This window comes from Emydura macquarii, unplaced genomic scaffold, assembly GCF_026122565.2.
Source record: "Emydura macquarii macquarii isolate MOO-44397 ecotype Brisbane River unplaced genomic scaffold, CSIRO-AGI_Emac_v2 contig_2897, whole genome shotgun sequence".
NCBI lineage: Eukaryota > Metazoa > Chordata > Testudines > Chelidae > Emydura > Emydura macquarii.
In genome coordinates, this window is record NW_027133034.1 from 11828813 (window position 1) to 12070000 (window position 241188).

General features: G+C 40.0%; 2 protein-coding genes across 4 annotated transcripts in view; both read right to left on the reverse strand.

Moving 5' to 3' along the window:
• Window positions 1-1448: 1448 nt before the first annotated feature.
• On the reverse strand, window positions 1449-137294 carry FANCC (FA complementation group C). Of its 3 annotated transcripts, XM_067568984.1 has the most exons (16): window positions 137088-137294; window positions 108459-108632; window positions 106753-106837; window positions 96563-96657; window positions 60343-60462; window positions 59313-59377; window positions 56590-56754; window positions 47565-47721; window positions 31894-31946; window positions 23746-23845; window positions 22667-22742; window positions 21697-21778; window positions 21205-21237; window positions 14441-14615; window positions 10115-10315; window positions 1449-1852 (listed from the first exon to the last, which is right to left on the reverse strand). In XM_067568984.1, the coding sequence occupies exons 2-16, from the start codon at window positions 108621-108623 to the stop codon at window positions 1709-1711; spliced, it is 1716 nt and encodes a 571-aa protein (XP_067425085.1). In that variant the 5' UTR covers window positions 108624-108632; window positions 137088-137294; the 3' UTR covers window positions 1449-1708. The 3 variants fall into 3 exon arrangements, with proteins under 3 accessions (XP_067425085.1, XP_067425086.1, XP_067425084.1); XM_067568985.1 differs by lacking the exon at window positions 21205-21237; XM_067568983.1 differs by lacking the exons at window positions 106753-106837; window positions 137088-137294 and having other exon boundaries at window positions 108459-108571.
• Window positions 137295-178593: 41299 nt separating this feature from the next.
• Window positions 178594-241188, reverse strand: part of PTCH1 (patched 1) — a 75403-nt gene continuing 12808 nt past the window's right edge. The window contains exons 2-23 of the mRNA XM_067568657.1: window positions 228079-228268; window positions 226816-226885; window positions 226606-226697; window positions 224969-225167; window positions 223029-223150; window positions 220918-221065; window positions 219930-220061; window positions 219464-219619; window positions 218753-218851; window positions 217470-217595; window positions 210015-210133; window positions 207052-207451; window positions 206231-206540; window positions 200611-200753; window positions 197840-198023; window positions 195916-196196; window positions 194241-194378; window positions 190410-190552; window positions 186949-187048; window positions 185460-185714; window positions 183796-184327; window positions 178594-181762 (exon numbers count right to left, since the gene is read on the reverse strand). Of these exons, the coding sequence (XP_067424758.1) occupies window positions 183797-184327; window positions 185460-185714; window positions 186949-187048; window positions 190410-190552; window positions 194241-194378; window positions 195916-196196; window positions 197840-198023; window positions 200611-200753; window positions 206231-206540; window positions 207052-207451; window positions 210015-210133; window positions 217470-217595; window positions 218753-218851; window positions 219464-219619; window positions 219930-220061; window positions 220918-221065; window positions 223029-223150; window positions 224969-225167; window positions 226606-226697; window positions 226816-226885; window positions 228079-228209 (3879 nt within the window). The 5' untranslated portion in view covers window positions 228210-228268 and the 3' untranslated portion in view covers window positions 178594-181762; window position 183796. The remainder of the gene's footprint in view (window positions 181763-183795; window positions 184328-185459; window positions 185715-186948; window positions 187049-190409; window positions 190553-194240; window positions 194379-195915; window positions 196197-197839; window positions 198024-200610; window positions 200754-206230; window positions 206541-207051; window positions 207452-210014; window positions 210134-217469; window positions 217596-218752; window positions 218852-219463; window positions 219620-219929; window positions 220062-220917; window positions 221066-223028; window positions 223151-224968; window positions 225168-226605; window positions 226698-226815; window positions 226886-228078; window positions 228269-241188) is intronic.

Here is a 241188-nt window from a genome sequence, read left to right on the forward strand (position 1 = left end):
GCTACTAGGGAAACAGGGTCTAGTGTCGTGGGTACGGATTCAGAGCCTGAGAAATGAGGAAGATGTTACGTCTTTTTCAGAAAAATACATAAAAAATGTGCAAAATATAAAAACTTGGTATGCTCAGTATATATCTTACCTATTGCTCCATTCATTCAAAGTAGTAGATTTACCACCAATAAGTGAAAACTTGCAACAGCCAACAGTTCACTACTGACTTTTCTTTTTAATTTAAAAAGTGTTTTTGAACCAAACAAACTGCTAAATCTTTACTATTGCTGCATCTGCTCTGAAACAAATACAACGAGCACTTTAATGAACAGATTAGAAAACTGTGTAACTTTTGTAACTATTTCTTTTATGATTTATGTAACCCCATTCCTTTCCTGAGTTACTTGGGAGCAGGCAACACTCATCGGTGTGCAAGGGCACCTAAGGTTGCTGACAACAAAGGAGAGCCTGAGTATCCCAGTGATGATGTAGGATAGGTGGGAATCCTTTATCCACCCCTCTGCTGCAGTCCTGGCCCTGCTTGAAGGGACTCTCTCTCTACCTCTTCTCAGGCCCAGTCAAAGTCTCTCTGCTGTGCCCCTTCCTTTACAAGCCCTGCCCAAACAAAAGAGTGGGGGGGGGGGCTCACACCAGCTTCACTACAGGCCCACCTCAGTCAGCTCCAGGTTCAATCCTTGCCCTGCTTGGGCAATGTCAACAACCTCCGAAGCTCCCTGCTCGATCAAAACTCCAGCAGGCTCTCAGCAGCAGCTTTGGGACCCCAGCAGCAGGCACCTAGCAGCCTCCAGCCTGGGCCGCACTCCACCCAAGCACCAAAGTGGAGTCCACACATGCCTTTCTCTGACTCCCTGGAACGGGAAGAGTCTCTCTCCTTTTTCCCCAAGACGTCATGGGAGTTGTAATCTCCCAAGATCTTCCCAACTGTAAAACTCCCAGTTAAGTTCCAAGGCCCCTGAAGTACAGGGTGCCTACATTTACAATAGGTATTAATGTAAAAGATTACTACATAGAAGTTCAGCAAACATCCCTACTCTGACATACAGCAACAGGATACCAGGTGAACAATTTTTCTGCTGCTATGGAAGAAACATGATACTCACATAACTGTGATAAATTAGGGTAATTGCAGCACACGTGCATGAGCACACACACGCACAGTCTTACTGCACATAAAGTACAGACCTTAAAACTAGACAATATATGACAATGAAGGACTGAATATAGCTCCATCCTCCTTCACCAGATTTGTTACTCACAATAACGTAATTTTTCTGAACTTTCTCTCTTCCTTGTAACATTCAAACAGTACTTTTGACTTATTAATAATTATTTTACAGAAGAAAAGTCCTCCTATTATTATAGCTTTTGTTTCCACCTCTAATTTCTGTATTTCCTGGACTAAGAGAATTTACAGAAAATCTAGACCACAACCAGGTCATAATGTGGGCAACAATGAGGCTGTGAATAAACAATGTTTAGATGACATAGGTCCTTTGTAAAATAAAACATTATGAACATTTTCAACCATCTTTAGGCTGCTATGTTCTAACAGAATGACATTTCCAAACACTTTATTATTTTCATACATGGGGAGAAAATACAAAAAGAAAAAACTGAGTTCCCTCTCACCCTTTATTGTAGAAATGATCTGATCAGCTGGTTTAGTCACTGGATTGATCTGGATAAAAATACAAAATTAATCCATAAATCTTAGTTCTTGAAGAAGTTCATTCACCAGCTTCACAACCTTTTGGGTTTTTAATCCAAGTTGGTTAAATCTGAAGGCAGTACGTATAAGAAGGCCTAAAACTTCATTGGTTGTATTGCTTGCCACAATCACCTGAAGGAAAAACAGAATGGAGAAAGAAAGGAAATAATCTAATTTAGATATATTACTCCAAGGGCAATAATTTCTAGCTGTGCACTAAGAAACCAACCGAGCTCTAACTGCAAAGAAAAAAAACCCATTTAGTCATTGGTGTGATCTGAAAAACAACTAAGTTCCATAAAGCATGAAAATAAATTCCTCTCTAAGAAAGAAGGAAAAGGGTAATGAAATCTCAGGACTAGATTTGAAGGTGCAACACAATAGCACTTAGTGCACCAGGAACGAGTTTTATTCCACCTTCCCGTCCTGCTGATCCCTGATGGCTGCTTTGTACCCTATATCCCACTCTGGTTTTCTAACTCCTTCTGCCTCTCACATGCCCTCAGACCACCTGAAAGCCCCTCTGCCAGGAGGGAGGAATATAGGAGGGGCTGGCATAGCCTATGCTAGCTCAGGACTCCCTTGCACTAGGGGGAATTCTAAGCTGTTGCCTTAAGGCAGCTTTAAATTCTCTTTGTGCTGCTGGTTTAACAGGACCAAGGATCTCATCTTCTGTCTTTCAGTAAAGGGTTGTTATTGAAGATTAAGATGCGGCAACCTAACTGTTAAAGGGTTTCATTGATCTATCAAGGACAGGCAGCACAGAAAACCTGGAAAATAAAAAGACCCAAATGAAAAATTATGTATGCTTCCAAACAACTTAAAAATACTATTCTTATGCTAATGAATAATCAACAGTCATTTTCTATAATACATCCAAGATTTCTAACATATCCTAGCAGTCCTTAAAGAAAGTTATGTTACATTTGTTTATTCCAACTAATAAAAGCTAGAAGGAATAATCAGCAACAATAATGCTCCAGTTTCATTCACTGCAAAATGAATTTCCTCATGCATTACAGGCCTTATAAAAGATAAAAGAAATACAGTATTCTGACACTGGAAGGAAGAATTTCCAGACAAAGTGCTAAAGCAAACCAATGATGTGAAGTCCTGGCCTACTTGTATCAGAGGGTTGGACTTCTTGTAAAACGATCTATGAAAACATTTAAGAGATGTAGTAGCTAAATAACAATATAATAATCTAACATTTATGTAGCACTATTGATCTTAAAAGACCCCTCAAAGCACTTCACTGTATATAATATGTATGTGAATCAGTTCATCCATCAATAAAATGCAGCCACTTCTGGGATGGAACATGACAATTATTTAACAGTTCCCAAGAAACAGCACTACTATAAAAGAATAAAAAATTAAAGAATACTGCGTTTTCTTGGTAGTCTATTGGCTGTACAATATGAGAATCAAAGTTCTGGACTCAAGACAAGTCTTTTGTTGCTAGGCTAACATGGACACAAGATACTATTAAGGTTTATTCAGTCCCCAGTACAGGGACAACCTCATATTACTATCTAGCAAAACTTTTTACCTACTGTTGGCCTCCACAGAGAACTGTGTCCAACACTACTTGCTGAAATGAGTATTGTTAGTCACAGGAATTGAGTTGGAGTATTTAGATAAGGAATATTATACCAATGTTCCACACTGATTTAGAAAGAGGTTAGCTAATAATGGGAAGGATTTACTGAATTAGGTCATTTTGTCCAACCTTCTGCAAGTGTAGGATTATATAAATGCAGATCTCAGAATGGATCCTAGTGCTGGGGCACACGTTACCCACATGCACAACAATCAGATTCTTTTGGGCACCACTGTCCCTTGGGGCTGTGCTCATGCCCTGAATGGTCTCATGCTCGGGATGTTCTCATATTTCTTCTCCATACACTGGCATAAAGGTTGGCATAGGTCCTACTATCCTCCAGTTTCTTTGCCAATTCAGAACTGCAGAGCTATAGGACTCCATACAACTGGGGAAGGAGGGTGCGTCATGGGATTCATTTGGGTAACTACATCTTGATGAACCACATTTACTTTAAGGTAAGTAACTTGTTTTCCACAGAACATTTTAATATTTTTGTCAAAAAAGTGAATGCCCAAAACAGAAATAGTCCAATTAAAAATGGCACTGCAGTGTTTTAGTTATCTCCTCTGTAAGGTAAGTAACTATTCTTCTCCAATTATTTTTCCATATGGATCCCACTACTGATTACTAGTTACCCTCCTGGCTTGGAGGGGGTAGGGGTCCTATTTAAACAAGGATTGCAGGACAGCTCTACAACAGCAAGCATCTGATCAGCAAGTCTCAACTAAGAAATAGTCTTGGGAGAACAAGTGAATAGATTACTGTGTAGTGTCCTGCAAATTTCTAAGAACATAAGAAGGGCTATTACTGGGTCAGACCAATAGTCCACCTAGACCAGAGTCCTCTCTTCTGACAGTGGCCAGTGCTAGATGTTTCAAAGCGAATAAACAGATCAGGCAATTTTCGAGTGATCTATCTCCTGACATCCAGTCCCAGCTTCTGGCTGCCAGAGTTTTAGGGACACCCAAAGCATGAGGTTGTATGCCTGACCATCTTTCCTAACAGCCATTGATGGACTTGTTCTCCATGAATTAATCTAATTTTTTTAGCCCATTTATACTTTTGGCCCCTCAACATCCCATGGCAATGAGTTCCACAGATTGACTGTGCGTTGTGTAAAGAAGTACTTCCTTGTGTTTGTTTTAAACCTGCTGCCTATTCATTTCATTAGGTGACCCCTGGTTCTTGTGTTATGTGAAGGGCAAATAACACTTCTTTATTTATGACTTTATAGACCTCTATCATATCCCTACTTAGTCGCCTTTTTTCTAAAATGAACAGTCCCAGTCTTTTTAATCTCTCCTCAGATGTAAGCTGTTCCAGACCGTTAATCATTTTTGTTGTCTGTCTCTGTACTTTTGCCAATTCTAATATATCTTTTTTGATATGGGACAACTAGAACTGCACGCAGTATTCAAGGTGCAGGCATACCGTGGATGTATATAGCAGCATTATGATATTTTTTGTCTTATTTTCTAGCTTTTTCCTAAAGATTCCTAACATCCTGTTAATTTTTTGACTGCTACTGCATATTGAGCAGATGTTTTCAGAGAACTATCCACAATGACTCCAAGAACTCTTTCTTGAGTGGTAACAGCTAATTTAGACCCCATAATTTTGCATGTATAGTTGGGGTTATGTTTTCCGATGTGCATTACTTCACATTTATCAACACTGAATTTCATCTGCCAGTTTCTTTCCCAGTCATTCTGTTTTGTGAGATCCCTTTATAACTCGTTGCCATCAGTTCTGGACTTAACTATCTTGAGTAATTTGTATCATATGGAAGTCTTAGCACCTCACTGTTCACCCCCTTTCCCAGATCATTTTTGAATATGTTGAACAGCACAAGTCCCAGGACAGATCCTTGAGGGACCCTGCTATTCACCTCTCTCCACTATGAAAATTGACCATTTATTTCTATGCTTTGTTTCCTATCTTTTAACCAGTTACTGATCCACGAGAGGACCTTCCCTCTTATCCTGTAACTGTTTACTTTGTTTAAGAGCCTTTGGTATGGGACCTTGTCAAAGGCTTTCTGAAAGTCCAAGAACACTATATGTACTGGATCACCCTTGTCCCCACACTTGTTGACTCCCTCAAAGAATTCTAAGATTGGTGAGGCATGATTTCTCTTTACAAAAGGGATTTAATCGAGATGCCTCTTAAGGAAGTAAGAGGCTGCTTGAGCCAAGCTAGAATGGGCTATAATATGCACAGGTGGAGTTAACTTTGCTAACTTGTAGTAGGATCTTAGCTAGTTAGATACAATAGTCTTTGAAAAGTGATGGCCTCACCCTTAACCCTGTCTCCAAAGATCAGTCTACAGGAGATCCTGAAAGGTCTTTGTTTCACGAGAGGACTCCAAGTTTCTAAAACTAAACTGGGTCTTTAGTAAAAGAACTATTTACAGAGTTTCTGCAACTTCAGCTAGTATTCCAGCCACATGCCCACTGACTGGCTTCCTGGAGCATCCTCCAAACTCCCCTGCAACCTGTGCTCCTCCCTCTGAGTTCCATGTCAGTTGCTACATTTTTCTTTTTAAAAATGATTTGTTGTTGTGTCTTTTGTGCAAGCATCTGCTGACTTGCTATGGCCAGAGCTTGCTAACACACAGCCCACCCTAGGGAGACAGTCTTTATAAACAGTCTTTTGCAGCCTTTTAGGCCTAATATTCCTTCAAGTGTGCTGGTTTTCAAAATAGTTTTATTTCTTGCATAAGTTATCCCTGTTGGTAGGGAACTTGTTTCCCACCTGTTTCTGCTTCCTTTCTGTTGGATGGTGTCCTAATGGTCCTTCTATGGCACTTGATCTCCTCAATCTAGCCATCCTTGAAGTATGAATTGTGTTACTGTGTGTAGCACACTATCCTAGTCAGTGCTTTGTTGGATTGCCTGGAACCTCCCATCAGAGATGGGAATGTACTGTAGCATTTTGACAAACTGTGTGTTTACTCTAAAGATATGCTCCTTGCTCAGTGCACCTGCCACCAGTAGTGACTTTCCTGGGCAAAACATTATCTTCACATCATAAAGCTGGAGTCTCCGTAACATGCACTGTAGTCGCTTGAGTGCACTCAACTGTGGCTTCCTCATAATGCTTTCTAACAGCTGATAATCAGACTGCATGTCCACCTTGTGCCAAAAAGTACCCTGGAGGAATAGTTCCATTCCATAGAGAACAGTGTGTAGCAAAGAACCTTTGGTTTACATGGATTGAGCTGGTTGTCTGGGGTGGTGATTTCCCTTCGATAAGCCAATCACCAAGATTGAGGTACATAAATCTAGATACCTTGTGATCTCATGTAAACTACCACAACAGCCAGATACACTTGGTGGAAACCCTCAGTGCTCCAGAAAGCCCAAATCTCTCCTACAAGGAATCTGAGGTATTTCTTGTGAGCTGGATATATGGACAGGTGAAAATAGGCATCCAGAAGGTTGAGAGCCTCAAAACAGTCTTGAGGGGATTATAGAGGCCAAAGTCATCATCCTGAACTTGAAACAATGGATGAACTAATCAAAGCATTGGAGATCCAAGACAGGGCATCTTGGGCTGTTCCTATAAAATTGGGACATCTGGTCACCCTAGGTGCAACCCACAAAGGTACGTAGGTGCCTAAATTCCATTTTTTGGATTAGAAAATAATGGGAGTAGAACCCTTGAAGAAGTTACTCACTTTGTGCAGTAACTTTGGTTTTTTCAGATATGCATCCTTATGGATTCTTGGGTCCCTGCACTGCTGATCAGAGAACATCAGTAGCAGTGTCCATTAGGCCTGCATGTGCTATCTCTCCTCATGCTGCGCCACGAGACTAGCCAGCACACATGGGCTAACCCATGAGAGAGTAGAGAGGAGGAGAGTGGGTTGTGGAGTACCCATAGGGGGACACATCTTGAAGACCATTGTTACTGCACAAGGTGAGTAATTTCTTCTTCTTCTAGTAGGGTCCCTATGAGTGCTCCATTGTAGGTGATTCCCAAGCAGTACCCATATTGGCGGACTGTGACTTTTGAGTCAAGTCAGTGATGGTACTGTGGAGCCAAATATGGCATCAGAGGTGGAGCACCCAGTGATCACATAATATTCTGCAAAGGTGTGGACTGACATCCATGTCACCACTCTATAGATCTCTGAGATAGGGACAGTCTTGAAGGCGACGACAGATGAGGAGATTGACCTCGTGGAGTGTGTACGAATATTATCTAGAGGGGTCATATTGCGGACTTGGTCACATTGCCTGATGCAGTTCAAGACCCACCTGGAGAGCCGTTGAGCCAATATTGCCAAGCCTTTGGATCTTTCCGCAATGGAGAGGAAGAGTCTGGGGGACTTCCTGAAGGCCTTTGTCCTGTCCAGGTAGAAGGCTAGGACTCTTCTAACATCTAGAATATGTAATATAGCCTCTCTGTTGTCTCGATGAGGCTTGGGATAGGAGGTTGGAAGATGAATCGATTGGTTCATGTGAAATGGGGAGGTTACCCTGGGAATAAATTTTGGGTGTGGCCTGAGCGTAACCTTGTCCTGAGAGAATACCTTATAGAGGGAATGGGCCTATTTCCCCATCTCTGTTGGCCGAAGTAATCACTATCAGGAACGCCATTTCCATTAAGAGGTGAGTAAGTGAACAGGTGGCCATGGATTTGAAGGGAGACCTAGTCAGTCCTTTCAGTACCAGGTTTAAGTCCCACGTAGGAGTAGAAAGCCGAGGTTGTGGAAAGAGGTTTACAATACCCTTAAGGAACCTTTTGGTGGTCAGGTGTGATAGCACCAAGTACCCTTCTACTGGATGGTGGAAAGCTGTTATGGCTACTAGGTGGACTCTAAGAGAGCTTAATGACAGCCCCAATGCTGGGGTCTGCCATATGGTTCTTACAGGATCAAGAAGGGCCTCAATGATAGGAAGGGCCACTTTTTGAGGAGAAAGATGAATGGTTTAGGTTGTGTGTCCTTGACTTACTCCAGAGGTATCTGGAGAGAGTTGGCCACTCTCTTTGTGAGATCCTGGAACAAGCGAAAATAATCTGCCAGGGATGGTGGGGGAGGAAGATACGTTTTTTGGGGTCATTTCCTCCTCAACATCGCCCTCTCACTCTTCCAAGACTTCCTCTGGGGGCTCTGAACCCTAGCTGAAGGAGGGTGTCTTGGGGGCTCATAGGTGGGGCTAGGAACATGAGAGGCATGGGCCGGTATGCAGCCCAAGGGTCCTAGTATGGTCACTGGGGTGGCAGTGGCATGGAGCCCGGTGGCAGTGCCCATGGATGACTGAACCAGGGTGGTAGTGGTGGGGCCATCTGTGGATATATCTGCGGGGTCCTGCTGGTATCGGGCATCATAAGGAGCTTGGGGGAAAAACTGAGATATCTCCTCTTTCAGTTCACTATCCGAGCCACACACATAAAGGCTACAGCCACATTCTGTCACTTCTCTCTCCTCAACATGCATCTTTTTCTTTCCATCCCCATAGCTAACTCTTTCATTCAGGGTCTCATTTTATCTTATCTCGGCTAATAAAACATCCTCCTCTCTGGCCTCCTTAAAAACCTAATTCCCTCCACCCATTCAGTGCTAACACTAATTTACACTGCCTGTTTTACATGATGGAAAACCCCTCCAAACTGGAGGATTGGGCCAAAAGAAATCTAATGAGGTTCAACAAAGAAAAGTGCAGAGTCCTCCACTTAGGAAGAAAGAATCCCATGCACAGCTATAGACTGGGGACCAATGAGCTGGGCAGCAGCTCTGCAGAAAAGGACCTGGGGGTAACAGTGGATAAAAAGCTGGATATGAGTCAGCAGTGTGCCCTGGTTGGCAAGAAGGCCAATGGCATATTGGGCTGCATTAGGAGGGGCATTGCCAGCAGGTCACGGGAAGTGATTATTCCCCTCTATTCGGCATTGGTGAGGCCGCATTTAGAATATTGTGTCCAGTTTTGGGCCCCCCAATACAAAAAGGATGTGGACAAGTTGGAGAGAGTCCAGCGGAGGGCAACAAAAATGATTAGGGGGCTGGAGCACAGGACTTATGAGGAGAGGCTGAGGGAACTGGGCTTGTTTAGTCTGCAAAAGAGAAGAGTGAGGGGGATTTGATAGCGGCCTTTAACTACCTGAAAGGGGGTTCTAGGGAGGATGGGGCTAGGCTGTTCTCGGTGGTGGCAGATGACAGAACAAGGAGCAACAGTCTCAAGTTGCAGGGAGGGAGGTCTAGGTTGGACATTAGGAAAAAGTTTTTTACTAGGAGGGTGGTGAAGCACTGGAATGGGTTACCTAGGGAGGTGGTGGAATCTCCATCCTTAGAGGTTTTTAAGCTGCGGCTTGACAAAGCCCTGGTTGGGATGATATAGCAGAGGTTAGTCCTGCTTTGAGCAGGGGGTTGGACTAGATGACCTCCTGAGGTCCCTTCCAACTCTAATATTCTATGATTCTATGATTCCAGCTGCTGAATAGAGTAGGAAGTGATTGAGGCCTGGGAGGGCGAAGTGTTTACATTCTTAGGCTATAGAATGTATGGCGTGAGAGACCTACATAAACCCATTTACTGTCAGCTATTACTCAAAGCATGTCTGTGGTTCCATAGCATAGGCAAGGACTTCTCCAGTGGGGTCCTGTGGAAGCACTGTCAAGAAGGAGAATATTTTGGCTGTAGCTGTAATTTAGGATAGCATGATTTTTTTTAATTTTATGTGATCAGCTTTTTACTAAAAAGGAAAAGTTTCAACGAGTAATTAAAAAAAAAAAAAAAAAAAAAAGCTTGCTGTCTCTAAGCTGAAAAACATGAAAACACTTACATGGGAAATAAACTCTTGGGCAATCTTGTGTCCACCAGAAGAAAAGAGCAAAAAACTAATCAGAAGATGCCTGACAAGGCGTTTGGTGCAAGACTGCCTAGTATCTGTTTTAGTGCTAGCTGCAGCCTGCAGATCTGTGACGGAGAGGTTTGTACAGCTGAAGAGCATCATCAGACGATCATACACTGCCCGAGCTTCTACCTGTAGGAAACAATTTCAAAAGATAAAGAATCAGAGAAAAATAAAAGTTGTGTTTATGGTTATTTTTTCATGAGATTTGTTCACTAACAGGAATCTGAAGCTTGTGAAGAAATCCCCAAAATATGTCAAGAGCTTGAGTTTAAAAGGCACGGCAGAGAACAAGGAAGGAAGGGCAGTGCACATTTTACTTACACTGGTTCAAAGAAACATAAATGGGCAAAATGGAAAATTCTTTACTTTCTTTGGTCTTGCAAACTAAGCAGTCAGGGCACTGAGCCAGGTTTTGACCTTTTTTGTAATGAAAGGAAGTGGAGAAAATCCCTCAATAGAATGCAGTCAGATTTTTACATTGTGGGAAAAAGAACAGAAAGCTCCTTGAAGGCTCACTTTCAATATTGCAGCTACAAATCAATTAAACTCCCATGCAATCTGACCTCAACTGATAAAACAATCCAATAAAAATGACAGGTTTTGGCTTCTTCCTATATTACTTGTAACATATTTTTTTACTTTGCCTCTTGGAGCAGCCAATACAAATGTATTGTACCATCAAAACAGAGAATGAAGATTGTGGTGTCTACATAATAGGAGTTGTTAGCTCATCATAACCAGCTATTACAAAACATATTTCATTGTAATAATTATGTTCATTACATAAAAAACAGGAAACATAAGGGCAAAAGCAAAACTTACCACCTTAGACCCAGCCCTACCAATGTTCTTGACTTCATTTTAGTTTTAGCTATTTGTTTCCTTGCACTTACTGATTTTTTTCACATTAACATTTCTATATATGCTATCTTGAAAGAGTTTGCTTTACTGGAAAGATAATTTCTCACTGAAGTCTGATATATCCCAGGTTACACTAGGGATGCTATATAGCACTAACGAGATCACAATAAAAGTTTATGAGAAATAATGAAATGTTATTGTTCCACTGAGATTGGATTGCCTCCACAAAAGGGCATTTGAATCTTACTCCTTCCCATTTCACTACACTACACTGATTTCCCCTTTCAACTATTCCTGAGTTGATTTGAATCAATAAGGAGGCCTTGCTAGTGGCTACATATATCTAGACTTCTTTAATGCTAAAAATAATATTTTGGATTTTAAATCATTCTTTGCTACTCCACCGTATTCAACGCAGATGTTATGCTTTCAGCTTCCATCTAGTGCTGCATATGATGTGTGTCTAGTTGCAGTGTTTCAGTCTCTCCTTCCCTTCATCAGGTGCTATAAAGTCCTCTTCTTCCTCCTCTCCACTGCAATGACTACAGGATCCCATACCTATCAGTCTTCACATTCTTTTCTCACTAAGTTCTCATTCCCATGTCCCAGAACTAGAGAGAAGAGGGTGGCAGGGGGGCAGATATGTTGACTGAGCAGTGGTAAGTTAGAAACAGGGTTGTGAAGAAACAACCTTTCTACTTTTGGGGAGTAGTCAGGACTTTAATGAAACAGGAACAACAGAGTAAGCAGCACTAACAAAAGGAGAAGGAAATAGTAGACATTGAGATCCCTTCTATGCATATGGAATACTGTCCTTTTTCTACCCCACCCCCACACAATATAAAACAAATAAATGAGTTAAACTAATTTGTCCCAAATATAAAGTGATTTTATTTTCTATTATCAGTTTGGTATTCTCAATGGAAATACATTAAAAACTTTGGAAAGCGACAAGATTGTCCATTGAGATCAGATGCAAGAGCTGATCCATATCCAAAGGACTTATATCCTAATTCAGTATTTTTAAAGTGTGCTAAATTTGATTATTAAAAAAATTCAGAATCTTCCTCCCATTCTCACTTACGTAGCAAAAAAAAGTGTCAATTCATAAGGGATTTTTTATGCTGAAGTATAAACCTTGAAAACAAGCATTTGTAATGGAAGTGTCAATTATCTTAACTATGGCACTTGAGCACAACTTCTTATATTCTTCAAGATAAAATAAACACTATTTTTCCACATATATTTAATCAGAGTATTAGTTAAATAGTGTCTTCTGATATCCTACAAACAAAATGTCCAAGATCCTTTTCAGAAATACAAAGAATTTTAATGCTGTGTGATAAGCTGAGGTTTTAAGTAAGATCAAGAAAAGGCTACCTGCTCAAGACCTGATTGTTGATTGGCTACTTCCCCTTTACATGGCTCTGGCAAAGTGGCCATAAGATGCAAAATCTGACTACTGGGGAATATCTGGGACAAAGAAGGATCCCTGGGTTGGGTAGAGCTGAGATATGCCCATGCCCACATCCATAAGTAAGGATAGGGTGTGTATGGCTGTATTCCAACTATTTCTGCTTGCTGCAACAATACCTATAGTCATAGATAGCCAAGGTTAAAATAGTGCAGCTCTTAGGCTGCTTTAACCTACTAAGGGCATCCAACAGGTCCCATTGTAAGGTCTGAAGCCTGGTTTTTTTGGCTAAGAAGTAGAAGCCATCTTAGGAGAGACAGCAGCCATAAACTAAGAAGCACGTAGTCACATCTTCACATTCCTGAAATTACATCAAGTCAATGTAATATCGGGCGGTTAAGAAGGTGCTACTCTCGTAATAGTACCTACCACCAGCAGATAAAGAAACAAATCTTAAGATGATTAAAGAAAACTTAGTTTGATAGCATTCTGTCTGGCAAGGAATCACTTATCAACAGTTGTGGTTGTAAAATCTACACCATTTATTGTTATTCTTTATGGTACCCACTTCTCTATTGTTTATCTGAATTATTTCTGTCTGGTTCTTTGATTGTTTCTGTCTGTTGCATAACTAAATGTGCAATATTTAAATCAATTAAGGTGGTCGGGTGTGATTGGTTAAAGAATTATTTCGCAGTATGTTAGGATTGGTCAAAGAATTACTTTGTAATATTTTAGTAAAATGATTGATTAAGACATAGCTAAGCAGGACTCAAGTTTCACTATAAAACTGGGGTCCAAGAGGGAAACCAGCAGGAGGGAAGAGGAGGAGGAAGAGAAGAAGAATTTACCTCCAAGACACAGCCGAAGATCAGAGCAGCTAGAATCCTCTGCACGACCGTGACGTGCAGCAACCAGAACCCAGACAAGACTGACCTTGCCTGACCAAGTTCGCTTGGTAAGCATAGCATTGTATGTTTACCATGTGCATTATGTTTGGTAATTGTTAATAAATAGAGGTTAAGGATATTACAGCGTAAGGCTCTCTCTCCAGTAAAAGGTCCTGCAAACCCACAGTAGAATATACCCAGAGCCTTACGAATTGGGAAAGGGTGTGTGTACTTAAATTAACCATGTTAGTTTCACCCTGAGCCCTAAGAATGGGTATGAGTGACCCTGACTCCTAGAGAGTGAATTGGGCAATGGTAGATGCCTTTCCCCAGGAGCCATACAGACTGGGAATGGATGTGAGTGCCTAAATTAACTGGGTTGTGCCTGCAGCGCTATGGATTGGGAAAAGGTGGGGTGCCCTAGTATGCGGTAACAGTACCATGATGGCTCCAGAATAGGGAAGAGCAAAGGTCACATAAGGCCCACCTTTGTCCCCTCTGTTCCTGTCCTGAGTGGCATAGAGAACCAGACCATTAGTGTTTGAAACAAAGCTAAGTGGCTATGCCATAAGTTAATATAAGAAAGACTGAATTACATCATCAGATCACTGCCTAGATTCTATGATGACAGGTGCAACAGAAATCAAATTAGATAGATAATGTTAGATTAGATTCACTGCTGCTGAATATGAATAAAGAATGCTGTACTACTATTATTATTACAGTGCTCTCACTTTTAAAATATGGCTGTCCTACAGGACCCTATGTCACAGGAGCTCTGAAATCCTGTCACACAGTGATTCAAAAAAAGCAGTTACAGGTCTACCAATCAAGCTGATTTGATACTATCATATTTTTCAGAAGAAAAGTCAACAAAGGCATTATGGACTACAGTACACTTTAAAAAAAACACTTTCTAAATGTCACCAGTTGGAAGAGCCACAAAAATTATCTTGGAACCCCTCTACTGCAGGATTTTAAAATTCCTAGAGGACCCTGCAAAGCCCAGCCGCTTTCCCACATTAATGCCTCAATTTTAAAGTGTACGATTGGCTACTAAATACTCTCAGCCACAGCTACACCACTCACCAATGTTTGAGTCCTCTGCTCTTTATCATTGTGTGGATTGTAGTAAAATGCCAGCAGCCACAGCAAAGCTTCTGAGGATTCATTTTCAGACTTCAGCAACTGCTCTGCAGCAATATCTGCCCATTCTCCAAAATGAACAAACAGAAACCAGCTCTCAAAAAGGTCAGCAAAAGATCTGCAAAAGAATCAAAATACATTTCCGTTTTGGAAGGTGACCTTCATGTTATATTGCAACTTCCTTGGTGGATTAAAACATCCATTTTGTAGCAGTAGCTTGACACATAGGGGAAAATTATGTCTAAGAAGATATGACAAAGCCATTAAGGGCCATCAACAGTGAATGACTTTTCCCTGGAACAATGGATTTTCTACTGGTAGAGCCATTGACTTTGAATTACTCTTTACCCAGAAAACTTTTGGGAGGGTAGGAGAGAGGAGAAAAATGGCCGTGGAGCCCAGAACTCTCCCAGCTAAAACATATTGGCAAAAAAGGCCAGTGACTGTATTTAAAAAGGGATAGTTCCCTGAGCAAGAGGTCAGTCCACTGTCATCTGCCAGAAGACCAGATTAAGAACTCCACTGGGTTCATGGGAGGACAAAAAAAACCCCAATCCTTTCCCTCCAGGGTGTTAAAGAAGCATCTCATCTTTATTATTCCACTGTCTTTGTCCAGTTTTCCTTCATTATTCCCCCCCGTATTTAGTCTTCTCATTGCACAACAGGGTACTGCTTCTGTTGCTTTTAAGAGCAGAAAGCAGGATGAGGGCTGCTCTCACTTATCCTCAGCAGTAACATGCACAGTCATAGGGTTGCCACCCTCCAGAATTGTCACTCCTATTAGGTTCAACTGTTAGATCAAATGAAGGGCTGTGGGATGGGATGTTCAACCCACACTTGCCCTGAAAGGGTTAATGTAGGCTAAGAAAGGGGCCAGTTAACCAGACAGGCCACATCTGAGGAGGGTCTGGTGGCTTAAGTAATCTCCTGACTGAATGAGGGTGCCCAGCTGATGAGGAATGAGGAGCGCTTGCTTTACAAAGGCAGGAAGCTCATAGCAGAAGAGGCCCCAGGGAAGTAGTCTGCAGTCACTCCCTAGGAAAAGGGAGGTGTGTTTGGAGGCTACAGAACTAGGATAAGCCCATGGTTACTCCCTGGAAGGAAGGAGTTGTGAGGCTGGCAAATCCAGAAAAGGGGGTTGCGAAACTGAGACAGTGAGAGTTAAGCAACCAGCAGCCTATGTGACATGAAAACACCCGTAAGGACATATTAGAAGAGTACTGAAATGGTAAACAGGGCCATTCCTTATAGATAGTTATCAAAGCCATGTTAAATAGAATAGAGTTCTTGAAGTATAAGCTTGTCTTGTTAGAGAATCAGAAGTAGAAGCTAATTGTATTTCTTTGTGTTTACCTATATTTTATTAGAAGTTTAACAATGTGTTCTAATTAGCTTTGTGACGGGGCCAGCCCTGATGGCTATAGGAGGGTGCTCCTATTTGCGAACTAGGAAGGTGGGCGGGCGCTCAAGGCCCCTCTCCCAGCCTAAGGGGAGGAGCCACCGGACCTAGAAAGCAACTGATTCCGTGGGACAACAAATGTAGAAACAGGAAGGGGCGTGACAGTCAGAGGTATAAAAGAAGGGAACCGGAAGGGGACACTGAGCAGAGAGCCTCAGACAGCGCCCACCGCTCCCGGAAGGTGTCAACGGAGCCAGTGGACGCCGCCCAGAAGAACTCTGCCCGGAGACGTGAACGGAGAAGGGAATGGAAGTAGGCCCCACAGTCGCAGGACGCCTCCCCAGCCAACCTCCCCTCCCTGGTATTAAAGATGGCGACTTTGGCCAGGGCCAGGTTGACGAGGAGGTCCCGCGACTTTGTGGGGCCACAGACGGGATGTGCATAAATAAACAAGTGCGGGGAAAAATGCAGCCAGAACCTGCCACCCTTCCTCCAGGGGGAGACTCAGGATCCCTGCAGAGACCCAGTGCAGTCCTGGCCAAAAGAACTCCAGAACTGTCTTCTGGAGGTAAGCCAGGAAACTCGGGGTCGGGACCAGGTGTTGAGGCGCTACCAGAGCATGGACAGGACCAGCTGGTTGAGGACCAGCGCCCTCCCTCAAAGGGAGAGGCACCGGAGCAGTCCCGTCCAGTTCTGTAACCGCCGCACCACCCTGTCCGTTAAATCTTGCCAGTTTTCTGCCGGGGAGGGATGGGTGGCAGAAAGGTAAACGCCCAGATAAAGCAGCGGACCCGTGCTCCACCAAATGGCTTGAAGCGCGGGTGGGAGGGAGCTCGCCCGCCACCCGGCCCCTACCGCCAGGCCAGAGCTCTTGGCTCAGTTGACCCGGGCGGAGGAGGCTGCCGAGTAGACGGCCAGGCAGGCCTCCAACCGCACCAGGTCGCCCGGGTCCTGGATCACGAGGAGCACGTCGTCGGCGTACGCTGACAAGACCAGCCTCAGCGCTGGCTCACGGAGCACCAAACCTGTCATCCTCCGACGGAGGAGACAGAGGAAGGGCTCAATGGCCAGGGCGTACAGCTGGCCCGACAGCGGACAGCCTTGGTGCACTCCACGCCCGAAGCTGACCGGTTCGGTCAGGGTCCAGTTGAGCTTGACCAGGCACTCCGCGGAGGCGTACAACACCCGGAGAAAACCCACAAAGCGGGGCCCGAAGCCGAACACCCGCAGGGTGCGCAGGAGATACCCGTGGTCCATCCTGTCGAACGCCTTCTCCTGATCCAGAGACAGGAGGGCGAACGACAGACCATCCCTACACCCGAGCTCTAGGAGATCCCAGACCAAATACAGATTGTCGAAGATGGTGTGGCCCGGGACGGTGTAGGTCTGGTTGGGATGGACCACGTCCTGCAGCACGGACCCCAGCCTCAGAGAGACGGCTTTGGCCGCGATTTTGTAGTTTGTGCAGAGGAGCGAGATGGGACGCCAGTTCTGGAGGTCGCGGAGGTCCCCCTTCTTGGGCAGCAGGGCGAGCACGGCCCGCCTGCACAACAGGGGGAGCTCTCCGCTGGCCTTGGACTCAGCCCAGACGGTGGTGAGGTCCGGGCCGAAGATGTCCCAAAACACGCGGTAGAACTCCATGGTCAGCCCGTCCATGCCCGGGGATTTGTTGGTGGGCATGAGGCGGAGGGCTTCCAAGAACTCGGCCAGAGTGAGAGGGAGCTCCAGCCGGTCCCGGTCGCCCGTGCCGACCGTGGGAAGTTCGTTCCAGAGCATCCTACGGGCGGCGGCTTCGGTCTGATCCGGGCAGAAAAGGGCGGCATAGAAGGCCCGGGCCCTTCCACGCATCTCCACCGGATCCGTGAGGGGGACGCCGTCCTCTACCAGAAGGCAGGTGACGTGCTTCCGGGCCCCCTGTCGTTTCTCCAGGGCGTAGAAGAAGCGGGAGCCGCGGTCCATCTCCCGAAGGAGACGGATGCGGGATCGAACGAAGGCACCCCGAGCCCGAAGGTCTTCGAGGGCACGGAGCTCCTCCCGCTTCTCCCGGCACGCTCCGCAGAGGGACGGATCACAGGGGCTGGCGGCCAGACGCCTCTCAAGCTCTAAATCCTCCCACTCCAGCTGCTCTATCCCCGCATCCCTCCGCTGGCTGGCCCCCCGAGTGTAGTCGCGGCAGAAGAGCCGGGCGCGCACCTTCCCCATGTCCCACCAGCGCCGCGCCGAGGGAAAGGCGCACCTCTGCCCCCGCCAGGCCTGCCAAAACTCCCGGAAGGACGCCACGAAGCCCACATCCTCCAGCAGGCTGTTGTTGAAATGCCAGTAGGCCGGCCCCGGCCTCTCTGCTGTCAGAGAGGCCGTCACGGTCACCAAGTGGTGATCCGAGAACGGGGCCGGCCGTACGCTGGAGGAGTGGGCCCGCGAGAGATGGTGACGAGAGATGTAGATGCTGTCCAACCAGGAGTGGCTCGACCGATCTTCCCCCACCCGGACAAAGGTGAAGGTGACGGTGTTGTCCGGGTGGTGGTCCCGCCAGACGTCCACCGGGGACGGCAACCGCTCCTCCCCACTAGGCTGAAAGCAGAGGAGGAGGGTGCCAAGACAGGGGGAGAAGGGAAGGCCAATCCAGGCAGGGGCACAAGGAACACACTCACCAGCCCTGGGTGGAACACCGGCTCCTCTGGCTGCACTGGGGGCAAGGACTATTTCAACTTGGGGGGGGCGTGCAGTGTGGGGAGGGCAACAAAAAACGGGGGGGCGGGCAATTAGAGGGGGGCCATGAGCACCATGGGGCAGGAGTACTGGGCCAGGGCAGAGGGGGAAGAGGGCAGCGGAAGGGGGAGGGGTGGGGCTAAGGCAGGGCTGGGAAGGCTCAGGGGCAAACCCACTGAGCCTGGGCGGGGCAGTAAGCAAACCAAGGTAGGGCCAGGTCAGTTCAAAGGAACAAACAAGCAAACCAGGGGCAGGGCAGGGCAGGGCAGGGCAGGGCAGGGCAGACGAACAAACAAGCAAACCAGCGGCAGGGCAGGGCAGACAAACAAACCAGGGGCAAACAAACAAACAAACAAACAAACAAAGCAGGGAGGAGGCTACAGGGTGGGGAAAGCTGCAAAGGAAGCAGGGGGCAGTAACAGGGAATGGGGGAGGGGGAAGGGAAGGGGCAGGGGTGCCCCAAGGGCGGGGGCCAGGGAGGGCAGCAGCAGCAGGGGAAGGGTGCTCACGGCAATAGGGGGAAGCAGCAGGCCCCCCAGGGCCCCCAAGAAGGAGCAGGAGCAGCAGGGGCTCCCCAGGGCAGCAGGCTCCTCCAGCAACAGTAAAAGAGGGCTGGACGGGAGGGATGTGAGCCCCACGCTTAGCAAAGCCCTGTTCCCTGGGTAACACAGACAGGGTTACTCCAGGTTAATTGGGGCACCTGAAGCCAATGAGGGAGCTGGCCACAGCAGGTAAAAGCCTCTGTTTCAGGCAGGCAGAGGCAGCTGAGAGGGACTTGAGGAGCGGAGCGGAGCTGCTACAAGGCGGGCAGCCAGTGGAGGAGCGGAGCGGAGCGGAGCGGAGCGGAGCAGCTACACGGCTTGGAGCTAGTGTGGGTGTTGCGAGAGCACCCAGCCACGGGAGTTAAGAAGGAGCCCGTCTAGGCAAGACCAGGGGACGACGGCCCCAAAGAGCCTGAAGGAGGACCACAAGCAGGGGGGGCTGCAGACAAGCGACCCAGGGAAGGTAGTAGCCCCTGGACTAAGCTGTTTGAGGCTACTCCTCGCAGGGTCCCTGGGTCGAGGCCCGGGGTAGAGTGCGGGACCGCTCCCCCACCCCACCCCACCCCCGGCTCCCACCCAGCCACATCATCGGCATAGCCGAAGGGAATGCAGACCCACAGGGCCAAACAGGCTCACCTCGCCACAGCTTGTAGATGCTAAACTTTTGTTTCTGTCAATGATATTTCATTACTATATTCTATTGATTCAGAGATCAAAAAGGGATATTAACATGTAGATGGAACTTATGGTGTAATGATATCATTGTTTTTATTTCTCTTCGAAGTTTGTACCTATGAACCGTTTGAATGGTTAATTGATTTGTGCTAATGAATGCAACTAGTTACTGATGTATGACTAGGAAATAGGAATTAACTTCAAAGCAACAATATAAATTACCTATCCTTTCGCCAAGGAAGCCCTGCTGTTGCCACAACCTGCTTCAGCGATAAAGGAAGTCGGGCCTGATCCTGTTTTATCTCAGATCTGCTTAAGCTTTAACAGGGAAAGTCTAAGGGCTGGTTCACACTTATCGCGCGATTCAGCGGCAGTCAACGGGAGTTATGCAAACTACACAGAGTAGTCTGCTCTGCTTCCCTTCTGTGTACTGTTCTCACTGCGCTGAGCGGCTCAATGCTACGCTACTTGAGGGGGTAGATTTACTCAGTCGACTTCCTGATCGATTGAGCAGGTTTCACTGACCGCTCAATCGATCAAGAAAGATCGATCTGGCGGCGGCAATTTTGCCGCCATCAGTCTGAACATAAGCCTTAAGGACTAATGTCTCCAAGATGACTCTGGATTACCCCTGCAAATTCTCATGGAAGAATTTGTACAAACTCTGCACATGGATTGCCTACTGGAGTATAACCTATGGAATTGATTCTAGAAGGAGTTTTACAAATCATCAGCCTCACCATCTCTGCTATGAAAATTACCTAAGAGCTTTATTCATATCTATATGAATAATGATTTTTTAACCACAATTACTCTCTCTTCTTTTTAATAAATCTTAGATTAATTAATAAGAAGTGGCTGTAAGTGTGTATTTGGGTAAAGATATGAAATATTCACTGACCTGGTTGGTAATGTGTCCATTCTCTTGAGATTGGTAGAACTTTATATATGGTGAATAGGATTTTAAGTAATCCTCACTACATAGATGTGGCTGTCTGGGTGGGAGCCAAAGGCTGGATTGCTTAAAGAGAACTGTATTTTTGGCTTCCTGATAACCTAAAAGGTATTATAGAATCAGTTTGGTTACTGGCTTGATGAAATCCAATTACAGAATAAGCCACCAGTTTTGGGGAATGTTTGCCCTATTCTTTGCAGTTTGCCCTTGCTTTAGCATTCTCAGAATAGCCCCTCCAGCAACCACGGTCACAGGGGAACAGCAAGAAGGTAAGAAAAGGACTCAGGAAAAGGCAGTAAAGTCAAGCAAGGAACAGACTTTAGCTGCGATTAAATGGTTCCTGCGCTGGAATAGTAGCAGGCAGGCCTGGGTTTGACTGCCTGATGGTGCCACTTTCTCAGTGGCTTGCAGGGGATAGGAAGATTACCTGAGACTCCTGGTGAGGAAAGACGATGATACTCTGGAAGAGGGAAACACACAGAGGGCCAAGTCAGGAAGAGGGAGCATCCTGAGATGCAGAAAGAGCGGCAACAGAGTGTGCAGCAAGCAGCAGAAGAGGACCTCTGACCAGGAAGGAACTAATCCCTAGAGTGGCTAGGAGAAAGCACCCTTAGCGGTGAGTGGACCCCATCCCAGGGTGTAACTATAAGGCCTGATTTTCTGAAGTGCTTAATGACTTGACCTGCAGGTGCTCAAGACCTCTGAAAATCACATTCATAGTTTAGCAGGCCTCCTTATATCCGAGAATAGCCTATTTTCCTATCCTTAAACAGAGCTTGTATTTGGGAACTAATAAGAAAATGGCAATTAAAGATAATGAAATGTAATCAACCAAGATTATGAACCACGTGACTTCTCACAAAGTAATAGAAGGGGAAAAAAAGAAATAATAAAGGATAATCTAATAATTATTGTTTACCTAATGCTTTTGTCTTCTACTACTGCTTTAAGCATGTCAGTAATGTATTTCAGGTGCTGAGACCACAGTGTAGGTGGCAAATCTAGAAAACATAAAAAGAAAAGTTATACCTAATGAAACAGACTAAAACAGAACAACATTTGGTACTTGGTCAAGCTAGAATTAGAACTTGCTAGACACATAATTCAGTCTTTAGTAACTGCGTTTCATTTTTAAGCTTTCCTATCATTTTCAACCATATCTATAATAAATTACTTTATGTTCTTAGGACAGAGGTTCATTTGTAAAATACAGGACTAAAGCTCAGGCTATTCATCAAATGAGGGAGGAAGGTGGGTGGGTGTTCTCATCAATACTAATCTAGTAACTCTCTGTTTATCCTAGTGAAGTGCCCCTGTCCTCAGCAGATATTGACAATCATGCAGAACTGTCACATATAGCATTAGTTTTCTGATATGCATAAATGGGGACAAGGAAGACCAAACTTATTTTCATTTGTGACTTAACTGAAATTAGGTTACCACATGTCAGAGAAGAGAGAGGCAACACAATGTACTAATACGTCTTATATTTCAATATGGGAGTTTTCACAATGATCATTATTGGACTTACAAGACATGAACATTGAATACCTTTCTAGTCCTTGATAACTGTGTTTTAATTCCTAGAATCAGCTTTGTTATATTGAAAATAATCTACCTTTCTTCTATTACTCTTATTTGGTTCTGGTTGTAAGTTGTTTAAATCTATGCCATTGCATATAAGTTATATAAAAACCTATGCTAAAAGAACATGACAAAAGTTGTAAAGTCAAGCACTCAAAGATTAGGAAATGTGAGAATTAGGGAAACTTGTGCAACCTGACTTCAGCCCCCTTGTGCATTATTTTGTGAGGTTATCTTTCGTGGAAAAAAAATAAAAGTAACTGCAGATTCCGTTAATGCTACAAACAATTAAAGGCAGAACTTACCAAAAGGATGTTTAAGTAAGGCTATAACAAGAGGCTGATGAAGATGAGGAAAGTAGGCCTTCAGAGGAAATTTATGCTAAAACAAAAAGTCAATATTTTAAAAGAGCTTTGTGGTCAGCTTTCAAGAACATAAAACCATATAGGTTCACCTAATGTAATAATCATGTATAATAATAGTGCTGTCTGGCATAAAGGAATGTTTAATTAGTTTTAGACGTAACATTTAGATTTTGTATGAAGGAGGGGAGAGAAAAGAGAGGGAAGTAGGCTTACAAAATCTAGTTCCTCCCAAGGGGAGGAACACAGTCATACATAAACCATCCATAAATTTAATACAATAATATGAAATACCAACCACACCAAAGCTTGTGACCTATAAATATAATTAGAATTTTCAAGTTCACTGTTCTGGGAATTTAAACTCTGAGTGGCTGATTTTCCCCTCAGTAAAGCCTGTGAAAAGCACAAGTTATTCCACTGAGGTCAATTGAGTAAGAATGGTGTAAAACTATCAGGAGAGGAAAATAAGGCACTATGTGGGGAAATTTTAAGCCTTAGACTGGGCAAAGAGATTTGTTATATGCTTGCCTCATTTGTTGTAATCCTAGTAAAGGGAAGGACATATTTTGGTCCTTTGAACTCTTGGATGTTCAAACCTGAGTATTTTGTATCTATGTATGTATTTTTTTTTCTTATTATGTTCAGCACAGTGCTCACTAGGATCTCTGCTGCTGCAAAATAAATACTTGCCTACGGTCTCTCTCATTCTTTCAATCTAAGATTGAGGATCATGCTGTAATTCAGTATGCAGGCAGATGCTGCAGGGCCAGGGTAACAATATGTTAGTGGACTACCCCAGCATAATTCCAAATAAATTACTTCTGTTTTGCAAAAGGCATATTGGTTTTGTACTTGTCAGTGCCTCAGCTATGTCTTGGCATCCATCTACAGCAGTACTGTGAGAGCATTATTTGGTTCATTTTATTATATAAGCATTCTTAAATCTAAAATTGTTCTTTTCATGCTAAATCTGATAGCGTCTCATTTAAAAAATGATTAAAAAATAGAACTTGACTAACCTGCTTATTATCCTTCTGGTGAGCTTGAACAAAACACTGTGTAAACACCTGTATTATGGTCATTACTTCTGGAGCTCCATTGGTTTCCAGGAGTGCATTCCTGAGCATTGAAAAGTTAAATTACGACAGATCAGATTATTAGTCTGTCAATCACACAACTGTTAGCTGAAAGGGGGGGGGAAGAAAGAGCGCTCTGTGTTGTAGCCTTGAGCTGTGTCCGAACTCATCAGGCTATAATGCCAGCATGGAAGTTGAGGAAACTAACTTCCCTTTGACATTTTTTAAAGAATACACACACACCCTTTGTGATAAATGCAACATTGTCCTTTGACAAATATTTCACACTTCATGCTTAATTTTTAAAAGAGGGTAGTACCTGTGTCCTTTTTTTTTTTGCAGCTGCAACCCATACAATTAGAGATCTAAATACCTACTTTGAGGGGTAGCCATGTATTTAGGTGTCTACATAATAGGCGTTGCATCTGTAACAAATTGTAGAGCAGGAAAAAGGGGGGGGGGGGGGGGGAAGGATGGCATCAAAAATGTCTTTAAGACTCATCCTGCAAAGCACTTAAGCACAAATTTAATTTTAAGCATATGAATATGAATATTGGCTTCAATATGACTAATCACATGCTTAAAGATAAGCATGTGCTTAAGTGCATAGCTGGATCAGAGACTATAGGCAGTTCCCAGGCTTATCTACAAGGGGACATTCAAGGTGAATGAACTACAGGTGTGATGTCAACACACCTACATTAAAGCGTGTTATACCCCCACATGGATGCGCTCGTTCAGGAGTAAGCGGCCTTCAATTGCTTTACCTTAATCCCCCATATTACAGCTAAATGAATCCTAAATGAGAGCATCTCCATGGGTGAGGAGGGAGATAATTTAACGTGCTCTAACTTATGAATATTGACTTTACACCTTTAGTCAACTTGCCTTAACTTTCTTGATTGTCCCCATATAGACATGGCTTAAGATTCAACAAGTAGAATCCACTTGGGCATGTTGCACGATGCAAGAATAGCATTCATGTTGCCTAAAACTGGTGGTTGCACACTGGTGCACTCTTACTGTAGGTTCGAAGAAGAAAGTTCAGCCTAATTCATATTTAGATTAGGCAGTGAAAAGATAAAGAAATCTGAAAAGACAATACAAGGAGATGGAACTTTATCATTTAATAATACAGTTGCAGCTAAGTCATGTGACTGGTTAGTGATTTAGAAAAATAAATAGCAACATGAACAGAAATAAATGTTGTACCAAAGTCATATTGTATATCAGCAGTTGTTACCACTAATACCATAATTAGAGTCTCATGCATTCCGCAATGATTTCAGTAGTGAAATCACCAAATCAGTTCTGGAGGTCTCATATGTCAGGCAGATGAAATGCTCTAATTGGCATTCTACAGGACATAATGAAAAACCCTGAGCAAGTGGAGTAGACAGTGTAAAGACAGCTAAAGCTAGGGGCTGGGAAAGCTGCTTTCCATTCCCTTCTTTGAAAGACGTCATGATAGAAAAAGCAGATTCTCCATTTCTCCTGGGGGCCGTGTAGGAAGTTCAGGGTACGAAGCCTAGTGGGATACCACAAGAATCAGTATTAGTGTCTTATTTAACATTTTCAGTAATGATGTGGAAGAGAGAGTAAATATTATATTGCTAAAATTCAGAAATGATACTAAATTGGAAGTAGATGTGATCACCAGCAAAAACAGAGAAACACCAAAGAGGAACATTAAGAGGTTAGATACATGGATCGAAAACAACTAAGTAAGATTCAACTTGGAAAAAACACAAGCTAACATGTCTGGGATAAAATAATCCAAAACATGAACTCAATGGGGAGGATGTGAAACATGGGAAGCAGTAATGCTGAAAGAGACAAACGGGTGAATAGCAACTTAGACACGAGTTTCTAATATTGCTTTGAAAAAAACTAATGGAGCAAGGAAATAATAATCCTTCTCTAACAATATCTCTCTAAGCATGTTAGCATGACTGAACCTGGATTATTGTGTTCATTTCTGGGTACCACTTTACCAAAAGGGTAACAACAAACTGGAGGGACTCCTGACAAGGACAAAGAAAATAAACAGGAGGCTGTAGGGACTTATTTATCAGAAAAGATTAGAGATAGCTAATATTTGTAGCTTAGTGACTAAGAGGACAGGGAACATCGTTTTCAAATAAAAAACAGTTACTCATCTTCTCATAACTGTTGCACATATGTTGCACATATTTGACTGTAATGGTATATGTGTCTCATGCATCAGTGCCGGAGAGTTTTCTTTGGTGATACCTGTAGGAGTAGTCCCGTCCACTCTTTGTGCTCCTCATGGAGGGCATAAAGGGCAGAGCCACCCCACCAATGTTTCAGTTCCTTTGTTCTAGAATGCAAATGGTAGATTCTGATGTACTGAGGAAGAAGGCTAGGTCATGTGATGAACATATGCAACATACCTCAAAGAGCTATAATTATGAGTAACTGTTTTTAATTCTTCAAGGGTTGGCATATGCCCATTACATTGTAGGCAGCTCCCAAATTGTTCTAAAGGCAGTGGGGGTCGGAGTGTCATCAGAAGAGGGACTGAAGGGCTGCTTTTCCCATATTTGCATCTTTCCTTGATGCAATAGTGAGTGCATAGTGTCTAGTGAATGTGTGGACAGAAGACTAGGCTACTCCCCTGTGAATGTCCAGAATAGGGACACATCCCACCAATGCTGCAGAAGCTGGATGCACCGTGGTGAAGCATGTTGTCAGTTTCTAAGCAGACTTGTGCCCTTGACATTGTAACACATAGTGATACAGCTGGTCATCTATTTTGACAGTCGCTGTACTGTAACAGTTTGACCTCTCACTCCTTCCACACAGGAAATAAATAGCTGGGAAAACCCTGAAAGGGCTTTTTCTTGACCAGATAAAAAGCAAAAGCTCCACGTACATCCAGATTGTGCAGCCTTCATTCATCTTTGTGAGCATGTGGCTTTTGGAAGGAAACAGGTAAGTATACTGACTAGTTTAGGTGAAAAATCAGATATCATCTTACACAGAAATTTAGAGTGAGGCCTAAGTTGGACCTTGTCTTTATAGAAAACGGTATATAGTGCAGCTGGGACAAGTGCACATAAAACTCTCCCATTCTCCTAGAGGAGGTGACAGGCACTATGAAAGCCACCTTTGCTGACAAGTGCAGAAGTGAAAAGGAAGCTAAAGGCCAAAATGGAGGGTCTCATAAGAGTGGACAATACTAAATTTAAATCCCAAGTTGGCACTGAATCCCAAATAAGTGGGAACAAACTATCTAGTTGTGATAGGATTAGTAAAAACAGTTCTACCATTGATTCGCAAATGAAACAATAAGATAGCAGCCAGATAGAATCTAATGGAGCTGAGAGCCCAACCTGACTCCTTAAGATGTAAAAGCTAGTCCAGAATTGTTTGAATCAGCAACACATCATGGTAGGCCACCCATATGAAGAAGCATTTCCACTTATTAAGGTAAGCTGCTCTTGTGGAAGGTTTTCTACTATTAAGGAGAACATTCTGGACTTCCATTGAACAGTGAACCTCCTGTGCATTTGATCACTGATGAACCACGCCCTCATGTGCAGCACCTGAGGATTCAGGTGTAGCACTCACACATGATTCTGAATTAGGAGATTTATGGTTAGTGGCATGAGCAAGGGTTCCTAAGTAGACAGACTGTATAAATCAGAGTACTACAGCTGCCTCGGCCAGGCTGCAGCTATAAGGATTTTTCTGCCTCAATCTTGTTTCAGCTTGAGAAAATGACACAAGGAATCAGGGGTATTGGTGGGTACCATAGGAACAGGAAAGTGCCCAAAACTGACTCGGGGCTGTGACTCACCCTGGAACAGAAAAGAAGATATTTCCTGTTTTTCCGAGTCATAAAGAGATCCACCTTTGGAAAACCCCATGTGAAATACCACAGCTAGGATGGTTACACTGAGAGACCATTTGTTGTCCAAGTTAAAGTATCTGCTCAAGCGATCCACCAGGCCATTTTGAACACACAGCAGGTGAGGCGCCCTAAGAATAACCAAGCTCTGTATGCATAAGTTCCACAGCTTGATTGTCTCGTGACACACGTTGTGTGACCTGGCACCCCCTTGTTTGTTCACCGGAGCCAATGAGTGCAGCACCTGCAACAGTGCTGATGGCAGTACCAACAGGCATACAGGGTCTCTCACCACCACATAGGCCTCCAGTGATGTCGAAACCAATTGAGCTGATTGTCACCATAATCTTCTACAAGTGGCCTGTTGTTGTCACTAAGGAAGACAAACCCCAGAGACCTTGACATAGGCTCCCCTGGTGTCGGGCAAGGCCAGGAGGCCTGCCAGACCCAAAACAAAGAAAAGAAAAAAATAGCAGATAAAATGAAAATAAGCCAGAAAAAACATCCAAGGAATAAAAAAACAGTCACACCGCTTTATTCGCAAAGAACAAGGCTCTGAATATAAAATGTTCCAACTCCTGATGGTAAAAAGGAACTGAAGGAGGGGAGGGGTAGCTCCGCTATTTATACCTCCATGAAAAGCATGAGGAACCAAGAATAGGTGGGGTCACCCTGCAGGTACCATTAGGGAAAACTTTCCACACCAGTGCATGAGAGGCGCACACACCTACAGCACAATGGATATATGCAAGAACACAAAGAACTGGAGGTTCTAATGCTTAACAGTATCCCAAGAGAAGCGGTGGACTTCTAAAATCAGACTGAGCAACACTTTAGAAAATATACTGTAGGGCACAGTCCTGCATTGTTAGGGAGAATGATTGAATGACCTAAGTAGTCTTTTCCATTTCTAACGTCTATGTTTTCCACTCTGCCAAAGAATATCAGCATGAAAGGTGTGATCCTTCACTCTCCCAACCCCATTTTTTTAAAGTAGTGTTTAACACACCACAACAAACCAATAAATGACAAATTCTGACTCCCCGTGGAATGGTCACAGAGGATCCAGTACACTATGGAACATGTGCAGGTCTGCTCTTTTATCATGTATACCATATGATTTGGGGAGGGAAACTGGTAGATCTGTAAGCACACAAATCGACTGGTCTTTCCTGCTCCAGCCACAAACAGGGCCACAGTAACAGCAACGGCTACTGCAACTCTCTGGCTGCATTAGTAGCTGTAGAATGGCTCCACTGCCACTATGGATATCACTACATTTCAATTAAACATCCACAGCTGGCCCGTGCCAGCTGACTCGAGGTCACAGAGCTGTTCAATTGCAGTATAGATGTCTGGGCTTAGGAAGCAGCCCAGGCTCTGGGACCCTCGCAGGGTCCTACAGCCCGAGCCCAAATATCTACATTTCAGTTAAACAGCCCAAGCCCGATCCCAAATCAGCTGGCATGGGCCAGCCGCAGGTTTTTAATTGCTTATATGGCCTAAGATAGATAATTTCTTCCCACATTTCCTACAAAGGTCCCTGTACCAATCTTGTATATTTGGCCTTGACAAATGGTTCAGGACTTGCCTAATTGTGTATAACTGCACAAGAAAGAAAATAAATTCTATGGCAATTCCACTGGCTTTGCAGCATATTCACAACCAAAAACACGAAGGAATGTGTATTTCAACTTTCTTTAAGGGTTTCCAATTTTCACCCCCATCTTTTGCATGCTGTAAAGAGGAAATTAAATTAGCTGTGAAGCAATTTAGTGCCACGGAAATCAGAATTCTTGCTGCAGAATTTAGGTCCAGTGTACCACAGGTCCCTGATAATAATTTACTATTATTTTGAGACATCAAACTGCTGAAAACTAAGCGGTTTCCAAATGTATGTAAAATAGTATCTCACCTGCATCTTAGTCAGAGAACTCATCAATCAGAGATGTTTTATAACTACCACCAAGGGAATTTAATTTGAAATTTAAACAATTGTGAAAGAAACTGTCTCTTTTCCTGAGGACAGTTCAACTTTAACATTCTGTGATTGAAAGAAGAAAATCCGATGCCAGTGAACACCTCTCATCTAAACTGTCAATCCAATATTATGCAATTCCCAGGAAACAGATATATTCCTAAAAGCTATTTTTCCTTATGAAGCAGAACATTTGATGACCTGTGGCTCACCAATGTTCGGCTTACACTAAATATACCATCATGTTATTAAAACTGCTACTTTATCTGTGTGTAGCAGAGCTAGCTGCAAGAGTGATATAAGTAAATGAGTGAAAGTGATAGTCAAGTAAAGGAAAAAAGAAAACACTGAAAACCCACTACAAAGAATTGGAAGCCCCCATGTGGTGAATTGTGTATAATGCGTCAGGTTATTCAAATGCACTGAAAAACACACATTCCTTATCTACTGGTTGTTCAGTACCTTACTAATATAAAGATCAGATTCAGTATCATGGTTGAAGATAGCCAGCACACTTGTGTGAGGTCTTATCAACAGGGGCAAATACCTCAGTTAATCCTCAAGACTTTACACTGCCAACAGTACAATAATTATTGAATATTTACATTTTAATATACTATATTTCAACCACAAGTTTGTATTGAAATATAAAACAAATTCAAGCTTTCAGTTTTGAGGGCCAAAGTATAATCTAGTCAGTTGTATCAACAATAGTTCTTGGGCCCAGATCCGCAAAGGGACCTAGATGCCTTAACCACAGATTTTTGTGCCTAAATCCCAGTTTAAGGCATCACTGCGATCCACAAAACGCCCACTTGGCTGCCGCCCAACACTGAAAGTGCCTAAGCTCACTCACCATCTAAATTTCTACTATAGATGCTCCCTAGGCTCCTAACTTTGTTCTTCTGGGCAAATGCAGTGCTGCCTCATTCTAGGCATCTGGACAATTATTTCTTATGCAAGCCCCAATGCGAACCACAAATCAGGGGAAGATAGGTGGAAAAATGCCTGTCTCACTTCCAGGGCACTCTTTGAGCACACCTAACCAGATCATGTCCCATTCAAAATATGACAGCAGCAGGTAGTGGTCATGGTGCCACCACTGCTCACATTATAAACTTTTAGTCCAGTTGTTAAAGCACTCAATCAGGATCAATTCCCCCTCTTCCCTCCCTGCCTGATGAAAAGAAAGAATCTGAACAGGGGTCTCCCAACTCTCAGGAGAGTGCTCTAACCACTGAGTATGGGATATTTTTATGTGGCGATCCCTCAGTCTCTCCTGTTTAAGCTGTTCCACTGTGTATACATGGTTGTAAGAGTCACTGGAGCAAGGAGACTGGACACTGGGTCCCCTACCTCCCAGGTTGGTGCCCCAACTACCAGGCTACAGAGTCATTCTGTCACTCTCTCTCTTTGACAAAACACCTATGTTTATACATAGTGGAACAGTTTCAGCAGGAGACTCATGTTAGACTATCAATAGCCAAGTGGTTTGGGCGCTCTCCTGAGAGACGACTGTTCAAATCCTTTCTCAGAATCAGGGAGAGGGGGAAACTGAATCTTAGTCTCCCACATCCTGGATGAATGCTGTAACTGCTGAGTTAAGAGTTATAAAGTGGGTGGCATCACCTCCTCCTCTTTCCCTTCTCCCTAACATTTTGTGCAGAATGAGGCAGGCACCTAACTCATTCTTGCAAAAAGTGGCTTAGCCACCTAAACTACCTAACTATGAAAGGGGTTCCCGGTTGTGGATTGCAAGCACAGATAGAAGCCTGGGTTTAGGTTCCTAACTCTGTGAAATGGATGGGGCTTAGGACACACCCCTCTTATCACCATTTCCCATTGGCTAGCTTAGGCAGCTCTCTGCCTAGCCTGCTGGCTTGTGGATCTCATTGTTGTTCCAGTGATTTTCTAGGCACCTAAAAATTAGGAATTGCAATGTCTAAGTCACCTGTGTGAATCTGGGCCATAATGCCTTTTATATGAGGATCTCAAGGTGCTTCACATTCATTAGGTTTTACAACACTACATGACATAGGTGGTATACTCATTTTACAGAAGAATAAGATAAAGCACAGAGTTTATCTGAGATCACATTACTAAACAGTGACACAGCCAGGCTCCAAAATGCCTAACTCACAGTCCTCTATGTTTATAACCAATAAGATCCCTCATATACATATTTAATCTAAAAGTTGAAAATTTAAAATCCTTCCCTGTAAAAGTTACCGAAACTTACTTGAAAATTTCATCGACAATTCTGAAGATGGCAGGGTGGCATGCTACTTGTGGCTATCAAAAAAGAAATGAAAGAAAATTAGACACTAATTAAGATGCAACTCATACACAATTAGCTTTCATTATACAATGTACAGCATTGCCAGTGGATACTACTATGCTGCAGTTACTAAACTAGAGATCTTGGACCAAACCTTGTAAAGTGTTCAGCATCTCTCAGGATTAGACGCCTTAGACCAACCTTGGGGTTGGTCCTGCCTTGAGCAGGAGGTTAGACTAGATGACCTCCTGAGGTCCCTTCCAACCCTAATCCTCTAGGATTCTATGAAAAATAACTGTGTAACAAAGGAAGAAGTGAGACTGTCAGTAATATTAGGCAGACCAGATAGTTCATAGATGTACACATCAGGGATCCAGAGCACTGTATTACAAGCATCACTAAAAATACTAAGGGTTGCAGACAGATGAAAAGGGATTGCTACACATGTAACTCCTGCAGCCAAGTGGCAGGAGCAGAGTAGCAAACTTTTTTCTTTTCTTTATAGACTATCCTTTTTGGATGCAATTTGATGTTCTGGTTATATCAACAAAATTAATTACAAGAAATTAATTTGCCTTCTTTTCTCTCTCATGGTTCAGCAACTACAGCATTCACTTTGGTCTGAAACATTTTTTCATAATCCCATACCCTTCTATGTATCTTGGCATTTCTAATGTGACTTAAAAACATTTACTGCATCTTACAGACCAAAAGTATATTTTTAAATTAGTGAAGATTTTCCGTCTTCTCTGTGCCATGATATAACACAACACACAAAACCATCGCATTTTAAGGCAGTTATTATATGAAATGGTATATTAGTAAATGTAAGCCCAAAAATAAACCCACATTTTTCACTTATAAGATCTATGTAGGCTCTTCTACAGCACCCATAACAGTGGCAATAAAATAACCACTTGCATAAACCTCCATTTTAATTTTTATAAAACAAAAAAAGTGACATAGGCATGATTTTTTGCAAAGGAAAATACTTGAAGATTTCATAAGAAAGCAAGTCCTGAAGAATAATTCATTTTTAAAAAGTGTATAATAAAATACTTATTATAGACTTCAGGATCCAGGGATGGAACAGTGTGCTTTCACATATTATTTACTCTGATGACCCATACTCAAAGTGCCTGAAGCACCAGTCTAAACAAAAATTCTGTGCATCTAGTTCAAGCTGCAAAGCACTTAGATAGTTTTTTTAAAAACAGCATATGGATAAAAGAAGAGTTTACCAGATACAGAAACCTTAAAAAAGATAGTAATTAGTATAAATTGTCTAAGAAAGCTCTGAAAAGGCCAGCTGCTTATTTCTCCCAGTTGTCTTTACCATATTGGAAATATTAGGTGGCACCTTATTTTCATGTTTTAACACTCATTTTTTCTGTCATACAGCTGTAGTTGTCATATTGAACATATGCCACCTAGTGTTCAAGAGTATTCACAGCTGGCTCTTTAGACGTGATAAAAACATGCAGCTTGTTGCAAGGCTGAAGTCTCGAAACATCCAGTGCTTAAATGAAAACTGGGTGGATGAGTCAGGACATAATTTTTATAGGAAAATATTGTTATTTTAAGGTACTTTACAAAATATATTGATACCTTTTAGTTATTTAGGGTAAATAGTCAAATTGAACCATCTTTGTTTTATTTTTATTTTTTCAGCTACAGCCTATAGATCTTTTAAAATAACATAATTTGTTTACTTCTGTATAAAAAGCTCAATTTTTCCATAAGTTTCAGGGCAAATATTATAACAGTTTTATTAAATTATCACTTTATGATACCTTCACATTACAATTACAATTTTTACAAAAATTAAAATTTGTTATCAAATTAAGTAACCTAAGGAATAATGTACTGGTTGTATCATTAATTTGCATACTTAATTTAATAATCTATATTTTAATGTAATTGAAACTGACATAATTTCCAGTCTTTTGTACTTGAATTTCATAAGCCTTGGGTCTCTTGCTGCAGAATTAAGGTCAAATTTGATGCAGAGCTCACGGGGCTTTGCCTATAACTGTTGCTAGTGCTTTTCCTATAGTAGCACAATGAGAGTACAGTGACTGTATAAGCAAACAAGCCATTTGCTTGCTTGTGAGGTCAACAGTGGTCACATTGCCACTGGATACTGAAGGTTGTTTTAAAGAGGACCTGTTCTTTGAAAAAAGCCCAAATACACTGTTTTATGCAAGGAACAGAACTTTTCCATCCAACTCAGTGCAGGGTGCAGTGAAATAGCGCAGTCACTACCAGAGCCCATGTCTTATTGTTTGTATTATCATAGTCCCTAGGAGCCATAGTAATGGATCAAGACCCCATTGTGCTAGGCGCTATACAAACACAGAACAAAAAGATGGCTTCTACCCCAATGACCTTTCCAATCTAAGGATAAGACATGAGACAACAGATGGATACAGACAGATGAGAAAATATTGGTGATTGGCAGAGAAAGTTACTTACTTTATAGTGACTGGAGGTTATTCGAGATATGTGTGGTCCCTATCTCTATTCCACTATGGACATGCATGCATTCCATCTGCCTGAAGCCAGAGAATTTTGAAAACAGTGCCCATTGGTCCATATATGCACGCTGGCTCACTTCATGCCTCCAACCAAGGAGATAACAGATGGGACAGACCCATTGTTTCTCCAGTTCCTTCTCCATCATGAATGAGAAAAGATCCGAAGCAGAGGGGAAGGAGAGCAGGTAGTGAAATACAGATAGGGACCACATATCTCACGGAACCTCCAGTTACTATAAGGTAAGTAATTTTCTCTTTTTCTTTGAGTGGTGGTCCCTCTGTATATTCAACTGTGGGTGGTTACTCATATAGGAGAATGACGTGCAGCCATACATGGCAGAGCTGAACAAAGGAGTGCTGTTTCAAAAGAGGCATCAGTGGAGGAGTCCTGGACCAAGGCATGATATTTAGCAAACGTTTGGACTGAGCTTCACATAGTTGCCTTACAAATATCAAGCAGAAACACAACTTGAAGCAATGCAACAGACGTTGCTTGAGCTCTTGTGGAATGTGCTCTTACCCCATGAGGAGAAGGAAGATTAGACAACTGAGAGCAGAGCAAGTTAAAGCCCGAGATCCATTTTGAGATTCTTTAAGAGGATATAGCCTGACCCCTGAGCTTCTCCGCTATGGTAACAAACAGTCTAGGGTAGTGTTTATCAAGCTTTTTGATAGCAAGGACCGGCTTGCTGCCTTCCTAAACTGTGCCAGGGAGATCTCAGGGCTGGTCATTGAGAAACAATGGTCTAGGGAATTTCCTGAATGTTTTCATCCTCTGCAGGTGAAAGGCTATGGCTCACTGAACATTAAGGGAACAGAGCCTCCTTTCTTCTGAGGATGTGTGGGGCTTTGGGAAGAACACAGTACTTCTTAGTAAATAGACTGGTTCAGGTGAAACTCAGAGACTACTTTGGGTGTGAATTTAGGGTGTATACATAATGAAAATTTGTCCTTATGGAGGACAAGGAGGATCTGCCATCAATACCCCAAGCTCACCAACCTTGCTGGCTGAGGTGATGGCTACCAGGAACGCAACCTTCATGGATAGGAGAGACATGGACCAAGAAGTAAAGGAGGCTTAGTGAGTACTGAGAGAACAAGGTTCAAGTCTCATTGAGGAGTAGGCTCTCTTACAGGTGGGAAAGGTTCTGGTTAGGCCTTTCCAGAATCTGCTAGTCAGAGGGTATGCGAAGATAGAGCTACTCTATCGAAGGCAAATGATACGCACTGATTGCTGTCAAGTTAACCTGTTAGGAACTGACACACAAACCTGCTGTCTTCAAAGAAAGAATATGGTCCAGAATGACAGGAATATCTGTGGCTTCTGGAGAAATATGTCTTTGATGCACCCAAGCAAAGAAATGCTTCCACTTGGCTAGGTAACATTTCCTAGTGGAATCCTTCCTGCTATTGGAAAGGATGTTCTGTACAGCTTCAGAACACAATTGGTCTAAGGACAATGACCATCCAAAAACCAGGCTCCAAGATGAAGTAGCCATTGGTTGGAATGCCTGATATTGCTGTACCCTTGAGCCAGGAGATTGGGAAACATAAGAATAATGATTGGTGCCCGAGATGACATCTCGGGTAGAAGGTAAGGAAACCAAAACTGGAAGTAACTGGGCCAGCTGGAAGTAATGAGAATAACTTGTGCCCTTTCCTGCTGAATCTTGTGCAAAACTTGAGGCAGGAGTGGTAGCAGACTAAATGGATTTTTTCAGGATTTACACAGACACCCAGAAAAGAGAGCCTTTGGACTGCCAGTTTGGCAAGTATACAGTTTGAAGCCTTGCTTCTAGGCAATGAAGGCAGAGTCTTGCAAAAGGTGTGACATAAACACGAGGCCATATGGCCTAGGAGAGAGAGACAGGTCTTGACAGGCACTCGGATTGGTTATGATCTGGTGTATGATAACGTTCATAGCCTGAAATCTGTCTCTTGGCAAGTAAATCCTTCCCATGATGGAATTTAAGGATGCCCTGATGAAGCAAAGTTCCTGCCCTTCTGGGTATGGATGGGGAATGAACAGTAGTTACTGCACCTTGCCCCGATGGGGGCTTCTCCAAGGTAGTAAAAGCAGCATTGGTGGTTGTCACTGACTGAGAAGGATCATGGGCAGGAAGAACAATTTTGAAGGCTGGAGTCCTGGGCATAGTCCAGCACCCAAAAGAGGCATGGGGAGGTGGGGGCTTCCTAGGTCAAGGAGACTAACTATAAAACATTAAAACTATCAGATAAAATCTTTAAAACTTTAGAAAATAAAAACTATTTACAGATATATATATATATATAGATAGATATATTTTCACAGATGAAGAAAGCTGAAGCTTCAAACATTGGAGGTTCCAATCCAGACCAAGCATCAGTGAGAAGGAATGAGAGAGGCAGGCAGTCCACCCCACTCTTTATCTCATTGGTCACAAGCATACGGTTAGCCAGGGCACATGTGCAGACCAACGGACACTGCTTTCAATATTCTCCAGCTCCGGGCACATGGAGAGCATGTGTACCCACAATGGAATAGACATAGAGACCATAACTCGAAGAAGATGGCACTTTCAGGATGCCACGGTTATTACCTAATCTTTTCAAAAGAGACCATAGGATCTCACGTCCCAGGTAGCCCTTGAGCTTACCTTGGCAAACCATCTCTCATGCATGTAAAACAGCATCACAAAAAACCTTGCAATACTGACATTGTATCTTCTGGACCCTCACCCCATCAATTTCAAAATTCGCATGATCTGTAGAGCACAAATAACCCTAGAATGCACAGCCATACTACAGGATATTGGAATTGCAGGTATGATCTAAGATTACATATTCAGATGTATGTTTCTTATACAATCAAAGACATTGGCACTTATTTCTTTTCCTTTTTAAAAGGAAATTAAATGCAAAAAATTGCATTATGGCAGTGACACTAGACACTAGACAATCATGTAAAATTCAACTACTTTTTCTATTATGCATTTTTCTGATCCTACAATTGATAATAACAATAACTGATTTAACAGTAAACACAAAACAAATATATAGAGAAATAAGAAAGGAGAGAATGTTTATATGCCTATACATATACATGATAAGGTATGTATAAAGTAACAAACACCTATCTGTTATATGTTTTATTAATCAATATGTCTTAATATGCTTCACATAAAAAGTATTATCCTCAAAAAGTTCATACAGCTGAAGAAACTTAAGTAGAGAAGCTAAGTGACTTGCCGAAGATCACACAGCAAATGAATGGAAGAGATGGGAACAGAAGTAAAGTCCTCTGGACTTTCAGTCTCATGTCCTATTCATTGGATCCAGCTGTTCTATGGCTAAATAACTCTAACTTTAAGAAACTATTACACTTTATACTTTATCAAATTGTTTGTATTTCCAAGTTTTATTTTGTATTTCCAAAAATATTACTTAATTAGTGATAAACATGTCACTATTGAATTTTTGTTTTAACTTGAACTAGTACCAAATGCATCTTTGTTCTAAGTATACAAACCTATTTTAAGCACTTTAGATTTAGCTGACTTTTAGTCATAAGTACTAAGCTACTGAAAGTTTTCTGTTAGTAATTTTAAATTATATAACTTGGTGAGTTCAATGATTTATTCACATGCTTAAAGGACTCCTACCTGGAAGACAGAAAAGCTCTTCAGGGATACAGAACATTAGAGGAAACTAGTTCATGAGCAGTTAACTGAAGTGTCAGTCCAAATTTGCTGCAAAGCGAACTCTGATTTTATTTTCAATAGCTATTAAAAAGAGAATACCGCTTAATATCTTTGTTTAGAATTCTTGTAGTGAAGAGCATGAGGAATTCACAAAGAGCACAAATAAAATGAATCCACACATTTCTCAGTGTTTCAACTCAAGGATATATCCTTTCGAAGGTGGATTCTTTTATAATATACACTGTTAAGGAAATTAATTGTATCTGTTGAACTTTACTTAGCTAGGATACCCTACAAGAAAATTCAACTTAAAACAAAAATTGTCTTGACTCTCCCAGTTTCTCTCTTACACCTTCCCCATCTTTGTTCTTTGCCTCTTTCACTCTCAAGTCTGGCTGCCCAGAATGTAACTGTATGGATCAGTCAAAGCATGAGGGCAATGCAGGGGCATAGGAACCAGAATACAACTCCAAACTTTAGTATCCTGTATTGCAGAACAACAGAGTCAAGCACAACAAAGTGTCACCCACCCACCTTTCACTCTGCAGTGCTGAATCAAAAACAATAGCATTTGAGCTCCATAACCTGAATTTCAGCTGGAAAGCATAACATACTTTTGATTCTGGGTCAGACTTGGGAAAGTTGATGATGCCAAAAGAACTGCATACTTACAGAATGGATTACAATGCCAAGGATGACATGGGTTTTAAGGGTCAGAACCTAAAGCCAAGGATTAAGATCTTTTTGTGCCCTATCTTTCAAAGGAGCATAACTACTTCTGCTTCCAAAAAGTATCAAATAAAATCTGCACAGACATTACTATTGACACTTATTTGTCTATATGTGCAGGTAGTGGGGGGATTGTACAGAAAGCATTAAATGTGTCTGTAAAGGAAGTTATCTTAAAAAAAAAGCATCTCTAATTTGCAAGTTAAGATTTTAGTTTAATAAGTTTAATACATCACATCATAGATATTACAAACACATATATGTATACACACACACATATATATAATACACCTATGTACACTTTAATCCTTTTGGAAAATGCAAGACCTTCCAATTCCTGAGAGGCCAAAGAACTCACGTAGGTCATTTCACTATATGCAACGTGTATAACATTTATCTTTTGTTTTTATTTCTTCCTGGTACTTACAGAATTTAACTAATTCCAGTTTCTCCCAAGAGATGGAAACACAATTAACAGCACACTATATAAAATACAAGAACATCACACTCTAATTACAGTTGGGTTTCTTTCAGACTAAAGCAGTCTTCTGTCTGGGTCCTGCAGATCTCCAAGATATTTACCTACAGTTATGTCACTGTACTGAGATAATTCATTGTGATAAATGACTTAGATGATGCAGTTCTGAAGCAGCTTATTCACATTACCTTTTTAATCATTAAGTCACAAAACCAATTTTTTTCTGATTACTTTTTTCATACTGTATTGTTTTTACTGAAAATAAACCAATTAGTTATTTTTGTCTCATCATTTTGTATTGTAATTGCCATGAACCATAAGGCACATAGAGGTCACATCCTGGAAATGTCATAATCAATCAAATAAACAAAACACATACTCTCATATCCCTAAATAAATGTTCTAAATATATTTTAGACAGGATATATTCATCATGTTGATAGATCCAAAGTTTCTTCCTACTGTAATCTAAATACCATTTAAAATAGCATGTAGTAAGGGAATTATTAGACTCACTGAACACTACTCTGACCACATGATCCACTCCACCTGTTCCTTCTACCCTGCTTCACCGCAAGAAGGTCAAGCTTCCTGTCTTCTCCCTCTCAACTGTACCCCCATCCCCTCTTGCATACTCTTGTCTCTTAATACATTGCCCATAACCAACAAAGCAAGGCTTATCTGCCTATTTGTCAAATTCTCATATTTGTGCCTTCATCCACATTATCCTTTTGTGCCTTCATCCACTTATATCATAGTGCCCTCATCTACTTCTCCTGTGTATCTGTGTGTCATTTGTCTTCTTAGAGTGAAAATTCTTTGCGGCAGGGGCTGAATTTTCAAACATGTACAATAGGAATATGCCCAGAACAATATGGTCCCAATCCTGCTGTGGAGCACTGGGTCTGAATGTAATATAAATATTAAATAAATAAATAATAAATGAAAGATTAAGATAGAGATTTTACTTTATTTCTATACTGAACCCATGTTTTTTGCAAGCTACATATAGTACCTAGATATTATGGTAAATGATGGCTTTTGAAATGCAGAGGGATGGATAGATGGATAAGAAAGTTATATTATATGGATTATGGGAGAGATGTAATCCTGTGACCACTTTATAGGTGGAAAAGAGGAAACTGAGAAAGTACACAGGGACAGAACCTTTTGTAATCTTGAATTCTGAAATGTTCAGATCCCTGACTGAGCATAAGCGGGGTCAATGCTAGCAGTTATGTAGCTTGCGAGCATGGTACACAACTCCTACAGTGGGGATCTGCAGAGGCAATTAATAAGAAAGAGTTATCTACACCTTTCTGTAACTTGTTCTTCTAGATGTGTTGCACAGGTCCAGTCCACTGTAGGGGTGTGTGCACGCCCCATGCACAGTTGTCAAAGATCTTTTTCCCGCATCACTATCCATCAGTTTCAGTGCCCACTGCCATTGCATGCAGGTATAAGAGGATGGAGCCACCCCAAACCCCTCAGTTCCTCTTACTGAGATAGATTTTGATAGAGAGGGGAAGGAGAATGGGTCGTGGAATGGATATGTGCAACACATCTCGGAGAACAACAGTTACAAACAGGTAGGCAGCTGTTTCTTCTTCTTTGAGTGATTGCAGATGTTCATTCTACTGTAGGTGACTCACAAGCAGATTAACCTGGAGGTGGGCTTGGAGTCTACTGGAACAGAAATTGGAGAACCACCACCTCCAACAGTGGCATTGCTCCTGGACTGATTGTCTACAGCATAATGAGAAGGTAACATGGGCACTGGTGGCCAAGTTGTCCAGAATAGGTAGCTGCGTTCAGAAAGCTGCTGATGCTGCATGCACCCTAGTCAAATGAGCCAATACTCCAGCTGGTGGCATCACATTAACCAACTGGTAGTACAAACAAATTCACAAAGAAATTCAGGATGAAATCCTCTGAATGGAAACTGGCTGTCCCTTCACTCTGTCCATGACCACGACAAACAACTGCACTGAGGAACTAAAGGACTTAATGGAGTGCAGGTAGAAAGCTAAAGTTCTTGTCATATCTAATGAATGAAGTTTCTCCTAATCTCTCTAAGGGTGAAGTTTCAGAAAGAAAGTTGGCAAATAAATTGCCTGGTTAACATTAAAATTGGAGACCACCTCTGTTAAGAACATAGGGTGAAATTGGAGGTAAACATTATCCTTATGAAATCTGATGGTGAGAGGGTTGGAAAAAAGAAATCTATTATCAAGAAGTGAAAAGCTGAGATAGCTGCCAGAGATACTCTGATAGAGCTAACTGATAGAGCCAAACTTGATTTTTAGGTGTAAAAGATACTCCAGTACATGACTGATAGGAGGTTGTTTGGAGGGAACCTTTTTGTCTGGACCAGATGGAAAAACACTTCCATTAGCCAGCTAAGTACCCCTAGTTGAAGGCTTTATACTATTCAGAAGTACTTCCTGTACGTTCTTAAAGCAAGCCCTTTCCAACGGTGTTAACTATGAAGCATTCACTCTGTCAAGTGGAGAGCTTGCAGTTTGGGGTGCAGCAGATGCCGATGGCCCGGCGAAATCAAACATAGAGACAAGGTTGGCAGGGTCGAGTACCAGCGTTGCTGCGGCCATGCTGGTGCTAAATATGAGATGAGCATGGTTTTGGATAAGACTTTGGGCAGTAACAGAATCAGAGGTAAGGCGTATAGAAGGAAATTATTCCAGGATAGCAGGAATGTCTCTGTCAATAAATCTGGACTGTGACTCTCCCTTCCCTCCCCCAGAAGCAGAACTGATAGCATTTTCTGTTGCCTTTGTTGCTAATATGTCCACCTGGGGTATCCCCCACAGCTGGAACATGAATATGGCCATGCCAAGATACAGTGAGCACTGATAGTGATCAGGGAAGAACCTGCTCAACTGATCTGCCAATGAATTCTGCACTTCTGGAAGGTAAGCAGCTCTGAAGTGAACCTAATTGGCTATGCAAAAGTCCCACAGGCGAATCACCGTCTGGCACAGCTGTGTCAAACGCAGCCCTTCTTGCATGTTTACATAAACATAGTTGCTGTGTTGTCTGTTAATACTTGCAGATTTTCCCCCTTGATATGCAGAAGGAAGGCTGAACAGATTAGAACAGCTCACAACTGACATTTATATGAGTCTTCAGTTCTTGGGAAGAACACAGACCTTGAGTCTGTAGGAACCCTGTATGTGTCCCACAACCAGACATGATGCATCTGTGACTACATCCTCAGAGGGTGGGGGAACCTGACCATGCCCAGTTATCTACACTGGTTGTCCAACAGCAGCCCCACTTCCCTACTAGTTACAAGGGGGGTTCTGCCCTTTGTGGGCCTCCTTAAGTCTCTCTGGCTGGGGGATAAAAATGGAAGTCACAAATTCCCCATGCCTTTAGGGAGACTCCCTGAGGACCCAAAAGCACAGAAGGGGCGGGATTGGTGAGTCTACGGTGCTGCCAACAAGCCAGTCCCAAGGTAATGGGTTTGAGGAAATCACTCTGACTGGGTCTCTATGGCAGGCTCAGCCTGTCTGTCTTACCCTAGGAGTCTGCTATAGTTTCCTCAGAGTCAAGATGAAGGTCTCCCTCTGCAGAGTCAGGCATCACTCCTGTAGTTTGGAGCTTAGGGCAATCTTGCTCCTTTCCCTTCACTTACTGCAGTTTTTTCCCTTTTAAAGCCCTCCTCCAAATCAAGCATGATAGACAGGGACGGAAAGGTGGGGCTAGCCCAACCACTGGTCCCTTCCTCATCCATATGGGGCCTATACATTCCATCATAGACCTTCATACAAATTTTCAGAAGGTGTATCCACCAGTCCAGAGATGACAAAACTAACACTGGTATTTGAACAACCGTGTCTAAACAATGAAAACTTAGGACATACACTGAAGCCAGCCATCCTTGAAGCTGCCTGAGATATACCCTGGCATGCTATACTACATAGGTATATGCTGCCATGTGCCCCAGGAGTCTGAGGCAGCTGCACACTGTGGTGAGAGGATGTGCTTTTAGCTCCAGAACTAACCCCTGCAGAGTTTCAAACCTTGATTTCGGCAGAAAATCCTTGGCCTTCGTAGAGTCTAAGACTGGTCCAATAAATTCTATTCTCTGTAGTTATTTCAGGATTGATTTGTCCCAACTGACTAGAAGCCTCAGTGTGTCAAATGTAGACAGGCTGATGGACAGGACAGTACTTGAGCTTCAAACTGGCCTCTCGCCAGCCAGTCTTCCAGGTATGGGAACACATGGACCTCTGGTTTGAGAAGATACACTGCCACCATGGCAGTGAACTTTGTGAAAACACGAGCAGCTGACAGGCCAAATGGAACCACTGTGCATTGGTAACAGGTTTCATTTGCCACAAATCTGAGAAAGTCCCAGTGATTGTGGAGTATTGCCACAGGGAAGTAAACACCTTTTAAGTCAAGGGCAGCACATTAGTCCTCTTGAAGGGAATACTTGAAGCTAAGATGACCATGAGGAATTTTAGCTTCTTCAGGAATCTGTTTAACCCTCTTATATCTAAAATAGGCCCAAGACAATCTTTCGCTTTGGGAATAAGGAAGTATAGGGAATAAAAGCCCTTCCCCCCAAAGCACAACAGAACTTCCTCTTTGGTCCATGTTTCAAGGAGGGACTTAACCTCCTGCTGAAGTACAGTCACATGAGAGTGGTCCCTTAAGAGGGACAGGAAAGATGGGTAGGATTGAGGTATAGAAATAAAACTGAAGGGAATATCCCAGGTCCACGATGCTTAAGACCCACCAATCTGATGTTACGTGAGACCAAGCACTTAGGAAGTGAAATAAGCAACTGGCAAACAAAGGGGGAGAAACAAATGGAACTGTGGGAACTGATAACTTGCCCTTATCAACCCATCAAAATGCCTGTTTGCACAAGGTGACTAGATGAAATGAAACTGCTCATACAAAAAAGGAAGGTGGTGAGTTACTTCCTGTAACCTCTGACTTTTTTTTCTTGGTGGGTCCTGGAGTCGCAGAACAAAGCCCTAATGTCTATAGGACTGCTGCAGGCAATACTGCTTTATTTTTGTTGACAGTGCATAGATTCCAAGTGACTTTAGTGTTGCTCTGAACTCTTTTAGGCTATGAAGCCTATCATCTGTCTTATCCGAAAATAGGAAATGGCTTTCGAATGGGAGGTTTTGGATGGTCTGCTGAATCGCTGCAGGAAGAGTGCAACCATGAACATTTTTTTGTAGTTATAGCAGATGCCATGGTGTGACATTCAAGCTATCCTGTAGAGCTGTTTTGATCACCAGTTTGCCCTCCTTCACCATCATACTGAATTCCTGCTTGCAGTCACCCGGTAACCTTCATCATGTTCTCCCAGAAAATGAAGTCATATTGCAGACTTCTTGCAGAATTACAAGCAAAACAAGTCCAGACTCTTTGACTCTCTTCCTTTAGGTGTCAACATCTGGTGCCATGCACCTTTGGCTCATTAACTGCTGCCACTACTAAGGAGCTCAGGAGAGACCTGCTCTCTGCCCTCTTCATTGTGGGAGGAAGGGAAGAAGGGGACTGCCAGAGCACCTTAACTGGCTCTAGAATGCTTCGTCAGTCATCACACCCACTCTGGAAGGTGATCCCAATGCCAGAATGTCCAGCAACTTGTGAGATTTCTTGCAGACCTTTTCTACCTGAATGTCCTGAAAAGAGATCACCATCCTCAGTAGATCTTGGTGAGCCTTGTAATCCTCTGGTGCTGCTGAGTTGCTTACCGCTTCCATAGTTTCATCTGATGAGGAGGAAGAGGATACACAAGGATGCTGAGGTAGCGCCTGCTGTGTCTCGCAGTGGGAAAACTGCCCAAGCAACTTCTAGCTGCTTGATACCAGTTCTGGTCCTGGTCCCCAGAGAACATTGCTTGTGGAGTCGATGCTCTTAGTGCTCCCACAAGGAAACCAACTGAGACAGATGAGGGGAACCCTTAGCAAGAGGAGGGACGCTGTATGGTATCCAGAAAGCCCACTGACACGGTCCTGGGACCCATTCTTGTCCAGGCCATTGCCCCTTAAGAGGAGGGCACTGCTGAAACTGCTGCGAGACCCACGGCTCCCAAGTCTCTGTCAGAGGATATGTGCCCTACCTGCACTGGGACACAAAGGACTGAACATCTGAGTCTGAGGAAGACAACTGTGAGTCCTCTGATAACGGGGGAGCAGAACCCTGTTGGAAACAGAGATAGGTAGCCAGAGCTCAGGGATGGCAGTATGGGGATCATTAGCTTGCCTCCTGATTGCACCAGCTTCTGAGGTACCAAAAGCATAGAAGGTAGAATGTAATGGTATCACATGCTTCTGAAGAGCCAGAGTTAGAATCACTGGTACCAGCTAGAAACCTTTCTGCACCACCGGAGACACCAGTACCAAGAAGTTAAGCAGTCTCTCTCTCTCGGCTATCTTTCATGGCTGCATAAACCTCCCGGTGTCATCTGCACTGGTATTGATTCCTGAACCTGATGTCTTTCTATGGGTACTTTGGGGTTGATCTCGTCAGACCTGGCACAGGTTCTAGGGTTGACGATCTCCTCTTCCTAGGGACCTCTCAGAGTCTCTTCCAGAGTCTTTGCCTGTAGCTGACTTCAGAACAGATGCCAAATACGGTACCAAGTCTTTGGAGGACCTGTGTCTCTTCTTTGGCACCACTGATAGACAGCAAGGTGCTGTAGACATCTCTTGTGGAGCACTACATACCAAAGCTGCAGTACTCAGAGTCCATTTCAAACACAATGGCTCCAATGGTGGTCGAAATGCCACCTCCATAAGGAGACACTTGAACCTGGCTGCATCTTCTTAGAGCGAGGACTGAATCTCTTACAAATATGACATGTCAGTAATGTGGGACTCCCCCAAGCATTTTAGGCATCCGCTTACTACACAACTGGCAAGACTTAAACCTCAGGCATAGCTTTTGTACAGACCCAGTACCAACATTTGAATATGGTCAAAAAAGATCTAAAAACTGAAACTTAATAGTAACACTTACCTATACTACACTTTACTTACCTAACTACTAATGTCTAAGAAAAAAAAAGGCTATATACAAGGAGTGAGGAAAGAACTTGCTATTGCAAGATTGAAAGCACTCCAACAGCCATCACTGAGGATAAGAAGTGCGGACGGGACTGGGGGGGCAGCTCTGCCCCTTTTATACCTACACGCCGTGGTACGCAATGGTAGAGCATCCTCAAACTGCTCCAATAGGTATCACTGAGGGGAAAAAAAAATCTCAGACAACTGGATATGGGGGCGCACACATACCTACAGTGAAATGGATATGTGAAAGCACTCGAAGAAGAGAGAAGAAAAATTAAAGAATGTTAAAAAGATATATAAGAGCAACAGCCCTTCAGGGTGTGTGATGTATCATGTGCCACATTTCAGAGTGTCCATGCCTTAGGCTCACTTTCATAACACCAGATATGTGCATATGACATACCTATAAATCTTTTAATTTATTGCTTTCATAAAGGGGTTCTATTACTATGTTGAAGACTATTTCCTTCTTAATAGAAGCCTTTAGTCATATTAGGTAACCAGGTGCAAAGTCATTATAAATTTCTAAATACATCAGGAAGGAACTGGTGCACTATATAACAGAATATTTGTTTAAAAAAAAAAAAAAAAAAAAATCTAAACTGATTATAGTCTAACAAATGTTTTAAATTAAGAACTTTTTGCTCATGCCTTTTCATTAAAAAAAAAAAGTAAATAAATATTCACACAATCCAATAATCCATAAGGACATCATTTAGCAGTTTAAACATTGCCTTGTAAATTCTTTAACTCCATGGAGCCCCAGATAAAAATCCAGATAGATTTGAATCTATCCTCAAAAAGGAAATTTTTCTATAATTCCAAAGGGTGAAGTGGGTTCTCAGCACCTCTCACAGTCAGGCCCCATTTCTGTTTATCTTCTAAGAGTCTTTGGATGAAGCTTTTGATGCGAAGGCATCATGTTCTGTGAGTTTTTAATTTTTACATATTTTATTAGAGTAGGGATTTGCCATGGTGTTCCACACAAAAATTTCTCATTTTCCCGCAACTGTCATTAAGCCACACGCCAGCTGACAGCTACTCTCCACCATAGAATTTGCTGGATTTCAGTGATGCTGTATATGAGAGAGAAATATATGGCGATCCTTCAGCATAAAAGATGTAATGTATTAACTCAGCTACGTACCAGTAATGAATCTCTTATGATACATGCTATCTCTTCCAGTGAACTTGTCTGAGTGGAAATCAACCTTTCAAAAAGATGCAGTGTTGCTTTTTCAAGGCTAGGAAGATGACGAAGCCACAAGCTTAGGACAGCTGATTCACAGAGGTCAATCTTCTTCCTGAATTAATGGGGAAAATATTGTTTACTACAAACTGAACCATCAAGTAAATAAATATTTAAAATAACTGCATATCAGTGCAAAATTATAAATCCACATATACATACTGTTATACAATTTTAGGAGAAAGTACATTTCTAATTATTACCCATCTTTTACAGATGGGAAAACTGAGACACACAGAGGTTAAGCGATTTCTCCCAAAGCCAAGTAGCAAGTTAAGTGGAAGTGCAGCAATCAGAACTAAAAAGCACCTGGCTCTTAGTCCTCTATTTATATATTAGATCATGTTGGTTCTTAAAATGTGTCTACAGCCTTAACAGAAAAGTTGAGACTCTACGCTATATAATGGTAATTCCCTATCAACTGATTTATAGACGTTCCAGATAAGTGAGCTTCGCAGCATGTCTTGAAGATCAACAAATCCAGGCTCTGTCCATTCATGGAAAGAGTGGTTTTCCACTATAACTCAGCTAAAATACAGTATTATATAATTATATAATTAGAAAATAAGATACTAAGAAAGCATAAGTTTATAGTGGGACAACACCATAATGTGGGTGAACTACGCATGAGGTCCAAAGCAGAGTACAGCAACCACCCAAGAGGAGGAGACATCCAACCACGACACACACTGGACTATTTTTACAGCTATTATAAAATGGGTATTAGATTAGTTTCAGTTTAAAAGTTTTAAAAATACCCAGAAAATTACATATCTTATTGTTACACCCAATTATGAAGAATTAAACAGAACTAAGACTAGGATAGATAGGGTATTACAGGGAGCATATTTACTGCAAAACGGAAAAACGGTAAAAAAAAGGTTTAACATCTTTTTGTTTTTTGCTCTTTATTTTCTAATGTATGTAATTTATGGCACATTGCCTTAAACATCAGTTTGAGGATTCTGATAATGGTTGGAAGCTTGTATATTTTCTATTCATAATTGCTGCCTGCACAGTTGCTTCGCATAAGATTTTGCATCTCCAGAGAGAGGAAAAGAGCAAAAATAATATTTAGCACTTGTGCAGCACGTTACATTTTCAAAATGCTGTTTAAATATTAAATTAATTTGCATATATTATATGCATTGCACTACAACATCTCGGCTCAGCAGGATGAATTAAGAATGCCAGATTAGATTTTCAACCTCATCTTTGCCCTTAACATTAATTTTATATTGTTTTCTGTGGTTTAATATGCATTATTATTTCACGTTTCATTTCTGATTTTAAATCACTTACATAGTGGAAGATGAGCCATTTCTTTTGTATTTTTGAAGAAGGGCAATGGCAAAGTCCACACACAGAAAATCTAACTCATAGGCAGGAATATATTTCTTATATTGAGAGCAAATTGTCCTCTCTGTACTTGTGCCAGTGGAACTTGGGCATGCTTCACAGGAGACACCATTGGGTTCTCTGATTGGTTACTAGCCACACTGCTTTTCTAGCATTAACTAACAACTAATTAATGGAGCAATCTACTTGGATATCCAGAAAGAAGCCAAGTAAGGCTCATAACTTGTAGAGGCTGTAAGGGCAGCCACACAAAGGTGAGGAATAGAGAGGTAAATTATGAGAGGTGACGGAAGTGGGAAAATGTAAATGAGTCCCTCTGAAGGTTACAAGAACTTCAATAGAAGTTCTACCATTCAAAGAATAATGAGCTCACCACAGAAATACCCACACAAGTACTTTCAGAGGCACTGAGTGAATAAAGTGGCCAAAAACAATACAAACTGAATTCTTTTAGCTCGCTATGATAAACAAGCACCAGAAAAAGTTAAACACGGGTCAGAGTATTCGATTCAGAAAAACCCTCTATAACCACATAAAATGTTCTGACTCACATTAAGGAACGGCAAAAGTATTTGTAATGATTTATTGCTTCTTGACTCAAGTGATATTGACTCAGTTTGGATGGTCTATCCTAGGGAAGCTGTCCTCGGAAAGCTTCCAAAATGTATACCACTACTTGTGGAACGTGCTGATCTGAAGCCACAGGAAATGGACATGTGAAAGACCACCCATTCCTTTTGGGCAGTCCCTTCCCCCATGGATTTTCAGATAAAGTTTCACTAAAACAAAAAGCTTTCATAAATTTCTGATGGCGTATCTATCTAGTAACCTATGTACAAAGATAAATAAGATGCTGCCCTGCTATTAACTATTAATGCAACGTTTTATCTTGCTATTACTCGAGCCATTGGGGAAAAGACTGACTTTTGGTCTTCTTCAGTGATCTCATCTAAACATCTCAGGAACAATGCTGATGGGCTCCAGAGGAAGCAGCATCCAGACCTCCTTAGCTAAAATTATTTTTGGGCCATCTTAGGGGCTTTGAAGAGATGGGAGAAAAGTGGATGAATGGTGGGAAAAGGTTTCCAGAGGACCCTTTAAATATATGAGGAATTCATAGAATTTCCAAAAATGTCTTTTTTAAAGCTATATAATTGCCATAAGTGGGAATTTTGAGGGGTAAGGGGATTTTTGTTTTGTTCTGTTGGCTGTTAAAAAAAAACCTCAGACAGTCTGAGTTCAGAAAACATGATATCCAGAGGAACAGCTACAATATTTTCTTCTACTGACTATTATGGTAGATCGTGCCCAACTGTCTCAACCTTAGAACATGGGCACAATTTAATACAGACACACAGTATGAAGACAGGTGAGCTTAACGTTTCAAATTTATGAGATGGCTGCAGCCAATACTGCATTCAGTGCATTCTGAAGGAAACATCCTTTTCACTCCAGAAAGCCTAGGTGAAGGATATTGTAATCATTCTTATGTCTTCAACTGTGTATTTTAGTTGACAGAATCTCTCGTTTCACTGAATGACCCTCTTGCTTAAGCTCTTATCATATGAACATTTATCACATACGTTATTTCTACATATAAATTATAAGGACTCTTATTTATGGTCACAAAGAGGTTCCTCTCTCTGCTCATTTTAAAACACAAACAATTTATCAGATAAATGAGCCAAGGTATCTTGAGATGCTGACGAGAGAGAGAGCTATGAGACAAGAATACAAGGAGCAGCAGCTGTCCCTACAAGACATTGTGATGACCAGAGGAATGTTCAGGATGTGAAGATTCAAGTTTTCTAGGTATGAGTATATTCTTCTTCTGTGGTCTATGCAAAAGGTGATCAAATACAAGTTACATTAAAATCTTTAGAAATAAGGCCCAGGAATTTCATCGTTTAAAGAAGTTGGTGAAGTATTCAAGGCCATATGTGGCCACTGTGAAAGCCCACACTCAAAAGTTAAATCTCTAGGTTTCAGAAATATTATTCTATTCTATACAGATTCTATCATTTTCCTCACCAAAGTATCTTGGAGTGCTTTCAAGGAGTGGCACTGAGTGATGTGACTAATATCTGTCACATGTGGTTCATTCTTTCTCCCATCCTCTCTCTGGGAAGAGAAGTGTGAATCTTTTGTTAGGGTGTTTTTGCTTGTTTCTTTGCTTGCTTGCTTATTTTAGTAGGTTTTTTTAAAATATGCACACGTAGCTATATTTTTGTATTAGAGATGGTGAGATTTCAGAAGTGCGCCAGTGGAAGGTGGTGTGGTTTGTGATGGTCGTTAGTTCTTATGAGAGTTCGTTCCAGAGTTTATGACCACCTCTAAGAAAACTCTGTTTCCTGTAGTGATAAGCTTTATCCTCGTGAAGGTACAATGTGCCTGAGGAGCAAAGTTGTCCTCACCTGGACTTTTAAATGATCCTTTACATCAGTGGATCTCAACCAGGGGAACGCATACCACTGGGGTTACACACAGAGGTCTTCCAGGGGGTACACCAACTCATCTACATATTTGTCTAGTTTTAAATAGACCACATAAAAAGCACTAACAAAGTCAGTACAAACTAAAATTTCATACAGACCATGATTTATTTATACTGCTCTATATACTATACACTAAAATGCAAGTATAATATTTATATTCCAATTGATTTATTTTATAATTATATGGTAAAAATGGGAAAGTAAGAAGTTTTTTGATAGTGTGCTCAACACTTTTGTATTTTTATGTCTGATTCTGTAAGCAAGCTGTTTTAAAGTGAGGTGAAAGTTGTGGTACACAAAATAAATCAAACTCCTGAAAGGAGCAACCAACTAGGGGCCATGCTTTTCTTGACCTGCTGCTCACAAACAGGGAAGAGTTGGTAGGGGAAGTACAAGTGGGTGGCAACCTAGGCAGCAGTGACCATGAGATGGTCGAGTTCAGGATCCTGACGAAAGGAAGAAAGGAGAGCAGCAGGATACGGACCATGGACTTCAGAAAAGCGGACTTTGACTCCCTCAGGGAACTGATGGGCAGGATTCCTTGGGAGGCTAATATGAGGGGGAAAGGAACCCAAGAGAGCTGGCTGTATTTTAAAGAGACCTTATTGAGGGCACAAGAGCAAACCATCCCGATGTGCAGAAAGAATAGCAAATATGGTAGGCGTCCAGCTTGGCTTAACAAAGATGTCCTTGGCGAACTGAAACACAAAAAAGAAGCTTACAAGAAGTGGAAGCTTGGTCAGATGACTAGGGAGGAGTACATAAACACTGCTCGAACATGCAGGAATGAAATCAGGAAGGCCAAAGCACAATTGGTGTTGCAGCTAGCAAGGGACGTGAAGGGGAACAAGAAGGGTTTCTACAGGCATGTTGCCAACAAGAGGAAGATTAGAGAGAGTGTGGGCCCCTTAGAGAATGAGGGAGGCGACCTAGTGACAGAGGATGTGGAGAAAGCTGAGGTACTCAATGCCTTTTTTGCCTCTGTCTTCACAGACAAGATCAGCTCTCAGACTGCTGCACTGGGTGGCACAGAATGGGAAGGAGGCGAACATCCTGCAGTGCTGAAGGAACGGGTCCAAGACTATTTAGAAGGATTGGACATTCACAAGTCCATGGGGCCGGATGCAATGCACCCGAGGGTGCTGAGGGAGTTGGCTGAGGTGATTTCAGAGCCATTGGCTATTATCTTTGAAAGCTCGTGGGAACAGGGGGAGGTCCCTGACGACTGGAAAAAAGCAAATATAGTGCCCATCTTCAAAAAAGGGAGGAAAGAGGATCCAAGGGAACTACAGACCGGTCAGCCTCACCTCAATCCCTGGAAAAATCATGGAGCAGGTCCTTAAGGAATCCATTTTAAGGCACTTGGAGGAGAGGAAGGTGATCAGGAACAGTCAACACGGATTCACTAAAGGAAAGTCATGCCTGACCAACCTGATTGCTTTCTATGATGAGGTGACTGGCTCTGTGGATGTAGGGAAGGCGGTGGATGTGATATACCTTGACTTTAGCAAAGCTTTTGATACTGTCTCACACAGTATTCTTATCAGCAAGTTAAAGAAGTATGGGTTGGATGAATGGACTACAAAATGGATAGAGAACTGGCTAGAGCATAGGGCTCAACGAGTAGTGATCAATGGCTCCATGTCTAGCTGGCAACCGGTCACAAGCAGAGTTCCCCAGGGGTCGGTCCTGGGGCCGGTTTTGTTCAACATCTTTATTAATGATCTGGAGGATGGGGTAGATTGCACCCTCAGCAAGTTTGCGGACGACACTAAGCTGGGGGGAATGGTAGATAACCTGGAGGGTAGGGATAGGATACAGAGTGACCTAAACAAACTGGAGGATTGGGCCAAAAGAAATCTAATGAGGTTCAACAAGGACAAGTGCAGAGTCCTCCACTTAGGAAGGAAGAATCCCATGCACAGCTATAGACTGGGGACCGACGAGCTGGGCAGCAGCTCTGCAGAAAAGGACCTGGGGGTAACAGTGGATAAAAAGCTGGATATGAGTCAGCAGTGTGCCCTGGTTGTCAAGAAGGCTAATGGCATATTGGGCTGCATTAGGAGGGGCATTGCCAGCAGGTCACGGGAAGTGATTATTCCCCTCTATTCGGCATTGGTGAGGCCGCATTTAGAATATTGTGTCCAGTTTTGGGCCCCCCACTACAAAAAGGATGTGGACAAGTTAGAGAGAGTGCAGCGGAGGGCAACCAAAATGATTAGGGGGCTGGAGCACAGGACTTATGAGGAGAGGCTAAGGGAACTGGGCTTGTTTAGTCTGCAAAAGAGAAGAGTGAGGGGGGATTTGATAGCGGCCTTTAACTACCTGAAAGGGGGTTCCAGGGAGGATGGGGCTAGGCTGTTCTCGGTGGTGGCAGATGACAGAACAAGGAGCAACGGTCTCAAGTTGCAGGGCGGGAGGTCTAGGTTGGACATTAGGAAAAAGTTTTTTACTAGGAGGGTGGTGAAGCACTGGAATAGGTTACCTAGGGAGGTGGTGGAATCTCCATCCTTAGAGGTTTTTAAGCTGAGACTTGACAAAGCCCTGGTTGGGATGATATAGCTGAGGTTAGTCCTGCTTTGAGCAGGGGGTTGGACTAGATGACCTCCTGAGGTCCCTTCCAACTCTAATATTCTATGATTCTATGATTCTAAGGTGTACAGTATTCTCGAAAGGTTGAGAGTCACTGCTTTAGATGTCCCATGCCCAGGCCACGTGGTGTCTTGAAGATAAGGTTTGAGACTTTGAACTTGACTTGATATTATATGTGAAGCTAACATAAAGAGCAGAGGACAGGTCTGATATGCTTGCATTAGCCCACAGTGCGTAGGAGATGCACTGCTGAATTCTGTACTAACTGGAGTTTCCTAAGAGCTGATGGCTTCATGCCCAGGTTATTCCCCATTTTGCAATAGTCCAGCTAGAAGATGACAAAGGCCTGTATAACTGGAATCAAATCATCATCTGCCAAGATGGGATGGAGTCTTCTTGCTTACTTTCCATGGTAGAAAGATACTCACAGGCACTACTATATGAGAGTTTAGTCTCAGCATGAAATCCAAAAGCACAGATTAAATTGACTAATTGTGGGTGTGTACCTTCAACCAAAGAAGAGTGCATTGTGACTACAAATGCCTGATAATGCTTTTTCTCTGCTCACCAACATCACCTCTGTCTTGCTCAGATTCAGCTTCAATCAGCTGTTCTTCATCTATGAGCTAATCTTATCCAAGCACTGGACCACACTGGTGGTAGAGGTATAAACAAAGCTACATTTTGTTAATTGTTTTCAAGAGCCTAGTTAAAAATAATCTGCTGGGAGAGACAAGACTTGAAAATGTGGAAAACAAAGTTCTTAATAGAAACAGAAGAACTGTTGGGCAACAATATAACAGATATTTTCTGATATGCAAAGAAACAAAACTAAATCTGGATCTCTAATAAATGACGTTAGGAAAGATCCATTACATTTATGGCAAAGACATACAGAATCTCAATGAAAGGCAAAATCCAAAAAACAATTACAGTGACACTGTCTAACATATATCATAGGGAAAGTAAAAATGAAATAGCACATCAGAAATCTAAGATCCCAGTTTTCCTTCCAACCTCTCTGCTATTCAGGCAAAGAGAAAACATTTTGTTACAATACAGTAGACATTCAATGCATCCAGCATGCAAGTTCATCAAATAGTAATTTCAACTGATCAGTTAATATTCTTTTTGGTGAGGAGGCTGTAGCCAGGAGATGTGGCCTCCTCGGAGATTGACACCAAGGGAGAGCTAAACCCACTCGGGGGTGGGAACCCAGGAAGGTAACAGCTGACTGGAAGCAGCTAGGCGGGGGTAGGCCTATAAAACCCAGGCCTGCCCACTCAGTCAGAGCTCAGCGACAGAGGGAGAAGAATGCCTCTCCCTTGGTGCTCGAACCTACAACCACACCCGACTGCTACGACCTGGAGGAGAAGCTGCCAGATCTACTCACTGCATGGGGCCCTGAGGAACTGGAGGAGCTGCCTGAGCCGGACGAGCTGAAGGAGACACCCAGATCCTACGACCCAGCAGAGGACCTGCTGGAGCTGCCTACTGCCTGCGACCCTGAGGACCTGGAGGAGCTGCCCAAACTACCAACCCCTGGTGAGCCAGAAGGGACACGCGGACCCTGGGACCTAGAGGAACTGCCCTCCGCAGAGGACCCCGAACGGTTTCCGGACCTGCCGCCAGTCGACACTGAGGGACTTGTGAGACTCCCGCTTGCCATCTACCCCAGCGACCCAGAGGGAGATGACTGGCCCCAGGTACTCTAGTGAGAGGGTGGGAGGAAGAAGCCCAGGGAAGCCAATTACGGTCCAGGTGAGCTTGCACTGGCTATGAGTCAGCGTGTTTCAGACAGAGTCCACTGACCCAGTGATGGGACACACCGTCACTGACAGGCCCCTGGGCTAGGATGCAGTGGAGACGGGTGGGCCTGCGTCCCTCTCTCCCCTTCCTACCCCAACATGGGATGGATGCCTGTTGAAGGCCAGAGCTTGTCCCTTACTGCCAGCCATACCCTGCCGAGGGGCCAGGCACAGACTACTTACCCACCCTGCTAAGGGCTAGAGACTGCTGCCCTTCTGCCCTGCCCTGCCCTGCCCTGCCTGAGGGCCAGGGCCTTGGACCATTTCCTCGCCCTCTCAGGCGATAGACTGTGTACTTGCCCTGCCCAAAGCTCGAGACGGTGTTTGCCGGCCTGCCCTGCCAAAGGGGTAGGCCTAGACTGTTTCCCCGCTCTCTTGGGCTAGAGACTGCTGTTCCCACTGCTGGCCAGTCCCTGGCTGAGGGCCGGGCCCTAGACTGTTGGCCTGCCCATGAGGGCAAGAGACTATTCCCCCTGTAGGAGCAGCCTGAACCCAAGGCTCACTCTACTACGGGCTGGAGGCGGCCCCTTTACTCTGGACTCCCAAAGGGCATAGGCGCCGGGAGGTGGGGCCTCCCTCGGAGATTGACGCCAAGGGAGACCCACTGACGCCGCCCCCTACCAGGGGACCTTCTACAAAGGCATAATCTGTATAATTTATGTTACTTACTTTAAAAAGGTCTCATTCACAGCTTCTAAAAACACTGAGCTGAGCACCTCTTGTGATTCACCTCCATGATAGGTAAGGAGGGCTTCCAGCAGTGGAGTTACATCAGGCAAAGTGATAAGAGGGACACAGAAAAGGGACACCACATTTACATGATCATCTGAAACTCTGGAGAAATAAAAAAAAAGTTTCTTATTTTAGGGAAGAAAACACTGAAAAATCAGCTTCCAAAGTTAAGAAAACTTGTATTTATTGTAGCAGATGTTGAAGTATTCTCAAATGGAGATTCTTAAAACAATCAGAATTTCTATATGTTGGCACTGAGGACTATGATAAATGCACTGCAGGAGGGACCTCGAACAATTCCAAAGTGCTGGCAGATGTTCACTAACTACATATGCCCTGCCAGCAACAAATGATTTACCTTTCCCGGTTTGATAAAGAGCAAATCAGTTCCTCAGAGGAAGAGTACAGTTTCACAGCTTCAGATAGGTTTGTTAGGTTCTAACATACTACCACCAAGCTGGCTTTCAGATCCCTATTGTTTCCTTAGCTTTTCTCTTTCCAGCAGGAATTACTCTAGTGCACACCATAGTATCAATCCTACTACCTTCAAGCGCTCAGACATAAAATATGAGGCTTTGTCTTAAAGATCTACAACTGAAGGGATGTATAATACTTTCAGATCTTATTACACTAAGTAATTGACTGTGTCTGCTAAGATTGCACATTTGGAAAAAAGTAATGGTGCAATCCAGATTGCACTAAGGTGGAAGATAAATTAATATTTAAAGTAAAAAAATTAAAGATTGGATCATTCGCATATGCATGAGGGTGCAAACTGTGAACCCAAAATAAGCATTTATGTATGCAAAAATAATTGTGCATACAAGTAGGTATTTCCCAGTTTATGTATAAAATTACTTGTTGGTACCCATGCATATGAACTTTGGAGGATAAATTTAGGCAGTTATATTCTGCAAATGTGGCCCTTCATTTGATGAGACATCCTTCCCCACCCACAGCAAACTCCTGGAAAAAGGTACTGATGGAGAAAATCAATATAATTTCTAACAGCCTCATTGAGGAGGACATTCATGAAGACTACAGTTATTTATAGTGCTCCTACTCAGCAATAAGAACTGAACGTATTATGATTTGTTGACATGGAGAGTCTGATTTCTACAGGGGAGATATATGTGATATATTTTCAAAGTTTCCTAAATTTCTAATTTAATATCTCCAGTTTAAAAATGAATATTGAAGTAGGTGTAGACATTCAGGTGCAGAATGAGCTGTAGGACCCTGTGATCTGAGAGGGTCCCAAAGCTGCAGCCTGAGCCCAAATGTCTACACCTTAATTAAACAGCCTCTTAGCCAGAGCCAGCTGGCATATGCAAGGGGGAAAAGGGGGTGGGGGAGTCCATGGGAATCTAGCGCTTTGCAGAAAGCCAAAGATGGGAGTAGGCCTCCTACTGCAGGGTTCTCTGAGACTGGGCAATCAACTCCTTAACTATTTTGCTGACAATGCACAAGAAGGAATTCTTTCTCTCGCACCACTTTATAGGCCCTGTAGTATTAGCACAAGTAGTAAATATTTATTTTGTTACTGAAGTAAGTAGCTATGACCGAATATATGCAGAGCGCACCACTGAGTAAAATGGAACTATTTTCACAAAGGCTTTTCAAGGAACAACCACACTTTAATTGAATACATATAGCATGTATCCCTCTGTTTTATTTTTGCTTTAATTTTTGCTGACATATACTTTGATTCAGAGGTAATCAAAGGTTCTATTGGTATATTCTGAAAATAGTTTTTTAAAATGTTTATAAAAAGGTCATTTCAAAAAGCCCACAGTCCCAGGAATACTGAGGAGGGGCAGACACATTAAAAGTAGTAAGGAAAGCAAGAACTAAGCAAATTTAATTGTTCTTTTTTACCAAAATATTTGGCAGCTGCTGCTCAGTCACCTCAAATAGCATTTCTATCACCCAATTCCATGTATTTAAACAGTGGGTCTGCTTGTGTTCAGTAGTATTTATTCACATGGGTAATAATCTCAATGGGACTACTATTTGAGTCAGTACTCCTCTGCATGAGTAAGGACTGCAAATTTGGGCTCTTGCTAATTGCACGCTAGTGGTGACATCTACCCTTCTGACTTTCACTGTTCACCTGCACTGTTCACTGACATGATGAACGAGGAAAGGAAATGCATAATTGGTCAAACTGCACAACAGCACATTTTAAGTGTTCTTTAGAAAGCATACTGTGCCACCACAACACCACTTTTTGCCAAGCAAGGGTAAGCTAAATGGAGAGAACTTTTAAAGGAGGGTGGGGCAACGTTTGTCAACATAACAGTTCCACAGTAACTACTATCCAGCCATAAGAAACTTCCATCCTATTCAAAATACAGGAGAAAAATCCTTTCATGGTAGCAATTCATATGGAATTACACTAACTCACTTCAGTTAAAAGGGGCATGTAACAGCAATGCAGACATACTACCCGATGCCCTAAGGCTGTGATTATCTGATAAGTAGAAAGTTTTCCATGAAGTACCACTTAACTAGTTTGTCCATTACTGAAACTATACACATCCATGATTCTAAATATTTTTAAGTTAAAATATTTGTTTCCAAGATTTTGAAAAAGGACCTCTCAGAACTTTAATGATCCATACTAAGACTTACTGAAAGGAAGTTTAGATAACACATACCTCCCATGAATGTTAAGTCCATTAAACTGATTTCGTTTGAGTTCTGTCACTAATGATAAGACTATCTGTTAAACAAAATCAGTGACATTAAAAACACACACACATACACATATATATACACACATACATGCGCGCGTGCGCGCAAATAGGATGACATCAGTTGTATTTTTCTGCAAGTGTGACATTTTCAATGAGGGTAAGCAGCCTTTTCTGTAAATTCCCTGCCCCCATGTTTCTTCCTCCACTGCCAAATCAAAGTGTTTGAGGCAATTACAGTATTATCATTGTTAAACACCCATCACACACTGTTGCCATTTCACAATTAGCAAGCAAATATGTGAAATATTACAGATCTGTGGAACCTGTAAATCTGCAGTTATCTGCTTTATATCCGCGGATCATGTTTGCAGATCACAGATCGGATGTGGATACAAATTTTGTATCTGTGCAGGGCTCTTCAGAGCTGCTTCCCCAAGAGTTAGTTTTGTTTTAACTTTAAAAAAAAAACATTACAATAGGTAAAACATTCTAAAATAAGACATAAATCTTCATCTTAAATAAATAGTAAATCTTCATTTGATAAAATATTATTCTCATGGATTTACAGGGTAAATGAAAAATCACTCATTTCCCCAAAATTTAGGGTTCAACTAGTATTGTAAATACACTATGCATAGTCAGAAAGAAAACAAAAGTTACTTTCTGACAAACAAATTCCACATAAAATATTTTCCCCTTATTTGTTAAATTTCATAATGCTATAAAAAATCTTAGCTAACATTCATTGCAGTGATACACTAGCAACAGGGATTTTTTTTAAAAAAACATACACTTTGGTATAAACCTTCCTCTTTTATCTCTTGTCATCTCCCATTTTATCTTTCTTCCTTAAAAGGCTGTAAGAGTAACTAAGGTACAAAAAGATAACAGTCGTTCAGTTCATGTTTCTTAGAGCAATGACATTTCCCTATACACTCTTATAGACTGGTGATTTATTACTAATAAAAACTCCATTACACAAAATACTCACATTTTTAACCAGTTTAGAATAGTAATCTGCAGATGTGTAGCCAAGAGCAGAAATAAAGGTACCAGTATCAACTTCATTAGCTCCCCATTCAGAAGAAGAAAGGAGATGACACAGCAAACTCTTGAAGAAATCAACAGGGAGGAGGAAACAATAGTTTTAGTGTTTGATATCATTGTTATACCTACACGGTGGGCCAGATCCTCAGATGGATTGTGGCTACTTTTTGCACCATACCACCAGTATACTTTGGTCACAAAAGCCAAGTGAAAGTTGCTCAGTGAAGAGCATTCTGGAGTAGGGGTGATGCTGCAGTGGCTGATAGCCAAAACAGGTTCAGATGTCACATGCTCTTGTTAGTGCTAGTGTACCAAGAAAAGAGGGCATAGCCAGGATGTCCCCATACTACACTGTCCTACATACTACACTCCTGGGCTAGGTTTAAGGCCCCAAGATACCATTCCAGGCTGGTATAACTTCAAGTAGCCCTCGAGCTGCACCAGCACTGTGCACAAGGGAAGAATCAATATCAGAGTCAGCATAATGGCAAAAGGAATTTTACACTAAATTTTCACATCATTCCCTCAGTTGTTCTCAGAGTATTTTGAATGTACTTGAAGATCTGGCCCTATATTTTTTGGCTGCCTGACTAGGAAGTTAATGGCAGCATTTATGGTTTAATGCTGACATTTGTTTCTTGTTAGTACTTTCACTACTAAATGCTTTACACCAAATTTCAAAACAATTAGAAAACATTATATAAAAAAGAAAAATACAAATAATTGGTATTATATTTGCTGTAAATTAAAATCAAATGAACTTTTATAAAAGTACAGAACAATGATTGCATGAAGTGCCATTGACGATTCTGTAGGTGGCACTCTTCCTTCTGAGTTAGTACCAAACCAATACGCCATGGTGTTAGTAAGTGCCTTACTAAGGCACTGTTGCTGCTAGATATGCTTGCTTTTGGACAAACCAAGGTATTGCCTGCTTGAATATCCCACAGCACTTTTCATGAGAGTAGCGCTGTTCCTCCTATCACACTACATTAATATTCTGCCTATCAAAAATTACCTAATTTCAGTTAAATATAGTTTTCTTAATTTACAATTGTCAACTGTTATATTCTAATGTAATATACTACTAGAGGGTTACCATATTTCACCTCAATGGTTTATTTCAGGTGCATGATGACTCAGGACCTTACATATTATAGTTACCTAAACAATATAGAAATTCAACATGATTAATCTTATGGAAACGTGTATGAAAGCTGTTATTGTGACAGTGAATCAGGATTAGCAGCCCCTGAACAAGAAGGAGCCCCTTCTTCAAAATATGTATTTGGAAAGCAAGTTCAGACCCAAGTCCCATGACCTCTATGGTACAGGGAGTCCCTCATCTACTTTATTTTTTTTAATGGAGAACATCATCTAAAATTCTAAACTAAAAAGAATGAAGCAGTTTGTTCATTCCTGCTTTCAGAAATCCAATCCAAATATTTATATATAATTGTTGGACACCTTTAATAAACTGGTTCACTGGTCCTGGAATTAAAAATATGCCCAGTTCAATGTACTGTATGTCAGAAATAATAAACCATCAATGGAAATGCATTAAAGTCTAAAGAACATTATGAAATATCAAGAGACATACATTCAAAACTCTTGTATACATTTGTATTCTTTTCTACAGGATTATTTTACACTGCTGAAGATTTATGGTAATGCCTGAATTCTAGTATTTTTAAAAGATTTATTTTATAACCTTCAGCAAAATAGCTGTTCTACTGCCATCTAGTGGCAACTGTTCTAAAAACTGAAGATGAAAGGAAAATATTGTAGCAATTATTTTTATACAGCGCTTGACAGAAGCAAATAATATACATTTTTTAAATTTGAAAGCAGGAAAAACAGGCATTAAAAAGGGAAATTTCATGGTGCACGAGCTTCCAAATATAAATCAAAACAGAAATTTAAATCTATTCGCCTTTACATTTTCCTTCTAATTTTCCCCATAATTAAATTACTAATTACTCTCATAATTGCTATTTGTGTTTAAATTAACTCTTGGAATGCTATCAGATTTTCAGATGGATGGCACCTGGAAACTGGGAGGGTTCAGCGGACGCCAGTTTTGGGAGAGCTGCCAAGAGGGTTAGTAAACTGGAAAAGCTGTCAGAATGCTCAGCAAAGGGATTGTGAAAGCCCATGAGGTAGACATGTTCCTGGATGAGAGAAACCTGGCACACTGTGGTTGGTGTTTTCTGGCCTGTTTATCTGCTAACAGAAGGCAGTCTTTCACCCACTAGACGAGTGGTTTTCTACCATTGTGGGCCGCATATGCAGCTACGTATTATGTGGGCCGCAGCCACACAATACACTACCTGTATGCCCCTGAGGATGTCACATGGGCTACAGTTCTATGCTGATTGGGCTGCAAGTGACCCACGGGTCACAGGTTGAGAACCACTGCACTAGACATAATCAGAATCTCTCAGGGTAGCCTCCACTACTGATGCAGCCTTTTTCTGGGAATCTATGAAAGGATACATGAAGCTAGGAGGATTTGTTTGAAGACACTGAATTCGCTGCTTTATTTGAAGAAGAGAGTTTTGGGATCTTCCAAATTTTGTCATGGCAGGGCTCAGAACTTAACAGGTTTTTTTCATCTCCAACCTCTATGATATACAGGATTAGATATAAATTGATCCTGATTAACCTGTCCTTTGAAAGTAGAGGGCAAGATTATGGCTCGTGGAACTGAATACTCCCTGTTCAAGGATGTAGCCAGGGGAACCAATGTGTCACTACACACCATTGGTGCTGTGCACCATTCCCTTGGTAGAATTTCTGGTAGCATCACATACAAACTAGGAGGCCATGAAGATGAGCTGAAGTCTTCTTAACTTTTCTGGATTGTTCAGATGAGAGTCAAGAACCACGATAAGGCCTTGGATCTACAAAAATCTCTTCTCAAACAGAATTTTTTCTACATCTCTTCGGACTTTTGTTTCCCCTCTCTAGATCCATTTCTATTTTTCTATTCTATTATTCTATATTTCAAGATGGGGTGAACAAAAGTGAGCAGAGTATTCAAAATGAGGGGATAACATTCGTTTATATAACAGTATAGTATTTCTACTATTATTCTTTACCCCTTTCTTAATATAATCTAACATTATTTGCTTTGTGATTGCCACTGCACTACAAACCATCCACAGTGACATTCAGATCCTTTTCCTCAGAGTTTATAGTTATGTTTATAGTCAACATGTATGAATAGTTCAAATTGTTCCTTCTAACATTACATTTGCCATCATGTTCTCTAACTGGCTGGCTTTGGTAGGTTCCTCTGAAGTTTCTCGAATAATGAATGACAGCCTTAGTATCAAGTTAAAGGGTATAATGAAGAGGAAAAAGCAGGGATATTGGGGAACCTTGTAACAGACTCTGGAAGAAGAAGATCCCAAGCCAGTGTACTTTTTTCTGCTGGGCTCAGATCAGGGATGTCCCTGGTTCTTGCCACTGGAGGGACTGCTGGAGTAGAGGCTTACTCTGTCTGCCCAAAGAGGGGAAGGGAAACAGAAGGCACTTTGAACCCTGTTCGACTCATGCAGCAAGCAAGAGAAAGAAGTCTCAGAGCTACTGCACAAAGCTTCTGCAATACTCACTGGATACTTGCAGGGGGGATATTTACTGCTCCTCTAGCATCCAGTGTATTCGATTCAGCTGTGTTGACCTGAATTGAACTATGGTTTATTACTGTTATTATTTAATATTTGTTATGGTAATACCCAGAGGCCACAAATCAAATCAGAGCGCTGTTGTGCTAGTTGCTGTTAAAAGGTAGATAAGGTCTGCTCCAAAGAGTTTACAAACTAAGATTTTTCCCTAATCCACAAGGGGTAGCACTGATGAGCAAGAATATTTCCAAATCCAGTGATTGGTTATCTTTGTATTGGATTGATATCAGCGGAAGCCTAACAGTCTGTATTATTGAGTACAGCAGGTAAAGAAATTATATACCAGTTTATAGATTCTTTCTCATTCCTGCCATACAAAAAAGATGGTTACTAATCTTCTGTAACTGTTGTTCTTCAAGATGTGTTGCGCATGTTCATTTCATGTTAGGTGTGCACATACCCACATGCATGGCTACTGGAATTTTTTAGCCTTAGCAGCACCCATAAGGCTGGCTCCAGCACCCCTGGAACCCAGCGCATGTATATGAGGCACCGCTGGCCCTACACCCCCTCAGTTCCTTCTTGCCATTCACTCCAACGGTGGGATGGATAGTGGGTCATTGAATGGACATAAGCAACGCATCTCAAAGAATAACAGTTACAGAAGGTTAGTAACCACCTTTTCTTCAAGTGCTTGCTCATGTCGATTCCATGTCAGGTGACTAACAAGCAGTATCATTGGAGGTGGGCTCAGAGTCTCAGGCCTGCTGGACAATACGCCAGGAAGGCTGCTGATGAAACCTGTGCCCTATTAGACTGAGCTATAACGATCGCTAGTGGGAGTACCCCTGCCTGCTCATAGCAGAACTTGATACAGGAGGAGAGCCTTTGAGAAGACACTGGCTGACCTTTCATCCATTCCGCCACTGCAATGAAGAGCTGTTGGATCTACGGAAGAGCTTAGTTCTGTCAATGTAAAAGGCCAAAGCCCATCTGACATCAAGGGTGTGCCATCTAAGTTCCTCATCAGAGTTATGAGGTTTAGGGAAAATCTCTGGGAGGAACATGTCCTGATAGTTGTGGAACTGGGACACCACTTCCGGCAAAAAGGCCAAATGAGGTTGTAGCTGCACCTTGTCCTTGTAAAATACGTATACAGTGGCTCCAAGGTGAGTGCTCTGAGATCTGAAACCCTTCGTGCGGAGGTGATTGCCACCAAGCAAGCCACCTTCCAGGAGAGGAGCATTAGAGGGTAAGTGGCTAAGGGCTCAAAGGGGGGCCTCATGGCCTTGCCAGGACTAAGTTGAGATCTCATGGGGGTATCAGGTCCTTAACCTGAGGATAAAGTCTCTCCAGTCTCTTTAAGAATCTGCCTGTCAAGTCATGGGAAAAAACCAACCTATCCTGGAATGGAGGGTGAAAGGCCAAGATGGCAGCAAGATGGACTTTCAACAATGCAAGAGCCAACCCCTGAAGTTCGAGATGCAGCAAATAGTCCAAGATAGACTGAACTGGAGCACGATGGAATGGAATTTTTTGGTCTAAAGCCCAGTTAATGAATCTCCTCCATTTGGCCAGGTATGTGGCCCTAGCGGAGGGTTTTCTACTACCAAGCAGAATCTGTTGGACTTCCGCTGAGCACTCCTGCTCATCTACATGCAGCCATGCAGTAGCCATGCTGTCAGGTGCAGGGATGCTAGGCCCGGGTGCAGCAGCTGACCTTGGTTCTGGGAAAGGAGGTCGGGCCAGAGAGATAGCTCCAGTGGTGATGCACTCAATGGTTCTAGTAACGTGTCAAACCAGTGTTGTCACAGCCATATGGGAGTGATCAGGATCATATCTGCTTTGTCGCACTTGACCATTTAACACCACCTTGTGGATTAGTGGCACTGGCAGGAAGGCACACATGAGCGCACCCGTCCATTGGAGAAGGAAGGCGTCGGACAAGGAACCTTTGTCTAGACCACGGATCAAGCAGAACTGATGGCACTTCTTGTTCTGGGCTGATGCGAAGAGATCTTCTTGGGGAGTCCCCCACCTTTGGAAGATCATGTTCATGAGTTCCATGTGGAGTGACCACTAGTGGTGAGATGAGAAGGACCTGCTGAGAAGGTCTGCCAATGCATGCCTGGTCCCTGGGAGTTGAGAAGCCATGACATTAAAGTTGTTCTGAACTACAAAGTCCTACTGGCGGGGGGCCTCCTGACAGCGCTGACAAACAGGAGCCACCTTGTTTTCTGGTATAGAACATTACGATGGTATTGTCCAGTAAGGATCTGGACTACTGTCTTTCAGATAGGGAAGGAACATGTGGCAAGCCAGCTGAATAACTTTGAGCTCCCTGACATTTATGTGGAGATTGTGGTCTGCCTGAGACCAGACTCCTTGGGTGCTGAGATTACCAATGTGGGGCCCCACAGCCTAGGACCAAGGCATCACAAACCGGTGCCACCAATGAGGATAACCCTTCAAAGGGCATGCCCTCCATCACTACCCATGGGCTGTCTTCCAGTTTAGGGAGGACTGAATGTGTGGTGGCCTTGAGATTACATGATCTAAGCCAACGGTTCCCAACCTGTGGTCCATGAGGCTATTACAGGGAGTCCGCAGAAAAGAAAATAACAACATCCTCACCAAAGAAATGTACAATTTCAAATAAAAAATAATTTCATATAGTTTCTAAAAACTTACTACTATAATTTATTTTACATCTAGTAACATGTGGCGGTCCACGAAATGTTTGGAGGTTGAAAAGGGGTTGGTCTGTGAAATGTTTGGATGTTGAAAAGGGGTCCGCACACTCAAAAAGGTTGGGAACCACTGATCTAAGCTGTGCCTGCTTGGGATGTACACCGAAGCCAATCACGACTGTAGAGGTCTGAGGCGGAGGCAGGCATGGCAAACCACATAGGTGCAGGCCACCATGTGCCCCAACAGCTTGAGACAAAGTGCATGCTGTTGTGAGAGGGAAGGTCTGAATGTATGTGATGAGATCCAATATGACTCAGAACCGGGGCTCTGGAAGGAAGGCCTTGGCTTGGATGGAGTTGAGGACCACTCCGATAAAATCTATCCACTGGACTGGCGATTTTTGCTTGTTTACTAGCAAGCCTAGGCATTGGCAGGTAGCTATTACCAGGTCCAGGCTGAGATAGACCTGGGACTGAGACTGGCCCTTGATGAGCCAGTCATCTAGGCTGGGGTAAATCTGAACTCCCCGACACCTCAGATAAGCAGCTACCACTGACATGCACTTTGTGAAGACCCTTGGGGCAGATGAGAGGTCAAAAGGCAGTGCCGTAAAATGATAACGGGTTTGATTCACTGTAAACCATAGGAATTCTCCCATGACCTGAGAAGATCGAGATGTGGAAGTATGCATCTCTTAAGTCACGGGTGGTATACCAGTCCCCTGGATCCAAGGAAGGGATGATAGAAATTAGGGAGACTATGCAGAATTTCAGTCTCTTGAGATATCTGTTGAGGTGATGCAAGTCTAGGATGGATCTGAGGCCTCCTTTTGCTTTGGGGATAAGGAATTAACAGGAGTAGAACCCCTTCTCCATGTCTAGAAGGAACCTCCTCTATGGCCACCACAGGTAAGAGGGTCTGTACCTCACGAATGAGGAGTTGCTCATGAGAGGGGGTCCCTGAAGAGGGACGGGGAGGGGCAGTGGGGAGTGAGGAGAACTGTAAGGTGTATCTAACCAAAATGGTGCTGAGAACCCAATGGTCTGATGTAATGTGGGCCCATACTGGGAGGAAGGGAGACAGGCAGTTTAGGTACAAGGGAAGAGCTGGATCCTGGCCTGGAACTGAAATGCCATCCCATCAAAATGGCTGGCTCTGGCCACCTGGGTGGCAGGAGGATCTTGGTTGGGTCACAGACGGGGTGATTCCTGGGCAGCGACGCTTGAACCCTCTGTCCCTATCCTTTCTCCTGTAGGAGCTGTTATGTGCAGGAGCTGGCATTCTGGGTTACTGTGGCAATGGATGGAACTATCTCCTAGAGATCTGCGGTGCATAAAGGCCGAGTGATCGTAAGGTGGCTTTGGAATATTTAAGGCCATGGAGTCTGGTGTTGGTTTGTTCCGAAAATAAAGCATTGCCATTAAAAGGGAGGTCTTGGATCAACTGCTGCACCTCCTGGGATAACCCCGATGACTGCAGCCATGAACACCAGCGCATGGACACCATGGAGGCCACTGATCTCACAGCCGAATCTGGTGCATCCTGTGCTGCTTGTAGGGCAGCTCTGGCCACCGTTTTGCCCTCCTCCAAGATAGCCGCAAAGTCCTGACTCGACTCCTGAGGCAACAGGCCCTTAAATTTTGCCAGAGAGGCCCAGATGTTATAATTATAACGCCCCAGCAATGCTTGCTGGTTCGGTCAGTCAGTCACTCACTCCCAAAACTGCATTTGTCGTTGGGGCACGATCATTGATGATCAGTTGTTTCCACCCAAGTTTCCGCGAAGTTCATACCCATCCATTCTTTTATGTTGTCAGTCCATCTCATACTCTGCCGGTCTCTTCTTCTCTTCCCCTATACTGTCTCTTGGAGGATAATCTTGGATAGGCCAGATGATCTTGTTACATGGCCATACCACTTCAGCTTGTGCTTCTTCACAGTCATCAGGAGATCTTCATATAACCCAGCACATTGGGTGATGATGTTACGAACCTCTTTGTTTGTGACATGGTCGAGGTAGAAGATGCCCAAGATTTTATGGAAGTATCTCATCTCCACTATCCGTATATTCCGTTCAAGTTCTGCTGTAAGGGTCCATGTCTCACATGCATACAAAAAAATGGAGATGACCAGTGCGTGCAGCAGTTTCAGTTTGGACTTCAGGGAGATGTTCTTGTTCCTCCAAATTTGCTTTACCTTTGTCAGTGCTGCTGCTGTTTGTGCAGTTCTTGCCAGAATGTCTACCTTTGATTCCTCATCGGTGATGATTACCCCCAGATGCTTGAACTATTTCACTGTCTCCAGCTCTTATCCATGACAATATGTGTGAGTTGACCCCATCACATTTGTTTGTCATTAGCTTGGTTTTCTCTGCATTAATTTCCATGCTGTACTTTGCAGAGGTTTCATCCAATCATTTCACAAGGTTAGCAAATTCTTCTTCACTACCTGCCAGGCCATCAATGTCATCAGCAAATTGAAGATTTGAGATTGTTCGCCCCCCAATATTGACTGTGCATATGTGATCTTCTACGGCATCAGTCATTATGTGCTCCAAGTATATGTTAAACAGTGTGGGTGAAAGAAGGCAGCCTTGCCAGACTCCAACAGTGGTATAAAACCACTCTCCTATTGTGCCATTGACGAGAACTGCACTGTTGGCCTTGGCATACAGTTGTTTAATGGTAAAAAATAAGCTTACGACCAGTGTTGTACTTCTTCATGGTTGCCCATACTCTGTCAAATGCCTTCTTGAAGTCAACAAAGATGTGATAGATGTCCTGCTGGTGTTGTAAGTACTTCTCACATAGAACACAATGGTTGAAAATCTGTTCTATGGTACTTCTTCCAGCATGAAAACCAGTCTGTTCTTCAGCAATGATATTCTCCACTTGTGGCTTTGATCTGTTCAGTATAACTTTCAGCATCACTTTGGTGGGATGGCTAAGTAAGCGTATAGTCCAATAGTTTTGACACAGTTGCTGGTTGCCTTTCTTTGGCAGAGTAACGATTAATGACTTTGTTCATGTGGAGGGCCACTCATCGGTCTGCCAGATTTTGGTGAGTACATCTATTACTCTTTCTCCTCCAAATTTCATCAGCTCAGCTTTGGGATTAGTTTAACAAACTAGGACTTCACGGCTGTCACTGTTCTGTTTATTATAGCCCCTATGGATGTGACAGTAGGTTAGGATCTCAGCTCCCTTCAGCTCACATGGTAAGATTAGAGCTGGTCAGAAACATTCAGATGAAACAATTTAGTCAGAAAATGATGTTTCATTAAACCCAAAATTTCTCACAAAAGGTTTTTAGGGTCTGCCATGGGGCTGGGATCTCCAGGTTTCCAGGGTCCATGTCTCCAGGACAGCCCTACCACATGGACTCAATTCCAAATCAGAATACCACCAAATTTTTCAAAAATTCTCACAAACTGGAAAACCTAAGTTTTGGCCAGCTATTGGTAGGTGCTTTTGTTACTGGAGATGAAATTCTTGAATATCATTCATGGAGGTTAGCTGACAATTAAGGAGCATATGACTTTGTTACAAGTGGCATATCATTGTTGGATATGCACTGGTGTACCCCAGACATTCAACAGCAAGCGTCATCAAATTTGGGCAAGTATTGAGTAGTGTGTATGTGTGTACCATTTCCATCTGCTGAATTGAATCAGACCTCTTCATTTGTATTAAGTAAAACTGGGTGAAATGGGCGACAATTTTTTTATGGATGTCTATGTACAATTTTTCATTAATTTGTTGTGCATGATTTCCCACTCCTGAAATTTTGGTAACCACAAAATTTTGTTTTAGCTGAACTTTACACAGAACTGATTTGATATTTTTAGAATTTTTGGTCTTTTTAAACTATGAAATAAACAAAAAATCTCAAGAACTGCAGTGGTTAAGTCTGTAAGAGAGATGGAAGCCTGCTCATTCATAGAATGTCTCAACACACACAGTTTATGTAGCCTATTCCATTAGTAGGATGCTGACATAACACAATTCACAGAATTTCCATAGACTGATCCAATCATAACAAAATCTCCACTTTTTAATTTTGCTTACGAGACCTCTTGCTTGCTCACACATTAGTTCCAGGAAAAAATATAAAATTGGTTTTCCACAAACCAAAACTGAAAGGCAGATGAAAATAAGGATGAATTGAATAACAATGTACACATTTAAACGTAATGGAGTTGTCAGTTTTGCTCTGTACAATTTTGTTTTTCTAACATTTGATCATATTCCAATGTTTAAATTAACTATGTAGAAATTATATCAGTATATATTTATGTTGAGAGCTGAGTTACCAGTACATAGATTCTTAGATTCCAAGTCTTAAAGGGACCGCTGTTATCACCTAGTCTGACCTCCTGTATAACACAGACCACAGAACTTCTCAAAAATATACCTAGGTTTACTTTGAATGTATGTGTTTTAAACTGTCTGTAAGCAATTTCTTTAACTACTTGCTATCACAGAAACACATAAATGAGCTACAATTTCTGCTTTAAAACCTGGAGCAAATTATGTTTTAAGCAAAGTAGAATTCACAGATTTAATGCTTTGACACACAAAGATTTGTATTATATGCATCTGTACTTCACTGACTGACCAGAAAGCATGAAATGTAAATCTAACGTTGCAAACAGAACTCCAGTTTACCCTTAACTCAAGTCCTTTGCAGTAACCAGCCATAGATCTTGATCCAACAAATCACAGAAACGTGCTTAAATTTAAGCATATGAGTAGCCCTACTGAAGCAACCTCAGCACATACTTCAGTGATTTGCAGGTTCAGGGTCATAGTGACTTGGAATTAATAGGTGTTTTTCTTCCTAGAAATGTTTTCACAGGAAATGTTTTTGTTTCGGTATGCACATTCTTCGCATTAACAGGATGGTTTGTATTAGCTAAAATTCTATATCCAGTGCATCAAATAAAATTGCTGGCCACAAATATACACTGAGGATTTATTAAAGTTTCCTGCTTTTCTTCTCATTTACTTGGAATGGCAACCTGAAACCTGCCCATGTCCAAATTTCCACTGATATGCATGAAAGGCAAGTTGACTGTAAATAAATTATTCTGCTAGACAGACCTGTCAAATCAAACACTCGGCTTTTGAGAATCTGAGCAACTCAGAGTTCTGTTGGCTAATACACAGAACATGGATAGATAAAAATTTGCTAAAATAGATTAGGATAATTCTGTGGTCAGAGTAAATTTCACAAAATTCATTTAGCTATATCAGTCTATGGCATTTGTTTTCCTAATAATACATGGAAAGTTGTGTATAAACCTCAACTGCTCTCAGAAAAACAGACTTAATTGGTTGCTTTTATATATTTCTGCCCAGCACAAACTTGGTCCTGCAAAGTATTGAGCACTCTGGCACTTCATCACATACTTCATTTTAAGCATATAAGTGGGCCTATCCTTAGCCAATGTTTACTATGGAAGTACTCACATGCTTAAAGTTAAGTATATGCTTAAGTGCTTTGCTAGACTGGGCCCAAAGTGCATATTAAACTCCATAGTCATCTTAGTTTTACTTCAGGCAATCATAATGCATTGTTTACCATTATTACTATTTTTAAAGTATATGAAAGAACATAATACAAACACTAAGTAGAAAAACATAACTATACAAGAAAGCAGACATGCAGAATGATGTTTTTGCTTTAGAAATTAATGCACAATTATGAACTAAATTCATACCCCTGATATGTACAACTTATTAAAAAGATTAGATTTGTATTTTGTCTCCCTTTCTTAAACAGAAGCAAAATATAATTATTTAAATACAAAATTAACCTGATTCCAACTTTCAAATGGTATGTAATGAAAAAATGAGGGGAAAAGCTGCATTGTTATTCGTCGACCATTTCCAGCTCAGTTAACTTCTGTGAAACTAGTATAGGAAAAACATGCTGTATTACTACTGTGGCTAAGACCACACAACTTTTCAATGGATGAGTTCCAAAGCCTGAAGTTCCAACTGCAAGTCACTAACAAAACCCTTGGAAATGGTAAGAAATAAGCTATAGAATTGTGGAGCTGGCAAGCCTCAAAGTCTACATTTGGCCTCAAACAGGAAAAGCAGTTTCAAGTCTCGTTCAGCCTTTTCTTCCACTCCATCTTTAAAAAACACTCACCAAGAAAACTCTTGTGTAACTCTTTGTGTTTAAAAGGAGAGAATTCTGTTGGTGAAATAAAACGCTCATTTACACTAACTTAGGAAATTTAATAGCTTTTAGCAGCGTTAACAATAAAAACTCTTCAGTTTTTCACTTAAATAACCTAAACAGTTAGAATTACCATTTTTCCCTTCACATTTTAACCAAGTTACAAGCTGCCCAGCAGCTATAACAGAAATCTTCAAACTAATTTGAAATGATAGGAAAAACCAGAATGGAAACTTCCAAGTTTAGATAGACTGAACAAATCAGAGATCACTAGATTTTTAACTTTAGATCTATGAATTCAATAATTTTTGGACACTGACAAATAATGTTTTTTTCAAATGACATTTGGCACAGGACCAGTCCTTTATGCTGCTGATAGGCAGACTGTCCCTAAACAGTTAAAATCCTTACAGGTCACCAAATGATCAGTCTGACATTCAGCTGAAGTATTTTTAATCACACTTTCTCTGCTGTTTTCCCATTTAAACAGGAACGTTCTCATTACTTTAATACTAAATACACACTGTGCAAAAGAGTGCTGTGTCCAAAGCCAAGACATAACACTGCACAAGGCATTTAGTCAAAACATTTTTTCTTCAGAACTGTGTTTCTTTTGCCTTATTCAGATTTACAGTTCCATGTTTAAAAGTGACGGTTATAAGATACAACACACAACTGATTAATTTATCTTTGGACTTCATGAGCATCAAATTGCTAGGAAAGTTGAAAAGGGGAGAAATAGATTCATGGAACTATTTAGTAAAAAGCACAAAACCTGTATAAAGCAATGGCTCAGTGACTCCTGGCACACAAAGTATATTCAGTTAAACAAAAATACCTAAAACCAACAGTATTTTTTTACAGGCAGACTTCTTTTTCCCTGTTTGTCAGTAACAAATCATTATTCTTTACTAGAGCCACCTGGCACAACTAAACTGCTTTGAGAAATATCAGCTGCTAGCAAATTGTGACACTTGCTGTTCAAGCTCAAGTGGTCTCGAAGGAAAGTAGAATCCTTAGTTTCAGATCTGTTCCTGAAGATACTTAGCCACTGTTTATTTTGGTCCATAACACAAGGAAGCATTCATATTGAATATTATTTTAGTATGGTTACCTGTCTGAAAAAGAGGAACAGAGAGCTCTATGTCTTTTTCAAATAAATTCATAAAAGCTAATAAAATTCATTTATAGTACACATTTTTAAAGTTACACAATACAAAGTGGGACACATTCCTACAAATAAATATTATAAATAATCAGATCCCCTAGTAACATACTCATTCTCAGCTGGATAGAGAGGTCTAGGGAGCAAGCTGCCTGAGAATCTGATTCACAAGGAATAGAGAGGTCCAGGCAACTGGGACTGAGACTTCCTCCTTTAGAACTGGGGATCCCACCTCAAAATAAGGACACTTTATCCAGGGTAATCCTTTTTAAAAAATCTACTAAACTTGTGGTCTCAGTGATATTTTGTGGCAATGAGCTCCACAATGAGCTCCACAAAGTTAATTACATGTTGTGTAAAAAAAATCACATCCCCTCTTATAAGTTCAGTTTCCTTGCTAAACGAAACCAGACACAATCTTGCCTCATGTGGAAGGCTCTCAATGCCTTCAATCATTTTCTTAACCATTTTTCATTATTACATCTTTTGGACAGCAGCTCTGCCACCTCACTCTTAAGTTCCATCAATACTCTTGCATATACAACATCTCTGTCCAGGTGCCTTGTTGCTCTTTAATTTATCAGTCTGTTCGCAAATCTCTTCTTTCATCTTTTCAATCTGTCCCCAGTCAACAGTAGAGAGACTACATCTATGAAGACATATGGATTCAAATTTTAAATCTACAATACAGTGAAGCCTGTAGAACTTTATAGTATAGGTAAAGCAGACCATACAAAATATGAGCTGGGTATGTACTAATTCAAACTTCTTTACTTTAATACAGATACACAGATCTTATTCAACAACAACAAACCTACATACTAAAAAAAGACATCCAAACACAGAAAAAGTGGGGGGGAGGGGGAGACACAGACACGACGACGACGGACTTTAATTAAGGTTGTCTACGATTACCTAACTTGGCCAAACCATGCCCCGGCACCACAGCACAGAGAGTCCTCTAAAACATAGTCCCACATTAAACACCCTGTGTAGTTCTTTACAAGTATACTGTAACACACTGTACACCAAATAATACACCAAACAGTTCAAAATATCAGAGGCAGGGTAGGGGTTGCCTGTGAGGTAGGAGTTGTTTGGTTTTTTTAACATTAAATTGTTTTGATCTGGAGCTTGGCAAACAGGATCTCAAAAAAGCCAAATTATGCATTTCTATAACTAAAAAGTAAATTAAGAGATATTTTACTACTTACACAACCACCATCCATGCACATAAATATGCAGCCCACATTTCAGCCACTTGCAATTTTAAAGGGTTGAATTACTAAGATCCAAAAATTCTAATTTATATTTATTCACCCTTTCCTTCAACAGTGTTGAAAATATTAATTATATAGATGGTTTCATATGTTCATATGTTCTTATCTGTTCTATTTTACCAATACATTTTGGTAACATACTCTAGCACTGATGGATTTTCTGCTGATGGGCTAAATATAGTCTTGTGATCACAATTTCATATACAAATATTTACATTTCAAAAGAAGATATAGAGGAAAATAATCCACGCTCCCACTGTGAATTCCAGTATTAACACAAATCATATACAAACCTAAAACTTAAAACCATATACTATATAACAACAGTTTTCCCAAAGATTTAAGTACAGCAGTGCATGGCAGGTAGAAAATTAAACTGTAGTGGAAAAATACTTCATAGTATAATATACAGTGTCTCCGTTGAAATGCGTATCTCAGTCAGTTTAAAATGTCTATATTAATAAATTTCATGCTTGCAAATTTCAAATACAATGATAAAAATGTCAGATCTTCTTTCTTACTTTTCCTTTTAAATGTATTTAGTGCTCCTAAAATGAACAATATTGACAGCCTTGGAAAACAAAATCCTTTATGCATGCAACAGACACAGCACAGGTAGCAGCAGCATGTTCCTTATACTGCCTTGCCACATGCCTCCACCCTGCGGGACCATCTCTAGGGATTAGAGTTTAGGTCAATCTCCATGCCTATTTAATTTTTGGCCTCTTTACTGAGACTCCCAACCATGCTTCCAATTAGTATCAATTGTGACAACTGTTTAATGACGTGGACACTCATTCACCAGGAACTGTTTACTGAAACCACCAACTTATTTCACTAAAGAGCCTCCATATGTTAATAACTTCCATATAATATCAATTTAGTATTAAATCATTACTTGGTCTCCAAAGAGTAAGGGACAAAATGCTATTTCGCTGCCTCTGGAGCAGCCAGGAAGGGAAGATTGTGACTTGAAGTCACAATTTCTTCCCTGTCTCCCCATGCTCTCTATACTTAGTAGAGCGTACGCCCTGAAAGTACTGGTGCAGCAATGCACTGGGCGAGTTGGAGGGCATGGACCCGAAGTTCAACACCCTCTCACCCACCTATCCATGGGGAGACATAGCTGCTTTGTAGGGCTTGTTTCCCTTCCCATATTGCTACCTGTGATGTGAGCTGATGGCACAAGGGAGTATGAGAGCACTTTATGGTCACTACTCTCTCAGGACAATTTACAAGCTAGGCCACAAATCTGCCCCTTAGGTTGGATTTTAACCAGCCCCTCTGAAAGTTGAAGGCCTCTGTATCACATTAGGTATCCACTAAGCCATGAAGTCCTATCAGTGATATCTGATCTTTAAAATGTGTACACATCTCTTTTAAAAGTTGTTTATTTTCTGTTTTGATCAAGATTTGAAGGCAGTGATTCACTTGTAATCATCAATTATCCAGTCAAAGAATAAAGAGATTTCTTACAAGACAACTTAAATACTACAGTCTCTTTTCTCTTACCATTATATATGTTTAAAATTTTAAGCCTATTTCCATCATTGCTTGAAAGGTTTCAAAGTTCTATTTCCCATTTGGGGCCAAATTTTCAGATCAAATTGAAAACTATACATTTGTAACCTCTACACACAAATTCTACAATTGTGTGCACAATCAACAGATATGTATGCAAATTTTCCAGGTACTACGAAAAAGTCCACATATGAAAATTTAGCCATAGGCCAACCTATGCAAACTAAGAATTAAAATATTTGTGCCCAGAAATTAATTTATGTACTACAGTAAATGCTATGAATGCTGTAAAATATCTGTATGCATGTCATTCGTGGTCTTTAGTTTAGTGTCCCTATTTTTGATTATTTCATGAAATCCAAGATTCTAGTTCACGAACAGCATACAGCATGAAGGAGATGGATTCAGTCGCCAAAGTAATAAGTTGGTGCAAAAATCAGTTCCTCATCATTTTGGTTGGGGTGGGAGGAATGCTGTGCTTATGATTAACAGTGGTAGTAAAAGCTTTTTTAGAGAAACAGTAGAACTATGCAGAGCAAAGGAAAACAAATTGGGAGGTGAAAAAACAAGGAAAAAAGATAAGGAATTAAAAATAAAATCCCAAACATTAAATTACACTTCCTAAAATTTACTACCAGATGCAGGTTCCTACTGACAAAAAAAACCAACAACAAAAACACATTAACAGTTTTTAAGCCACATACATCTTTTTAAAGAAAAAAGAACACATTTTGAAAAATCTGAAAATTATACTATTTGCTTTGTTTACTTCAGAGAATGAGTTCTGTCAAAGACAGCACAAAAGCATGTCTTGTGTGGTTATGATTGACAAAAACAAGAAGCACAAATAAAGAAAGGGAAAAAAAGCAATCCAGCAGAAAAGCTTTACTTTCTCAAAATAAAAACCCTGAAAAGCCTGTGGAATGCTGTTTACTTCAGTTCTGTTTTACAATCACTGTTGCATGGGAAATGCATTGACTGAAATGTCTGCAAACTGTGACCACCCACACTATGGGAAGCACTATGATTAAAGAGATTTCTATATTCTAGTATCTGCCAGTGCAGTCTGCTCCATGTTGTAATTATTATATTTGCAGTCTTCTTATAATCTGTTGCATGTGTTGTGGCAAGTTCCTCTACATTGTCCAACAAGAAAACCACTGAACATGAACAGCAAGTTATTTTAATGTGCACAAATGGCTAGAAAAGTGGATACTTTAAATATTGCTTTTTTAAACCCAAGAAAATGTTTCTGACATACAAAATAGCTAACAGCATAATGAAAATAGATCTACTCATCCAAACATTTAATTTAACCCTCTTATCATAAATTACAGCCTAGTTTAACATTCTTTACCCCCCCCTTTTTTTTATAATGAGTTAAGTCATTACCTTAGTTCTTTAAATTGCTGAAACTACATGAATTGTAAACATTTACCTAGAGAATGCTAAAAGACTACTGATGACACACATTAAACATTACAGATGATACCAAAGACCTGAACATATTAAGTCTTCCCTTTCTCCATGAGAGTTTTAAAGACTGTAACAGTAGTAATAACTTTTAACAAATAAAAATATTTATTGTAAGCACAAAAATAAAATGTAAGACTTTTTACTAAAACTTAACTTCAAATCTAGATCTTTGCCTGCAGCAATAAAGCCTTTTAAAATCTTTTATTCCAGGCAATGCAATGGCAGTTTGGTGCTTTAACACAATCCACTAGGTACTATAATGCCATTGCTAGTAGCACAACATACAACTACATATATAGATCAGATGTGGGAGTGTTTTAAGAGATGGCACTCTTCATCTGTGCAATAATTAGGCAATTTGTGCCGTTTCCGCAATTTTGCCAACAGCTGGCTGCATAAATGATGCTGCTTAAAAAAAGGCATATTGTCTCCGCTGGCTGCAGAGATGATGTGGTACACCCCACAGAGTGTGTGAAACTGCTTGAAGAAAGAGAAGGAAGCGGGACATACCAGAGATGAAGAGGCAGGCTAAAAAATCAAGGAGTGGGTTGAAAGCCCCACTTACTTCCACCCATACCAGCCCACTTCCTGAGGAAATGTCTTTGACCTTCTTTGTTATACACCTACGTTGGGATCCAGGGAAATCCCAGACATGGTTGTTCAGACCTCCTATCACCAAAAAGAAACTGAAGTGGAAGGAAACCCAAACAAAAATTAATAGCAAAAATATAAACAAAACAACAAAGAGAGAGAGACACACACACACTCCAATTGCCACCAAATATCTTCCATCTAGCAGAGAAATACACCCACATACTGCACCTCTTCACAGTGATCATAGTTTCTGAAGATTATTTGCATAGGTTAGAGGAGGAATGATGACTCCTCTTTTCCATACATACCAAAAAAGCCATAAAATCTCTAAAACCACAAAACTGAGTCTCAGAAAGTGATTAACAAACTTTGAACTGCATTGGCCTCCAGGAGACTTAACGTTTTCCATTTCTCTCCTGGAAGCATGCCCCCTGGAACACAAGCCTCCCTCTTCAACTGTTGCTGAGGGGGGGGGGGAGAGGAAAGGAATGATTCATCCCCCATCCAATACACATCATGTTGTATTTTACCTGTGGCAAAATGCTACAAAGATAAGAAATGACACAGAGCATAATCCAGGTATAAATTAAATCTACAATTATTATGAAGCTGTTTACTTTGTAGTCCAAAATTTTACTTAATGAATTTTAGCCCTTAAAAGGAGGAGGAAGCAAAAGTAATAATTGTTTCAAATAATTTATGTATATTAAAATACAAATCCTATATTCCGTGACAGTTTTTTCCTGCTTTAAGTATCCAAATAACATAACAGGTAAACTCTGTTCACAATTCTGACTCAAATATTTCAGTTTAGCTCTTAATCTCCCTCTTTTTAAAACTGTCTAGATAAAAAGGGAAAAAATAATTTCTTTGTATGACCTCTAGCAATTCATAAGCCTTTTAACAAACACATTACCTTATATGTCATTAATATATTAGTGTTATCTCACGTATACATCCTTTACTGTAAATTCAACGCAGTTTTAATCTTTTTTTCTGGACCCAATGCTAATGAAGCCCATGTGTTCCCATATGGTTGCTTTAGACTTATTAGCTTAATAAAACAGATTGAATAATAACCCTTATAGCTCAGTGTAATTTATGCACTTCTTTCACATTACTCTAAAATTCATGGGACATACAATATTGCTAGCTTTAAGACTCACATTTACAAAGATATGAATATTTAACCCAAAATAAAACACATTTTGAATAATCTCCAGAGTAACACCTACAAACTCTGGTTAATAACATAAAAATAACATTCTGAGACCCTGCTCCTGCAATAACTATTCAGATAGCACTCATGCCGAGGTCCACAGTAGTTATATCTACATAAAGAATGCAGGATTTGGCCTTGAATTAACAACATGTTAATACCAAAAACACATATAGATAATATATGATTTTTAAATGTCATGAGGAGATTCTAATACTCTGTCCATTAAACTTCCCATTGACCCACTCTGTCTAGGCGGATAGTCTCCCAACACACTAACTGCCCACTATCATCATCACAACCATTTATAGACATTAACAAAGATATACACACATACACAAAAGTTTCATACATGATGAACAGAAAAAATTCTCATTAAGAATATGTCCTCCAAAACCTATAAAATAGAACTTTCTTAATAAAATAAACAATAAATAGTATAGTATAAATCACTAATGTAACTATGTTGTTTGTGGTATAGTTGTAACCGTGTTGGTCCGAGGATATTAGAAAGATAAGCAGGGTAAGGTAATATCTTTTACTGCACCAACAGTGCCGTTTTCACCAACAGAAGTTGGTCCAATGAAAGATATTACCTCACTCCACTTGTCTCTCTAATGTAAATATGTTTTGTCATCTTCCTAGTTTCTCTTCCCAAGGGCTGGTGAGGCTGTGGGGTCAAAACAGCCAGCTCATATGGGGAATCAAACAACAGCAACATCTACAGGTGACTAAGGAATTGTATTAAGACTGCAAAAGGAGTCTGCAAAGAGGGTCATCAGTGACATCATACTGGCTTTCAGTCATCTAAGCCACAATTTACCCTCTAACTCTCCAATGAATACACACACTGTTTGTGCGTCAAATAACATTCCCCCTCTCAGGGTCTGTTGTATAAAAACATAAAGAGATAACCATCATACCTCCTCTAACTGAGAGGATTACTTTGGAAGTTGCAAGTCAGGTTACAAATCTTGGCATCACTTTTGACCATGCCCTATTCAAGGAGAGCTATATCCGGACATGGTTTGGAAATGGATTTTAGCTAGGCAATTTTGAAAGGTTGAGTCCTTATTTATCTTGTGACCACAGCAACACATGCCCTCATGATCTCAAGGCTCGATTATTGTAATTCCCTCTATGCCAGGTTATCAGGGAGGCTGATCCACCATTTACAGCTTGTTCAGCATGCAGCAGCATGATTGCTCATGGGCTTGAGCTATCATAATCAAAATCAGTCTGCTGTGCATTCTTTGCATTGGCTGCCTATTAGGTTGCAGATTCAGTTTAAATTAGCCTTTCTGGTTTGTAAAGCTCTGAATAGACTGGCCCTGGTGTTATTTGAGTCCTTCTCCTTAAGCCTCAACTTGACAGGTTTTTGTGCTCACAAACAGCCCCGGTATTGAAGGGTTCCACCATCGTGCCTGAAGTCAGCTGGCAATAAAGCATCTTCTGTGGCAGCCCCGATGGCATGAAATTAGCTCCCTACTGAAATCTGGCTCATTTCATCTCGCCTCACTTTTAAAACACCTAAAAATGTATTTTTTTCCCAGAAGTGTTTTAAATTACTACCACTGTTGCTCATTTTATTGCTCTGTCTTTTATTTGCCCACCTTGTTTGTAATTTTGTTGAGGCTGCGGTGTTCATTAGTTAATGAAAAATGGTTTTTATTACTGTTGTTCAGCACCGTGAGCATTTTTGTGGGGGTGATTGGGTGCTTTATAAATTCCTATTGATAGTATTACTGTAAACAAACTGATCCTTTAGCCCTCCCAGGCACACATTTTCTCCTCGGGGCTGCAGGGTTTCACAATAATTTTACCCCTTTTACCCCTTCAGGCTTAGTTTTATCTGCTCCATAGTGCCACTCTGAAGACAGCCCTCTTCTCCTCAGAGCAATGCTGTCCATTTGCTCTAGAACACACAGCCAAAGGAGATAGGGAACCCTCAACTCTTTCTTAGGCCTTCTCTAGTCCACTTCAGACTGCTCTAGGCCTCCTATATCTTTTGCTTCCCTACAGATTCTTCAGAATGTATGTTTTAATTTAAAATAAATTTAGCTTCCAACTCCTTTGGTTATTAAAAAAACCCTTTCAAACACCATCCAGTTCAGTGACATTTGGCCAAACCTGTAGACTGAAACTGTGTCTCACAGGAGTAGACTGCTCCCATTCTTCTCAATGGAGAGCTCATTCTAAAATATAAGTCAGACAATTTAGCTGTTCACACCACTGACTCTTTCACAGTGCTACAGACACCTATTCCTAACACTCCTTGGTCAATTTCCTTATTAATTAGAGAGAGAAGATAAGGTTAAACCAAAACAATATTTCTGCATAACATACCTAGTCTTATACGTTGTAAAAAGTTTTGCACTCTACGGATGAAAAGCACTATAAGAGCTGAGTATTATTATTTATATATAATAGAACCTCAGAGTTACAAAAACCTCGGGAATGGAGGTTGTTTGTAACTCTGAACAAAACGTTATGGTTGTTCTTTCAAAAGTTTACAACTGAACATTGACTTAATACAGCTTTGAGGTGTGTGGTTGACTGGTCAGTTCGTAATGCTGATGTTCATAACTCTGAGGTTCTACTGTATAACAAAAGAGTGAGACTAGTATCTATGTTCTATGCCAAGAGTACTAGACCACTGTGATAACAGAAGTAACTCAACCAATCACCACCCTTACTTTACAGCTATTTTGCAATCAACTATTTATTGGCAGTCGTGAGTCAGTAATAGGAGAGAGACTGCACAGATGGTGGATTATTTGGTCCAACTGCCATATATCTTCAAAGGTTGATTTGTCACCCAAACAACTCAATGCAACCACCCACACAACTCCACAACCAGCAAACATAAAACCCCAAAAAACACACAGCTCCTCACAGCTGCACGCACCTCTCATTTGCCCCCCACACAAATCAATACAGATTTCCCACTCAACCTACCCAGACACAACTCAGCACAAATATCCTGGCACAAAACAAACTCACATAAATCAACACAGCTATCCACACAACACCACAACTCTCATACACAATAACCACAAACTAACACAGCTGCTCACTGCAACAAACCCCTCATTCGACTGATACAATTCAACACAAATGTCCCAGCACAACACATACACTCACCCACCCTCACTCATACTTACCATAAAGCCATAAACTTCGGTGGCAAAACCACAGGTCATCACTAGTTATTATTATACTTGGAAAAATTATGCTAGATGTATACAATGTGTCTTACTGTAAGAAAGCATATTTACATTTATGAAAAACACATCCTCGCTGGACAACTTGTCCATTTTTTCCTCTAACCCCTTTCTCTGAGCAACCTATCAGTCAGCCTCTCCCCTTCAAGAGTGATGACATCCTTCCTCATTCCCTCTTGAATCACAGCAGTGTTACACTTTTCAGGTTTCTTTAAGGTAATTAGCTTACTATCGTATTAGACTCTGCCCAAGAACAGATACCTCCCGCAATGTCTCTGCAAAATACCAAAATATCATTGGATCCTAGATCTTAGGAAAAGTTCATAATTGCATTACACATGTATATGGGTGTTGAGAACATTCAGTTACATTACAGTTAAAAACATTGTTAAGAAGTGATAAATCCTCATTCCTCAAGGCAAGTAGGAAACCACAAATAAGGAAGAAACTGCTCCCATGGGCCAGTTATTCTGTAATTATCCACTATATGGTTTCTTGCACTTTCCTCTGAAGCATCTGGTACTAGCCACTGTCAGAAACAGGATGCAGAACTAGATGGACCACAGGTTCTGATCCCATATGTTCCTTTCTTTTTCAGCAAAGTTGTTTTCAGTTGTAATTGCTGCACTAAATAAAATTTGTAGCTTTCAGTTTTTCTGCACATCTTTCATAACTTAAACATGTTTTTTGAAGGTCTAGCTACAATAACTGTTTTTCGGTCCACTGTGTTTACTTCTTGTCTAGTTAAGCTCCCCTAACTCCGGTGGCTGTCTACCTTTTGTTCTCACTTAATCATGCTATTGTATGTTCATGGTCTTGGCTGGAGGAGTCAGGCTGATGTAGTTAGGTCTTTTTTTTAAAAGAGACCATGCTTTTTTTTTTTTTTTTCTTCTTGTTATTCCCTCTGAATTCTATATCAAATAAGAAGTTTTGACAGATTAAAGGCAACCGGTCACACTCTGCTAATCATTTTAACAACAAAAACATCCAACTACTCTGGGACTGTGGATGGAACTTGGCTGACAGGTTGCTACTTTATTACCAACAATTTGATTGCTGGCAATACCCAAATTATTCTTGCTACAAGAATTCTATATAAAAGCTATATGCATGTGCGCCTGTGCATACATATGCATGTAATTAGTTAAGTGCCATCTGCTGGCATTCACAAGTTAGTAAGTTTGATAAAGTTGTTGTGGTAATGCACTGCATATGGCTTCCTCGTTTAACAAGGTGTCAGAAGTAAAAGAATGATTGCTTTGTTGTGTCTGATATTTTGCATGGATACAACTGCTTACAGCAGTTAAATTGTTAAACCCAGCAATTGTGGAAAAGGTGACATAACGAATTAAGCAGTGGGAACAACAAGCCAAATAGTCCTATGACATATGCACCAAAAATTTTCTTAAGTACAGATAGGACAGACAGTAAAAGTACAATCAGCACTATGATAGAAACAAGAGATGTAGGGTAGGAACATGGAGCTGTTCATTGGATATAAGGTCATACATCATACAACTCCGATTTGTACTGCAGCTGGAGAAGGGGAAAGTCTGGCTGTTATCTGAAGGAGAAACAGGAAAGAAACTGTACTGTAATTTACAAGATCTGTATTTTTGGCAAGTTTTTGGTTGTTGTTGGTGTTTGCCTGACCTGTCTTTGAGACTGTAAGCTTTCTGGGGCAGGGATAGTCTTCTACTCTGGGCATGTACAGTGCCTAATATGATGGAGCTGGAGATAACAGAACCTTTAGGCACTACTGGAAAATAATAATAATTCATCATCAACATAACAAACAGAAACCTAAGTATAGCTCTACTGCTGCAATCATTTCCTAAGAACAACCAAGGAACAATTATCACGCAAAGAAACAAATGAGTCCCATCACCTGGATTCAGATACAGGGGAACTAGCCATGACTGTGAAAATAGTTTTTCTACTAGTGACCCTCCTTAACTGGCACAGATAGTGCCAGAAAAATCTGCCAGCACCGAAAGCTCCTGAGAGCAAACAACAACTGAATGTAGGGACTCAAAATAATACCACACAAACTGGAAGAGTAGGAAAATTGTCTCATAATTTCAAGATTATATTATTAATTGAAATTATTCCGTTTCCGTTATTGGGAAGAGAGACGTTACCAGAATGCTACACAAAAGAGGTACATCTGTATACAGGTATATGATACAAAGAACAAAACAAACCCACACGCAAATCAACACATCTGACTTACACATAAGAATATGCAACATTATTGATAAGTTAGTAGATATCTTCATTGCTCATCAATCAGCAATAAAGCTGTTATGCCTTCCTGATTCCAACTCCTAACCATCTTTTTTTCAGATGTACTTAACATATTGTATTATGAGAAAACCACAATATTAATCCCTCTCTTCTCAAAATAAACTTTTTCACATAGAAACTGACAAACAAATGGGGAAATATAATAAATACAGACAGTTTATTCTCTTTTTTCATTTCCCAGTGGTGCTATTTAGGACAATACATACACATATTATGTACATATGTAGTGAGGTGATGTGGCCTCACTCCAAGCCAAAGGGGGAGAAGCCACCCTCCCTACCCAAGTGGGTGGAGCTAGACCAACCTTGCCCCTCCTACCATAAGTGGATGCGGGAGACAGGAAGTAGAAAAAGCAGGGCCTCCAGCTCAGTTGGGATTGAGACAGAGAGGGAGATGGATGCATCTGGCTCGCTCCAGGCTGCTGACTTCGCTGACGCGCCCAAAGGCACCTTGCCTGCTGAGGAGTCTGTGCCTGCAGGGGAACCGCTGGTGAACTATCCCAGGGTAACCAAGGACCTTCCGTGGACACAGGCTGCTGCCTTCACTGAAGCACCCAGAGATACCCTGACTGCTGGGGAGTCTGTGCCTGCAGGGAACTGCCAGGACTGCTGCTGGCCATCTACCCCAGGGTAACTGAGGACACCCTGTGGACCCAGGTACAAGTGGGGAAGAGAGTAGGAAGCAGCCTAGGGGCGGCTGACTGCTATTCGGCTGTGTTGGGGCCTGTGCACCAGTCAGCGCATTACAGTGGGATTCCCTGCTGACCCAGTGGTGGAGCACTGCCCCCACTGTTTGGGCCCTGGGCTGGGACACTGTGGAGTCGGGTGTGCCCGCGTCCCCCTATCCCCCCGCTGGGTGGCAGCAACCCCCTACCATGGGCTATAGACTGCTTGCCTGCCCCGTCCTGCCTGAGGGCCTGGGGCTATGGACTGCTTGCCTGCCCCGTCCTGCCTGAGGGCCTGGGGCTATGGACTGCTTGCCTGCCCCATCCTGCCTGAGGGTCTGGGGCTATGGACTGCTCGCCTGCCCCATCCTGCCTGAGGGTCTGGGGCTATGGACTGCTTGCCTGCCCCACCCTGCCTGAGGCCCTGGGGCTATAGACTGGACAACCTGGCCTGCCTGAGGGCTAAGGCCTAACCCCCTTAACTGCCAATTGGCTAACATCATCAGTAGTCAGTGATCAAGTGAGGCGGTGTGGCCTCCCTCCGACCTAGAGGGGGAAGAGCAACCAACATCCCTCTACAACACACATGGAGGAAATCCTTATATCTTTTCCAAGTGGCACTCTGTACTATTTCTTTTATTATTTATTTGTATTGCAGTAGGGCCTAATAGTCCCAGCTGCTTTGTGCTGTCATTGTACGAAACAAAAAATAGTCCCTGCCTGAAAGAGCATACAATCCAAGCATGAACTAAAAAAGGTGGACATGACAAACATTTTCTTTATATTTCTTTCCTATTTTCCTTTCTCAACTGCTGTTTTCTACTAATCTCCCTGCTGGTTCCTACCATTATCGTTCTCTGTCTTCTCTTCTAATTTTTCTCTTCTACTAATTTCACAGTATATTAACATATGTGGTATATACTCATCTGTCATCCAGCAATCTTTCTTGGAGATTTCAACAGTCATCACTCTGAGTGGGAGTACGCTGATTCAGATGACGACAGTGAGCGATTGATGGATTGGGCGATTAACAACAACTTTGTGTTGATTCATGATGTAAAACAATGTGGCACATTTCTCTCAGCTAGATGGTCGAAAGAGTACTCAACCAATATTTGTTGGGTCAGTTCGCTAGATGACCATCCACAACTAGTAAGTTGTATAGTACTTGATAACGTCCCTCACAGCCAACAGACTATTACTCATCCACATCGGGTTCCAGCTACCCATCATTCGAAGTACAATTCAAGCGTTAGTGGAATTTTCATAAAGCAGATTGGGAAAAGTTCCGCAATGTTCTGGAACAGTGTGGTTACCATCCTGTTATGTTGTATCCCCGTTGATGAAGCCTACCGTCGATTCCAAGGAGTCATTTACATAGCCTCATATTCAGCTATACCACAAGGCTATCAACCAATTTACACTCCCTGCATGAATGCTGATTCCAAAGCCTTGCTCAGGAAATTTGAAATAGCTGGCAACATGGACATTGCAGACCACCTGATTGAATCTCTGGACACCACCAAGCTTACTCAGTGGAAGGAATTTAAGGAGAAGCTTGACTTCACTTATTCCAAGCAGAAGTGCTGAAACCTGATCTGCTGGCTGTGTGCTGCCCAACAACCTCCAGGCCAAAACCACCCACTGGTCAAGGCCAGTGCAGTTCAAACCATCTACTGCGGATAACAAAGGTTCCACTGGATTTAAAGTGATTTAAATGCAAAGTATATGACAAATGGTGCCAACTTCAACATCAGAATGTGGGTAGGAGTCAACCAGAGCCATTCACAGTCAATGAATGAGCTAGATAAGGCCCTTAACTCCATCAAACCAGGCACAGTGTCGGGGCTATGATAACATCTTGCTGGCATTCCTTAAGCATCTTGTACCACAGGTATTTCAGTGGCTCACAGAAGAAGCTACCATGCACTTGGTGTCAAGTGAAGATTATTTCTATTCTCAAGCCAGGCAAAGACCCACATAACATGGCGAGTTACCGCTCTATATCCTTGCTGTCAGTGTGTTTTAAGGTTTTTGAGTGCTTGATCCTCCAATGAATCACTCCCGAGTTGGACGATGTCTTGCACGGTTTAGGAAAGGACGTAGCACCTGCGATCAAATCTTGGCTTGACCACCTTTATCAAAAATGATTTACAACAAAATCTAAAGACAGGTGCAGTCTTCCTGGACTTGACCTCCACTATGTCATGGTTTGGCACACAGGCCTTCTGTGTAAACTCTCTCAAGTTGTTCCACACTGGATAGTTGAAGTAGTAGAGCTCTTCCTCCAAAATAGGCATTTCAGAGTACACATGGGTGACCATAGCAGTTCCTGGAAGTGTCAGATTAACGGTCTTCTTCAAGGTTCTTTCAACAATACTGTTCAATGTGTACATCAATGACTTGCCAGCAACACTGTCACACAAGTTTATCTATACTGACGACATCTGCTGCAGCTATCAAGCTCAGTCCTTCTCAGAAATTGACACAGTTCTAAATGATGATATGAAGCTCATGGAATACTACTGTAGTCGATGGGGCCTGCAGCCAAGCTTCTCCAAGATGGTTTCTAACATATTTCATCTGCATAATGCAAACGTTAACCATGAGTTAAATTTTTTCTTAAGCAGCCAATGCAGGTAACACAAACCAAACCCAGTTTACCTTGGAGTGACATTGGAGAAGTCACTGACATACTGCAACCACTTGGAGGACAGCAGCCAAAGTTAACACTTGGAACAACCTGCTCAGAAAATTGGTCAGCTCAAACCTGGGGTACAAATACCTGGATGCTCAGAACATCAGCCTTTGCCCTCTGCTATTCAACAACAGAGTACTGTGCTCCCATTTGATGTTGCTTGTCTCATACAAGGCTGGTCGATGTAGAGCTTAACATTGTTACCAGGACTTTACGTGCAACTCCGTTGCCATGAGTGCCAATACTTAGTAACATAGCACCACCCCATATGCACCGTGAGTGGGCCTTTGTCATGCTCCTGAACAAGATTCATGAGAACAGCAACTTGCCTCTGTACTCAGACCTCTTCAACTACCCGCCAGTTCACCTCTCTTCTAGATGCTTTTTATGGTTACTTATGCCACCACAGGATGTGACGGTGGAATCTGCTTAGCATAATGAGTAGTCAGCAACAACAGTCATTAATCACTCTCTCGTCACTGACCCAACCATCTGCCTGCCAGGTTTTGACCTGCCAAGGTGATTGTGGTCATCCCTGAACTGGTTTTGAACAAGATGGGCAATTGTGCGTCCAATCTGTTCAAATGGGGGTTCTGTAACAACCCACAATATAGATGCAGTCAACTTCAGACTATGTTGCATATCCTTGACGAGTGCCTGCTAATTTAATTTGACGGCGGGCCACTGGCTTTTCACCTAGCTGCTGATGATGCTATCAAATAGCTGGGAGTGGGCACACTGCAGATATGCTGAGAGAGATCTATCAAGCCTCATCTGAACAAACTTGAAAATTTTAGGAACCCCATTCTCGTGGATTGCAGAATTTTCTCACAGATTAAGGGAAGAGGAATAGATTGGTCGCCTAAATTCTAAAACTCTAGAAATTTTAATTTTGCTACACTCACAATTTGCTAAAAATTTGTTTATCTTCTTATCTTTGAATACCGCTGTCTGTGTCTAATCAGGAACAAACACCTCCTGAGAATGATAAATGAATTGAAGACTGGTCAGACAGAGCTGGACAGTTCAAAATGCCAGTTCAGAAACAATGTAGGAACCAAAGAGGAAAAAGAACCCTCACAAAATCAATCCATTGTTGGAGGCAACTGAACCTCTCAGTGCAGGTGCAGTTGCTATGCAGAAATACACAGTAGAGGCTCTCTTTTATTATCCATCATTGGGAAATTATCCTTTCCAATGTATGAGTAAATTCATCTTCAGAGGGGTTTAGCCTTAGACATCCTTTTTGAGATATGCCCAGCACTCATACTGGATTACACTAAGCAAGTTCTCCAGCATTATACTGAATGCTATTTGTCCACTCACTGCACAAAAAGCAAAAGCCTTAAAACTCATTTCACTTAAGACTTTGGCTTGGGTGTGCAATCCAAGGTGAAAGGTCAGTGTTTCATTAACTGAGCCAATTCAATTACAATTGTAGTTGAATGAAAAAGTCAAGATGATCATAAAAAATCCCAGGTCATCCGGAGAACATCACTAAAAATCTCAAACATCCTGTGCTTAATTGGCAGTAAATTTTTTGATCTGGCCTATTTGAGTTAGTGGCAACCCACTCCAAAACACTCTAATGCAATTCATAGATACAATAGATAGAACTCTATCATAATAAGTTAAATAAACAAACAACTTTGGGGTTACTACAAACAGGCTGGTGTATAGATCACAGGTATCTTTCTTTCTTACAGGGGAAACAGAATTTTCATTCTGGTAATTTAAAATGTTCTCTATATTCACTCTAGTGTGTCAAAGTGGGCTATTACTAGGGTTAGAGATGTGATACAGGACAGCAGAAAATCTTTTAAGAGTAGATTTTAAATATTTGGGATTTAAAATGTAGTGGTTCTCAAATATTTTCTAATGAAAACTAAGGCTGTGCAAAAATATTGTCACTGTCAACAAAATTAGTGGTAAAACATGTTTGCTTGGGTTTTTGAACTCTCAATACATTACCAAAATCAGCTCCATTTGTTTTGCTAGTTTCTTAAAAAATTAAGGAAGTCTCCATAGGCAAAAACTGCCATTTTGCTGCAAACATGGTACTATCTGACAAAATGGAGATGTTGTGTGCCCGTGGTGCGAAGTTATCACGTTTACAGTCCAAATTGGCACTCAAAATATTGAGTGCTGACAGTGTGTTCTCTGCTGTACAAAGGATAGAGCAAATCTCTGTCCAACAGAGAATACGTTCTAAACTCTTAATCTTGCAATCAGCAAATATTTGCACGCGTAAGGAACCCTAATGACTTCAACACATTTAAGTCAAACTTATGCTCAGGTACAATGGTCCGTCTCTACACTGCCCATTGCAGTATCAAGCCTCAAAATGGAAAGAATTGTGCATGGTGATTTTACTGCCCAAATTCACATATTTTCATGGGATTTTAGATGCCATATAGATCTGTTTACAAACCAAAAAATTCTTTGGACACCAAAATTATCTGTATCACAATTTTAACGCTGAAATATGAGCCTCAAAACTGGCAACTCACATAATCCTCAGCTAAAAATTGATGTGGGATAACAAAGGTAAAAGGAACTTGTTTCTGAGTTTATATGAAAGACAACAAATATATTGTAGCCATACTAAACTGAGAATATATTAGTCCAATGATTTTCAACCTGTGATCCGTGGACCCTGGAGGTCCACAAACTCTGTTTAAGATTTCCAAAGAAGTCTGACCTCCATTTGAAATACTTTTAGGGTCCAGAAATGAAAAAAGGTTGAAAAACACTGTATTAGTCAATTGCTACAGAAATATAACTAAAATCTTTTTATCAATTTAACACCATTAAAGAAATGTTGTTATGCACTTACAAGATAGTTAACAGAATGGTGGCCTGTATGTGCAAGTACCCAAAAGAATGGCACATTTCCATAATAGGAAGTCCAGTCATACACAAGGCCATGAAAAATTAAGTATTATTGTTGATAGGCATCATAGCCTTATGTACTGTATCCCACTGTATCCATGATAATCCTTATAAGGAAACAAAGCATCAAGAGATGGTACCTTGCACAAAGAAAAAATATAGGAAAGATTGATGTGACTTATCAGTTATATTATCTATTCTTCTCCCACTGCTTTTTCCAACATAATTAATTCTTGAAGTGCACATAGCTTTACAAAATACTACAACAAAACACTGATAATATGCTACTAACCCTTACGAATATAATTTTAAAAATCTGGTTTTACATTTATAAACCTCTATGGGAAATAAAAGCCTGCATGGAGGAGTGAAGAGGTTAACAATAGATAAGAATTTTCAGGACTAGTCTTTTGTTTCTGGAACACCAGTTCAAAACTAACATGCAGCATAACCGAAATGAGTCTGGTGATTCTGCTTCAGTTTTACTGGGCAGCAGCCCACGTTACAACATAACCACACATACTGCATAGCTCAGAAAACCCTGCTCAGAGCAGGCCAGATGTCAGCTAATATGGAAACTAAATCACTTTCATTCTTAGAGAGTGGTTTCACCAAGTCATGGTTGATTTCCTGGGTGCAAAGTCTGTGGAAGCACATACCGGGGCTTCCTACACTACATCTGGCTAGTGGATAAATAAAGGATCCTGGATTCCCATGCTACAACTCTGTTAAGACCATTAAAAACCTCACACAATTTTTAAACAGTACATGAGTCTAAAATACTACAGTGTATACTATGTCTTTTAGTTAATATCAAACTGTTATTTTGTAAGATGACTTACAGACAAAGACAGATAAAATTAAGCAAAACCCTGTAAGATCAGGGGTTCTCAAACTTATTCATATATGTACTGCATCATACTAGAGAGACTGTCTTGTAAACACCTCCCCTCTCAGCTGTGACGTAAGATCTCTTCTTCCCAGTCAGAATAACACAACATCCCTATGACAATGATGGCAATTGTTTATATTTGATCACCATTCAATTAGTTCTATTTTCCAAGTCATTTATGAAAAAGTTAAATAAAACTGATCCCAGCACTGTGCTCTGTAGAACTTTCTCTTGCTATTCTTGTTCAGTGGCTAAAGAACTGAATCCATCCTAACAACCAACCCTTGAGCTACATTAGCACAGATGCATATAAACTATGTTTCTATCTTCTTCACTGGTTGCCTGTGTGACACATTATGAATGGGGTTCTATATATATTTGATACACTTTCAAAGAAGTCAGTCTGTGCAGGTGAGTGCCTAAAATTAAAAGGGTAGTAGTTTCTAGCTTCTTACTTAAGTCACTAAGAATTTCAGCATAGATACCATTTGGTTTTCACATTTTACTGATAATTGCTTCTTGGAAAATATATAGTAACACATTTTGCTACTCAGCGCAGAAAAACCAAACAATCAGAAAAGACAACATTCAGGCAATATTACTGTAGAGAATTAAAAAACACCAGAGACAGAAAGTTCAAAATTACAGTTCCCATATGGATCCCATATTTCAGTCTTCTTTTGCATACTGTATGTATGTTTATATAATTATGTACCCTATTAATATAGTCCCAATGTGGCCAAGTTACCGTTGCTATAGGAAACAACTTCAAATGCACTATATGTGGGTTCACAAGTCCAAAAAACCCAACTGCTTCAGTATTCTTTATTAAAAAATGTTGTTGTTAAAAAATAATTAAAAAATAAAAATATGCTAGCTGTCACAAGCAAACCTATATGACAAATTGGTTTCCACAAGCAACTGAATATGTAAATGACAAACTAACTTCTGATTCAAATTTTCAAATGGGGAGTTATTCGGTCCTAATTGCATCATGTTGACTGAAGTTATGATACCATCTAGAAAGGAAGATGGTGGAATAAAACAATTTATCTTAACTAGGTACCTTTAGGGAAAACAGTTTGGAACATTTTAACTTGAAAGTAAGGTGCACAGTAAGGAAACAGTGAGAAAAAGAGAACTTTACCATTGTGGAAAATATCTTGACTGTATCCTTTCAAGCATCAGTACTTGTAAAAGTAAAAGATACTTGTAAAGTAATCTTTTAATCTCAAATTTTATCTGAGCCTGTGCACTATGCAACTTTACTCACTAATCCTATCCCTAAAGTAATTTATTTTAATTTATCTTCCTCCACAGTCTTCCTGCTACCACCCCTAAATTCTAAGATAATACATTTTAAATTTTGTATTTTTTTTAAAATTAACTTACAAGTTGAGTATGTAACAATTAGAATATCTCACCATCAGTCAAATTCATGCCTTCTATCCTTCCACACCCACTTCCTTATCCTTTTTTGATCAACCCTTGCTATGTTATGTCTAATTTAGGATCTGATCCGAAGCCCATTAAAGTCAATGGAAATATTCCTATGCACTACAGTGGGCCTTGGATCATAGATTGCAAACCTCCCAAAGCAGAAAATTGTCATTTTTAATTGTCTGTAAAAAGCTATGAACACAAATGGCACTGTGCAAATAAATAAATAAGACCAAATAATAGAACACAATTAATCTCCTAGCTATAAAGTGGCCTTTGGCTGTTGTTAAGTGATTCCTGACAACTCGCTGGGTTGAAAATAAAATTAATACAACTTGAAATTATACATAAAGCAAATTCTCCTCTGTGCTGCAGTAAGCTTAGAGGCAAAGGGAAGTAAAAATACAGGATCTTCCAATATCACTATGGGCCTAATCCAAACTTCAATAGGCTTTGGATCAGGCCCCAAGAGAGCACTCACAGAATAGACAGGATGTTGTTATATGTGTACACTCATCTAAAAACAACATATGCAAGTGGATATGGTCGATAAATAAGTGTCTGTCTCTAGCCTCCCCTTAGCTGGCTAATATGTTACAGTCAACAGCAAGTGCTATGAAGCAGACGGAATTTTGCTTCTGATCAGATCAGCAGCTAAGCACATTCCACAGCATTATGAAGAATCTTGCCCAAACCAGCAGGACGACTTCTACAAAGACAGAATTTCTACATCAATTTGTTGTGGTAAAGAATTCAAAAATAGTGAGAGTAGAGATGGTACAGATTGAATATACATTCATTTTTTCCATCACAATCCATTTACAGAGAGAATAGATTTGTTTCTTCTGCCATAAAAAAAATAAACTAATACCTTTTGCATAAGCAACCAGAACAGCAGAAAAAATACACAACTAGCACTGATACATTGTCATTTCTCTGTATATTAAGTTTGTGCAGTTAAAATACATTTTCTTAATTTATTTAGCTGCTATTTTTTCTCTTCTCATTTTTTCAAAAGAGAAGCTGTTCTGTATGGACTTGGAAAGGTGACTGCATTTAATTTCCATTTGAAGAATCAATCTACACTACTGTCCCTCAGGTAGCCAATAAAGGTAAATTGTTATATATAAATATAAGGATAAGAAGGAAACCAAGGAAGGTGATTTTGGTTAATGCTGAATTACTAAGGAGTTCATGATTTCGGCTCCATTCCAGCAAATATTTAAGCACATGAGTTACCTTCTGATGTGTGAAGCCCCACGGAGATCTCACGAATGAAATTATTCACCTACATACATGTTTGCATTATCAGGCTCTTATTTTTTTTAAGATTAGTAATTTTTTTATTATAGTATCTAGAGAAGAATACATATGAGTTAAAATGTATAATCAATAAATGAACTGCTTTGATAAACCTTAAAAACTCTGCAACATTAGCAAAGATTTAAATGATAAATTATATCAGCTCAATTACTTACTACCCTGAAGGCCTACATATTTGAGACTTTTAACCATTCCATCAATATTTTTATTATCTCTTGTTTTGTGTGCAAGTCAGTCCAATGAAATTACACTCATCTAACTCTATTTGCTTTTTGTTCTAAGTCCCCAATTTAGCAAATCATTTAAGCACATGCCTAACTTTAAGCAGTCATCTGCTTTTTTGGCTCAGAGAGTAAGTGCATAAAATGTGAACAACAGATGTGCCTACATTAAGCCCTGAATGTGGCATTAAAGTGGTTTAAGGATTCATTATTTCTTATAGCTCATTAAATATAAATCTGCACACAAGCATTTTCTTTCACTAACTGTCTCTAAAGAAAGTTTGGATACAATTAGCTTCTCCATAGGCAAAAAGATTAAACAAAAACAAAAGCAACAAAAAAGAGCTAAATTACAGAGCAAATATAAATTGTTTTCAAAACAATGGCATGTCTCCAGATTATTTTATTCTACCCTAATTGAAAGGTTCTCTTTTATAGCATTTTCTTCCTTTCTGATTTCGGGTCTTTGTTCCTGACTTGCAGTTACTAGATTTAGGGCTCCACTGTATAAAGGCCATTAAAACTACCCTAATTTGAACTCCACATCTTTTTAACGTTCAAAAAGACAGGCTAGCATAGACTGTGTTATAATTAGAGTGGAACATATTTCAACACAATATGTATGTATGTTGTCTTTGGAGCAGTTTCTGAAATGACACACTGTCTCTATGCTATAGATGTAGCACCTTTAAATAATCAATTTAATTCAAAGCAATCAAGGGGAGGATTCATTCACTTACCAGTATCCAGCTGTTGGCCTTCAATTCCACAGGGTTCTGTGGTTCTCTGCTGTACAGACAACATAAGCAACACATTAGAGTCTTCTGGCTCTCATCTGAAGAAACAAAAGCAAATAAGGATACATTTAAAAAATAAAATAAAAATATAGACAAAAATTATACACAGCAATCCTCTATTCATGTTAAAACAGCAAACCCAAGGCCCAAACGTCAATCTTAACTTTAAAAGCCTCTATTCTATCAGATATTCTATCATGTCAACAATCTTAATATTATTCACATGTAATTCTTGTGTGTTCATTTCCTTCAATAGTAATTTAAAAAAAACAAATAAAAGTGTAGAAGAACTAACACAATGAACTGCACAGATTGTATTAAAAATATTCAAGCCTATAGTATTCAGATCTTTAAAATCATGCATAGCACAGTGAATCTTTTAAAATAGTAATTACACTTAATGTGCAGTAACTGTTTAGTTAAATATCCATCTTTGTATTTTTCTTTAATATCATTAGCCATAATAACAAGCCATTGTTAGATGAGATTTATTACTATTTTATTATAACTTTACCTATATATACACAAGTAAGTGAACTTTAGCTCTGCAAATTTCAATTATGGATTTGTAAAAGTTATTCATAACAGGGGTGCAAATTTTGGGGACCCATATATGGGTGTATTAGACACCAGATGCTTTGGCAATGTGACATTGCTGCTGCACAGTAGAACCAGGCAGCAGAGCACATACATAGGAAGACTCCGTGAACACCAACTAACTGCACAACAAAGCTCCATTGAGGCTTTCTGTTCAGGACCACAGGGGGGTAGACTGCTGATTGGATCAAAGGAAATGCATGGATGTACCCAACAGGTCCATGCACTACACAGTCCTACTAACCCACAATCCTATGTATGTAAGAAACAACAGGCCATATCAGGGACTCCACCATACACAACAGTAGAGCCACCGCCCATGTAAACACAGACTATTAGAAAGCTGAAGCTGAGGATTCTGATTCTCATGCTTTTTGAGCAAGTTTGTGTGCCTGCATAGTCGGTTTATTCAGGTTTGTGGACTCTTTTCCACAATTTAGTTATTAATACGAGTATATGTATATATATTTTTTAAAATTGTTTAAATTGCTCTTTAACAGAGGCTAAACTTATATATCAAATTCTAGTCCAGAGTAAAATGTTATGGTTGTACTGTAAACCCACAAAAACTGGACTTAATAATAGACAAGTTCTGATACAACATTAGCTTATTAAATACTATTATTCTTAATTATAATATAAAACAGAATTACTCAAAGAGCTTTAGAAATGATGGGAGAAGAAAGTATAACATTAAAATGATCCCCTACAATGATTTATGCTGTCCTCAATATACTTGTCATCCAGGATGTAATAAATAGTATCATTTAGAAGTACTTTGTTGGAAAAGCCTGCAGAAAAAAAATACAAGCTCCATTAAGTAACTTCTGTATTTTGACCAGGTGATCAAAGATGTTAATATTGATTTAAACCAGTATTCTTCAATAAATGTCAACAAGCCTGTAGGCCATCACTGGCCTCCCACTGACTAACATCTCTGCGCAGAAATGATTATCAAACATACACATTTAACTAACTATAGTTTTGTTGTTGTGTGCATTGGGATCTTTTTAATATACGTTTTAATGAGCCTACATAATTTCCTAGTTTGTTTAAGATCAGTGTAATAGAGGCATCTTGTGTACCACTCGCTAGAAGTTCTAAATGTCCTGTTTCTGGTTTGTGCTTTGAATGTTCACTCAATACAATTAGCATTCAGCTGTTTGCACACCTTGCATTTTAACAATTAAAGTAATTTTATCACCTTCAAAAGTACCATTTCAATTTAAAAAATTCCTGGTATGAAATTATTTAGGAGAGAAATTAAACAAATAATTATTTCTTTTCCAACCAACCCTATTACAGTCCTATGCTTCTGGAAGTCAAAGATTTTAAATATTATTGAACACACCACTGTTATAAGGCATGTGATTAAAATTATCTCCAAATTGCTACATTGCTAATGAAAAAAAAATTTAAACAATAAGCAGTAAAGACACTTTATACACAAAAAAACGCAAGTCCATATATCCTACAACAAACAGAATCTGGTTCAACTATTTTCAACCCTGTTTCTGTCTTATCTCTGCTTGCACACACATATTTACAGCATGCCATACAGAAGTTAATAAAAATATGGAATTATATAATTCACACAATCAAAACTGCATTTAGGGAGCGGGAGAAGAAAAACCAGAAGAGGTAGGGGCAAAAGACTGCACTGCAGTATAACTGCTTAAGCAGGGACTTATGCACTAAAGGGAACAGTTGCTTATCCTACAGTAACTGTAGTTCTTCAAGATTTATAGTAAGCATGGATCAACTGTAGGTGTACACGCGTTTCATGCATGTGAGACTGGATTTTCTTGACTAGCAGTGTCCATTGGGGCCATCATGTGCCCTGTGCCTTCTCGTGCTCCCAATATGAGGACATGAAGGGGGGGATGGCTGCAACCCTTCCTTACAACCAATTCCCTTGCAATTCAAAGCCTGTGTTGCTAAAGATTTCAAAAACAGGAACAGAGGGCAGGTCATGGAATTCACTTTGATTACACTACCTCAAAGAACCACAGTTACTATAGGGTCGGTAACTATTCTTTCTTTGAGCATGTGTCAGTGTGGATTTCACTCTAGGTGATCGGCAAGTAGCATCCTCTGTGATCAGTGGGAATGAGGACTTTCAACAGTGTCAGTCAAACAATGATCACGGCACTGTTCTCCTGAACCTGGCATCCAACCTGGCTACCATATCAAAGGAATTATGTTTAACAAAAGCGAGTGGATGGCTTCTCGTGACTTTCTTGCAGATCTCAGAGACTGGCATATTTCTGAAGCAGGCAGAAGATACTGCCTGTGGCCAGTGCCCCCTCAGAGGAAAAGACGAAATAGACTGTGTGACCTACTGTGAAATTCTCTCAAACAAGATGACTTGACATTTTGACAAGCTGATATGGGTACAGAGAGGCACAGAGAGAGAGCTTGAATGGCTTAGTCCTCTTGAGGTAGTAAAGCAAAGCACTGGAAACATCCAAATATGAGGTTTTTATTTTCTCTTAGTGAACAGTGAAGTTCCAGAAAGAAGACTGGTAAAGTGACTGATGATTCAGGTGGAATTCTGATGTCACTTTAGGGATGAACTTAGGAAAAGGTCTCCTTCACCAACTTGTCTCTCTGAAAGGATGTGTACGGTGGTCCTGTCAAAAGGGGTTGGAGCTCACTGACTCTGCAAACTAAAATACTGGTCATGGAAAGAATATCTTAATAGTGATGAGCACTGCAAAAATGGCTCAAATGGATGCTCCATGAGTTGGACAAGGATTACGCTGAGGACTTACATAGGAGTCAGATTTCAAATAGGAGGGTAGGTGTGAAGAAGGTCTTTGAAGATTCTCTACACCACAGGATGTGAGAAAACTGATTGTAACTGTACCAGAGTGTGACCCACTGACATAGCTGCCCTCAAGACAGCCCTGCCTGTTTCAGGTGATCTAGAGGAGACTATTCTCTGCTGGACACCAGGAAAAAGTTGTGTCCTGGAGATGGCAAAGATGAATATAGCTCTTCTATAGGTGATGCCAATTGGTAGGGCACTGTCAGTGCCAATTAGTGTTAGTCCTGTGACATGCTGCAGTGCCAGGAGCGACTCTGCTCAGCCTGTGCTTTCAGTCTCAGCCTGTGCTTTCAGTGCCAGAGTCTACAGGAGCATCTTTGGAGCCCAGTAGCAATGGAGTCTGCTCTTTTTCACCAGTCCTTGATGATGTGCAGAACTTGACATTTGCCTGTTCCTCACTTAAGAGAGGACACCAAGGTCCTTCTTGAGCTCCTAGCACAGTGCTTAGGCCATCTGTTGGCAGCCTGTTTTGAAATCTGAGATGTCAACTTCACAGAACAGCTTTGGTGGCAGGGTGGTGTCAATACTGATGCTGCTACCAGATTCTGTCTCAGTGCTGCCTTGCCCACCAAAGTCTTTATAATCGCATGCATGCTTGATGGAGCACTGGACAATGAGAGCTTGAGCACAGCGGGGTGGTTGGAGGGTGGAGTGGGTCTTCAAATTCTGTTCTTCTGGGTCTGAGGCAGCCTTTATAGACTGCTCTACAAGGTGGACTTTCAGCCTTATATCTCCCAACTTGTGAGTCCTGGCAGAGAAGGACAGGCAGACTAAGCACCATATCACTATGCAAGACTGAACAGGAACAACTAAGGAAAAGCACAGAGAGCTTTCTTATTCTTCTGACCGAGGTGGTCACTACCCAGAAACTACCATCGATAAAAGGACTGAAAATTTCACTGCTCATTCAATCTGAGAAAGAACCAGATTCAGATACCCAAGCAGCATGGGGGAGGTAACTCAATGAGGGAAATTGATCATTCGCTTCAAGAAAATTTACATTGGAGAAAGAATTTCACCTTCTCTACTGGACCCTTTGGAGCTTAGCACTGAGGCTTGAACTAAGAGCTACGGCTTTAATGAAAAATTTCTGTAGGAAACTTAAGATAGCTGAGATTCTGTTTAGAAAATACAGCATTGTGACACACTGCACCCCATGCACCCTTACGGTGTGACTGGGTATCATTCAGGTTCACCCTTACAGTGTGACTGTGTATTGTTTAATGCAAAGTATGTCATGTAAGGTGTTTTTGGAATGCTCATGACATACTGAACATTATTGTTATGATAGTATGCTTCTTGCAATATCACATGCATGGTTATGAAGCTCTGCTATTAATATTCCCAAATGTGTGTGTCACATTGCTTGAAACAGACCCATGGCAAATACTAAAAGCAGAGGTAATTCATGCCTCACTGAAGCATGCATAAAACCACTCAGCTCTTCCAAGAACAATGGACTGGCCTGAGCATCCTACACGGTGATGCTAGTTTGATTCAAGTGAAGGAAGCCATGCTGGACATTGCCGATCACTGCCAATCACTGATGGCTCAAAAACCTTTGTCCGTCTGCTTAGGGTCTGAGAAGAAAGGCTTGTGCTTACTTGCAGACATACGAATAAACAATTACCCATGTTCTCAAAAACTGGAACTAGGCTTAGAGAAGGAAACTCCTGACTGCAAAGGAATGTCTTTCCGTCAAGCAAAAGAGCTTGGTTCTGTTTCAGTAAATATCCTCCAGGAAGAGTCCCACAATGCCCATCCTGACTGTTCTGGCCATCAGTTTGAACTCCACTGCCAACAGCCATCTACCCCTCCCCCTTTAAAGTCCCAGGAATTTTTGAAATTCCACTTCCTGCTTGGTCGGCTTGGAGAGCTCACATCTCATCTTCCCAGCTGACCATGGCAGCTCCAGAAACCAAACTCTCTCCTGCTTGGAGCGCACTGCAGCTTCTGGATCTGATCAACATTTGGGGAGAGGAGACTGTGCAGTCCCAGCTCTGCTGCAGCTGAAGGAACTATAATACCTACAGTGCAATTTCTTATGTAATGGAGAAGGTCTGTGAACAGGACACGCTGCAGTGTCATGCGAAAATCAAGGAGTTGCGGCAGGGGTACCAGAAGGCTAGGAAGTCAAACTGTTACTCTGGTGCAGAGCCAAAGACCTGCCACTTCTGCCATCCTCGGCAGCGATCCCACCTCCACCGCCAAGAGACCCATGGATACCTCCGCAGGCCCGGGGCAGTGGACAGCAGATGCAACTCTAACGAAGAAGTCGTGAACAAGAGGCAGAGCAAGGGACCGGGTCATTTGCTGACATAGGGAGCCAGGACCTCTTCTCGACCTCGGAGGATTTGAGCCAGTCCCATCCCTACAGCTCTGGCATGCAGAGAGGTGACCGCGGGTAAGTGATTTTTTGAGCAGATGCTGCTTGGTTACATGAGGTACAGTTGTCCTTGACTTGGTTACCTGATACACGGTTGAAGGGATAGAAATGCACAAGAGTAACTGTGTTTGCATGTGCTTCCCATTCCCGTTTAGCTAGGTAGTGCGGCAGAAAAGTATGTTAATACACACTGAGATTTCATGGGAATCATCCAAAGAGGTCTCTATGAAACTTTCCTGGAGGTACTCGCCAATCCTCTGACAGAGATTCCTCGGCAGAGCTGCTTTGTTTCTTCCTCCATTATAGGAAACTTTCCACACCAACTGGCAATCACTTGTGCAGGGACCAAAGCAGCACACAGGAGAGCAGCATAGGGACCCAGTTTGAAGCTGCTCTCATGGAGGAGATGCACCCAAGCAACCCTACTTACTCTCAGGAGTAAGATATCAGTTTCTATGGCCCCCACCTGTGGAAAACGGTGACACAATTTGAAATTTTGTCCCTATATACCTGCATCAACACCCCAAACAACCACCCAGAACCTTTTCCCCAACTTGAGCGTCCCCTTCCCAGGGCACAACTTACCATGCCCTGGTTGATCGTCAAGCTGTACGCTTTCATGGGGACAGTAAGAAAGAGGTGTACTTTACAGTAATGCATCAATGGTGTTGTTGCACTCACAATATTTACTGTGCTTTTACAGTTGTGCCTTTGAGGGGAAACCCCCCCCACACCTGCCGAGTACCTGCAGAGAAGCAAAGAAGAAATGTTCCAAGAACTCCTCCAGTCCTCTGAGGTGGGGGGGGGGGGGGAGGGAGGGAGGGAGGGCATGGAGACACACTGTGTCCGAAAATCATAAAATTGATAGGCAGAAGAGGAGGGAAAATCAGGAGCAAGTGATAGCAGGTCACAAGCGCATAATAAAAGGAACAAATGGAGCTGCTAAAATCACTCAATCCTGCAGACTGAATTCATGCATCCTCACCCTCCTTTGCGGCCAATCCAAAACTGCTTTCCATGCCCCCACAAACTGCACCCACACATTCCTACCAAACTCCCAGCCCATCTCGTACACCTTCAGAAAGTTTCCAGAATGATAGCTGGACTTACACCCAGCTTTAATAGCTCACTCTGCCCCTCATTGCTTTCTCCCCCTCCAGCCCAGCTTTTCGTATGTGTTGTGAATCACTGTTATCTAATAAAGACATAATATGTGAAGAATAAGCAGTCTTTATTTGTCTCTTGCACATTGTGGTTGCACCTCACCTTGATACACAGTACAAGCTGGATAGTAGTCATAGCATGGCACTGTGTTTACAAAGTCACCTTATAAGTGCTCCTTGTCAAAACAGTTCCTCAAGGCCTCCCTTATTCAAATGGCCCCCTATTGCGCCCCTCTAATAGCTTTGACATCTGGCTGTTCATATTCAGCCACAAAGCGATCTGCCTCTGTGCTCCACCCAGGGGGAAACGTTTCACCTTTCGTTTCACATATATTATGGAGCACACAGCAGGCAGCTATAACCATGGGAATATTTTCCTCATTTAGGTTTAACCTGCCATAAAGGCATTGCCAGCAGTCATTCAGCACCTGCTCAACCTGTTATTGAAACGTTCCTTGCTGCTATCCAGGTTCTGTATAAGACTTCATGAGCCATGGCATTAAGGGGTAAAGCTGGGTCTCCCAGGATCACTATGGGCATTTTAACATTCCCCACTGGAATCTTTTGGTCTGGAAAGAATGTCCCTGCTTGCAGCTTTCTGTAAAGGCCAGTGTTCCTGAAGATATATGCATCATGCACCTTCCTTGACCAACCCACACTGATGTCAGTGAAATGCCCAAGGTGATCCACAAGCGCCTGCAGTACCATAGAGAAGTTCACCTTTCCATTAATGTACTCAATCGCAAGATGGTCCAGGGCCAAAATTGGGGTATGCGTGCCATCTATCACCCTGCCACAAGCAGGGAATCCCATCACTGTGAAGCCATCCACTATTTCACACACATTTCCAAGACTCACAGTCCTTCGTAGCAGAATGCGATTAATTGCCCTGCACACTTACAATAACACAGATCCAAAAGTGAACTTCCCAACTCCAAACTGGTTAGCAACAAACCAGTAGCAGTCTGGAGTTGACAGCTTCCACATGGTGACCACCACGTGCTTCTCCAACAAGAGGGCATCTCTCATTCGGGTGTCCTTGCGCTACAGGGCAGGGGCAAGCACCACACAGAATTCCATAAAGGTGGCTTTGTGTATTTGAAAGTTCTGCAGCTGCTGCTCATCACCCCAGACCTGCATAACAATGCAATCTCACTGCTCAGTGCTTGTTTCACGCACCAAAAGTGGCGGTGCACCGGGAATGCAAATAGTAGTCCAGCATTATTCGTTTGCATGGTATGCAGCAGGTCAGGTGCCTCGGATTCAAGTTCCAATTGGGAGCTCATGATATACTGCATGACCAGCCACAATGTGTTCACAACACTGACAACAATGGAGAGCAGTGCAGGATCCATCCTTTCAGAGAGAAATGGTGGGTGCTCGGGAAACTGGGCCATTGAAAAATGTCGCGAAATGCAATCAGAAATGCAGGAATGATGGGATGGAAATCACTGCATCGTGGGACATTGAGCCCGCACCCATGATGCACTGTGATTCTCTCCGCCTTCCCATAACTTCTAGCGACACAAGATAGCAAGTTGTACAGTGGGATAGCTGCCTACAGGGCACTGCTCTCAATGTCAATGCTAGAGCACCAACTATGGACACACTTCAGCAACACAATGAACGCTGTTTGGACAGGCACAAGCATTGTAATTACAGAGCTTTTTGATCATCGCTGTAACTTGCATCGACAAAACTTTCTAGTGTAGACAAGGCCTTTGTCTTTCTCACCAACAGAAGTTGGCCCAAAAGAAGATATTACCTCACCCACCTTGTGTAACTAATATTCTGGGTGCACACATAGTCCTTGAACATATTTAGTAAAGAATCTTGATTGGCATCAGGAGGGACACAGGGGATCTCTACAATATGCTTATCTAAAAGTTAGCCAAGGAGAGAATTCTGCAAGACATGCCTATGCAAATATTCCCAATCATTTAGTGCAGAGGTCCCCAAACTGTGGGGCGTGCCCCCCATGGGGGTGTGGAGGAATGTTGGGGGGGAGTGCCGGCAGGGCCCAGGCCAGCCTCCACAGGGGGTGGGGAGAGAGCACCAGCTAACCCTGCTCTGCCCAGAGCTCTGCTCTAGTCCTGCCCCCCCAGCCGCAGCCCCAACCTCAACTCCCAGCACCCAACCCGGCCTCAGCTCCCAGTTCCCAGGCTCCCAGCCTGGCCTCCCCACGGCAGTCCCTGGCCATGTCACAACCCCAGCTCCCGACCTTGGTGCCCAGACACAGCACTGGCCTTGATCCCTGGTTCCCGACTCCCAGCTCCAGCTACCGCAGACCCCACGGTCCCCCAGCTGCCACAGCACCCGGCTGCTGGGCTCCAGCCCCCCCCCCCACCGCAGCCCCTGGTCCGGACCCAGGTCCCATCCACAGTCTTTGCCTCTGGCCAAGGTGCCAGACTCGGTCCCAGGCGCCTGGCCTGTCTGCAGTCAGCCCCCACCCCACTCCCAGCCTCAGCCCCCGCTCCCAGCCTCAGCCCCCGACCGCAACCCATTCCCAGCCCCAGCTGGTGGGGGCGCAGACAGGGGCAAGAGGGGGCACAATAGTAAAAAGTTTGGGTACCACTAGTTTAGCAGGATTTGCAGCTCTGCTCTCAGATTTTGAAGCAAAGAACACCTCTCTCTCCTCTAAATTGTAGTACATTGTAGTGATCATAAATACTGAAGAGAGAAAGGGCAGTGCCAACAACAGAGATCATTTTACTAAGAAGAGGTTTTGCCTTTCCTCAAATAAGTCTCTGGGGATAGTGGAAGTAGTCTGAGAGTTAGGCACCCAGAAACCCTACAAAGGATTTTTAAGTAACTGTTGAGAAGAGACGATAGCGCTTTCTGATAAAATTTTACAATGAGGAATGATTCATTCGAACACTTTGTGGAAGGTTCAGAGAAAAAAGAAGCAGGTGATCACTGAGACGCCTTATCTTGCAGATGTCTTAAAGAACCTCTTACTTATTCAAGAGAAGGAATGGATGGATTTTAGAACAGAGTTATGATTATGGAACAATTACTATAGTAATTCTGATCAATGATAACATAATCTGCAGTACTATGTTTTTCTGAAAAATCAAGGAATATGCCCAGAATTTTTTTTAAAAATTGAAAGGAAAATTCTAGAAGTTCTTAAAGAAAGTTAGTTTCAAGTTCTTACCATATCCTACAACAAAGGGATTCCAACAAAGTCTTCCTAGTAATTGACCAATTAAAGGGAATCTCTGAATTGCAATAGTGGAGTTCTGTAAACAAAAACATAATGCACTGAACATCAATAATACCTAGATAACTGTAAATTACATTATTAACTCTTTTGCTAAAGGTACACATTGGGGAGCAGAAGTCTTTCAGATATTTAATAAAAGCAAAGCTTTCAGGCCACAGCTGTAACTTAATACTTCATCCAGGCCAGCTAAAGCTCAGCTGTATTTCCCTTAGGGTAATGTTTAATTATGTTGGAAAATTAACTTCATTTTCCTCATGTGGAGTAGTCAGGAAGACTATATTATTTGTAAATAACACAAATTTCCTGATAGTAAAATACAATTAAAGCATTTCTATTGATCCCTACACTTTTCTTACATTATGCCATGGAGTTTGTGAAGAAACTAATAATAGCTATTGCATAAAGATAAGTATCTACTTATTATTACTCCTGCTTACTGCATGGTAAATAACATCAAAACTAGTCAGTCACAATATAAAATTTAACAGACCTACCAAAAAAACAAAGAATATTTAACCAAATAGAAAGCAGCTTCACTAAAAAAAAGTAATAGATAGTGGGGTTTATATATACTCTTATGCAATCAGGCTTATTTTTAAGTATTTGTAGCTTTACTATCTAATAAATGAAAGCCTTTAAAAATGGTAGTGTGCTGAGATAATGTGCAAGTAGCAGAAACAATAACCGTCTCCTGCTACTGAAATAAATTCCTCAGATTTGTCTCTCTTTAAGACTGGTCCTAGACTTTCTGGAGCCAGATATAGAAGGTCCATTTGAGGCCAAACCTCAGAAATCACTCACCAAAGTAGCAACATTTAAAAATAGATTTCATTTTTATTCTCATATAAAATATATCTTTTCTTAAAATATACATATACACACAAAAAAAATTCTCATAACTGTCTTAAAAGCTCCAAAAATTATTTGAAAAATGCACTTTAACTTCAGGGAAAAAAATTAATACACTTCTTTTTTTGTTAATCTTTTCATAAGGCAAAGAGCATCTTAACCTCACAGTTTGACACAGTATTACTGAACACTGTTGATTCAATGCACACAAAAGTCACAAGAAAAATATGTAACATCTAAAGCTTAGGTGACTTCACAAAATAAACAAACAAAAAAAACCCCAATACATACAATACTAAAATCACTAACCAGAATAGTTAGTAACATTTGCCAGTGATCTGGCCATAGTGCTGGAAATCACTATATATGCCACAGCACTGGGTTTAGCATGTCAACAGACTCTTTAGGATTTAAGGAATCAGTTACAATTTTGCATGTAAAGGCTTTTAAATAATCCAATTTATGACCTGACAACAAGAATCAAATTTGTGTTTATTTTAAATAGTTTTTAAAAGAGGCTACTCAATTGGCTAGGAAATCTCATGTGACAACATAACCAATCAAGAAGAAAAAGCTCCTTTCACAATAAATCAGGAACACAGGAAACACATTCCTGTTTGCATTACCTGTGGCTGTTTCCCCAATTTGCCTCTCTGATCCAGCAATACATTAGGTCAATACCACACGCCTCTCTGCTACCATTCGCTTTCTGGTTTTGTCGAAACATGGGGTGCAGATTGTTTGAGGCAGTCTTCAAAACAGTTCATTCTTCCAGTTAAATTACTCACCATATGTTTCAAGGATTCATAAATCTGCTGTAGAAACTCCTGTAATTTAGGCAGGTGACGGCAGACATCTTGCTGGGATTCCAAAGTGGTGGTCTGACCCCATTCAACAGTCTTATCCAGCCAATACTCAAAGCTCAACTTAGGGACTGCAGTATCTTGGGCCATTCCCTCCCCCTATAAAAGATTAGAACTCTAATCAGACATATCTAAACATACAATGTGAAGGGGAAAAAAGTTTGCTAACATCTCACCTTGGGGTGGGAGGGGAATTAAGAGAATCTTTTTTTAATCTGTAGATGTTCCATAAAGCAGTGGTTTCTAAAGTTATAAGAGGGGAAAATAATGTCCTCTTTGTGCCAAAATAGCAGTGATAGAATAGTAATCAGTAAATTACTTTAAAATATATCACCCAGCAGGGGCTCAGATTTTTACTATCTGAATTTGTCATCACCAATATTTCATTAGAAGAGCAGTAAAATAATGTGTGTGTACACAAATGCATCTGTGCTGCGTTCAATGTGTTGAGTATGAAACTTCACTACCCATCACATCTAGTATCTTATTTTTACAAGATGATATAACATGTATACTCACAACAAAGCTTATTTCGGATATATTTCATACAATGAGAAATGTAAAATATATCCAGTTTTCAAGTTAGTATGAAAATTTTAAAATATCAAAAGTGAGGAAATTTAAAAAATGTTTACATTAATTAGTGTCCTTTAGCTCAGCGTTTCCCAACCATGTGCCATGGCACAATGGGGTGCCATCAGGCCCAAAGAGGTACGCCACGGAATTTTTTGAAAAAGTACATGTGAGAACAAGGGGGGGAACCGTCTTCTGATTGGCTGTCTGCCTCACTGCTGCACCGCCTCCAGCGGGGGAGCAACCAATCAGAGTTCAATCTTCCTCTCTTTCCTCCTCCCCTTCTGTGTGAACAATGGTTTGGCTCCTCTGCCCCTCCACTCCCTTTCTGCACCCCCCCTGTCTGGGAGTGGGGAGAAGAGGTTCCTGGAGCTTGAGGTGTACCACGGCAGAGAAAAGATTGGAAACCACTGCTTTAGCTTTTGGGGCAAGAAAAGCTATTTCCTTAAAAGTTATCTAATGAATTTAATTCCCTATTTTCTGTCTTTTCCCCCTTCATTTCTTATTTAACACAGAAAAAAAAATATTATTACATACAATAATATTTATAACCCTATTTTAATTAAAATTGTATGATACACTATACACTTGGTATTCAATATTTCATCCAGAAGCAGCATGCCTAGGGCCAGAGCAGAATTGCTAATCACAAGCATTTAAAAATCATGAACTAAACCCAAAATAAAATACTTAAAAAAATTAAATTGGCTTAAAAATCATGATTTTTTATGACATTTTTTTACCTGCTTTCTGATTTTTCCACACCTTTGGAGGAAGCCAACTGTGACCATCACAAGGTCAGAATTTAACACCCCCCCCCACCACACACACCCCTCCCTATTCACTCATCTCACCCTTTCCTAACCCTTGGTTTGTGGGGAGTTGCTGTCCTACACATCTCTAACCTACTCCCTTCCTAGACAGGATAGACAGCAGCCTTACTCACATACTCCCTACATCTGTCTCCCATCTGCCCCTTATATTCGCATCAGTCTGCTATCCATCTCATTCTCCCTCTCTGCTGCAATACATCCTCTTGACCCACCTCCCCTAGTCTGCCCCTTGGCCCTCCAACGTTCCACCAGTTCTTTAGCTGCTTAACTCACTCCTTCTTTATGTTCTCTTCCCTGCCCACCACCCATGTTATTCACTGCACCTCCACATTCTCTGCCTCCATCTGGTCCTCATATAGCAGCCTGACTGCAACCCACTGGAAACAATAGGAGAGGTCATCCATCTTTGTTGGGTAAAGCCTCATATTTATCTACAAAGGTTAAGGGGATATGGTGGCCATCTTTCTGAAAGCAATCTGTAGTTTAGCTCCATTAACAGTGAGTACATAGGAGGTGGTGGACATACTGGATAAGGGCAAAACTTCAGAAGTTGGTAGCAGAAATGAGAGATTCAAGAGAACCTTTTAAAAAATATTGTGAGTCTGAAACACTGCAAGAGTATAAAAATACCCATGTTTCTAAAATTCTAACAAATGCCCTAATACTCCATCCCAATAAAAAAGGGCTTAGAAAACCAGAAGGAAAAGTTTTCAAGAAATTCTTGTTAATCGTGTTTTTCATTTGAAAATAATATACTCTAGTTAAAATGAAAACATGAAACAAAGATTTCATTGAAACTAGTGTTCATGAAAAGGGCAAGAAAGTGACCAGTGGAGAATGAGTTCCTCTGTTTAGCTACAAGGTACATACAACAGTATGGATAGTGGTACAGCAGACTTTCCACAATGTGGAAACCTGCCCTGAATGGAATATCTCTGGGAGTAAGAGTATTCAGTGTCCATGCCCACCCAATCATTGTCCTTGCTGACAAGACTGCTAAGAAGGCTGTTAATTAGTGCCAAATGTGGTGGTAATTTCATGATATAGACTTTATTCACTAGGTGCTGAACTCAAGCAATAACAGAAGCAACTGGAGTTAGTGGATACTGACCCCTAGCATGTGACAGGGTACAACCTTTTGTATGCCATGACCTATGTCATGTCATGTGGGCCAAGACATAAAGTTCAGTCTGTTGCAGTACTCCTACAAGTCACAACTACTTCACACAGACCACCATGATCTCTTTTCAGATAGCCTAAATATTACCCATCAGATGTTTACTAATTTGGGACAATACTAACTTGGGCCAGATTAAAACTGGTGGTGAAAAATTTTTAGACAGTAATAAATAAATAGATAAATAATAAAATAATAAACAATGGATCACAGTATGTTTAAACTATTACAGGACTTTGGATCCTACCCAATAAGAAAACATTTTAATAAGTAAGGTAGACCAGTTGGTTGGCTAGTGTTCAAAGAATGTTTGTTTTAAAAAGTGATCAAAGGAAATGTAAACAAAGCCCACATTTTTTTCATTAGTTACTAAACCCTTCGTTTACGATTTTTGTTGTTGCTGTCATGGAACACTTATGGAACTGTGCAGCACCAAACTCCTACTAATCCACCAATGTCCTGTCTTATTTGCCAATAAGTATTAAAATTAGGTAATGAGATTTCATAATAATAGCTCTGTGATAAGCATTATAACAATTAGTTACATCAGGATATATGATTTTTGAGGGGTAAATTAATGAGCCTATCTATAGTATTTTAATGGGTGAAATTCATCCTGGTGAAGAAGGCCTATACAAGGCCCTCCACACTTCTTAAAATGAGAATTGCTACCCAGAGTGGCTGTTCAGGAGAATCCTCTGCACTACCTGAATATTGCAAAGACGGTCTTTGTGTTCATACCATATAGACTTATATTCAGAGGTGATGAAGGAAAAAATGCAGGACTCATGATTACACAGATCCAATAGCCTCAGTTGATACACATTGCATTGAGGGACTGCAGTCACTGTTCCAGTGTATAGATTGAAGGAGGAGACACAGGAGGGGGGCTGCACAGCAACCGTCTACCCTAGCCCCAGAATAGGCAGTGAATTTATCTTGCTGTCTCTTCTACTCTTCACCAAATCTGAATAAATTGTATTGCTGGTCTAGGGCAAGCCGCTGCATTAAATTGCTATGCTGATCATAGTCAGATGACCTATTTTAGAGGGGTTGATTTACTGTACTCATTGAAGGTAGGTGCACCTGGACATCATTTTTAGTAAAGCACTTAAACAAGTGCTTACATCCATCCTTATTCAAAAAGATGCTCAATCTTCAAGAATATGCTTATGTGTTTTGCTGAATCACAGCCTTGACTCTGCCAAATTGTCACCGAAGAATATGTGTTAGCTACAAATTCTCATACGTGCCTATTCTGTTCTAGACATTTTGCGTTCTAGGATATACCTCAATGTTTGCTTTCTTCAGAGGTCTAAAACTTTCCCAGTCAAATAGCAACATTTTTGGTGTACCTGTTTAAACTATGGAATCTAGTCCTGCAGAGGGTACTTTATCCAAATTATCCTGAACTTCTCCTTGATTTAGTCATCAATAGGAGATACATCATAGATCTAAAAAAAATAATAAATGCAAAAATACAAACTACACACATAGAATACTGACCTGATAGATCACTTTAAACTCAAAAACTCTTCCACACAGTATCAAAACTAATTAATAAAAACACCTTTGAGTAACCACTGGTCTTCTAATTGTAAATAAATACAGTAATAATAAAAATAAACATAATGACCCTGTCTAAATGAAAAAAATTGCTAAAAAAATTATAGAAGGGAAACAACTCTTGAGTAATTTGGTCTATCCGCCCACTGTCAGAGCAGGTTTGTTCCCAAGTTTATTTTCAGAGCCAATAGAATTTCTTCAATTGAAAGATTTGCTGTGGTAGCCCAGGATTCCACTTCTTCTGCTCTGACTGCCACACTCAAAACCCGATTCTGTTTTTCCATTACATTTGACCCTGATCTAGAATTTAGAAAACCAAGAAGTTCCCATTTAGTATGATTCTCCTCAAGTTACTCCCTCTCCCTTCTGGAAGAAAAATTAATCCTTGCTCCACTTGCCTCAGAACCACCCAGTCGAACTCCCGTTGTTCTGCACTTTCAGGCAGCGAGGAACCCTGTGGAGCTTAGGCATGGGGTATTTGTTACATCCTTCAAAGACTGTGGGCAGCATTTCTAACAAGGAATGGATTAGCTTTATTCTGTTGAGTGAGCTATCTGGATTAGTATCTGAAATGTAACATTTTAGTCAGTAACTTTTGTTACCAGATTCTCAGGCCCAGCTCCACATGTATACCGGAATGATCCACTTTAAGTGCTAACAGACTTACTGCTAGAATACAACTGCCACACATCATCTCCAAAACATACAGGAACAGACTACAATATGAAAGTCTGAACCCATGACTCGAAAACTATATGAACACAAAATTAACTTGTACTCGAACTGAAAATATCAAAATCTCAGAGAAGATATCAAAGTAGTTTTCTTAAAACTGGAATGGATTCTGTTTGTTGTAACCATCTCCTTTTCCCAATCCTATACAAAAAAACCTTATCACACACCATATAAAGATTATTCCCCTGCAGTGAGTGTAGGTCCATATCCTTAGGAAGCATATACATTGGCATGGAACCATCTGAGTAAAAGTGACTGGTTAAGCCTAGAAATTCCTACCATCAGTTCCAAACACTGAAATGTAGACATTGTACTTACTAAAGGATGACATAACCTGTTTACCTGGTCTATCGGCTAACATAGATGTAGCATCTAATCAGGATTTCTGTCATAGCAATTTCTATGACAGCACTTTCACAGCTCCCACTAGCTTGAAATCTGTCTTCCATCGGATGTTGATAAAGTGATCACTAAACACTTTACCAAAATATTACTGAAGATGAGCCAGATACCATACAGCAAATTCAAATTGTTATTTTTTAAAGAGCAATTTCCTTTAAAAATTTGAGGCAATTTTTATAAACAGGAGAATCTCTAAATTACTATTTAAATGAAACATTTTCATATTGTAGCATCAGGGGTTTACAAATAAATTAGGTGAAACCACATTGTCAAAAATCTAACAAAAACTTTAATGCAACCTCTCCTAGTACCTGCTTCTCCTGTAGCAGTGATAGGTAGCTCTTAATTCCAAAAGAACACTTGATTCACTTTTCATTACCCCAGTCTTTCTCAAACCACACCCATCTATTGGGGGAAGGAAAGCCAATTACAGTATTTATATTACAATAGTGTCCAGAGACCTCCAATAGGCTCAAGTCCCCATTGAGCTAGCTGAACATATAAACACAGCCCTGTTCCAAATCTTGAAAACGGTAACTTTATTTATGTTTTGTTATTACTCTGGTGGGTATTAAAGGATTGTTAAGCACCACTGAATGAAGTTTCATATTATTTTAATATATATATGATTTTATAATGACACAATATCACATTTTTGGCCCCTTGTACCACAGTCCAGCTGAGGATGAATTTACAGCCATAATAATCACATTAATTTAAAACAGCAGGAGACTATATGACCCTGAAAATCACAAGGAGACAGTGATTTTTAGTAAGATCAGGCCACAAACTTAATGTCTTTCAGATGACAAATGATTTTTAGTTAATGCCAGAACAAAAAAAATAAAATATGCAGAATCTGCTCGTTATATCGTTTCTCTATACCAAATATCCCATGTTTCCTTGATTGCTATATATTTTTCCTGCAAATATATTTTTCTCTCTTAATTATAACAATTTTCCTTCCAGGTTTTATAGGAAGCATAATATATTATTAGTTAAGAGTAATATTTCAGGCAGTCTCAATTCCACTGCTTAAACTATTTATTATTTGTATGTATTATTTGTAGAACTTAAATTCCTAGATTTCAAAGCCAGAAGGGATCACTGTGATCATCTAGCCTTCTGTATAAGATAGGCCATAAAACTTCAGCAAAATAATTCCTAGAGCAATCTTGATTTAAAAATTGCTAGTGATGGAGAATTCACCTGACTTATTGTAAATTGTTCCAATGGTTAATTACCCTCACATGTAAAAAACGTATGCCTTATTTTCAGTCTGAATTTGTCAAGCTCCAACTTCCAGCCATTGGATCATGTAATTCTAGACTGAAGAGCACATTATCAAATATTCATTCCCCATGTAGGTACTCACAGATTGCAATAAAGTTACCCCTTAGCTTTCTCTTTGTTAGCAAAACAGATTGAGCTCCTTGAGTGTATCCTTTACTCATTTTCATTGCTCTTCTCTGAATCCTCTCCAATTTATCAACATCCTTCTTGAATTGTGGACTCCAGAACTGAACACTCTCAATATTCCAGCAGCAGTTTCATCAGTGCCAAATACTGACATAAAATAAACTCTCTCTTCTCACTTGAGATTCCCCTGTTTATGTATCCAAGGATCAGATCAATCCTTTTGGCCACAACATTGCCCTGGCAGCTCATGTTCAGCTGATTACCCACCAAGACTCCCAAATCTTTTTCAGAGTTCACAGATCTGTTACAATTTTAATCTGTACAATCTGTTACAATGCTTGCAGCTTCGAGACAGAATTAGACCTGTTAGTCACTGGCAGCAGGGGAATCCTTCCCCCGAATTCCCTCCAGTTGAGATAACTTCCACAGCCAGGATAATTCAAATCTACTTTCTTAAAAGTACAGATTGTTTTAAATACACTCTATGGAAAAACACAATTTTTCCTAATGCAGAGAACGGCAAATTCCATCTAATGACAACAAACCCTTATCCTTGGATGTCAGTTTCCATCACTATTCTAGATGATCCATTCGTCTCCAGGGTGGGCCAGATCTGTAGATCTTATTACTTAAAGAAAGGAAATGTTCAGGTAAACATGGGTAAATTTTCATATTCTTCTTCATGATAAGGTCTATAGATCCATTACAATGGAATGTTCATAGCTATTTGCCTCCAGGGTGGGAAGCAGGATCATTAATTATGGACATCCAAACTAAGACAGACCTTATATAAATATCTCCTCCATCTTCCCCTGGGCACTAAGATGTTGAGAAGACTTCTGCCAAAATAAAGGAAATAACATTGGCTAAGACTGAATGATCAATATATGGAACTTGGTGAACTAATGGCTGTCTAGCAGATCTGAATATACAAGACATGACTATGCCCTGAGATTGACAGTGCTCCTAAGAACTTGACTTTGGTCTAGTCTACACTTGTGGTATTTAGGGTACGGGTAGCTGCACGCTGCAGAGAAAGGCAGACTGTGTCCACACTGTGGTGTGTAGCTACACACAGCAATGAAAGGCTTTGGCAGCAGGGAGGCAGAAATGAAAGACTCCAGCAACTGGAGCATTTCACCACTGCCTCTCCTCTTACCAGGAGCCTTATCCAGCTGCTGGAATCTTCCACTCCAGAAGTGAAAGGCTCTGGTAGTGCAGAGCACTACACTGCTAAAAATAGTAGTGTAAACATGGAAGGCACTGCCTAGGTGTAGAGAAACATATAAGGTATATTCTCTAGGGTTCTGGTGCATCTGTACTCTACTTGCCTAACTGGAGGCTCGCTGTCTTTACAGTGTTATTTATATCACGCTAAATGTACAGTGTCTGTACTCTACACGCCACCAAAATTGTAGACCTACCCTTTGATGCTTAACCAAAGGAGGAGTATTTCTTGAGTTTATTTAGGGAACAAATAATATTAAAGTTGTGAAAACTGTACTGTGTCTTCTTAGAGTAACCTCCCAGCTTCAAAACAAAAAACTCATCTGACGAAGCTGGTAGCCATTGGCAGGCCTACTCTAATGGACAGGAAGTATAGTGACACCTCCTGCAGGGATTCAATGTGTGTGGTGCTGTAAGGAGCAGAATGAAGTTGCACAAATGTGCTCTATGACCTTGTGAAGTTGGAATAAGACTGATGAGCTAAAGAAGCATTTAATGTTGGAATTTGTACAAAACTTGCTTTTCTTGAACATGCTGAGAACATACTACAGAGACTTGACTTTTTTGTTTGGACACAATAAAGTACTCCTGGACTATGACAATCCAAGGCTATGTTTTACTGATTTAATAGTAGTTAAACTATAAACTTTGCACCATCCAATAGAATAAATTCTAATGATTTGTTGACTTATTTTTGGGGGTACACAAGAACAATAATCACATCTTCCAAATATTCATTTTAAACTTATCTGGTCCCAAGTGGAGGACTTGTCTTGCAATAGCAGTCCTTCTCTATGAGACAGAGGCATCTAAATGTCCAATGATAAGTTAATCAAGTCTAAGAGCCATAGCTCTCAATTCTCTCATTCCTATCTTTTGTATTTCTCTAGGGAGCAATGGAAAAGATGGGAAGACTTATAGCAGGGACCCTGCCCAGCTTTGCACAATGTCGTTCACCATCTCATATCCAAGATCCTGATATAAAGGCACTTTACTTTATTTACTGTTTCCAGACCCTAAGAAGATTATCACCAGCTCAACAAATTGCCTTATGACTAAGGATACGATTTGGTCACAGATTCTATGACTTTCCGGGACCTCTGTGATTTCTGAGGCAGGGCTGGAGTAGATTTCAGCCCAGGGGCTGCTGCCACACAGCTGATTGGCTATCTGGGCCCCCAAGGGCTGCTGTCGCACAGCTGATCAGCTGTCTGGCCCTGGAGGAGTAAGTCTTGGCAGGCAGTGCACATAGAGATCAGAAACTTTGTTAGGCCCAGGACAAAAGAATTTCTCTCTGGGATAGGGCTGAACACAGACATTTTATTGTCACTAGCAGAACAGGTGAGTTACCATGGAAGGAGAAATACTCTGAAACCTCACTAAATAATTTGTGTTCCATTTGGTGGCTGCTGTGTTCTCCCTTTCTGGTATCTATTCCCTGAATTGAATCAGGAAAATTCCTTAAAAAAATCTGTTTCTCTTCATCCATCAATATGGGAATGGAGATTATACAACTGGATCTAGATATCTGCAAATGAATTAGATAGGACAAGATGGGAAGAGGATACCCAGATATAGTGGTTTGGTATAATAGGCAGTGGTCCAGAATTCTTTTGTACAAGACCAGAATTTACAATAGGCTCCAATAGGTAGTGGATATTTGCTTCTGTGACACCACTTGTTTTACCTTATGGCAATCTTCATCTTCTGTTAACATTCTTTTAATATGAGACCTTGTACCTTGTATTCATTCTCAGCCCAGGCTTATGATTGACTTCCCTGGCATCATGTGCCTATTTGTCTTGAATCTAAGATATTCCAAGAACCATTACCACTTTATGTTTGTTTCAGTTTTATATCTGTACAGAACCCTGATGAGACAAATTGTCCACAAAAAGATAAATGAATTGCCTTCTTCCCTAAAGCCAATATTATCACTCCCATGATCTAGAGAGAGCCTGGGAAGATATGTAAGATTAAATGATAATGATCAAAGTCAGAAAAGAAAAAAAGGCTGCCATCTATCTGCAAAACATAAGAACTAACCGAGAATGGTAAAACGGGAATATTTTGAAGATGAGCCTCCATTAGGGATTTATTTAGATGTCCACTGATCACTGATTCTCTGAAGCTAGTGCTGCACTGCAACCCATTCCATGTTCCACCTGATGCAGATGATGCTGTGGAATTTCCAAGGGTTGCTGACTGGGGAAGAGAAAGCTGAAATTCTTGCTTATCACCATAGGGTACCCCTTCTGGTCAATGTCCAATAATCCAGTTGAACAAAGATATAAGTAGCCTTTTTTGCTTCCAATTTGAGAGAGCTTGGCTCCACTTCAGCGTCTCACTCTAGAATAGCTGCAACTAGCTCTGAGGCAACAGAGGGCAACTAATGACCCAGAACTCATCTAGCTACCACTAGCAAAGAGGTAGTTTCTCCTGCTGTACTTCATGAACTTCTTCAACTTGCCATGTGATCTGCATTCATTTCTAGTGTCTGGCAGCGGTCAGGATTATAAATCAACTTTTCTAATGATTCTAAATTACCTCAGCTTTCCATAAAGATTCCCATTGTATCACTAAGATAAGTGGGACTGAACTCTCAGAGTGTCTGATCCCAAGGACCAAAGTCCAATATACATGCATGAAAGATATTAAGTCCACTTTACTTTCTTTCCAGGGAGAACCCCTTAAGTCATGTGGCAACCTAAACGGAACTTGGAGGAATGAGCATAATTTGCAGGAGGGAAGACTTTGGAAGAGGCAACAAGAGGAAGTAATTCAGGCAGTCTGCACATGACTGGAATGCAGTTGCAGCAACTCTGTAACTAGTTTTCTTCATAAGGAGCGATTTTAGTTTTACAATCATGGAATACGTCTATGTTATTATCGAGCAGCTGGCATACAGTGGCAGCAGTCTGTCTAGTGAGAGCTATAGCAAGGAAGAGAGTATGATTAACAGGCAAACAAAGCAGCACTAGAACCAGAGGAAACAGGCAGCATAGAGGACTCAGGCTACTGGAATACTGGATTTCCAGACAAAAAGCCTTGCAAGGCATGGAAGCAAGAACTGAGTCTGTATGCAGAGCTGACCATCAAAAGATGAGAAAACAAAGGTTAAAGCTTTTTTACTACAGTAGAACCTCAGAGTTATGAACACTTCAGGAATGGAGGTTGTTCGTAACTTTGAAACATTCGTAACTCTGAACAAAACGTTATGGCTGTTCTTCCAAAGTTTACAACTGAACATTGCCTTAATATAGCTTTAAAACACTATTATGCAGAAGAAAAATGTTGCTTTCCCTTTTTCTTATAGTAGTTTGCATTTAACATAGTACTGTACTGTATTTGCTTTTTTTCTCTCTCTCTTTCTGCAGTTGCCTGATTGTGTACTTCTGTTTCCAAATGAGGTGTGTGGGTGACTGGTCAGTTCGTAACTTTGGTGTTCATAACTCTGAGTTTCTACTGTATCTCACTGAGGAAAAATCACAAGTAGTAAGTGAGACTCTGTCGCCAGCAATTATGCCCAAAACACTGAAAAAGCTAATAAAGGTGTCTGATGAGTACACTGAGCCCACACAGAATGAGACTGTAGAGAGAGACTGGTTTTCTTTTTGTTTGTTTTTACCCTAAATCAAGAAGCAGAAGAGAAAACAGATATAGTCTTTTTTTTTTCATTTCCTCTCATGGGATAGACAGTTCTTCAGAAGGAACAATTTGAATCTAGATAGATGATAGGGATTGAGAAAGGTGGGGGGGAGCGACTGGGGTTGTTTATTGAGGTTTTTTGCAAACCATTTGATTAGAGTAAAGGGAAATTACTTACTTGTAATTTGGTTTCTTTGGAGGTAGAATTTGACAGGACTGGGTCTCACCATGAGACTGGAGAGGGCGAGAGAGAGATCCTGCCTGAGATCCAGCTCTTTAAACCACCAGTAGGGGTGTTTTGTGCACAAATCTCTGATTAACAGAAGCAAGCAACTCTTTAATTTAAAAGCATAAATTATACCGAAATATAAATGATAAATAAAGCTCAGCCTTATTCTGAAAAGATGGGCAAGTATGAAACTAGACTCTGCAGAGAACCAGAATTACAGGTAAACAACTTTCCTTTCTCTAAAAGATACGATATTGACTGAATATCCTATCTTTGGATATTAAACCAGGCTGGATTGATTTAACTAAGGCTATTTAAATCAGTGGAAAACCTCAATTTAAATGGACTTTTCCATTTGTACTTATTAATTTTCTAAAGAAGGATGAATTCTCATTGGTTGATATAACCATTAAAACATATTGATTGACAACTAAATACAGCCTTTACTTTAGATTTGGTACATCTTAGTGTACTATTTAAATTTATTTAAGCAATTATATAGCTTAATATTTTCAAATTTGTATAAATTAATTGTACATTTTTAGTATGTTAGAAAATTGTAAATATTACTTATTTACTAGATAATTAAGTTTTTGCTCATGATGTGTGTTAAGCTGCATTAGGAAGGCAACTAGAATTTAATTAAACACACAACACAGTAAATACAATTTATTTTAATTAAACAAAACAAGCCCTTAATACAGTACATGACCTATTTTGCCATAATTATAAAGCTTGATCTCAGAAGTTAGAATCTGGGGAAAAACATTTCTTTATATAGAAAAGCAGCCTTAAACTCAAAGTTTTTAATAGAAGCTCATGGATTCAGAATATTTATTTTTTATTTAAATGTTTTAAGAGATTATAATACATTTAGTCATTAACATATTTTCTATTCAATTCATATTTCATTTAAAACAGATTTATTTTTTAAAAACGTATACCAAATAAACTCAAAAAATCCTATTTAAGTTAAAAAATCTTATTTTTATTTTTTCAAAAAATTCATTTATTTCTATTCATCTGGTGACAAGAAATTTTTAAGCTTCTCTAATTCATATAAAATGCTCAGCATCAGAGACAGTATTTAATTATACAGCCATACAGCTGGAAAATGCAGGCAGAGAGGGGCAAAACTGGCAAAGGTTTTATCTGCTTTAATCAAAACAAAAGTGGCAATGGTATTATAATGATTAGTCATGAATAGTAATATACTTATCAGAAACCTTAAATTTAAAACTAACTATAATTAATGATAGTTTAGAGTAAGCTTTAGATAGAAATCAAAATGGTGGCTGATGATGTCATCAGATAGAGAGGGAGTAGAAAGCAAAATGGAGGTATTGAGAAGCTGACCAAGAGCAAGAAGGCAGGATGGGGTGAGATATAGTTCACTCCTGATATTTGAGAAGAGAGGTTCCTAAGTGAGAGGGCGGAGCAGGGTGGAGTCAGGTTTGGAGTAAACAAGTGAAGCTCATTAGTATACCAGATAGCTGGATTGGTTAAGGATAATATCACTAGATAGGAGAATCAGGGGGAGGTCTGATCTTGATTAGCATAGTGGATAACTGATTGGCTCAACATGATCTCACCCCTAGGTGGGAAGGCGGTGTTGACTGACATGAAGAAAGCAACCAATCAGCAAGGATCTCTAAAGGTCAGAAAAACGGTATATAAGGCAGAGAACTTGCAGGCATGCCTGTGGGTGATTGTAAGTGCAGAAGACAACCTGGGCAGCAGCAGAAGACCTGGGCAGCAGCTAGCAGCAGCTCCTTGACAGAACAGAAGGACCCCAGATGAATCAGAGGGATTAAATCAAGGAGGAGTAAGTGTGATCTTTCCTCAATAACAACAATGTATGGGAATAACTAAATAAAGCTGGATGCCTGCAGTTTCAATGATCTCCCCACCCATTCTATGATTGTCTGGCCAGCACTCATAGAATGTTTGTTTATAATAGTATTAGTAGTAGTGTTAAGTATATTACTGTAATGTTACTGTATGTGTTACCTGCTACATTGTAATAAGTTCTGAATATTAGTGTGCTAAGGATTTATACATATGTATGCAAGATTTCATTATGTAATATACTGTTATTTTGTACGTGTACTATACCACGCTGCAATTAAGTATTCTTAACAGTATAGCTAATGCTAAAAGAAAAACCATATTGTGTTGTGAATGCTGTATTGCAAGTTTAGAATTCCTATCCTGTATAATTTATAGTATTCTGTACCGTACTAAACACTTATTTCTGTGTTTTACTGTATGACTTTCAATTAAAAACTAACTGTATTAGAATTAGTAATTAATAAAGAGACATTTGTTTTCAAAAACTTTGCTGTTCAGGTGTCAATCCTTTGAGCAGAGGGCTGTATCCATGTCCTCTCAAGGGTAAACCGAGGCAGGCAAGTCTATAAAGTTTCTCAGTGATTGTAAATGGGAACCCCTGGTAAACCCTTGTAAATCCCTTAGGGCAGACCACAGTAATTACCAGCTTATAGAAGGCTGCGAATGCTATTGTTAGTACACCCAAATCAGCGTAGGGCTTTGTGGGTCCCAGAGTTTTAGGGTAACACTGGAAGGTAAGCTCCACAAAAACATGTTTTCTTCAACTCATGAAAAGTCTAAGCCATCTGAGGTTGTTTCTTCTGTCCTGGAGAATTAAGACTTCCCCCAACCCTTGCCACTAACAAGGTGATGGTAAAGTTGGTGAAAAACATGCACAACCAGTGGTATGACAGTATTGTCCCTGAGATCAGACTAATACATGACCTGTACTACAGGCAAGAAAAATGAAAATGATATGCATTCCCTTGCATTAGTACCATGTCAACAAGTTAGTCCCATTTATATTTGTATACATTAAAATCAGTGGGAAAAGATCAGTTAAGAGTACAAGAACAAGAAGGTTCTCCAGCTATGATTTTGACCTGCATCCAGCAAATTCAACAGCATGCATCAATCTGAACATTGGTTTCATAGTTAAAACAATCCTCTTACACACTGAATTGAACCTAAAAGTGAAAGGATATAGGCCCTAAACCTCTAAAAAGTAAGGCTGTCAAGTAATCACAGTTAACTTAATTTAAAAATTAATTGCAATTAATCGCAGTTTTAATTGCATTGTTAAACAATAGAATACCAATTTAAAGTATTTTTGGATGTTTTTTACATTTTCAAATATATTGATTTAAATTACCACACAGAATACAAAGTGTACAGTGCTCTCTATTTTTTATTAAATATTTGCACTGTAAAAAACAAACAAAAGAAATAGGATTTTTCAGTTCACCTTGTATAAGTACTGTAGGGCAATCTATTGTGAAAATGCACCTTACAAATGTAGATTTTTTTTTTTTTTTTTGGTTACATTGTACTAAAACACTGTAAACCTTTAGAGCCTACAAGTCCACTCAGTCCTACTTCTTGTTCAGCCAATCGCTAAGATAAACAAGTTTGTTTACATTTATGGGAGATAATGCTGCTCCTTCATGTTTACAATGTCACCTGAAAGGCATTTGCATGGCACTGTTGTAGCCGACGTTGCAAGGTATTTATGTGCCAGATATGCTAAACATTCATATGTTCCTTCATGCTTTGGCCATGATTCCAGAGGACTAGCTTCCACGCTCATTAAAAAAACAATGCATTAATTAAATTTGTGTCTGAATGCTTTGGATGAGAATTTTATGTCTCCTGCTTTGTGGTTTTACCCACATTCTACCATATATTTCATGAAATGGCAGTCTCAGATGACCATTTGACAACCCAGCATATGTTGTTTGATTTAAGAACACTTTCACAACAGATATGACAAAATGCAAAAAAGGTTCCAATGTGAGATTTCTAAAGATAGCTATAACACTTGACCTCAGATTTAGGAATCTGAACTGCCTTCCAAAATCTGAGAACGACGAGGTGTGGAACATGCTGTCAGAAGTCTTAAAAGAGCAATATTCCAATGCAGAAATTACAGAACCCAAACCACTAAAAAAGAAAATTAGCCTTCTGTTGGTGGCATCTGACTCAGATGATGAAAATGAACTTGCATCAGTCCACACTGCTTTGGATCGTTATCGAGCAGAACCTGTCATTAGCACAGAAGCATGTCCTCTGGAATGGTGGTTGAATCATGAAGGAGTATACAAATGTTTGGTATATCTGGTACATAAATACTGTACAACGTTGGCTACAACAGAGCTATGCGAACACCTGTTCTCACATTCACGTGACACCGTAAACGAAGTGAGCAGCATTATCTCCTGTAAATGTAATCCAATTTTTGTTTTAGCGATTGGCTGAACAAGTAGTACTATTGAATGGACTTGTAAGCACTAAAGTTTTACATTGTTTTATTTTTGACCACAGTTTTCTTTTTACATAATTCTACAGTTATAAGTTTATCTTTCATGATAGAGAGATTGCACTACACTATTTCTATGAGATGAATTAAATACTATTGTTTGTTTTTTACAATGCAAATATTTGTCATTGAAAATAAACTGAGCACTGTACACTTTGTATTGTGTTGTAATTGAAATCAATATTTTTGAAAATGGAGAAAACATCCAAAAATATTTAAATAAATGGTATTCTATTATTGTTCAACGGTGTGATTAATTTTAATTGCATGATTAATGGCCATTTTTTAATTGCTTGGCAGCCCTACTAAAAAGTTAGAAACACTTGGCCTTTTCCTCTCAGTTATGTTATTTTTACACCCATGTAACTCCATTGAACTCAACTAGTTTAATTCTGATTTACACTAGTGTAAGAGAGAAGAATCATGGCCCACATTTTTCAGCACAAGTATATGTGAACATGAGATAAGAAGCTGTCTATTGATAATTAAATATATACTCATCCCAGTACAGCACCTACGGCCTTCCTACTTACCGTATTTCTCCATGTATAAGACGCACCTTTTTTCGAAAAATTTGGGGTCTAAAAACTGGGTGCGTCTTATACAGTGGTACTTACCCCAGGGCCGGGTGGTACGTGCGCCGCCGCCGCTGCCGCCAAATGGGCCCTTCCTCCCACCCCTGCGAAGCTTTGCCGGTGATGTACCGTAATACATTTTTTTTCAAATTTCGGGCCCCAAAATTAAGGTGCGTCTTATACATGGGAGCGTCTTATACATGGGGAAATACAGTATACAAAATCATTTCCTTCTCTGGAGATAAACTCCACTCTGAAAAAGTTTTAATCAAAATTTTAATTTTTTTGTATACTCAGATATCTATAATACCGTGTTCTTATATAGTGCTTTTCATTAGTAGATCTCAAAGTGCTTTACAAAGGAGGTAGGTATCATTATCCCCATACAAGTGAGAAAACTGAGTCATAGGGAAGTGAAGTGACCTGCCCAAAGTCATCCAGGAGACCAAGGGCAGAGTTGAGACTAGAACGCTGGTCTTCTGAGTCCCAGTCTATCCACTAGGCCACAATGCCTCCCGTGGACTTGCTCAGGGAAGAATGTATCACTCACCTTAAGTAACTCAGGCTTGATACAGAAGACTTCTTACAATGGTGAAGGGCAACATGCTGACTTTGTAGACTTTCAGCAATATAAGAAATATTAATACAGTAGACCTGAGAAGAGAGAAAACCCTTTACAGAAATTCTAGAAAGAGCCCAGAAGGTCAGTCACAATTAGTCTAGGTGAAAAGGAGGTATCTTTGTACCAATGTCTCTACTGGTTACTAGACTATGGTGAAAAATTGGGATGGATTAATATAATCAATATACAATGTGAGCACATTGTCCAATGAAATTGTGCTCCACTAGCAGCACACTGCTGTAAGAGAATCTTGCAAAGAAATTTCAGGTATTTTTCCCTCCTCCCCTCCTTTGCATATACACAGAATAAGATCTTTTTAGTAAAGGTTTATTAACAACATTAAATCCACCAACACCACAAAGTTATCATTGCTGCAGAATAAAAAGAATGTTACATGGCACCCAAAGCAACTTACTTAAGTTTAGAACACTGTGTTTGTTTACAAAATGTAATACTATTCCCTGGGAATTTGTAACAGGCTATTATTTCTTTTGAATTAAGACAATGTATTTTCTTTGAGTTTCTTAAAAGAATACCTTTACAGAGAAAGATATTCCAGCCATTTACACAGTTATACTATACTACTGCAGTTAGATTTAGATAAGCTTTTTTACTCAGTAAGACTGGGTGCTTAATGGTAACATTCAAATTAATGCGTTATTGATTGTAGGAATTTTAAATTAGTTAATTACTTCCATGTATACTCTTTACTTTTTCCATACTTTTAAATGTACTACAATTAGTCATGTTTGTTATTGGTAAGATTTTTTTATACTCTTCTGATCCTCTTAAAATTACAAATGCTGAATTATTGCATCACTTTTAATTTAATATAATTTTCCTCTCACAAAAGTTGCTTATACTTTTTTGCATCGTCACATACAAAAGAAAATTTCTATTCATAGGAAAGCATTGGACCTTTCCACATTCTCCTTACTTAGTCTCACTACAGTTGGAGTGATATCTAAAACTGTGTAGTTCACATATTCTAATGGAAGGAAATTCCTCATGAATTTAGGTCAGCTGATGACAGATGAGAACTTTTGATATACAGTATGTGAAGAAAGTATTTGCTAGTGGCATGTCTCTTGCACCAGTTTTCTTGGTGCCTCTAATATGTCAATTTAGCTGTATAATATGATAAATTTATTACAGTGTTTGGAATATTTCAATACAATCACATAATTAATCTAGATTTGTAAAATAAACCTGTCTAGTAGGTCTTAAAGTAGGGAAAAGGGATAGTTCTGCAGTTAAGGTAGAGGTCAGAGTCAGGAGACTTAAGTCTGATTCCCAGCTCTGACACAGACCTCCTGAGTGATGCAGGACAAATCATATAATCTTCCTGTGCCTGAATTTACCCCATCTATAAAATTAGGACACTACATATTAGTCTCACAAGGATCTTATGAAACTCAATTTATTAATGTTAATAAAGATCTTTGACATCTACAGACAAAAACACCACAAAAGTGTAAAGGATGATTATTATTTCTTCGCATAGCCCAATCATATGTGTTCATGAAACAAATAATAATCCTAAGAAAGTTCTTTGTGGCAGGGACTATCCTTTTGTTTTGTGAGTGTACTGCACCTAGCACAATGGGATCCTCACCCTTGACTGGGGCATCTAAGTACTACAGTAACATATAACAATGCAGCAATGCACAGAGGTATTAAAGTAAAACTGTACTTTTAGTAACTAAAAATGGCATTGAAGAGCTCCATATTCATTGTGTCTCGATGTCCGAGCAAATTTGCTATCTCTGCAAGTAAAAAGATTCCCCCCCCCCCCCCACTGGGTGCCAACAAACTCTGAGCTCTAATGGTCAGTCTAGGTTCTTTCTATGGATCAGCATCATTAATAACGGCTCTGAAACCTGAATTAAGCCATCAGATACACCCAGGCAACTCAAACACCTTCAGATTATACCTTTTGGTGATATCTGTGCAAGCTATAAAAGGGAAATAATGACAACCCGGGGAACTACAGACCAGTCAGTTTAACTTCAGTTCCTGGAAAGATAATGGAGCAAATAATTATGCAATCAATTTGCAAATACCTAGAAGATAATAAGGTAATAAGAAACAGTCAGCATGGATTTGTCAAGAACAAATAATGCCAAACCAACCTAATAGCTTTCTTTAACAGGTTAACAAGCCTTGTGGATGGAGGGAAGCAATAGATGTGGTACATCTTGACTTTAGTAAGATGTATGTATCTTGTATGACCGTCTCATAAACAAAGAAGGGAAATATAACCTAGATGGAGCTACTACAAGGTGGGTGCATAATTGGGTTGGAAAACCATTCCAAGAGCGTAGTTATGTGATTCACAGTCAAGCTGGAAGGGCATAACGAGTGAGGTGCTGTGGAGATCAGTTTTGGATATGGTTGTGTTCAATATCTACATCAGTGATTTAGATAATGGCATAAAGAATACACTTATAAAATTTGCAGACGATACCAAGCTGGGAAAGGTTGTAAGTGCTTTGGCAGATAGGATTAACATTCAAAACAATCTAGACAAACTGGAGAAATGGTCTGAAGGAAACAGCATGAAATTCAAGACGGACAAATGCAAAGTACTCCACTTGGAAAGTAATAATCAGTTAATACATACAAAATGGGAAATAATTGCCTAGGAAGGAGTATTGGGGAAAAGGATCTAGGGATCATAATGAAACACAAGTTAACCATGAGTCAACAGTGTAACACTATTGCAAAAAAAGCAATCATCATTCTGGGATGTATTAGCAGGAGTGTCGTAAGCAAGACACGAGCAGTAATTCTTCCGCTCTATTACACAGTGATTAGGCCTCAAATGGAGTACTGTGTCCAGTTTTCAGCACCACATTTCAGGAAAGATGTGGACAAACTGGAGAAAGTCCAGAGAAGAGCAACAAAAATGATAACATGTCTACAAAACATGACCTATCAGGGAAGATTGAAAAAACTGGGTTTGTTTAGTCTGGAGAAGAGAAGACTGAAAAGGGACATGATAACAGTTTTCAAGTATATAAAAGATTATTACAAGGAGGAGGGAGAAAAATTGTTCTCTTTAACCTCTGAGGACAGGACAAGAAGCAATAGGCTTAAATTGCAGCAAGGGAGGTTTAGGTTGGACATTAGGGAAAACTTTCTAATTACTTTCAGGGTAATTAAGCACCAGAATAAACTGCCTACAGACGTTGTGGAATCTCCATCATTAGAGATTTTTAAGAGCAGGTTAGACAAACACCTGACAGGGATGCTCTAGATAATACTTAGTCCTCCCATAAGTGCAGGGGACTGGACTAAATGATCTCTCAAGGTCTCTTCCAGTCCTATGACTAATGTGGTTGCACAGATGTAGCTGAGAGCATCATTTTACCTGCAGAAAATATATTACTGGTGATGATGCACAAGATGTAAAGACCACAATTTAACTGCCAAAGCCCAGGAAGATGCTGGATTTGGAAAAACATATTGTTTCTTGAAAATGGAACAAATTTGATATGAAAACCAGTGAGACATGCTGAATATGGAAGTCCGTTATCAGCTATACCAATCTTGTTCTGAGACTTTTAGGGATGTATATGAAAAAAAATTAGCAGGGAATTAGGGAGGCTGCTTGGACTAGTGGCAACTCCCAAAGGTGCAATGCCAAACAAAGGTGAGTATGGGGCAGTGCGTTAAATGCTTGCAGTGCATTTTAGATGCACTTCTCTGCTAGTTAGATTAATAACAGTGGTACAAACTGAGATAACATTTTATTTAATAACGTCACTAACCATGGCCAGGTCTGACCATGATATTGGCCACATCCTCACTCCTTTGCAAGCAGGTTCCTTGCTTGTTCTTTCACAGGAATACTTTGCCAGATTTCTCAAGGGAAGGGTTGACCAAGTGAGTCCACTTTAGTGATCATCAGTGATTCCAAACCTTTATCACCAAGATTTGGTCTGAACTCCATTTGTTTCTTGCACACAACAGAAAATCCTCAGTCAGAGTTGCTTTGAGGAATTACAGGGATTGTTTTCATTACCTGAGCCAGAACATTCTATACTGTTTTGCCATGGACATCCATTATCTGTGATATGGTATGCCATTGTTCATCACAACTGGTGCATACCAGAACAGATGGCATGTCATCAATCTGGTACCAATCGAACAGCTTCTGTAGTGTGTCTTGCTGCGACTGATCCTTCAGCAGATGCAGAAACCACTGCATGAAAAACACAATATCATAATATGCAGTCGTCATTCTGAGCGCAATTTCAGCTATTTCTGCATGTGCAGTAAAACCTCAGAGTTACGAACACTCGGAATGGAGATTGTTCGTAACTCTGAAATGTTCAAAACTCGGAAAAAACCGTTATGGTGGTTCTTTCAAAAGTTTACAACTGAACATTGCCTTAACACAGATTGGAAACACTTTTATGCAGAAGAAAAATGCTGCTTTCCCTTTTTTTTTAGTAGTTTACATTTAACAGTAACTGTACTGTATTTGCTTTTTTTCTGTTCTCTGCAGCTGCTTGATTGTGTACTTCTGGCTCTAAATGAGGTGTGTGGCTGACTAGTCAGTTCGTAACTCTGGTGTTCATAACTCTGAGTGAGGTTCTAATGTAATAGTTCAGGATCAAGCAGCAGCAGTTTCCTCACTACATATGTGCACACTTCTCAAGTGAATAGAAGAACAGCTTCAACTCTCTGTCTGTCAGCCTTGCTGTGTTCTCTAAAGCAGAAGCAGGACTTGATTGCTTCCACTCTGAGTTATGTCTGATAGTCACGTGTCTTGGATCCAGTCATAATATCCTTGTTGTCTTTCTGATTAGAAGTGAGGTTGTACTCTATAGTTGTCAGGCACTTTGATTCTATCATCACCAAGGACTTGACGAATATGACAAGATGTTCTTTCAGCAGACTAAATAACTGTTATCTTATTGTGTTAATCAGAAGGTCCTCTTTTTGCAATGTTCAGTTTGTCAGAGATCGGGATTGTTTAGTCTAAAAACAGGCAGTAAGTTTTCATTTGTGAAGAAATCAGCAAATGTCTTATACAATCACGACTTTCAATGCCCAATTCTGTAACTTGTTTTTGGCACAGTGATGGCATTTGATGTCAGTTTATTTGCTTTGTCATGTTTGGCATCAACAACCTGATCAGTATGCTTGCAGTCGCAATGCTTTTTGGATGATTTTTGTTTTGCTGCAATGCCCAGTTTCACCTTTGATAACGGGCTGTAGGTCACCACTACTCCAGGTTCACTTTTGATTGTTGCTAATATAGCTGATTTCTGCTCTGCACGGCCCATCTTGATTTTCACTAGGTTGTCACTTACAGTCTTGTCTTGCTGGCTTCTCACCTTAGCACAAGACTTAGCATCATCTGTGTCAGTTTTAGGTTGCTGCAAAGGAAGACCATGTAGACTGACATTCATAGCTTTGCACCTGGTGCCCCTAGAATGAACTCCTTCCAATTTTGCTGCCTCAGTCCGGAAGAACATGGTCAGTATTTACCTCTGTGGGATGAGTGGAGTAGACCCAGGTCAAGCGACAGCCAGCATTTGCTTGCATGCTTCAATATCTTATAGATTCATTGATTTATACATCACACAGCTTCTGACACATGATGAGCTCCTGGTGATGCTCTATGCTCTGGTCAAGATAATAGCAGATGTCAGTTAGGAGTTCATCTATGGTGATGGGCAGGCACTTAATATGTCTCTCAGCCACAATGTGCACAAGAGACATAGGTAACTCACAAGAAAAACAGATGGATGTTGCTCTTGAATAAATGGCACAACACCCTTATGCAAGCCTATCATGAGAGAAGCATTGTCATTTTCAAAAGCCAAAAGCCTCCACATCTGAATTCAGAAGCTGAAAAATATTACGTCCATTAGCATTTTCTATACTGGTTGGGACTGACAGCAACAAGGTGATCACTTTACTTTTGCTGTCACCAAATTATCAGACAATGATCAGGAACAGCTTGCTGATGTCTTCATTGCTGCCATCAGTGGCTAGAGTAAATGATGAATGGCGTACACTTTCTGCTAGATGGTTCACGCTATCACTTGCCAGTTCTATGATAATGGGTGTCATATTTGTGAATGCACATGCATATTTCCTGCCAACTTCAAGATATGAGTGCTTACTGCAATTGGCAACTTATACTCAATGATCAATCCCATCACTAACACTTTGGCATGGATCATGGTATAGTCAATGTCTGTGGTGAAGAACTGCTTTATCTGCATGCTGCTACCTGCCTTCTTGCCCTTGGCCCCAGGGGGAAGGGGTCTCCACAGGACATGTTGGGTCCTTCTTGCCCCAGGGTGGCAGGAGGAAGCGGTGTCACACCCAGTCCTCCTAGCCCTGGCTGGGCTCAGGAAAATGAAGAACCAATAGTTGCAAGTGACACTGGAGGGGTGGGGGGGATGTACTATGGTGCTAGGTATGGTGCCTGGATGTGTCCCAGATCTGGAAGCACCCAGTACCGGCAGCTGTGCTGCGGGAGAAGACACAGGGAGCCAGCAAGTCAACCCCACTTCATCCTGGTTGTATTCTCAACCCAACCCTCTGCTCCCTGAAGCAGTGGTGCAGCAACCAGCCTCGTGTTCAGGCCCCACACTGGCCTGGAACAGGCTGCTCCTGCAAGGGATCTCACCAGTGCAACCCAGCCCTGCAAACTTTCCCCAGCCTAGCCAATAAAATGGTACTCATTGTGTGCAATGCGCATATGGCCATGCTCTGGGCGCTTCTGCACAGAGGGTCCTGCGGTGGAAAAGAATAACCACGCAGCTGCAGTGCTGTGTTGGTCAGACTCATGCTCCTATTCCTTCCAGTTTTTAAATATAATTGAAAAATTTGAAGATTTAAGCCTCATTTAGTAATTTCATAATTATTTTTAAAATTAGAGGATTATGGAAAATTAGGGAGGGCTGGCATCTCTGCATTATACATTTTTACAATGCCACAAAGTAGAACCATGCTTTAAGGTTATCTGAGGAGCCTTAACTCAGAAATCCCTGACATCAGAAGGTTTAAATCTTGAGCAGTGTTAAATTACTATAGATTTCTCTCTTTTCCACAGCTATTCCTCAATATATGTATATACTATCTATACTGCTAAGAATTTGTATTCCTGGGGATGAGAGCACATCATTGGAGCCCAATAATGAAAAACCTCATTTTTGCCCCCCATTCACCTGCCATACTATTTCATTACAAATATAAAATGCAAATGATATTCCCACCTATATTAAACATTTCTCTGAAGAGTTGCTTAAAAATATTCTAAAGATAAAAAGCACTATGTAATTATTATTTCAGTATTAGGGACAGAATGTTCAACTCAAAGTGGAACTCATCTTCAGATTGTTGCTCATAGATATTCTCTTTATTAACAACTTAAAACTAAGTAAAATTTTCTCTAAAAAGAGCATCTTATATTTTAAATGTTCTATAACGTACACAATGTGATTATAGGAATGAAATTTGACAACAAGTTTGTCTTTAACGAGGACCAAACAGTCAAAAATGTCTTGCATTCCTGTAAATCAAAAACAGATTAACCAATTTTTTTTTGATGGGGGGGGCAGAGCGTGACAGGGAGGATTTTCCACCAGGCTAAAACCAAACATGCCAATTTTCAGAAATTTTTATTCCAAAGCTATGAGTGAATGAAAATATGGATTTTTAATGACATGTTATCACTGTCTTTATTATAGAAACTTTAATGCCCTCATGATAACACGTGTACTAGAAAAGTTTTATTGTGAAAAATAGGTCTGGGAATACCCTCTTCAGTAAAATGTAAACTGTTTAATCTGAGATTTTACTTGATTTATTAAAGCTGTTCTACTGTTTATAAAATGTAATAAGATCTTTACAGTCTGGCATTTTTTACACATTTTTTTAAATCAGGTTTGTACAAAACAGGTTGTACTTATCAACAGGAATTTGTTTGCTATCTTTACAAAACTACAAATGTTCTAAAATTAAAGGCTTTTGTTTTGGATTAGTATCATATAACAAATGTATCTAAGGGGAATTTTGATGCAAGTGTAGTCATTTTCAAGAGACTGGGAGGGGGACCACAAAACAAATTTAATGGATGATTCAGTGTAAGAAAAACTGTTGCTAGAGCTACAAATCATGCCATCTTCTAAAATGGGTACTCTGCCATAAACATAACAGCTCTACATTTGTATGTAAATACTAAAAACACACACTCGCGAAAGGAAAAATGATAGGGAATAAGAAAATAGATGATGTGAGAATGATGAAAGAACAGAGATGAAACACAAAGAACAATAATGTGTAACAATCAGTGGCCATGTACATACAGCCATAACATATGTGCAACAGGGAGAATAGAAATATTGATTTTCTTTTCCAAACTCACAAGACTTTGTCACTAGGAAAATCTCCATTGGAGAAGATCGTTTTAGGGTTTATATCCACTTTACAAATGAACCACTAGAGGGCAAGAATTTAGGAGATCTATTTCTAGCCAAAAGATGGTAGTGGTGAACAAACATCAGACTATACATTACAGAAAGATGGAGGAGAAGAGATGAGACAGCAGCAAGGGAGAAAAAATAACCAAAAAGATAAGATGAAAGACAGGAGCAGAGAAAAGAGCCTTTTGTCTATCCCATAATTTATAAGACATTAATGATTTTTACAGGCCTGTCACTAGCTTTAAAGTATCCCAAATTTACCTGAAATAAGACTGTCACCATAATGTTGTGACACAAACAGTGTCATCCCACAAAGATAGAAAGGTGGCAACCCTAACATAAAGAAAGCAAAATGAGGGTAAAAAGTACATAGAAAATCGCTCCCATGTAAAACAATGCCTCATCAGTCACAGGTAGGAAAGCTTTACCTTCAGAAAAATTCAGAAAAATAATTTGAAGTGGCTGGAACAATACAGAAAGTCTGAATCATCACTAGTAAAGAAGAAAGGGAATGGCATTATATTTCCTTACTATCTATTTTTAAGTGTTCTGGAAGATGGATTTTTGAACTCCCATCTACACTTTTGAACAAAAACCTCAAACAAACTTGGCTGCTTCTCTTAACACTTCTTTTTTCCTTCATTTGTATCCTTCCATTGGCTCCCCCTTTTCTTTGTTTGATGCAATAAACTGCTTGTATTCACTGTCAATGCCCTTCACAGCCAATCCCCACCGTACCAATCATTTCTCAGTTGTTATCATGCTGCCAACACGCACCTTCCCTCAGCTCATTATGTTAGCCCACTTGTTTAGTTTTATTTGTGCTTTCTCCAGTGCTGTCCTTCACACTTGGGAGGCATTCACCATAAACAAGTGCAAAGCTACTTCATTATCCACTTTCAAATCCCTCCTCAAAACTCTCCTTTGCCATGATGCCTGTGATATACTTGATAACAGTTAGCCTGCTGGTTTGTTATGACCACTGCTTATTAAACTGACCAAATTTCCTTGTACTCTGCTGTCTGCCTGTTGTCTTATACTTAAGATTATAAGCTCCTTGGGGCAAGCACCATTTGTGGTTGTTCTGTGCCTAACACAGTGGGGTTCTGGTCCATGACCAGGGCTCCTCCTAGGCACAAGCAATAGTAATATTAATAATTTCAATTTGAAAAAGAGACTAGATACACTGTAGCAAAAGGTGCATATTGACAGTTTCTGCACTAGAGCACAGATGTCTCAAAATGTCATCTTGCACAGTACAAAAATTGTTCAGATTGTGCTAAACCAGGCCTAAGAAAGTTGTAAGTTTTTGTTCTCCCCTCCCTCAGTAAATCTTTTGGATGGGTATTTGTATGCTAAAATTGTATGCTGTTGGCTAGAGACCTAAAGCCATTTTCTAGAAACTATACAGTGACTTTATGATCCCCCCATGACACCCTAACGGGAGACTGGATGGTTAGGGCAATTGGTAACAGATACAGAGATTTTCATCAGCATATTATCAGTTCAAATCCAGCCTTTGTTAGTACTGACTGAAACAGACCAGTTGTTTTCTGATGGTTGTGACCTGTGTGAAATGAATATTTACATGCATTGTCTCCTTGCAGTTCCTTGTATATACATATCAGAATCATAAAAGTCACCACCATGTTTGACAGAATTGACAACCTTGTTGGCTTTCTCAAAAAAGTTCAAGAATAACCAGGACAAGGTGACTTAAATCATCTTCTCTCAGCTGCAGAACAAAGATGAAACATAACAGCAGTGTAGCATGGAGAAGGTAGCAACACTGTGTAGTGGCAGGCAACCTGCATTAATGAATATGAATGTATAGAGAAGTAACGTGAGAGAAATCACAGTGTAAACTGTTTCCATACAACTTAGAAGACATTTAACAAATAAAGTCTGCTATTGCTCTATTGACTTAAAAAGTAAGAGAAATGGATTTGGCCTCTGTCTTCCCTACCTTACAGTAAGTAGGCAAAGTGAGAGGTTTAATTCATTGAAGTTTATAAAGACCTTTGCTACGGTCAGGTGGAAGATGCTCAAGAAATGCAAAATATTATTATTGGGAACTGAATAAACCTTGGCACAGTCAGCTCCCCCACCCCCATGGTCACGTTTTCCAAAAACTGCAAAGGGTTTGCAGACGTGATTCCCACTGACTGTTCAAGGCGTCAGCAAGCCGCTGTGTAACAATGTAAAAGGGCATCAGCAGCAGCTCGGTAACCTGGTTGGTTTCAAGCTAGGGAGAAGCAGCTGCAGGTTCCAGGCTTGTTGCCGCACCGGGCGGGATGTCACAGGCGCAGGTCTTGTTTTACAGCGAGCCTGCCCTCGCTCGGCCACACACCCGGGGAAACTGGACGGCACCAAACGCTTCTCACCAGCGCAAAGGAGCAGCGAAGAACCTCTCGCAGCGAGGTGCGGGCGCAGGGCCCCATCTCACCCCCTCCCCCCACCCCAAGCGCGGCGCTCGCGGCAGGGGCCGCCCCGGTGCCAGGCAACAGCGGGGTCTCGCAGCGCCCCGGAGCCACGGCGGAAAGGGACTCACCGCCCCCCGCAGCCGGACCCACGGGGAGGGGGGGACGCGGGGCGGCCTCTAACCGCACCGTCCGGCGCTAGTTCGCCCCGGTGATTGGGAGCCTATCCCCCCTCCCCCACGGCCCCGCTAATGGGAGATAAATGACCCCGGCGGACCCTCCCCCAGGAGCCCCGCCCTCTCTTCTTACCCCCCCGTGGCCACGCTGGGCTCGCGCCGCGCCGCCGGTTTGGAAGGAGGGAATTGGAAATTTCGCGCCGTCCAGCGACGGCGCCTGCGCACGCGGGGATGACGCCGCGCCTCTCCGCCGCCGCCCGCCACAGTCCGCTCCTAGCGCGCGTGCGCAAAAGCCGCCCGACTGAGCGCCCAGGAGGAGAGGGAGGGACTTCGGAACGAGGAGAGCGTCAGACGGGGAGGGCGCGGCGGGGCGGGGCGAGGCGGCGAGCGAACGCGCGGGGCGGGGCCGGGCGGAAGGTGCGGGCCCGCGGGGGTGGGGGCTGTGTGTGCGTGGAAGAGGGATGGGGATGGGCCGGCAGGTGGGGGCGGGGAATGCCGGGCGCGGCGGTGTGGGCGGGAGGGAGCCGGGCAGGACCAGCTGGATGGGAAGGCACGTGCTGTTGTTAGGCACATCATCGCTGTCGTTTTAAAATTCCTCCCCCCCTCCCCCCGCGATCGGTTCCCCACAGCACTGGGTGTGGGTTTACAAGTCAGTTCTCCAGCGTGTTTACATACCCCTGGTCTGCTTTAGCTGGCTACTTTCCGGGTCATCGCTGTAACAGGAATTCACTCTTCTTTTAACACGTGTGCTTGCCTTGGAGGCGCCTTTCCCATCAGGTCGGTGTTCCCGAAGCATGAACGGCAACTGGAACCAGAACGGGACTGGTCACACCGCGTCGCTTCTACCACATGGAAGTCAATCAAGCAGTCAAAGCTGTTACGTTTTTTATACGTTTCAAAAAATGTACCTGCACACACCTCAGTTGCCCTAAAAAGCCAGATCATCATCATGCTCAGTAAAATAGTTCCCCTCATTTTAGCAGTGTTACACAGATGAATAAAGCAAGTTTTGGCTCTGAATAGAAAACTGAGGGAACGGGCTAGTTCGCAGGCTCGTCAGTGGGTTAAGGAAATTCATCTTTAATTTGGCCCAGACTGATAGTAAAGGTTGTGATCGATTTGCTTATGGTTGTTCAGTAGCATGTGTAATATCTAGCTCTTCTATAGCACTTTTCGTCAGCAGATCTCCACCATCTTTAGTGCACTTTTTCTCACAATACTGGTGTGAGGTAGGGAAATGCTATTATCCCCATTTTACAGATGGGGGACTGAGGCACAGAGAGGCTGAGTAAAGTGTCTAAGGTCACACAAGATGTCTGTGGTACAGCAGAGTTCTAGGCTCGTGACCTAACCACTGAACCATTCTTGATGTTTTAGTCCATTTCCTAAGAAACAAGTGACTGTATCCTACCGTAAACACTTTTCTGATTACTATGTGAAGGAGTTTCTCAGCCAACTTCTTCCTGTCTTTTCAATGCAGATTGGGTCAACTTAACTTCAAATGCAAAATCTATTGAGTTTATTTTTAAAATGCCAACAGGCCTTTTTCCTTCCCACCTATGCCACCCAGAAATGCAAAAAGTGTGAGTTCTTATTTTCTGAGTTTCTATTTGTGTAAAATAAGAGGTATGTTTTCCCTCTGAAGATTGAAATATGGTATTGGAAGTCCACTGAGCAAATATACACTAGGACTGACTGCTGCCCCTGCTAATTTTTTACATGTACAAGTATCAAGTCAAACTTGCTATTGAGTAAATTAATTATGACGGGCTAGATTCTGCCACCCTTGTTGCGCTGAGTGGTATTTTCATTCTCAAGTAAACCCACTTAAATCTCTGACTCTGTGCACAAGTTTATATTTTTGAGTTGAGCCCCATCATACTTGCCTATATCATTCATATACTAAGACTTTTTTCACTATTTCATTCATTCTCTCTCTCTCCTAATTTCAATCTAGTTATCCTCATTCACTGTTTCTCCTTAATTCTTCCTCTTTCTCCTCTCATTCACAGTCTCCCTCACAGTCATTCCATTCATCCTCATCCCATCCTTCTCCCCACTGCCTTCCTCTTAACTAATCTCTCTTTCACTCTTACTCCTTGGGGAATTCTGCATCAAAAATTAAAAACTGCATATTTTATTTGTCAGAATAACAACATAATCATGCCAGTTTCAATTATTTTTGGTAATTTATTTCAAAATACCTATCAGCAAGTATGTCTGTAACAACGCAGACAACAAACAATATTCAGGGAATGTTATTTGACAAATAGATTCCTTAGTAGGAATATTAATACAGAACTTCGAGCAATAATTAATTTAAACTACGATACAGAAATGTTTTTCCCACTCCCCTCAGAAGCCGTGCAAAGACTTGGGGGAGTATGGTAACGCAGGAGCTGAGGGAAAGGGAAGTAATTGCTGGGAAGGAGCCAGTGAGTGAAGCTGGAGGGTTGTTGGGTGTGGGTGGGAGAAATATGGAACAGGTTTTTTTAGGGAGAGGGATTGTTGGGGAGCCAGCCCCTGGCTGACCCCCTAGCCTCTCCCATTCAGCCAGGCACATCAGCCACTGTCCCCAAATGTCCCTGCACCCTCTCTCCCCCATCCCCATTTGTCCCTACAACCCCACTCAGCCACACCTCTGCCCCATCCCCATGTGGCCCAGCACCCTCGTCTCCCCATGTGGCCCTGCATCCCCACTCCCATTCAGCCCCTACCCCAGTCTATCCCCCCCACTAGCCATTCTGAATACTTGTCTATGTGACCCCAGCAACCCCATATGCCTTGCTCTAACTGTCCCCCTATGTCCTCTGACTCCTCACCTGGCCCTGTGGGCAGGGCACTGTGAAAAACGCAGACAGAGCCCCTTCCTATCTGCAGCTGGCTCCTATGGCTGGCTGGCTGCCCTCTCTTCTAGCACCACAGCACCCTTGGTGGATGAAAGGCCTCATTGCAGCGTCTCTCTGGCAGAATGTATTTTCCATGGAGAAAAAAAAAAATCTGCAGAGAACATGAATTCTGTGTATGTGCAGTGACACAGAATTCCCTCAAGAGTAATCTCTCATTCACATCCTACTCTGTCTTTCCTCTCACCTATCGCTCTCAACCCCTTCCCACATTCATCCACTCTCACACTTGCTTAGACTCATCTATCTATCCACTCACATCCTTGTTACTAGCCCTATCCTAGTCAAGGATTTCTGGGCAACTCTGCACCTGTATTACCTTCACTCTCTAAAATGTTCCTTTCCCTATCTCCCATATCTCTGTACCAACTATACAACTATATACAACTCCTATCTCCATACCAACTATATAATTCTGCCCCTTCTTAACAGAGTAGTGGTCCTGTTCTGTTCTGTCATTCTACATAAAGAACAAAACAAAACAGAAATTATTGTTTAAAAATTCCCAGTTCATTACAGGAGTTCCTTCCTTATCTCTTTTTTATATCTTTTCTATTTATTTGTTCTAAGGGATCTAACATTAAATATGCATGATCCAAAAGTTGGTTGAAGTTGGTGGAAAAACTCCAAATGCCTTCAATGGCCATTGTATTAGGTTCTGAGTTTTTTAACACTTATTTGTGTCAGGTATTTAAGATGGCTCTACTGTCTGTAATTATAAGAATATCACTTGCAGCTAATAATAAAAATATTACTTCTCTCTTTCTCCTCTCAGAGTTTAACTACTGCTTATACGAATATCTCCACATGTTAATATTTCTTACACTTTTTTTTTTATTTTTGCCCTATTATCAAATCAGTATTGCCAGATGAATTTAAAAGGGTTGGATTCTGGAAATTTTCAGGTGCTTTTCTGGGTAGTAGCAAATTGTTTTTCAAACAAGATTACTTTCTTAACTCACTAATACAAACTGTCTGGAATATTTCCCACACATCTAGCACATCTGGAAAACACAACATTGAACTTTGGGTGTAATGCCCACATTCACACTGTGACTCCAGTTCATAACTTATTTATGTCTTTAACTATTTCATTCCTTCCCTTTTTTGTCAAATAAAAATACAGGAGAATTTATATTTATTTTCTATCATCAGTTGTGTTAATTCTTACTTAAGATGTCAACATTTATTAACTCTTTCACTAATGGTCAATTTAGCAGATGCATCCAACTATTCTGGTACTATGGAGGGAGTTTGAGTAGGATACCATAACATTTTTCAATTTTGACCTTGATACATCATTGGTCTGATCTAAAGTTATATCCTATGTTTCTACAGTATGTAGCAAAAAACTGCCTTTATTCATCAACCTATCAATTACATCATCAATATAATCATTCTTCTACATGTATGCCAGTATTTTTCATTTTGGCTGTTATGTACACTCAGACATGTAGCCAAAGATGATTACAACATGGCAGAAGTTGTTAAAAAATACACAAGGAAGTATGGGGAGAAGAAAATCCCATATGAGAACAGGCATGTGAATGATTACATTTGAGATAGGTAAAAAATAGAACAAAGTATTGAAGGGATAAATGAGCAGCTAGAGCAAAATAATGGCAAATATGAAGTAGAATGATTAGAGTGTATCTATGTATATAAAATGTGAAAGGAGAAATATGTAGAGAGGTTACCTGGTAGTATGATTTTGTTTTATTTACACTCATTTGGGATGGCCATATTATAAATGATAATGTTATGAATGAATTATGTATGCCATGTCAAGTGAAGGCCAACAAAACTTTTATACCACATCATATACTCTCTATACAGTTTGCCAGTATTTTACAGAAGAAAACATAAAAAAGAGTGTTTTTAAAAGTGTTATTGGTATAATTTTTCATATCCCTGTGCCTGTAATATCAGGCACCTTATTTACACCTATTCCAGCTGTCCAGGTCTCAAAGAGAAAATATAATCAATACATCTTAGAAACTTCTAAAAATTACTTAAAATAACATTCCCATACATAAGAATGCATGACTGTAAGGTCTGCTATCTCAGGATAGGATCTTCCAGTACTGGAAACCTGGAAATCTTCCCTTTCCAGGAGCTTAAAAGCTCCCATTTCTAGCCCTGCCAGTTTATGAGTTATATCAGACCTTTTACTTTTCTTTGGTGCAGGAGTAAATGCTCCCATCTTGGTCCTTGAGCCACTGTAATTTGGTGGGGGAAAATTCCCTAGCTGAGGGGAAAGAAGGAAACATCTCTTTGGCAGGTTTTGAAAAAAATATCGCAGCTGTTTGAAGCTGCTCAGGGGTTTGGAATGTTAGAATAAATACAGTGGGAGTTAGATTAATGGGCCAAAGTGCAGGTGAGGTACTCACAGGTGCATGGCGAATACAGTTTATCAATGCATATCACCAACACACATATGGTATAATTCATACACATTACAATCACCAGCTAAATAAAACAGGTGGTGTTAAAGAGCGGGCTTAACAAAACAAAACAAAACACCACAGACATCTGTCACGTGAACTAAAGGAGACTCCAAGAGAGTCTCCTTTAGATCATGTGATATAGATCTGTGGGTAGTTAAGACAGTTGCTACAAGGCAGCATAATCTCAAACACTTGAGGAGGTCTGTGTTAACTCACAGACTGGGATCTGCTATTAGTGTGCTCAGGAATTAACACAACTCTGGTTCGATATTGACAGAAAGTCTTTAATTACTATACTTATAAACATATAAAATGAGCCCCCAAACCAAAAGTCCAGTATATTTTAGCTGCAAAAGCAATTATCCTCACCAATGCAGGCAAGAGGCAGCGATGGTTTCTTAGCAGCTTCCCCCGAGAGCCTGGATCCGTGGTCTCAGAAGACCGCTGGGCAAGATGGCAGTTCTTGTCAGTTTCTTGTCAAGAGTGATTCTTCACTCTTGAACCTTGCCTGCCTTGCTTATTTCCATTGCTTCTCTTTTATATTCTTAAATCCAATGTTTTTCAAAGCATTTTGGTAATTTACATGAGTAACCACAGGAATTCCAGAAAACAATATAAGAGGGAGAGACCCATGTGCTTTAATTAGTGAAAAGGTGCTAGCCACCTAGATTTGTTCTTTAGTTTCAGTGTTCTACCCTTCAAACAAAGGGGTATTGGGGTTGTTGTGATTAAATTGAGCAATACCTGGGGTGGCATCCAGCCATTGGCTTTGATCATAAGGTATTTTGAGAGGTCTGGAGCCATGGAGGTCTAGCACACCCTGCATTTAACACCTTTCTGTTTACTGCATAGATGAGTTACTCCCAGATGATAAGTTCATTAGGGAAAATGGTCCAGACAAGAGAGGCAATTAATAAACAGTTATCTTAAGGAAATACCAGACATACTTTGAGAATAGAAAGACAGCATGGGTGTGTTGCAATGAGAAACAACCACCCCTTTTCAAAAGGGACTCCAGCCACCATTTCACATACTTTGCAATATGCAATTTATTAATTTGGTAGCTTAATTTTATAAGTAGGCCCAGCCTAGCTGAAATTTCATTCTCTACAGTCTGATTCTATCCAGAGAGAACAATGATGCGTATATATTGACCAGTACATTAGTTCACTGATGTTTATATATCATTCAGTGAAGATTTGCAAGATCATGCCATTTCTAACTGCCATTTATGCCTTTGAAAATCTTCCACTTTTTATAATGTATTTCTAAACACACATCAACACAGTATCTAAGCACTTTCTTCTTCCTTGCGTTAATACCATCAGATGAGGTCCACTCTACAACTCCTCTCCTTGCAAGCCTCATGACTGCTTAATATCTGAGCCCCTGACTCTTGTGAAACATTCACTATTTATTTTTCTATGGTTTATGTGTTATTTTGTTTTTCTGAATCACCTTTTCTCTATTTCTGTAATTCCTATACAATAAATCAAAAATCCCCGTCAGCAGACAGCGGTGAATTTCTCTCTCTCTACACAAGGTTCTCTTAATTTGTCTGAGTGTCTCTGAAATGGGAAAGTTCACAAGCAATCTTTTCCCAAAATCTTGATATTGTTGCTGAGAATCATATTTCTGCACTTTTAGCTTATTTTCAAGTTTCAGGCTTTTCTACATGCTCTGCTACTCCTGCCTAATAATCCAGAGAAACTACGGACACTACAGTGTACTCTGTAGCCAAGAGGAAGAAACTAAACTTTTTGTCTAAACAACAGAGCTGCTGGACTATGAAGATTAGTGTGTGTATGTGTGTGTGCGTGCGTGCACATTTATCATCACTGCAGATAGGAGAAAGCACTTTGTCTGACAAAGTTACAGCAGTGACGCAAGCCAAACATAAAAAAATAACACAGCTATTACTGTCTGTTCAGGACTGAACTTGTTGGGGTATGTCGGATATTGCTCTGATTATACCATGGACTGGAATGTCATTTTCATATAGCTAGACATTGGACACAAGATCCTCAGCTGATGCAAATCAGTGTAGCTCCATTGACTTCCATGGTTGATCTTCAACAAATAAACATTACTCTTCAGTATTTAAAACCCACATATTTCAGCCTTAAGAGCCAGAAAATGAAAAATACTATAAAAACACAAGCGAAATTAAACATAGCATAAGTAAGGGAAATCTGAGAGATATACATAAAGAGCATGGAGAAACATAGATTGTATTTTTAACATTCTTTCACTTTTAATAATCTAAGAGGTGTTGTTAGTGAAGTAGGTAAAGAAATTGGTTTACATCATATTGTGTAATATTCTTTGCTTCATGTCTAAAAGGTGCAGCACAAAACTCACAGCCAGGGATGAGGTGGGGGTTTAGTTATGGCAGCTTCCCCATGATGCCCTATGGGTTGCTGCACTGCCTGGAATCTCTGTAGTGCTTCCCCCTACCCCTGACATGCATCTTCCACCCTTGGCGTGCCTCCTATGCCAGGCCTTCTGAGAGGCTCCGTGGTGGCAGACTTACAACTGTCTTCCACAATGCCTGCATCAGAGGAATCCTCCGCTGGCTGGATAAGTCTTTTAGGGCTCCTTTATGCCACTGCAATCATTTTGCCAGGCACAAAGGGGCCAGAGCAGGGGGCTGATTTTTAAATTGACAGTGTCCCTTTGCACAATTTATTAAGTTGTAAGAATAACGTATAGTAAATAATTATTATTATTAAATAAAATATCTTGAAGAATTAGTTTAGGACTATATTCTTGGAATATCTTCTTTAGTGATTTTCTGTTTTCTGCTTCCTCCCCCCCCCCCCCCACTTCTTATTGTTGTCTACCTTCCCAAAGTTGTTTTTTTAACACAGATTGTCATTTTGATAGTCATTTTATGCTGTGTGAATACTACTGCAAACAACTTGTAGACATTCCAGTGTTTGAGCTGTAGGCCATCTCCTGTATTATTCAGGCATTTGGACATCAGTTCTTAAGATTTTAAAACTCCTTTGTACACATGAACACTTTTACTAGACTTAGAGTATTTATGTATTTTATTTTTGGAGTAAAAGTATGTATGGCAAAATCATCTTCTGTGGGGGAAAACCTCAGGGGACTGGAAACACCCAGCCAGATTTTCACTTGGTATAAATTGGTTTAGCTACACTGAAATCAGTAGACCTATACGGATTTACACCAAATATGGATCTGGCTTTCAGTGAGTTTTAACTGTTTTCTTGAGACCTTCCACTGAGAGCACATAATTTGCTACCCTTCCATTGAACTAAAAAAGGCCAAAAGGAATTATGAAGCCAATGCCTCCCTTCTCTGCTACTGACCCCCCCTTCCCCTAATCTCAGAGGTATGGCTAACTGACTACTGGGGGGGACGCTGTGTAAGGTAAGTTTTGTGCAGTTATTTTTTGTGATTAAAGGGACAGTGGACATTCCTCCTTCCACTGAGCTCAGTAATTGCAAGTCTTTGCCAGAGGTGCTTCTGTGGGGTTCTGAAGAATTTGGCCTGCAGAGGTATTTGGTGTCCATTACAACAGATTTCAGTAGTTCTTCTACCCTTTATTTAAACTGTACCCGTAATGTTTTGCAGTCCTTTATAACACATATGGTTACCTTTATTAAACTAATGATTTACTTTTATATCACATCCTTACAAACTAGCCAAGTGCATTTCCGGTCTTCATCTTTTGGCTGATTGCTTATCTTTTCAACTTACTGTATGTAAATTGTGAGAGGAGCTGAGTATTTAGTTTAAATACTGATTATATTTCTACCATCACTAATTCCCTTGTGTAATCATACTGTGAAAATACTTCCTGTTCCTGTGCCTCTCACTATTCTCAGCAGGTGCTATGTGAATGAAGTCAATCACTCCCAGGACACTGAGGAAAGAAGAAAGTTTATGTCTTTTTGAACTCCCTGTTGTGGGATGGTAGAACACTTGATCAATGTCTGACCATTTTTGTAGCCTGGTGCACACAGATGCAAAAAGCCGATTCTGTATGACATACCCTCTTGATCCTTTGGGAAAAGATTCCATGAATTGTATAGAAAGGACAAAGGATGGAAAGCTAATGTCTTTGCCTTAACTTGCTCTCTCATTGTCAGATTCTAGCAACATGAGATATTTGAATAATAGGAATATCAGTTTCATATATGAATATATTCTTCATTGTTGCACACATAAAACTACAATGTATATTTATATATTTAAGATCCTGAAAGTTAACATTCAAAATAATAAAATGGAAAACTGATTTAATAGGTAGGAAGCAGGAATCCAAGTGACAAATCTGCATAATAAAAGGGGTAAAATCATGTTTGAACCAATTTGCAGTGGTTTTGTGATGTAGACAACTGTCTAGTAGGAATTAGAATGTAATTACAAAACTCATTCACTCATGACCTAAATCATGATTTGATCTCTGGTCTCTAGGTATGAAGTGATAGTGCATTAAAACTGAATAAAAGCATACCAAGTTATTCTTTTTGATTACAAAAATGAAACGACGAACATAATTAAAATAAAATATTGTGCTTAAAGACAATTAACATAATTCTACTTTGTTAGCTACCACACTTGATGCTGAAAGTCCTAATGCAAACACCCATTTTTCCTTTGAAATCTTTATTTTTAAGTACAAAGGTTGTTAATTGGAATTGAAATTTCAATACATTCCTTAGGATCGTTCACTACATTTTAGGATAACTTTGTAAGTTTCTTTTTCTATTGGGGCATTACAGGAACCAAAATGTGATCTATGGTGCATACAAATTGTTACAATTTGCAACATCTTTTTCTTGTAATCCTATACTCCATCACAACAAGACATTTTTTAAATGTTATCAAAGCTGTCATTTTGGTATTATGCAATAAAAAAGATTGTATGATCTCATACTGCTTTACATCAGCTAACTGACAAACTTCCCAGAGTGATGCTGCTGAACAGACAGATGAGAAAGCAAAATCCTTCCATATTGCCTCCCACAGCACTAGTACAATGGTTGTCCAATAGACAACAACAGAGAAACAACGGGGGAAGTGGTAAGAGATATAAAATAGATCAGTTTCTCTTATATACATAGTTTACCATTTGGGTAATCTGCTATATTGAAAGAATTGTATTGAAAGTGTACACAATTGCCAAAGTGTCATATTTTTGTTTTAAAAAAGTAAATCTCTGCCGGTTAACATAAGAACAGCCGTACTGGGTCAGACCAATGATCCATCTAGCCCAGTATCCTGTCTTCCAACAGTGGTCAATGCCAGGTGCTTTAGAGGGAATGAACAGAACAAGTAATCATCAAGTGATCCATCCCATCACCCACTCCCAGCTTGTGGCAAAGAGCAATCCCTGCCCATTTGGCTAATAGCCATTGATGAACCTATCCTCCATGAACTTATTAGTTCTTTTTTGAACCCCGTTACGGTATTGGCCTTAACATCCTCTGGCAAGGAGTTCCACAGGTGTGTTGTGTGAAGCAATACTTCCTTTTGGTCATTTTAAACCTGCTGCCTATTAATTTCATTAGTTTTTGAGTTACGGGAGTAAACACTTCCTTATTTACTTTCTCCACAGCAGACATGACTTTATAGACCTCTATCATATCCCCCTTTTGTCTCTTTTCCAAGCTGAAAAGTCCCAGTCTTATTAACCTCTCCTCACATGGAGAGGGGTATTTTCCATACCCCCTAATCATTTTAGTTGCCCTTTTCTGTACCTTTTCCAATTCTAATATATCTTTTTTGAGATGGCTACTTATAACCAAAGAAATTGTTACATGCAAGTTAGCTGTAGAATAAGGGTAGGGAATGAAGGGCTGGTTGAACTACCTCTGTTATCACAGTGGTCTAGGACTCTTGGCATGGCATGGCAGCCTTGCTGTTGCATGAGTGTAATTCATAAAGTCAGTATGGCTGAGAACTTAAATTGGACAGTAAGAAGCTGTGAATCCCAGTGATGATTGAAACTGGTGATATTCTGAACAAAGAGAGCTCTCAACCATGTTGTTAGTGGTATCCATTGCTTCACACTGACTCAGACATTTAGGCTTTTGAGTGTCACACAGACTCACAATCCTGGGATCTTATTATATTGTGCCAATGCTCCCCTCCTACTAGCACCTCTGTTCAGTATGGCTAGGGGGATGTCCTAAAGTAGCATGCTTACATGTAGTCCTCTCCAGGTTGGGCATTTGTCCCCTTTGCTTATGTGGGCCCAGAAACTCTGGACACAAAACCCATATTATTTTATAACATGGGTTCCAACCATTTATAGAATATAATATTAGGTAAGGAAATGGGCACAGACCAATGGGTGCAAAAGGGGCTGGGAAACTTAAGGAAATTCAACGACAACAGTGAAACCATAGCATGATCTCATCCCCCACCTCTGGAGGTGCCCAAAACCCTTACCCCACCCCTAACCTGAGGCCTCTAACCCTAACAGAGGTGCACATAAAGTTGAGATGCACCAGCCTGGTGAGGTGGCTATTCAGCCTGGTGGGGATGCTGGTCCTTGACTCCTCGACTTTCACCTGCCCTCAGGTCTCCTGTGAGTTTAAGTCCAAAATGCTCACAAGAAGTCCCAGTCTAGTAGTGTCCTCTCAAGACCTTTTCCCTAGGCTCATGCACACCCATACCCAGAGCAGCACAGTCCTTCTTTTCACAGAAGCCACACGCACACGGCAGCCAAGTGGTGCCTGCTCTCCAGCTCCTCCCAGCTGTTGCGGGATCCTCCAGCTTCTTGCCCTCTCTAGGCCATTGATCTTCAAGGACTTGTCTGCTCACACTTAGGTACCAGCACTTAGGTACTGGCTTATTACAACATAATGTAAACATTTTCAATCTTTTTTCTTGTATCAAACCAAATAGATTCTGGTGCCAACATAAAGGATTCTAGATGCCAAAAGTACTATACATCTGTGTAGAGGGTTTGGTCGGCCCCCTCACTACCCTGCCTCACCAGGGGTAGTCCCAGCTCGGAGGCTGGGGAAACAGTCCCCAAACTTTACTTAGTTCAAGGCCCCCCAGTGGGGCAGCAAGCCGTCTCAGGGTCATTGGTGTGGTCGGGGAAGGGGGACGCAGGTCCATCTGACTCCACTGCGTCCCAGCCCAGGTCCCTAGCTGTAGCTGAGGGGTACGCCGCAGGGTATGCCGCAGGGTCAGCAGGGTCCCAACTGCAACATGTTGACTTGCCGTCCGGCTCCCCAGTTCCCAGACCGTGTGGCCCCTCCCCTGGGCTACTTCCCTCCCCGTCCCTCAGGTACCTGGGGTTCTGGTATCCAGTCACCCTCATCGGGGTAGGTGCCCAGAGGCAGATTGTAGAACCCCTCGATCTCATCGGGGGGTGGCAGGTCAGGCAGCTCTTCGGGGCCGTCAGCAGGGGATAGCTCCTCCAGGTTGGGCCCAGTCAGGGCCCATGCCTCGCCATCATCCTCACCCCTCGGAATCTCCTGATCCAACGGGGGGGGGGGGGATCCAGGGGTACCACAGGGCCCCAGACCTCACGCTGCTCCTTCGCCTGCTCCCGGACGCCAGCCTGCTTCCCTGGGTACAGTCAGCTCACCTGGATATCAGGCCGCCGGTCACCCTGGAGGACCAGGAAGGACGTCCTTCCCCTCCAGAAGCCGGCTGCCAACTGAGCTCCTGGACCTCTCCTTTGTACTTCCTGCCCCGCCCCCTCACTTCCGGGTTGGGAGACAGGCAGGTTTTAGCTCTGCCCCCACCAGCCCAGTCTGGTTCTCCCTGGCAGTCTGGGAGAGAGGCCACACCCCCTCACTACAATCTGAAAAAAGAAAAGAGCAAGATATTTACACAGTGCTTGGATTCCAACATATTAAGCACTGTACTCTCAGCACACTGATTTTTATGGGACTTGTGAGTTAGCAAGACCTAGTAATATGTATTAAGTTAGTCAGAATGCATTAGACTTCTTCCATTTATTCTTATATCCAGACAAGAGTTCAAACCTTTTTATGAATTCTTATCATTTAGATATTGACCTCTGTGGGTTAGAGAGTAGAACCAGCACATGGTCCATATACAACAGTTTTTTGTTCTATGTGACCAATCTAATTTAATCTTTAAATACTTAAACACTTAATACTACTGAGGGTAAACATTTAGTTCTAATACTTTCTAAATTCTCAGCTAAAGAGTTCTAACATGTATGACATGCATTATTGTTATTACAGTGCACATGTGCACACAAAGTACATTATTGTCCAGCTATAAGAAGGAATTGGGTTTTTTAGAGCATCCTTCATGTAACTGGGTCTTAATCTACTATGAATGGAACTTACCTCTCCTTGCACAAAGCCTGAGTAAATGGGCTTTACAGTAAATTCTTCATGGAAGAAAGGACCTAAAATTCACCCCACAATCTGTGGGCAGGCTAGAAGATGCAGCCCAGTCCCCCTCCAGCTACTCTTCCAATCTAGAATAGGGAGTATTCCTTTAACATACGCTGTACATGGAAGAAAGCAGGGCTTTGATCCACAGGATCTGCATAAGCACAGATATCTTAGACCTTTCCTCTTAGTCCTGAGTATACTGCTTTGTTCAGAGATAGTGAGGATAAAAAGTGTTACCAAAAATATTTAAAGTAGTATTCAGTATGGAATGCACAGGCAAGGAACTCAGTTAGTATGATGCAGGTCACGATATAAGAACCTAAACAAAAGCATTTCCCAGTCTTATGACTCCTTGCATGTGCCAGCTAACTGCCAACTATTGCTCAAAAAGATTCTTCAATTACATGTCATGCAGCCCCTGGAATGTGGCATTTTGAATCAATACTTGTAGAGAACAAGAGGTACTGTTAGTAACCACATTTCCCCCACTTTCTTTAGGTTAGCCATATACTCATTTCCATTCATTTTATGTGTCCTTTTTATTTCCCATTCCTTCGCTTGTTTATTGAACAGTGCAATATGGTGTTTCTTTGACCTCCAAAAGGAAATACTACCCCAATATTCCAGTGCCTTCACTGTTTAAAGAAACAGTTTGTCATCCACACTCCTTTGCCTGCAATATCCATAGTTGCAAATCTCCAGAATGCACTCTTTCATAAATCTCTTCTCAGTTGTTTGAGCAATCCTTCTTCCTTTATTGGTATTAACCTTTCTTTAACCTTGTCTATCTTCAGATTTAGTCCCTTCCTTATGACATCCCAGACAAAATATCAATTTGTTTTCCTATCTTTCTCTCATTAAAGTAGTGTTCTCTAGTTACCTAAAATTCTTGCTGCTTCTACTGAATATTTACATTGGATCTCCCTAAAATGTTCCATATTCATCATAGAGTATTTGATTCACAACTAATAACCATTTACATTTATATAATCTATATAGTACCTTATATTCCAAAGGGCTTTATAAAGTAGACTTTACATGGTTTATAAAGCCCCTTGGGATAAAAAATATGAGAGACATATCAGTAACATAAGGGTAAAAAATATCACAGGTATGTTGTAATTTCCCCAAATTTACATATTACAAACTCAGGATATCCAGAGTTAAGATTACACATAAAATAAATCCAAATATACATTCATTCAAATGTATAATTAAGATACCAAAGCCCCCTTAATTCTGCCCTGTAATGATGCCATACAATAATCATAGGATTATGTTTAAGTCCTTTTACAGTTTGTGATTCCTGCTTAAATTAAACTAATTTTTAAAACATTAGGTTCCCCCTCCTCCATTCCTCCCAAACACACCCATCAGAGTGTCATCACAGGGCAGACTTAAGGTCTCAAGATTGTTCAGGTGCCTTAACCATGCATTTCCATTCATTATATATTTTTTTCATTTCTTTACATTTCACAGAATTTCTTTTAAGTGTAACTTTAACTCTGAATATTCTGGGTTTGTAATGCTTGGTTTGGAGATCATTGTAACATTTTTTATCCTTAAATTGCTGAAATGTATCTTCAGTGTTAACTTCACCTTGATGTATTTTTTTCAATCTTGGAATTTCCTTGTTTGCTTTTTAATTTAAAATGTCATACATGAATGCTAAACAAGAACCTGAAGAGAATGCTACCTTGGGATATTTATAATGATTTGGAGATGTGAACGATCAGTCTTAAAAACCATTAAAAAAAAAAACTTTCAAGTACAGATTCACCAGTACAGCAGAGTAATGCAAAGTAGCCAAAGTACACTGGTCAGTCAAACTGGGTCTACAGCTGCTTTTTATCACCAGAACAGCACAAAACAGCTGAAGTGTTCTGGCGAATCTGGCCCTTAATTTGTAGCTGATTTATTGGTTTAGATTAGAGGATTATTTTAGGAAAACTGGTACTATGTGAAAGGAGGTGTGAGAGAAGACCTGTTCAGGAGTCCTCGTGTCTCTACATTTATTGTACAGGCGTAAATACCTGCCCTTTCCTGGTTACTATGCGGCCAGTCCGCCGTCCAATCTAGTATTCAGTAGCTAAAATAATCTAAAACCAAGATCTAACATATAAGTAAAATTTATTATTCAATTAATTAAATTAAATTACATGAAAGAACAGTTAAACATAGCCAACAGGTCAATACTATAAAAACTAAAGCCCATTGATAAAATTTAAAATATGGAGAATAAATATATCTATATCTAAAATATACCTAAAATCCACAGGATACACGAAATGAATGTTCGGGTTCACTGTTTATCGCTAAAAAGAGCCAACATATCCGTCGTAGCATACATAGCAAGTTGCACACACTTTCTTTAAAACTTTTAAATTTATCAATACCTAAAATTTTAAAAATTTCATCATTTCTTTCACTCCATTTACCTCTCACCCCAACCACAAATCCAAGAACGTGGATGATCTTCCCACCAGTGAGCTGCAGCACCTCCTCCTCCAACTCAGAGTAGTATGCCTCCTTCTCACTGTGGGCTGCCTCCACACTGTCAGCGTTGTCTTCCCATCTAACTGTGACATCCACAACGGCTACCACTCCTTCCTTTTCAATAATGAGGTCGGGTTTTCTCAACTTCCCTTCTTTATTATGAAGGTAAGGTTCAATCCAAATTTTACATCCTTTATTTTCTACTTTATCAATTAGTGCTTTAACTATTCTATTATGTCTTTTAATTCTTGCTTCTTTCGTTTTTATGCACTGACCAGAGATATGAGGAATTGTCTCTTTGACCTTACCACACCATCTACATAACCCTTCCTCCATCTTCCGTCCTCTTGCTAGAGCTTCCCTGGTGGGAAAAACATTCGCTCTCGTTTGCAATGCCGCAATCAGAGAGGAGGACCTGGCCAAGCAAGGATATTTTAAAAACGAATTACTAATACAATAATTTTTAAAATATTTAATACCAATTCCCTGACATCTTAAATTACTCCATTTCAAAAACTCTTCATCTCTTCACATTTTAGGATTAGCTGTTTTAGCACTATATATTAAAATTTTCTCCACTAAATTTTCCCCAGCATATAAAAATGAGAAATCTATCCAATCATCTTTGGAGACAATATGTCTCCTCCATTTACGAATTAACATGTTTGGAATTTGGGTACTAAATTTTGTAACTGCTAAACCCCCATCTCTAGTTCTAGCATAGAATAGCCCGTCAGTTGTACACTGGGGAAGATGTAAAATCTTTTTAAGAGTGTTCCTAACTAAAACATCTAATTCATTTTACATATAAAGTGGCGGCTCGATTAAAAGTAATTCATAAAAAACTCTCGTTAAAATGTAAACTTTTAAAATTATCAATTTCTGCGCAGGTTTTAACGGAGCCTTACATAAACTTTCACACCAATCAATTAATTTTTCCTTAGGGGAATTATTAGCCACTCCCACCCATGGATCTATTCTTGCACCTAGATATCTTTCAGACTCACCAGGTTGAATATAATCAATTAATTCATCACCTAATCCCCATTTATCTTTTGGGTTTATAACATATGTTCCCATGCTTGGGAAAATATGAAAGCCCTTTGTCTTTTTAACATTTACTTTTAAACTTGAATTTTTACAAAACTGATTAAGAATTTTTAAATTCTTAACCATCCCCTTATAGGACCTACTTAATATAGCGATATCGTCGGCAAAGGCCAATGAAGTTATCTTTCTACCCTGCACTATAAAACCATCTCCTTCATCTTCCAATTTATATATAAGAGGGTCCATGGCTATATTAAATAAAATAGGGGAGAGCGGGTCACCTTGCTTAACTCCACTCTTAATTAAAATAGGTTCTGTCTTATCCTCACCAACACTAATTTCAGTGTAGCAATCTGTATACAAATCCTTTACAATATCAATAAAACTCTCTGATATCCCAAATCTCTTTAACCCCTTTAAAATGTGACCATGGCCAACCGAATCAAATGCCTTAGCAAGATCAATAAAAATAACAGCTATTTCGTCTTTATTTTTCTTGGCCCCTTTAATTAACTTTTCTAAAATCGATATATTTTCCTCACAGCCAGAGGCTGCGATAAAACCTTTTTGTCTGGGGCATAATTTAACAGCACTTGATAATCTTTTAGCTAAAATTTTTGTATACAACCTAATCCAAATCGAACCAATAGTCAATGGCCTCCAAGATGATATTTTCTTCAACTCTTGTGGATCCTTGACTTTAGGAATTAGGATCGTACGATTGCCTTTAAAACACTCTGGAATCTGTCTATTTAAAAAACAAATATTAAAAATCCTTACTAAAATCCTACTGTCTAAATTATAAATATCCCATAAATCCTTAACCTTAATTCCATCTGGTCCAGGAGCACTACTATTATCAATCTCTCTTAAGGCTTCTCTAATTTCATCAATTGATAAAGGCCAATTTAAAATTTCATTATCTACCACTTCTTTTACTTTTGGCCATCCTCTGGTATTCCCATGTCCTTCTCTACCCAAAATTTCTTTATAATAGGTTTCAATCTCCTTAACTGCTATCTTACACGTCACTTTATCAGGTTCTCCCATAATGATCCTAGCCAACCTTTTCTTATCTTTTTCAAAGAGGGTTTGATAGAATCTAAATTTAGCTTTTCTCCCAGCATATTTTCTATTTCTATTATATTTATCAGGAGGCTTACCCACTTTTCCTCCTTGTTTCCCATTATCATTCTGTATATTATTTTCTTTATTATTTTCCAAATTCTCTACATCTTCATGAGGAAAGTTCATCAATAATTTACATAATTCCTCAAATAATCCCCAACCTTCTGCTACAGTGGCAGAAGGATTTAATTGCTGTTCAATAAAATCCAATTTCTCTAAAATACGAGCCCCATTACACCTAACTCCTGTTAAAATCCTATCAATTAAAATTTTATCTTTTAAGGGTTTAATTTTCTCACGTGGAGGAATATCTTCTAAAATATCTCCCATCCCACCCTCTTCCCATAAAACCATAGAATCGTCATCCTTTTTAACCTTATTCTTGGCTCTTATCTGATATTTGTTTATTTGTTTTTGTTTTTAATTCACTTTCTATAACTTATTAATATTTCTAGTCCCCACATATTTTATTTCAAGCTGAATCAATAATTCAATTTCCTCTTCTGTCCATACCCGAGAGCGAATTGTTTTCCCAACCACTCTAGCTTCCTTTCTTTCCTCATTCCTCACCGCGGGATGCCTATGTCTGATGTGTTGACTCCGCCCCGAGCGAGTGTAGAAGGCAGACCTACAGACCATGCAGGCATACTTCTTCTCTGAGTTATCCACCTCCTTGGGCCTGCACTTGGGGTAGTGGCAAGCTATGTTATGGAACTGCGAATGTTTACCACATTTTTTGCAAATAACTCTTATTGAAGTGCTTTTATGTACATTATTTATATGCTTCGCCCATACGCTTTCCCTATGCTCTTGTTTCAGTTCCTCTGGCAGTGTTGCCTCCGGCAATAGTGGAGCCAAGGCAGGAGTGCAATAAGGAGCATTTCCAGTACTGCCACCCAAGCTAGTGTGCAGTTACAGAACCTGCAAAGAGCAGTGACAGTGGGGTAAGTGATTCTCTATCCATGAACAAGAATGCATAATTATATTATATATAATTGCTCTATTATATTCGATATATTATGCTCCTTACTTTCCTCTGAAGTATCTGTTATGAATGACTGCTGCAGTCTGACAAGCTGACTTGGTGGATTAATGGTCTGATCCAGTATGGTCATTTCTTTATGTCTAAAATTTAGCTCATGCAAGCGAGAGTGAACAAACTTACTATTTTCAAACTTGATCATTTAGAAACATTGCTTATTCTCTGGTTTACTCTATATGAAAACTCTGCTATGAACAGGTTCTCACCTCAAATTTGCTGAACAGTTGAGCAAAATTGTGGCTGACTCTGACTATGAAAAGCATCCAGTCTAATCCAATCAGCAAGTAAAGTTAGTATGCTGCTAAGGCTCAGCAGCAGTTTTAGTCCTATATAGATGTTATTGTTCTTCAATGCAAGGAATTAAATAAATTAATCACAATGCATTACATGTAGCCACACTAAACAATGTTTGAAAGGGTAGAGTCTTGTATTAAAGGCAAGGTGATCTAGGTCCCAGAGGCATGCACAGGAATAAAAATTTGGCCACTTTCAGAGAGACACATGCTGTGCCCCCCATGTCTGCAGGAGCTGGCTCTCCCATCTCTCTCCACAATCCGAGGGCCAGTGGAGCTCACTTTCCCCCGACAGCCCCAGGGATAGAGTAGCTGTCATCTCCCACCCTGGCCTGGGGTCTGAGGAGTTCCCTTTCCCCACCCCAGGGAAGTTCTGTGCCCATACAGATGAGGGGGGAAGCATGCCCTTGTTCACCCCCCCTTGCACATAACCCTGCTAAGCCCAAATTCTTACAGGAATTTAGGCACTGCAATGCTGAATAGCAACACCCACTTCTTAAGTATCTAGAAAAATAAGAAACACCACTTTAATCCCCATAGCCTGAGTTAGCTCCCTATACAATAAATGGAGAGAGAGGGGTCTTAGAATGTGACACACAAAAGCCAGCACGTTAGGTGGGAGACGCTGATGGGAGGGGTATGTACTGTGCCACACCTTTCTCACAAAGATAGGTGCCTGTCTCTTTTTAGCAATCCACAAACAGGAACCTGGCTCCTAGAATCAGACAGCTTAGGTGCCTAAGGAGTCTCTTGCAGAAAATGAGTTAGGCACCTGCCTCCCTCCACACAAAGTGGCTAGCAGAGGAAGTGCCCACTTTATAACTTCTAGCCCAGTCATTAGAGCACATACCTGGGATGTAGGAGACCCAGGGGCAATTTCCTCCTCTGCCAGAGTGGGAGAAAGGATTTGAACAGGTCTCTCTTCCTCTTAGGCGGGAGCGCTAACTCCTGGGCTAGAGGATATTCTGATGTTGGTTTCCCTGAGTCTATCCTAGTGAAGCTGTTTCCCAGATAAAATAATTAAAGAGGAGTGGAGCAAGAGAACTGAAGCTGGGTCTCCCACTTCACAGGTGAGTGTCCTAATCATCAAGTTATAGTCATTCTCACTCACTTGCTGTCTGGTCAAATGACTGTTTCACTGTGGATAAATACTTAAATATCATTAGGCCAGAGAAGAGTGTGAGAATGATTCTGTAGCCCAATGATTAAGACACCCATCAGGGAGACCCTAAATCCAGTCCCCCTGCTCCAATCCCTTTTTAATTATTTATCCACAGTGGAACAGCTTCACCAGGAGAGACTGAGGGAACACCAACATTAAAATATCTCATTGGTTTATAGAGCCCTGTTCAAATCCCTGCTCTTCCTCAGTAGAGGGGGAAATTGAACCTGCGTCTCCGACATCCCAGGCAAGTGCTCTAACCACTGTGCTAAAAGTTGAATTCATCTTGCTTTGACAGCTATTTGTTGAATGGGGTCAGATCTAGATGGCAGCCTAAACAACCCTACTGGATTGGGCCCTTTGCACAAAATAGGTGTTCCTCCACCTATCTCCCCGGGGTTTGTGGGCTTAGGCAAGAGAGAGGCATCTGGACACCTAGAGGGAGGTAGCAGTGCACATGTTCAGAGGCAGGAATATAGGCACCTCAGAAACTTTTACCCTGAAAAGTTAGGTGCTGAATGAGTTTAGGTGCTTATAGGGTTCAGGGGGAATTTTGTGGATCACATTGGAGCCCTTAGGGGCCTGGGGTTTAGGCACCTAAATACCTTTGTGGATTGGGGCTTTAGTGATTGAAGTGGAGGACTTGGAGTAAAGAGACCTGATCTCTATTTCTGATTCAGCCATTAACTTTCCGTGGGACCTTGATCAAGTTACTTAGCTTTCCTGTTCCTTGGTTTCCCCCTGGTGTAATTAATCATAATACTTCCCCACTTTTGTTTTTAATTTTGAGATTCTCATTATTAAAGGTACTATAGATAGGTGCAAAACATTATGAGGAGAAAGACACTTGCCTTGTGTTACCTTGGGAAGCAGTGCTTTTGAATGATTTCCCAAACATTAAGTACATTTACTGAAAACAAATAAGATACAGTGGTGAAATGCTTTAAATATGATTTGTGATGTTACATACAGTAGTGTGCAAAATGTTGCCAATGACATCACTAATTAAGTTATCGTTAATGTTTACTCATAACTCAGTAGTCAGCACAAATGTAGGCCAAGTATAGGATGCAACATTACTTTTGACCAGAAAATCCATTGCATGGCACATGAGCAATAGCCAAGCTGTGGATAAGAACAGATGGCTGAAAGAACTAAGAACTTGACCCCCTCTGGAATTTTTCTCATGCTATTACAAGGGTAAAGTAAATATTCTGAAAGGTTGGGGGCCTTCATTGTCAGAGCTGGCACTGCAGTAACATTGACATCTCCAGGATTCATGGTTTGCTGTTTGATAATGGATGTTCTGTGCCATAGAAAGAAATTATAAATGGAACTCTAATAAATGGTGCTCTTAGCTCTGCCAGTACATTAATAGAGATGTGAAAAACATGTTAAATCTGATCTGTAACCGGGTAATGTTATGATTAGTGTTTGTGATGTAATAAAGAAAACCTAATTAAGAAACTGCAGGGGGAAAATACAAGAGGCCTGTTCTTTTAACAAATCTGCCACCATTGAAAAGAGATTTTAAAATGTCATTTAGCTAGCTTTAGCAGCACACCATTTAAAATCATAGTAAAACCTATTATTTCTTGTTCAGAGAACTTGTAACTCACTTTGCCTAGCAAGCTTTACTATCTCTAGCTACAGAAAGTTTTTAAAGAGAAACTGCTATGAAAATTTTATGTGATTTTCTACAAAGAACAAGCTTTTTTTTTTTTAAAAAAAATTATTTTGTGATACAGCCTCAGCTATGCAAGATTTCAAAATGTTTGTAATCTCTTTTTTTGTAGAAAATGTTCATAGGTCCTCAGGCGGATTTAACATGTGATCTAAAATTTAATTGTTACTATTGCTAATATATTTGAAGCTAGAAAATAGTCATATTGCAGAAATTATGTATACTCTGAAATTTCATAAATCTTTACTGTGCTCTTTCCACATAGCTTCTTGTTCATTGTAATAATAAAAACTCCTTAACCAAAACATGCTGAAGTTCATGATCATGATATAGCTTCAAAGGAGGGTTTAGTGGTCTGAGCATAAAGTGCATGATCCTGAACAACTTAAATCATTGGGAGTTTTAAAACTGACATCAGCTGCTTTCAGTCCAGTGTCAGAAGGATTTCAGTCCAGTGTCAGAAGGGGATATGAGCTGTGTGTGCTATTCCTACTTATAACCAGCAATAATCAGTAGGTGGTGGTGGGACAGCTAATGGGTGTCCCAGTCCTGGGCTATATGTTGGGCATGAAGACTCCTTCCTTGAGTCTAGCCTGTTGTTATAGCCCACATTCACATGAACAAAATGCTGCTTTTCTTGCTCTTTCTGAATAGGACCCATAGTGAGTAAATCTCTTTGGGAGGAAAGGTACTTTACAAAATTAACAATAATCATATTTATTATGCAAAGGGCTATTTACACTCTACTTTGTCTTTCAGTTAAGCAATAACAATCAAGGAGCAGAGCATTTCCTGGGGATTAATGACTGTCTGGGAGGCATTTAAGGGCCAAGGTACAGCCAAAGGCCATTAACTCCAGCTGGTCATTAAAAATCCTTAGAAAATGCCTTGTGCCAAGGTCATTATTACCCTTATAACAAATGTAAGCACATGGATTTTTTTTTTACTTGAGGGTGTGTTTTCATTTGGTATGCACAGGAGAATTTACACCTTCTTAGTATTAGCCAGTTCAATTGCTTGAGTCGCCTCTCAACATTCCATTCCTCATGTAGTTTTAGTTAAATGTATTGTGAAATACGGAAGCAGAGCACCCTTACATTTTCCAAACTGACAGACCTGATCATAATTTCAGATTTCTTGGCAGATGTGGGATGTCTTTTGCCTTCCACCAAACAAAACAATGCCACAAAGAAATTTCCCTGAGAGAAGAAAAAAACTTTATAGGCCAGATTCTCTCAGGAAGATCCAGATCCCTTCATGGCACAGGTTAACTGGCAAAATCAAGTAGCTGCAACCAGCTGTGCTCCCCTGTGAGCTTTGTTTAGCAGATTGTGAATGCAACTGAGAATTTAGCCCTGTATGTATGTTCATCAGGAAGTACTGCAAATCTTCCCCATTATTTACTCCGTATACACAAAGATATGATCTTTCACAATACACCAGCTAGTCAGTTGATCAAATGGAAATTTAACTTTGGCAAGATTTATATAGGTTATAACAAGTTAGAAAAGCCTATAAAAACAATAAATAATTAAATGTATAATGTCTTTTAGGGGCTGCAGCAGGGTACTGGAAGCAGAAGTAAAAAAAAATCCATTTGGAATGAATTTTGATGGAACTAAATAGGTTACACTATTTTCAATCAGCTGAAGTATTTCTCCTCACAATAATCTCAAGCAGTATCATAAGCAGGGATGGGAACTTCTTCAGATAAAATAAAAAACTGATTCAAATGTTCACCCAAACTCCCAAATAAATCTAAATCTGAGGTTTACAAGAGGTTGGTTAGCTTTAAAAACATTAATCAACACATACCTTTGCACTTTTGCAATACTTTGGTTCTAGCCAAAATTAGGATGGCTCCAAAATATTGGAAAAAAAGTTTGTCCTTGTTGTATTTCTGTCCCTGCTGAAGGAAGTTCTGGGAAACTCATAAGAAAGCTTTATCTTTGACTATCATATATGCTTGTACAGTGCCTGGCACAATGGATTCCTGACTTGAATAAAGCCTCCAAACACTGCTGCAATATAGTATTAAATAATAATAATTATTATCTTGCAAAATCTCCAGACTGATTTCCAGACCAAAATGTAGACGGCTCATCTGAAACTTTTGGTGATGGTCAGCTAGTAATGGTAAGAACACAGCCCCCAAAGTAACATCTCTTTTAAAAAAATCAGATTTTATTTAATTAATGCTTTTTTTTCACTATTGAATTTCACAGCTAAGGTGATCACCTGATGATAGGACTGACTGGCTGTCAGAATTCATCCTGACTAGTCTTAACTATGATGAAGAGAACTATCAACGTAGTCCTTTTTGTCATAACTACTTGTAAATTGAAGTATTTCTAAAATTGGCTGTCTTGCTTGATCAAAACCGTGCTCCAGCTGTGACATCTGTTTTCTTCCTAAGGTATGCAGTAGAGGCCCTCCCCAAGGTCCTATGTACCACTTCAAGTACTTAACAAAGAATTTAAGTGGGACCTTAAATGGTACATAGGAGATGGGATGTGTGCAGGAATTTAAATTCCAGCGCTTTTGTAGGGGCACGTTTTGTGCCCCCTCTCTGCCCTGGGAGCCAGAGGAGCTGTCAGCTCTCGCCAGGCCTCAGAGGAGCACGTGCCCTCCCTGCCGGAGCCCCAGGGGCCAGAGGAGCTCTGTGTTTCCCGTTGATTACTGGGGGGGCCTGTGCCCCTGCTTGTCCCCCTTTGTGTACATCCCTTCATAGGTCCTTGCATAAGCCCCCTCTGGGGTGAATTTCATCCTTAAAGAGCAGGGGATAATCCAAGTATTTTGGTTAACATACCTTATATGAAAAACCCATATATTTTTTCTCCTTATCCTTCTCCACAACATGTTCACATAACTATTCTGCTTTCTGTATATACTGAAAGCTACTTCATACTGTTTTAACATTATTTCCACTGGCACCTGTGTAATTTTTGTTTCTCCATCCCAGACGACTGGAAGAAGGCAAACATAGTACCTATTTTTAAAAAGGGGAACAAAGAGGACCCAGGAATTATAGAAAGTCAGCCTAACTTCAATACACGGAAGGATACTGGATCAAATTATTAAACAATAACCTTGTAAGCACCTACAGGATAATAGGGTTATATGTAATAGCCAGCATGGATTTGTCAAGAACAAATCATGTCAAATCAACCTAATTTCCTTCTTTGACATAGTTACTGACCTGATGGATGTGGGGGAAGCAGTAGACATGATTTACTGATTTATCTTGATCGTAGTAAGGCTTGATTGTACAGTCCCAGATGACATTCTCATAAGCAAACTAGGGAAACACAGTCTATATTTCCATGATTAAATCAATACATTTATTTTTTAAATATCCCAACAACCCTTCTATATATTTACCATATTGGCTTCCATAGACTCCCAACCAACTCCCAAAATTGATCTCAATGGGAATTAAATCAGGTCCTGATCCTGAAAACATTTATATACGTACTTAACTTTGCACCCTTGTGAGAGTTAAGCACTTGCGTAAATGTTTTCAGGACCAGGGCTTAAGTCTTGAAAATGGAATAGTTTAGAAATGATTATTGTGTATGTATTTTTTTTCCCATTACGTTCTTTCGTGTTTGTAAATGATCTGTTCAGGATCGATGTGCTACATTTTGTCTCCTAGTTGTATTGTTTGTTTTTGGCCTTTTTTATTTTTTTGGTGCAAGGCTAAATCCACAAATAAAATAAAACTAACAACAAACAATAGGTTCCAACACCCAAAATTGTGTATGTTGGTCAAATTTCAATTTTTTGGGGGGTTCCCAGTGAGCTTAGTATTGGAAGAGTCCCCATCGTTTTAGTGTTTCCTTTCCCCTCAGTCTCTCTTCCCTCCTTTTGTCCATCCCCTACTCCAGCTCCCTCAGCCATCCTCTAATCATCAAAGCAGAGCCAGAGATGGCTGAGCAGTGAATCCAGACTCCCAAGTTAATTGAGGACTGTAACAAATTCAAGTCCCCTTAACAAATAAGGGTGCCTTATCAGTTTTTAGGCTCCATTGGTTCCAAATGCTGCCTGTGGCTGTGTGTGTGAGTTATTGGCTTTCATACAATGTTTGGAAATTCAGTGCTTTTAGTGTAAAAGACCAACTGTCTTGGACCAAATTCTGTTCTTCTCAAAGATCTTTCAAGATGAAACATCCACCCCTACAACATTAACAGGACAAGTTGCAGCAGTTAGAGTGAAAGGATGCCAAGACTAAACTATTTACTTTAAATGATTCCAATTTTTCCGAGCAACAAATGGTTCAAGTCTCTCAACTAGACAATTAATAAAACCACCGTCCAAAATTGGAGTGATAAAGCTAGCTTAGCAGTACCTGACTGTCCAGCATGCGGCACATTGCTTTGTAACCAAAATTCCTCACCAAATGGATAGATTTCAGGGGGATGGCACTGGCTACATTCAAAAATACAGCATTGTGTACTGACAAAATCTTAAAATATCTTCAGGTTTCAAACAGCCTATCTGACTGTGACCGGAAGAAAATGTCGAAAATTCTTTTGTTTCCCTTGGGGGTCTTCCAAGAACAGAAACATTTTCTCCATATTAATCATGTTTTGCACTGACCATTCTTCCTGCTGAGGATAGTTGGATGTCACTCCCTCCAGATCCTCTCAGCACTGCTCCCAAGTTGGCTAAAGGAGTCACTAGAGAACAAACCTAGGCACTTCTTCCGTGAGCTGAGTGTGCTGCCAATTTCCAAGAACTGTATTAAGGTAAAAGAGTGTCTAACATGGAGACTCTACCAAATACAAGGTGATACAGTCTTAGGGTGTGTCTTCACTGCAGAGTTAGCCTGGGTGATCAACACCAGGATTAGCCAAGCCTGGGTGTGTGCAGCCACGCTGCAAAGCCATATTATTAGACTTAATATCCTCAGTGGTGCTCACTCATTCCTGTGTATTGCAAGAACATCTGGAGGCATCTCCCATTGTTCTCTGTGCTGCAGTAAACTGAACCACTCTGATTCTTTCCCAGGGAATTGTGGGAGAACTTGTCTGGCCTTCTGGGCACACAGGGGGAATTGTGGGAAGGCACTGGAGGACTGTCAATGCTCAGGTGGTTCAGTCTGCATCCTCACTGCAAAGTGAGTGGGTTACCAGTCCAAGTGAAAGTGGTACCTGAGTCTATCACTGAGCTAGCCCAGACTTAAAGCAGCACCAAACTTGTGTGAAAGGATTTGTGTGTGGAAGGTGTGCATCTATTCTGGTCCATGACTGGGGCTCCTAGGTGCTATCACAGTACTACTATGAATGATAACAACCACCACTACGTGTAGCTATGTATGTTAGAGAGCCCAATCCTTCAAGGTGCTGGGCTTGTACCCTCAACGTCCCCTGAAATCAAAGGGAGTAGAAGACCTGCAGCACGTCACAGGAAACATGCACTATCTCACAGGATGAGACTCCAAGTGAGTTGATTTCAGCCTCAGGATCTTTCCCAGACCTAGTCTTTAATGTCTTTCCCTTGATGACTGATTTCTGCTATGATGGTTCTTGGGGTACCCACCTTGTTACCCCTTGCCTCTGGTGTGAGGAAGTCTTGCTTGCAGTAAGGGGGATGTTAGCTCCCCAGCAGCACTCAAGCACTCTCCTCTGGGCTATACCAGCCCTGTCTATGCTTTGCATTCGTAACAATAGGCATACCAGAGTCCCCTTGAATCATTCCCCGGCAATATCCAGCCCTTGCACTGGCTACTCACAGAAATCCCAGATCCTCTGCCCCCAAAGAAGCAATGTAGCCCAGTTTACCAATTTTACATTAAACCACCATTTTTTGTATAACTCGCAATGAAATCAAAAAGTTTATTTAAGAAAGAATAGAGATTCCACTGGTAACAAATGGGTATGATACAAAACAAAACCATAAAATGCAAACTAGGATCTACCCTTTATTAATAGTTACCTTTTCTATATAATAAAGTCAGTTTTCCCTCCAAAATTCAGTCTGTGACAGAGCTGGCTGGCTTCACAAGAACCAGATATCTTTCATGAAAACCACTCCCTCAATAAGACGCCTTCTCAGTGAATAGATACAGAGTGCCTCTCCCCATTGTGTTATAATGAAACAGTCTTTTGTCTAAATTGTCTCTATTCATAGCCAGGGTGACTCCCTTTCTGTTGCAATATTCCTTTTTTTTTTTACCTGAACATGGTGTCAATTGTTCGCAGTAGTCTCTGATGGTTTTCCATTGATAGTCTTGGGATGAAGCCAGGCTAGACAACTGAGTCTTGCATTACATCATCAGGTAACCAGGAGAGGTGAGAACTCCCTCCTGCTTGAAATACAGTAATTTCAAAATGACTTTCTGTTCCAATCAGAACAAAATATTTGCAGAATAAATAATTTTGAAAGATTTCAAATTGGAATAAGGCAGGGGTTCTTAAACTGAGGGTCGTGAGGTTATTATGGGGCAGTGGGATTGTGAGATGTCAGCTCCCACTAGGGTGACCAGATCGGGACAATCTCAGTATTTGGGGTTTTGTCTTATATAGATGCCCATTAACCCTCATCCCTTGTCCCGATTTTTCACACTTGCCATCTGGTCACCCTAACTGCTGCGCATGCCAGTAATGGTGGCATGGCATGGGGGGAAGTCATCACATTTTCGGGGGAGGTCATCACAGCCTGAAATATTTTCAGATGGGGTCCCAGCAAAAAAGTTTGAGAACCCCTGGAATAAGGGAACAGTATGTTAAGTGGGAGAGTCCAGGAAATGCTTCCTGATGACAGGACAGTGACTTAGCTGAGGTTTCTGAAACAGAGAATTACCTGTGTGCAATTTGTGACCATTTCTGTTAATGGAAATATGACTGTTTCTGTAAATAAACAAATAATATGAGAAAATACCCAGACTCTGTCTCACCAGTTTCCAATGGGAAACTGACCTGCTGCAAAGGCCTCTAAGTCTGATAACACCTGGTTAAAAGGGGCAACAGTAACACAGTTACAACTACATTAAGCTGTCATTTTGTCCTGCTATTTGTGAGGATTGAACATTGGAAAAGACCAGCTAATGAAACTGTAAAACACATCATATACCTGAGCTGTCACAGGTAACACTCTATTGAATTGTTACAATCAGGTAGTCTGACTCCATTAAATGTTGGTGGATACAATAGGGTAGCTATACACTATTGTTCAAGGAAATCATTTTGAACAGAGTCAAATGGCCACTGGGATAGAGAAACAATGATGTAAGGCAGGCACTGGTTGTAGCAATGCAAGTTCTAAATATAGAAGAAGAGAAAGACAGTAACAGCACACGTGCCACAGGAGAAATAGGAATTTTTAAAAGTTTAAAATGTTAGTATAAAGAACAGACTTGAAATATCAGCATTATACATAAAGGACTACTCCCCAGCTTTTGATAATATGTAATTGGAGGGTCAATTTATTTTTCTTACTTATGGGTAGCAATACATTCATCTATGTTCTTCAATAAACTAGCAGGGGGTGATAATGATAGGGTTGTAGTTAAATGCTGAACAAGTACCCCATTTAATCCATGATAGACCATTGTGAATTTGCTTCCAAAACCCACTTCATATGGAACAAATTATAGCTAAAAATATGCTTTGACAGTTCTTTCTCACATATGAGGATGGAATAAAAAAGCCAGCATCCTATGGAATATTCAGAACCAATATGGGAGCTAAGTGTTTAGCATTTTTGAAAATTAGGCCACCTATTTAGGTGCCTAAATATGGATTTATGACTAACTTTAGGCTCCTATGTTTGAAATTTTAGCCAAAACATAGAGCAAAAGAGGGACTATTTCATGGAATACACAGAATTCTAATTTATTTTGCATGTAACAAACAGTTTTACCATGATCTGCAGAGGTGAAAGGCTAGTTCATTAACATGCTGAGTCCTAGAAACTTGAATTCTATTCATTTTTTGTACTGCCAGCCATAATATACAGAACAGAAGCCTGGGCACTTTCTAAGAAAGTGGAGCAGAAGCAAAGAGATAAGCATCGAAGCATGGACAAATCATAAGTGATATCAAATGGCTCAAAACAAGAACGGCTAAATGTACTAAAGAGCAGATGAAGTGTAACAGGGTGCAGAGGCTTTGTTTGTTTTATATTGTAGCCAGTAAACAACTCAGCCTCACACAGGTGTAGAGGGAGCAATAATGAGGCAGGGCTTCATACTTAAGACCCAATCATTCTTGCAGAGGGTGAATAGAAAACTGTTAAAAAAAACAGAGAGGTGATAAAAACTGAGAGACAAAAGAAGCAAAAGGCTTTTGGGAAGGCAGAATTCCAGACCCTTTGTCAGAGGATTGGGTTGTTACCCAGATTGTTTGTTTTCTAGCTATGTAAGACCACTTTTGTTTCTCTAAAGTTTCAAGAATGAAACCTTGAAGATGATAACTTAGTGACCAAAGGCTTCACTTTAATAGATGGCAGATATGCATTTGCAAAAATGGAAATTCTAAAATGAAACAGATTCTTTCATTTACTGGGTATCCTATCAAAAAGGAAATGGTGATCCTAGGGGAAAATGAGAGTGAGTTATTTTGACACCACACATGTGTCTCCCAAACCAAAGACCTCCTCCTCATTACAATTGCATTAAATAGATCTCAGAAAATTAACACTACGGTATCTTTTTTCATATAAGTCAAACCTCTTTCAAATTTGCCCAGTTCTCTCTCCAGGAGTGCAATAATATCAAAATAATTGAGGAAAGTGATCCATAGGTTGTGGGAGCCCCTAGGAGGGTCCAGTGGAACAGATTATCCCCAACAGAAACTGAGAGGACAGCTTTCAAAGCCAACAACAATGCTACTTTTTTTGTAGGTGCTCCCTCCGGTCCCTTTCACCAGGTCTGCAGACAGCCAAACAAAAGTGTTGAGGAAACAAAATGTTAAATGAGGGGCATAAGAAAATTCTGAAACACCAGGTGCACCTTCCTGCATTTTAGAAGACTTTAAAAACATTTCAAAACAAAAAGCATATGCAAAAAAATAAGCCTACCTGGTATTTATCTTGGATTCTGTGCTAGAATAACTTGCCAGTAGCAAATTCCACACACTGCAACCACAGTTCCTTCTACACACTCGCATTTCCCATCATACACACACACACACACACACTGCATAGAAAAACATTCAAAAAGCCAATATCAACATTATAAAAAAATCCCCCAAAGCAGGTTATCGCCTCCTCTATATGTTGGAACACAGGGCTCTTATGCCCACCATCCATTCACAGCCAGGTCTCCCAAGCCTCCTCCCTTGTCCTACAGGATCATATCCCTGATGATATTTTATATATACGTTCAAATGTGTATTTTCAATAAGATTTTGGTATTAAACACACTATTTATTTTTAATTTGTCTCCCTCATTTTCTGTTATTTCTTTCTTTCTGCTTTACTTCTTTCCTCCCCTTTCTACTGCTTACCGACCCATTGCTTTTTGCCTCAGAGAGCAAAGATGGGTGAGGTAATATTTTTTATTAGACCAACTTCTGTTGGTGAAAGAGACAAGCTCCACAGAATGCTTCATCAGGTGGAGCTCGAAAGCTTGTCTCTCTCACCAACTGAAGTTGGTCCAATAAAAGATATTACCTCAACCACTTTAGTCTTTCATATCCTGGTACCAACACAGCTACAACTCTTTTATCTCTCTTCTGCCTCTGTCTGTGTTATGCTCTTGATTCCCTTGCTTTCCAACTCTTTCCCCTGACTCCAATTTCTCTTTCCCTACTCCTTCTCTTACCCTTTGCCTCTCTCTACCTATTCACCTGTTGCTGTCCCAGTCTTTTTTTTGGTCTTTTCCAGTCTCCCTATGTGACATTACCCAGGTTACAATCTGGACTGATGAATGACTGTGTCTCCTCAGTTCTCCAACCTGTAGTGTCTCTTACACAGCTTTGCTGTGAGAGCTACCACTCAAGGTCTGTTCACACAATCTCCAGCATGTAAATTACTCCCAGTTATATTGTATGAGTGCTATAGCCAGCCACTCATGAATTATATGGCAGAGCAACACCAGCAATTGCCAGTCCCAGACTTTCCCCAGAAATGTATGCTTTGTATTGCCCAGCTCTCTCCTGGACAAGATAAGCTCATATAAAGTCTGTCATTTTATTAATAGAAAATTACATGCACAAATTTCCTTTATCTGAAATGGAGTTTCCCAAACTCTTCAGTCCAAGTGCACTGGTTTAGATAAAATAGTAAAACAAGTTTATTAACTATAGAAAGATGGATTTTAAGTGATTAAAAGTAATGAGACATAAGAGTCAGAATTGGTTTCAAGAAAATAAAAATAAAACACAACTAATGCCTAACTTAACAAGCTAAGTGAATTCAAAGCAAAGTCTCTCTCACCACATGTTCCAGCAGTCTTACTAGCTGAATTTCTTTCAGTCAGAATCCCTCCCCCAGTCCAGTGCTGCTTCCTTGTTCTTCAGGTGTTATCAATGCCATGGGTAGAGAGAAAGGGAGAGATAATTTGCGGTGTCTTCTCTCCCTTCTTAGAGAGTTCTTTTCTTCTTTGAAAATTATCTCTAGCTGAGATTCAGGAGACAGAAGGTCTGTGTGGACTGGAACCACATGCTGTTCCTTTGTCAAGATGAAGATTTTTCACCCACATTCTCTTTTCTGCCAAAGAATGGCCACTTAACCAGATGATAGTCCATTTGATTTTGTTGACACCTGGCTGAGGCATTGGCTTGCATTTTGTCTCAGGGAAGGTGGTTTATGACTGTTCTCCAAACTTGGAACATGTCATAGTAATAATTATACAGTAGAATCTTATAATTTTACATACAATGTTGCCACACATATTTTATGAGGACAATAATGATCAGCAAACTATGAGTTTTCAAATGATACCTCACAAGGCATAATTTGTACAAAATTTATCATAATCTGCTAAAAGAGATGAACATGAACTCTCACCCCTTTTTTGATCTTTCCAAGTCTCTCTCCACCAATTTTGGATCTATTTGCTACATTCTCTCTCTATCCCTCATGCTTCCAATGTGTACTCTTTGTTTACTTAGGTCTGGCCTCAGGACATTGGGGAGAGACAGTGAGATGATGCTGTGAACCTCCCCAATGAATCTGACTCTTTTTTAAAAACGAAAGTGCGGGTAGGTGTGGGGAGGGGCAGGTGGAAATCTTCAGCCCACCACCAGTTTTCTGGAATAGAGGAAATGGAGTCCAGCTGCCAATGCTGGGTTCAGTCCATAGTTCTGAATACAGCTGCTTAAAAAATGGCTGTGAATTTTTTTTCAAAATATTTTTTTTAATTTCAAATAATTTTTATTCTGGAAGTTATGTAAATTATTTTGAGATTTTTCAGTGTTTTGGTTTATAATTTCCCACTTCTCTCTTCCTGTTTCATCCTTCATTCATTTTTCATTTTGCCATTTTGCCACTGAGGAAAAGAAGTAAAAAGAGTGAAAAAATAGAATATATTTTTTTAAATGAAACATTTTTCACAAAAAAAGTTCAGTTCTGAAAAAAGTCCATCTTCTGTTTAAAAATAAAAATCCACGCAGAAAACTTCAGTCAGCTCTAGTGAACAACATATAACAATGGTCCAACTGAGATGAATGTAAGTTGGGAATGACATGGACCATGGGGCCCCAGTCCACATTGGGATTGTTTGTACAACCTGTGCTGATTTTTGCATTGATATTGGTGTCTAGATTTCAAAGGTACCACTGTATCCTGTACTTACTGAGACACTTTCTAACAACTTGTAAAAAATTAAAAACACACTGGCCTGCCAAAATAGTCTCCTAAAGCCTCTTGCATTACAATTCTGTAGTACCATTTTTAGTGGCAATTCAGAGTTCAAGAAATGTAAGGCAAGCAGTGGTAATTTGGTAGGTGAGCTTTGATCTTTTTGAGTCAAAGTATTTGAAATCTTTTTAGCAGCTCAAGACTCAGGCCCGGATACTCAGTTACACCATAGCCCCATTATGTCAGCTCTGTTGACAAAATGGGCCCATGAAGCTGGCAGAACCAACCTACAGGGGAATTCCCCAATGAATAAGGCTTCCAATGAACATCCGTATCTGCCTTCAACTGCATGATGGTGGAAGAAATGAGTGACCAGAGTGCACTGCCCTCTGGCTGTTCAAGGCTGTTGCACTGGTCCATTAAAGGCTGTTGCAGGCAGACGTGAATTAGAGCAATCTCTGTGGTTGGAATGGTGCATAGCTACCTCCACCATCAAGGAACCCACACAAGTGCTGTATAGTTTGTATATATAGTACTGAATATTCTCTATCTCTTCTCCCCAAAGTGCACTGTGCAGTTCAGACTGAGGCCCAGGTTTTCCTTTCTTATTCATTTTTTAATCAACACTTACAACACTAAAGGCCCAATTACGCAAACATTTACACATATGCTTAACTCTACCATCGTGAGTTGTCCCACTCACAGTAGTAAAGTTAAGCATATGTGGAAGTGTTTGTAGGAGTGGGGCCTAAAATCACCACCGTTACTTAACAGGAGAGAACACTTTATGTCAAATCCATGTGGTTTAATTGAAGTTGTTGTTTATGCTTGTAATATAACTCATGCAAAACAAGAACCACAAAGTTGTATGGGAAATATATTCAGAGATTCCAATAATTGGGAAATTTGGGAGCATTAACACAAAATGTAGTAAAGTATACTGGCTCAGATCTTCTCCTCCCCTGGAACTCTCCTGGGAGGGTTCTTGGAGAGAGGAAATGTCTGTAATGATCCCCCTGCACCTGCGCACCCCTAAACTTGGCATTTCCAGGATCTGCAGGAGGCCTTGTGTTTCTACAGTAATTCTGGTTTTTGGCTCTTTGGCAGAACAGCACCATTGGAGGTAGGTGCCATGGATGTCTCCTGGCAGTGGCTGCTTTCAGGACCAGACTCACCATAATGCTTAGATAATACTAAAGCTGAATTATCTCTTTTTGACTAATCTCATTAGGGCCAATGGTGAAGACAATATACATCCACCCTAACCCTCTCCCTGCTACACTTTCTCTCAGCCCTCCCAGTCCCCACAGAGCCCAGGCTACATGAAGAAGTCTCCACAGTGGCTGGGGGAAAGATGCAAGGAGAACAATGTTGCAGAGGTAGCTGAGTCTCCACTTCTGTGCAGAAACAGGGAGATTCCTAAGCAGAGGTTCCCTTCCCTGCATAGAACTAGGGGACACAATCTGGGTCATAAAAGTTAAAGTACAACATTTTTCTTGAATTGTGGGCTTTACAAGATTTCAAAAAAATGGGAACAGAGATAGACCAGTGCTGGAGATGTAATACAGAAATTTTGATTTAATAACATATGGTGAAATTATGTGATACTAAACAATATTGAGGAAATAGTAAACAAATTATGACTGAATTGTTGGCATAGAATTAAAATTCCCTATTGGATGCAAGAATTGTTCTTTTGGACACCTCTTCTAAAGGTGACCTGGCTCCTTCTTGGAAACTGCTGCACATTGGTTTTCTTTTTGCCATTTTATGTTTTACATGATATTGGAAATCAGAAAGGCCCCCAATGGTACATGACTGCATTTGAGAAGTTCCACAGGGTATCACCAGTGAAAAACTGGTTTACAGGCTGAGAAATAAGACTATTGAGAAAAAATTGAAATCTTGAATTTGACACAATGGTGTAAAAAAGACTGTTCCTTTCATTATACTCAGTTGGCTGAATCATGCACATAAGTAACTTTACTCATATAAGCAGTCCCACTATAGTCAATAGGATTACTCACTTGCTTAAAGTTAAGCATGTGCTTAAATACCTTAATCACACCCTTAAAATCTAGGTCCCATTGCATTTAGCAAGAATCTACATGATACGCCTTGTACACTCATTTCAATAAAGAACTTTTTTTTTAAGTTCTTAATAGTTCCTAAGGAACCATAAGTGACTAATGTGTAAATCCTCCTTAGTTCATGGACTACTGATTCAACGGACTGTAATTGTTACTTTCGAGCATTAAAACCTCTTAGGTCACAGAACATCTACAGAAGCTATGCTAAAATTCATTTGGAATTCGTTTTCTAAAATAGATTAATATTTTCACAGACAAATGTGTATGTTTTTAAAAAAAATACTCTCTCACTTCTACATACGTATTCCCCCTCCCCTCCCCCCGATTACTCTGAAGTACTCGGCCATAGTATGGAGACACAGTTTGAAAATATTAAATTGATAAAATGGAACAATGTTAAAGTTATTGATGTTTAAAGAAAAGTCAGAAACCACTACTATTAATTTGTTTCTCATTCCTGAAACTTTAAAAGGTCTGAATAATTTTTAATGGGTCTCTAGCACAACCTCTTTATTTAATAAAATGGACCAAATTCATGCCAACTGTAACAACACTGACTGTACTACGGTTATATCAGGGATAAATTCAACTCGTTCACTCAGTTTCAGTACCACCAGAATTTTTCATTTTCACTATGACTTTCACAGATTAACAGAGGCTAACCAGAACAAAGATAATTTTGAATATGCCTGATCAGAAAGCTTTATATACTTATTCAAAATGACAATTGTTACCACCATTTGGTTGCCACCTTATAGCTAAATGTAAGTACAACACTTCAAGGCATGTAACCAGGTATGTTCTACTTCTCTGGTTATTTAAATATAAAATATTGGTAGTTTATTCTGTTAATAATAATTCTAATTCTGTTAGAATCTTCTGTAATTTTACAGCCGGGTCTTAAAAACTGTCACAGAAGCAAATATTCTAAGCTAAAATGTAACTGCTCTATTAATATGATGTATATTAATAGGAAACAGACATAATCCATTGTGTCACTTTCTCCCATGAAAGGATTTTTATATCATATTAATTTGTTATTTACGGCCAGATTGTGAGACCCTTACTCACACTGGTAAACTGTTACATGAGTAGTTCTACTGAAGTAAGGAGCCTAGATCCAGGCCTGAACAACTAATAAGCAATCTATGTCTCACATTACTTGAGGGAACAAACTGTTTGGCTCACAGAGGTAAATTATGTATTTATGATTATAAATGTCCTAGAAGCTTGGTAACTAGATAAGGATAATTGGATAATTTCATCTCTAGATTCTTGGATTAAATCCAGCCCATCCTGGTGGGGACTAAAGGTCATTTGTCATCTAACGTATATTTGGTGACCTGTGAAAAATTACTTGATGCTCTCAGTAAACAATAATTACTTTAGGAGAAATATCTGTGCGGTGATGGAGCTTCCTAGGGGGAAAGTTGAGACTTGATCCACAGCTCATTCAAGCAATGGGACCCTAGCTCCCAACCTACCCCAGAATTTTTCAATTCCTCTGTACAAGGAGCTAAGAATATGCACTCATGGTACAAGGGGAAGAAGTTTCCAGTGGTAAAATATGCCTGGGCTGAAAATGGGTATTGTAACAACCTCCATTCTTCTATTCCTTTGTGCATATTGCATGTGTTCTTTCCTGGTTTTGTCTCCTCTTTTCTTAAAAGGACTACCCAGATACTTTTTCTTTACAAGTCTGGTGCTTCCAAAAACCTAATGTTGGAGGAGAAAATCCCAGGGTTGGTCATTTGGACAATTCCTTGAGTTAAAAACCTCTTCTTTTCACTCATGTTTTAAAACACAGTTTAAATATATTGGTTTACCTGATGGGTGAATCTACTCACCTGTTGCTTGTGGAGAGTCTTTCTATTGGCCTGGTTTAAAAGCTGGCTTGTACAAGTTTGTGGAGGCTCAGTGGAAGGGTATCCTGGGAAACGTGTTCCTAAGCTGAGTGCAAAACCATGGGAAATAGGAACTATGTAATTCTGGGAAACTGTCTCCTCACAAGAGGCAGAGTTATTGCCAGCTTGCTACATTTTGTCATCTTATTTTGCTCTTATCCTATGTCTCGAGCTCTGACTCTGCATGCTATTTGTTGTAACAATAAAAAGTGACTACGTGCACATTAGGGTCTTGTGGCATTTTCTTCACGAACCTGTTATAGTGTCTTATCTATTGTAATTGACCTCATTTAATTGCTTTTGTTGACACTGGGCCAGATCCTCAAAGAAATGTAGGCACCTAACAATGGGAATTAGAAGTCTAAATACCTTTGCGGATCACGGCCAATGTTACTACAGAGGCAACAGACTGAATGAGCCAGTAGCTTCTTTCTAGCAAGAACCTTCTTTAAAAAATAGCTCTGAATTAGCATACGCTGAGTCTACATTAGCCTTTTTGGGGAATCTACTACTGCCTCAGTTTGACCAATGGAGCTGTACCAGTGGAGACAGGGGTTGAAGTGCTAGATTGCAGAGGGCCCAAGGATTTTTAGCATGCATCATCTAAATGCGCAAAGAGCAGGTTTAGCTGACACAATGATAAAAATGCCAGTAGTAGCTATACTTACGTTCCCACTGATGAAGCCACAGTGGTGGTAGCAAAATGTGAGATTTCCACAAAGTTACTGTAGACTACGCCTTGATTTGAATTCTGCTGTTGACAGAGCCAAAGTGTGAGGGGCAAGCTTCCTTAACTTGCAATATGCCCCCTGAGGTTGACTGCATTTTGACTTGTCCAAATAAGATAGTATCCCTTCAGCTTTCTGGCTTAAGAAATTGGGAGTGCACATTCCCTCTCATTTCATTTTTATTAGCTAAAATTGACTGTGTGAAGTTAGAATGGGAAAGTATTTTTAAGCCACTTATGCTGGGTACTTCAGTTTACTGGCATGCATCCTGGGCCAGTAATGCGGTCCACCATGACTGCAACAAATAGGATAGGAATAATTACATGGATCAAGGAACTAGTAATTGTTCTCATTACTTATATCAGTCTTTAAAAGTAACTAAAAGTTGGCAAAGGTGATTTTCAGATATAAGCAGCCAGTGTCTCAGATTCTCATTAGGGAGGGAAGTTACCAGAAATGAAACACCTGTTTATACATCAATGCTCCTGCAGTTTAGCAGCATGCAACATTCCTGGAACTGTTAAATATATGCATTATGCCAACAAAAATTCAACCATGTGTTTACTTAAGCACTGGATAAATATGGCAGATTTCTGACAAGTTTTACCTGAGGTTAATAAGACTGAAAGTAAGAAAATGTGCTATTTATAAGAAATATAACCATAAAGAGTAATATAAGGTAAAGAGCTATATTTTTTAATGCAAAATGGAATTTTAAAAGAAAAATCCTCCATTCTGACTGGAAGAAACTGTCAGCATATTAATATTTTTCCAGTCAGATGAACTGAATGATTCTCATGAATCACTGGGACTGAAAAAGTGATGTTAGCATTATCAACTAATCAGGATGCATAATTTTACTTAGCATTGACCATATACTGGTTATAATTAGGGCTGGATGAATAACTGATTTTTTTTTGGTTCAGTGGCTGAACTGAAAAATTGAAAAATATTCACTTTGGATCAAACCCAAATGAACATTTTTTTTGTTTTCCTTAATGAAATAAATTACAAACAGAATTTCTATTTTTGTTGAATCAAAATATTTTGTTCAATCCAAAATTTTTTATTTTTTTAAAAAACTTTAAATATTTTTTTTTTACATTAAACTTGGGGAAATTCTGAAACAAAATGTCTGTTTTGAAATGAAAAGTTAAAAAAAGTCACCAAATTTGACCTGAATTCACTAATAGTTTTGATTAACCTGAATCTGCGTTTTCAGTGAAAAAAGCTATTTGCACTCAAAATTTCTCCTAGCTTTGGTTATATTTAAGGCCTAGCCCTGCAAACGTTTTCTGACACAGACTCCTTGCTGATGCAATTCATCTTATGGCCTGCAACAGAACTATTTCTGTGAGTAATAACAGTATATGTGAGTAAGAGTTTGCAGTCCAGGTCCTTAAATTGTAACCAAATTAATAATTTACAATTTATCTTCCAGACAGTTGATAAATACTATCTTGGAAAAAAAAGGAAAACAGATATTTGTCACTGAAAAGCTGAACATGAATAAACTAACAGCTGATCATGTCTTCCACTAATGAGAGTGGAGACTCACATGGTGTATTGTAAGTGGCTTGTAAATATGAGGTGGGATTGGGGGTTTGTTGGCTCTATGGCACTTTGATAGAAAGCATCTTTGCATGCTACAAATCAGGCAGGGATTCCTGGTGTGAGTGAATGTTGACCTGGTCAACAACTATACTAGTTTTCTCCAATGCATAACAATACTCTTCCCTTCCTAAGTAATAGATAGGTAATTTGGGAAGCAGCATTCTGGAGGGCAGGCATTGGCAAAGCTTCTGCAAAACTAGTACTGGCACAGGGTTTCCCCCCCTCACCGGACCTCTTGTGCAGCTCCTAAGATCCACAAATTTCAGGAATCAAACTCCCTTGACTGTTTCCAGAGTGGACAAAATCAGCCCTCTCCCTTCCCTATACCTCAGAGAAAAAGCAGATACACAAAGGCCAAATATATAGTTTCCAGACTCCTATGTAGAAATAACCTGTGTTGAGGACTATTTGACTTCAATGTTTTTAAATGTTTATGCAAAATCGTGTTCTGGTTGAAAAATATGCAATTAATAATCCACAGTGTTGCAAGGTGCTAGATTAGTTTTGTCTAATGATTACATATAAAAAGGGAGGTAGAAGTAAACAGAGAGGAGGCCAAACCAAAACCTGGCATCTGTAGTTTGGATCGGAGTTTACAGCTTGAACCTATCTCCAGAATGAGCCAAATCTGAAGACAGATTCCAAATATTTTGAACTCTGGGAAGATCCCAGTTTCAAACCCCAAGTTTGGGAGATTCCAGATCTTGGCTTTGGTTTGGCCAATTACAGAGATCTGAAATTAAGAAGCAGAATTCAGTTAATGTGTGGCTCAGGCCCAAATCTGGTAATAAAAGTAAGAACTGGTGCATGAATACCGCAGCCTTTGACTGTAGTATCTAGTAAGTTTGCCAGTCATATGGGTTACACATCCAAAGATGATTGCTACTTTTCTGTTACATAGTTTACGGCTACTGTAAAAAAAACCATTCTACAAACAACCAAATACTTAACCAATAAGTTATAATATTTTTTATTCATGTTAGAATTTCTATCAGTGTTTGAACATTAATATTTAGAGAGTTTGTACAATTTCCACTCCAGGTTTAAAATGAGAACCACACTAGATCACAAATGGTAACTAAAACATAATTCAGAATTGTATGGATATTCACACTCTCTTTCTTTCTCAACACTGTTAAACATTTTCTTTTTCCACAACGGGGTTTAAAATGAAAAGTGTGCATTGTAATCATGTCTCAGCAATGCTTCAAAACATAATGGTATCATCATTACATATAAACTCTTTAAAAATATACTTCTGTCAAAAGACTTGATGACTATTATGTACACTACAAAAATAAATTTTCATATAAATAAATTATATGGCATACTTTTATCTTTGTAACTGAAATGACACAAACCCACTCCTGCCAAAACAGGCAGGCAATGAGACCCAGTTTGAATATTTTTTCCTTTTAACTCCTTACACTAAAAGCTACAATGAGTCCTTAATGTAAATGTTATATACTCTTTCCTATTTAACATTAGTAAGCACTCTATACAAATAAAAAATTCCATTAAAAGTAAAAACATAGATGTAATAGTGTTTCCAATAGAAATAAAATCCCTGCATTTTGTTTGTTATAAACTGGCATGACAAATACTGTAAGAAAACATTCTTATGATACAAAAATATAAATATCACCAACGATTAAAAAAAAAGTTAAAAAACAAACCATTAACACAAAGTTGCCAGCCACTGAGTTCTCCTGTTGCCAATGTGACTATAGGAGAAAAGATCTACATTGTGCAGAAAGCAGACAGCTCACCCACAAACATACACACAGAACAAGGAATTGGGGGGTGGAGGGAGAAGAGATGAGACATCAAAACTCTTCCTTGCTCCCTCCCTCCCTCCCACCATCTACCAAAAAAAAGTGGGGGTGAGGGAGTGACTGACTGATAGATACCAAAGCAATATCAGTGGGAAGCCATAGTGACCTCTGACACAGTAACATGTACACTTGGCAGTTGAAGGTAGCTTCCAATTAGTATCATACAGTTTTGTTGCAGAGTTTTTATGATCTGAGGTCACCACACTGCTAGTGCTAAGTTGGAGCCTGTTGTCTTTTTGTCATTAAAAGTTTTCATGCTAGACAGTGAGCTGCACCAGTAGGCAGTTACAGGATTAACCCTTAGTGTGCATCTAAACAGTAGCTTATGTACCATTGGGACAATGCCAGGCTCATCAGCTGTTCTTTTAAGTGTTCACAGTGGATACCTGTAAACAAGTGCCTCATGTCAAAGTGTTTTCAAGTGAGCAAAAAAGTCATGACAATTTGTGCATGATACTCATACTCCTCCACTATGTTGGAAAGGCGCACAGGAAAAGGCAGAGCCCTTCAGCCACTGGAGAAGTATAAATTCTAATCAAACAATGCCTGGCCTGGAGCGGCCAATTGTATTTATGAACACAGATCTTGTGTTTTTTCTAAACTGAATATATATCCACCCACTCTGAAAAATTGTTCAGAGAAGGGCAATGAAAAATTAGGGAGGGAAAGTAGTGAAACCTTTTGTTCTATTATTTTAAATCAATGTTCTCTTTATATAAGATTTGAGTCCATGCTGGAGCCTAAAGCTTGCAGCATTTTTTCCCAGCCTTTCACCTGCTGCAATTCAATTTTGACAATAAAAAGAAAGAAAAGAAAAAAGAAGCTAAACTAGATTCATGAAGGGCTCCCAGTTTAGCTATTTTAATTAAAAGTACTAATGCGGTAAGTGTTACCTTGGGGGAGGGAAAAAAATCACCCCAGACCATGTCAGTCATTATGGTCATGGATCCAGCAGAAGATCAGTTAAATAAGAAGTGAAAATAGAACATTTTTTAATTTATTATTTTCGCCATCTAATTTTCGTCACTTTATATTAACTTGCTTCCTGCCATGTCAATAAGGTGATGAGGGATGCCAGATTGCTTTGAAATGTGCAGTTACTGTATCGAACAACCAGATCATTCAGTTTCTGTATTGAACAATCAGATTATTCAGTTTCCAATAACACTCTAGGATTTGCAATATCTATATCAAAATATGACATCGGTACAAACAAAGGCATATGCTGATGGGATTTCAGCCACTTTCAATACCCAGCACCCTCTGCAGCTAAGGAAAATGACTATAATGTTTTGTACTCACATGGCACCTTTCATGAAAGATATCAAAGCACTTTCCAAACAGTAATTAAGCCTTACATCACCCCTGGGAGGTAGGTAAATATTATTATATCCATTTTACAGATGTGGAAACTGAGGCATGGGGAGGTTAAGTGACTTGCCCAAAGTCACACACAGCAAGTCAGTGGAAGATTTAGGAATAGAATCCAAGTGCCCTGACCTCCTGTCCTCTCTTCTGTTTTAATCATCCCTTTGACGATAGCAGTCTGGAGATTCTGCTGTTAAGTGCCAATGCATTTTTCACTAGCACCTAGCAAGAGGGAAATCCTGACTCTGCCAGCATCAGTAGGTTAATGAGCCCACTAAGGGTTACCATACAGTAAAAAGAAATACACTACAGTACGCTGGGAACATACACGCACACACACACACATGCACACAGCAAAACAAAACCTGCACATAACTAAACCTACTTAAGACACCCAGATTAACGTGCTTTTCTTCATATCTGCTCATTTAAAAAAAAATTATCACGCATAGCGTGTTTGAAAGTTAACAGTAACATTTCATACTACCACAGGGTTGTGAAATGCACATTTTAAAATATTTTAAACACATACCTTTACAAAAAATCCTATTACATAAGCAATATTTGCATAGAATTATACAAGTAAATTATACAATATTTAAGCAGCAGCAACATGTGCTGAAATTTAGAACTAGATTAAGCTTAGTTGTGGCACAGAGATCAATGTACAATAAGTACAGAGCACAAACAATATTGTCCCCACTCTATTAACAAGAGTTAACTCTGGATTATACTACTTTACATTGTTCCTTTGTATATTACATATGTGTACATCTTTTAAATATTTATAGAAATATTTAACAAAATAATACAATAGGTTACAGTAACAGTGAACTGTTGTCCTGATGCAGCATGTCCATTTCTACAACTTCAAGCAGTTCTCATAAGCAGTCCTGGAAAGAGGAGGTTTCCCCATCTTTGGCCTCTTCTTTCCTTCAGTTGTTACCCTTTACAAAAGACAGAAAATACAACTGTTCACCAAAAGCTTAAGAAAAATAAATAAACCAACCCAACCCAAAATGCACTTGATGATTCTTCTGGTTAAGGTACAAGACCGAGAGTTAGGAAATCTGCACTCTATTCCCATCTGTCACAGATGTCATGTTTAAAATGTCCAATAATTTTGAGTGTCTCCATTTCTGCATACCCAACTCCAATTAAAGTCAATGGAAACTGCAGGAGAATGAGGTCTTAGATATCTCAAATTGGACACCCACAACTGAGGTGCCCAAATTAGTGTCCACTTTTGGAAAATTTGAGCCTGACCTTTTCTTTGCCTTAGTATTCACTTCCTTGGAATTTCAACACTTACCATCTTCCCAGGAGTGTTGTGAGGATACATTCATTTAGGACTATAAACTTTCTTTGAAATCTTTGGATAGCAGCTTTAGAAATGCAAAGTATTTTAATAAGAACTGGTCAAAAATTCCTTTAGAAATTTTTAATGGAAAACGTCTTTTCAACCAAATGAAAATGTTCATTTTGTTCAAAGTTCTTCGTATGGTGATGAAACACTTTGAAACTTTCCAAAAAATTTCATTTTGTTTCCATGGGGAAAACACACGCACTTTTTTTCTCCACTGGAAAAATGTGTGAAAAAATAACAGCGAGAATATGACTTCCTTCAAAACTATTTTTTTTTGGGGAGGGGGGGGGTGGAACCCTAAAAATATTAACAGGAAATTTTTAATAAAATGAAACATTTTAATTGCTTTCAAAACGTTTTCTGAAATACATGATTTTTTTTTATCAGCTCTAATTTTTACAACTCTCTTTATCACCTCCAAGGCAGATAGTAATTCACCTTTCAAGCTGCAGAAATTATGAAAGGATCCATAGTGTCATTTTCTCCACAAAAGCCATTGTCAGAGGGTGTGGGGGAGAAGAGTTTACCTTCATTTTCCTTTTTTGGGTCAAATCCTCACGGGTCACAAATTCTCTCTCACAAACCTAAAGAGCACCCACAGAACAACTCGATGATGTCTACTGCAGCCCAAAGGCTGTAATAATGGCAGCTGCACTCCACCCATACAGGGTGATTTGTTCAGTGGATCCTCCTGTTTGGGAATCCAGTGGGCATGCCCACATACACAGAACTTCCCTTCATAAGAGCTTGGACCAAGCCCATTGAAAGAGCACTGTGCGGGAGTGTGTGTCATCTCCATACAAACACTTCCTTCAGCCTGCCTTGCACTCTGCAGCACAACCATGGAAGTTCTGACGCACCAGGAGGATTTGGCTAAGTAGTTTATATACTTTTACTACATTATATTCAAGGGTCATTTTCTTTGGAATGTAAGTAACTGAAGGTTTTACTCCTTCCTAACAAAAGTTGTTGTGTGAGAGATTTTAGGAAGCAGCCCATTTTACTGATCTGAGCATAGGACTGGGTACCAGGAATTCCAGGTTCTGACTCCTGTTTCCTGGCCTTGGACAAGTTGCACGGTGGGTATCTATCTCTATGCTGCCATCGGGAGGTGGACTGCAGCATGTGTAGGCAGAGCAGCTGCAGTGGCACTGGTGGTGGCACAGGCTAGCTCCCCACAAATATATAGCCAGCATCCTGGGTGGGACTGAACTTGGATGGCTGGCCCATGGTGCTGCCTGTGCCACTGTGGCTACATTGCTATTTTTAGCAAGCTAGTTTTATCAAAGCTAGCTCAGGTATGCCTACATGTGCTCCAATCACACTTCCTGATTGCATTGTGGACAGACCCAATTCTTCTGCTTCAGTTTCTCCACCTGAAACATTGGGATAGTAATACTTACTTTAATGTTTGTACAGATCGCTGAAAATGTCAAAATCTATGTAAGGTTGTTTATTCAAGCTAATTTTCTAATGCAAAATGCACTGATATTTATGTAAATCCCAGTCATTGATGCTCAGAGGGTAAAGCAGCTGGGAGGAAAAGTACCTTAGGAAATTCTTGTCTTTTTCCTTTTTTCACCACACCACTGGCTGGGAAGGACAAAAACATACCTTAATCTGAGCTGCTGCCATTTGTCCTTTCTTCACATTCAACATCTTGCAGTTCTATTACTTCTACTTTAGAGTTTCTCCTCTCACACCGGACATTAAAAGGCACATGGGGATCCTCAAATGGTCCACGGTCAGTTTCATGGTATCCCTCGTAGGATGGAAAGCCTCCTCCATGAGAGTTATGGCTGTGCACAGCAGGGTGTACAGCAACAGTAACTGAAGCTGAGGCAGTCACAGTAGTGATAGGCTGGCAGTATGCTGGCACTGAAGCACCCATGGCAGTGAATGCTGGGCTTCTAATGTTATGAGAACGAGTCCTATGGCTCGAGCGGTCCCTAGAGCTAGGTCCAGAATGCCCTTCAGTAGAAATTTCAAAAGCATCCCTGCGTGGCCTGTAAGGAGGTGGTCGTAGTCCTTCCCTCAATTCCTGTCTAGGTTGTCTGTTATGATGCCACGTCTGCTGGGACCCAGCTTCTGGGTTAGTTTGTAATTTTGGACTTGGCTGATGATATCTTGTCTCTGGCTGAACCACCTGGAAATGAGATGAGAAATGTGGTTAAATCTCTGACTTAACGCAGGCAAACAAAAGTTACACATGCTATGGAAATATTTTCCCTGGTACAGCACTGAAATGTACTGTTCGGGCTTAACTCTAGAAGTGAAGCACTTTGGAGTCTTATTTATGCCTTTTTCAGACAGTTCTCTCCTAAAATTGTTACAAGCTGGGAAGTACAACTTTGCAGATAAACACAGGACTGTCATTGAAAGCATTATGTATACCTCCCACATACTGCTCAGTCTTTTGAAAGGGACAGATAGCAAGCACTATATTTGAAGTGGTTCAATAACCAAAATTGCTGGGCTTTGGCAAAGACTCTCTTCCAGCTGGGGTACATACACAGGATGTTAGTGGGATGGTTGTATAGATTGCAGGAATCTGGTTTCTGGATTTCTGTAAAAAGCGTGAAGCACAGCGGCCACATCAGTCAATAAACCGTGACCAACTTCAAATGTGGCTCTCCTTGTACCTATTTTTAGGCCTCTGCTGAATAAAAACAGATCCGCACTGCAGCTCAGCATGCAGCATCCTGGGGGGTAGGAGAGGAAGCTTTTTAGTTTGTCTTTGAAATGAAAGTTATGCTGGCCCAGTGGTTTAGGGCTTGGGCACTGTGGTGATGCAGAGCAGACCCAAGGTTTGGAGAAACCTTGAGACACTCTTTCCCTGATCTACCCCAGCCTTTATCCCCTAAAACGTATTATTGGAGGAGAAATATAGTATGAAGATAGTTCATATGGCTCTGGGTGGAGCCACATTAATTCCAGAGTCCTTCCCCTTCTCTTTCACAGAGATCGTCCGGAACAGTTGTCAAAGGACCTGCCAATCCTGCTCTTTCAGCTAGAGACAGTATGCTGCAAAGGCAATTACACATGAATATACACTGTGCTTTGATACCACCATTTTATCCTAATTTTCTTCCTAAATGAAAGAGTGAGAAAAACTTGAGCACCCTTCATCTGGAAGTGCTCTAAAGTTTGGGCCAGTTGCAGCCAGAAATACAAAGCAAAAAGTCAGAAATATAAACTCTGCTATACAAACTGAAAAAAGACAAATTCTTCCAAAAACCCCAAATAAAATAACTTCCTCTCCTCTTACAGTTACTTACAGTGGATCTGGCAAAGACAGGATTCTCAGTTGCTTCCACTATTACTTGGTGGACAGGTGCACCAGAGCTCTGAGTGACCTCGTATTGATGGAGTTCCTCACTGATTCCTGACACTGTGGTCTGAGAACTGTACTCAGAATCAGACGAATCTGATCCATTATTTGTGTGTCCAGGTGGCAGTGCAAACCTCACAATGCTAGGAGCTGGCTCAGGAGAGGGAGTAGGCAATCTGTTCCGTCCATTGGCTGGAGAAACCTAATAATGACAATTAAAACCTCTTATAATTACTAACATTCAACAAAAATGTTCTTCACCAAACTACACCTACTCTTATGTCACTGAAACCATTTTGTTATTTATTGTTTGCTACACTCTCTGTTACTGTGCAAAGTGCTGTACCAAAAAGAAAGAGATTTGATCCCTATCTGTGGATGTGAACATAATTGTATACATTCCTGTCAATGTACAGGTGTGTAAGTGTGTATATTATATATATATTTCTTGGGGTTTTTTCTTCTGGTATGTCATTAAGAGAGAAATTCCATGGATGCGTATTGTGTGTATCTATTTATCTGTCTGTTTAAAATATGGTTCTGTGTACGCACACAGACAGATGGATACACACATAATGGCAAATATTGTGTGTGTGCATGTTACATATTGACATAAACTGCTCCATGACTATATCTCCACTCACACTATCCACACATCCATAAAGGTACTCTCTTTTAATGCCATTAGAGAAAACAATCCATTTGACGGATCAATGATCCATCCAGTGATCATGCCATATAGGGGTAATTGTGATGTACTCAATGAGCTATCAAGTGGAAGTTTGAGGGCTATGATTGCTCTTTTGCTGGACTTGCACTAGACTGTGTAAGGCCCTGATCCTGCAAAAAGACAGACTGCATGGACCCTTACAGCAGTCCGGGATACCATGAGAGTGTACCTTTGGATAAGGGAGGATCCTTTTGTAGGCTTGTGGCCTAAGGCAGTGGTTCTCAAGCTGTGGTCTGTGGACCACCAGTGGTGTGTGGAGCCCTTCCTGGTGGTCTGCTGAGTTAAATATTTTGAGAATGAAGCAATGGAGGGGCCAGAGTGTTAGGAGGACACACGGGTCTACAAAAGGAGCTCTCTTTCACAAAATGGCTTGTAGAATGAAGAAGCTGAAGAAATCCCTGCTCCTACGGCATAGCTAATACATGAAATTCTGCTTAAAAAAAAGCTAATTAAATCATGTATTTGTATCTAAATCAAAGAGACTACAACTTCCAATCCACTGATTATTATAAAAGCCACCTTCTGATTACTAAACATGAATATCAAATTAGGAAAAGAAACCACATTAAGTATAATTTTCTTGGAATAAAACAAAAGAAGAGCAAAAAACTTAAATAAAAATCAGAATTACAAAGAGAAGAATAGGTTTCTAGGAAAGAAAGAAAAAAAGGACACATTCATTTCTTCTGCTCATAAATATACTGACCTCAGGATATGGTCCAAAGAATGACAGAAGAACTGGAAGCAGCACCAATCCATTCAGAACTCCCAGAATGGTTAAAATTGCCAAAACAGCAAAGAAATACCTGAAATAATATTTAAAATAGGCAGAAAAGGGTCATAAATAGCATTATGAATACAGATGATCACACATCACTCCCAAAAATAATTTAACTTTTAAAAATAAAAATATGCTAATACAAGCCTCAGAAGCTTTAAAAATATTGTACAAAATCATGACTTTTAATGTATTCATTTATTTTTTACCTTTTGGATTAGAGAAGCTACATTCCACAACCCAAAGTGTTAGTTGATAAAAGGAAAGAAAAAAAATGAGTTTGTTAATTTACCAAAAATCTCGTGGCATGTAATGTTATTTATAAATGTGTTACACAAACACAAAAATATGGAATGTGAACTGAATGGCTGAATGGACTGAAAGCACAAATACAATGAAAAGGGGCCCCCATTAGTGAAAACCCAGCAGAAGCAAACAAATGAAGTGAAGGGTGTAGAATTTAAACAATTTAGCCTAGAAGGAAAAGAAGCCTATTTCTCCCAGCGGCTAATCCACTGTGAAATGCTTCTGCATTTTACAGAGGAATCTCTAATTACAGTAGAGCCTCAGAGTTATGAACACCAGAGTTACGAATTGACAGGTCAGCCACACACCTCGTTTGGAATCAGAAGTACACAATCAGGCATGGAAAAAAGCAAATATAGGGCAGTGCTGTGTTAAACGTAAACTAATAAAAAAATAAAGGGAAAATTAAAAAAAAAAAAAAGATTTGACAAGGTAAGGAAACTGTTTCTGTGCTTGTTTCATTTAAATTAAGATAGTTAAAAGAAGCATTTTTCTTCTGCATAGTAAAGTTTCAAAGATGTATGAAGTCAATATTCAGCTGTAAACTTCTGAAAGAACCAGAATAACGTTTTGTTCAGAGTTACGAACATTTCAGATTTACAAACAATCTCCATTCCCGAGGTGTGCGTAACTCTGAGGTTGTACTGTAAATCTCTGGCGTATTGGATAAGGTTTTCCCTCGCCGTTCATTAATCACAACTTTCCACCTAGAATTCTGTGAGTTCCAGTTTTACCAAATAGCTCAAATTGCCAGCTTTTTAGAACACAGGAACCAGCTTTCTGCAAAGAAAATGCTGCCCATTCTGTAGTAAGCTTCTGCATTGTACTGAGTAAGAGCACTCCACAATGGCAGAGCTGCATTGCAGGCTAATCTTTTGTTGAACAATTTAGCATCTCTGAATACTCTTGTTTTGCATCAGCCAATTCAAAAATAAAGGCTGAAGTACTGTGGAGGACGAGGAAAGTGCACAAGTGGTTGTCCTTTCCCACCATTGAGGGCTAAGGTCTGGGATCCTTCATGAATACCAAGGTAAACCTGTCAGTAAAAGGGAAGTCTTACTAGCTGGTATTCGACACAGCTGGAATTCAGACTAAACTCAAGGCTGTGCTGTAACTAATGATTTCAAGGGTTCAGTCTTGGGCAAATTTTTGGAGGGTAAAGGGACAGGAGGAAAAGTGGGGGCAAGTTTCCTAATAACAGTCCTGCTGATTGCATTGTTTAGCTGGCAACAAACTTTATTGCCTGTCTGTGTTTCCACATCTGATCAAATATATCAGATTCTTATCAAACTACAAATATTTGGCTATTGTAAACATTTTGGAATTTTTGATCTACAAAATCAACGAACATCTCCTTCACTAATATAAACTACCAGAACTTCATGCTGTGACGTATATCAACAACAGGCATTAAAACACATTTGCATCTCATCCATCTAACACTAGAATAAACAGGCTGATTATAAGTCTGGCTACTTAGAGTATACAACGTCTGTTAATTTACTTAATCTTCCTAAACACGTTGTTGGGCTAAACTATCCCTTTCCGGAAGTTTGGAGTCTTCTTCACCCGCTGTAACAATGCTTCAGACTTGCTCGTTTATTTTACATCTGTTTTAGAAAAACAAGGGGAACTGAAGCCAGCTTGTGCTAAAAAAACCCAAACTGATGGGCAAAGACAAAGTTAAACAACAAAAGTTTAAAACGTGAAAAGCTCATTTTATTTGTTAAGCAAGTATCTAATCCAAATTTGGAATCAAACAAGACTATGTGCTGCCATATGCTATGTCACGAAAGTGTGCACACTATCTCCTTGTGTGTGCAATATGTAGAGTATTACAACAAACATATTACTGTAAATTTTATTCAATCTGCAGAAAAAGCGCAATCCTGCAAAGTGCTCAGCATCTTATAGGAGCAGGCCCTACCTGAAGAGTTCTGCCTCATTCCCTCACTACCAACAAAAACTGAGAGACACAGAAGACTTGGTGGAAGTTGCATTTGAGGATACACAGTTTGTAGTTATGAAGACCAGGAAGATATGATGTATGCAATTCTTGTTAGGCAAGGAAATAACCTTCTTTTCCCTACCGCCCACTCTCCCCCCCACACACACACTCTCTCTCTCTCAAATTCAATAGTCAGTCTTTCAGTTATAGCCTTGACATTTTTTGTTTTGTTAAATAGCGGACCTGATTTAGTTTACATCTATCTAGCTCACTTCAGTCTAAACAGTCCAGCCATCTATCAGACCATGAATGTTTGGTCCAGTATTACCTCAGTCCTGCCCCCCCCCCCCTTTTTTTTGGCATGCTATAGTCTGCCACAAAGAACCAGTGTTACTTCTAAGATTAGCCATTTTGCAGAGCTCCACAGGTTGTTTGGAGTAGAATAGGATCCATTTCATTGCACTTCTCAAATTCCCTTCAAAGGAAAACTTGCTCTCTTCTCATACTTGACAAATTCACATTCTTAATCCACAAGAAACAGCCTGCCTTTTGCTGTAAACAGGACCTTCAGGCTTTGCTTTACAAATTTTAATACGAACGTCTGTGTTCATGCTTATGGTTTCCTACATCCCAAACAGGACTTCAATTTTCTTGTTAGTTAAAACCTGCTGTAAACTTCATGTAGGGATGATGGGGGAGGGGGAGGGAAGGAGAGTGTCAGTTTCAGGATGTTTATAGTTCCTCCTGTCCCTTCCACACAAAATGCTGTGCATATGAAAAGTCTGGAAGACCCTTAGGTTAAAGGTCAAATCCAGCTAACCACTGGACAATACTAGCTATTTGGAGCTAACTTTATTTCAGAACTGAGCAAACTAGACAACAGAGGACCCCTTTTGTTTCATGTTCGGCTGGGAGTCTAATTTTCCTGGAACTTAATCCAATGCCAGCAAAGGGAGCACTATTGCAACTAACATGTAAGAAGGTGTTGATAAAGCAGAGGTAAAGCAGGACTGTGATGTAAGCATGCTAGACCCATCACGCACAGTAGTAAGACAGCAGATACACTGAAATGACCAAACATCAGAAGTGTACACATTTAAAAAAACAAAAGTCAAGACACACAGAGATGCTTTACCTTACAATAAAATCAAACTCGGACCCTGCAAGCATTAACACTCCAAGCAGAGTAGACACAGCTCCATCTAACACTGGCGCAAACATGTGTTCCAATGCAAGGACAGCCCTGCGGTTCTTGTCTCCTATGGCAGTTAAAAATGCCTATAAAAAAAGAAACTCCATGTCATCATTTCTTTGTACACAAGATTTCAAAACTCTCAGCCTCTCCCACATCACACACTTCCCCCCCCCCCCTGCTAATTACTCCAATTTACAGTTTATTAAAATATCTTTGTGGCTGCCTAGAGTTCAAGACAAGGTCTGATTCTGCAGTCATTGTACACAGCTGCTACTGAAGTCATGGGAGTGAGTGAGAATTGATTGCAGGGTCAGGGCCACAGCAATAATTTTCTGAAACAATCCCCGCCCCAACTCGTAAGGATTTTCGTTTGTTGCTGTGTTTGCCTGTTCCCACCCACAAAGGGTTCATTTCGTTTTGAAAGCACTTCTGGTGTAAAATTTATAGGACTACTCTTGCAGTTCTTACCTGGGCTAAACGCCCACTGATGTCATGGGAATGCTGCATTAGCAGGGACCACATGACTTGAATTATTATTTGTTGTGGACTTGGACCTGATCCTGCAACCTTTCAGTCACTGAGTTCAGCATCCTATCCACGAGCCGCTTATTTCTGATACTTTTAAAATAGAATTATCCACTTATTCAGTGGATCTCTCCACATGGGCACAGAGCCCCATGCTAGCAGATCTTTATGCACACTCAGCACCTAACTGTATGAGATGAGCAGGATTTGACCCAAAGTATTCAGTGGGTCTATTCATATAAATAAGCACTGCAGGATTGTGCTCTTCTTATTCTTTACATTTATGTCCCATTCTACACAAATGTATTTACAATTTTTTCTACTTCAAAATCAAACTATACATCTGTCTTAGGGTTTTTCCTGCCACTCATCACTGTAGTATCTGAGCACTGATGTAATTTATGGAGAATCTGTCCCCCTCCCCATGACTCCTGAGTATATATATATATACTCCTCACAGCATATAACATAGCTCAGTACTCAAGATTTATAAAAATAACAGTGAACCATGGAAAATTAATGTATCCAGCATTAGTACATTTTATATACACAGGTTCAGCTACGGATAACAAATGCATTTCCATATACAGCACAGGATATGAACCAATGTGTACTGGACGACTCATGTGAGTCAGGGCTGGGGATCAGACCCATAACATAGTAACAAAATATATGCACTGCACGTGGATATATGTGTATTTAAAGGATACATAATACAATGAGTGCAGTGTTGATGTAGAATTTATTTGGAGGAATTTTAAAAAAATGAGGTCACAGTTCACAATTGGCAGAGAAAAACTGAGCCACGAGTGGATTGTGAATTTGTCTTAAACAAGTGCAATTAAATCCTGTATCAACACTATAAGCATTGCGTATTTTGTTTATACAACACTAGTGTGGTTATTTATATTCGGTTAGATCTATGAATGCATTGGCCAGCAGTGCTGCTACAGTTTAACATCTATTAGGCATTTTCATTGTAAAATCCATATTTGGAGGATTTGTTTCCAAAGTCAATGTGGGGGGAAAAAGTGGTTTTAAGTTTGCTGGGGACTGAAACTTAACCCACATGTGATATTTATTTATGTAAAAATTTGACATAAATTAGTTTGGTTTCTCTCTGGTTAGAACAGACAGCCAAGTGTTTTATAATTTTGTGTTCCCATCTTTATTTATTTATTTAAAATTTGTCACTTGTTTCCCCATAACACGCACTAGGTCTCTGAAACACTCACCATCCCACCACAAGCCTTAGCAGGCTGGTTTATCTCAACAAGCCTGAATATGCTTCCAGCTGCCTGTCCCTCTCTCCTCAAACCCACAAAGCCATCTTAAATCAACTCCCTCCACCACCCGCTTGAAACTGAGGGCACCCCACAGTTTGCTGCCATTGTGCACCTCGCCCTGCCACACTCCTACCATACTTCTCAGTTTCCAACCCTCAAAGTTCCCCTTTAGTCCCTGCCGCCTTCTTACTCCCTCAGCGATCCTCTCCAGTCCACATCTCCCCAGCCTGAGGTTCTCTTCTCTAGTCCTGGACCACATCTAATCCGCACCTTTTGTCTCCAGCCTCTCTCTCCTCCCCTTCTCATTCTCTGAGCCTAGTGGACTCCTATGGTACTTTTGAAAAACAGAAAATAGTAATGAATAGGCATAACCCTTCCTAAGATAATTAAACTGGCTTGCTCTTTCTATTCTCTATAGCAGGAATGGCCAAACTGTGGCTCGTGAGCCGTATGCGGCTCGTTTACAGTTAAAGTGAGGCTCATGGAGCCCCCTATGCCCTCCTGATTCTCTGCCTACCAGACTGGGGTGGGGAGCTCAGAGCAGAGGATTCTGCTCATAGGGGAGAGTGGTTTCGGGGGGTCAGTAAGCTTGACCACCTCTGCTCTATAGTACTGCTCCACTCCATATGGCTGACAATTCCTAAATAATCTACTCCGGAAAACGTATGGGAATGAACCTGGGCTGAGTGAGTGTGTGAAGATCCCTCTCTGTATGTAACATTGGAAGTTGTGAAAACCTACCATTGTTGAGAACATTTGGGCCAAAAAAATCATCAGACACTGGGAATTAATTTAAATCATGTGTAACTATGGATTAAGTAGCATATACACATTTTAAATCTTGCATTTTCCAAATTCTAATAAAAGAATTCTCATATATTTTCAGCATTCCAATTTGCAAACAAATTGTTAAATCAAAAGTTAGGGGTGTGTGCAGAAAACAAGACTTAGAATGGAAGTCTTGATGCAGCTTTAACAATAGAATTACCAACATCGCCATAACAAATCAAAAGTTTCAAACTTGGACACCAAAAATTAGGCACTTTATTCCTTATTTAGCCACCTACATAAATGGCCTGAATTTCAATGGCGCCAGTCTCACTGGGACTGCAGTTGCTTAGCACTTCAGAACATCAGGCCACTAATTTAAGTGCCTAAATTTAGGCACCCAAGTTTGAAAATGCTGCCCGACAGTGTTTACACATTCTCTCTCTCTCTGATTTTTTCTGCTTTACTTTTCAGTCAGTCAATCAATAGGGGGTCTGCTTACCTATGGACTGCAGGATTGCGACCATTAATAGCTAAAGTATTCTGAAAGAAAGACACCTAATGGGAGATTTTCTAAGGCAGGTACCCAACTCCCATTGAACATTTATGGGAATGGCTGCCTAACTGCTATCTGAGCCTATGAAAATCTCCCTGGAAGGATTAAATTTGCCATAGTAGGTAGCATCTAGACACAACAAGAAGTGCATAATTATGTACTGTTATAAGAGCTTCTGCAGCACTTAGGGACAAAATAGAGGCCCAAGGTAGTGGTAGTGTCTGAACTGAGTGTGAAAGGTCTTAATAGACCTTAAACAGCTCTGCTAAGTACACACATTGATACAGATCATAGAAATACCTACCGCATATTAGCTGGAGACCTGTATAGTCATATTTAAAGGCATTGAAGAGTGCTTTGTTGATTCAAAATACTTATTCCAATCTTATTTCATGCATCATTGACTTAATAGATGGTAATTATTCTTTCAAATCAATTATGGTCTATAGGTGACAGTCTAACTGGCACACTAACCCTTGTGCAGTCTTTGAGGTTGGTTATCTTTTGAAAATCAGGTCACACATTTGAATGCCTAACTATGGACTTAGGAGCCTAACTTCAGGTTCCCATTTTTACAAATCTTGGCCAGATTTTCTGAATACTTGTGCTTTAAAAATGCTGTCTAATTTTACATACCAAAGCAACATGAACAGTGAATTCCACTCCTATGCCAACAGAAGCAATGAGGATGACCACAGGCACTGCACTCAGCTTTATTCCAATTAGACCCATCATGCCAAACAGCTCCACAGTCATCAAAGCCAGCACCACCACCTAAATGATTTCAAACAGCTGTTAGTAACGTCTCACACTTTACATAAATGAAGGAAAGGATGTTTCAAAACAATGTGGGACTAGAAAATGTATCCCTCACAGTACTCCTTCTCACACATCCCAATTGTCCTTATTTCATTGAATTCAATGGCAATGACCTGAAAAGAGTCAGTTTAAATTATTCCCCTAGGAGCCAGTGGGCAGAGCAACCATCAATTTTCTGTTGGTTACATCTTGTCAATACTGTCTGAAATGTAAATTATTCCTCCCTACCCCATCCATCAGAATATAACTTTTCTGCTTTTAACCCATTTCCCCAGTAATGCTCCTAAAAATGAAAGGAAGGCAGAAGTAGAAAACCAACTTTTAAACAGCAGGTTTGGGTTCTGTCTGCAGAACTCATGGAGTAAGTGAAGATGACTCAAGGGCAGGTTTAAAGCCCGGAAGAAAGTGAATGCCATAATCAGCTGATGAGTGTCAGGTTACAGAGGGTCTCTTAGCTTTGAAGAAATTTGGAGGGATTGGCATGGACAAAGCAAACAGTTAAATCCAAGGGAAAGCTTTTATTTTCTTTCATCTATCTTGTAAAAAAAATTTAGAGAGGTGGGGGAAAATCTGTGGAGTAGACTTAAAAGTTTCTGGTGCCAAGAAAAAAAAATACACATTTTAAAAAGAGATGGAGGACTTTTTAAATAAACCCCTTTTCCGAGAAAAAAATGTAAGCGCTACAACAAATGATTTTATAAGCTAATGAATCATGAATGATAACATAAATTGTTTGATTGAGTGCTATGAAAAAATATTCTAGACTAAACATTTACCTTTTAACATACCTGTTGCACAAATGTACAGTACAAAAACTAGTGACTGCTCTGTGCTTTTCTGACATTTTATAAGCTATACAATAGTTTATGGAATTTAAACACAGGAACATCATTCAATTTAACATGAATGTTTATTACAAGGCTTGCAGAATTCATGAAGGAGTATTCTATATAATTTATAATTTTACTGCTCTTTCTCCTTAAAGACAAACTTACACTCCTTTCTCAGTGCATACTGTATAACATTTCACCTAGCTGTACTTTCTTATCCTTCTAAGATTCACATCCAGAAGTTAGTACAGCAATTTACTGTTTATGGGCAAGATACAGAAATAAGAAGCTGCCATGAAAAATAATTTTGTTTGGTTTAAAACAACTGAGGTAAAAAATGTAGAATTTTTAATAGCTACTTAAAATTCAAATTTTTCCTCTGTGCTTTATTTCTCATGTTAATGAGTATCTGAGCTGGGGCAAAAGTTTAGTTATATTTATAAGAAACTTTAAAGCTACTAGAGTGTGGTCAAAAGATTAAGGTTATTAAGGGTTATACCTTTACCATGAACCCTACCCCCTCAAGTTGAATAAATACATCATGAATGATGCAATATACATACTCCACCAGAGGCCCAGACATAAACAAAACCTTCCCGACTACAGCAAGAGCTAGGCTGAAAGGAATTTGCCTTTAACAAAGACCCTTATAATAAACTTACAATGATCCCAGCCGTCCAGGGGTTCAGGAGAAAGAGGGCACACACTAGAAATGTGCAAGCCAGAACCACGCTAATAGACAAGAGAAGCCAGTGACGAAGTCCAATGTACTGTTCCCAAAAAAGAAATGGGTATCCATTTGGGTAGCTGGAGACCCCAAGGCTCGTGTAGTTGTTACAGATAGCTCTCACTTTCTCAATAGCTTCCACAAAGTCAGAAGTTTCACGTAATCCATTGAGGTAGAAAGGAAACTGAGCATATTCAATGGGCTCAGCTGCTGGAACTAGGAGAAAGATGATAATGTTTAAATATGAATTGTGGAGGAAGAAAAACGACATGCAGAGAAATAAACATGATTAAAGCACTTCGTTTTCTATGGCAAAGTTAAATTTGAATAAAAATTAATTACCTTGTTTAAACTCCAGAACTTTTGTGGCAACTTTAAAACTCTAAACACAACAGATGACTAAATTTCAAACCTTGCAGTGTAATGGAATGATTACACTATATATCATGCTCAAGACGAACTTGATATTATTTAATGTAAATAGGTATCTAATATTATATATATGCATTACTGTAGTACTTATGGCAATAGTACTCTATATGTAATGTAAAATAAATAAAAGGGCAGCCTTCTTGAACACTTCTCCCTATATCTTGAATATTTTGTTGGAAAAAAAAGAGTTTCAAATAAAACTCTGTTACTCCAGGTTTATGCCGGTATAACTCCTGTGAAGTCAACATATATTTATATATTTATCTAAAATCAGTGGAATTAAACTGGTACTAAACTATATTCATGCTCTGGTGAATCAGGCCTTTCTACTCTGTAATACTTCAGTTGACTATTTTGAAAGCCAAAAGGTGGAAAACGCATTTTTTTACATTATCCACTCAAACCCCTCCTTCCCCCCCCAAAAAAAAAGAAAAAAGAAAAAAAAAGAAAACCCATAACAGTAATGGTTTATTGAGGAAATACATAACGTTTTATCCTTTAATGATCTGACAAACTTAAATTTTCCATGCTTCTTTTTGATTGTAATGCTAAGTCTACCGTAATACCAAAAGAAAAAAAGAGCCTTCCACAACAAGCATTTAGTTACTGCCGCTGTGTGTTCCAGACCCCGCAGGGTCATTCAGTTGACTTGCTAAACATGATTTGCCCTATTATAATCTCAACTATAAATTTTCATTAAGACAAGACTTGGCTGACTGCCACAAAGCTCTAGGGTTCGGTCGGATACAGTGAAGCACAACTTGCTTGTTATCCAATCACATTTCCAAGAGACGCAATCCTCTCCTTCCCCCTCCATCCCTCAGTAACCAACTAGCAATCCACCCAATAAATCCAGTGTAAAAACAAAGAAAATCAATTTGAGATTACCATTCACTATGTAAAAAGGTGAATGGGAGCAGGTGGAAAGGAAGAAGACACTGTCTTACACTGACCTCTCCTTTACCACAGCTCTAGCAACATACAGGTGTGGGTGGCTTATATGAATGACCTAAGCTGCCAAAATTTTCTTCCGTGCTAGGGTGATAAATTTCAGATAAACATGATATAACTTTCAATGATAAAATCCTGGAATGGCAAAGGCAGAACGTCATACACTCTGAAGGTTTCCCTTGCATACAAAATTAACAAGCAATGTTAAAAAGAAATGTCTAATGCAAGTTGTAGAGCTTCAATATAAACTATTATACAACTAATTATTCAAGATGATAAAGTCCTGCAGTGGTACCACATTATACTAATTACACAACTACATCGGTCTCCCGAGGTTTTAAAATAACACAATATATTGTTCTGTATATGCTTCTGAGACCTGTACAGTGTCAAGCAACTAGAGAATTACTGGGCCTTTAAGGAAGGGGTGAGGCACTTATATAAACTATAAGACATTAAGATTAAATGTTACTTACTTCTCAGCCTTGTTTCTGGCATATAGTCTGCTTTGTCATGGACCCATTCTGGACGGTGAGGCCGGATGTTGGCTTGTGAGGCAGCATAGGCCACGGGGTCATTGCTAACCCAGGCTGTCAGGTAGATGTAGAAAGCATTTGGGTTAATGATTCCATCTGCATCCACCAGACGCTGTTTAGTCAACTGCAAAATGAAAAGATTAGAAGCCTTTCAGAAAGGAGTTTTGCTTTCAGAGCTCTTGCTGAAAAGCTTTAAATAAAAAGACTGGAATATGCAACACACACACAGAATCATTTTTTTGTATGTGTCTTCACATTAAGTGCCTAAACAGAAAGACTATTGTTTGACTGTGAGCAAATATCTAAATATCTGTATTGATTTTTAGAAGCGTTTTGTTTTATTTTGTGAAAAGCATATAATATTTATCATAAACATTAAACCAGCAGATGGTTCCAGAATAGACTGAACCAATTAAACCTGAACTCTAAGAGACTGTCTGCAGCCAAAGGGGAAAAATGACCACGTTGGAGAAGCATATTTAAAGAAGGGGGAAAAAAAATCTGGCAAGAGTCCCTATACATGTCTGTGTGCAGTTAACCTCTGTTGTTAACACTGAAGGAAATGCCACCCAGTAAATGGAGGAGAGCTATAAAAATAAAACAACATCTGTATAAATTTTGCTAACACTTGCCTTCTATGACCTATGTATTCAGAAAATGCCCAGCGCCAAGAAAGCAGACGAGTGCACTGTGCTTCTTGGGTCACTGTGGGCAAATGTATTTGTGGGGTAAACAGCAGTGGTGTATTTCCAGGGTTTTGTAGCCAAATACTACCCAGCCAGAGCCAAGTCTGAGGACTTATTGGATGAAAAGCATTATGATTTTTTTGTTTTGTTTAGTTTATTTTAAATTCTGGCCTGACTCCAGTTTCAGGTCTTTTTAATGAAATGAAAAACAACAGTGACAGCAGTTTTTTAAAAAAAGAAGCTGGATTCCAAGGATCTGGATTCAATTAATCCACAGGATATGCAACAACTATATGTCTTCAAGCTGTCTTTGGAATTGCACAGTACAGCTCACAGCCCCTGTGGGTGCACCACACTTTTCTCCCTCCCAGGCACAGGAAATTATAACAGCAGCTATGGTCCAATCACATTTGTTCCATGGCGTACCTGGAACATACTACCAAACAAAACTATTTGGGCATCTCACTTAAGTTTCCTCTTCAACTCCCCTCTTTTGCTTAATTCCTAACTCAAACTCCTGTCAGACTTGACAGCATGCTGCATGTTGCTGTAAAGCAGTGTTTTATACACCATAGTAACTTTGAACAATGTACTCCGTAAATCTGTCACCTTTAATGCCAACAAAAAAAGGAAGACAATAAACAGAGCTGCTGGGAAGATCATTAGAGTGACTATTTTCTGCCTGAAAGTACAGAAAGTCAGCTATAGTTCTGAGGGAAGAAAACCTAGGTTACTCCCGTATTTTTTTTCTGAACAGCCTTTTAAAAGTCTAATTTTAATATAAACAGTCAAAAACACTGTGCTTTGTCTTCCAAATGTGATCATAATAAAAATCTGCAAATACAACTGTATGCTATTATTTACCATATAAAAAGGAGCTCTGATGTGTTCAAGTGGCTTAATGAACTGACAGTCTCAATTCCAGTACTGCCTTGACATTTGCATTTGAGCTGCGAGGCGTAATTCCCAGTTTATGTAGACTACCATGCTAGCTCTGCTCAAGCTAGCACACTAAAAATAGCTGTGTATCCATGGTAGCACAGACGGCAGCTTGGGCTAGCCACACAAGTGTGTAACCAGGGGGCAACGCTGGTACGTACTTGCGTGGCTAGCCCAGGCTGCCACCCATGCTATCCTGTCTACACTGCTATTTTTAGTATGCTAGCTTGAGTATAGCTAGTGTGGTACTTCTACACCAGCTAGGAATCACACTTCCCAGCTCAAATGTCGACGTACCCTTTACTAATGAGAGTGCAGGAGTATTATAGTTAGGGTTGCCTATTTTGGTTGGATGTATTCCTAAGAATTTCATCACATGACATAATCTTTAATTAAAGATTAATCTTTAATTCCTGGAAACTCCAGGGCAATCCTGGAGGGTTGGCATCCCTAACTATAGTATATGATTGCTCCAATACCCTTTCCCCCACCCCTACAAAAAAAGTTTCTTCAAAATGTGCTTTTCCACTCAAATTGCTGGGAGCAAATTGAGTACTTGGGAATCTACGTTTTAAGGTTTCTATTCACCAGGAAAAAGAAATAGTGAGAGGCCCACCCTATATGACTGATTCTTCACACACATTGGTGTAAGTCAGGTGCAACTCCACCCAAGTCAATGGAGTTAAAAGTGGTGTAAAGTTGGAGAAGAATCAGGCTCTGTGAAGCTCAGTTCTGTCTTCAGATACAAGGATGCAGCTCCTATTGAGTCCAAAGGGAACTGAGTTCATGCATTTGAGAGAGGAAATTGGAATCAAGAAATAAGTATGCACCACCCAGTATTTCATAGTGATGGACATTTGTAATGGTAGCTTCTGCATATTACAGATTTCAGGCTCGATCCTGCAGCCTTACTCCCATCAGTAATCCTACTGAAACAAGTAATCCCACTATTCATGTGTCTGAGAATTGCAGGATTGGTTTTGTAAACTCAAGAGCTACTAAAAAAGACAATTAAGTATTTCCCATTTCTTCCACAACTCCCACTAATTTGTGCATTTCCCACATAAAGAGCTATGGTCACAGTACCTGACTGATGTCGATGGGCTTATCACGGTTGCCTGTTTGCACCAGAAGTTTGTAGGCCAGAACAGCATCATCAGATCCATTTTTATAATTGTTGTATGTGATTTTCCCAGTTTCCCAGTCGCTGTCAAATGCATCCTGAAGCCCTAAGATGAGTTGGGAAAGGGGTGGGGAAGATAAAACATGTGTAAGAAACCACCCTTTAAACAAATTACAGTTGGGAGAAACAAAAGTAATTACTCATTTTACATATATACCTATTTTGGGCCAGACTGTAGCCTCCCCTAATGCAGCTGTAGGATGATGTAAACCTACCCCCATTCTCATGCTCACTGCATGGCTGTGTTAGGGCTCCCCACATTGCATCTGGAGTGCGGATGCATGCCCCATCCCGCAAGAAGGGGATGGTGAGAAGGATGAGTCTTGGCTTTGCTTCCACATGGGGCTGGCCAGCAGAGCTGAGCTAGTGAGAGTGGGTAAATAACCTGCATTCAGAACAGAGCTGCAGTAACCCGCTACCCCCAGGAGTGAGTGGGGCGCAAGGAAGGGTTTATGACTCTGAGTCACAAGTCCTTCTCCTGATGGCACAGCTCCACACTGCTCCATTCCCAGAGCTAGGAGTTAGGTCACAACCTGGTGCGTTCAATTTGTAAACCAAAAGAGAAGGATTCACAGAGGTCTGTATTAATAAACTACAGTTGTGCAATGCAATTTATTTTTTTAAATGTTTATTTCCTCTCTTTGCAAACCTCCGCCCCCTAATGTTACTAAAATCTCACCCTAGGCTGAATGGTGTCAAAACCAAAAGGACCAAAATTCATCCCTGATTTAACTCCATTGACTAGCATGGAGTTACATCAGTAAGGAATTTAATCTATTATCTAAAAAGAAACACACTCCCCATACCGCCCCCCCCCACTTCCTGAGAGGCTGGCCAAGTGCATTAGCACTCTCTTTAACTGCCTTGTGCTACTGCAGGGCGCTAAAGCAATAGGTTCTATGATATAACCAGAAATTCCACTGCAAGGGGGAAAATAAAACCACACTCAAACTTTCAACTTCAAACAGCAACTCAGCTGCTTCTTGAGCACAGCGTGAGTGAACACGATTTTGTCAATTTGTTCCATCTGTTCAACTTGTGTAGCTAATACAAGTCGTGGGATCTGCTGCCAGCACGTGTAAAGATCACAGCCAACACCTATTCACTCTCAACTGTTATTTTCCTCTTTGCCACCCTTTTAGGTGGTGGTGGGGAGAGGAATACCTCACAGCACAAATTTGGATCAGATTTAGAACAGGAAGCCACAATCCAGTACAAGGAGGCTCTTTGAGAACAGATGACAAACCGCGTGTCCAGGGAAGGGAAGGAAAAGGCGGGGGAGGGGAGAAAACACCGACCACCTTACAGCTGCACTGAGAGGCTGTAATCAAAACCATCATTACAGATCTGATAGGTTAGCTACAGCTGTAAAGAGATGAGAGTGTTGGAAGAGAAAGCATGGCCTAAATGACACAGCCTTAGGGCCTGAGTGCTCATTCACCTTTACAAATGCTTACCCCTCCTCTCTGGAAAGTGGCCTCCCATGCAGACCTCTATAATCATACCCCCTCCTAAAGCCAATAGGTTCAGAACAAAGCAATAAAGCAAGCCGGCTAAACCCAGCTCAGACAGTCCTCCAGCCCCTTGCCTGAAACAAAGGGCAACTATTTAACACTAGTTATTCTAACATCATCGAAGTGACTCCAAAGCACGCAATACGAAAGCTCTGCTTGTTGGAGCACTTGGAGTAGGTAAGACATAACTTAGAAAGTGGAAAAATTAAAATACAAATCTCTCTTTCCTGAATGGTTTTATTCCATTAAAACCTTCTATGGAAATAGTTATAAGCATAGGTTGTGTTATCAGAACAGTAATTTAAAAGAGCACTTTGGGAGTTAAAAGGAGGGCAGTTCAAGAAGAACATGGGAGAGGAGAGACCACCAAAGAAAAGACTGACTTTTAAGTTACAATAAACATGACTTTCCTTGGTAAAGTGAGCACAACATGCTATGCTAGACAGACAATATTTGGGGCCAGACTTTTCAGACAAATATATGCTTCATACAAAGGGGACAATTAGATACACAAATAACCAGAATTAGCCATTTGCATTCAAAATGACTCAACTTGTGCTTGCAAATACAGCATACAATTGTGCATAGATTTTACATAACTAACGTGTGAAAATCTGGTCTTTTGTTTCTCTCTCTATACTAAAGCTTTTTTTTTTTTTTTTTTAAATGGATCTTCCCCACAAAGTTCCTAATCCATTTTGAATATTTTATGACTTAGATGGCTTATTCCCTTTACATTGTTGCTGGAATGGGCATAAGTACCAGCACCAGTTTCTTATTACTGAACTGGTACATTGCTAAGACCTACAGATCTAAGAAATCACACTTAGGTGGGTATAACTTCTTAATGATTTCAAAATCTGTACAATTTACAGACCACCAAAAATATCATAACACTTTTAAATAAATAAAAATTATGAATTAAAAGGAAAATATCTTCAGTCTGAGCAGTCACACATACACCTGCAAAGTTATACATTTAAAAATGCAACCAAAAACCACATGTTTTTAAAATAATTGTGATCAGCAAAATCTTTCTGAACAGAAAGATAAAGCAACTTGCTGGTAACTTCGTTTGGCAAAGGTATACAAATGAACGCAATTTTTAAAATGGTATATACAGGAACATAGAAATGTAAAATTTGTCACATCAAGCAGTGACCTATGCTTGATGCTTCAACAAGGAAGATGAAAATCCCCCAGAGTGCATCTGGCCAATTTTCCCATACTGAGATGTTGGGGATGAGGGAATGAATTCCTTTCTGACCCATGTGAACAGCTGGCACTATGAAGCCCAAGGTATGACTACCCTTTGGAAAACAAGTGTAATTATAAATTATCAGGGAATATGTTGCCTTTTTTACATCCAATCACTTATATATACAAAGTTCACACTTCCAGTTTTCAATGAACTTATTAAAATGTTAATTCTTTTCATTGATATTTTCAGATAACAGCTAACAATAATAGCATTATTGAAAACCAATGACAATGTTTTTCAAAGATTCTGTGGAAGACTGAAGCCATATAACTAAATCTAAAAATAAATCAGTGGGAGTCTTGTATGGCTAACATTAAGCACAATACTTGGATAAAAAATGCTGCTGTTCACATATTGTTATTTCCTACCAAATCCATCATGCAACCAGTTGGACAAATATTTAGGTGCCAGAGAGCCATCTTCAGCCTGCCATTTGTGCATTGACTTTCTAGTGAAGTCAATGGGAATTATCTATGCAGTTCAAGCACATAAAATGACCTTAGTTTGCCATTAGAAAGATCATATGTTCCCTAACATATAATCACATCATTCTCATTTTCATACAACTCCACTGGCTCTCCATTCATTCTAGGACCCAGTTTAAAACTGTCCCTCTTCCTTGTTTTTAAAAACCTGCATGGACTTTCTCCAGCCAGCTTCACCGGCCTTTGCTCTCTTTTTACTTCCTTTTCATTCCACTCACCTAGTCTTGGATCTCACTAGCATAATACCGGAGGTAGGTATTATTACTATCTGCTCCTTTGCATAATCACATTATTACAGCTGTGAGAGCTTTCTCTATTACAGCTCTTAGATCCCTCTCCTTCATCAACACTCCGTATCTTAAAGCATAACCTCTCCCTCGCCTATTTTTCTCCTTCTATTCTAATCTACACAATATAATTGTTTTATGTTAGTTGTACAGTTCTTCCTTCTAAATGTCAAGTGATAATCACATTTATGACCCAAAAAGAACAAGAGTGCATCAGGGCTCACATTTTTGTCAAATCACAGGTTTGGGGAGCCTGCTTATTCCACTCAAGTGTATATTTTTGCTTTTTTTTAGGTGTGTGTCATGCAAGTTACATCTATCATCTCAAAAGTGCGTGAGTTACAGATACATCCACCTCCTCTAAAAATCTTCCTTACGATTGCAATGGAACCAGGGAAGGGTGAATAACGTGGTGCACAAGGCTTGCTCAGTTTTGTGGTGAGCTGTAGAGATAGTGGACATGGCTTTGCAAAAAGGAGGTGTGATTTGGGCCAAATCTCTTGCTCAGTATTATCCCCTCCAGCGGCAGAGTGAAAACAGGAAGCAAAACTAAACCACTCTTGAACATGAAACCACAGAAGTTATTGGTGCCAGTGTGAAGTCTTTGGGAAACTCTGAATCCGTATGGGATGCAGCAGTGATTACTGTAAAAGACATCTGTCATATAGATATTGGATTGACCATAAGCACAGAATGGAACCTGTATGCATTGGGATATGGAGCGTGTGGTGTTCTAATGTAAATAAATGTGGAGAGACAGATTTGTCTCTGAAAGAATCAGATACCTGTAATGGGCATGATAACTGATTACCTTACCGAGTCACTGAAAGACAAGGTGGGTGGGATAATATCTTTTATTGGACCAACAATACCAGTTGATGAAAGAGACAAGCTTTTGAACTACACAGAGCTCTTCTTTCACACCTAGTGTTTACCACACAACACTGCCAGCAGCAAGAGAGATCCAATCCTGCCCTCTTCCAGATTTACCATTAGCACTACATGCTGACATCACTAGGAACATGAAGACACAGAAATCAACACCCTCCCCTTAAGGTAACCACTCATTTCACATCTCTTTATTCTGTGTACAGGAAGCTATTTGCATGTCTGTATCATCGGGAAACACACAAAAAAGGGGACATCCCACAACCGCCTGTATTTTTTCCTATTGTTACCGAAAAATTGCTTTATGTAAAAATATAGTAGCAGAAACAAGTCTCAGTTGAACACCAGCATATTTGGAAAAGTATTTTAAAAACTATTGCCTTTTCTTCTCATTCAACTAAATATGCTTATGAGCAAAATATTCCAAACAAAACTTTCCATAAATTAATGTAACAGAAGACTGTGAGGAATGGATCTCAGACATTAAAAAACAAAACTAGGGTTTCTGTCAGCCTCAACATATATAAAATACAACAGGAAGATTGATCATTTTGTATTGCATGCCACTTAGTGGGCTTCACTTTCATCATGCTGCCCAACATATTCTAAGAAGGAAAAAAAAATACTGGCACTTTTATGCACGTTTTCTACGAATTATTGGCTACTTTGGTATTCTGCAAACAGTTATGGGAAAATTTAGACTGTCTCTGTAGGTCAGCACAATTTATTTTTCAATTGACTAATACTTCCTAAAAGTCCTTCCAACATAAAGATGGGAGAGGAACAGATGCCTTTTTAGGCAGAATTTGATTATTCAGAAATAAGAAATGTTAAATTTGCTGATATGTTACTGTTTATTTTCAGTACTAAAGAATTAATTGCTTCAGAATGAATGAGTATAATAATCCTATGCACTTGGCCCCAGATCCGGCAAAGCACTTAAGTACATGCTTAACTTTAAGCATGTGAATGGTCCCAATTGAAGCCAATGGGACTGCTGCCGTACTTGAAGTTAAGTCAGTGTTAAAGACACAGGCACAAAAAAATGACACAAAACCCCTCTATTAGCCATTCAGCAACTTTCTTACCTTGCAGCCAGTCTCGAAAGTAATGCAACCACATTTTGGGAAGCTGCTTGTTTTCCTCCAACAAAACGTATGTAACATTGCTGAAACTTTTGTGAAGGTCATAAAGTAAGTGCTGGGTGTTGGGATAGTCTGCTTTCTGTGTCACTATGTACATGTTGTAGAAAGAGAAGTACTTGAACTGTGCAGCAATAAAGTCATATTCTCGGGTTTCCCGTGGTACAATGTCTGTGAGATCCAGTCCATCTCTCACCCGGGTAGTACCATAAAGACTGAGACCAAGTAAACCCAGGAAAAGGAAAATGACCACAATCTGCAATAGAAAATGGAAATGCAATAAGTCCTATGTTTCTAAAGGAAAAAAACTGCTTAGGGCTCACAATCGCTCACTACAGGAATTACTTTGAAATTAACTTTTTTAGTATTGTACTTTTTAACCCTTACTCACAATGCACCTAATCTAATTCCTATTATAGTCAATGGGAATTGAACCACGCTCTACACATTTACAAAGGAACAACTTATTTTCACTGTTTAAAAACTTATATTACAGATGCCAGTGTCTCCCTCACTCAAAAACTGTGTAAGAAAAATAATGTCACTGGACACATTAGTAAGTCGAAAATTTTCAAGTCTGAAATTAGCTCTAGGATTTTAGAGCTCATTTTAAGAACAAGTATTCCAAAATGAATTTCTCTCTGTTGGCAGTGTAATTTATTAAGCTCTAATGAGGTAACTCATATGGCCCCAATGTACAAAAGCCTTTTCCTCTTGGGCAAGGGAGAAATATATTTTGAAAAACAAATGTGCATTTTGCAGGTTACCTTGGCTTTTGGTTTTAGCAGGAATGGAGCATAATGCTTTTCAGCAAAAGATGAGAGCGTCCATTTAGTACAGGATGGCTCAAGACAATGCATGTTCGAGTCCGAAAACTGGGAAAGCAAATCCCTTGTTGAGCTTGTGCTTTCTGGGCTCTGGCAGCTGAGATTATCCTGTGTCACTGTGACTGGCTGCACAGATATTTCTGAGCGAGGCTCTGCTGTGGTGTAGTACACCTGGGTATGAGGGTCGTATTCTGTGCGCAGCTGCACTGTAGACTGCATTGTAATCTGAGTTTCGTGTGCAAAACTGTGACTGCTGTAGGGGGGTGGAGGGCTGTAGCGAGTGTTATCATTATCTGTGTATGCTTGAGGCTCAATCTGAATCACTCTGCTAGTACATGGACTGAAAGAGAAGAGAAAAACATCCATTTACACTCATACACGTTTTCATTTTAATCAGACTAGACAGGGTAGTCTGTTTGCATGTAAAACTAATATTAGTTTTTTTTATACTTTAGTTAAACATTGTATTTTGATGAAGATTTTGTTTTGCACTTTAAGGAAACATTTTGTTAATATGGGTGAAGAGAAGGTGCCTCCATGAACACATGTATATCTGTTGTGCCTACATAAAACAAAAACAAGATACCAACATTTGTATGAAGAAATTAGCACTTATTCACAAAAGTCAGTTAATTAAACATGCAAAGCAGGTAGATATGCATGTAGTTCTACAATTTGCATATATCAACATGAATTTGGGTTTGCATCTGTTATAACCATAGTAAAGATTAAACTATTCAGAAGATTAAAATTTAAAAACACATTGAGCTGAGTTCTTCAGTTAGAACTCTTAAAGATTATAATTTCAAACCAATCAACTGTTAAATATTTGGGCCTTCTAATTAAAGGCAGTTTGAAAATATTTGCTTTTTTTGCAGTGAAAATACACTGCATGTTGCAAAAATGAAGTAAACATAACTGAAGATTAATTTCCAGGACAGGAGGGTAACATTATGAGACAAAATTACAGAAGTATTCTCCTCAAGCATTCAGTTTTGCAGTATCTATGCAAGAGCATGGCAGCTATCAAGTTTACAAGGACACATCATCAAAGCCAAAGTTTTTTTCTTTAAGTGTGGGGAGAAAATAAACATGGTATGAAGCACCGATAATAGAACAACAGTATCAGAAACTTTTCATTGAGGTTACACAAGTGTTACAAAAAGATTTTCAGAACCCTGCCTGCCAAAACAAAGCAAAATCTCATTAGGTATCTATATCTATAGATAAGTAGGTAGATCCACATCCTCATCTGTTTTGGTTAGCTCAGATTGGAAAGTAAATAGCAGCTGTGGGAGCTCAGTACCTCTGAAAATCAGGACTCAAAAATGGAGGACCCAAAGTTAGTGAAAACTTTGGAAAGTTTTGATCTAAGTAACTTCCCCAAGGTCACACAATGAATCTATGGCAGAGCCGGGAATAGAAACCAGGCTCTGGGTTCACAGTCCCCTGCTTCAACCATTCTCTTGAAAACAAAGCTAGAGATGACTTGGCACATTCTCCCTTTTATAAAAAGGTTAAATTGTGTCTGGTCCTTAGTGGGGGTGCAAAGGGATACAAGGTGCCTGATCTGTGCACAAACTAGCTGCAGCAGGACTGGGAAATGTAGTCAATGCTTTGTGTTAGCTTCCCCAGTGACCAGGGGCGCTGGAATGATTTTTTTTAGTGGGTAGGCAGAAAGCCATTGGACAAAAATGTATACCATGTATACAATGGAGGTCATGCATTCATTGTTATTATATTACTTCAAGCCAGGGGTGCTGATGTATCTCCAGAATCCCCTAGTTCCAGTGCCTTGCCAGAGACTCTAGCCTTTCCATGAGCTCTCCTCCATAAGCACTAGCCAGCAAAGCTGGCTCAATGTAAGGGTGGGGGGGAGTTCACGCTACACCCATTTCCTGGGTGGTGGAGCTGATTCATCACCGAGGACTTGTCTACACTATGGGAGTTACAGTGGCATAATTATGGCGCTGCAGCTGTGCTGCTGTCACCTCACAGTGTTGACCCACAGCAGCCATAGAAGGGGTTTTTCCCTCACTGTAGTAACTCCACCTCCTTGAGTAACAGTAGATAGATTGATGGAAGAATGTTTCCACTGACTTAGCCAAGCCTATGGCAGAGTTTTAGTTTGGCACAGCTGTGGTGCTCAAGGGTGTGGATTTTGCATACTCCTGAGCGTGGGAGCTATGTCACCCTAAGTTTTATGCGTAGACCAGGCCTAATTCTGTCCAAGTCTGTCCTGCTGTGGCATGGCCCTCTTAGCATCTCTCCCACCCCAACCGAGAGCTGTGCCCTTAAGTCATTTCCCAATTCTAACCTATTGGAAGATTAAAAAAAAAAAGTTTAAATGTTTCCATGTATAAGAGTAATAATAATTATATAGAGCTAACGATAACTTTAAGCACAACTGATGCCTTGGGGCCTCACACTTTTGGCCTGTCCCTGAGAGAAACATCCAAAGTGAAATTAACTCTTTGGTCCCCCTCTCCTACTTCAGCATATGGATCCTTTTTTGGGATCGTACAAAAATCATAAAAACAGTGAACTAAATGTTTGTGAATATTCTCAAAGCATGAGTCTTCTGCAAAATTCTGGAAAGCTTTGCTCCAAAGTGTAAAATGAGTGTGTGTGTCTCAGTATGTATGAAACAGAGAAAGCACTGTTTATTGTTTACATTCACTCAGGCAGAAAACCAAGAGAGCAAACATGCTTCACCTGTTAGCAACAAAACCATGCAGACAACATGCTACTATAGGCCTGATCCTGCGATCCTGAAGCATGCAGAACTCATGCTCACTGCAATGGGAACTATGCACACAGAAAGGCTGCTGAACAGAGAGAGTCCCAAGTGTTAACCACAAGGAGATTGTTTGATAGAAAATAACGCTACCAGACGGCCTCACCTTGTAAAGCAGCAGAATATATCCAATCTCCTGTCCTCCCGACGGTAAAGGTCCATGCTTAGAATAGCAGGAAAAATTAGCAGAACCATGGCAAAGTTGAATACCACAACAACAGCAGCCTAGAAATCAAGCAGAAGTAAAGAGATGTCATCACTAAGCTTCATGTTTTTAGGATACAGGTTTTAAAAAGTTTACAAACTCCTTTCAGTTTCAACAGGTCTACCCATTTGTCATGTCAACTCATGAGTACATTCAGATTTTAGCCTGAGCAGGTTAGGAAAGGTATTTTTACATTCGTATTTCATTGTGGTGAATCTACAGTATTTAATTAATGTCTGTAATATTAAATTTTATATTGTTCTTATGCATGTCCACCCAGAAACTTGGTGATGGACATATTTTAAAACTGAAAAAAGAAAATACAGTAAAATATATTTTTGTGAGAGAATTTGTATTATTGCAGTTTTAATAATGCAGAAACCAAAAAAACACCCTGGAGTTAAAATTGTAGCTATCAATTTGAGGGTTATGAAGTCATACAGCTACCACTACAACACTAAAGAACAATATTAAATCAATAATGTAAAAAGCTCTAATTAAACTTTAATGAAAATGCTTTATGTAGTAATGTACTACACATTTGATGTAATTAGCTAAATTTTAGCTATAAAAACCAGAGTAATATTTCAGGATTATTTTTAGAACTCCCCCATTCAAATTTAACAGCGCTTGATTAATGAACCAACTTTACTAAAATAAGTATGTAAAATGGAACAAGGATATTAAATATTAACTTTAAAATGAAAATTAAATTCAAATCTCAAATATTCCCCTACGTATTATATATGAACACACGTGCAGCATTATTAATTATTATTAATGTGTTCTGTAACAGTGTCCAGGAGATCTGCCACGGACCAGAACCCCACTGTATGAAGCACTGGATAAGACAGAACAAAAACCTGGACCACGGCCCAAAGAGCTGACAATGTACAGTCATGAAATGATAAGTGACAAGAACAATGGGATTCCTTCACATGATTAGAGTCTAAAAAGCAAATTAAAATACACCTCCAAAATCATTCTCTAAAACTACTATGAATGACCACAAAAGATACCGTGAATAATGGAATGTCTGGGGGTGAGAATGGAAGAACAACATGTAGAGAAAGAAAAAAACTGGTCTGGAAAACAAAACCTTATTTCAAACTCAAATGAACAAAATGTTCAAAATTATATTTAAAAAAAATCAACAAGTGCTTCAGATGCTCAGAAAATCACATTTCATGTGTCTCAAAACTGGGAACCCTGAATCTGCGGCATCCAAAATTAATATCCAGTTTTGAAAATGTAGGCCTTATAATGTAGCCTGGGACAAGGCAATTTTGACTTTTTTCTGTGCCTCCCCTGCAAACCCAGAGTAATAAACCTTCCAATGGTGTTACAAGGATTAGTCAGTGCTTGCACTGCACTCTGAAGTTGTAAAGCACCAATTATGATTACTACTTTCTGAGAATGACAGAACCACCAGTTTAAACACGTTCTACGTATATTAATCCTAAAATTATAACTATACTGTACTTTAAAGTAGTTTATACTTATGCTCCTTTTTAGTTGTTTATATTAGGATCTTTAACCTGATTAAAGCAAGATATTTATACCATTGATCTGACTGGAGATGTAACTATTGATAGAGTTTCTTTAGTGTTAAAAAGGATAGTTAGCATTTAACCAACACTTGAATCTTTCAGGGAAAAGATCCAAGGACCATTCCATGATTTATAAATACCCACACACAAAGGTATGTAAGGTCATAGCCAGGACTGCAAAATTAAGTGATTTCCTTTTGATCCTTTCTAGAATGGATTGAATCTGTCAGGAAAACAAACTGCTGCTGTAGCAGGGGAGGTATTTACTGAGCCTAGTTTGCTGAAGTTTTTTTTATTATTATTATTCTGCTAAGTCAATCATAGCTGAAGAATAGCTGAGTAATTAGTTCAGTTAAAGAAAGAGTCTCTGTCAATCTTTATCCAAACTTTTTGAGATATTGGTAGATCAGTCAAGCCCTGCTCCCAATTTCCCAATATAGTCCCTGATTTTTCCAGCACCCACAAAGACCTCTAACTGGGCTTAATAGACCCCCACCCCAACACATCCACACACAGCCCTTACCTTACTGGGGTTCCATTGTGTGTCCCAGCAACCCTTGGGCCCCAATTGCTTTGGGGCTCTATAGTTAAAATTGAATTGGAATTTGTATGTAAACAGGATTAAAAGCGTTCTACTTCATACTCTAATAGGTAAATTTAGTCTGCACATTAAACACAACTCCTCTTCCTAGGACTACTGAATTCTCCATAATGTAATTTTGGTCACAGATTTACTGACAAGAAAAACATTTTAAAAACAATCCTTTTGTGAAATTTCCTTAAGACTCTCATAGTTTTATTGACTCCTTTAGCTTAAGTATCATGGTCCTTACAAACTCCAAGTTTTGATCTTCCTCTAACTCACTCACACACACAGAATGACACCTCAGGTATAGGATCATTTTCTTTTTTTAAAATGAAATACATCGAGTTGTTCTCCTTATCAATCTTAAGCCATCATCTCATCAAAGAGAAGCCAATGCAACTGTTATAGCCTACCTCCCTGAATCCCCAGATCAGCTCCTAACATATGCTGATGGGGACCCAAGAAAGCAAAAAGGGCAGGAGGTTTTGGGAGGGTGTGGGGATTTAAGTAGGATGAGAATCAGGTTTAGTGGGAGGGGACTGCAGTGAGGCGAGGGGAGACTGAGGAAGAGCAGAGTTTCTATGTGCCCATGTATCAGGACCTGAGTCAAAGGCTTCCCTCAGTGCTAACGTCATGGAGGTTTGGCATCTGGGTTGAGTGATGTTTGGGTATTGAGGCATGTGAATGAACGTGGCCTTCACTGGCAATTTCCTTGATTTGTAGTGATTATGTCAATAGGAATTGCACCTTACCTCTAAATTAACAAAGTCTGTAGTGTGGGAATATAGCCCCAGGAATCTGAAATCAGCAGCCACAAGAGCCAGCAGAGGGAGTGGGGAGAGCCTCACGCCTCCCTCTTGAAAAGTCAACAGAAGTTCTGGACTAGTGGTAGAGAGGGAAGGAGCTGGGGCCTAGTTGGGGGTATAGGCTGAAGGGGCTCTCTACTGGAAGAGCATCAAACATGTTCAGAGAATTTGGCTGTTTTCTCTGAACCAAACTCAAGCTCTAAACATTTCACTAATCTACTGCTTTAAAATCTGGTGGCTGCTGCCGCCTCTGTTGACTGAAATAAGAGAATGGAAGTCTGTGCTGGAGTCATTGAGGGAGAAGCTAGCAAGGCTGGTAGGCTGGGGCCCTGCCCAAGGTATGTGCTGGTATCTGCCATTCCTGGCAGACCACCCAAGGAGAGTGGGTGTGCTGCACAGCCAGAGGTGATGAACAGATGAGGAGGCCTGTCATGCAGACTTCCACCTTACTGCTGCCTATCTGCAACTGCCTTCTGATAGCATACATGGCTGGATTTCCCCTTCCACCCCCAGGCTTTACTTTTGCTCTGTTAAATCCTCATGACAGGAGCAGAGAAAGTTTAAGGAGTTGAAAAAGAAGAGGGGACAAGCTTTTTCAGTATTACTCCACAGAGTAAGTTAATGAATGAATTTTACAGCTTACATTCTCTCTCTCAAAAAAGCACAGGTATCCCTTTCAGCTACATGGTATGTTGTATATTATGAAAATAATCTTACACATGGCAATCTACTTTAATATTTAGGGAAAAGTTTGTCATTCTTGCATTGAGGAAAATTGTTATTGCTATGATTTATTGGGCTAAGTTCCGTGCTTGAATGACTAGAACAACCAAATAACTCCACTGCAGATAGGGGCAAATTCAGTGCTGGTGTAAGTGAGCTAAGTTCTATTGATTTTCATCAAGATGTGCCCTTTTCTGCAAGGGCTGAATTTGTCCCATAAATTCAGTAAGGTTGCATAGATAGGGCAGAATTTGGCTCATAGTTTTTATATTCTTCCACTTCCTTCATCATTTATAAATAAAAGATTTATATTTTTGAAGATGTTCTTGCAGCAGATTTGGCCAAAAAAATTCTCAGATTTTTTTGATAGCTTACACTAGTTTTAAGAATATTATTCAGCTCTGCAAATGTAGTACCCAATCCTGTCAGCCCTCTAAGAGGTGATTCAGTGTGAGTTGGGGGTGCTCAAGAGGCATTCAGCATCTCAAATTCTATGTCCCTTACTTAAATGATCTATGAAAGCAACAAATGATTAAAAAATTGCGTTATAAAAGCTGTAATGCAAAGCAACCCCCTTCAAGTAATACATTGTAGAAGCTCACTTTAAGATTGCTCATTTTCATTTCTTTATATTTGACAAAGGCTAATACATTATGTAAGATCTGTAAAAGTGACAGAATAAATTTGAATTTAAAAGAAAAATTTTAGTCAACACTTGAGACAGCAACACCCTATTTTGTGGGCTTTGAATTTCTTAAAGTAACTGAACAATTCAGAAGGATGGATGAGCTACATTAGCTCACACAACAGAAGTTCACAAAAAAGAAAGTGTTGATATGCTAGGCTGAAGGTTGTGTTCCCATTTATAGGGGCTAGTCAGGAAACCATTTATTCTCCCTCAGCAGCTGGATTATTTTACAGATCCTGGGCCTCAAAAGCTATGGAAGCTTTGACAGCTATCTTGCAATGTCTTGAAGAAAGTGAATGAAGAGAGAAATAAGGTCAAAGGCAACCCTCTTTTTAAGCCCATCTGCTAAAAGTTTGCTATCTAGATTAATAGAAATCAGCATCTATGAAAAGAAAACTGCTGTATTTCAATGCTTTCTAAGCTCTGCTAGGAAAGTGTCAAAGATAACGAGGAGTTCTTGTTTAAACAAACTGGAATGAGAGAGAGAGCGGGAGGAAGAAAATTGTAAATAAAGAAATCCACATGTAAATACAGACCACCCATTAGAGTCTTACATGGTTAACTGATTCTGAATGCTGTGATTAAATGCATCATCTGATTTTGATTACACCTGGTGAAGTAATACAGAACAAGTAATAGATGCCCCCGTTTCTGACAATAAAGGGCTTTATTTTTCATTTGTGTTCATACATTGTTCAGTTACCAGCAGATCCTCAATTCAGGTCATAGGGTGCATATTTTGCACATTATTTCATCTGTCATATGTGTAAAATGTGCTACTACATATGAGCAGAGAGAGGTTATGGCAACATACATGAAAAGACTGGGTAAGCCAAGTACTGTTTTAGATACTGGAAGGATAGAGTAGAAGTTCCTACAGAAAGATTCTAAGATAACTGCTACGTTATATGAGACTTTAATTCTGATGTTTGTCAGTCTGAGTAATTTGAACACGAAAACCATACCGGACATACTTGGATGTGCTGAAACTTCATAGGGAACTACAGATATTTGTTTTTCAAAAGCATGGTATGTCTGACAACATGTGAACTGGTACTGTGAACTACTAATTGAACTCACAGCAAAACTATAGGTCACATAATATTATATCCATCAAACAGAAGAGAGAAGAAGTTTAACATAAAGTATATGCACACATGGACTAATACAGCTGCTATCTCTGTGAAAGTCCCACTGGCAGTGGAATTGGTGTATTTCTGATGTTTGTAGTGGGGATATATTTGAGGCAGACTCCACAGGGCTGCAGCACCCCTTAACAGCATGGAGTCCATATCTGTGAATGCCCCCAAAACAACACAAGTTAAGTGACTGGGGCCACAGAATCTCTCTCTGTGTGGATCCTCCAGTTTTTCTTATGATAGATATATACATTAGAGTCAGGTAGCCTCCACAGAGCCATTTGGCAGCCACTGTGTAGCATATGAAGGGAAGGGGGAAGACGAGTTCCCAAGGACTCTGAGTGGAGATACCTAGAGCCGTTTCTGCTATTTGGGCTAGGTGCTGGATCCTCGGAGTTGGGCCATGGAGTAAAATAGGTCATCATAAATAATTTCATTCAAAGAAAGCAATCAAAAAGAAAAAAGGCTACTTTTAATACACTGTGTATACACTAATAGGGAGTGCTGAAATCTATGTTAATCCTTATTTGTGTGAGTAGGTGTGAATTCTGAACAAAGTCTATATCAGTTGATCTTTGCCATAAGATGCTAGGCAACTCCTCTGTCAATATCCCCCAGAAGAGATGAAAGTGGCTTTCAGAGTTAATTGTATCACCCCTGCTACCTGCAACAAATGAATTGCTGCTAAAGACTCAGAGTTGCATCCCTAATTTTAGATGTCATTTGCACATTACATGTACATTGTACATGTACATTGCACATTTGCACATTACAGTGCAAAACAGTGATGCCTATGTTTTCCTATATTTTCTGTATTATTCACTATCAAAATACCTACTCAGCAAAAGATAGTAAACAAATGATTAATGTTCAGTGGTCTTCAAGCAGCTGTAATCAGTAACTGCTTATCATTTCACAGCTTAATGCAGACACGCTTGAGCCTCTGAAAACTGCAATAATTGCCACAGGTATTAAGAAAAATTGCAGCCCTCACTTCCTCTGAGTAGGTCAAGGGTCAAGTAGAATGAAAAATGATTAGAACCAGGCTACAAAAGAAGAAAAATGACTACTGAAAAAGTACAGTTTTTCTGCTCTGTATTAAGGTCAGACAGTGCCATAAATTGTCTCTGTGTTAGATCAGTGTCAGAGGAGAACCTCCCAGAGCAATCTTCAAAGAGTCTTTAGCTTTTAAGAGGAGCTTCCTTCAGTATTTCTTAATATTTCATCTCTCTGAAGATATTTTATCACAAACATAAATACAAAAGAGAGAGAGACAGAGACAGAGAGAAAGAGACTTCCATTCATAACATTCACACATTCTCTCAAAGTAGTTGGGCACATGAAATTCTTGATACACTTTGTTCCAATACCCGGTTAAAAAGACATTGGGAATAAGAGAAGTACTTATTGCTGTGATAATAGTTTATGTGGCAGCCATCCTCCTTGCTGCTGTCATTGCACGAGGAATTATACCCCAATCAGCAATCTGTTTTTGTAGGCTAGTGTATAGCCTGCTGCTTTTACCATGGGATGGGAGGGTCAAATCTTGCTTAGTTTTCTACTTTTCTGCTGAGACACAGATTGGACAGGTCAGGTTGCTCTTTCACTCTCCTGCAGCACACCAGAGGGTCAGGATCCACCTCCTCGATGTGCGAGAACTAGGAGGAGCAGAGTCAGAGTGAAAAGAATGGGTGTTATCACCTCCTTCTATATGTGTGGCAAATGGGAGCAGAAGTCAGTGCAGTGGAGTGAAGTGGAGGAGTGCCAGGTATTGACCATGATACTAACAGAGAGAGTTACTATCCTGGCTCCACCATGATAGAAGCACAATCATAAAAGCCAGCAAAACATGGTATCAACTTACTTGGAGTGAAAATGCCCGTAAAGCAGGAATAGGGATTAAGGCAGCCATAAAGAAGGCAGTAACATTGCTGATAGATGTAAGGGCGACGCTTGCTCCTGTTCGCTTCAAGCATTCACCTGTTCTATCCTGAAAAACATACAACATATCTTAAGAGTCAAATAGTCAAATTAACTCAAGTGTACAGAGCACTGGGTATTTAAAAGGCTAGATCCTGCAAATGGAGCTGTGAGGTCGCAAGGAGAGATCACCCCTGTAGATGTAAGATGATGACAATAACAATCCATTACAAGTCCATACTGAAATAAAAGCACACACTTAACATAATCTGACAATACAGCAGGCTCCACATAATGTACTAACAATTCTTTAGGGGGAAATGAAGGGTTAGCATGGCTTCAAAATTCAAAGCTAGATTGATGCTGACATCAGATATCAAATATTTCTTTTATTAACAAGGTTATGTTTTGTATCAATTCAGTCACTTTTGTTTTAAAATATTTTTCAGACAAAATAAGCATGCATTAAACTCATGCCTAAACTCTGTATCCACATGTCTTGGAAAGCATGTAGCAATAAATCAAGGATCATACTTCATTAAAAAATTGAGAAAGGGCTATTTGCTGTTGGTTTAAAAGCACATGGAGGCTACAGGTAAAGGAGTCTGTAGTGCTTGTGTGCTAAGCCAGATGACAAAAGGGTGTGTGGAAGACACCGTTTGTATAAAATAAAAAACATGTTGCTTTTTCAGAGATTTGTAATTCAGATACAAAACATCAAACTGAAAACAAAACCCCAATTAGAACAGGAATGCTATAAAAATGAGAGGATTATAGTATTTTCAATTATCACTCCTTTATAAATAAAAACAATGAAAAATTGAGGAACATACATAATTAAAAACAAAACAAACTCATCTCAAATATTTTCTATGCAACAGTTAAAATGAGTGTTTGTTTTTCAAAATGTGCTGCCCTCTTGTTCCTTTGAGTCTTAAATCTTCTAATGATGGATGCAAAAATATTTTAAGGTCACAATCCTGTATTCCTTTCACCCCAAAAATATTACATTAACTTTAACTGGAGTTTTGGGTGTGCAGGGGAGGCAGGATTGCTTCCTAAATTCTCTCTTCCATCATATTTAAATAATAATAAACTTCTAAACTAAAATAATCTACGCTGTTCCCCCTCCCCCCCCCCCCAAAAAAAAAAAGACCATTAATCCTAGTCACATTCTGTGTCTCTAAAGCTTTTCCTTTATTTGACCCAACTCCCGTTTATCATTACCTCAAATGGAATTCTCTTATTCTGCCCCGTTTCACTAAATGCATGTGCCAAAAGGAAAACATCATCTACTCCAACTCCAAGAGCAAGAAAAGGCAAAACCTGTGAATAAAACAAAGGAGGTTGTTATATTATACTTATGACCTATCATGTAGACAGATATAAAATAGCTAATTAAACAATTTTCCCAGCACACTCTAAACAGGAATCCAGGGACAGGAATGAAAAGCTAAAGGATAAAGTAAACCTAGTAACTTTCTTTCTGAAATAGTGACCAGGGACTGATGTTGCATTCCTTATGCATGCAAAACTCCCACTAAAGCCAATGAGAGATCTGGGGAGACATGGAATACCAGATTAGATCCCAAGTGTATTTTGTCAGAACTTGGGCAGCCTGATACTTTCAGATCTAAAGCAAAATGTCTGGTCCCCGATCCTGCATCCCTGCAGAAATCAGTGCAATGGGGTCTGCCTGTGTGAAGCAAGTTGCAGGATTGGGGCCTCTCTCTTTACTACCCATCAGGAGCACTATTCTTGCAATTTCTTACAGTGGATTATATGAAATGTTAGCTGCTGGAGGACATAGGCACAAGTGCAGAATTAAAATCTAAACTTCTCAGCATTTTTATTTCATTTTTTCAAAGATTGACTCTGATGAGTGTTTACTCACAGAGCACTTGTAATCTAACAACAGACTAAATAGCTCCTTAATACCTGAGTTGTGGCAGCATTAAAGGAAATTCCAATCAATGAGCACAGGCCCAATCCTGCAGCCACTGAGAGTGCAACCAACAAGACTCCTGCCAGCCCCACGGCACCCTGGGACTTGGCACAGTCCCATCGCAGCATGGTTAAGCAGGCATAGGCAAGCTGAAAGCAGAACAATGGAAAAAACAAAAGCAAAACATTAGAATGTCTCATATTCTAATGTTTCCCTCCCCAACCAGAAGCTTGCACACAAAATACATTTTTAAAAGAGTGCACACATTAGAGATGTTACCTAAACAAACAAGTGATACTCATGATTCAAAGTTGCAAAGTCAAATTGCAAACTTACAATTTCATCCTAGGCATTATGAAAATTGCATATAACACAGATTGGTGTCAATAATGTACATGTGAGTTAAAAGCAGTTAGAACAGTAGAGATCACTAAATAAACAAGATTCCATTTATTTTACCATCAATAAGTAGCCGCTAGCAACTCTGATAACACTGACGTCAGAAAATGATTTTAGGATGTCATCCAGAGTAGTTGTAGTAAAGGAAAGCACCTTCTGAGTAGAGTTTTGTGTAACACTTTGATGAACCACCTGCCAAAAGAAATTTAACAATAAGCATTACTAAACGAAGGGGATACAATATTATGAGCTTTCTGCAGGACACATTTGAAGCCAACTTTTGTCTTAAGTATTAGCATTAAAATATACACCCTTCAGTTGAGATTTTGTTGATCCTACATGAAATGACTAACGTATTTGGTGCTTATTCACTGCAAGCTACTGATGATCAAATTAGAATGTGAAGGTTGCAATCACAGTTCATTCAGAACAATTTTAAATATTGAAATTTAAGAAGGCTTTTCTGCTCTCCTCCTTTTCTCTCTGTAACTCTACAATTGATTTGTTGTTTGCCTCTAATCCAAAACAACAAATTCTTAAGGGCACTCCTCTCTTTCTTCATTGGCTGGCCACTTTAGAGAGGTCACAAGCAGCTCAGCAGAGGTCAATGCCTGGGAAACAAAGGCCAGATAATGTCACATGACCTCACCAATGGGACTGCAGCTGTGAACAGATTCTATGGCTAGCTAATGTTTTCCAGACACTTTTCCCCAGTAATCACACTGACCAAGTGCTTTTAAATTCAGTGTAGCTCTTACATCTTCAGTTCATTTTCAGTCTCAGCAAATCAAAAAAATGTTCTCAATAAGAGAAACAAAAAATAAAGGGTACATTTTCTTAGTGCTACTCATATGTCAGCTGCCAAATAGTTGTTATATTAAAAAGAAGAAAGAAAAGCAATATTTTAAAGTATCCTGTTGCAGTGAATACCTTATTACTTTAAAACCAGGACATACCCACACATTAAGCATAATCCTTATTGGACTACCATAATCTCTGTAATCTGTAAAATTTCAAGGCATGATTTCCATGTGATCTTGTATTTTACCTCAACATACATCCTCTGCCAGGCTTCCAGAATTGCTGCTGCCTTGTCCTCATTCCAGTTGATGTGTGAAACATACTCATATCCCTTGAAGTGTTCATACATTTGCTTAGGAGTCATTAACTGAAACATGGTCTGTAAAGCCTGAGCACTGTAACAGTGAGAGGGAGAAGGAGGAAAAGGCATAAAACAGACATCTCCAGGAAACGATTTTCGTTGCACAAAGACTCGAATCAGAGCCTTAAAACAACTTGTATGATTTTTTTGCCTTTATAAAGGACATTAAAATTGAACCAGAGTAATTATTCTCTTTAGTTACTTACTGGGTGCAAATGTATTGATTCGTATATACAGTATTTAGGGCCAGATTCTGATTCCACTAAAGATCAGTTTCAAGCCCAAAAGATGTAACCTTACAAAATCTGTTATGTACAAAGACAAAAATTAAATTAATAGTCAATTTACTATCTAATGTCTAATATATGAACTAGGGAGGCCAGAGGAATAGCATTTTTACGAGGTACTGCATAATGTAGCAAGTTGTCCATAATTCTTCATCCAGGGGTTCTGGGATGTTTGCTATCCTTGGGGAGAAATGCCAGACTGAAATCTTGACAAGCAACAAGGATTACACAAAGTGTGATCACTGTTCATCAGTAAATTTTTGGTCGCTGTTTAACATTATACAATTGTTTCCCCTAGCACACATAGCCATCCAAGAAAACCCCTTACACATTTCACTTTAGATATGTTTTTTGGCCACTTCTTAAACTATACTGCAGTTCACCTTTTAGAATATATTCAATTAATTAAAAATAAAATAAAACCTCTTAATACTCCATGTAAAAACTTCAAAATCTATAACAAAACTTCTATTAAAAATTCTGCATGCATTTTTTAACTTCTTAAGGTTACTTATGTTGTGTCTCTGTGTGTGCACACCTTTGTTTAATTTAATTTTAATATATAACCTGCATCTTAAACTTCTGTTACTCTACATATATGTGAAATGATCATATGGCCCATTGTTTCGAAGGATAGTTCTATTTCTTCATATGATGTGCTGGTGTCCTAGGAATTCTTTTGAGATGCCTGCCACATTCCAGGTTTTTGTTACATCCATCACAATGTTTAGTCAAGATATATTTCCACTCAGAGTAGAATTTGTTCTCAGGTGAATGCTCTAACCATTATCCTATGGGATATTCTGATGTGGGGCTCCCTCAGTCTCTCCTGCAGAAGTACAGTGGTTAGAACCCTCATTGAAGAAGTGGCACACTCCTCTTCAAACCCCTTCTCATCCGACAGAGGGGAGACTTGAACCAGTGGTTTCCCACATCCTAGCTGAGTACCCTAACCAATAGGTTAAAGATTATAAGGGAGATCTGCCTCCTCCTCTTTCCACTATCCCTTGGATGTTTTGTGTTTATTTAGGCAGCCTCTGAGCATGGCTATCGATTGGGTATCACACGCGAGTTTAGTGGAAGAGCCCTCGTCTTCTCCAGGTTCATGGATTTCAAGCAGAGATAGGCACCTCCCTGAAGCACAAACTTAACCACCTATGTTCTTGTGATTTTTTTAGATACCTAAAAGTTAAGCATTGGAACACTAAGCATCACAATGTCTAAGTCCCTCTGTGGATCAGGCCCTAAGTCACCAGAAAAAGTCCGCCACTCTGAGGAATATGCACATGTTGCTGTTGGATCAGAAGCAGGCAGCAGTGACCTCAGCATGCAGTGAGGTTTTCTCTTTTGTATGACAGTTTTGCAACTCTAAAAATGTCACATGAAAATGTCAGTTTTTTATTTTGAAAACTTTTGCAAGTTGCACATAGTATTAAATGGTTTTTAAACCCTGAGAATTATTAAGGTCCCAATTCAGGAAAGCAGCTGAACGTGTGCCTAAGTCATACCTATTCAAGACAGCACTTACGTGCCTACTTAAACACATGCTTAAGCACACACATAAATGCTGTCCTTGTTAGAGATATTTTCCTGAATCTGGAACTAAATTACACATTCACTGATTTTAGGAAGCAATTGCTTTGTACTATGTTTTAAAAAAACCCCAAGAGTGTAAAGCTCAAGAATTTACTTTAAAAATTGTGTGTTTACCTGACAAGTTTTCCAGTACCATTCTTGACTGTTCCACCTACAATCAACTCCTCCTGCCAGTGCATGTACTTTTTTGACAGTCCGTAGCATCCACCACTCAAAACAAGGGCCACATCAAGAGGCTAAAATAAAATTATTGATTAGTCATCCAGCTGTGATACTTAGCAGACAAATCATATTCAACATCAACATCTAGTTCATTAGAATAAAATCAGTTAAAAGGCAAATGCTAGAAATGTGCTTACCAAACAGAATGGATTTCATGATTAACTTTCCAGCAAAGAGCTGGAGCTAGCCAAATAGTTTTCCATGAAAAAGCTTAAACCATACTGGTTTTGTTTGTTTGGTTTATTTATTTTTACACTCTGTAAAATACAGATTAACTATATATTTATATGACAAGTAGTTTCTATTTGTAATCCTAATACTTATTCCATGAATGCGCTGAAACATGTAAGTTGAATAGCCACGTTTGACTTCTCTGCTAATATTCTCAACACAATGCAATAGGTGATAGGTGCTCATGAAGACATTATTCTAAATATTGATTTCAGGAACTCTGACTGGTAATACATGAAAACTTGATTAAAAATATATCTCAAGATATTGGGAACAAGGAAAATATACTACTACATCAATGAAGAGGCCATAGCGTTTTAAAATATATTAAATAAAAAAAGTCCTAAGATTATCTTGATGAAGGAGGCATAAGGTCTATAGTGCCTTCCAAAAGTGACTGATTTACAAGGAGATATACATCCAAGACTACAGACTGGGTTCCTAATAAAACATGAAGGCAGAATCTGTTTCTAATGTCAGAACAAACGTTACTACAACAAAATCTACAAAGAAGCACTCCTTGTTAACACTTTTCTAGATAATTCATTTTCTGTGCCCATGTAGATATGCTATTTGGAATACTCATTCTGAATATGCAAATTCAAAATAGCATTAGGAATATGATTTGTCATGTATATGTGCAGTCTGATTCTGAAATTTCTTTCTTAGGCAAAACTCCAACTGAAACCCTGGAAATGGCTGGGATTGGCCAATTGACTCCCATTAATTTCAGTGAGGTGGAAAAGATCTTCCAGCACATTCAATTCCAAGTGAGGACTGTCAACAAGTAAACCTCATTCTTTAGTATAATTTTATTTCTTTTCATGAGCTTTTGCTTGTTAATATGTTTGTGTGATAAGGGACTGGGTCGTGAAAGTACCCAAATCCAAATGACACGAAAGACTGGCTTGAGTCAAGCCTTGCACAGGTATTCCGGGGGTAGAGGACACAAGGCACCTACCTCCCATTATGTTTCTACAGAGGGACCAGGCATAATCATAGTTCTTATAGGCCGAAAGTACAACAGACCTGATTCTCCTACTCACATGTTGATTTTACACTGATGTAACCACAATGACTTCAGTGTGGTTACTCTTGATTTACCAGTGTAACTAAAAGTAAAATCAGGGTCAGCGACTAAACAAATCTGGCATCACCAGTGCGGCTAGACTTCTTACAGTGGGCTGGAGGGGGCAAGTGAAGTTGGGGCCAAGGACCTGCCAACATTCTGCAAAAGTCAGCAAAATTGTCTCAGCCTGGTGCACCATGTAAATGTGTAGCAGCAGCTGTGCTCCTCCTGCCTGAGGCACAATGACTGCTGGAGTTCCAGATGGGATAGTGTGTCCTTGTGGTACCATTCCCTATAACACCCTTGGCTCAAGAGCCATAATCTGACTCTGAATATGTGGGTCACAGTATTGCCTCAGAGATTCAAGAAAGTTAGCAGCTCATGGTTAAATGTATATAACAGGAAGCGAATAATAAAGATTGCTAGGAAATATGAGACTTGTGTTGCTCTTAAAAAATTACACTCCTTTTTCCTCCCCTCTCCACATATGCCCTCTTCCCTGAAATAGTCCACAGATGATAAGCAAGCTTACTTTGGTTGAATTTTTGTTGGGGGCTGTGACTGGACAATCAGGATCAGTAGGATTCAGGCAAGGTCGATCCATATAACCATGACCAACCTCTGCTTTATTCAGCATCTCCTCCCAGCTCTCTACTTGATAGTTTATTTTTTTTAACTCTTCCAAGAATTCTAAGGGGTCAAAGTTTATCCACTGCAAAGGAGGTTTCCCTCTGTAAAAGAGATTAGGGGCAGAATCATGAAAAGTTCATTGAAGAAAAACCTTTATTTTTTAAATCCATATTTGTACAAAAGCTCTTTTAGCTATTTTGGCATGAACTGGAATCCACTTTTGGAAACTATTTTATAAAATGAAATGTATATTTGAATTGGATTTGTTTATATATTTTCTTCATGTAGAGACCTGATGCAACCTTATGAAAAAGCCCTATAGGTAAAGATCAGCCTTAGCACTGAGATACTACAGCCTTTTTCTAATAAAGGGAATATTTACATGTTAACTAAATGTACTCCTATAACCTGTCTCCCCCCCTCCAAAGGCAGCCAACTGCTGCTTCAAAGCAGTAATACCAAAGGGGAAGAAGGGGCACAGAGGGGAGAAACAATTTCACACAGTGTCAGATTACCACTTCTTAGTCTAATAAATGTTTTTCAAATGTAATCAATCAAAATATCTGATCTTTATTACCTCTAATAGTACTGTGCTCTTTCCAATTCCCTGACAGTTTGGCAATCAACAAGCAAACTCCCCTGCTGCCATGGCCATCACCACTATCCCTGCCACTTCTCCCACCCCCCACTTTTGAATTTGTGATGTTGATAGACCAGAAAGGCTTTTGGCTGCCTTATTTTGTGGTTCAAACCACACTGTATCTGCTTAACCAGGCTTAAGTCATTATTCCGAATCTCCCAACCAGAAAACACAAAACCCCTTATTTCCCCATCTAAGACTGTACACTAAAGGTTAGGAGATGGCCATTGCAAATTGCTTTACAGACACATGCAAACCAGGGCAGAAACAATAACTCAAATGCTAACTCTTGCATAATTAACCAAAAATGTCTGCACAGATTAACAATTAACTCTTTGAAGAATCGAGTGCAGACAATATCACACTAGTATGCTGTGGAAAACCTTCATAAAAGATACTATTTTTGGTTTCTTTAATGATCTAATAAACAACGGATTAGCTTTTTACTCCTTAGGAAGACTCGAGATTTTACTCAAGACAACTATCCACATACATTTTATCCACAGTTAAACTGAATTCCCAGGCAATCAAAGCCTTTCTGGTTTTCAAGGACAAAAATGAAGTTTATTTCCAAAAATGCAAACAACTTCAAAAAGCCCATAAAAACTGAGAATCTGTATTTTCTTTTGCATGTTAATGTAATGGTAAAAATTAATGAAGATTAATTTGATGCCTACAAATCAACTTTTGAAAAAAAATGAGAAATAAACTGTGGAGCATTTTTTGTTCAATTAAAAAATAAAATCCATATACATTTTCTGACTCATCACTAATGTTTTTATTCCGTGGTTAAACTAGCATCTGAAAAAACAATGGGAATGGAATGTGAAAAGATGCACAGTTTTACCATTAAAAAAAATCACAAACTAGAAAATAAAACAAAACAAAAGTTTACTTACAATAGATAGGCAGTCCCTGACTGTAACTTTGCCCCCTCCCAGAAGCAGTCCAAAGGCGTGATAATTAAACAAGGATAAAGATATTCTATAATCTGTCAAAGTTAGAAGGGGGAAAACATGTTTAGGCTAGAACATATCAAAGTGCACAAGTGGAAGTTATTAGAAAGAGTGGGGAAGTAAAATGTGTATAAACCAAACTTGTATATCTACCTGGTCCATGTAACCTGCTTCTGTGATAAGTTCTCCTGATTTAAAACATAAATGTTCCAATTTCCATTGTCTATAAAAAATATAAAGAACAAAAATTTCTTCCACAATAAAAAAAGCATTATATAAACACAACACATATTTAAAATTTGCATATGTAGATGGATAGCTACTTCTAGATAGCTCACTTCTAGATAGCTACTAAGTACTGAGAAAGGGAGGTCTTGTTTGGAGTTAGCACACAACACCTCACAGTGCAAAGTCTTTTGGTGCATCTACAGAGAGTTTGTGTTAGTCATAGCAAGTTATTTGTATAAAAGTCATTAAAGACAATGGGGCTACTTTTGGAGCAATATGTTATTCAACCTGAATGAAGGTGGCAGAATCTGGCTCTATGTAAGTGGGACTACTTATAGCGTTAGGTACTAATCAATGTGACCAAAGAGAGGGCGTGCAGGAGTGACAGAATCAGGCTCAGGAGGCTAGAATATTCCTAGCCCAAAGTCATCTGTGCTGGAGAGTAGGAGGAATTAGGAGTCCTATCTCCCACTGTGGCTGTGTTACAACAACCATCATCTCAGCGTCTTAACTCTTGGGGAAGTGCAGGAGCTATCCTGGAGATGCTCCTCCTAGAAACAAGTGGGCAGGAAGGGACAGGGTGTAAATGAGACCATGGCTTTACCTGTGCTAGGCACCTGCTCTGATACACCAGAGTGTATCAGATTACTGCCCCAACCAAGAGGTAACTCTGGCAGGAACTGAAGGTACCTCAGAAGGGTACCTAACTACACTATCTAGCCCAAGGTCAACAACTATGTGAATACTTATTGTTAAAGATCCCCCTTATTGCTAGACATGTTTATTCCTATTACCATGCTTAATTTTATTTTTAGATAAACCATTTTATCAAGACACATTAAGCACTTATACACATGACGGAAACCCAAGTTTGGCAAGTTCTGTGGTGCAGAGCCACCACTACTTTACCAAACTATAGGGCTGATGCTGCAGTAAGGATTTCAGGATCAGATCCAATGCCTCTTATCTTTTGTTTTATGTATTGAGATCCAATCACTCACTGCTATCACACAACCCTTTCAAATGTATAAGTCCTGACAATCATAAATACAAATCAAAATGCAATGCCCAAAGGAAGGTGTTCGGAATTGTTAGCCTTTCAAAAATATACGTCAAGCAGAGAATAAGCATATATCTACATGTTACTTGCCACAAATGATCAGATATACGTTTGCTTCCCCACCTTACCTGTTGTACATATAAATGTGTACCCTACTGGCTTGAAGTGCAGAGTCAAGGTGCTGTCTGAGTGCTTCTGTGGTTAGTACATTAGCACCATCTTCTTGTGGTGTCTGAATCATGAGCTGGGGGTTAAACATGGCCTCTTCTCCAATCTTCTGGCGTGTGTAATTTAACTCCCGACTCACTCGTCCACCAACTGACAGACAAATATTTACAGCTTTGTGTTAGCCAATAACGTACTCTAGGTTCACATTATAATTGCTCACAGGTCACCAATAAACTTCCCCATCAGGATGGAATACGCTGTAGTCAGCTGAGCTGAAGTAATTTTAAACTAATATTAAATTCATTATGCCAACAATGTAACAAAAATTATTCTTCATTAAAAAGCAATGTCATTGTCTGGACTGAACTAAATAAGGACGTGTGTAAATTAGAGGCTGCTAGACACATGCTTTTTTCTACATTATAATAAATATTTCATAAGTAGAAATTTTAAATAAAACAAATGGAGAAATCTTTTTTTTGCAGACCAGACCAAATATTTCTATGCTGCAATTTCTTACACTTGTATAAACAGTCTGCTCCAATAGCACATTTCAGGATAAATGGCTTCAATTTACACTCTTCTAAATAATTTGGCAATGGTAGAAGGCAAAATGGTTCTCTTCGGTAAAAAAGGAGGGAGAAGGGAAGAGTACATGAGCATGAGTACTACTTTCTGCCTTTAGGAAATATGTAAAAATATTGCTAAGTTAGGTTTGAAGGCAAAAGAAATAATCAACTAAATTTGAGCAATCAACCCTAGTAGTCTAACAGCCGCACAATGTGCTGCCATGCAGCTGATCAGAATTCTTGGACCAAGTTCTATCCTAAGCCCACATGGGCTGTATAGCCTACCCTACTCCATATCAAGAGATGGCAGAGAAGAGAAAAAGGAGAAGGAGTGTAATACTGATGGGCTCTAGAGGGAGCCATGTTCAACCTTCCTTGCCAGAGAGAATTAAACAAGAGTGGGCAATGGATGAAGGCAGTCCCTGAGTACTATTTTCCCACTGACAGAACCAGAGCATTCTGCTAAAGAGTTCATATATATTTCATGTTGGATAGAACCTTATTCCTTACATGGTCCCACTGACATCAATGACATCATTTGTGGAGAAAAGCATTACCCAGTATGAGTAAAGGGTATCAGAATCTAGTCTTCTGTAAATAAAGAAACCTCAGCTTTCTTTTGTCATGAAGTTTGCTTGGTTTCGAATTCCAAGGAAACAAATTTTGGTGAAGTAAATAACTGCTTGCACAAAGCTTTTGGTTCCTTTTCTCCGCCTATGAGATGTGGCATTACCTCCTTCACATCTTATAATAGATACCAGATCACAATCATCATTAGCAACAGACAATTTACACATTTCAGACCTATGTTCCCTTGTCTATTTTTAACATCCCAGTTACTAAAGCACAGCAAAAAATATTTTACTGGGATTTTTCATTCATGACAAAAGAAGACAAATAACACAAAACTTTGTTATTGAATTCAACCCAAGAAACATACTTGCTATTTCTCCTTTGAGTTTTTTTTTACATTAAATGAACCAAAATTAAATGCAAACAGAAATCAAACTGTGTAATCCAAATCAAGTTATTGATCTAGACTGATTTAGTGATTTATCGCATCCATTCATTTCTCAAAGGTATAGAATTGCACTTATAGAAGTTGTTCATAAAATCTTACTGCTTTCCTGATTGGGTTAATGATTACCCTCACTTCTGTCTCCATAGGACACTGTTCTGTGTTACTCTAACAAAGTTTGACTCAGCTTGTATAGGTGCCAATGACACACTTTTTATGTGTGATAATCTATAGTTCTCACAACAAAAGTCAGTCTCTGCACTCCTTTCTAAAATTCTTTAGATGCAACCCATTCAGGACTGAAATCCCCTGTTCTCTATGTTTCTGCGGTACCCTGCACAATGATGCCCCAATCTAATTAGAGCCTTTGGGTGCTACCATAGCATCACTATTTACTACTACTACATGCTCTGTCATTCCACTCTTGGATCAATACATCACTTTACTTATGGACTCACTGGAATTTAACTCCAAGTTTAGCCAACCGCTCAAACCTAATGCAAGACAAAAGAGGACATTCTCCATCTCTGCTGAAAGTGACCAACTGTTTACTATCAACAGAAATTATTGCTTCCTAATCAAGGTATTGTCAAACTATATTAACCTCACTGGAGAAGGCAGATTTAGCTAATCAGAATTACATCACATGAGTCAGTCGACAGGAGAAAAGCTTTTTTTTCCTTTTACATTCAATATAGGAATAACAAAAAAGTTCAAGATAATAGGCATATTCCCCAGGATGGTGAAAACGGAACATGCAGCAGCTTTCTTGTTAAACAGACATTACACCATTTATTAATTTTTTCCGAGTTCCATTTTGTATTTCACTTATCTCAATAGGATTAAAACATAGTTTATCAGACTATTTTAAAGACATTTTAAATTATGTAGAACACATACTATTTATAAATTACATTAAAAAGGAACAATCTGCTTAACCACCAAAGATAGATATGTGATAACATATGTATAGATTGGAAGCAAATAGTTCCATCAATGGCCTTTCACTATGTCCAATGAAGGGAGGAAAGAGAGGCAAAAACAAAGAACATTTTCTATCAACTATTTGCCTTTGTTTTTGCATTTAAGGATCTAAAGACTCCATAATCAGCTGAATAATCACCTTTACAACTGCTACAGCCACATATGCTCTGCCCTTGTCTTGCAAGTATCCACAGCTGGTGCCAAAACGGCTCTTGGAAGACAGACACCATTAAAAAAAATTGCCACTAAACTCTACTTGAAGGTCTCCCAGCCTTATTATGTACCCAATACATGCTATGGCAATACCTCCCAACAAATGCACACTCTGTTGTGTGCCATTCCTAACATATATTTAACAAATAAATAGGAATAAATAAGTAGGAAATCCTGTTGGTCATGAAAATGATGGTTTTTTTTCCGTTTATGTAATGTACTTTTGCATTATGAGAATCAAGAATACTACCGATTATATGTGTCTAAATATGTCAATGGCATATAACAATACATCTTATTTTATTTGTAAACAATGTTCCATGCAGAATATCTTAAGTGGAAGAAAGCAAAGAAAGAAAAGAAAATTCTGGTTTGATGTTTTGGTGATAAAACCCTTAAGCGTCATTCTCATGGTTTTTGATATTCGAGCCACTTGATGGCATTCTAGTCCTGAATTACATGATTTCTTATGATTTAGTGTCTCTATAGCTGAGTTGGTAGCATTAATATTGCCTCCAGGCTAGAAGACAGATTTAAATTACAAATCAGTACTTGGGCTCATAGCCAGTGATGATGCTATATTAATTACAGTATGTGCACTACTCTCTTAGAGGTGCCATCAGATTCTGGGTGGCTGGGTGGAAATGAGACACCACATCCCTTTTAAAAAATACAGGGTAATAAAATCAGTGTCCTCGCCAACATTCCTCTCTTAATAAATCAATTTTAATGCTCAAGAATGTGTGTGAAAGCTAGTGCTGAATGTAGGATGACTGCTTCATTTGCATACACTCCCGGTATCTCCCTCTCCACCACACTTCAAAATATTTTTAATTAAAATATCAGTTCTTGTGAGAAGTGCTAGACTGGCATTCCTGAAACAGACTGAAGTCATCTATTCATGCACAGGACAGCTATGGAACAGGAAGTACTGTGCAAGCTTCTCTCACAGTGCCTTGCCAAAGTACTTCAGACTTGACCTTGAAAGATCATCCATATTAGTATAGAGTAATTCAGTTTCCATGCTCATTAAGGCCTGATTATGCTTCTGTTGAAGTAAATGGGAGTTTTCTACTAACTTCAGTGGGAGTCAGATCAGGTGCTAAATCCTTTGCTTTTCTCTGGAGACTGTAAAAAGTGCTAATTGTGATGTGGACGCAAGTCCACTAAACTGGACTAAAACCATTAACTTTTTTCTGAGACCAATGAACAGCTGTCAGGTGGTAACAAGTTTTAGTCTTTCTTAACCTGAGGCAGATTTGAACCAGTGACCTAGAGGTGAAAGGCTCTGTATCTTATTACCAAACCCTTGAGCCGCACTCCCAGAATCTCAGGCATCACTTTGTAAAGTGCTTTACAATACCTTAATTATGAAGCACCCTACATAAAACTAAATTTTGTTCTGCCATATCATATATCTCAAAATACTGACACACATTTTCCAAATGCAATACAACACAGCAGTACCATACTCTTAATTCTAGCTACTATCCTATATTTGTTTTCACTTTGACAATTTCTAACTGCCAGACTTCCCGACTTACTAATACTCTCAAAATGATTATGTAATTCAGTTCATACATTCATTTCAGTAACACTAGCTTACACTTCATTGTCTTAATTATACCTGTCTCATAAGTAGTCTCAAGCATTTATATGGATTACATCAATACTCATTGAAAGCACTCTGGAACTTGTTATTAGAAATTGGAATTCCCTCTGGATACAGTAAATTTATTAACAAGCCTCTCTTCTGCTACAAGCTTCAACCCTAAATCACAGAATGAGTGACAGTCAAAAACTCTGTTCATTAATTTGCTGACCTCCTTATTGTTCAAGAGCATTAAAGATTTCTTTCAGAAACTCATGCAGTGCCCCATTTCAAATGAGTGACATAACAGTATTAAACATATTCTGGAATTTATTTATTTTTAAGGTAAGAATACTTTTTGATAGTTACTTTTCATCCAACTGTACTGTAAATGACTTTAAACTACCTAATGTAAGCCATCTCCCAAAGAAGAAATCTGTAAACCAAATACTTTGGGACAAAACATAACCTTGGATTTTTGCATATGGATATCTAACTGTATGTACGAATGCAGAATTTGGACACAGAGGTCAAGATTTTCAAAAGTGATTGAATTGGGTGCCTCAGTTGTTGGATATTGTTGGGTACTTAGCTTCATGCACCTAAATGGGTTTGGTTTTTTCAGAAAGTGTTGGTTACTTGCTCTGTTAGAATCACGCCCGTTGAAAGTGTCTCCATTTGGGAACCCAAAAATTGAGGCTCCCAAAAATCAATAGTCACTTCTGAAAATCCTGTCCTGAAGTTGTGAAATTTGCTTTTAGTACAGGGCACATTATATTTTATATTTTCAGTACTATAAATCTTAATTTTTGTATCATTATGGACTAATGATTCTGGTTTGCCATCTATTTTGAAACCTATTCCACCTAACATAGTACATGACACCAAGATATTAAGTATATGTTCCCCTCTCCGCAAAAAAAAAAAAAAAAAAAAAAAGAGAGATTGCTTCAGTCCAGTGAATCTTCATATTCAAAAAGTCATGTAAAGGCTACGCTTCCTTTCCTATCTCTTCTTAAATGTTATAGAGTGCTCTCATTTACTGTTTGGACAATGCCAAGAGCAACTTCCCAGCAGCCTCTGATACCCGTTATGACCCTAAATAGTGTGGGCGACTAATAACAAGAGGGGTTGAAAAATTATATCTGTGATACATGTTGGCCTGAGAACTAAGCCTAATTAACCTGGCTGAAAAACAGCTGTGTGGCCACACCCAAAGTCACACATACCAAATGCTATGCCCCTGCAAGTTAAAGGAACAGAACACTTGTCTACTGTATCAATTTGTCTACTCTCTGTTGAATACATTTTTAAAAGTTCAATTCACTATATCTCTTTTGTTATACCTTCTTTTCCCTTCCTGGCTTCATTTAATTTTTCTCTTTTTGTTTTCTTTCCTATAAAAAAATTGTGATGCATCCTTTCCATATGTTCTCTTTTCCTTCTCTCTCCACTCCCTCAATCTGTTTTCTACCTACTCCCTATTTTTTTTCTCTCCTTTCTTTTCTCAAAATAAATCTCTCTCTCTCTCTCTCTCTCTCTCTTTATATATAATCTATCTACACATCTAAACACTATACATTTTTTCCGCCCGGAAGGGGGGGAGGGGAACACGGACTGTGGCTTGGCAGGAGGGTTGAGCCTTGAAGACGACGGAGAGTCCTGATGACGGCAAAAAGGGAAGAGTGACAGAGCACAGGCTGCGGATGGGGGTGCTGCCATGAGTTTATTCCCAGAACACCAGCAGGAGGCGCCCATCGGGCAGTGAGTGGCAGACAGTCCATCACAACAAGTAAGAAGCCAACATCCTATCCAGTTGTTGGGATTTTACCAGCGTGTTATCTCTGGACAATGTTCAGTTGTTCTCTATTCCCCCAATTACCCACTCCCCGCTGGAAGGGAGGGAGAGCATTTTTTCCCTCTCTCTCACTGTCTCTGCTTCCCCTTCACCCAACCCACAACCCTCTGGCTGCTGTGAGAGTAGGTAGGAAGTGCATCCATAGCCTCCCCATAGCCTCCAACCTGTTGCAGTGGGGGAATGTGCCCCACAGCTACTCTAACTTTTGCTCAAGTTTCTGATTACTGCTCAGGGGATGTTACCCCTCACCTAGTCTTTGTCTGTGTCCTCCCCATGCATACTCTTGGTGACATTCAGGGCTTTTCCAAGTAGCAACAGAGTGAAACAGATCCAGTTTTGTAATAACTATGTGACACAGGGGCATACTGATAAGACAGAATGATCTTTATCTACCTGCTCTCTGTTGTATAGCATGTGTTGAGATTGCACAAGTATATACCTGGAAGGCAACATCCACTGTCTCCAATGACATTTTCCTTTTTTCATTATTAATCAAATGCAAATACAACATATCAACTAAAAAGAACTGCACAAACTAATACTTTCAATTAGTATTCAAACAGAAATCTCTAAAGTGGAATTTGGGGAGAGGAACTCCCTGACTAGTAAGAAGATTATCCTGCCTCTTATTGGACAGCTGTCAATAACTACTATTTCTGGACCTTAATGGCTTTCTGAACAAACAAACACTTCTTGTTCTCAAAACAGTTCCTTCTGTAATGGCTTGTTTGTCATATGAGGTGGATCCCATCACCTCAAGTTTATCGTTGGTACTCATCATCTTTTCCATTGTCAGAGATTGGGTGACCATGTGTTATTTTCCTCAGCACATGAGCATGTCAATAGTATTCTGGATGTCCACAAGATACAGAGAGTCAATGTCCTCCATGGTATTGTTTAGATGTCTTTATTCCTTCTGTAGTTCTGACATTCAGAGTGCAGATCGTATAAGCTGTTACCTTGGCATATTGGCAGCTTCTTTCTGTTTGAAAGCCAGTATTCTCTCCCACTCGCAATGGTGGTAACTGGTTGGCTTGTTTGTTGAATTATTTCTTCAATTGATTATCGTTCTTTTGAAACTACTTCAAGGTAGTGTGGTTTATGAAGAAGTTTGGACACTAAAATCTTTGTCCTGCCCACAAATTTCCGAGCTGGTGATCTTTGTTGTGGGGCTTGTACACCCCACCAACCATTTAGGGTAGGAGTAAGGGCATTGTACCCCCCCAGTTGTATAACTTCCCACCCTGTGTTCAGGGCAGTCTGGTCCAGTGGTCCGAGTCCATGTGGCTGCCCTGGTGGTCTGGGCTGTATGGCCTAATGGCCAGAGTCAATAAGGTGGCCCTGGTTCGCAGGGTAACAGGGCCTAGTGACTGGAGTACATAAAGCAGTCCTTTCGGTAAGGGCAGTGTGGCCTAATGGCCAGAGTCAGTAAAGTGCCAACCTCAGACCAATGGCCAACAGAGATATCATATAGTGTCAGTGGTTCTTTTGCTTGTACTTATTGCATATCATCACACTGGAATACCCTATCTTCAATGGCAAGCAGGCTTTCAGAGAGGTCAGCGCACCTGCGTACAAGTGCTAGCTTTGACAATATTCATTGAAAATGGTTTTCAGAAAAACCAGAAAACAGGAGCTATATTTCTGGACCTGATGGCAGCATATAACATGTTCTGGCACACGGGACTCTTAGTCATATTGCCAAGAGCACTCCAGCATGGGTAGTCAACATCGTTGACCTCCTCCTCCGCAACGGATGGAGGGAGACAGAGTTAGCATGTGGAAATGACATATCACTGGTTCCCCCCCTCCAGGCTCTCTGCTGGCACCAGTGTTTTTCAACCTGTACACAAATGACCTTTTGCTCACCCAGTCCTGCAGGTTCACATATGCAGATGATATTTGCTTAGTTGTCCAAGCACAATCTTTTCCAGAACTTGCAGATGCCCTAAATGCTAACTTGATTAAGATGGCCAAATACTGTATGTAGTGGCATATGCAACCAAGTGTGACCAACACAGTTTTGAGTGTGTTCCATCTTTACATCTCCAAGCAGACCAAGAACTGATTATTTTTCTCAATAGACATCACCTGAAACACAAGTCCTGCCCAGTCTTCCTCAGAGTATCCCCAGATAAATCTCTTACATATCTAAACCACTTGAGGAAAACTGCGGCTAAGGTGAGGACATGTAACAACCTTCTAAGCAAACTGGCCAGCATTTCCTGGGGAACAAATACTCAAACTAGACGATCATCCGATGTAGCCTTTGTTACTCTGCAGCAGAATACTGTGCTCTGGTCTGGCTCCATTTGTCTCATGTCAAGTTGGCTGACACACAGCTACACTCAAACATGTGCATCATAACTGGGATATGTGACCCACACCAGTACTGTGGCTCCCCAGGTTAAGCAACATCACTCTTCCACACACATCTGTCATGAGAATGCTACAGCTCAACTGGTTGAGATCAGGGCAAACCGGAGCCTACCACTATACACAGACCTCTTTCACCACCCAAGAGCACACTTGTCAATGAGGCACCCATTGTGAGCCCATTTGTCCTGCCCAGATTTCCCTGTGACGTCAATGCGGCATGAAGAATGGTCTGCAGCCAATGTCAGAAACCATTTCTTATAACTGATCTGACCATGCATTTACTTGGGTTTGATTTGCCAGGCTGCTCCTGGGTTGCTCTGAATCTATTTTGAATGGGCCAGTGGGTCAATGGGTCAATGTGCAGCCAGCCTTCGCACCTGTGGCCAAAGAGAGGATCCCACATGCGGCTGTGGCCAAAGACAGACAAAGTCACACATCACTAACGACTGCCCTCTGACCAGTTTTAACAGTTGTTTGAGAGCTTTGCGCTTCGCTGATGAGGGCTGCTGCAAAACGGGTTCGCAAGTTCTGCATCCGTAAGAAGAAAGGCAACATTCATGCCTGGCCAGAAAAAGACATCCAGCACTCTGTTCTTTCACATCTCAGAATGCAGGTGGGCACTATATATTATGTTAACTTTTCTGATCTCATATGGTACAACATTATGACAAAGTTTTCTGTGGAATCCCATCATTTGTAACGATTTCATCACAACAATCCCAAAAAGTTTCATTCTTGGAGATATGTGGGCTTTTTTCTGTCATCTATCCATCTAGAATTACTTTTACAAGTTGTTGTAAATGTAAGTCATTTTTGTATACCTTGTTTGAGGCTCGTCAAATATTATTTCAGAAACTGTTCATGCTTGAGTCACATTTATTTAGCAGCTTTTTGCTTCCACTATTTAGAAGTGCCCTTGAAAGTATGTTTGCTACAAGATATTTCTTGGGCCTGAATCTGGTGCATGAATTTCCTCAATAACATTTGATTTTACCATTCGGTCATATTCAGAATTTACTTTAGCTCACCATGCTAATGAGATTTTACATGGTACCTGAATTTTTGGCAACTCACTGAGACCCATATAAATGTATTATATTTTATCTTTAATACATCTGTCTGTTAAACATCCCATCAAATTCCATCTATCTTTTGCATTCCATTCTGTAGACAAGTTACACATCCATCTTATCGTTTGCATTTGCAGGCTGCTCTTATCCCTTAGCATGCTTGGTGTTAAGTTTATTGCTAACAAATCTGGTCCCTGCTATTTATTTACCCTTGTATTCTACTATTTAGATGCACTCTATGTCTTTCACTGTTTGTTAAAACTTTAATTTGGGAAGGATAGATTTCATTATCCCTTTCAATATTTACTGTTCTTTGCAAAGTCCATTTCTCACAGTAATCTTGTTTTGATCTGGTTATCAATTATACCACACTTATTTGGTCTCTAAATAAACTACTTGTTACTATTCTCATTCATTAGCTTATCATAGTGGTCAGAAGTCTCACCTGATGGCATCCAGTTTCTTGTAAAGAAAATAAGCCTTCTCCAAATGACATTCATGAATGCACTGAAATGTTGGAATGGCTTTGTCTAGCAGTTAGCAGTCATCTTCTTGTTCCCTATAGCAGTGTTTCTCAATGACCCGTCCATGGACCAGCATTGGTCCCTGAGATCCCCCTGATACAATATAGGAAGCCTGAGATCTCCCTGACACAATATAGGAAGCCAGTCCCTGGTATCAAAAAGGTTAAGAAATAGTGCCCTACAGGATGCACTGTAGATATCCAAAGCTATGTACAGCAGTATTTTACCCTCTCCAATTTCTCTTCAATATTACTTGCTTTCAGGAAAATATGGAAGTCATGTAACCCCTTCTAGTTCTCCACCTGGTTCCTTTCCATACTGAAGGATTCAGATGGCTTCATTTTGCTACACTTTTTTTTTCAAAAGATTCAATTTTTCTTCTAATACCATGCAATAAAATTTGCAGCATGCAGGAATACTGCAAAAGACTAGTCTTTATTTCCTGGACCCTGTCATATGACATAAGTTAGAGTTACAAAAGGTTATACCCCTCTCAGATGGCATGGATCATTGTTTACTACTCCAGTGCTACTGTTATAAATTCCACCAATGCACACGGAGTTATGAATAGCAACAATGAAAACTGACAGGACTCAGGTCAGTTTTCATCCTGCTCCAACTTGACAAAGCTCAAAGCAGCAACAGGAGCGCTTGAGTTGTCTGTAGACTCAAGAAAACCGCTCAACATCAGTTGCTTCAATTCACATTTGAAAAGGGTTTTTTTTTTGCAACTTCAAGAGCGAAAATGTGGTTTGTTTTTTTTTAAATAAAAGCTTAAATTCTATATCAGTAGATATGAATCACCACAGATCAGTGACTTTTTAAAAATGGTATTTAGAGAAAATAAACCAAAAGTTTCTAAGTGTTTCTGACATTCTTTTAAGACTCTCCTAGCTTGATGTGTCTCTGTGATGGGAAATTTAAAACGAGCTAGAAAAATGTACAAGCTGCAAAAAATGTTATAAGAGACTGCAAAAAGCATAAAAGAATTCACAAGTGTCACTTGCTTTTTTTTGGGTGTTTTTTATATATTCCAGTTAAATGTAAAATTCAGTAAGTATTTATCAAGTAGGGACACGTCCTTGGTAACACGATATGGAGCCGTTTGCCTCTGGATCACTGTTTCTAATCCAACCAGGAACAATAGTGACCAAAAGTTGTTTACCATCTGCCAGCTGTTTGGTAGCTTATGTGAAATGAGTTGGTGGTCTCAGTCCATTTCCTAGTGGGCAGGTGTCCATATTATAAAAACCACCATCACAATTGACATCCTTGTTGACTATCTCAACAAAGAGATTGAGGAATGAATGGACATGAAGAGTGAACTATCCTCTTTCCCAAAGAGAAAGTCCCTTCAGGTCAGAGCTTAGGCACCCGGGTTGGATAGGGAAGGCTAAACTGCTGCCCAAGCTGGAAGAATTATATAGAGAAATAAAGAATCTAGTCTCCAATGTTTACTGAAAACTGGAAGTAGATCCTCAGCTAATGTAAATTGTCATAGCTCCATTGATTTCATGGATCTATGCCACTTTACACCAGTTGAAGAACTGCCCCCAGAATCTCCAATTATAACCATTTTAAGAAAATGTGCATGTGTTATAAATAACAGACCAAATCTCGAGGTCCTTAGTGAATCAACATTCTTAGGGAAATTAATAGGAGTTTTGCCTGAGTAAAGAGTGAGTAATGGCTTCATTGTTTGGCCTAATGATTTTAATACAGCTGAATATAATTGTTTTAACTTGACTAAGAGCTTCTGTTGGATAACAGGTTAAAAACCTATTGCTGTGTGTTGTCCCACAGCAGTCAGATTTCCTCTAGACCCAACTTTTCATTTAACCTCTCAGTGCCCTTTCCCTGAATATGTAATTGTTTTCCTGTGCGGTTAAAAGCAGCATTTTTAAGTCTTTTCATCTGTACTCTCAGGGACCTTTCCACGAAATACCACATATTTTGAATAGATGTTTTAAAGGAGTAGAAAATCTAAGCAGAACAGGATTTTCATGCAAAACATTTTAGGGGATACAATTTCGGAAAGGGTATTTTTAGGAGACAGCAAAGCTAACATATAGAAAAATGAAAGGAATGAACATATTATGAAACAGGGTACAGTTTCTTTCAAGTATTCCCTACCAGCTGCTTGCTGTACCATCTGTTGTTGCCTAAGCAGCTTCCTTTTGAATGGCTTTGCACTGAAGCAGAACTGCTCTCACTGTTGGACACAATCAGGTCAGGTCAGCACTCCCCCAGCACCGAACCTGCTGCCTGTCACAACTCCCCCCATCTCGATATTTCTTACCGGCCACCAGCTCCCAGGACAGTGCTGCATTTGTCAAGAGGCCCATTTTTCATAGTTTACTTGCTATTCACACCAAGCAGAGGAGGGTACATTCTGACTTTTTGCAGGATGCAGCCAGAAGTTGTTGTCAGATTATTGTGAGTATGAACATATGACCCACGTTTATTCTAAAACACAAAAGACTGGGAAAGAAAAAACTTCTCAGTTTCTACTTTTTGCTAATTTGATCTTTAACATCATTTTTGCCTGACTGCAAACCTTATAATGCTTCAAGAATGATCTACACTACTTAACTTGGAATATAATTTTGCACTCTAGAAATAACAGGAACAATGTCATCTTCATAGCATTGGAGTCTGTATTTAAAATACTGCAGATTTTATTAAAACTAAGTTCTGTCCCATTAGTTAAGACCTCCTAAAATCCATATAAAAACAACGTAAGTGCTTGCAACGTACGCTTTCTATCACTGCATTCAGATTGTTGCATAACATTAACCCCAGTTCTCTTCTCCCAGCTTCTGTGGAGCTGACATCACCTCTCAGCTCTGAACACTATTCTCACC

Excerpts from the sequence above, each read along its gene's own strand:
- FANCC (XM_067568984.1), bottom strand. The coding sequence starts at position 108,623 with ATGGCCCAAGATACTGCAGTCCCTAAGTTGAGCTTTGAGTATTGGCTG. Across the intron at positions 47,722-56,589 it reads GTGAATGAGACCTTTTTAAA|GAAGAAGATTGACCTCTGTG; the intron begins GTAAGTAACATA and ends CCATTAATTCAG. Across the intron at positions 14,616-21,204 it reads TTCCTCACCAGGAGTCTCAG|ATCTTTTGCTGACCTTTTTG; the intron begins GTAATCTTCCTA and ends ATTCTTTTGCAG.